Below are 288,358 nucleotides of genomic sequence, written 5' to 3'. Positions count from 1 at the left end.
GGTCTTGTGGCACCTAAGGGAAGTCAGTAAGGTCTTCAGTTGTCAACTCCATTTCCTTAAGGTCACATAGGAGATTGAGTCATATCATAGTGACCCTTAGCTCATGTTTACCTCGGGAAAGCCTGTGAAAGTGGGTAAATGTGGGAGGAGGCTTTTACATGGTGGTGTAGGTTGTGCTCTCCTTGGGTCATATCTAATACCACAAGGTGGAATCAGAGCATGGTTTCGATATTTTCTTACAAGTCTGATGTTGTCAAGGTTACAGTTTTCATGCATGGGATCAAGGTATACAATTAGTATGATCATGCATGGTTTTCTTGTGATGTTATGTTATTACATGGATATGTTTATGATTATACATGTAAATGCTAATGTGGAATGATCTTGTAGATGAGATAAGCTTCCCCTGAACATCACCCAGGTATGGATCTAGTTTTGGTATATATTTGGCTTATCTAACATGGTATCCTTGCAGAAAGAAGAGAATTAAATATTACAAGTAAAATGGTAGACTATAGTTCCTGTGAAACCCCTACAAATTAGTTGGGTAGCAAGGAGAAGAGTATTCTCTTGGTATAGCAAATACATTAAGGAGCTTGAAGGCAGAGATCAGAAGTTGCAAAGCAGACAATGAGAGGTTGGTTGAGGCTCAAGAAAGACTTGCAATGGCTCAAGACAAGTAGCTAGAGGTTAATGCAGCAATCCCTCAGAGCTTGTCATATTTACATAGATAACGACATATGAGAATCAATCAAGAGTAGGAAGAGAAAAATAATGGAGCCTATGGTAATAGATGTCAATCCAGATACAAGTTGGATAGAGGGGACACAGTTAGAGGTAGCATATCAATGTATACACCTAACAGGAGGACTAGTATGTATGGGAATCATTTTAGTTCCTCATCCAAGAGACATCATTATAGTCATCAGCGTTATTATCTTCGTAGGAGGAGGGAGTATTTTCTTGAGGCATTCAAGAAGGTGAAGCCTCCTACATTTTATGGAGAGATGAAGAAGCCAGAATATGCAAAGGCATGGTTGCTTGGAATGAAGAAGTTCTTCAGATTGCATAGCTACTCAGAGAACATGAAATCTAAGATAGCCACTTTCAGTCTTAAAGGGAAGGCATATATCTGGTGGGAGGATGTGAAGAATGTCAAAGGTATTTGGGAAGAAGACTTGACTTGGGATGAGTTTGAGAAACTCTTCAAGAATAAGTACTTATCAGAGAGGTACTATGATGATAGAGCTAAGGAGTTTTATGAGCTATAAATGGGTTCTATGACAAATGATGAGTACACTAGTAGATTCTTGGAGTTTTTGAGGTATGTGCCATATCTCAAGGAGGAGAAGGCTAAGATTCAAAGATTCAGTGGATTGCCAGCAGCATATAGAGACTAGATTGAGTTTGATGAGCCTAGATCATTAGAGGAAGCCATCCATAAATTGAAGCATTTTTATGAGCAATCAAAGAGAAAAGTTGAGCATAAACATGACTTGAAAGGAAATGAGAAAGTCAAAGGAAAATCACCACCGAAGTGGGAATACATCAAGATGCAGGTGAGAAAGAAAATGTTGCGTACAAGAAGTTCAATGCAGTTGAGAAGGGACATGTGTCACAACTTGGAGAGCAACAGACTAGAGGTGATTGTAGAACCGTTGCAGTGTTGGATATGTGGCAAAGAACATCATAAGATGGATTGTCAATTTTACTAGGAAGGTAGGCCTCATATCTATAGTGCTTAGGAGGCACAAACAGTAGAGGATGTTGGTCATATCATTCCTCATATTTATGCAGTTGTGAACAAGCAGGAGGATCACCAGTCATCTATCATTGAGATGGACGGTAAGCTTTGTGATCAAGTTATTTCTATTTTGATTGATCCTGGATCTAATTATAGTTATGTTAATCCTGACCTGGTGGATAAGTGTGGCTTGAGAAAAGAAGTGCATGCAGAGTCTTGGTTGGTTCAGCTGGCTACCAATACAAAGAAGAGAGTTCATCATTTGGTAAGATCTTGTGCATTTGAGTTGAATGGTGCCTACATCAACACATTTGAATGTATTGCCACTAGGATCATATAGTATGATTTTGGGTATGGATTGGTTGTATCTCCACAGGACCAAGGTAGATTGCTATGACAAGGCTATTGAGTTCCTGGATGATAATGGAGAGAAGAGAATCTTGTAGGGGAAGAAGAAGCCTACATCAGTGAGGATGGTCACAACTATGCAGGTTAAGCACAGTTGCAGGAAAGGGTGTGTGATGTTTGCAATTCATATTTCTAGTGACAAGAGTAAGGATGTTGAAGATGCAGAAATATTCAAGAGGTACCCTGTATTGCAACAGTTTCAGGATGTGTTTCCAGCAGAGATTCTAGAGTTTCCTCCACACAGGGAAGTAGACTTTTCTATTGAGTTGGTACCAGGGGAAACACCAACATCAAAGGCACCTTATAGGATGAGCACTCTAGAATTAGTAGAGTTGAAATTGTAGTTGAAGGAGATGCTTGATAAGGGATACATTAGACCAAGTGTATAGCCTTGGGGTGCACCAATATTGTTCATGAAGAAGAAGGATGGTACTCTTATATTGCACATTGATTACAAGCAATTGAAAAAGGTGATGATCAAGAACATGTATCCATTTCTGAGGATTGAAGACCTGTTTGATCAGTTGAAGGGAGCAACAATGTTTTCAAAAATTGATCTGCGATCAAGATATCATCAGGTACACATCAAAGAAGAGGACATCTACAACACTGCCTTCAGGACTAGGTATGGGCATTATGAGTTTTTTGTAGTTACACTCGGTTTGCCTAATGCTCCAACTACTTTTATGTGTTTGATGAATAGTGTGTTGTGTCCTTATCTAGACAAGTTTTTTATTGTATTCATTGATGACATCTTGATATATTCTAAGAGAGAGGAAGAGCATGCCAATTATTTAGCTGCATTTTTGAGGTTGCTAAGAGAGAATCAGTTGTATGCTAAACTTAGTGTTAGTGTCAGTCTTTGTAGCCTTCCTCCAGCAATCAAACATGCTCTTACAAAGTGATTTTAAGGTTTCAAGGTCAAATTTTGTCATTTCAGTGAGTCTTCAAGAAAAATTTGGTCACTAGGTATTAGGCCTAGGGTTTGTTTTCACTCCTTTCAAAGTTGTCCAAATGTCGGTCCATATTACCATTCAGCTGAGTGTACCATCATTCAAAGGGTTGTCATCATCATATCAAGTTCCAATGGGTCATTTTACACCTTGTTCATGCTTCAATTGTGCCTAGGTAAGGTTCATTTCCCTCTCCGAGGGTTTTGAAGGTAATGTCTCTTGGATGGTCAAATCATCAACAAAACTTGCATCCTAATGTTCATACACCTTCCCCTAACCATAATGTACCTTATTAAACACTTCCCATCACTGATATCCCTCAAATTCCTCATTTTCGCACAAACCCTAGTTTCTTGCTACAATTTGACAATTTTCTAGGCTAGACCTGTGTTTTGCCTTTTGGACCCCTTCCCCTCACTCAATGTTTGAAATTACACTTTTCCCTGTTTCCTGACATCCTTCCTTACTTCTGAAAAATTTCTGAGGAATTTAGAAGCCCCTTATCCCCTTCATTTCACTTCATTTCGACAAATCCCCTGTTCCACACATCGGGATAGGTTTTACTCCAATGATGTTTCTGAGCAAGAAAAGATGAATTCTGGAAAACAGAGAGATTTTTTGTCCAAAATAGGCCAAGTAAGAAAAACCTCCTTTACTTTTTACACAGGTGTCATGGTTTTAGAGAAATGTCAAAAATATAGTTGCCTTAGGAGAATTGATGCACCTCTGGAGTGACCTTGGGAAAATCAATATTTCTCCTAGCTTCGTTGGCGTAATTACTTTCTTGATGAGTCAAATGATAACTAGACACAAATATATTTCCAATGAGCTATCATGAGCTTAATTTGGGGTTGAGGAAGACCTTCAAAAGTTGACTGCAACAGCACTCTGCCTTTAGGCAGCCTCATTTTGCACATTTTGACCAGTCTTGGGAGATTTGAATTTTGACACAACAAATGAACTCCAAATTGAAACAATCAAGTTGTGTTGGAAATTATACTCAATATTATTTCCAAAGAACTATCCCATGCCCAATTTGGACACCGAGAAGGCCTTCAAAACTGGTTTGAAAAAAGGCGTGGCACACCTGCTTGCTTAGCCCAAATTTCACTCAAATCATCTTGCAAAGCCTCCAAATCTTGGAAACCTATTCCTTCCAAGTAAGTGAAACATCCTAAAGTTCCTTTGCAAGATTTTTCATCCTCCTTGATGGTGTTTAGATAGGTGCAAATTCAAACCCTAGTTTGTTGCACAGTCCATTGAAAAAGTTGTCTAGAGTTTGCAAAAATTGTCATTGTTGTTGTTTGCTCCCTAAAATCATTTTCACATCCCTCCACTATACTCCCATCATTTCATATCCCTTACCCCTCTCATTCACACTCATCTATTCCCCTATACCCAAAACCCCAATACCTAATTCCTATTATTCCCAAACCCTAATTAGGATTCCCAAACCCTATCACTCCCTAAAAACCACTATATCTAGCATCAAAACCCCTTTTTCACTCTTTTATTACCCTAATACACTCCATTTATCCTATTTTCCCATATCCCACTCCCCTAAAGTAACTAATTCCCTCATAAAACCCTAAATCCCTCACTAAACCCTAATCTCCCAAAACTATTCCCTTCTTTCCCCAATTTCATTTCCCAAGAGTAAAATCTCTTCATACTCATCACCATTGTCCTCTTTCATCCCTCTTTCATCATCATTTTTTCCACCATACCTTCATCTCATCATTTTCCTAAGACAAGCACTATGAGGAAGAGACACTCAGTGATAGTTCTATGGAGAAACATAAGCAGCAAAGCAAAGGAAAAGAGAAGATGCACGAGGATAATATAGATGATGAACAAGAAAGAGAACAAACAGTTGGAGGATAAGCAAAGCCTAATGGAGCTAGAAATCTTGAAACTGAAGAGGCAAAATGACAAAGAGGACCATGTCACTTTGACTTCCATTAAACAAGAGATAGAGAATGACAAGGATTATTGGTTGGAGAAGATAAATATGCACTTGGAGAAGATGCTGGAGAAGGCCAAAAAAGAAAAAAAGATGTTGAGGCACATGGCCTATCACTATTTGGCAAGAAACAAAGTGTGCAAAGTGAGAATCAGGATTTTGAAGGCCAAGTTGAAGAAAGCCATGAGGAAGAGAAAAGAGAAAGATAGACTCCAGATCTTGGCTGAGGCTTCCTTAGCCCAACACAACACCTGATAAAGAACACTCAGCCCAAATTTCAAAAAATTTGGGAAAATATTTGCAAATTTTGAATTTTTGGCCTAAAAAACAGGTTTTTCTGCCTGGTGTGCCACGCCACCTGGAGCGTGCTTTTGCTAGGGACCTCCTTTTAAGGAAAACTCAGCATTCTTGGATTCCTCATGGAAAAAATGAATGCCCTCACATGGCCAAGAAATTTTGACAAGTTTTGAGCTTCCAAAAGGGTCAAAAGCACCTCAAAAATGACCTTTCTGCCCCTTTTTGGACACATAGGAAATAGTGTTGGGAGAACTCATTTTTGGAGGGGCAAATGGAGACCAAATTTTGAAATTCCACTGGTTTGGAAAGTAGACAGACATACCTTTCCAACAAGACCACTTAGAGAAAATTTTATGCATGGGAAGGCCTCCAAAACCAGCTCCAAAGTAGTGCGGCGCACAGGGATAGAAGTGCAGCGCACAGGATGAAATTTTCTCATTTTGGCCAAAAAACTCTATTTTTTCGCCTAGTTATTTCATAGTTTGACTTTTCTCTTTCTAATAGTCAAAATAATAATGTAATTTGATGTGACTTGATTGATTTTGATGTAATTATGCTAAATTTTCACTCATAGAGGTAGATTCATCATGAAAAGGTAGTTTGCAACTGAATGAATCGGTTTCCTAGGTTTTAGAGGTAAGCTATTCCATTGCCTACTTTTTAGTTCTTAGTTTAGATCTTTTTGAAACAACTCCTAAACTCATGAATTCGACCCCTAAAGCCTAGCATGAGTTGTTTTTTTCGTATATCTAGTAGTTTTTCAGTCATTGGAGAAGGTTGGACTCTTGTGAATGCTTTGAGCATTATTGTACATTCATCTCTGCAGTTTGGCAAAGGAATAGACCAGGGTTTGCAACATTTTGTGGGATTCTTGTGGCAATTTTATTTGGTATTGTTTTTCCTTCTGTAATTCAAGTTTACATGTGTTTATGTATGCCATCATCTCTCTCTGTTCAACTTAACTAAATGAATCAAGGATAAAGGTAGAATTCATTGATGTTGCAGTGCTCTACCTAGGGTTTGTTTAGTTATTTATGTTTTCAACTGTTTGAAGAGGATTCCTGAGACTCTCATGCCCTCTCCAACTCCTCACCAGTCATAAGACTCTCCATCTCACTTATTTCAAAGTACTAAAGCATATTCCTACCTCGCCCCACAGAAACCTCTACAAGACTGAGTCCATTCCCCGGACCCAAAATAGCCTTTCACATTTGATCCAACAAACCAACATTAAATTTCAATCAAACTCCTTTGAGCATATACCTAGCCTAAAATTAGTGTTTACATCAGTCATCTCAAGCTTCATTGACAATATTTTCCTGAGATTGATAAGGAGAGAGCCCTCTCCTGACCTGGTAGGGATAGCTACCAGGTTAAGAGTGGTTTGATGTTACCCTAGATCCTGCCTTTCTCAGCCTGAGGTAGATTTAGGCCCTAACATATTGGCAACCATACTGGGGAGACGAAAATTTTGTTGTTTGCTTTATAAACTATAGATGGATCCTGAAGTTAGCCAGGTAGCCTTTGAACTGCTCTTTCTTTGCAAGTGCATAGTAGATGAATGCTGCTTCAGTCAATCTCTGGTTTAGTTTATGAACTGAACATCTGGTTTCCTCAGCAAAATGTAATCAAGTTCAGATCTGATTGTTGATGGTGGACAACGATCAGACATCGGAAGGCTGAAATCATTCACCTGACGACTCTAAATTAGTTTCAACATCAGATCCAAGGACTCCACTGGAGGATGAACTTGACCAGCAGAAACATGAAAGGACAATATGGAAAGATCAGGTATTCAAGTTGGAATTTCATCCAAGACATTTTGTTCTTTGTTCTAAATTATTTCTTCTCTTTTCCTGAGAATGTCAAGAAGGCTTTGAAAAGTATATTATATTTGAGAAAATATCCTCGGCCTGCATTTGAATCCTTCCCTTTGAAGATTGTGAATACCAAAGATTTACATGCCTTTGAGCTTGATGAAGATCCTTTTTCTGAATCTTGTGATGACTGTCTTCAAATTGATGAGCCTCAAGAGACCAAGACTGATTCTACACCTTCTGTACATACCCTTATACCTTGTAAAATTCCAGATCGATACAAGCCTCCGATTTTACCTCCTATATTCCATGCTTTCCCTAAAAATCATGATCTATATCTACCAAGATTTGATGGTGAACGCGACAACATCATTGCTGAGAGACATGTATTGAATTTTGAGTCCTTTCTTGACCTTTTTAAAGTTGATGAAGAAGATGTCAGTATTAGGCTTTTTTCTCTTTCTTTGCAAGGCAAAGTCAAGAGTTGGTTCAAAACCCTGCCTGATGCGAGAATCTCAGATTTCTAGTAGTTCGTCAAAGTTTTCCTCGACAGGTGGATGATCAGAAAAAACCCTTTCTTGATTATAGAAGAGTATAACTAGCTGAAAAGACAACCAGGGGAGACAATACAATAGTTTTCTGCCAGATTTAACAAAGTTTATTATTTGATTTCGATTAATGTAAGACCTCCTCTTGGATCCGCTCTCTTGCACTACCTAGGTGCCTTTGATCCAGAAATGGAGTTTCAGCTGAGAGAAAGGAATCTTGCAACACTTGAAGAGATGCAGAATAGTGCGGTAGATGTAGAGGCTCATTTGCTGATCTGAAGGGCAAAGTTGAAGGAAGACGAGATGAAAAACATAGATCCAGAGGAATCGACATCTCTAGAGGTAAAGCTTGACATTTTGGTAAGTGCAGTGGAAGAGATGATGCAAAGCATCACCACAAGGAATGAGTATGATGTTCAAGACCATGGCTCGCTGATTGAAGATGAACAAATGGCTACTCCAAAACATTTCCTTTCTTATCCTAGTTGTCATAGATAAGATAATGATAGTTTTATAGATCATCTTGAAGAAGAGAGATATGTTGATATGACATGTATGCTTGATGATGTGTTTTATACTGATGATTTGCCTCAGTTTGATCAGTATGATGACGATTATGTTCTCCAAAAAGAAGCTAGTCTTGCAGACAAATCAACAACTAGTTTGTGGAAGGAGGAAGTTCACTTTCAACAGCTTGAACGCAGTGATTAGCTATTGCATATCAGCTATGGAAATGACGAGGAAAGTGTACCAAATTTTGAAGTAAGTGAAGGATATTTGCCTTTTTGTTTTGCTTTGTTTCAGTTCATCAGAGACAACTTCCATGCAATCAAATTTCAATCATCGATAAGTCTTGATATGGACCATCTTGAGGGCAATGAAAACCCTGTTCAAGACTTTTCATATCCAGAGTTGTAGCCCCTGAATGCCATTGATTGCCAAGTTGCAGATGAAGACTTGAAAGCTGGACCATATGATCAAATGATGCAAGATGATTTCGTACCTTTTTGTTTTGAATCATTTTAGTTTCTGAAGGGAAAACTGCATAGTATATCTTCAAATGAGCAGCCTGTAGGAAATCATGTAATCTCATCAGAACCAATAGAAAATGGGTTGCAACAATCTTTTCAAGTTTTTCATGATCCAATAGCTGATGTGTTGGATGATGTCTACAGTCAAATTCCTTCTCCTATTTGTGAGATTGACAAAAGTATTGATACAAACTTGATCCGGCAGCTAGTTTCTTTGTCATTTTCAGCAAGAGTCTCATCACAAAACTCAGATCAAAGTTTGCATTCATGGTTTGAGGAGAAGAGAAGTAATCCATTGGATGAGCTAAGTCTCAATGTACATGAACTTCAAGATCCTTATGCAGTGTTTTTGGAGGGAGATAGAGAATCCATATCATTCAACGGATCTATTCACAAGTTTTCATGGGAGTTGCCTTTCAGTAGTTCTCTCTTGTTTTTCATAAGCAAGCACTTGCTGAGAATTCAAACAGCAGCTAGAATACTTGGTTGCATTGGTTGTTTCATTTCACTTGATCAGGTGATGAATGAAACTGTTAGAGTAGGTTTTGATGAATAAGCTCTACTTTGAGCATAATTTCCAGTTTGTCTATTGTGTTTAAGTATCGAGTTAGTTTTTAGTTGAGTGAGAGTCAGCTTGTGTTGTCAAGTCGTCAGTTTTTAGTCATGCATTTCAGCTTGCGTTTTTGACTCCATTGCCCAATGGATAAGGCACTAGTCTGCTCTCCCAAAGATCTGCCGTTCTTGGCACCTCTAAGGAGCTATCATCCCCATTGGAGCCAATGTTAGTGTCAGTATTTGCAGCCTTCCTCCAGTGGTCAAACATGCTCTTACAAAGTGATTTTAAGGTGTCAAGGTCAAATTTTGTAATTTCAGTGAGTCTTCAAGCAAAATTTGGTCACTAGGTATTAGGCCTAGGGTTTGTTTTCACTCCTTTCAAAGTTGTCCAAATGTCGGTCCATGTCGCCATTCAGCTGAGTGTACCATAATTCAGAGGGTTTTCATCATCATGTCAGGTTTCAATGGGTCATTTTACACCTTGTTCATATTTCAGTTGTGCCTAGGTAAGGTTCATTTCCCTCTCTTAGGGTTTTGAAGGTAATGTCTCTTGGATGGTCAAATCATCAACAAAACTTGTACCCTAATGTTCATACACCTTCCCCTATCCTTAATTTACCTTATTAAATGCTTCCCATCATTGATATCCCTCAAATTCCTCATTTTTGCACAAACCCTAGTTTCTTGCTACAATTTGACAATTTTCTAGGCTAGGCCTGTGTTTTGCCCCTTTGGACTCCTTCCCCTTACTCAATTTTTAAAATTCCACTTTCCCATACTTCCTAACATCCCTCCCTACTTCCAAAAATTTTCTGAGGAATTTAGAAGCCCCTTATCCATTTCATTTCACTTCATTTCGACAAATCCCTTGTTCCACACATTGGGATAGGTCTTAATCCAATAATGTTTCTGAGCAAGAAAAGATGAATTTGGGAAAACTGAGAAAGTTTTTTGTCCAAAATAGGCCAAGGAATAAAAACCTTCTTCAATTTTTACATAGGTGTCATGGTTTTAGAGAAATGTCAAAGATATAGTTGCCTAAGGAGAATTGATGCACCTCTGAGGTGACCTTGGGAAAATCAAGATTTCTCCTAGCTTGGTTGGCCTAATGACTTGCTTGATGAGTAAAATGATAACTAGACACAAATATATTTCCAATGAGCTATCATGAGCTAAATTTTGGGTTGAGGAAGACCTTCAAAAGCTGACTGCAACAGCACTCTGCCTTTAGGCAGCGTCATTTTGCACATTTTGACCAGTCTTGGGAGATTTCACTTTTGACATGGAAAATGAACTCCAAATTGAAAATTCAAGTTGTGTTGGAAATTATAATCAATAATATTTCCAACTAGCTATCCCACACCCAATTTGGACACCTAGAAGACCTCCAAAAATGGTCTGCAAAAAGGCGCGGCGCACCTAGGTAGTGGCACAGCGCACCTGCCTGCTTAGCCCAAATTTAACTCAAATCATCTTGCAAAGCCTCCAAATATTGAAAAATTATTCCTTCCAAGTAAGTGAAACATCCTAAAGTGCCTTTGCAAGATTTTTCATCCTCCTTGATGGCTTTTAGATAGGTGCAAATTCAAACCCTAGTTTGTTGCACAACCCACTAAAAACGTTGTCTAGGGTTTGCAAAAATTGTCATTGTTGTTGTTTGCTCCCTACAATCATTTTCACATTCCTCCACTATACTCCCATAATTTCATATACCTTACCCCTCTCATTCACACTCATCTATCCCCCTATCCCCAAAACCCTAATACCTAATTCTTACTATTCCCAAACCCTATCACTCCCTAAAAACCACTATATCCAGCATCAAAACCCCTTTTCACTCTTTTATTACCCTAATACACTCCATTTATCCTATTTTCCCATATCCCACTCCCCTAAAGTAATTAATTCCCTCATAAAACCATAAATCCCTCACTAAACCCTAATCTCCCAAAACTATTCCCTTCTTTCCTCAATTTCATTTCCCAAGAGTAAAATCTCTTCATACTCATCACCATTGTCCTCTTTCATCCCTCTTTCATCTTCATTTTTTCCACCATACCATCATCTCATCATTTTCCTAAGACAAGAACTACGAGGAAGAGACACTCAGTGATAGTTCTATGGAGAAACATAAGCAACAAAGCAAAGGAAAAGAGAAGATGCACGAGGATAATGTAGATGATGAACAAGAAAGAGAACAAATAGTTGGAGGATAAGCAAAGCCTAATGGAGCTAGAAATGTTGAAACTGAAGAGGCAAAATGACAAAGAGGACCATGTCACCTTGACTTCCATTGAACAAGAGATAGAGAATGACAAGGAGTATTGGTTGGAGAAGAAAAATATGCACTTGGAGAAGATGCTGGAGAAGGCCAAAAAAGAAAAAAAGATGTTGAGGCACATGGCCTATCACTATTTGGCAAGAAACAAAGTGTGCAAAGAGAGAATCAGGATTTTGAAGGCCAAGTTGAAGAAAGCCATGAGGAAGAGAAAAGAGAAATTTAGACTCCAGATCTTGGTTGAGGCTTCCTTAGCCCAACATAGCACCTGATGAAGAACACTCGGTCCAAATTTCAAGAAATTTGGGAAAATTTTTGCAAATTTTGAATTTTTGGCCTAAAAAATAGTTTTTTCTGCCTGGTGCGCCGCGCCACCTGGAGAACGCTTTTGCTCGGGACCTCATTTTGAGGAAAACTCAGCATTTTTGGATTCCTCATGGAAAACTATGAATGCCCTCACATGGCCAAGAAATTTTGACAAGTTTTGAGCTTCCAAAAGGGTCAAAAACACCTCAAAAATGACCTTTCTGCCCCTTTTTGGACACACAGGAAATATTGTTGGGAGATCTCATTTTTGGAGGGGCAAATGGATACCAAATTTTGAAATTCCACTGGTTTTGGAAAGTAGATAGGCATACCTCTCCAACAAACCCACTTAGAGCAAATTTGGTGCACGGGAAGGCCTCAAAAAATAGCTCCAAAGTAGCGTGGTGCACAGGATGAAATTTTCTCATTTTGGTAAAAAAACTCTGTTTTTTCGCCTAGTTTCTTCACAGTTTGACTTTTCTCTTTCTAATAATAAAACTCATGATGTAATTTGATGTGAATTGATTGATTTTGATGTAATTATGCTAAATTTTCACTCATAGAGGTAGATTCATCATGAAAAGGTAGTTTGCAACTGAATGAATCAGTTTCCTAGGTTTTAGAGGCAAGCTGTTCCACTACCTACTTTTCAGTTCTTAGTTTAGATCTTGTTGAAAAAACTCCTAAACTCATGAATTCGACCCCTAAAGCCTAGCATGAGTTTTTGTTTCCTATATCTAATAGTTTTTCAGTCATTGGAAAAGGTTGGACTCTTTTGATTGCTTTGAGCATTATTGTACATTCATCTCTACAGTTTGGCAAAGGAATAGACCAGGGTTTGTAGCATTTTGTGAGATTCTTGTGGAAATTTGATTTGGTATTGTTTCTACTTCTGTAATTCAAGTTTACATGTGTTTATGTATTTCATCATCTCTTTCTGTTCAGATTAACTAAATGAATCAAGGATAAAGGTAGAATTCATTGATGTTGTAGTTCTCTACCTTGGGTTTGTTTAGTCATTTATGTTTTCAACTGTTTGAAGAGGATTCCTGAGACTCTCATGCCCTCTCCAATTCCTCACCAGTCATAAGACTCTCCATCTCACTTATTTAAAAGTACTAAAGCATTTTCCTACCTCGCCCCACAGAAACCTTTGCAAGACTGAGTCCATTCCCCAGACCCAAAACTGCCTTTCACATTTGATCCAACAAACCAACATTAAATTTCAATCAAACTCCTCTGATCATATACATAGCATAAAATTAGTGTTTACATCAGTCATATCAAGCTTCATTGACCATATTTTCCTGAGATTGACAAGGAGAGAGCCCTCTCCCGACCTGGTAGGGCTAGCTACCAGGTTAAGCATGGTTTGATGTTACCCTAGATCCTGCCTTTGTCAGCCTGAGGTAGATTTAGGCCCTAACACTTAGCAAGTGCAGTTTGTTTTAGACATAAGTACACTACTTGTGACATATTGTTTCCAAGAATGGCATATAAGTAGATTTGGAGAAGATAAAATCTATCATGGAGTGGGAAACATCTAGAAATGTGGAGGAAGCCATATCATTCTTGAGCTTAACGGGTTACTACAGGGGGTTCATCGGGAACTTCTCACACATTTCATATCCTATTACATCATTGTAGAGGAAATGTAAGAAGTTTGAATGGACAGAGGGGTGTGCAATTAGTTTTGAGTAGTTGAAGCAGTTATTGACAAGTTCTCTAGTGTTAAAGATTGCAAATCCAAACATAGAGTTTGTAGTGTGTACATATGCTTGGAAGAGAGGACTTGGTGGAGTCTTGATGCAGAAGGGACAAGTGATATGCTATAAGTCTAAGATATCGAATGAGAAGGAATAGATCTACGTGACACATGATCTTGTTTTGGGAGCTATTATTCATGCCTTGAAGGTGTGGAGGCATTATCTTCTTGGCAGGAGGTTTTTGTTGATGAATGATCACAGTGGGTTGAGATATTTGTTTGACCAACCAAATCTGAATGTTAGGCAAGCTAGATGGTTGGCTACTCTTAGTGAGTTTGACTTTGAGATTAGGTACATTAATGGAAAGGAGAATAGGTTTGCAGATGCTTTCAGCAGGAAAGTGCAGTTGAACCATGTTCCAGAAATGAACTCATATGGGACAAATTTACAAGATTGGATCTTACAAGTAGGACAATAGGATGATAGTTATAGGGAGCTTATGCACACATTACAATAGGGTGCAATTGACCAGGATATGGATTATCATCTTACAACAGATGGCTTGGTGAGATTTAGGGACATGATCTATGTGTTGGATGACAATGAACTCAAGAAGCTTATCTTGAGGGAGTTTCATGTAAAACCATATTCAGGTCACCCAGGATATTAGAAGATGTTGACAACAGTTAAGAAGTTCTACTACTGGCTAAATCTGAAGAAGGAAGTGGCAAAGTTCATGGCGAGATGTTTGGACTTTTAACAGGTCAAAGTAGAGTGTAAGCATCCAGGTGGATTGCTTCAACCTATTCCAATTCCAGAGTGGAAATGGGAGGTCATTTCCATGGATTTCATTACAGGTCTTCTGAGGACATCGAGGCAACATGATTCTATCATGGTTGTGGTAGATAGGTTGAGAAAGGTAGCTCACTTCATTCCAGTGAAGACTACTTATTCATCTAGTGAGGTAGCATAGATATTCATCACAGAGATCATGAGATTACATGGTGTTCTGAAGAAGATTGTGTCAGATAGGGATGCCAAGTTTACTTTCAAGTTTTGGAAGGAGTTGTTTGCAGGATTGGAGACAGGCTTGGCCTTCAACCCAACTTATCATCCATAGACAGATGGACAGAAAAAGAGGGTCAGCAGGATATTGGAGGATATGTTGAGGATGTATGTCATGCATCAATAGAGGAGATGGGAGGAGTACCTTCCATTGCTTGAGTTTTTATACAACAAAAATTATCAAGAGTCACTAAGGATCAGTCCAATTGAGGGACTGTATGGGAAGAGTTATAACACTCCCATCAATTGGAGTGATCTAGTGAACAAGGTACTTAATAGACTGGACATGTTGGCAGACATGGAACAAGAAATGCAGGTTATGAAGAAGAATCTAAAAGTAGCACAGGAGAGGTAGAAATGTTATGTACACCAGCACAGGCCATTTAAGGAGTTTCAGATTGGGGAGCATGTGCATTTTCACATCAAGCCCAAGGATAGATCCTTGAGGATTCGATCAAGTGCCAAGTTGGCACCACAATATTGCAGGCCTTTTGAGATCCTCGAGAGGATTGGACCAGTGGCCTACAAACTTGCACTGCCTTCGATAGTTGAAGTCCAAGATTTTTTTTGTGTTTCATTGCTTAAAAGATATGTAAAGGATGTTGATCATGTTATTGATTGGTCTATATTGCAGGTGGAGCAAGAAGGAGAATTCCAGCCGGAACCCCAATGCATATTGCAGCGGAAACATCTCGTGCTCTGGAACAGAGCACTTGAGTAGGTTAAAGTGCAGTGGAAGCACTTTGGGCCCAAAGAAGCTACATGGGAGATGGTTGATCAGATGTGGGCTATGTATCCTTCATTGTTTTCCGATGAAGGAAAATGAGTCTTGGTATTTGTACATATTTATGTATGGTTGTTATTGTAAATACCATAATGAGCTAAGTTATAAAGCTCCAATAAGCGGTATGGTTGTCATGTTATGTTTTACATGATGATTTTTCTTTTGAGCGGGATGTTATTGTAAATATTGCAATAGTTGGGTTATAAATCTCCATAGGCAGTATGGTTTTTCTCTTCAAAAATTTTTGAGGACGATGTTCCCCTAAGGGGGGAGGGGTCTATAACAACCCCAGGTTAAAAGTTCATGTAATAAAAGTTAATAAAGGTAAAATAAGACCATGGGAAAGGGACACTTATTCCAAGCTAAATGTTGGGAAAAATATCCTACTGGGCATCACTTGTTGTGTTTTATGGCTAAGGGAAATTGGAAAAGGCAATGGCTAAGGCTTTGGAAAGGCAAAGAGGAATTATTTGGCATTTTATTTATGAAAATAATGGAAATTAGGAGAAAAGGAAGGTGAAAGGTCATAGGTTGCATGTGAGGAGGAAAATTAAGGAAAATAATGGAAAATTGAAGAAAATAGAGACCTCATTAATAAAAAGGCTTCTAAGGATCAGTTGGTACCTTTTGTCAATTCAGTTTTGGAATTAGCTTTAGAGAGGAGAAGAGCACCAAGAGGAGAAAGAAATTAAGCAAGCAAGTAAAGGAAACTAAAGCAAAGAAGGACAAGGAAAGCAAATGAAGGCAAGGATCAAGCAACTTCAATGGGAATATTTGCAGGTAACATATTGCATGTGTGATTTCCTAACTGGTTTTGACATGCATGGTATGTGCATGTTGGTATATGGTTCTTTTGTTGTCATTGGCATGGATTTTGCCAAGATTTGACAGTGGATTTTAGCCTAGCCTTGCCATTTCTGGATAGCCATGGTGTGATGGGATTTTTCTCGGTTTGAGCTTTGGATTGCTAGATGGTTTTGGAATCTGGGGTGAGGTGGTCTCAGGAAAATTCCCAAATGCCTAGGAATCCCTTGACATGTAATGGCAGGATACACGGTAAACCTTTAGGGTGGAGACAGGAAGATTCCTTAAGGATGGTGAAGAAATTCTGAGGCATCCAAGCTCAGTTCATTTTTTTGATCTTGGCACTGGTTTAGGTGTGATAATGGTATGGAGAGGGTGGAGGTGGTTTAACCTCTAGATTCCATTGGTTGTCTTTGGATTGGTTATTCCCATGAGATACCACATTCATGCTTGGAATATGGCACCGGGTGATTGGCTGAAAAAAAGATATGATTCATCCAATCTATGGTTGGGTGGAACATGGGAGTCCCAAACCTGGTTGGTAATTGCATATGTTTAATAAAAGCTAAGTTCTCTTTCTTTTGGTAAGGAAATGTACTGGTTATTATGTGTCTTTAATGGTTGCTTCATTATTGTTATTTATCTAGTTATATGCTAGTTATGAGCATGGTTATATGCCAATTCTCATTCATGGATCTATTCATGTTTTTACTTGTAACTAAATAAATAATTAATGCAATACCTAATTGACTATATGACAACTAATGTGAGAAGGTAGAGATATTTCTTGTTAAACCTCAATTAAGTTTTAAGTCCCTTATGTTCAGACTTGCATTCATGACTTGTAGGTTGTCTATATACCAAGTGCTTGACAAAATGTTAGTCTCGGTTGGGGATGGTCAGGTCAAGCCCTGGTTCCAATTTTGATATGTAAGAATTGTCTTCATGTCTTTTATAAGTTTTGGAAGTTTCATGGATTTCTGGGCAGAGGCTTAATCACAACCCTGGAGAGTAGCCTTAATTATTGCAGTCGCTAGCACAACACTAGCAAAAAAGGGCCACAGTTGCACTGATGCAGGCTTATGGGAGGGATTGGGAACCCATAGTTGCATGGAGGCCTCGGCAAGGGAACGACTGGGGCTCAAGGTTAGGGGAAAGTGAGTTGTCTCAGGGATTGGACACCTAGAGGGGTTTGGTTACTCCTAGAGGTCCCGTGGCACCTAAGGGAAGTTAGTAAGGTCTTCAATTGTCGAATACATTTCCTTAAGATCACATAGGAGGTTGAGTAATATCATAGTGACTCTCAGATCATGTTTACCCTGTGCAAGCCAGTGAAAGTGGGTAAATGTGGGAGGAAGCGGTTACATCATCCAAGGGAAGGACAACCAATGTAAGGATGTTTGATGTATTCTCTTGTATCATGCCTCTTGCTAATGCATACAATTGAAGCTCTTAATCGTGATCTGTTGCTTAGGATCCTACATATCTTATAATAATGAATCCAGTTAAGAACCATGAGGTTGTAACCCTAAACCCTAAGATCTATGATATAATTAATGCCATTAGGGCAGGTGTAGCACTTAAGCAACAAGTTCCTGAGGACAAGTGAAGGGTCCTGCCGAACAAATTAAATGTAGAGTTGTTTGAAGCTTCTACACATATATGCACATTATGTATTCATCCATTCAACGATAAAAACAAAGCATACAAAAAGACATAGGGTCGCCGAACAGATCCATACAAATTCCCAACACGAACATATCCATAATATTTTTTAATCTTTACAAGCTACATGGATTCAACGACATCATTTTCTATAGCTAATTATGTATCTAAATATAACATCAAACTAAGATGGATCTAGGCTAGTTTAATTTCCCCCTTAAATAGGTTATATTCCACATGAATACTATGGCTCATTTTTATTTAATTTTTATAAGGTTATTTTTATTTTATTTTCACCGAGTTAAAATGTCTACATTATATTACGTCACATTAAATTACACATCACTATCATATTTTAATTTTAATTTTAATTTGACCGAGTCAAAGTGTTTACATTACATTACATATATCTAGCATAAAGGCTAGAGAGTACCTCTCAACCCAACAAAAAATGAATAATTTTATTATATATATATGTAATATTTAAAAAACATTATATTTTAAAATATTATATTCAAAATTTAAAAGCCAAAAACCATCAAATATTAAATGAACTATTTTATTTTGTTTTTATTTAATTTTCATTTTTATGTAATTTGACCAAATCAATGTTAAATAAGACAAGATAAAACAAAATAAAACATTATAACATCCTAACATACTAAACTAAAAAACATATATGAAAATAAAAATATCTGTACTTAAGTTTTATAAATAAACAAAAAGATAAAATAAAACACTAATAAAAGTTTCATGAAAAATGGTAATGAACAAAAACGCCTAATCCATTTACACTCCCTGCCATAAATTCAATATGACAGAGGTCAAGATGATTAAAAAGAGATCCTACAGCCGACATCAAAATTCCAACACTTTCATGAGGGGAATCATGTGCCGAGGAATGGCACCTTGGATATTTTGAAACAATGTTCAAACCTATCTCGTGCTGCAAGTTCCATGCATTTACCTCTTTATCATCTTTTAAGTTGTATAATATGACATGTCAAAAGCACTGAAGAAATGAATTTATTTTCCGAACAAATTGAACCACACAAGGGGATGGGGGATGATGATGAGTATATTTTCTTGTATCATAGTTTTGATGATGATGAGTATAAAGGTCAATTATAAGGTTTTTAGCGGTAGATTTCAAAATATCTAAATACTTGAGCTTTATTAATGTATCTTCATCTCATGTAAAATTAATTTTGTGTTTTATATATATTTATTATTTTTTATTCATGTTTATTTTGTGTTATATATATATTATTCAAGTTATGTTGTTGAATTATATATAGATTTAAATTTAAATTGAAAGTGAATGTGAATTTAGATTTTATTAAATATTGTTTTTAATTTATAAAGTTGTTTTAAAATAGTTTTGATCTTAGCCATTTAGTAAAAATTTCGGTCCAAAATTGTTTTTATATTGAAATATAAATAATCAAAATAAAATTAAAAATTTAGTGGACAATTATCATGTACCTCATGTAAACATCATTACAATGACGATGGTGTATTGTTTGGTCAATTTGGTGTTAATCGCATGGCTTTAAGTATTATGATTAGGAATAATCCCATTACACCTACATTGAAATTAAGTATGTAGAAGCTTGTCATGGGACTAATTTGGAATCTTCATGTCATTTGACCCTTATAACACTTGGTTCTTTTGATTTTAGGCTTGTTGTTGGCAAATATGCTCTTTTTGTTGATTTTTTATTGATTATATGCAAATAAAATTTTGAATCATATCGTTGTTTGAAGTTTTTTGCACTGAATATTTCATCATGTAGAAATACATTGTTTGAGTTGATTTTGAACTAGTTTCATAAAACATTTAATATAGATTTATTGTCCACCCATATGCTAGGAGATTGAAGAATTTCTTCATGTTAGATGACTTATTCTACCATTGTGATATTTTGAAACTCAACTATGATGTAGGCTTAGCAATGTACCTTAGTTGTTCAAGTTACTTAGACTTGAACATATCCTAAGAAGGCTTAGAGTTTTCATTTTATGTTTCTCAAAATTTATAGTTTATGCATCTTAATGAAATGTTGCTTATTTGCACCTTGACATACAATTTAATAAATAAATTTGAATATTTGTTGTCTAATTACTTGCTACATCGACATGCTTGTGTGTGTATCATTTATTCCATTAAATTTTTCATCAAATCTAAATTGAATTGTAATTTCTTCACCTACTAAATCCAAACCAAGTTAGAATCTACCAACTTTGCTATCAATTGTAGGGTAACTTAACAAACACTCATGGCTTTAGAATTTTGACATTTATAAATCTAGTTTAAGAAAATTTATAAATAAAATGCATACCAAAAAATACAAACTCCAACTAGAAACTTATACTTGTTAACCTCTCATTAAAGAAAAATAATACTTTAATAAAATTTGTATAATACACTTCGGTGTAGTAGCTACATACATAAACATTATATATATTAATAATAGATTAAAATTCATCACTATTTTTTTGTGATGGAAAGATAATTTAAATTATTTCTTATTCTATATGGACATTGTCTAACTTCAAATCCCTTTAAGAAAATGGACTTGGGTCCAATCCCTTTAATTTCATTTTATTTTTCCTACGTTACTCTAGTATGTTGAATTAAAAATAATAATTTTTAAAACTAAAGAGCAGCTAATAACTTTTTAAAACTGATTTACAAATTAATCTTTATAAATGAAAAAAGATTAAACTTAAATGCATTAAAAGCCATCACTAACCATGGAAAGAAAAGTTGTAGAATTGTGAAAGCAAAGGGAGGGAATGTGACACTAAATCATATACTTTTACCTCCCGACTTTGTAATGCTAATAATCATGACATGGCCACTTGAAATATTATATTAGTGATCATTCACTAAAGTCACTTCACCTTAAAACTTAACGAGGAACAGTTTACCTCGGAACCTAGTAATTCTTTTGGGTGGGGACTTTGTATTATAATTGGAACTCTTTTCTTGACCCTAAACATGATTGCTTCAAACGGGTCACATGTGCAGTTGATTTACAGTGGGGAATTTAGTTGAGAGAAGGGGTGTTCATGGGGCCAACTATAACCTTAGGTTTTGTGGCTAATTGAAACACTCTTTCTTTCATTAATAAGCCTGTAGTAATATGCGAGGCTTCATAAAGGAGTAGATGGGTATGAAGCTAGTTGTTGGCAAATAGGTGAAAATAGGGTTATTGTTATTGAGAATCACTTTTGAACAGTGTCTTTATCTAATACCATCCATATATAAGAGGGAGCCTAACAAATAATATCCACCATGCAGAAGTTTAATGATATTTTATTTCTAACAATTTTATGAATAAGTAGGTTGAATCATGAATGGGATGATTTTAATAAATTTATAAATATTTATAAATGAAAAATTAAAAAGAGTTTATATATTTTTTTATGGATAAATTTATTTACAATTTATTTTAAAATTAAGTTTTCAAAATTTTATTTAATTATTAATAATTATTAGGTGAGTGGTAGGGATTTAATCTCTATAAAATATTCTAGAATATTCATAGTAGTAGTGAGAAATCAAAGGTTGAGATTTATTTCAAAAGTAGTTATGTCATTTTTGCTCTTTTAAGTAAATGTGGAATGAGTGAGTTTTTTGGGCATGCAATATCGATAAGCCACGATATTGTAACGAAACCTATTTACAGTGTAAGAAACTTCATGGTTAAGTTGAGGTGAATCTTCATGGTTACGAATCTTCTTGCTTCTTTTAATGTAGATATATTTAATTCATATATTAATTCTTTTATAATAATAATAATAATAATAATAATAATATAATTTAAATTTTTATGATTTTTATTTATTTATTTATTTTGGTACTGAGAGATATAGCATGAAGTAAGTGTTTTGATAGTTATTGTAGGTTTAAAATGCCTATAAGTGATTCTCAACTATTTAATTTATATGGTTGCACTAATTATTGACTATACTAATTTTTTTATTTTTTATTTTCTTTTAATATATGATATTTACTTATTATCATTTATAAAAATATAAATGACGATATAAATGTTTAATAAAGTAATGAATAAATTAATTATACAACATATAATACATTATTACACTAATACACATGTCTATTTTGGAATAAGGCTTCCATATTTTTAATTTAATTACCAATAATTATTAGGTGGATGAAAGAGATTTTGCTTCCATAAAATATTCTATAATTTTATTAGTAGTCACAGATCAAAATTTGAGATTTATCTCAAAAGTAGTTATTTCCTTTTTCCCTTTTCATTGAATTGATTAATTAAAAAAATGTCATGTGAACATCTGTCATATTACCAGCATGGGTCCATCTTAATTTTCGATCTACCAATAGCCAATTGTCGAGAGGGATCAAATGTCTCAAGATATAAAAAAATAGAGCGCAAAACTTGAGGAATGGTTTGCAAATTCAACAATTTGATTCCTATAGGCCATTGATAAACCCAAAGTTAAGATACATCTATAATAACTTTTAATAATATTATTTATTTATATTTATAAAATTTCACATTTCTATGTATAGAAATAACTTTATTTTTAATTTTATTAAAATCTTGATACATATAGCTAGATGTTTTATAATTTTTATAATTAAAATTTTTAATGTGATATGCATAGCATTAATGATATATATACATAAAGTTTTATTATTATTATTATTATTATCATCCAATTTTAAGGCCACAACCAAGCCAAACACCAAATTGGTGCATGAGACCCCCTTGTTTATGGGACAAGGGACCCACCTCCACATAGTGATTTGACTGCCAAGTCTACAAAGGCATACATACTCCACCCCCTTTGGTTTTGAACCGGTGACCAATTAGGAGGAAACACATGCTCTTAGAGATTAAGTCCACTAAATTTTTATTATAAATATTGAATTTTAATATATTTATTAATTAAATTTAAATACTAATTTTTGAAATATAATAGTTATGAATATGAAGTATTATTTTAATTTATATAGTGAAACATACATACATATATATATTAATTATACATTTATAAATTAAATTTTATTAATTATATGTTGTGAATTATGAACGATTATTATTTAAATTTTTCTTTTTTGTACAGAGGAATAAATAATTAGGCCGGGCTCATAGTCGCGTGATATAGGGTCAATTCCAGTCACTACCACTATAACTTTACAGTCGCTACCACTATAACTTTAGGGCCTACGACAATCCTCCTCTTTGTTATCAATAAAAATTGAATTACAATATAACGAATTGAATTGAATCCATCTATTATTTTTATACATTTTACTTTTTATTACTTTTTAATTGAACCAAAATTGTGCTTTATATTATTTTTTTATCTAATGCTTAATTTTAAGGACGCTACAAAATATCTCCCAACATCTCCCATATTGAGTAGACATTTAAATGTTTGCACTGATTTACAACTACTACAACATCTCCCCCATAATGAGCCAATATTTAAATGTTTACATTCATTTACTAACACTACAACATCTCCCACACACTAGGTTGTAGAAAGTCTCTTAGTGGAAACATGACTTATGGCTTTTTGGGTATGTGGTATTAGTATGCCATGGTGTTGGCCATTAGTATTGTAACTAAACCTAGTTACAAGGTAATAATCTCGAGAGTAAAATGGGGGTGAATTTGCATGGTTAAAAATATTGTCACATGTTTCTTGTTTGTAGGTTTTTGTGGGTAGAATTTGAAGAAGAGAAATCTAGAATATGATCCACTGTTTGATTTTCAAATCAATGTTTCAAGTCCAAACCAAGACCCATCATTAGGAAAAAAATATTTGAGAGAAAAATAGGAAGCACAAATAAAAATGAATAAAAACAAAAATAAAAACAAAAATCACCGAAGAAAAACTAACCCTAAAAAACTAGGAACCGCAAAATTAAAAATAAATGCATAAAAACATTTTAAATAATTAAAATAATATTAGGTTCATATTATTAATGCATTAAGTTTAAGAAATATAATAAAATATTAATAATTATTAAAATAAAAGATATTTAATATATTAATTAAAAAATTAATATATTACTAATTAAATATTAATATATGAGATATTAATAATATATTAATAATATCCTAATAGAATAACATAGTAATATTAATGTATTAATGAATTAGTTCATTAATATCATGGTATTAATGTATTACTTTCTTATGAAAATATATGAATAGATTGTTATATTAATATTAATATATTATACTAATGAATTAGTATATAAATATTAATGTAATATAATGATATATTATTATAATAATGTAATATGGTATTATATATATATATATATATATATATATATATATAAAATTATGATTTAATATTTTCTATTTTTTCTAAATCTTGGCAATATGAGATGTGATTGTTTGAATATTTCTGTGGAGAGGATTTTGAGCTAGTTTAGTAGTCAGAACTAACTACACAGTAGACATTTATGAATTGGCATTTCGAGTCTATAGTAAGATTCATCATTAGGAAAATACCTATAAAGAAAAGCGCAAAAGTCAGGAGATTAATATAGAATAGAATGGAAAATGAAAGAGCTGGGGTATCACGAGGTAAGTGTTTTGATCACTATTAATGTTTACTAGTCATTTAATTTATATGGTTACACTAGTATACAGTTCTATAAAATATACACATTTAGTGTAAATCAATCAACAAAGTAATTGCATGATATATTTTATATAAGGAATTTATTTTAAATAGAATCGACTCTTTTGTATTGATATTATGTGGTTATATTAAATAATCATCCAAATTTTAAAGAAATTTACCAACTTTAATAAGCTTAATATCCGCAACTCATGATTAATTAATATAATATACCATAAAGGTGAATGCACTCTAAGTTAGAGTTTCTAGAGAATAGTAGGGGTGAGCTTAGGTCGACCAACACCCAAACCCACCCATACGTAGAATGGTAAAAGTCCAATCGGCGATCCTCTGACATATAAGAAAATGAATCTAGAATGATCTTTAGAGGCTACATAAATGCGATCCCTATAGTGGGAAATGGAACAGCAATTGAAGAAGGGGTCCTACATCCCTTAACCTAAAAGAATAGCAGAGAATATGAAATCACTTACAAAATAATAGTGGAGAACTTACAATATACACAAGATGATACAATAATAATAAAAATTATGAACAAGTCCTAATCTAATGGACCAAGAGCCCTATAAATGAGAATGAGATGTAGAGCTAAAACAAGGTTCAAAAGGCTTTTCCCATGACCATATTCAACAACCATAAGGACATAAATAGAGTTTTCAAAAATGGATTATATTTTTCAATTATATATCTATATCTATATATATATATCTATATCTATCTATATATATCTATATATATATATATATATATATATATATATATATATATATATATATATATATGATTTTGGATATAAATATTCATCCAAGACAAAGGATTTCGCCATAGCACTAGTTAGGATCACATTAAACTCACTGCCTTAGGAGTTTTTAGACCAAGAGATATTAGAAGGAATTAGAAATGTAATGGTGACATTTGTAATGATTTTATCAACTAAAAACTAGGGATGATAGACTTATAACACATGAATATGTGTGTATATGAATGTCTCCAAGGTACTTCCAATAACTATTTGCCTCAATTATCAAGATTAAATTTGAAACCAACCCATAGATTATGAGCATATACCATTTCAATAAAGAAAATGCCACAACCATGGTCATTTATTTAGAGATTTCCCTTTAAATATGCACTAGAAATCCTCAATGGCTCAATCTAAAAGGCCAATATGGTTATGAGTGAGTTACAAATAGAAGGTGATCCACTAAAAAATCAACAAGAAGAGTATCGATAGAAACCATCCAAAACAACAATAAATACACAATCTTAACTCAAAATTGGACTCTGTAGAGAATGGATTGGATATGTGGAAGGATTAATGACCCAAGATCATACATATGAAAGGAAAAAAAGGACCTCTCCCAAAGAATAAAGAAGCACAATGAAAAAAAAATCAAGGAATCAAAGAACGTGAAAATGACCGATGAACAAGAGGATACACTAGAAGCAAAAGAATCATAAGGAATGGACCTAGAAAATTTAGATATACAATAAAATGAAATAGGATAAAAAATATAAGAACCAATTTCAATTCTAAAGAAAGAGATATAGCTTATTTTTTAGCATGTATCAAACTGCAGGAGGTTCTTCATCAAAACTTTAAAACTAAGTCAAATCCAATTACATCATCTTTATGTGAAAAAGAAAACTAAAAGAAAACTCAAAACCCACAAAAGGAAGATAAAAATAGATGGAGGAAGAGTAATGGACAATTAAATCAAGAATTGGATGAAATGTTAGTAAAATAGGGAAGGATAACCTTGATGATCATATCCTTCCAACCTTCCTCCCCCCCCCCCCCCACCCAAACTTAGTTATCAATGAAATTTATTTCATGGAGCATGAGAGGTCAAAATGAAAAATCAAAACAAAGACTTTTCAAAAAAGAAATTTCCCTACAAAAATCTAGCGAGAGTCATGATTCAGAAAAAAAAAATGCTTAAAAGATCATATTTCCAAAAAAGAAAACCTAATTTCGAGGGGATGTCAATAACTAGCAATTGATGCCCAAGGAGCCTCAAGAGGAATATCTCTATTGCAGAATCCTATAGAAATGATCTTATTAGATTTCTTATGAAGTCAAAGGATTTTAGTAGCGAAGTTCCAACCATTTGATTAGAAAAACATGCATTTATTATCAATTTATATGGCCCATATTAAATTTAATATTCTTGCAAACCCTACAAGGAATTTACCCAATGATAGAAATAATTATTAGGTACTAGGATGGGGTTTCAAAATCATAAAATAATTAATTGAAAAGAGACAGGGAAGAAAAATATGAGGTTAGGACTCAACCTATTTCAAGGATATTATACTTATAAAACATGTGGATCGAGAAACAATGAATGGAATCTATATTTGGAACAATATAAGAGGGGGGACAACCTAAGTAGCTTCTCGCATTGAAAGTTTCCTACGCTCAAAATCCTTAATGTTGATAGGATTGGTGGAAGAAGTATCTATGTTACCAAGTTATGGCTCATATCATTGTCCCATCATATTAATCTTGGATTGAAAAGAAGCGCCAGAAAGCACCCTTTCTAGTTCGAATCATTTTGGATAAGTGTTACACATCAATTTTTCACACTTATGCAAATGATTACAAATTCGTATCTTTCACTATCCAATGAAATATTGTTATAAATCCCCCTGAAATGTGGAAGAAATGCATTTTTATTTTGTATAACAATCCTAGATTAAATACCTAAAAAATATTAATTTCGAAAATCATCGTGGGTCCTCAATTCACAACCTGCGATGGTTGCACCTTGAATAACTAACTATTTGCAATGTCATCATAGTTTTCCGTTGATATAGTCGTGATGATCTTCTTACATGAGTAAAAATAAAAATTAAATGGAGCTTCCTCTTCTAGAAGCCTCGTAGTGGGTATCTAATCCGAATTGGTTGATATTAAGCTTGAGCTCCCCATATCTCGGGCCTCCTTCCTCCTATAGTGGATCCATCCCACTCATTATGGATATCTCTCCTCCCTTCATGGATCTCTTAACTTACATTCCTTCGTATAAGTATAATGCATCCAAAGAGAGTTGGGTTTCCATTTTATACCTATGAACTTACTTACATGCTGCCAAAATATCTATTGGAGTTCTTTTGATTTCAAAGGCTTGGTTGAGGATCATTGCAAGGAGACTCCAACATCAAGGCACTTGATTGTAAATATCACGCTCTTTATCATTAATACAAATACATGTTTCTTTCCCATATGCATATACTATAATGTTTATTGTAAGGCTCCTTGATCTCTTACATGATTTATGATTGAATCTTTGATGTATGTTATGCTTTGATCTCTTGTTTGGATTTTTCTTTGCGGGTCTCTACTTGGAGCATGAAGGGAGAAAAATTTAAAGCTACAAAGGACAACATCAAGGGTAAACATCGAGCATTTCGTGAAAAAGGTATGAGCTTTGCATCCTCTTTGTATCTGTGATTCAGTCATAAATTAGGGAATGTTTTCATTTATTTGTTTGTTTGTTTCTAGGCTTGGTTTTCGAGCCTAGGGAGATCTGTCTTGTTCGCAAGATGATATTTTTCACCAAAAAATAAGACATCCCTCCTTCAAGGAAAATATATAAAATTGGAGGAAGGAAGCCACACCATATAATGGATCAATCATGCATCGTTTCCACCAATGCATAAGATACTTGAAAAGTAGACTGAATATTTGGAACAAAACAAAATTTAGTAAGATTCATGATCAAAGAAAGATATTAGTACAAAGATGGAGAAAATACAATGAAGAATAATTAAAGAATGGAAGACATTGGACTTATAATAAAGGGAAATGACCTTCTAAGTACATTTGGAGAAATGTTACAACCAAGAAGAAATGTTATGGAGGAAAAAATTCAAGGTTCAATGGCACAAGGAAGGAGAAAGGGACGCAAATTTTTTTTATTGTACAATGATCCAACATTGTCAACGAAAAATAATCTCCTACTTAAATTGGAAAATTATGAAGATGTAGAAAAGGATCTTATGTCCTTCTACTAGTAATTGCTCATTAAACCTTAGTGAAATAAACACCTTTCCATGAAGAAAATTACTCAAAATAGTCCCTCTCTAGTTACCCCTTAATAAAATGCAACCCATCTTTGTGAAATTATCTTATTAGAAGTTGAACAAGATTTCATGGAAATTCCTAGGGGGAATTCACTAGGACCCAATCGATTTACCACTTATTTCCTTAAGGAATGTTTGTTGACAATCTATAAGGATGTACAAGAAATTGTATATCTCTAGAAGGATTTTTTACCCTCTTAATTTTGGATGCTACCATCCTCACTCTTAGTCCAAAAGGAAAAAAATTAAAAAATCCCAGGTCTTTTAAGCCTATCACTCAAACCCTTTCTCCCCTTGCTCATTTCATTAGAAAAACATGGTTTTGTGAAAGTTAGGGAAATTCTAGATAGTATTTTCTTAATTCATGAATTAATCCACTCTCTTAGGTCTTCTAAAAACCTAGTATGTTTATCAAATTTTTTTTTTTCAAAAGAATTTGTTGTCTTAGTTTGCAATATATCTATCACATCATCATGGCCTTTGGATCTGTAAACAAGTGTATTCACTGGGTTCTTCCCTTGATCTCAAAATATTTCTTCTCTACCCTCATTAATGGGTCACCATACTTCACATTCATCCTCTCCAAATGAATTTTACAAGGATAACCCTATCTCCCTTCATTTTTATTCTTATTGATGAAGATATAGGATGTGATATAAAAACTACAATAGCTACTAATAAAATCAAATGCATTAAAATTCATGGAAGTGATTTGAAATCCTTACATCAACAATTTGTTGATTCCACCAGCCTTATGGGAACACCTTATATCAAATAGGATATAGATATAAAGTATATCTTAGAGGATTTGATTGCTACCTCAGGAATTACTATTAACCTTGACAAATATTTGATCTTATTCCTCAACACTCTGCAAATGGTTTAGATTTAAATTACCTAAATATTGGGATTTCAAAGGAGTTCCCTTCCATCCAAATACTTAGACATGTTTCATGGGAGTATTTCTTACTAAAATTTGGGAAGAAAATTGCTAGAAAAACTTTCAAGAATCTAAACTTAGATGGAAGACTCACCCTTCTCAAATCACTTTCTCAAGCAATGCCTCTTTACTTATTCTCAGCTTTAGCAATACCCAAGGCAATCATCAAGAATATTTGCAATATTCAAAGATAATTTATATGGGGAGGAGATAAGTAAAGAAGTGGGCCCTTGTTTCTTGTCATAAAGATATGATATCCAAAAATGAAAATGGGATTGGGCCTTTGAAATTCTGACATACTTAGTGAAATCCTAGTAACCAAAACATGGTGGAAATGAATTAAAATAACAAATGAGTTGTGGAATAGATAGTAAAAATTAAATAGAACACTTTTCTCTAGAGTATGGTCTATAGGTATCCATAAGAAACAGTTAGAGAAGTCTCATTATCCAAATGGGAAAAACACTACAACATGGATCCTCTCCTTCTAATGTCTCAAGTTGTGGAAATTAGAAGGGAGCTTGGAAAGAATTAAATATGTTCCCCTAGAAATTTTGGCAACAATCCTTTCACATATAAGAAGAACTTAAAACAAGCTTACATATAAATTGTCTAATGAAGGAATTTATTTTTAAAATAATCCTCTTGGCATGTAGTGGACTGAGATAATAATGGACACCCTAAGAAAGCAATGTTAGGACGTTGCCTTGGAGGACATTTCTTCCCTGCAGGGTGTGTCAAAATATATTGTCAATATTTTATGTTATTGGAAGTGATGGTTGGAGTGAGTAAAGGTTTAAATTTCCTCACACTTGGTAGATGGTTGCACTCATGGCTGATACGAAAGGATTTATGATGGTTTTGATGTTAATTTTTCCTAATCTAGTTAATGTTCGATGACCTCCTCCATGCTCAATAATTATTTCATGAGCTCTAGCAATGGTGGCCTAGCACCTATGGAAAATAATATGGAGAATGTTTGGGTAGATTTTAATCTAGGGAAGGAGTAGGCAAGGAAGTTTAAATAGGATTGGAATTATTACCCCTTTCATATTTGACATATTTTGTATGTGTTTTCTAGTATGCTTCAATAACAAAATAACAATGATTTTTTGAATTTCTATAAGGGCAAGTTCAAGAAGAGTTCTAGATTGACGTGTCTAGTTATCATATGATGTGTATCTCTCTATATGGTATTTACATTCATCATTTGTAAGTTATATTTTTTGTTTGCATCAAGCATCTCTCCAGTTTTTTCTTGTAGACTCCTCCATAGGGGGTAGGTGGTTCAAGCCGTCACTCTCTCTTATCACTTTAAAAAGTTTCATGGCCTATGGAATTTTATCAAACTTCTATAAGGATGATATAAATATTGGATTTATTATTTTTTTTATTACTTGGAGTTTTTCTCTCTTGATGGTTTTTAAATTCTTAGCTTTTAGAAGAGTTCTTGATTTATTCCTAGTTCTCCTTGTTAAAATTGTAAACTAGGGCCAAATTCAAATTTTTATAGCTCATTTGATGGAGATGATTATTTCATTGAATTAAAATTTTTGAGAGGATCAAAATCAACATAAAGATCATCAAATTTGGAGAAGGGAAAGTGTATTTTTGAATTATAAGCCCACACGTGCAAATTTGATCAGGTTGGCCCTAAAGAAAATTGGACACCCTTGGAAGGCTATAAATACAGGTGACCTCCACCTAATTTGGACATAATCATGGAGAATTATTCTATTCTCTTCTTTGTTTTGGCTCAAATGGGTCTGAGGCTCATCTACAAAGAATTGGTTCACACGAAGGAGAAATTGCAGGGTCTGAAGCTCACATTTTTGTTTTAGGGTTTTTGGCCACAGTAGTAGGCATGACATAGAAAGATATCAACTATAGTTGTTCGCTGGAAGGATTATCCATGCAACTGAAGCCTTTCAGTCACACTCACAAATCATCCTCCATGCGATTGGAAACTATGGTTTTGGGTTGTAGTCGCTGGCTTGACAAAGGATACTTTCAGCTACAGTTGTTGGCTTACAGGATCAAGGAAGCGACTAGAACCTATCAGTCTCACACATGACTCCTTCTCCATGAGACTAGGACATAAAGGCTGAAATTTTAGTTGTTTGAAGTTTTCACTCATTGGCCACAACATTCAGAAGTTGATCGCAGACAATGACAGTTCATTACAAGATTCTGAATAAGGGTTTTGAGTATGAGCATTGTTGGGTTCATCTCATGGATATTGTTTAGTTGATTTTTGTTGGATGGTTCTATGGATGAAGATATGGATATTTTTACTCTCTTTTGTTGAATCATTCAATGAAAATCTAAAAAGAAGAAAAATTTGAAAGGGTTTTCCCAATAGTGGGTTTTCCCCTAGTCTCCGACCAATCCTGGTGTCTCTTTGTGGAATGATTTTCTTCTATTGTTCCTTTATGTTTCATTGCATTGATGATGATGATATTGTTATTTCTACATATTTGCATGTTATAGGGTGAATTTAATGTGTAAATTATCCAAGTGGATATTGGTGGCCATTCACCTATTCCACTTAGACCCCCACCACTGTTTCTTTCAGTTTTTCTGTTTCCTTAGTTGTAGCACAGTTACTATTTTTGGTAGTTTTTCGGGTCCTAAACTTCCATAGATGTTTTAAGGCCCTAAACAATGTTTTTTTGAAAAATGGACGAACATGAGACTTTGATTGATGTTTGCAGTGGAAAGTTGTATTCCTCGATTATATATTTATAACGAGGTATTGTGCGCGTCAAACTGAGATCATATGCCAAAGTTACGACCTCGGGAAGTTGATGTACCAATTTACCCAATTGGGGCCCATAGTTTTGGCACTTCATCTCCTAGGGTTAGGTTTTTGGATGTTTAAGTTTTTCCATTATTTATCAATAATAAATAGGCCTTCAAGCCTCATTTTAGCATAGTTCAAAGGCATGTAGCCACCACATCTCTTCTTAGGGATAAGATACCATCGCCCGAGCTAGTTTATTTCCATTATATTTGTAAGCATATTTCAGTTCTTTGATATTAATGAAATGAAGTGTTATTTCTGTTGCATATCAATATTTGTGGTTATATTTGTATTTTGTTGTGTTCCTATTTAAGTTTGGATTAGTGGTATTAGAGCGGGCCTGCTCTTTCTCTGTTTTTCTTTGCATCTCCCCAACAAGGTTGAGGTATAAGGAGTTAGGGATCAAACTAGTTGAGCCCTTGAAAAACCAACCTCACAAACCCTGATGACCTCCCATGGTGGAAGAAAACAAAGATGAGGGAGTAGGAATTCCATTCAAAATATTTCTTGAAGAAGCCGTCGAGCGACAGAGGAATGCGATGATGGACAATGTTGCCTAGATCCTTTGGCCGCTACCCACAGGTGACACATCTTCTTTCCACTCCCTTTAAGGCACAATTCAACTTTGACATTCCCATATTTTAAGTATAGATAGATGAAAATGTTGTAGATAAATGGTTAAATATGCTAGAAGGATATTTCTCGGTTCATGACTTTTCCAACCGGGAAAATATTACTTTTACACTCCATAAAGTTGCCCCCCACGTCAAGGACTGGTGGGAAACCTGCTATAAGAAGAGGGATGAGAGTGAACCCTCACTATTCTTAGCCTCACCCGCTTAGAATTGTTTCCTAGATGCCATCAAGGAGCAGTAGTACCTTGTCAATGAAGATAAATACATAAAGTGGACCACATTGCGGTGGGGAAGGGACAAAGATGTGCCAGAGTTCACAAATATTTTTCAGACCCTATGCATGAAGTTGGGTATCAAGGATTATGAGAATCATTTGGTAGTCAAGCTCCATGACTATCTACACAAGTACATCCAAGATGATATGGAATTCTAGGACATCTCCTCGCTCGGAGCTTCCTATCGATACATTGTCAAGATCAAGCAGAAATTTAAACAGAATAAGCGAGACTATGGATCTGTGAATCTAAATCAAGGGAAAGGTTCCCCCAAGTAGCAGAATAAAGGAGAAAGCCAAAGGAGGGCGACCCAAGACAACCTACTAACGTCGCAAGAAAAGAGAAACACTACGAAGACAAAAATGACATAGGGAAATGGTGTGAGTTTCATAAGAGCCCCAATCACAACACAAGTGAGTGTCGAGCCAAGAAGTCATTAGTGGTTGAGTTGAAGGCTTTTGAATCAAATTCATGTTTTGACTCTGAGTCAAAACCTAACAAGTGGAATAACAAAGGGAAGCATATTATTGACCCAAAGCCCACAATACAACAAAATAAGCAATATGCACCATATATAGCACCAGATTTTAGTGCATTTTTTTTCCAATTTGGATGAGCATTTTGTTGAGTTACACAATGGGTATGTATTTACTCTTAATTCCATTGCCTTTTTCCTATTTTCTTATCTCTTTCATATCTTGATACACTAACATATTGATGGATTATGATAAGAAATGAATGAACTACTCTCGATTAAGATTTAGCCACCGTAACTAACTCTTATTCCTTTTTATGCAGAGAAACAACGAAAGGAATAGTTGTTGTTCCCTAGAGATGGAACAACATAAACCAACAAAGGAAGAATGAGGCGCGTCGGTTGCGGTCAGGTCGAAGGACGAATCAGGAGGATCAATGCTAAATATGAAGGGTGTCAGAAGATAGCATTCAGTTGTGAATCCCTCAGGATCTCCCGATCCTGAGGGATCACATTTATCTTTTACCTCTTTCTGACTATAAAAGTAAAAATTGTAGGAGGAAGGGGGGGACTTTCTATTCATTTCAAATTGTAATTTTACAGTACAGACTCTTGCTTTTGGAGGAACACGACCATACTGTAATGAGAATTGAATTTGATGGTTAATATATAATTTAAGTTTCTATTCATTCGTATTCTCTGAAGTAGCTTAGCAGTATTCGCTGGTGGATAAGTGCTCGACCTCTAGTGGATCAAACTTCTATCCTTTGTGTTATATATTTCTAATTCATGCAAGTTTAATTGGTTTGATATTTTTCGCATTTTCTGTGAGTTTATCTTATTTTTTGTTTACTGATTTCCTATATTGAAGTTAGTACATTTTCTTTACATGCTTCATAGCATTGTCATTTGATTCTATTTATGCTTATTGTAGATTAAATTAATTAGCAGTTAAGACAGTGAAACTTATTGATTTAATCAGTTGAAAGAGTTTGGTTACCGCTACTGAACTCTCAGTGACATCATTTCCATTTGAATTTCTGGTTTGAGATCTTATTACGGTTTCAGTTGAAGATTAAGTCTTGATATAATATTCCCGTTAACAATTATAGTTTTTGAGTTGTATCAAAGTTTTATATTTCATTTTGAAGAAACATTACTCTTCATAGCATGCACATATTGTGTACACTCTTGGAATAAAAGGACATGCCTAGGTTGATGATTAATGTGAGGTAATTAGGAATTTTAAAAGACACCTTTTAGCGCCCAACATTTTGGCGTTGTTGCCGGGGAGAGTATCGCCATTTTACAAAGAGTGATGTATATATGATAATTGTTGCTGGGAAAGAATTGGGTATTGATAACGGAAGGTAATAACCTACGTAATGAGCAAGTAAAGTGCTTGCTCCTCTGCCCGCTTTTTAGCACAATTATAGAAAAGTAAAGTAGGTGTTTGATGTTTGTTTATTGAGAGACAATTGGGTATTAAAAATAGAAGGTAAGAACCTATATACGGAGCAAGTAAAATGTCTGCTCCCCTGCCCGCTTTCTAGCAGAATTGCTAGGAATATAAGGTAGAAATAAACATTTGAATTTTTGCATGAATGACTAAGAAGAAAATACCAGAAAACAACACAATCCCACACCCCAAACCTGAAAAATCTAAGGGACTGTTGACCCTTGGACAATCAAATTTTATCAACGAAATCTTAAGAAAAGCTGAATCTCAACCATCAGTAGATCCTTGAACCGTCGCTTCTAGACATACTACTGTCTCCCTTTGGGCCACAGGCTCACCATCTGTAGCCTACACTGAGGTCCACAGTAAAACTAAAGGGACTAAACAGAGTTTTCAAGATATTGAAAATTCGCGATCAATTCCCTCACAAGAAGGGAATTCTTGCAACATCTATGAAGGAGAAGGAGAAACAGGGGAATCCAAGGTTAAACCAGCAGAACCAAGATCTCCTGAGGTAGTAATTGAGCAAAGGACACCCAGTGTCCTAGATCAAGGGAGTGCTGTTAGGATCATTCCGGCCTCTTCTAGACATCCTAGGGACAACTCTCTAGCTCCAAAGGTCCCAGAAGGGTAATGGAATATCTTTGATCCAATGGCCAATAATCCACAAACACCCCAGACCTCTACATTACAGTATCCTATTGTTGACACAGCTGTCAACGCCCCGATGAAAGATATCCCTCTACAAAATATTCCCACCTTTCATGGAATCACTTCAGAAGATCTGGATGTGTTCTTGTTTGAATTTGATGTCCTATGTTGAGGTTATGATTCCACCATCAACCCCCAAAGATTGAAGTTGTTTCCCTCCACTTTAAAGGGAGCGACCCTATGTTGGTTTATGGGACTGGGTGGAGGCACCATCACTGATTGGAACCAAATGAAAACTGCCTTCCTTAAAAAATATCAAGATTATTGCAGATCTAGAGAACTAAAAGATGGGATATTCCAAATGGTATTAAGGCCTAGAGAAGCTTTGGAAGAGTATGTGGAGCGTTTCCAATATAACTGCTAAAGGTCTCCATATGCAAATCTGCCTGATAATGTGCTAAAAACCCCAATGATTAAGGGGATGAAAGACCAGTGGATGGAGACACTAAATATCATGGGTAAAGGTGATATCTATCAAGAATAATATGCTAACATTATTGATTTGTGTACCAAGTGCTCAAGGGGTAGTACAAGACTGAAACCAGTTGAACGCGATGCAATCACCAAGGAAAAGAAAGTCTCTGGCGGAAGCATTACTCGTACTGAAATCGGCAACCTGCTGGAAGATTTCAAAATGGATATCCTCGGAACCTTGAAAACACAATTAGACATCATGCAAGCCAAGCAGAAGCAGGTCGAAGCAGAACAAAACCTGGTTATTTTTTGCCCTCGATGTAGGAAGAAACATAGTCATAAAGAATGCCCATTGGATATGGTATAGACCTGTGCCATATTCACTAAAAAACATGCCATAGAAAATTGCCCATCGCTCGTAGGATTAAAAGCAGTCTTCAAGGAGGCAGATGAAGAAGTAGAACCAATCTACCTGTTAAACCAACATCGCCAATGGCAAGCATGGCAAACAAGTATGCCTACTAACCCATCTTCATTCTTTCAGCCTTCACAATATAATTCTCAGCAATACACAGGAGCTACATGGCAGAACCAGCCACCTTTTCCTAATTGGGCACCACAAGCATTTTCTATGCCACCTTGGTCCAATCAGTCAAATCCGAACAATAGTTGGCCAAATTCCTCTTATTTTCCATCATTCTGGCAGAACAATCCATATCCATCTCAATGGTCCCCCTCCACTTCACAAAACCAAAACTGGCAATCAAGCTGGAAAAGACCTACGAACCAACCAGTAGGGACAGTCCCCCTACCTCAACCTATGCTACCAGCACCTTACACATTGCAGCAGAATCCTCAACCCAATCTACGACCACAACTCCCAGCCCAACCCAACCCAAATCCTAACAACAGACCAGTCTAGTCAGTACAAATTATTGAAGGTCTGGATCTGGAAACCGAGTTGAGAGAATGTAATGAACTCAAATTGAGGTCTGGATGAATAATCGAGCCAAAGGATGATAAAAATATGCAATTGGAAGAACCACTACCTGTAGAACAAACACCTCAAAGGGAGAATACAGTCAAGCAGAAAAGCCACGAACAGAATATTACCTCTTCTTCGCCATTCCTAGAAAGATTGATTATACCTCGCCCAATCGAATATCCCGACTTTGATCTCTTGGGAGAATTAAAAAATCTTTGTGTAAAAATACCCCTCCTCTAGGCTATTCAGGACATTCCAATCTATGCAAAAACCATTAAGGAATTGTGTACCAAAAAGCCTACGAGGAAAATAAAGGTAACACCAACTGTCCACGTAGTCAGAACTTTGTCTGATTTATTATTAGGTAGAGAGATACCGGTGAAATATGAAGACCTAGGAAACCCTATTGTCATAGTACAAATAAATGGATGCTCCTTTCCCAATGCGTTAGTCGATCTAGGGGCAACCATTAATATTCTCACAACAACAACATGTCAGAGACTTGGAATCACAACCTTAGATCCAACTATGACCTTGCTAGAACTTGCTGACTGTTCAGTTATTAAACCAGAAGGGACATTATAGGATGTAATGGTGTCTATAGATTCTTGGGAGTACCTAGCAGATTTCTTGATTATTAATCCTAGAAACTGGCTAGATGGACATCCTCTAATATTAGGAAGACCTTGGCTAGCGACCGCAGATGCTTATATAAGCTATCGAACAAGCAGTATGACTATAGCCAGAGGAAATGATGTGAAGAACCTAGCTTTATACCCTCCATCTCAGCCAAGCCTAACCATAATAAAAACTAGGAAGCAACCTGTAACATATTTAATCGAAAATATTTGATCACCACTAACTGTAACAGATGCTCTTGAATTTAAGAACCAAACAGAAGATGATATTATTAACACTTACATTAACCACCCAGCTTTCGTATCTAATCTAAAATGTCACATGATTGAAGCAGTCCTTGATAATGAAATTGAAGAAGATCCTTTAAAAGATATCAATGACCAAACAATACCAACAACAACTGTCTATAACAGCAAACCCATTGAAATTGAGCTAGGGAAAGTCCTTAACATTAACAAAAACTTGAGTGATGACTAGCAGCAGAAGCTTATTCAAATCCTTAGAAAATATAAAGGGGCTTTCGCTTGGGATTACCCAGATATGAAAGGGATTGACCCCCAATTATGTATTGACCACATCTACCCTAAAAAATATGCGAGACCCATTCAACAACCTTAGCGAAGATTAAACTCTCACCTAAAAGATATTGTTAAAGACGAACTACAGAAACTGTTAGATGTAAATTTCATCTATCCTATATCTGATAGTAAATGGGTTTCTCCATTAGTTGTGGTTCCTAAAAAGAATGGGAAATGGCGTATATGTGTCGATTACAGAGAGCTTAACAAAGCAACGCAAAAAGATCATTTTTCCCTTCTGTTTATCGACCAGGTTTTAGACACATTGGTAGGTAAAAAATTCTTCTCTTTCCTGGACGGCTTCAGTGGCTACAACCAAATCCAAATTGCCCCTGAAGACCAAGATAAGACTACCTTCACCTACCCCTGGGGGACGTTTTCTTACAGGGTATTACCTTTCGGATTGTGTAATGCACCTGCTACATTCTAGAGAGCCATACTCAGTATTTTTGCAGACTTGATAAACAAGGGATTAGAGGTGTACATGGACGATTTTACACCCTATGGAGATGACTTCGAGCAGGCATTACAAACACTAGAGAAAGTCCCGGAAATATGAATTGCTACTAGGCTCTGCTTAAGCCACAAGAAATGCCACATGATGATGAAAGAAGGCCTGCTCCTGGGTCATTACATCTCAGCAACTAGAATTCAGGTAGATCCAACAAAAATTCAGGTAATCCTCTTACTACCTACCCCTGTGTTGGAAATAATACTGAGAGGGGGGGTGAATCAGTATTATCAAGTTATTTTAATAAATCTTCCTTATTTATACTTCGAATTATTTTTGCATGTCAGTACCATAAAATAATGAGCATGAACAAGAAAAACAGATAGTCACACCAAAGAACACCAGATATAAGGTGGAAACCCAATGTGGGTGAAAACCACCTGCTGCAATATGTCTCTATCTTCTTTCAAATTATAAACTCCTTTTACAATGGTTTTGTACTGGTGCAGTCCTTTACTAGTACGCAGGATGCAACCTGCAAAGAGCTACAACTCTCTCTCGTTTTCCAGTCTCTCCTGGAAGGGAGCTACAACCCCCCTACTTCTTTTCTTTCAAGGACCACTTTTCATAAATTTTCAAACTCGATCCATAAACATCAAGAGATCATCAAGTACAAGTAAATCACCCAGTCAACTGCAGTAACCAGATCAATAGTAACAGTAAACTAAACCCAGAACACCTTATCAACAGAGAAAAGTCAGTCAAATAAATGCCTTAATATAGATACACAGTTTTTCTTTCTCTGGCATGCATTGCTACACACTTGAGCTTCTGCACCTCTGCGTATACCCACAGAGATCCTTGAACTGCTTTGTGTATCCACGCACTGTTCCTTTAAATGCGCCGCGTACCTTTACTATGCCCACGCACCCACTGCTTCTATCGCGCCGCATACTGCTACTGTGGCCACGCAATCTCAGATGCTATTGCGCCGCGTATCTACACACCTACGACTTCTGTAGCGCCGCGTACTTTCACTGTGCCTTCGCACCTGATCCTCTGTCGCGCTGCGTACCCACGCACTGCGCCTTCCTCTGCTCTGCGTACCCACACACTGCGCCTTCTTCTGTTGTGCGTACCCACGCACTTGCACTGTTAATCACCTGCGTACCTCTGGTTAGGGCCGAATTGGCAGTCCCCCAGTGTGCCACAGATAGTCAGATGCCCAGATCTGATCATGCGCCTGAGAGATCACCCTTCATAGATTCACTTTCAACTTCACTTTTATATAGATCAAGCTTTTAAACCGATAACCCAATATTTCAGATCTTAAGATATTCAATTTGCAAAAGATGCATTAGCCAAGTGATCTCCTTCCCTATTTATAGTTAAGCCCTTATTCACACCATGGGACAAAACCATCAATAACCAATACAAGGGATCCAAACCGGGGCTAAATTAGATCCTATACCACGGGCCAAAACCATAGAATCAAGAACGGCGGGCTAAATACCACGGGCCAAACATAAGAAACCCCACGTGAGCACGCTTCTCTGCCTTGAAGTGAGTGAACTGGGGGTACGCACCTCATGAACGGGTAACTTGCGGGTATGAATGCACTTCCTGGCCGGCGTACCTGCGGGTACGCACTTTTTGAACTATTCTCCTGCGTACCTCTTAATTTCCAACATTTTGAGAGCCTGATCAGAGCATTGCCACTTGAGGGTGTTGCCATCAAGTACAACATTTGTATCATAGAGCCATACCAGAATCATAATGCCAACAATCTCCCCGTTTGGACTTGATGGCAACCTCAAGATCCTCAACGTCATTCTCCCCCTTTGACATCAAGGGCAAAGTGTTATGCTCCCCCTAAGAACATGCTCCCCCTGACTATAAATCAGATCTGCAAAGAAGAACCATAATCCACCAAACACCATAAATGACCATGAAAGAGATAGGGACATATTGCAGCAATATTCAGACCAGCATCCATGATCTCCTTCTGTACTTCCTCCATAATGCCAACAATGCATTATATGCTCCCCCTGAACCTGTGCCATTCGGTCTTCGATCAATCCACAACCCAACACCTGTTACGCATATACCCCAGATGAGCCTTGCGTACAACCAACCATCAGAAGAGATTCAACAACAAGATGATGCATCAACAACCCCCAGCTTTTGCCTGAGGTATTCAAAAGTCTCCCTGGGCAATGGTTTGGTGAGTATATCAGCAACTTGTTCCTTAGAAGGAACATACTCCAACTTGACCTTTTTTTCAAGTACTTGTTCCCAGAGAAAATGATACTTGATCGATATGTGCTTGGTCTTTGAATGCATGACTGGGTTCTTTGAAATGCTGATTGCACTTGTATTATCACATAAGATGGAGATGGGTGGTATACAAGTGATTTGAAAATCCTGCAAGGTCTGCATCATCCAAAGGAGTTGAGTGCAGCAAGATGCAGCATCAACATATTCCGCTTCAGCTGTAGACAAGGCAATCGAACTCTGTTTCTTTCTGAACCAAGATACTAATCTGGAACCCATAAAGAATGCACCACCACTTGTGCTCTTCCTGTCATCCACGCTTCCGGCCCAATCTGCATTTGTATAAGCATGAAGTGTGAGATCTGTATCTCTAGGATACCATAAGCCATAGTTTTGAGTTCCTTGAAGATATTTGAAGATTCTCTTTACTGCCTGAAGATGAGTTTCCTTTGGATTTGCCTGAAATCTTCCAACTATTCCTACTGCATGCATTATGTCTGGTCGGGTACCTGTCAAATAAAGTAGACTTCCAATCATAGATCTGTAGGTTGGTTGATGCACTGCTGCTGATTCATCATTTGCACTGAGGCTACATCCTGTGACCATGGGTGTACATACTGGTTTTGCATCTTCCATGCCATATTTCTTCAAAATCTGCTTGAGATACTTGGTTTGAGACAAAAAGATCCCTCCTTCTTTTTGTTGGATTTGCAAACCAAGAAAATATGTCAGTTCTCCCAGCAAGGACATTTCGAATTCTTTCTGCATTACCAAGGCAAAGCTTTGACTCATAGCTTCTTCATTGCTCCCAAAGATAATGTCATCTACATACACAACAAGTATTAGCAATTTGTCGTTTTCAACTTTTATATAAAGATTGCTATCTGTTGATCCTTTTGAAAAACCTTGTTGATGAAGATATTTGTCCAAACGATAGTACCAAGCCCTTGGAGCTTGTTTGAGACCATAGAGAGCCTTTTTCAATCTGCATACAAGATTTGGATCATTTCCAAGAATGAAACCATCTGGCTGCTCAATGTATACTTCTTCTTCCAAGTCTCCATTCAAAAAGGCTGATTTCATGTCCATTTGAAATACTTTGAAGTTTTGAAAGCTTGAGAGAGCAAGGAACATTCTAATGGCCTCAAGTCTTGCAACAGGAGCAAAGGTTTCTTCAAAATATATTCCTTCTTGCTGCACATACCCTTTACAAACAAGTCTGGCCTTGTTTCTAATTACTTCTCCATTTTCATTCAATTTATTTTTGAAGACCCATTTTGTCCCTATAACATTCTTATCCTTTGGTCTAGGAACCAGCTCCCAAGTGTTGTTCTTTTCGATCTGCTCAAGTTCTTCATCCATTGCTTTGACCCAACATTCATCTTACCATGCCTCTTTCACATTTTGTGGTTCAGTGGAAGAGAGTAATGCCAAATAGCTTGAAGCTTCTGCAACTGTTCTTCTTGTTTGTACACTTGCTTCTTTCTGCCCCAAAATCTGAGATTCTGGATGATTCTTCTGAACATATCTGGATGGAGTCTTATCTTCTATCCTTATCTGCTCCTCTAGTTCTTCTTGAGGTTCTTCTTCTTCATCATTCTGTCTTTGAGGGTAGTCTTCATCTTCTTCGATATCTTCATGATTTACTTGCCTAGGAATGTATCCCTTCTCATCAACCACTACATCAATGCTGTCAACAATTCTTCCAAGTCTTTTATTGTAGCACTTGTATGCTTTGCTGTGTGGAGAATAACCAAGAAGAATGCCTTCATCTGTTCTAGGTTCAAGTTTGCCAAGTTGCTCATCAGTATTCTTAATATAGCATTTGCTCCCAAAGATTTTGAAGTGCTTTACCGAAGGAGTCTCACCATACCAGAGCTCATGAGGGGTTTGAGTGTTGTTCACCTGGACATTTGTTTTGTTGAGAATAACAACCGCAGCATATGCAGCTTCACCCCAGAAAGTTGCGGGAGTTCCAGACTCATCAAGCATAGCACGAGCCATTTGTTGGACTGTTTTGTTCATTCTTTCCACCACTCCATTTTGCTGAGGAGTTCTAGCTGTAGAGAATTCTCTTCTTATCCCATGTTCTTCACAGAAATCGAAAAATTTATTTGAGGTAAACTCCCCACCTCTGTCGGATCTGAGGCACTTAATTTTGTATCCTGATTCATTTTCAACCAAGGTTTTAAAGGATTTGAATTTTCCGAATGCTTCATCTTTGTGCTTCATACGTCCTAACCAGACAAACCTGGAGAAATCATTAATGAATAATATCAAGTATTCTTCTCCTCGAGGTGTCCTTTTCCTGAATGGACCAAATACATCTGTATGTACTAGCTCAAGAGGCATGCTAGCTGATCCTTCCTTCTCTGGAAAGTTAGTTCTGGTTTGCTTTCCAAACTGACATGATTTTCATATGGTGTTGTCTGGAATTTTGATATCTGGAAAACTGCGAACTGCCTGATATTTGCATGCTTTCCTTATTTGTGAAAAGCTTAGATGCCCCAACCTCTGGTGCCATAACCAGTGTTCATCATCCTTGCTTAGATAGCATTGTTGTTGTCCTTCTTCAAATATGTATAGATTATTTGGAGTTCTTTCACCTTTGATCACTGTTTTACCTGTATCAAGATCACGAACAAGACATCCATTTGATCTAAATATCACCTCGGTTCCTTGATCACACATCTGGCTGACACTCAGAAGATTATGCTTCAATCCATCAACATACAAAACATTTCCAGCTTTGACCTTTTCTTTTAACTGAGCAGTGCCTTTTCCTTTTATAGCTGCAGGAGTATCATTTCCAAAAGAAACTTTCTTTCCCTTTTCTAAAGCGGAATATGATTCAAGTTTTTCTTTATCACCTGTCATATGCTTCGAACATCCACTGTCAATGTACCATAGATTTTCCTGTCCCTCTGCATAAAATGCTATCCCACATCTTTCTGTTTGTGGTTCCTTTATTCTCCATGTTTTGGTGCTTGAGGCTTGTTCCTTTGTCTGCTGAAACCTGCTCCTGCATTCAGAATCTTCATGACCAAAGTTATTGCAAATAGAACATTCAACTTCATTTTCAAGAACCGAAAAGTTGTTATAGGTCCTTTTTGTATTCCCGGTCATACTTCTTTGTTTTTGAGCTTCTCTAGTCATGATTGTTTTATATGCAACACATTGAGCTGCTTTGTGACCAAAGTTATGGCAAGAGAAGCATTGTCCATTGAAGAAACTTCTGCGGTTATCAAATCTTCTGGCCAAATGATTGTAATTTCTATTGTCATTCATTCTTGAAGCAAATTGAGAGGATTTTACCTGTGGCTGGTTGTAGCTTTTGTTCATCCTTAAGACGGATTGCCCCTGGTTTACCTGAAAGTCTTTGTTTGTTCTTGATGTAATTGGTCCCTACTTTACCTGGTGATCTCCATTGTGCTTTTGCTCATTCCTTCTTGCTGCATCAAGATAACTCTTTGAGGTGGATGCTTGAGAAGTTTCTCCATTATACCCCAAACCTGTCTTATTTAGTGGAGAACGCTGTACATTGATGATCTCATCCAGAGTTTCAGATCCTTTGACAAACTTAAGATTAATAGCCTTTGTTTTCTCAATCTCTTTTCTAAGACCAACAATTTCACCTTCTAACTTTTCAAGATATTTTTCTTTTTCATCAATCTGAAATTGTAGAGTATCAATGATCATATTCTTTTCTTCTATACATGTCTTGAGTCTAGAAATTTCTTCATGAAAGCTATCCACATCTATAGCATCCATGTAATCATCATCTTCAAATGCCATTAAAAGTTTATAGTCATTACCTCGTTCATCTTCATCACTATTTGATAGACCATCACTATCTTCATGAGTGTAGTAGCTTTTCTTATTTGCATTATGTTTCTTGCTCCATCTAGCAGGTTCCTTTCCTTTGTCAATCTTATCCTTATGAGGACATTTCGCAGCATAATGACCTACTATTCCACAAGCAAAACATTTAAAAGGTAACTTACCTCTGAACCTTCCAGTACCTCGTTGAAGATTTCTGACAAAATTTGATTCTTCTTCTTCTTCTGGCGTGTGACTTGCTTCATAGTAGTCTCCTTTGCCTGAAGCCTTGAAAGCAACTTCTCTCCTGTCTGATGGACCTCCTTTTTTCATTTCATAAGCAGTTAGAATTCCGTGTAGCTGAGACATAGTAAGAGTTCGTAGATTTTCCTTTTCTTCTATTGCAGATACTTTAGATTCAAACTTGGGGGACAGAGATCTTAAAACCTTTTCAACCACAATAGCCTCTTTTATTTCTTCACCTAAGTTTTTCATGCAATTAACAATCTCGTCTACCCGAAGGAAATAGTTAGCCACACTTTCATCATTATACATTCTGAGATTCTCATACTGAATCCTGAGGGTTTGAAGTTTAGCACGCTTTACCTGTTCATCTCCTTCGTAGCTCAAGACAATCTTGTCCCATATTTCTTTTGCGGATTTATATTGCATAACCTTCACGAATTCTGTTTGAGATAAGCATCCCAACAGAGTATTGACTGCTTTAGCATTTGTTTCATATTTCTTCTTTTCGGCCGTATCTGTAGGAGTAGCTGAAGGAAAAGTGTAGCCTGTATCTATGATATCCCAAACTTCTGTACCAAGAGATTGAAGATAGGCAGTAACTCTTACCTTCCAATAATTGAAATTTGTCCCATCAAAAATTGGTGGCCTGATTGAAGCTTACCTCTCGTAGTTTCTCATGATGAATGATCTTCCTTCAAGCGATCAAGCTTCTCTGAAGGACCTGCTCTGATACCAATTGTTGGAAATAATACTGAGAGGGGGGGTGAATCAGTATTATCAAGTTCTTTTAATAAATCTTCCTTATTTATACTTCGAATTATTTTTGCATGTCAGTACCATAAAATAATGAGCATGAACAAGAAAAACAGATAGTCACACCAAAGAACACCAGATATAAGGTGGAAACCCAATGTGGGTGAAAACCACCTGCTGCAATATGTCTCTATCTTCTTTCAAATTAGAAACTCCTTTTACAATGGTTTTGTACTGGTGCAGTCCTTTACCAGTACGCAGGCTGCAACCTGCAGAGAGCTACAACTCTCTCTCGTTTTCCAGTCTCTCCTGGAAGGGAGCTACAACCCCCCTACTTCTTTTCTTTCAAGGACCACTTTTCATAAATTTTCAAACTGGATCCATAAACATCAAGAGATCATCAAGTACAAGTAAATCACCCAGTCAACTGCAGTAACCAGATCAATAGTAACAGTAAACTAAACCCAGAACACCTTATCAACAGAGAAAAGTCAGTCAAATAAATGCCTTAATACAGATACGCAGTTTTTCTTTCTCTGGCATGCGTTGCTACGCACTTCAGCTTCTGCACCTCTGCGTATACCCGCAGAGATCCTTGAACTGCTCTGCGTATCCACGCACTGTTCCTTTAAATGCGCCGCGTACCTTTACTGTGCCCACGCACCCACTGCTTCTATCGCGCCGCGTACTGCTACTGTGGCCACACAATATCAGATGCTATCGCGCCACGTATCTACGCACCTGCGGCTTCTGTAGAGCCGTGTACTTTCACTGTGCCTCCGCACCTGATCCTCTATCGCGCTGCGTACCCACACACTGCGCCTTCTTCTGCTCTGCGTACCCACGCACTGCGCCTTCTTCTGCTGTGCGTACCCACGCACTTGCACTGTAAATCACCTGCGTACCTTTGGTTAGGGCCGAATTGGCAGTCCCCCAGTGTGCCACAGATAGTCAGATGCCCAGATCTGATCATGTGCCCGAGAGATCACCCTTCATAGATTCACTTTCAACTTCACTTTTATATAGATCAAGCTTTTAAACTGATAACCCAATATTTCAGATCTTAAGATATTCAATTTGCAAAAGATGCATTAGCCAAGTGATCTCCTTCCCTATTTATATTTAAGCCCTTATTCACACCATGGGACAAAACCATCAATAACCAATACAAGGGATCCAAACCGGGGCTAAATTAGATCCTATAACACGGGCCAAAACCATAGAATCAAGAACGGCAGGCTAAATACCACGGGCCAAACATAAGAAACCCCATGTGAGCGCGCTTCTCTGCCTTGAAGTGAGTGAACTGGGGGTACACACCTCATGAACGGGTAACCTGCGGGTATGAACGCACTTCTTGGCCGGCGTACCTGCGGGTACGCACCTTTTGAACTATTCTCCTGCGTACCTCTTAATTTCCAACATTTTGAGAGCCTGATCAGAGCATTGCCACTTGAGGGTGTTGCCATCAAGTACAACATCTGTATCACAGAGCCATACCAGAATCATAATGCCAACACCCTACACTCAAACAGAGGTACATAGTTTTTTGGGATTTTCTGGATATTATCAATGATTTATAAAGAACTTCTCCCAAATTTCTGCACCATTATATGCTTTGACAGGAAATATCAATTTTATATGGACTGACAAATGTGACATTGCCTTCGCAGAATTAAAACGGCTAGTATTAACACCCCCAGTACTACGGGGCCCGAACTGGGATTTACCATTCCAGATTTCATCCGATGCATCAGATACGACCATTGGAGAAGTTCTTGGCCAAGAAGAAGACAAGAAACCTTATGCGATATACTACATAGCAAAAACTTAACTCTTGCTGAGTTGAATTACACAGTGACTAAGAAAGAGTTTCTAGCCGTAATCTATGATATTATCAAATTTAGATACTATATAACAGGATACCCTGTGGTCTTGTATATTGATCACTCAATTATCAAATATTTAGCTAATAAACCTATTACGAATGGAAGAGTGACACAATGGTTAATCCTTTTGCAGGAATTTGACATAACGATCAAGGATTGACCAGGAAAGGAAAATCTGGTGGCAGACTTCCTCTCACGTGTGCCAAGAATAGACGATGCAGTGGTGGTAGAAGACCAGTTCCCTGATGAGCACCTGTTTACTGTGACCGTGAAAACATTGTGGTACGCAAATATCACGAATTAATTAGTAGTGGGAAAACTACCCAAACACCTGACGCCCAGAGAAAGAAAATTAATAGTGCAACGTAGCACTCGGTTCTCCTGGATCGGAGGATACCTCTTTCACACAGGAGCTGATATGCATATCCGCAGGTGTATTAGGGAAGAAAAAATCTACAATATCCTAAAAGCTTGCCACGATGGACCTTGCGGTGGACACTTTGCAGACTGTAGGACTGGACATAAAATCTTACAGATGGGCTATTATTGGCCCACGATTTTTAAGGATGCCAAGAAATTTGTCCAGGCATGCGATAGCTACCAAAGAATGGACTGCCCTAGCCAGTCTGACGAGATGCCCCTACATCCATAGTTAGTCATTGAACCTTTTGAACATTGGGCATTAGATTTCGTTGGCCCAATAAATCCATCATCTAATCAAAAGTCATATATACTGGTTGCAACGGAATACATGACTAAATGGGTGGAGGTAGTAGCATTACCAAGAGCAACAGAGGACACAGTAATCAACTTTATTTTCAAAATTTTCGTGCAGTATGGCTTGCCCAGAGAAATAATTACGGATGGAGGGCCACAATTTGTAGGCCATAAGATTGCTGCTACACTAAAAAATCATCACATTTTGCACAGAATCACATCTCCATACCACCCGTAGGAAAATGGCTAGGTAGAAAGTACCAACAAAGTAATCGAGGCCATTCTAACAAAGACAGTCACCTCGCATAGACACGATTGGGCTACCCGATTGCCAGAAGCCCTATGGGCATATCACACGACTTGGAGGAATACCACAGGATACTCCCCATGTCAGCTAGTTTTTGGTAAGGAACCTATCTTCACCATAGAATTTGAAATTCAAACATTGAGGATAGCCAAAGAAGTAGGGCTAGATTTGAATGAAGCACATATTAACATATTACAACAAATAAATGAATTGGATGAAATCCGACTATCGACTCTTTAGCATACTGCACTTATTCAACAACAAAGAGAAAAATGGCATGATGCCCTCATCAAGAAAAATATATTCCATGAAGGCGACTGGGCACTTCTGTATGATTCCAGGTTCCAAGATTTCCTGGGCAAACTCCAGACTAGATGGTTAGGTCCCTACGAGATAAAAGAGGTGCACGATAATGGCACCCTTACATTAGCCACCATTGATGGGTCTAGCTACTCTTTTAAAGAAAATGGGCATCGGGTATGCCTCTACCACAAACCACTTACAAGGGAATCCTTTTTCCAACAGATACGTGAAGATTCTACGATACAAATTCTTGCTGCAGAAGGCAACTCTTCGACAACACCAGTCTCGTAAAGAATTTATTTTTGAAACTTGTACATACAATTGTTTTTCTGTTTTTTTCTATTTGATTGTATTTTCTTAGAATAGTAGAGATGATTGTTTGTCGGTTTTTTTTCCTGTTTTCCTTTGCTGTTCCCTACAGGGAACAACTGTTGTTCCCTATAGGGAACAACACTTTTCACTTGAGTTTTTCTTTGTTGTTCCCTACAAGGAACAACTATTGTTCCCTATAGGGAACAAAACTTTTGATGTGTTTTTTTCTTTGCTGTTCCCTACAGGGAATAACTGTTGTTCCCTATAGGGAACAACACTTTTTGCATGTGTTTTTCTTTGTTGTTCCCTATAGGGAACAACACTTTTCGCGTGTGTTTTTCTTTGCTGTTCCCTATAGGGAACAACACTTTTTGCATGTATTTTTCTTTTCTGTTCCCTACAAGGAACAGTTGTTGTTACCTATAGGGAACAACACTTTCTGCGTATATTTTTCTTTTCCCTACAAGGAACAGTTGTTGTTCCCTATAGGGAACAACACTTTTTGCGTATGTTTTTCTTTGTTGTTCCCTACAAGGAACAACTGCTATTTCTTATAGGGAACAACACGTTTTGCGTGTATTTTTCTATGTTGTTCCCTATAGGGAACAACACTTTTGCATGTGTTTTCTTTTGTTATTCCCTTCAGGGAACAACACCTTCTGAGTATTTTTGAGAATACCCTTTCTTTCCCTTGCATGATCATTCCTAGCCCATCCCAGTTCACTCTTTATGATCCTATTTATGGCATAAAAGTACAATATCATATTTCCTATCCATTCAAGAAAGATCTCTGATTGCATCTAAGTTCAAATGGACGATCTCCACTAATAGTGTGAAAGATAGGGAACCATTTAATTACAGAAATTTTAAAGTTGCTGCGGCCTGTATGGTCACCTACAACAATCTTATTTTGAGAGAAGGACCTTATTGGTTAGGATGCTGGTTTCGGAGTCCCATTATTTGGTATCCCCCTGAAGGGTATCGGGCTGACTACAAATTGCCTGAAGGACAGGAAGGGCCTGCCTTTGTGCTCCTGGCTCAACATCATGGTTTTAGACCAATTTTTGACGCTTTCTCTCTAGCCTACTCTTTAACTGCACTACATAAGAACTATTTACTTTTCATGAGGACATGAAACAGGGTAAGTAGGGGAGTATGTTGAGTTACACAATGGGTATGTATTTACTCTTAATTCCATCACATTTTTCCTCTTTTCTTATCTCTTTCATATCTTGATACGCTAACATATTGATGGATTATGATAAGAAACGAATGAAATACTCTCGATTAAGATTTAGCCACCGTAACTAACTTTTATTCCTTTTTATGCAGAGAAATGATGAAAGGAACAGTTGTTGTTCCCTAGAGATGGAACAACATAAACCAACAAAGGAAGAATGAGGCACGTCAGTTGCGGTCAGGTTGGAGGACGAATTAGGAGGATCAACACTAAATATGAAGGGTGTCAAAAGATAGCATTCAGTTTTGAATCCCTCAGATCTCCCGATCCTGAGGGATCACATTTACCTTTTACCTCTTTTTGACTATAAAAGTAAAAACTATAGGAGGAAGGGGGAGGACTTTCTGTTCATTTCAAATTGTAATTTTACAGTACAGACTCTTGCTATTGGAGAAACACGACCATATTGTAATGATAATTGAGTTCAATTGTTAATATATAATTTACGTTGCTGTTCATTCGTATTCTCTAAAGTAGCTCAACAGTATTCGCTGGTGGCTAAGGGCCTGGCCTCTGGTGGATCAAACTACTATCCTTTGTGTTATATATTTCTAATTCACACAAGTTTGATTGGTTTGATATTTTTCCCATTTTCTGTGAGTTTATCTTATTTGTTATTTATTGATTTCCTATATTGAAGTTAGTACATTTTCTTTACATGCTTCACAGCATTGTCATTTGATTCTATTTATGCTTATTGTAGATTAAATTAATTAGCAGTTAAGACAGTGAACCTTATTGATTTAATCAGCTGAAAGAGTTTGGTTACCGCTACTGAACTCTCGGTTGACATCATTTCCATTTGAATTTCCAGTTTGAGATCTGATTATGGTTTCAGTTGAAGATTAAGTCTTGATGTAATATTTCCATTAACAGTTGTAGTTTTTGAGTTGTATCAAAGTTTTATATTTCATTTTGAAGAAACATTACTCTCTGGATTCATAGCATGCACATATTGTGTACACTCTTGGAATAAAAGGACTTGCCTGGGTTGATGATTAATGTGAGGTAATTAGGAGTTTCAAAAGACACCTTTTAGCACCCAACACATCTTGGCACAAAATATCGCGCTATTGTACAATTTTTAAAGCATCCTTTTTTGTGTCATATTTTGCATCATTTTTCCACCAGATTTTGCATCAAAATTTCCACCCTGTTTAGCGTCTAATTTTGCACCACTTTTTGCATCTAGTTTTGCACCATGTTTTACGACAATTTTTCCTTCCAATTTTGCATGAGGATTTGCATCTAGTTTGAAGACAAGTTTTTCTTCTAGTTTTGCACCATTTTTTGTGTTGAATTTTGCGCCACATTTTAGTGGATTTTTTTACAATTGGGATTAGCAAATTGGCACTAAATCTGGCTCTATTGTACATTTTTTAAAGCATCATTTTTTGCTCTTGATTTTGCATCCTTTTTCATGCTAGATTATACATCACTTTTTGTGTCAAATTTTGCACCAAGATTTTCATCTAATTTTTTGAAAAGTTTTTCTTCTAGTTTTGTGCCATTTTTTTGCATTTTTTTTTCCATCATTTTTTTCTTCTTATTTTGTGTCATTCTTTGTTTCCATTTTTGCACCATCATTTACATCAAGTTTACACCGTCTTTTGCATCTAATTTAGCACCTTTTTATGCATCTATTTTGTGTCAATTTTTGCATCTAGTCTTACGTCAGGTGTTGCATATAGTCTTACACTAGTTTTTGCTTCTAATTTTGCACCTATTATTGCTTCTAGTTTTGTACTAGCCTTGGTGCCTATCTTTGCACCATATGTTGAATTTGATTTAGCACCAAATTTTACATCCATTTTTTGCCCATTTTTTCAACTTTTTTTGGACCATTTTTTATGTCCACTTTTACATTTTAGTTGTCTCCCTTTTTCACATCCCATTTTGCACCATATTTTGCATCATTTTCTATGTCCAATTTTGCATCATTTTTAACACTGTCTGTTGCATCCAATTTCACATCCTTTTGAGCATTCGAGTTTTCATCCTATGTTAAGCCATGTGTTGTGTCCACCTTTGCATCCCATTTTTTTGTCTAATGTTACATTCAAGTTTGAGCCATTTTTTACATCCACTTTTGCATTTTTTTTCACCAAGTTTTGCATCACTCTTTGTATCCAACATTGCATCTCAATTTGCATCCATTATGTATGAATATTAGGGCATGATGGAATCAAACCACCAACCACCTTCTTGTAAAGCAGATGCTCTTCCATTGAGTTAGCACCCTTTAAAGAATTAGACCTTGAAACTTTATAAATTCTAAATTCTAAAACTTTAATTAAATTATAAAACTTTAGTCTTGTAGGTTTCATTAGCTCAGTTGGCACAAACAATTATCCAATAGATGCAGAACACAATTGTTTTAGAACAAGGAAGAAACTTTCACATGGTTAATATGCTCGACCACCTAAAAAATAGCATCAAAGCTGATTTTTTAAACTTGAGACTAACCAAAGTATAAACCGAAAGTCTCCATGTTCTATGGCTCCTCTAATACAAGTTTGGAGATGAAATAAATCATTGAAGAACTTAAAAATTGTATATAGTTATAGTAAATGATGAGCCTCATCATTGGGTAATTGTATGGGCCTTAATTCACCTCCTAGATAGTCAAATCAACTCATCTCACAATTTGTTACATGTTTTCATTATATTTTGTTTAATGAGATGAGTTAAAGTGAGATATTATGCGTAGTGGACTAATATGAATTGAATGCAGGTTTGGAAGAGAAAATCAAGTAATTTTGGCAAGACTAAGGTTTGAAACTCAAATGGGACAAGGGAGAGAGATTGTAGGAGATAAATCCTCCTCATTTACTCCTCCCCCATTCGAATATTACTCCATTAATCACACCATCTCGAAGTGCAATCACCCAAGTCATGAAGATCAAAAGGAAACCAAGCAAGTAATAGGCAAAGAGTTAGTTCATCTCAAGTTTGGGAGCCGAGCCTCCCTAGATTTAAAGAATTCGTTGGGGAATTTAGTTGTATAAGTAGAGAGGCCTAGAGCCTCATTAGGATTTGAATTTTTGTTGTAAAAACTCTTGTTATTTTTCGAGCTCCAGACTTGTGGAAGACATTGATGTAATTTTCTTTTTTGATGGTGAAAATGAGCTCTTTCTTTATCCAACATTGAGTTAACTCAAAGGGCCAAATATCTTGGGTTAGGGCCCAACCCTAGCAGCAAAGGCTCCTCTTCTTGTATTTTTATGCTTGGCTTAGTTTCATAGATTCATGGTTAAATTGTCTTTAGAAGTATTTCATTGCAAGTAATGTGGATTTGATTAGTTGTTTATCAGTTTTTTTCCATTTTTGCTTTACTTCAGTAGAAGGTTAGAAGGGATAAAAGGAGCACCAAAAAGCTATCAGTAGGTGTCTTGGCCTCACCTATTCCCTCGGGGATCATGATTTTAGGAAAAGACCTTTATGCAACCCCAAAAAGACAGATTTCCATTTTCTCATAATATTTAGAGTTTTCAATCACCATCTCTTCCATCTTCAGTCTTACAGTAGATCTCATCCATGATTTCATTTTATTCAGCTATTTTTCTAGTGCATGATGTAGGCAGCTAGTTCATTAAATTCTACTTTTCTTGCTTGTTAGAATTCTTCTTGTTTACATGATTTTTTGGAAATTATAAATGTTTGATGCAAAGCAAGTGCTTCAGAAATATAAAGAGATATCATAGCAGGCAACCACCTTCCAACTTCATCCATCCATAATCATTCCTTTCTTTCACCAAGACCTTCACCAATCTCATCATTTTACATAGAAATTCCTCCAAGCATATTGAGAAAATCCAACCGTCTCCTAACCTTGGTTTTGAGTTCTAAGTGATCCTAGGATTTTTCTCACTCCTTTCCACCCATCCACCACATTCCCTAAGCCTTCCATCACCTCCAGCAACCATTGTTTTTCTCTTAGTTGTATCTTGTAGAAATATAGGGAATCCTATAGGTTTCTAGTACATCTTGTAGGTTTTCCTGTAGTGGCCTGTTTTGAGGCTGAATTGAGGGAAAACCTCTAGGAAGCCACACCAGGTCACCCAAGGGTCTCCTGAACCTTCCAACCATCTCCTAAACCTCCCAACCATCCACCAGCATCACTAAGCCACCTGCCACATCACCAAAAGAGATTAGGGTTTACACTTGATTTTCCATAAAAAGAATAAAAAGAACAAAACATATTTATTTCAGTCCTTTACATGCATAGTAGTGATGTTTGATGTCTTGAACTTCCATTCTTTCGGTAGTAGCATTTCATACATGTTAACTTGGCATTCTTGTAAAGCACAATTTCTTAGCAGTTAGTTAGAGAATGGTGTGTTTTTAGCATAGGATTTCAGTCATTTTCCTTATTGCAATAGACAAGCTCTCTCCTAGAGTAGATTTCTCTTTCTTTCATCAGAAATCAAGATTTTTATGAATCCATAGAAGTCTGGCTTGAAAACCCTAGTGGTCTCTCGCCAGCTGAATAGTGACAAAAGGTAGAACCATCACTTTTACTTGTGTATACAACACTGTCACCTCCAAGTTTGTACGAACCCTGGGTTGATAAAGTAAAGCTGGTAGCTCTAGGAGTTGTAGCATTCTTGCTGCAATATTGGTGCTCATCACTTTTTGGCACCATTGTTGGGGAGGTGTCTGAGTAATATGTGATTACTACTTTCTTTCTTCTATTTCTTGTTTCTAATATTCTGCTCTTAGTTTCATTTCTGCAAAAGTAATTTAGTTTTCTTCCTTTTTCATTTTGCATTCTTTGCTTTCCTTTCCATTCTGCAAGTAGGATTTCAATCAAGCAATTAGTTTTTCATTTAGTCAATAGTTTTCATTCAGTATACAATTTCAATTCTACAAATACTTTCCAAGTTTGAAAAAAACAAAACAAAACAAAAACATTTCTTTTCATGCCTCGTAGGAATAGGGATAACTTAGGGAATTTTTTTCCAAATACCCCCACTGCATCAAACATCCAACCTTCCCTCTTCTTCGATGGCTATGAACTAGAGGAACCCTTAGGTGAGCAACCAGACATATTTGAAGAGACTACAAGGGAAGAAGAAGAAGGAGAACCCATTTCTATTGAACCTATGGATGAAAACAGAAATGAGAAAGGAAATAGAGAAAGAGTTGAGGGTGCCTTCCTCATCAGGGAAACCAATGGGGATACTAAGATGAAAAATATAAGCCCTTTTTCCCTTCCTCATTTCCATGGCTTGACCACAGAAGACTTAGACACTTTCTTATTTGAGTTTTCTTTCATATGCCGAACCTATGACTATACAAATGATGAGCAGAAGTTGAAACTATTTCCATCCACTCTCAAGGATGCAACTTTGCGTTGGTTCATGGGTTTACTTGGAGATAGCATCACAACTTGGGCTCAGATGCAATAAGTCTTCAACAACAAGTATCGGGACTACTGTAGGTCTAAAGACACTAAAGAGGAAATTTTTAGGATGACCTTAGGCAATGATGAATCCCTAGAGGATTATGAAGAAAGATTCCAGCTTAGCTACAAAAGGGCCAGGTGCACACTTGACCCTGAGTCATTGAAGCTGGTCTTGCTTAGAGGAGTAAGGGAAGATCTTTTGGATACCCTACACTTGTTACAAGGAGGGGATATCTACCAATTACCCTATGAGGATATCAAGACTGTCTTTAGAAACCATTGTAGGGAAACTAGGAAAAAGGGTAGGGGTATTCAACCCATGGTCAGTCCATCCTCTTCCAATTCATCCATCAAGGGTGAAATTGGAAATATGTTGGAGGATTTAAGAAGTGAGATGTTGCAAACCCTTGCCCTACAGATGGACACCATGCACATTAAGAGAAAACAAGAGGAAGCAGAGAGATCCTTGGCCATTTTCTGTCCTAGATGCACTAGGAGGCACCCTACGAACGAATGTACATTGAATCTCATTCAAATGTTCTCCGTCTGTGAAGAAAACCACTCCACAAAAAGGTTCCCCTCTTCACCTAGACTCAAATTTGTATATCAATGAGTTGAAGGGGTCATTGAGCAGCTCTACTGCATAAACCAAAGGAGACCTCATGGTCCTAGGCCATACCATCAAGGAATGCAAGGGTCATACCATGCATATTAAAACCCCAACCAGACCACATCCATACTCTCTTGCCCCCCCCCCCCCCGCTCATCCTTCTTGGTCTAAACCTCCTCCTTGGTCCTTTTCACCTTAGTATCATTCCCGCCAGCCATCTAGTCATTTCAACCATATGTTCTACCACAACCTCAATGGAATGTACCACCCTAGGGGTGGAGGCCCCAATACAACAATGTTCCAACTTTATTTCCTTCACAACCTGCCCAACCATATCTTTTACACTCTACTCCACCTAAACAATCCCAGATGTCTACCCAGCCAAATCCGAACTCAAACAATAGGCTGGCACAAAAAATATACATTGGAAAGACAACATATCCAAATTATGCTATGGAGATTCAGGAAATCATCCCAAGATCTGGGAGAGTACTCCCAGACAACCAACCTCTACCTCCACCTAGGGAGGTCAAGGAAGAAATAGAGGAAAGCGTGCTTAAAGTAAATCCACCACCCTTTCCTGAGAGATTAACCCAACCACTCTAGCCTACCCCAGAAGAGACTGAACTTCTGGTAGAATTGAAAAACCTATGTGTCAAAATTCTACTTCTCCAAGCTATTAAGGATGTACCTATTTACAACAATTTGATTAAGGAGAAGTGCTTCAAGCATCCAAGGAGGTAAAGAAAAGATGCCCCTACCATTAATGTCATTGGATAGCTGTTTGACTTAATGTTGGGGTAGGTAATCTGTCGAAAGTATTTGGACCCTAGAAGCCCTGTAGTAGATGTGCACATCAATGGCACCTTTATCCCACACACTTTGATCGATCTTAGGGATGCCATTAATGTGGTTACCAAGGACACCATGCTCAAGCTCAACCTCCAGGGTTCAATGAGGAAGACCACAACAGTTCTGCAACTTGCAGACCACTCCACAGTGACCCCTAAGGGGATTGTGGAGGATGTGATGGTCTCCATTGATTCTTGGGAATACCCTGCAAATTTCCTAGTTCTCCAGCCTAAGGCTAAGCTTACTGGTTACCCTCTCATCCTTGGGAGGCCCTGGTTAGCCACTACTGATGCTTACACTAACTACAGAGTTGGAAATATGACCATCAAGAATGGGCATATGTCTAAGAAGTTAGTCCTATACCCTCCTGCTCAGCCATCTCTAGAACATGACTTACCTTTGTGGTTGGAAGAGGAGGAGGAAGATGAAGTTTATTCCACCCAACTCTATACTTTAGAAACAACCATGGGAGGGGGACAACATGATGAATATGATTTGATCGAACACATGCTCCAAAGTCCAACTCCTAGTACATTGTCCTTAGATGGAGTAGTTAAGGATACCAAAAACAACCATCAAATTGATCTATGCTTAGCTGATTCCTATCCTATTCATGTCAAGGCCATAGAATTCGGCCCTGAGAGACCCTTGAAAATCAATCCATCTCTTTCTGTTCTCCAAGAAGAAAAGTTGTGCAACATGCTAAAGGAACATATGAATTCCTTTCTTGGAGTTACAAAGAAATGAAGGGAGTACATGTTGGAAATAATATTGAGAGGGGAGGTGAATCAGTATTATCAGATCAATAATTTTTCATTTCCCAAACAAATTTGTATACGCTACTTCTGTGAAGTGAATTAGCATGTACACGCTACTGTGATTAGTGAAACCAACGTATACCTAGAGAACTTGTGATTTAGTTAATTTATCATGATGATCTATAACCAGTGCATCAATAACTTATCAAACAATGTAGTAAAAACAGAATAAGCCATCACACTTAAGCAACACACATGAACTCCAAGATTTAAGGTGGAAACCCAATGTGGGTGAAAAGCACCTGCTACTATTGTCTCTGTCTTCTTTTAATAATAATAAAATCTGTTTACAATCTTGTACTAGTGTAGACTCATACCAATATGCAGGCACCCACCTGCAAAAGGCTACAACCTTCTCTTGTTTTCTAGCTTCTACTGGAAGGGAGCTACAACCCCCTAGCTCTTGTACTAGCCAATGTGTTTACTAGTACATAGGTGTTGGCCTACAGAAGGCTACGACCTTCTCTCTTCCTCTAGGGACCACGTTTCATAAGTTTTTAGACTAGATTCTCCCAGTACACATGGTGGCCTTGTTTCATCAAATTTTCATATTGGTCTTATGAGAAACTTTTAAAATCAAACTGCATTAACCAACAATAAGTTAATATGAACAATTAGATCACTGTGCTGAACCCAGAGACCTACATCATCATTTAGAACTAGATGCAACCTCAAAAATCATGCATCAGAATGTATACGTTACTTTACTAAACCCAACCTGTGTGTATACGCTACTTCCTTCAATCAAACCTGCATATACCTTCAAAAATGAATGAAACCTAAAACTTCTGAATCAAGTCTATACCAACCAACAATATACTGAAAATCTATTGTCAATTTATAGAGCTTCACATAAGCAACATTAGATATCACTTCACTTATAAAATCAATCAATCAGATATCAAACTCCTTATGCATTCAGTTTTACTTTCATATCTAAGAAGACTTCATTTACAAACAACAATAAAACAACAGAACTGATCAGGTAGATCAATCAGACCTGAAGACAAGGCTTTTCTTTTGTATATGCTACTTGGAAGAGTGTAACCTGTGTGTACATGTGATTCTACCGAGATGAACCAACGTATAGATCTATAAATATTAACTCATAACTTCGCTCCTATTTTGGACTTTAGACGATCCCAAATCATGACATTTAAAGAATAAAATAGGTGTACACAATTAGATCTAACCCAACCAATATCAGATCATTCAATCATAAGTCATTTCAGGTCCCATGATCCTGATCCAACATTGAATTCAAGGTGCACAAAATATTTCATATCAAATCACCAGCATAGCCCCTGCAACATAAGATATACTTCAGATAGAAGTATTTCTTAGAAACCCTTTTCACTTGCACACTCTGGCCGTATGATCTTCTCCTCCTTATATAGTTTTAGGCCATTCTCAATACCTCGGACCAAAACCACTTAGGACCAATACCTTGGACCAAATACCTCAGACCAATGCCTCAGACCAAATACCTCGAACCAGTTACCTCAGACCAAATACCTTGGACCAAAACCTTGATTTTCCAACTTGAACATGATTTTCTTCTTGTGAGAGTGCATGTATATGTATAAACTTTTTTTTCTATGTATCAGTGTGTCTACATTGTTTTGACTAAGTGGACCTACATATACTTCTTAAACTGCTTTACATCAACCTTTTCCTTCACCTTCTTTATTCTGATCAGTAGACCTTAGTTCCATCTTCCTATTCTTCTGTACCACTACCCTGTTACCTCTGAATATTCCTATTGTACTATGAGTTTCCTTTTATCAAAACGGAATTGACTTGTGAGTGAGTTGTCATCAAGGACAACACTTGTATCATAATTCCAACAATCTACCCTTTGGACTTGATGGCAACCATGATGGTGTTGATTATTGCAAGCTGTAGAGACTGTTAGAGATAACATGCAACACCAAAATACTCTCCCCCTTTGACATTAGGGGCAAAGGACGGACCAAGAAACTTTCTTGCTTTGATATACATTATGCTTTCCATACTCCCCCTAAGTACATGCCGAGTCTACAGAGATATGATTCAAAGGAATAGCGTGACTCTATAACTCAACTAAGTGAGTATGAACTCGTTATGACCAATGAATCATACATACATCAATCACCAAACTAAGTGGGGATACACCACATTTGACTCATCCACCCAACCAGGTGGGGATATACCAATTTTTTATACATGATAGAAATACAACAAATATTACATCATCCATCCCATGCAAAGTGGGGATACAAGTTACATCATTTGTCCAATATGATTCATTCAAATATAGACTATGACTAAAGAAGTCATATCACACCCTATGACTTAAACAACAAATCATAGCTGAATTCAGCAACCAAAATGCCAACAATGCAGAATGTTTGTGAAGTTTGATGCTCCCCTTAAACCTATGCTACCTGTGTATTGTCAACAAGTCATTCATCAAGGCATCTTTGTTAGTAAGATAAAAATCAATGAATAAAGGATATCGTCAAACTATAATCATCAATATCAAACAGAGCACCCATATTAGAGTTTGACCCACTGTTTTTCTATCAGAAAAACATATACGCTCCTTCAGCCACAGAAACCCACATGTATACACAACTATACTTCATGAAACCCACATATAATAACCTTCCTTTGAAAACTGGATTTAAGAGCAGGATGATGTAGCAACTACTCCCAAATTTTGTCTGATATATTCAAATGTTTCTCTAGGAAGTGGTTTAGTGAATATCTCATCAACCTATTCTTTGGAGGTAACATACTCCAATTTAACCTTTTGTTCAAGCACTTGTTCTCGTAGAAAATGGTACTTAATGGGTATGTGCTTGGTCTTAGAGTGCATGACTGGATATTTTGAAATACTGATGGCACTTGTATAATCACATAGAATGGAGATGGGTGGAGTACATGTGATCTGAATGTCTTTCAAATTTTTCATCATCCAAAGTAGTTGTGTGCAACAAGATGCAACAACCACATATTCTGCTTCTGTTGTAGTTAAGGAAATTGAAATTTTTTTCTTGTTGAACCATGACACTAACCGAGAACCCATATAGAATGCACCTCCACTAGTACTCTTTCGATCATCAACATTTCCTACCCAATCTGCATCTGTATATGCATGAAGAGTAAGGTCTGTATCTTTAGGATATCATAGTCCAAAGTCCTAAGTTCCTTGAATATATTTGAACATTCTTTTGACTGCTTGGAGATGTGATTCCTTTAGATTTGCTTAGAACCTTCCAACAATTCCTACTGCATGCATGATATCAGGTATGGTACTTGTTAAATAAAGAAAACTTCCAATCATAGATCTGTAAGTTGGTTGGTTTACTGCTTGTGATTCATCATTAGGACTGGGACTACATCCTGTTACCATTGGAGTACATACTGGTTTAGAATCTTCCATTTTGTACTTCTTCAAGATCTGCTTGAGATATTTGGGTTGCGAAAGAAATATGCCATCTTTGGTTTTGTGTACTTGTATACCAAGAAAATAAGTAAGTTCACCAAGTAAGGACATTTCAAATTCTTGTTGCATTACTGAAGAAAAATTCTGACTCATGGATTCTTCATTGCTACCAAAGATGATATCATCAACATAAACAACAATAATTAGCAGTTTATCATTTTCAACCTTTTTGTATAAATTGCTATCAGAAAAACCATTTGTGAAACCTTGTTTTTGTAGATATTTGTCAAGGCAGTAATACCAAGCCCTTGGAGCCTGTTTTAGACCATAGAGAGCCTTCTTAATCTTGCATAAAATTTTTGCATCATTTCCAAGGATGAATCCTTCTGGCTGTTCAATATAAACTTCTTCTTCCAAGTCTCCATTAAGGAAGGCTAATTTTACATCCATTTGATATACTTTGAATTTTTGAAAACTAGAAAGAGCAAGAAACATGCTTCAAGTCTGGCAATAGGTGAAATTTTTTCTTCAAAATCTATACCTTCTTGTTGAGCATACCCTTTACAAACAATTTTGGCCTTGTTTCTAATAACTTCTCCATTTTCATTTAGATTGTTCTTAAATCTCCATTTTGTTCCTATAACATTTTTATCATGAGGTCTAGGAACGAACTCTCAAGTATCATTCTTTTCAATTTGGTTAATTTCTTCATCCATGGCCTTGACCCAACATTCATCTTTGCAGGCTTCATTTACATTCTGAGGTTTGGTGGAAGATAGTAATGCTAGATAGCTTGAGGTCCCTATAAGAGTTCTTCTTGTATGTACACTAGCCCCCTTTTCTCCTAGAATTTGAGATTCTGGATGATTCTTCTGAACATACCTAGATGGAGTATTTTCCCCGTCAGTTGTATCTTCGTCTAGTGCTTCAATCTTTTCTTCTTCTATATCATTTTGATTTGATGTGGGAAAGCATTCCCCAACTTCCTCACTTTCATATTCCTCTGTTGATTTGATTTGTTTTGGATTTCTGCATGCTTCATCAATTACAAAATCAACGCTTTCAACAATTTTCCGAAGTTTTTTATTATAGCATTTGCATCCTTTACTTATGGATGAATAACCAAGAAAAATTCCTTCATCTGCTCTGAGTTTGAACTTACCAAGTTTTTCATTAGTCCTTTTGATAAAACATTTGCTTCCAAAAACTCTAAATGTTTTACAGTAGGAGGTTTAGCATACCAAAGTTCATATGGAGTTTGATTGCTATTTACCTGAACATTCACTTTATTGAGAATAGTTATGGTAGCAAATGCAGCTTCACCCCAAAAGGTTGTAGGAGTTTCAGATTCATCTAGCATGGCTCAAGCCATTTGTTGAACTGTTCTTTTCATCCTTTCTACCACACCATTTTGCTGAGGAGTTCTTGCGACGAAGAATTGCCTTTTTATTCCATGTTGTTCACAAAAGTCAAAAAATTCATCTGATATGAATTCTCCCCCTCGATCAGATCTGAGACATTTTATTTTTCGATCTGATTCATTTTCAACAAAAGCTTTGAAGGATTTAAAATTTTCAAATGCTTCATCTTTATGCTTTAGTATACCTATCCAACACATCCTGGAAAAATCATCAATAAATAAAATAAAGTATTCTTCTCCACGAGGTGAATTTTTCCTTGTTGAACCACATAAATCAGTATGGATGAGTTCAAGAGGCTTACTTTCTGATCCTTCTTTTTCATTGAAGTGAACTCTGGTTTGCTTACCAATTTGACATGGTTTTCATATGGTATTTTTTGGGATGCTAATGTCTGGAAGATCACGTACTTCCTTGAGCCTACATGCTTTTCTTATTTGAGAAAAGCTTAGATGTCCCAATCTTCTATGCCATAGCCAGTTTTCATCTGTTTTGCTTAGATAGCATTGTTGTTGTCCTCCTTTGAGTATGTATATATTTTTTGGATTTCTTGTTCCTTTGATCACGGTCTTTCCTGTATCAAGATCACGAACCACACATTCATTTGATCGAAATACCGCTTCATTTCCTTGATCACACATTTGACTGACACTCAACAAATTATTCTTTAAACCATCTACGTACATGCCATTTCCATCTTTAACCTTTTCTTTCAAGAAGACAGAGCCTTTACCTTTAATGACAGTGAGTGTGCCATTTCCAAATGAGACATTTTTCTCTTTTTCTAAAACATTATATGAATGCAAATTCTCTTTATCACTTGTCATGTGTTTGGAGCATCCTCTATCAATGTACCACTGATTTTCTTGTCCTTCTGCATACAGAGCTATGCCACATATTTTTGATTGAGATTCCTTTCTTCTCCATATCTTGGGATTTAATGGTGTTTTCTCCTTTTGAAGTGTTGGCCAAAATTTGCTCCTGCATTCAGATTCTTCATGACCAAAGTTGTTGCAAATCAAACATTCTATTTCATTTTCAAGAGGAGAAAAGTTATTATAGGAACCTTTTTTGATTCTTGTCGCACTCCTTTGATTTCATGCTTCTCTAGTCATGATGGTTTTGTAAGCAACACATTGAGCAGCCTTGTGCCCAAAGATATGACATGATAAACATTGCCCATTAAAGAAATTTCTACAATCATAGTATCTTTTGGTATTTTTTACCTGTTTATTGCGGCTTCCACTAATATTCATACTTGGAGTAAATTGACTATGATTTACCTGATGAGTAATTTTAGACTTTTGTTGATGATTGACATATTGTTCACCAGTCTTTGCTGCATCTAAATAGCTTCTGGTGGAGGCTGACAACTTTTGTGATTGAGATGAATCTTCAGTATATCCATGACCTGTCTTTATTAGAGGAGAACACTGAGCATTGCTGATTTCATTTAAAGTTTTTGATCCTTCAACAAATCTAAGATTAAGAGATTTTGTCTTCTCAAGATCTTTTCTTAGACCCACAATTTCACATTCTAGATTTTCATTGTGTTTTTCTATTTTAGAAAGTTGGTGTGTCAAAGTATCTATGATCATATTATTTTCTTCTACACAGATTTTGAGTTTAGTGATTTCTTCAAGAAAGTATTCCTCTTCTAATGCATCCAAAAAATCATCATTGTCATAAGCCATGAGTAGTCTATAATCTTGTTTAGTTTCATGTTCATCACTATTAGATAAACCATCACTATCTTCATGCGTATAGTAACTTCTTCTATTCACAACCTGTTTTCTATTGCCTTTTACATATTCCTTCCCTTTTTCATATTTATCTTTATGAGGACATTCAGCAACATAGTTGTTTCAGGGAAAACTAGTGTCGATTCGAACTACTAGTGCCACTAAGATGGGTAGCTATCTTAGAAACAAACAATGAAAGCTTTTCGAGAGTTCCTTTAAGTGTGATAGATTAGAGGGAAGAAAAGTGGACCAAATTGAATCTCTCGCTTTGATCCTAGCTTGATTTCCCTTTCCCTTGATAGAATTTGCCACTCCTCTCCTACTTGTCCCACTTTAAAGAGTACTTGTAGAGTCAAAGTAACAAAAAACCATCAAAGAATCTCCATCTAAAACATCATAAACAATGCGGAATCAGAAACACATTGACCATACAATTGCATTCATAAAAAATAATATTCATGAACACATGATTATATGGAGGAAAACTCAAAGAAATTTATTAATAGTAGTGAAAGAGAGGATTACAACCCAACTATCTAATCCAGCATCATCCTCCTAGTGTAGAAGCCCTTTTTCACCTCATGAACAAGCAAATCACCCAACAACGCAATGTCTCTTCTCACCAACAAACCAACAACACTTCCTTACAAAATACAAAATTCCAAACTCTAGATCTCTCAGATGAGGGATCCATTTATAGATGTATTGCAAGGGTGTGAGTCAGCTCTGGGTTTTTGATTAGTGTCATTCCACTGATAGTTCTTGGTTCCACTTGGAGATTTCATTGATCTCTTAGTCATCCCTGGGCGAATTCAAAGAGGCAAGTGTGACAGGAGAAGTTTCTGGAAGATTCCATGATCATCCACCTTGAAAACTATCTCTGCCATTTGTATATTCTTGCTCATCGCACCCCACAGAAGTCCATTTCAGTATGCATCACACCTGGCCATTTTGACAGTCAATATGCTCCAGTTTTGGCTAGTTCTGAGTAGTTTTTCAAGTGGGACTTCTAGGAAATGATGTAATCAGTTGACCATGATCCTTTAGGATATGAAACAACAATTTTAGGGATTTAAGGAGCCCTTAGTTTATGGACATATGAGTTTGGGATTGCAGTGCCCAAATATGTTTATAACAATAGTGACTGCCTCTACCACAAGAAAAACATTTGAAAGGTAGCTTACCTCTGAATATTCCGGAACCCCGTTGAAGCTTCCTGACAAAATTTACCTCTTCTTCTTCTTATGAAATGTGTCCTAATTCATTGGGCTCTTCCTTTTCTTTTCCCTTTGCTAATGCTTTAAATGTGGTTTCTCTCATATCTGATGGAACTCCTTTTCTCATTTCAAAGGAAGTTAGGATTCCATGAAGTTGAGTCATAATGATAGTCTGAAGATCCTTTTTTTCTTCTATGGCAGACACTTTTGACTCAAATTTAGAAGACAAAGATCTCAAAATTTCCTCAACTAAAGTAACTTCCTTTATCCCTTCATCCAGATTCTTCATACAATTAACAATCTCATTTATACGTAAGAAGTAACTAGCAACACTCTCATCACTATGCATATTAAGAGTTTCATACTAAATTCTGAGAGTGTGAATCTTAGCACGTTTTACCTAAGAGTCTTCTTCGTAGCTCTAAATGATTTTGTCCCATATCTCTTTGGCTATCTTGAGCTGCATGAATTTGACAAATTCTAATTTTGATAGACTTCCCAATAACGTATTGACAGCCTTGGCATTGGTTTTGTATAACTTCTTACCTATAGAGTTTGTTGGAATTGCTGCTGGAAATTGATATCCTCCTTCCACAGTTTCCTAAACATCGGCTCCAAGTGATTGTAGATAGGCTCTACTTCTTATTTTCCAATATAATTAGTTGCTCCGATTGAAAATTGGTGGTCTGATGGATCCTATGACTTCATGATTATTCATCTTGCAAGATCTTCCTTCAAGCGATCAAGCTTCTTCTAAAGGACTTGCTCTGATCCCAATTGTTGGAAATCATAATAAGAGGGAGGGCGAATCAGTATTATCAGATCAATAATTTTTTATTTCCCAAAAATATTTGTATATGCTACTTCTGTGAAGTGAACTAGCGTGTACATGCTACTGTGATTAGTGAAACATCGTATACCCAAAGAACTTATTATTTAGTTAATTTATCATGATGAGCTATAGCCAGTGCATCAGTAACTTATTAAATAGTGCAGTAAAAATAGAACAAACCATCACACATAAGCAACACACACGAACACCAAGATTTAAGGTGGAAACCCAATGTGGGTGAAAACCACCTGCTGATGTCGTCTATGTCTTCTTTTAATAATAAGAAAATCTGTTTACAATCTTGTACTGGTGCAGACTCATACTAGTACATAAGCACCCACCTGCAGAAGGCTACAACCTTCTCTCATTTTCCAGCTTCTACTAGAAGGGAGCTACAACCCATAGCTCTTGTACTAGCCAAAGTGTTTACTAGTACGTAGGTGCCAACCTACAGAAGGCTACGACCTTCTCTCTTCCTCTAAGGACCGCGTTTTAGAAATTTTCAGATTGGATTCTCCTGATACACACGATGGCCTTGTTTCATCAAATTTTCATACTGGACCTATTAGAAACTTTTAAACTCAAACTGCATCAATCAACAATAAGTTAATATGAATAATCAGATCACTGTCACCAGATCACTGTGCTGAACCCAGAGCCTTGCATCATCATTTAGAACTAGCTGCAACCTCAAAAATCATGCATAAGAATGTATACGCTACTTTACTGAACCCAACTTGTGTGTATACACTACTTCCTTCAATCAAACCTGTGTATACCTTCAAAAAATACTGAAACCTAAAACTTATGAATCAAGTCTGTACCAACCAGCAATATACTGAACATTTATTATCAATTTACAGAGCTTCACACAAGCAACAATAGAGATCACTTCACTTATACAATCAATAAATCATATATCAAACTCCTTATGCATTCAGTTTTACTTTAAGATCTAAGATGAATTCATTGATAGACAACAGTAAAACAACAGAACTCATCAGGTAGATCAGTAAGACCTAAAGAAAAGGATTTTCTTTTGTATATACTACTTGGAAGAGTATAACCTGCATGTACATGCACTTTTACTAAGATGAACCAACATATATATCTGTAAATATTAACTCATAACTTCGCTGCTATTCCGGACTTTAGAAAAACCTAGATCATGACATTTAAAGAATAAAACAAGTGTACATAATTAGATCTAGCCCAACCAATATCAGATCGTTCAATCATAAGTTATTTCAGGTCTCATGATCCCGATCCAACATTGAATTCAAGGTAAACAAAATATTTCATATCAAATCACCAGCATAGCCCCTGCAACATAAAATATACTTCAGATAGAAGTATTCCTTAGAAACCATTTTCACTTGCACACTCTGGCCATATGATCTTCTCCTCCTTATATAGTTTTAGGCCTTTCTCAATGTTGGGCCACTAATTTGTCATTATTAATATTACTTTTTAACGTCTATTTCATCCATTTCTATCATTCTTTATCACATCATTTATCATAATTTATCATATAATTCCATTTTATAATTATTTATGCTCTTATGGATAAATACTAATTTTCTCTTTTATTTTTAATAAATTGATGATTATTATGCATGATTTTACCAATGATGGTTTATCAATGGATTTGTTGTAACATCACTCATGATTTTAGCCTCCAAGACCTTTTCCAGATTGCAAATTTGATCTGTGGTTCATAATTAAATATTCCAACTACGAAATTCACTGGAATAAGAAGTGACAATTTTGCATTGGACATTTCATACAAACGAAGGAGAATCTAGAAACTCTGAAACATGGGTTTTGTCTAGAACGAACTGAGTTAGTTTTGTAATCAATAATTTTCCAAAATTTGGTTTGTATTAAGATAAACAAAAGGTTCTTCGAAGACGGTTTTCTTAAAGTTATTTGTTACGACCATTTTCCAAACACTTCCAATTGCAATACCAGATTCGACTTGTTCCAACTGAATCATGATGGGCAGATATTTCAGATCTGATCTTCTTTATTAAGATTATGTAATCAATCCAAAATTGTAATGGAAATCATTTTGTAATCATCTTTGTTGTAACTTCCCTTTGCTCTCTGTGTATTTAAATGAAAATAGAGATCAAAGAGAAGAGGAGAATTAGAGGAGAATTAGAGGATAATTGAGGGGATAATGGAAGGATAATTAGGAGATAGGAGATGGACAATTGTTAGATAGGATGTAGGAGAAGAGATAAGAGATAAGAGATGAGAGGATGAACAATGATTGAATTTGAGGCAAAGCTAAGAGCTTCATTACGCTGTAATTATTTATCTCATATGTTTTAATGAAAGAAGTTGTCCATTGAATTCTACATCCATTATTTGTAATCTGTTCTGAGTTATTTCTCAAGGCAGAATTGAGTCTTGGGCAGTTGGGCCCACTACCTTTGACGGGGTGATGCCTTGAACATGTAAATTAGTGTAGTATGTATTTATTTATTTGAATTTCAATTGCATTCATTAAAGTAGATTTCCTTTCTTTTAACTAATTTGTTGTTTTCTACATTTTCCAGATTTTTCATTCCATCCAATTTCTAGATTTCATTTGATTTGTTGCTCTAGATTAGGATTTGAATTTTGTTGGGTGCAATAGATTGAATTTCCAATTCAGCAAGGTGTGATTTAATTTAGCAATGATTCAAATTGTGTGATTAGTATAATTGTTTTTTTTGTCATTTACTTTCTTCTTTTTAATTTTAGTTTTATTATTCAAGTCTTACATTTTATTTCTTATTGAATGAGCTTGATAGTATAGAACACAATCATATAGAACTAGTGTTAGTTGTTAGTATTGTTATGCATATATTTTGCTGATTGCCTTGAAATAAAAAGATGCTCCTCGGGTTGATAATTAATGTCTAGGTGATTAATTTTTTTTATTTATTTATTAGGAAATTAATTTTACCCAACATTTTGGTGCCGTTGCCAGGGAGGCAGTCAAATTTCACTACCAAACTAATATCTAGTTGTAGATGCATACTTGACTTCGTGAGAGCTAGATATTGAAGACAGAAGGTAAGAACCTACGTGCACATCCTGGGAACTAGTGATGGGTCTACCCTCAGTAGTCAGGGCTAGGTGATATAGCATGCACTCATAGAAGTAGGAATTTTAGAGGTAGAATTTTGAAAAAAAATCTTATAATTCCACTCAAGTGGTGATGTAAACACCACCCATTTTACTAACCAATTGACAAGAACATTTGAAAGAGGAGCCTCAAAGAAACACATGAAGAACATCTTCTATTATGGTAAGAAATGACTCACATTTCTACTTTTGAATTCCCTATCAAAGATCTAGGAGAAGTGACAGGAATACCCAGATACATTTTTATTTGAGTTTGAAGTACTTTGTAGAGGATATGGTTATTGTACTAATGATCAAAGGTTGAAAGTGTTTCCTCTTACTGTAAAAGGAGCAGCTCTCCGATGGTTCATGAGCCTTGGTGGGAACTGCATCCAAACATGGGAAGACATGAAGAACGTATTCTTGAAGAAGTATCAAGACTATTGCAAGGTCGGTGAAGATATTTTCAATATGATACAAGGGGAAGATGAAAGCTTGGAGGACTATGTAGAGCGATTTCATTACAACCTTAAAAAATCAAAGCATAAGCATTCGAAAAAAGAGATATTAAAAACACTCATTCTTAAAGGAATCAAAGGTGAATTTTTAGAACTCTTAAATCTAATGGGAAAAGGTGATGTTTTTCAGTTATCATATGATGATGTTTGTGAATTACGCATAAGATATTCTAGAGGAATATTTAAGGCTGGTAATAATTCTAGAGAAGTTTCCTCTTTCTTTTCCAAATCTACTACAAGAACATGAGATATAGGAGTTGAAATCAATGATTTATTTGAACATTTTAAAATTGATTTTATTAGCTCTCTAAATTTACAATTGGATGTTTTGCAGGTTTAAAAAAATCAAGAAATTGAAGAAGTGTTTTTCCCTCATTGCCAAAAGGAGCATCCCATAGATAGTCACTCTTCCTTATCTAGGGTGGAAGTAACATATCAAAGAGATGGGGACGTTGCAACAAGGTCAAAACCATGGAAATCGTGGCCTACATGTATGGTTCAAAACACTTCCTCTCCATTTTCTTACTTGCATAATCCATTATGGAATACTCATGTGTTAGGGCAGCCATGTCAATCTCAATATAACCCCCACCAATCTTGTCTACAAGTTTGGCATGGTTCATCTTATGATTGCATGACTACTCTCCCTCATCTTGTAGCACAAACACATCATCCATATTCTTCACCAACTCTTCCACAACATATTGCTTGCATATCAAAATCATCCACACAACCCAATCAACTACATCATCAAAATCCTCCATGCCCTACACAATTTTCTGCTCAACTCATTCCACACCCTCACCATAATAAACCAGTACAACATGCTTACAGTGTTGAACTGAAAAATTTACCTACCCTTCCCACCCATTCTATCTCACATGCACCATTGCAGAAAACTTATATTGAGATTGGGAATGTTTCAAATCCAAAAATTGTAGAAGTTATGAAAGAAAATGAGGTTTCTTCTAGCCTGCATCAACAAGCCGTTTTAAAAACTCAAGAATTTCATGATATGAAGGCTATGAGAAATCATGAAAGTAAAGGATATATTGAAGATTGGTTTCACTCCATCATTTGTTTGCAACCCAACTCCATACTTCAACAATTTTTGACACCATCTTTTCAAGGGAAGTTGGCTACTCATACCCTACTATTTATTAACATGCATTTTTGAAATTTGGGTATGTACATACTTGAAGTCTTATTTCGAAAATGACTCCACTAAAAGTACTCTTATATGTAAGAATATTCATTTTTCAAAGCAGAGTAGCTTAATGTAGAAAATAAAGTAAATAAGAACATAAATAAATACATTTTTTATTATTATGTAAAAATAATTGTTTTTGTTGCAACACGCTGTGGAAATCAACATCGGTGATAAATATTTTGATTTATTTGTTTATATAGATGTATTATATTGAAAATAAAATTTCTACAAACACTCATTCGTTTTTATGACCATTTTGGAAAAATTGCTTGAATATCATATTTTTTGGCTTGTGGGCTTGATGAAAGTTCTCGAAACACAGTTGAGACAGTCATGTTTTGAGGGACCAAAAGGGAATATTTTTAAAACTTTTTTCTATCCTAGGTAGTCTTTATGTCTACTTTCCAACCCAATTTGAATCACTCCATTTGGATTTGAAATGAAGAAGTTATAACCAAAACATTGACAGGGTGTCTAGTAGACAGCTCAACAATAGAGTTGGGACAATCCGTTTTTGGAGGCCTATATGACTATATTTTTTAAATCAGTTTCTACGGTATATTCCTATATGAATATAGTTTACAAATAATTTGAATCACTCGATTTTGATATCGTATGAGAAATTTATGACCCAACTACTGATTGTCTATCGTAAATCAACGCTCTTAAAACTCTGTTTTTCTAGCCGTTCATTAATGTATTTGACCCATCAATTCTTCTTGTACAAAATCTGTTTCTATTGGAGATAAATAAATAAATCTACTTTCATTTTCAATTTGAATAAGCTCAATACGTTATTAAATGAAAAAGGTATGCTTAAAATATCCACTGTTGGTCTAAGCTGGGAAATAAAAAATGACTCTGTTATGCAGGCTGTCCTAAGTAAATTTGACAGATCATCTCATGAAATTTTTAAAAAATGTTTCTATTGGTGATATAACTTTGAATTATATCTCATTTGTTGTAGTATACCTAGGGGGATAATATCGGGTACAAAGGGAGGTACCTAAGGGAATAATGTAATAATGGCGCAGAAGAGCTGTTAAGGTCAACTTCCATCTCAAGCAAGCGAAGCACCAGCGAGATTGAGGGTTCACCTTTCTCTTGAATGGCTAGATGCACATGCATGGTACTAGTGGACTACTCTTTTGAGTAGATCTTATTATTTGTATTCTTCCCATGTTTCGGGGACGAAACATGTTAAGAGGGGTGGAATGTAGTATAACTAGGGGTGATTTTAGGGGCGAATGTTCGCCCTTTGGAAAAATTAAGGGGTTTTAAATTTTTAGTGGGCGATTATTTTGTATCATAGTACATTTTTACAAATCATCTCAAATAGCCCACCTTATTTTAAGGGAGAGGGTAAAAAAGGTAAATTTAGCCCTTGAAATTAGGAGTTACAACCTTCCATTCGCCCATTTTCAAGAATAGGTTTTATTTAAGTGAATCCATTCGCCCATTTTCAAAAATAGGTTTTATTTAAGTGAATCCTATGGGCCAAAGGCTCGAATACCATATTTATAAAAGAGGTATGGTAAATTAATAAAAATATAAATAAATGAGAGGTATGGTAAATAAATAAAACATTTTTTATATTTACTCCATAAGTCACTTTATATACATGGAAGGGTGTAAACAAATAAAAATATAAGTAAAGTGGAGGTATGGTAAACAAATAAAATGTCTTTTTATACTTACTATGGTAAATAAATAAAAATATAAATAAACTAGATGTATGGTAAACAAATAAAACCTCTTTTTATATTTAGTCCATAACCCTCGTTCTATTTATGAAGGCTCAAGAAAGAGGTTTTATTTAAGTGAATCCTATGGGCCAAATACCATATTTGTAAAAGAGGTATCGTAAATTAATAAAAATATAAATAAACGAGAGGTATGGTAAACAAATAAAACATTTTTCTTATATTTACTCCATAAGTCACCTTATATTTACAAACACTCAAAAAATGCGTTATATTTAGGTGAAACCTATGGTCAAAATACTATGGGACAAACACCATGGACTAGATTGTTATTAATACCATGCAAAAAAACATTATTAATATTAATAAAAATAAAAATGGCACATGGTATTGACCCATGGTATTCACCAAAATGGCACATGGTATTGAATCATGGTATTCACCAAAATGGCACATGGTATTGACCCATGGTATTCACCAAAATGGCACATGGTATTGACCCATGGTATTCACCTGGAATGTAGCCTATTTAAATGTGGGAATTAAACCAGCATAGATCCATCTTTACTCTGGATCTACTAACCCCCGAGAGGTATCAAATATCGTGATATGCAAACTAGAGTGGAAAAATATTTGATCCCTCTCTTGTAATTTAATGTAGGTTAAACATTTTAGCTTGGTTAAAATAAAAAAATAAAATAAAAATCAACTATTAATTTTATTAATTTTTATAAATTACTAATAGTAATTTTTAAGCTCCAAGTTTATGATAACCCATTGTATTGACCCATGGTACTACCATGGTATTCATGTGAGCATAGACTATTTAAAGGTGAAATTCTATCATCTTAGATCCATCTTAATTCTGTGTCTACCAAGTGCTCAGAGGGATAAATAGATTTCATCCCCCTAAGAGTGGTAGATGTGGAGTTAAGATGGATATAGGTTGGTTTTTATGATAATGAAGATATTAAATAGACTTAGGAAATTATATTGTAAAACATCTTAAGGTGAATGGCTAAAGCATAGACATTGGACAAGTATATTTATATACTTCTATTTTAAACTGAAACAAATCCAGGGCTAAAAGGAATGGATTGATTGCACTAGTCATCCTTTTATAACTTTCCAACATATGCTGGAGTAAACAGAGTGTAATTTGGGTAATTTTTCTAACTGCAAACAGGAACATACTTGTGTATTGGCAGGGTGGTTATGAGGTCCCTAGAAGTGATAAATTTGATTTTTTCTTGGTTTTATATATAGTATTAGGTTTTTTCTCATGCTTTCTGTGAATGAAACGGGTGAATTTTATCCTACACCCACTAGGTTATGGATATGTAATTTCGGTAATTTTGATTTCAAAAGATATTTTAAAGAAATGCAATGATTTCATTTGTGTATTCAATAAACACAAGATTTAGCTTTTGGGTTCTTGATTCAAGGGGGAATGGAGCAGGTTAGGGTTTCGAAACCAGGGCACAGGGCGGAACCTCGCACAGGCCTCGGGTAGGTAGAATGGGTCAGACGCCAAGCACAGCTGCCGACGCGGGGGGCCATCATCTGCAATGTCGACTGGCAGGTGGAGGTTAAATGATTGCCTCGGTGCATGTTTTGTTTTTTCTTAAGTTTTACCATATTACTGCTTGCTCTCAGCGTTATCCGCCTGTTTTCCGTTTTTAATCAACTAGCATCCGTGAAGTTTTTTCCATTGACTGTCGGTTGACGCGTTACCTTGGAACGGTTCGAACTATGGTTAACCTCGTCGAATTGTTAGCTCTGGACCCAGATGTAGAAGACATCCTCTCTATGTGGGGGAAGGATATCACCGCTCAGAACGTGGAACACTATTTTGGGGCTTTCGAACTGCCAAGTTTGGAGGTTGTAGCACAGGTGAATACTCCACTGTTCTTGACTCAAGGCAAGGATTCGGGCAGCGAGGCCCACATTACCGGCTTTTCGGCCGCCTCCAAGCAGGCAGCGAGAGAAACAGTGTTGTGTGGGGTTAATGAGGAAGGTTTACCCAATGACCCAAAGGGCAAGGCACCGATAACCCGGTTTGCGCCCTCTAAGGGTTTCGAAGATATAACCCACTTAGGGCTTTCTGCAGGATTTGAACTTTCAAGGGCTCAAGGAGGTTTTCCCTCGATTACAAGGGTTACCCTGCCAAGAGAACCCCCAAATCTAAAAGGGTTTTCAGCTAGCGACCCCGGAGATACTTCAGTGGGGGAGCAGGCAGGCACTGATGGTCTGGAGACGGAATTTTTCCCTTCTGGGAATGGCGACACGGGTCTTTCGGGTCAGTTTCCGTCACAGTTGGAGACAGAACCTCATGTGGGCACAACACAGATAATCCCTGAAATAATTAATGGTCGAAAAGGAATAAGATCGTCGGTGGAAGAGTTAAGAGATAAAGGAGCGAAAAGGAAACCGCAAAGACCCATTGGATCTCAGGCGATAGCAGGCAATCTGGTCCTTGGGATGGAGGTTTCCATGATAGAAGCCCTAGTTGTTGCAGACTGTACCTTGGTCGGTAGAGCTAGAGGTAAGAAATACACTTCTGAATTTCTTCAAGATTGGGGTGAGAAAGTTTTCACACATGATAGACCTTTACAGTTTGAAGCCCTAGTTTTAGCGAAAGGATGGTTTAAGCTCAGATTTGTAGATAGAGAATCGGCAGATTGGGTTCTCCATCGAAATTGGCACATAGGGAACATTCCTGTTCTGCTAAAGAAATGGTCCCCCCTTTTTGATGCAATCAAGGAAAGAACGGATGAGTTCCCTGTGTGGGTGCGTGCTCCAGGCTTACCATCCTTCCTGTGGACAGAGGAAGTTTTCAAATCTATTGGTAATAGGCTGGGGGTTTACCTGGAAGCAGATATGTCCTTCTTGGCAACGAAAAACAGGGCGATGGCGCGTATATTAGTCATGCTCAACCCGAGTGGAGGCTTGGCACAAAAAATTAATCTTCAATTCAATGACTACGTGTATGAGCAGATACTAGACTATGAATACCTGCCATTTAGGTGCCATCGGTGCCATGAGTATGGGCACTTGGCAAAAGACTGTCCACAGATGAGAAGAAGGAGACATTTCCGAAGGACGACAGCTTACAGAGAAAATGTTCAAGCAGATGTTCAGATGACTATGGAGCACGAAATGCCGGAGACACAAGAAACAAGGAACTTGGAGACAGAGGAGACTGTGAAGGTTCCAGGGGACGAAGATGCACAAATACAGGAGGTTGTTATGCCGAACGTTAATCAATCGGTGGAAGCTGTGGAGGAAATAGTTAAAGAAGCGGAAGTTGTGGTAGAGACCGCCGAGAAAGATAATGCTAATCAAACCCCACACGACGAAGCGGAAAAGGGTATGTGCTCAGGGACCCCTATTTCCTCTCTTATTTCTCCTGAGCATACTTCTGTACAAATAAATATGTCGTCTTCATTCTATCAAGAGCAAGAAAATAATAATGATGTAAATATGGAACATTTAAAGTCATGCCCGACTGTAGAAACCATTGCTGAAGCTTTACCGTCCCTGGATATAAACTGTGAAGATAAATGGCCTCCCCTTTCACTTCCAGCAAATCGGCCTCCTTGCCCTTACAACCTGAGATCTTTGGGAGGGAAATATGATGATCAGGGGTCTTTAGGTGGCTTGGGACAGACCCCTTCACAAAACAGCTCCAAAAACAAAAGAGGTCGGAAATCCGATATGACCAAGGCAAAACTTAAAGCTAAATTGGATGTTGCAGATGGCAAACAATATTCTATTCCGGGGGTTCTTAGAGCAGCTCATCCCCCTGAGGGTGTTATTAAATGATCCTGACATCCTGGAATTGCAGAGGTTTGGCCAGCAAACCTAAAAAACTGGCCTTGAAAGATTGGATATCTAACTCAAATTTAGATGTTATTTTTCTGCAAGAAACCCTGGGGAAGGCTTCAGAGATTGAACCTATGCTTAAATCCCTTCTGCCTGGGTGGGTTTTTACTGCTATGGATGCCTCTGGTCATTCGGGGGGACTTGCAATTGGTTTCAAAGAAGGGAGGGTAAAAGCCATCAATCAATGGGGGATGAAAAATGTTATGGGCATGGAGGTGTTAATCCCAGACTTCACTTTCCCCATCACTTTAGTAAATATCTATGGGCCATGTCAGGGTAGGGAATCTTTTTGGGGAGAATTGATGTCAAAAGCTGTGATGAAATCCCCGTCGATGATTTTGGGAGGTGATTTAAATTTTTCCATTGGCAGAGCTGAAGCTTGGGGTCCATCTGCGAGAGAAGACCCCCTTACAGATTTTTTCTTCAACCTCATCACGGAGAATAACTTAATAGACCCTTCTCCGATCAAATTAAAGCCTACTTGGAGGAATAGAAGGATAGGAGAAGATCGGATTGCCAAAAGACTAGATCGTTTTCTTTTAGCGGAGTCTTTATCTTCCAAAGTTCCAATGATCAGACAGTGGATGGAGGAAATAGGATATTCGGATCATTTTCCGATTTTCTTAGATTTAACCATTCCTCCTCCCAAACCACCTGCCCCTTTTAAGTTCAACCCTGCTTGGCTCCAAGATCCCTCTTTCTGCAATCTATTTAAAGAAACTTGGATTCACCCAGTTCACAATACAGGCGAGGATAAAAGTTTTTTGTTCATGGAGAATTTAAAAAGATTGAAGAAAGCTACAATCTCTTGGGCTAAGGATAGAAAATTGAAACAAAATGAGGAGATGATCAGAATAAGGGAGGAGCTGAAGCAGATGGAGAGTATGGAGATAGATGGATACTCCTCACAAGTCACTAAGGACCGAATCCTTCACTTGGAGAAGCAGCAAAATAAAATTCTTTTGGAAAGGGAAGAAGAATGGAGGATCAAGAGTAGAGCAGTTTGGCTAAAATCTGGGGATGAGAACACTAGGTTTTTCCATAATTTTGCAAAAGGAAGGAAATCTGTAAATACTATCTGGCGCCTAAAAGATGAAGAAGGGAGAGAAGTCAGTTCCTTTCCAGAGCTTTCTGGTTTAGGAAAAAGACATTTTCAAAACATTTTTGCAGATCAGGGAGAGGCTACAATTGCAGAAGTCTTTAGAACTGTGCAAAGTTTTCCTAGATTCATTGAGGAAGATGAAGCAGAAGATCTTTCAATTCTGGTCACTAAGGAGGAGATTGAAGCAGCTATGAAGCTCATGGGTAAGGACAAAAGCCCAGGCCCTGATGGCTGGACTATAGAATTGTTTCTCCATTTTTATGAACAAATTGGAGCCGAAATAACTGAAGTAGTTGAAGAGTCAAGGCTGAAAGGAGAAGTCTATAGACCTTTTAACTCAACCTTTATAGCTCTCATTCCTAAGAAGGATGATCCGGAAAGTTTTGAAGACTTTAGACCAATTTCATTATGTAACTGCATTTACAAGATTATTTCAAAGGTTATTGCTCTCAGAATTGCACCAATCCTGTCTAGAAATATATCAATGGAACAATTTGGGTTCCTGGATGGAAGACAGATTCATGAAGCCATTGGAGTAGCCCAGGAGGTTATCCATAGTGTCAAGATGAAGAAAAAGAAGGGAGCTATTCTCAAAATCGACCTATCCAAAGCTTATGATAGGATCAGTTGGCTCTATCTAAGGATGCTGCTAACACACGTGGGATTCAGCTATCCTTTTGTCAGCTGGATTATGGGATGCATCACAAATGTCAGCTTTGCAGTACTGGTCAATGGTGCAGCATCTTCTTTCTTTAACAGCCAGAGAGGCCTCAGGCAAGGGTGTCCATTATCCCCTCTCCTGTTCCTCCTTGTGGCAGAAGGGCTAAGCCGACTAATACATAAAGCCAGAAGAGAGGAGAAGGTAAAAGGTATCGAGGTAGCAATCAATCTCTACATCACTCACCTTCTTTTCGTTGATGATATCCTGATTTTCACCAATGGTAATTGCAGTGAATTAAAGGAGTTAAAATGTATTTTTGATCTTTTTCTAAAAGCCACTGGAATGCAGATAAACTCTGGGAAATCCCAAGCTTGTGTTGCAGATTTTGAAAGAAGAGAAAGAAATAGAATGGCTAATCTATTTCCTTTCCCCATTCAACCTCTGGAAGCTCCCTTCAAATATCTGGGTTTTTGGTTAAAGCCTGCTGCATACAAGAAAGAGGATTGGAACTGGCTCATTGCAAAGATAGAATCCAGAATATCACACTGGAGCTTTAGATGGCTATCCAGAGCTGGCAGACTGACCCTTATTAAATCAGTCTTGTTAGCCATTCCAGTATACTGGGCCGCTCTGACATGGATTCCTAAAGGAGTGATGGAGAAAATCAGAAGAATCTGTTGCAGATTCCTATGGGCAGGATCAAAGGAATCCTCGGGTTTACCTTGGGTGGCTTGGGACAAAGTGGCCAGACCAAAAGAATGGGGAGAGTGGGGAATTAAAAGACTCCCTGAGTTCAGCATTTCATTAGCATCAAAATCAGGATGGAGGCTAATAACTATGGAAAACCTGTGGACAAGGGTGGTGAAAAGGAAGTATATAGACCCAATCCCTCTGGAAGAATGGATCCGGAGTCAAGATAAGAAGGTAAAAAGTTCTTCAGCAATCTGGAAGGCCACGGTGGAAGCCTTTTCAGTGATCGAGCAAGGTTTAGCTTGGAAAGTGGGAGATGGAAGACAGGTCAGGATTGGCAGAGACCCCTGGGTTGGATGCAACGAAGCTTATGCTTTATCGCCAGGGCTTCTTAGACACCTTGATACTAAAGGTATTACATCATTAAATCAGGTGGAAAGAACAGGACAGTCTACTATCTGGGGTCAGGCTTGGAAGATAATGAAGAATTAGGGTTAAATGTTAGATGGAAGAACGAATGGGAGGGATTCATCAAAGAACTACAACGATCCAATGTCAGGATAAAAGATGAACCTGACTGCTTGATGTGGGCACAAAGCAAATCTGGGGACTATACCCCAAAAGATGGATACTCTTTTCTAATGGGAAAGAAAGGTTGGGGAGCACCGGAATGGTGGGCCAAAGATATATGGAAACTCAAATGCCCAGTCAAGTCTAGGCTCTTTCTCTGGTGCATTTTAAAAAGGAAGGTCCCAACATGGGAAACATTACAAGCCAGGTTTTTAGCTGGGCCAGGGTGATGCCCTTTATGCAAATATGATGAGGAAACCATCAGTCATCTCTTCACAACCTGTGCTTTCTCAAGAAAGATATGGGAGGAGGACACTGATTCGCTCAAGGGACAGGAATGAGGAAGCAGATCAGCTATCTAAGGCTGGTCTACAACAGGATCCGGGTAGCTGGACAGTAGAAGAGATCAGACAGGGACAGTCTTATATATCAGATCAGCCTCCATATGCTCAGCCTTTTTTATCACAGTTTTTACATCATTTTTGACAGCACATTTCTCGGATATATATTCCTGTTTTATATTTTGTATATATGCTCCTTTATAGTTTTTTTTCTCCAGTTTTCAGCTACAGCAAACAGACTTTTAAATAAAATTTTTGTATATATTCACATGGTTTTAGACTTATATTGTTTGTTGTAAGGGGTTGTTTTTCCTTCGTCGAAGGAGACCCCAGGTTTCCGTGTGTTGCTAGGAGTTTTGACTATACCTCCAGCCGGGAGGAAGACTATTACAGTTTTCACAAAACAACAGAAACAGCTCCATGATGTTGAGCAGTTTTCAGAATCATATGAGCCAGCTGTATGGCATATGACCAATTTGTATGTAAACTTTTTTTAGTCTATTAATAAAAAGTTTTGATTTTTTCCTCGGAAAAAAAAATAAACACAAGATTTAATAATTGAGTAAAATATTCGCCATGCTTGGTGAGAGATTCGCCAAAAAATTATATATACATACTATATTATTGATAAAATCGCCTTCCATCTTTCCTATATACCATGGAGATTTGCCCATTTATTATACATATAAATTTGGGGGGGTTCTTAAAATTTTCCCTGAGTATAACTAGGGGGGATAATATGGGGTACAAAGTGAGGTACCCAAGGGAATAATGTAATAATGGGATGGGCCATAGTAATAAATAAGGTGGTTAACCTGTATTATGTAAGGGACCACAAGTAGTTAGTAATAATGTAATGGGCCCATGGTATTAGATAGATGGTATTGAGGGAACCATGGTAATGACCCATGGTATTGTATGTATGAGGCCTATATAAAGGCTAGAAAATCCCCATTGAGAGATGTCAAGGAATTATTGTATGAACATGCATATGGCTTGTGGAGTGTTCTCCTTCCTTAAGGAGTGACTGTATGGTGTTACCCTACCTTAAGGGTTTGATTGATAAAGTGTATCATTTCTATATATTTCAATCTTGTTATTCTTAGGTTTATTTCTATTTCTCATATATTTTCAGGTTATATCTATAACAAGTGGTTTTAGAGCTATAACAAGTGGTATCAAAGCACTTTCTTGGGCAAAGCAGAGAATTTTTCTTTTCTTTTTTTAATTTTTTGCAGGAAATTTTTGGGCAGCGAGTTTGTAGATCATATCTATAAGTTTTGGTGCAAAATCAACAAAATCTAATTTCATATCTGAGTTTTTGACACAAAAATAATCAATTTAAAAAAAAAATCAGCCGAATTGGAGTTCAGATGAAGGAGATATCCCTGATTTAAAAATCAGTGGTGTTGTAGATATTTTTTGGGACAACGAGTTTGCAGATAAGATCTGTATGCTTTGGGGAAAAATCTGCAAAATCTAATTGCAGATCTGGGTTGTTAGTGAAAATTACTCAATTTCAAAAAAAAAATCGGCCGAATTAGAGTCTGGATGAAGGAGATATCGCTGATCTGAAAATTCAATGGTGTTGTAGACATTTTTTCAGGGCGGCGAGTTTACGACGTAGATTTGTACATTCTAGTGAAAAATTTGTAGAATCTAATTGTAGATCTAGATTGTTTGTGAAAAAATACCCAAGTTCAAAAAAAATTAGTGGAATTGGAGTCCAGATGAGGGAGATATCGCTAATTTAAAATCAACATTTTTTTTCAGAATTTTTTTGTGACGGTTGGACAGTTGCAGTGCAGATCTGAAATTCTAGTGCCTAAATCAAGATTTCTACCACATGGGAAGATGCAGAATGGTTGTTCCATTTCCGAAAATAGATTATAATAGGGATTCTGAGCAATATTGACAGAATTGTGGCCATTTAAAATTTTTCACCAAGTAAGTGAGTTTTTCCCAAACCCTCTTCATGGAGATGTTATATTTTACAGGGAAAGATGATAGCCCTACTATTGAAGAATTCATACAGAGACAAAAGTTCAAATATGGGAAATTTTGGAAGGATATGGTACTGCTTAATTTCGAAGATGAAGCATCCAAATGGTTGCGCTCATTTGACAACAATCTGTGGATCAAATTGTCAGATGAAGAATTTGAAAGAGTCCTTTTAGACAAATGGTCTCATGCTAGAAAATAGAAGAATGGGACATGTAAGGGGTTATTTTCTACTGGTATATCATTATTGTAGGTTCATGGATTCATTCAGAAGGAGAAGATCATTGTGTCTATAAATCCTAGTTGTCAACATAATTTTATCAATGTTAATTTGGCAAGAAAATTGCAAGTTCCAGCGAAACACATTGAAAACACACAGGTTGATGATGATGATGTTCAAGTTTATAAGGATTTGAAGATTTCTATGGATAAGTATGTGTTGCATGGAGATTTTTATACTTCAGATCTGGATAATGGTGGGCTCTAGTATTGCAGCAATAATGCTACAACTCCTAGGGCTCCCTTCTTTACTTTTATCAACCCGGTAGTTCGTAACAAACTTGGAAGCGACGACGCTATATGCACAAGTACTAGCTCTTGCTGCGGCTGTCACTTGATCAGCTGGCACAAGTTCGCTAGGAGCTTAAGCCAACTTCTATGAGCTATTAGAAGAGCTTTTAACTGTGATGGATGAAAGCTAACTCAAAAGAGGCTAGTCTACTTGTAGAAAGAAGCTGAAAGCTGGAAAGAAATGCAAACCCTAGCAAACCCTAGTTTTACTGACTAACCCTACTAGTGCAAGAAAAGAGATGAAAGCAATGGAAATGGCTGCCATTGACTTTTAGAAAGGTAAAATGCATGTGACTAAGCTACTTCTGAAGTGAAATCTGAAAATGAACATCTTTTTGTACTTTTGAGTAATCTTGTAGAATTATTATGCATGTGTTTTAACTGTATTTTACTGTGCAGAGGTTGATTGGCGAAGGGAAATGGGATAGGCACTTGCAAGAGGTTGGGAAGGTGAGAAGAGGGCCTAAGGGGTCCCTAGCACCCTTCCAGAGAGTTTCATAGTGTTCGGATTTCAAGAAACCGCTTTCGTGAGCTTCTACAGGAAGTCTGCAGGGGTTCTACAGGATGTTCTGTAGCTTCTACAGGATGTTCCGAAAGGGAATTTTGAAGGGCTGATGGTGGAAAAATGGTGGGAAAGTGGAAATGGAGGATAGATAAGGATGTTAAGGGGTCTAGGACCTGGTAAATGAGGCTAAGGAGTGATTAAGGTGAGTGGATTTGTTCAAGGATGGAGGGAGCAATGATGCACAAAAATGAAGAAATTAGGTCAAGTTGGAAAAGGGTGGTGAATGAAGGAAATGAATCTTGAATTAGGGGCTGGAACAGATTGGATGATGGAGGAAGGGTAGGTAGGGATGTATTACAGGTGTTCTTCACATTACTTTCCGAAAACTGATCCAAACAAAGACAAAAAAACAGAGATCTATCTACATTGACCTAATTTGACCTAAATATCAGAAATCATGATGGACATAAGTTTATTGGCAGAAAATCATGTAAGACAACTATGAAAGCTAAGTAAGAATAGATTCTAAACATGCAAGTACAACTGGTATCAACTTTCCTAACTAAAAATCTAATGCTAGCAATTGCATGGAAAGGCAAAAACAGTGTTTTTGTGGCAGCAAGTATGCCTTGGTCTCAGCTCATGGTCCCAAGGAGGGAGAGATGAGATCAAGGATTGCTTGATGGCCTTTTTGTAGATCTTTTCCTTTATCAAACTATCAAATCAACCTGAAGCACATCAAAAATGACCTAAGTAACAAAAGAAGATTTTAATCTAAATAGCAGAAATTATTCTAAGAATGCAGCAAAGACACATAAAAGTACACAAAGAAGGTAATGGGCACCTGGCTTGGGACCAACCCCAAGAGCTACAACCTCCTAAGAAATATTAGAGCTGGTGCAAAGCTGAATCCATCTTTATTGATCAAGAAAAATAATAGTTACATCCCAAAAAATGTCTACAAGAAAAAGCTTGAAAATGTGCTGAAATGCAGAGCTAACCTACTGACTAAAATCTAACTAAAATCTGACTACCATCTGCCTACAAACTGACTAACTGGAATGAGGCCCTAAGCCTTCTTATTTATACAAATTGAGGACCCCACAGTCCTCCTGAACTTTAGGGACTCGACTGCCAAAACTTGTAGTTAATAGCAGTCCTACTTGACTTGCTTGGCTGCCCCTTGTGCTCCGAGTTTTTGATGGAGAATTTGAGGTAAGGGCTCATAAATGAAGGGGACACTTTCCTACAAATCCTCTCCATGAATTTGGTTGCCAAGTGCTTATTTAAACCTTTGATTTTGTCTCAAAATTGACCAAAAATCTGCATAAAGCACACATTAGAATTGTTGGCATAATGACTAATCCAATTCACTCTATTAGCATAAATATAATAAAAAAAATGCAATAAACTAATGATAATGGTGGATTAAGTCGAATTAGGAGGCTGAATGAACACATATAATTACTCATTTTTGGGTCTCATCATCACCCCCCTACTGAAAGTTTGCTCATCCTCTGAGCAACTAATCTATCTTTTCATCTTTGATGGCCCTAGTGACCTCCTTATCATCCCAAGCTTTTGATGTAGTCTACTCACGTGTGCCATAAAATTTTGCCTTCTTGTTTATGTCCTTCCACTGCTTGTGCTCCTCTTCTTTTGTAGCTGCTTTGTTAGCGCCTCAACCTTAGCCTGTAGCTTTTCCTCTTCCTACTGTCCATCAGATGCTTCTTTCTTGATGGAGGTCCCTCTTGCTACTGCTGTTCATTTAAAACGGAGGGTCTGTCTTCCTTATAGTGTCCCTGTAGTTGTAGCTACTGTTTCAACAACTCGTTCTCTTCCTGTAGTTTGGCCCTCTGACTCCTTTCCACATGCCTTACCATGGCCAATTCCTTTCTTGATTCCTTGAGTTGTTCTTCCCGGTGACCTATGTCTGCCACACCCTTAGACCTGGCAATCCTCATCCAAGTGTGAGTCCTCACCCTTTCTGAGGAATTATCTTCCCGGCTTCTAACAGGTTGTAGTATGAGTCCAAGCTAGGCTGAGGGCTTGGTTCCAATATTTCCTCAGCCTTTTCTTCTTCTTGTGATGGTTTGGCTGCCTTTTCCTCCAATTTCTCGGTCTCTTTTAACTTAGCTAAAGTTTCCTGTAGAACCATCTCAACTTCCTGTAGAGCTGTCTTTAAGTCCATCATCCTAATTCTCTCTCTCCAGGTGGAGGTTTTTGGGCTTCCTCGTTCATAGGTGATGGATATCTTTGAAGGAGACTCCTCCTTTTGTTTAGCTGTGGTGTCCTCAATGATAATTGGATCCTTTGACTGTGGCTGGGGTCTACCCACTTTGATCCATGTGCTCCTCCTTGCTTTAAAGTACATGGAGGTTTGCCTCTTGCGCTTCCCTTTTTGTTTTGGAGGTGCTCTTAAGGCAGCAAGCACAACTGCTGCCTCCTTTGCCCATATCTCAGGTGATTTCTCCTCTTGCTGTTCTTTTTCCTTGCTTCCTGTAGAAATCCCTGTGTCAACTGTTTCTGTGTGTGTTGCTGAGATCTAAGGGTGTGTCTTTTCCTTTTGTTTTTGTGTGCCTACTTTGGCTGTGGCAGCCTTCATTTGGGATTTCTTGGTCTTTTTCTTCCCAACCTTTTTCCTTTTTTGCCTTCTCTATTGTTGTTGTCTCTTTTTCTGTCTCATGCTCAGCGGTCTTGTCAAATTCCTCTTTTTCCTTCTGTTCTTCCTATGTTTTTCCCTCTGCTTGAATGTCCTATGCTCCCTTATCAATGTTCTTCTCAATTTATTCAATTAGCATGGTGTTGAGTTTTTGTTTTAACCAGGAAAGAAAATGTTTAGTTGGGAAAAAACATAGTCAATCCCTGAAACAGAGGATAGCTGAATTCGGTTTTTTCTGAACCCAAGAAGGAATTTTTCATGTGCTCCTTACGATATCAAATGGCAGTAATTCCCCTGTTTTAAAACTGCTGTCACCCAGAATTCAACTGTTTGCTTATGAAAGGAAGAATTTTGTTTTTACAGGCAAAGCACAAGGGCACAAATTCTCTTCTCAACACATAGATAGATATGTAAATTTAGTTTTTTCATGCACAAAGAGTGGCCTCTACTGCAGCATATATCTTCTTTATAGGAGAACTTTAAAGATGATGAGGAGATTTCGGAGTGCAGACAAAGAACTTGGGCAAATACAGTGAAATATGTAGGCAATCTTTCATAGTTTGTTGAATACACAGGTAGACTTTTACTCTCCTTTTTCAATTTAATGTCGTGTTCAATTCACCATTTTGCACCAACAAATCATGCACAGAGAATTTTTCGAGCCTACCTCATTTGGAGCTCCAAATTTAACGAAAATCCCAGGTTTTCTTGCTCCGTAAAGCTGTTCTGCCTTTCCTGTAGAAGCTTTCCTATAGACAACTCTCGTTTCCTGTAGAACGAAATTGGGCTTCCTGTAGAATGCCGATAGGCGGGAGATTTAAAAAATAGGCAGAAATCTCGAAAAATTAGGCAGAAATCTTGCAGAGGACCATTGGTTAGTTGCTCTGGAAGTGGTGGACGTGTACTCCAGTTGGGGACGTCGTGAAGGCATAGTGAACAAAGAGTGGTGAATGCATGATCTGAGCTATCTTTTTAACTACTGGCGTGATTTGTGGTGAGGAGATGAGGTGGTCAGGTGTACGTGGCCACATGTAGACTGCAGTGCTATTATGCAACTTCATGTTTTCTACCTGTTAATCACTTGACATCATGTGCGCTGGAGTTCAGAACATCTGTCACTACCTGTTTTTTTAAATTTCACGTGAGTTGACTATACACATACATTGGGTGATCTCCAGATGCGTGAAATCAAACTAGCTGAGGGTGTTGGGTTAACTGGCTAGCTTTCTGGCTTAATCCAACCATTTCATTCATTCATGCACTTTCGAATCATACAGATGCAAATAGAGGAACTAGTTTAGACACTTACCTGTAAGTCGACATGCTGCTTGGTTCTTTTTGCTGCTGCATGTTCATATTCCATTGCTGCATTCCCGGATCCCTTATGCTATATGATTTTTGCTGTCTGATGTGTGGCTATTTTTATTGTGCAAGTATCCTCTAGCTGGATCTAAGCTGCAGAAGTTTGTTTCATCCTTTAGATTTGCACCCTCATGTTGTTGATGCTGAATTTTTACAGGACAACAACTTGTTTTCTCCATAGCTCCCAAATGATAGATCAGATTGACCTGAAACTTTCTAAGCATGCTTCTATCATTGGTATGCACCTCCCATAGCAAAATTATGGTCAATGGATGCACATATATTGAGAAAAAATGAAAATGGTTGAAGATGACAGAGGTCAATTTCTTGGAAACCGTGCACTAGAATTGGCTGAAACTGCTTGGGTAGGTTACTGTCACCTATATGCATCTCTCCATGAAACAGATTTTGAAATGGATGCACGAATATGGAGAAAATGAAAAAATGACTGAAGGTGATGGAGGCTAATTTCTTGGAAACCGTGCACTGGAATTGGCTAAAATTGCTCGGGCATGTTGCCATCATCCTTATACAACTCCCCATAAAACAATTTTTTAAATGGATGCACGGTTTTCAAGTTAGGGAAAGAAAAAATTTCTATTCTATGTATTTTTGTTTCGAAGCATTCTGGAGGTTTTTTGCACATTAAGAAAAATGAGCTTGGGGTGTGATGCAGGAATGGAAATGATGGAAGAGGGGTTTGAAGACTGTAGGAGGATTTATAAATCCTTTATGAAGCTTCCATGTTCGTCAAACTACTTTTTAAATCCCATTTCTAGCTTTCTGTAATTTCTACAGAAACTTCCTGTAGAAAACACAATTTTCAGAAAGGAAGCACAATGAGGTGGAAAAAATGATGGAGAAGGGTGAGGGATGGAAACATGAATGTTTACAGGCCTCATGGACAGATTCCCAACCTCCGAGTCCTCTTCGGAGATCACTTTTGGCTTGTTTGCAGGTTCTACAGGAACTTCCTGTAGAACCTCCTCTTTTTGTGCGATCCTACTAACCTGCAATGTCCTTCCTGCAACCTGCAATTATTCAACAGAAATTGGCTTTATTTTTTCTTTTTCTCTTTTTTTTTGAAAACAACTAGGACGCCTCATGGAGGTTTTCACCCTAATTGCCTGCCCTGGGCGCCTCCAAGGGAGGTTTTCACCCAGGGATCTTATTCTCTTTTTTTTCTCTTATTTCCAACCCATTTACCGCCTCATGGAGGTTTTCAATCAATGAGCCAATCTGAGGCGCCTCCGAGGAGGTTTTCACCTTATATTTTTATTTTTCTCTTATTTTCATTTTTTATTTTTTCCTTTTTTTTCTACCCTACCCTACTTGAAAAAACAAAATCATTTCAAGTATAAGAGTACTTCCAATGGAGCCATGTGCACATCGAGATGATAAACAAAATGATGTGGAGGCTTGAAATGCATGCTTTGACAGGTATCAAGATTTCAGAGACCAAATTATTTGACTTTGAAGGGACCAAACATAGCTGAGAAAGAGAGTACTGCTGCAACTTAGTGACGATCTGGAACCATATCTCAATATAGCTTTGGTATCCTTGGTCCTTTTGCTAATTTGGATCATTCTCCATATCTTCTTCTATCATGACCTTCACATATTCCTCTTTTTGCTGATTTTTCTCTTGAATACATGGAGGATTTGATGGTAACCATGAGGGAGCTCTCTCGATCTCTGATTCTGATGTCTTCTCTTCATCAAGTGCAGCCCATGGTTCTTTGATCTCCTCTTTTGAATCTTCTTTTGCTGGATGTGGTCCTTCAATGTTGTCAATATAATCTCTTTCTTACAATACTCTTTCTGAGCTATGGTGAATATCATTGAGCTCAAGAGGAGTTGTTTGGACATGTTTTGCCTCAACATTGCAATTGGGTTGAGCTAGTCCAATGTGTGGGTTTGGAAATGGTGGTATGGGTAGTTGAGTGGGGGTGTATATTTGAGATGGATGTGTATGGGGTTGTGGTTGGGCAGATGGTTTCCCACTATATACGTGCTAAGGCTGCCTGTTATTTGGGTTCGAGTTTAGTTGAGCAGGCATTTGGGGATGTCTTGGTGGAGGAGGAGGCGATGGTTGTGGTTGAGCAGGTGGTGGAGGAAAAGGAACGGGAGGAGTATTGTACTGGGGCCTCCACCCCTGATGAGGTGCATTCCACTGAGGTTGTGGTTGAGCGTAAAGGTGAAATGGATGAGCAGCTAGTTGGGCATAATATGGAGATGTGAAGGACCAAGCAGGAGGTGTAGACCAGGAAGGATGAGTAGGGGGACCCCAAGAAGGCATGGAAGTGGCTTGATAGGGGTTGTAATAGGTCTGGGATGTCCCTTACATTCCCTGCTGGTAAGGTATGGGTCCATGTGGCCTCCTTTGGTTCATATAATAGAGTGGTTTAGTGGTTCTTTTGGCCCTTTGATATGCAGCTTTAATTCCGGGCAAGGAGGGGCATTGATTCGTAAGATGGTCTCTTTCACAAACAAAACACACTTCTATGGAGTGCAATGAACATTCGTTCCTAGGCTGCATTCTAGTGCACTTGGGACAAAAGATGGCCAAAGCCCTCTTGGCTTCATCTTGCTTCCTTTGGATCCACAAGGTATCTAGTTGCATGGCAAGAAACTGCCTCATCTCGCTTTTGAAATCTTCCATCTGATTTGCAAATTCATTTTTGGACAAGGTATCGCTCCCAACATTTCTATTTGTAGCCATTTTCTCCAGAGGAATGTTTTCTTCTTCTTCTCCCCTAGAGGTTCTTCAAATATGTCTTGATGTCCACCTAGGGGTTCTTCTTAATCACAGCCATCGAAGAAGAGAGAAGGTTGGCTGTGTGAAGCAATGGGGGTGTTGTGCAAACATTTTTCTGACTTATCTTTACTCCCACAAGGCATGAAAGGAAATCTTTTTCATTGATTTTTGTTTTTTTCTGCTTGTACCTGCAAAACTGAAATAGATTGAACTGCAACTAAATAAAATCTATCTTGCTGAAATGAAATGCAGAATTGAAATGAAAGCAGGAAAGGACTAACCTATGTTGCTGAAATGAAATTGCAAGAATGAAATGCTAAGCTACGCTTGCAGAATGGAAATTACAAAATTGAAATGCTAATCTACGCTTGCAGAATTGAAATTGCGGAACTATGAAAGCAGAAAATATCTAATCTACGCTTGCTGAAATTAAATGAAAGCAGGAAATGTCTAATCTACTTTTGCAGAAATGAAATTGCAGAATGGAAATGAAATAAACTACTTAGCAAAAGGTTGTAGTAGAAAATAGAAGAAAAGCAGCAATCACCAATACTCTGTCGCTTCCCCGGCAATGGTGCCAAAAAGATGGTGGGCTCCAATATTGCAGCAATAATGCTACAATTCCTAGGGCTCCCTTCTTTACTTTTATCAACCCGGTAGTTCGTAACAAACTTGGAAGCCACGGTGCCATATGCACAAGTACTAGCTCTTCCCGCGGCTGTCACTTGATCAGCTGGCACAAGTCTGCTAGGAGCTTAAGCCAACTTCTATGAGCTCTTAGAAGAGCTTTTAACTGTGATGGACGAAAGCTAACTCAAAAGAGGCTAGTCTAGTTATAGAAAGAAGCTGAAAGCTGGAAGGAAATGCAAACCCTAGCAAACCCTAGTTTTACCGACTAACCCTACTGGTGCAAGAAAAGAGATGAAAGCAGTGGAAATGGATGCCACTGACTTTTAGAAAGGTAAAATGCATGTGACTAAGCTAATTCTAAAGTGAAATCTGAAAAGAAACATCTTTTTGTACTTTTGAGTAATCTTGTAGAATTATTATGCATGTGTTTTAACTGTTTTTGTCTATGCAGAGGTTGATTGGCGAAAGGAAATGGGATAGGCACTTGCAAGAGGTTGGGAAGGTGAGAAGAGGGCCTAAGGGGTCCCTAGCACCCTTCCAGAGAGTTTCACAGTGTTTGGATCTCAAGAAACTGCTTTCATGAGCTTCTACAGGAAGTCTGCAAGGGTTCTACAGGATGTTCTGTAGCTTCTATAGGATGTTTCTACAGGATGTTCCGAAAGGGAATTTTGAAGGGTTGATGGTGGAAAAATGGTGGGAAAGTGGAAATGGAGGATAGATAAGGATGTTAAGGGGTCTAGGACCTGGTAAATGAGGCTAAGGAGTGATTAAGGTGAGTGGATTTGTTCAAGGATGGAGGGAGCAATGATGCACAAAAATGAAGAAATTAGGTCAAGTTGGAAAAGGGTGGTGAATGAAGGAAAGGAATCTTGAATTAGGGGCTAGAACAGATTGGATGATGGAGGAAGGGTAGGTAGGGATGTATTACAGGTGTTCTGCACTTTCCGAAAACTGATCCAAACAAAGACAAAAAAACATAGATCTATCTACATTGACCTAATTTGACCTAAATACCAGAAATCATGATGGAAAAAAGTTTATTGGCAGAAAATCATGTAATACAACTATGAAATCCAAGCAAGAACAGATTCTAAACATGTAAGTACAACTGGTATCAACTTTCCTAACTAAAAATCTAACACTAGCAATTGCATGGAAAGGCAAAAACAGTGTTTTTGTGGCAGCAAGTATGCCTTGGTCTCAGCTCATGGTCCCAAGGAGGGAGAGATGAGATCAAGGATTGCTTGATGGAATTTTTGTAGATATTTTCCTTTACCAAACTATCAAATCAACCTGAAGCATGAAAAGCTATTTCAATCATCAAAAATGACCTAAGTAACAAAGGAAGATTTTAATCTAAATAGCAGAAATTATTCTAAGAATGCAGCAAAGACACATAAAAGTACACAAAGGAGGTATTGGGCACTTGGGTTGGGCCCAACCCCAAGAGCTACAGCCTCCTAAGAAATATTAGAGCTGGTGCAAAGCTGGATCCATCTTTATTGATCAAGAAAAATAATAGTTACATCCCAAAAACTGTCTACAAGAAAAAGCTCGAAAATGTGCTGAAATGCAGAGCTAACCTACTGACTAAAATCTAACTAACATCTGACTACCATTTACCTAAAAACTGACTAACGGGAATGAGGCTCTAAGCCTTCTTATTTATACAAATTGAGGACTCCAACAGTCCTCCTGAACTTTAGGGACTCGGCTACCAAAACTTGCAGTTAACAACAGTCATACTTGACTTGCTTGGCTGCCCCTTGTGCTCCGCATTTTTGATGGAGAATTCGAGGTAACGACTCATAAATGAAGGGGACACCTTCCTACAAATCCTCTCCATGAATTTGGCTGCCAAGTGCTCATTTAAACCTTTTATTTTGTCTCAAAATTGGCAAAAAATATGCATAAAGCACACATTAGACTTGTTGGCATAATGACTAACCTAATTCACTCTATTAGCATAAATATAATCAAAAACATGCAATAAACTAATGATAATGGTGGATTAAGTCGAATTAGGAGGTTGAAAGAGCCCATATAATTACTCATTTCTGGGGCTCATCAGATAACATGGATGTTGTTTTGGGATATCCTTGGATGGAATCCGTGGGTACTATTAATATTAATATGCCGGAGAAATTCTTGAAGCTCTAGTACAAAAAGAAGAAAATTACATTACAGGATATTTCTATCATTAAACAGGTAGAGTCCACGGAGGCTGAAATAGAAGATTTTCCAGGGACTGACATATCAGATGATGAGCCATTAATGGTCAATAACCACACACAAACATCAAATCGGGTACCAGAAAAATAGGTAGAGGCTGAAGCAGAAAATGTTACATCAGAGGGGGACTCAGTGGTTGAAGTAATATTGAAAGATAAGAAACAACAACAGGCACCACAACAGGTACTAGACACCCATCAAGCTCCATTAGGTGATGAATTAAAGAAATATACATCGTTGGTTAACACTTTATCATATCACCACCCATATCACCCCGCAAGAAAACAACCAAAAATATGGCAATGAATTAGCCACAAGGACAACAACCCTCGCATGACAGATAGAGAGGAGTGAAAATCCACCTACTACACATCAACATAGAAGAGCTGCCAAGTTCAACTTTCATCTCAAGCAAGCGAGGCGCTAGCAAGAGCGAGGGTTCACCTTTCTCTTGGATGGCTAGATGCACGTGCATAGTACCAGTGGACTACTCTTTTGAGTAGATCTTATTATTTGTGTTCTTCCCATGTTTTGGGGACGAAACATGTTAAGGGGGGTGGAATGTAGTACACCTAGGGGGGATAATATGGGGTACAAAGGGAGGTACCCAAGGAAATAATATAATAATGGGATGGGCCATAGTAATAAATAAGATGGTTAACCCGTATCATGTAAGGGACCACAAATATTTAGTAATAATGCAATGGGTCCATGGTATTAGATAGATGGTATTGAGGGAACCATGGTAATGACCCATGGTATTATATGTATGAGTCCTATATAGAGGCTAGAGACTCCCCATTGAGAGATGTCAAGGAATTATTGTATGAACAGGCATATGGCTTGTGGAGTGTTCTCCTTCCTTAAGGAGTGAATGTATGGTGTTGCCCTATCTTAAGGGTTTGATTAATAAAGTGAATCATTTCTATCTATTTTGATCTTGTTATTCTTAGATTTATTTCTATTTCTCATATATTTTTAGGTCAGATCTATAACATGTGGTGTCAGAGTTATAACATTTGTCTTTATAATCACTCAAATTGGACGAAAAACAAAGGAGTTATCAATAAAACACTGCTGGTTAATATGGTCGACCATTGCTCTCCCGTAGGTGACAAATAATTTTTCTCTTTGTTTATCTTTCTGTGGATTTGTTTTACAAAGTAACTACTTGTTATTTTTTTCATATGCCTTGGATTATGAGAGCCCAATCACATCTCTTGTTCCATGATTTCATGTATTATTGCAGGTAGACACTCGTTTTTTGCAAGTTCCAGGAGATAAAAGAAGTCAATTTATGAACAAACGATTCTTGAAAGAAATGTTAATGAAATAAGGGCATTTCATCCAATTCATTACCTAATAGATTCATAATAGAAGAAATGGAGAATTGATTTCCATTTGAATATTCATGTCACTACTGCCAAAACATTTTTCCAAAAGATCATTTTTTTCCATTGACAAATTGATATTCATTTAGAAAATAACATCATAACTGTTGTAACTTAATTAATTAATTTATTTACTATTTGTAAATAAAGTGTTGTTTCTTTTATGATTTCTATTATGTTTTTTTGTTTCAGGTGTTGCTTCCTTCAAAGTTGTAGTTTCTGCTCTGTTGGTGATCGAACATCACTTATTTTTGTGTGTGTTGTGTTCAATCGATTGAAAGATTGCTATTCAATTGATTAAACAACACTTTTGCGTGTTTTATTTTCATTGTTAAAACGATTGAACAATTGTTGTTCAATCGATTGAACAACACTTTGCGTGTTTTATTTTTGTTGTTTAAACGATTAAATGATTGTTGTTCAATCGATTGAACAACACTTTTCCGTATTTTATTTTTGTTGTTCAAATGATTGAACGATTGTTGTTCAATCGATTGAACAACACTTTTGCGTGTTTTATTTTTGCTGTTCAAATGATTGAACGATTGATGTTCAATCGATTGAATGACACTTTTGTGTGTTTTATTTTTGTTGTTCAAACAATTGAATGATTTTTGTTCAATTGATTGAACAACACTTTTGCGTGTTTTATTTTTGTTGTTCAAATGATTGTTGTTCAACCGATTGAACGACACTTATGCATGTTTTATTTTTGCTGTTAAAAAGATTGAACGATTGTTGTTCAATCGATTGAACAACACTTTTGCATGTTTTATTTTTGTTGTTCAAATAATTGAACAACACTTTTACATGTTTTATTTTTGTTGTTCAAATGATTGAATGATTGTTGTTCAATCGATTGAACAACACTTTTGCGTGTTTTATTTTTGTTGTTCAAACAATTGAATGCTTGTTGTTCAATCAATTGAACACCACTTTTGCATGTCTTATTTTTTTTGTTTAAACGATTGAATGATTGTTGTTCAATCAATTGAACAATACTTTTATTTGTTTTATTTTTGTTGTTCAAATGATTGAACGATTGTTTTTTAATCGATTGAACAACACTTTTGCGTGTTTTATTTTTGTTGTTCAAACAATTGAACGATTGTTGTTCAATTGATTGAACAACAGTTTTGTGTGTTTTATTTTTGTTGTTCAATCGATTGAACTACAGTTTTTCATGTTTTATTTTTGTTGTTCAAATGATCAAACGATTGTTGTTCAATCGATTGAACAACACTTTTGCGTGTTTTATTTTTGTTGTTCAATCGATTGGAAAAAACTTTTGCGTGCTTTATTTTTACTATTCAAATGATGGAACGATTGTTGTTCAATCGATTGAACAATTGTTGTTCAATCAATTGAACAACACTTTTGCGTGTTTTATTTTTGTTGTTCAAATGATTGAACGATTGATGTTCAATCGATTGAACAACAATTTTGCGTTTTTGAATTTTTCTGTTCAAACGATTGAACAATTGTTGTTCAATCATTTGAACAACACTTTTGCATGTTTTATTTTTTTTCAAGCAATTGAACGATTGTTGTTCAATCGATTGAACAACACTTTTGTGTTTTTTGACTTTTGTTGTTCAAACGATTGAACAATTGTTGTTCAATCGATTGAAAAACACCTTTGCATGTTTTTCTTTTCGATTTTTCTATTCAATCTATTGAATGATTTCTATTCAATCAATTGAACAACACTTTTTGCATTTTTGTAGGAACAACTGTGATTTATCTTTATTGTTTTATCGCCAGTCATTTTGTCATTTTTTTTTTCTCTTTTATGTTTTGAATAAAAAAACCATCTGGCTAGATTTGTTCCTAAGACAAAGAAAAATAGTAATATTAATACCATTATGACTTACAAAACATTTTGATGGTCATCTTTATTCCGAAGCTGCCATGGTGCACCTATATTATCACTGGTTGAATATCTTCTCTTTGGACATATCATAAAATGATTTATTATTCTAATACCATGCTAGTTTATATTTTACACTTTCAAATGGATAAATCCCTTTGATATGATGATATGGGGTGGGGAAGCATAACTTTCATTGGCATTTTTTTTTACTTCTTATGTGATCCCTCACTCTTAAGGAGTAAATGAGCTTCCCTCTCTTTACAATAAAAGCATTAAAATATAAAAATATGAAAAAGTATCAAGAATTGTCTTAAACAGGATAAGGGGTCTCATCACGAGCCAACCTACCATGATCATAAGGGTGTAACAGGTGACATTCCATTATGGCCACCACACCAAAGTAATGACCTTCTTGATAGTTAAAACCGTCAGAAGGACAGGGGGTCTCATCACAAGCCAGCGTGATCACTTTGTTATATCCTAGTGAATGGCACTATGATTATTTGGTTACCATGCCAGCATAGTGGTCTCTTTATAGTGATAAAAAACAGAAAACCATCTGAATACTAAATAGAGGACTCTGGCTCATCTTTGGGGTTAAAAATCAACCTTGTCGAGGTTATGAACGCCTGCTGGCAACAATAGCTTTTCTTGTAGTATTTAAGTACTATGTTACACTGCCAAATACTCTTTATCCTATTACCGTCTATGGATTCATTTCTAAAGGATAATTTACCATTTGAACAACATTTCTAATTCAATTAGCCAACATGCATGGTAAAATATATCTTTATATGCATTATATCATTATTTTCCAATCATTCTACCACCAGTCATTAACATTTATCGCCTGTCATGCATTCGTCACTTTTCCACCTAAGGTAAATATATATTAACATAATGATCTAATATATGTTTTATTCCTTTTTTAGGCATTTCAAATATTTTGATGTGTAATTCTTTGATTGCCTTTGTCATATTTTACGTCGCTTTTATTTGATTGGTTGCCTGCATTTATGAATCCTCAACGTCCTTTCCCTTTTTCCTATGCTTTATGGTCATGGACGCCCTTTTCTGATTTGAGGGGGGAAGATATGCATTATGGGATAGCGTGTGTGATAATTATCGAACTCTGCCATAACTTGATGATTTGACAAAATATTATTATTGCATTTATACAAAAGTTTTTTTTGATTGAAATTTTTGCATGCAGCTTATTTGTTGTTGTTCAAAACTAAAACTATGGATTGAAGAAAATTGCATATAGAGTAGTGAATTATTTATAGGAGAACAACAAGTATGGTGGGCAACTCTATTCACAGTGAGTCCACACTATTGCAACTAACAGAAGAGGCTCGAGCAACTCACAGACAGGATGTGTTTGCATGGATTCCACCTTTTGCATCACTTTCAGCATCACAGCCTACATCAGCTTCAACAAATACCAGTCCATGATGAGCTCATCATTGGGTAATTATATGGATCTTAATTCACCTCCTAGCTTAGTCAAACCAACTATTCTTACAACTTATTGCATACTTTTGATTATATTTTGTTTATGAGATGAGTTAGAGTTGGATATTTTTCTTTGAGATCTAATGTGCATTTAATGCAAGATTAAAGGATAAAAGCAAGGAATTTTGGCAAAGACGTTGGGAAAAAATCGAATGGGACAAGGGAGAGGAATTATAGGAGGTAAATCCTCCTCATTTACTACCCCTCCATTCGAATATTCTTGCATCAGCTTAGAGTGCAAATAGCCAAATCATGAGGACTAGAAGGCAGTTGATCAAGTGAAAGACAAAGCACTAGTTTATCTCGAGTTTGGGAGCTGAGCCTCCCTAATTTTAAGGAATTCGTTGGAGACTTCATATGTATAAGTAGAGAGGCCTAAGAACTCAGTAGGATTCAGACTTTTGATTGTAAAACTCTACTCTATTTTCGAGTTGCAAGAAGTCTTGTGACAATTTTTAATGTAATCCATGGTTTTAATAATAAGAATGAGTTTTGTTTTGAGCCAACACTGAGCTAACTGAGAGGGCTGAAGCTCTTGGGTTAGGGCCCAACCCTAGAAGCTAAGGCTCCTCTTTATTGTACATGTATGATAGCATAGGTTCATGGTTTAATTGTTCATTTGCTTAAGTCGTTGCATTTCCATTACAACAGTGTAGAGTAGATTGGTTGTATTTAGTTTATGTCCATTTGTTCCTTATTTCAATTAGCAGGTTAGCAAGGAGAAAAATATCACCATAAGGTTGTCAACAGGTGTCTCGGCCTCACCTCCTCCCTCTGGGACCATGACTTGAGGAAGAGACCTCTCAACAACCCCAAAAACACAGATTTCTAGTTCTTGCATGAGCTTTGGAGTTTCTTGTCTTGGTTCAGTACTTGGTTCATTCCATTGTCATCTTTTTCTAGCACTCTCTTTCTGCAATAAGATCTCACTCATGTTCTCATTTCCTTCAACACTTTCTTCATGCATAATATGGGCAATTGATTCATGCTTTTCTAGTTTATGAGAATGTATCTTGTTGCATAGTTCTTGGAAGACACACACGTTTTAAGCATTGTAGGTACTTTAGGAGGAGGTCTAGACTTCATCACCAACATCCATCTTCCACCTCATCCACCTCAACCATCTCTTGGTCCACCATCACCCTCACTAGTTTTTTTGTCCTTTTTTATTGAAATTCCCCTAGACACATTGAGTGAATCTAGCCATCTCTTCTCTTGGATATTGACTCATGAGTGTTCCTAGACCTTCTAACACCCTATCCCACTCATCACACACCCTTTCCAAGCTTCCCAACACCTCCAACACCTCACAATTAGCTCTTGGTTGTATCCTATAGGTTTCCTGTGATTCCTATAGGATCATCCTGTAGGTTTCTAGTACATCCTGTAGTTTTTGTGAAACGGCCTATTTTGAGGCCGAATTGATGGGGAACCTCTAGGAAGTCACAAAAATTCTCCTAGGACCCTTCCACACCATCCAAAAACTCCCTAAACCTTCTAGCCATCCTCAACCACCTTCCATCCACCTGTCACATCCACAAGAACAATTAAATTGCATGCTTGATTTTACCAAAGAAAACCAAAAAAGTGAAAACAGATTTAGTTTAGTTTTCTTGCTTACACATTGGGATGGTTTGATGCTCTTTACTTCTGTAACTTAGATAGCAGCATTAGGTTAGTGTTGATTCAACAATTTTTCTTAGCATAGTTGTTTAAATGGTTAATTAGGATATGGTGTGATTTAGCATTACATGTTGTTTTCTTCATTACTGCAGTAGAGTAGCTCTCTTAGAATAAATTTTCTCTTCTTCCATCAAAGAATCAAGCTTCTTCTGACTCTATAGAAGTCTGGCTTGGAACCCCAAGGGTCTCTCACTGGATGAATAGTGACAACAGGCAGGACCTTCACTTTTACTTGTGCATATAGCATTGTCACTGTTATCACTTAGATTTTCCTTGAAGTTGTTGGGAAGAGGAAAGGGGTCCGAGGTAACCACAAACCAACTTTTAGGTACAAAATCTAGCCAATTTGTACCCAAAGAGGGCTCTCTCTTTAAATTTTAGCTTTGTTTTGAAAGATATTAGGCTAGTTATGAAGTTTAGGGGTTTTAATTGAGTTTGGGTGGTGAAATTCAATAGCAGAGGGGTAGGATTGAGTAGTTTAGGCCATTGGGCTAATGGAGTCAAAGAATATGGCTTAACTAGATTTGGTTTCTTAACAAGGGATGGTTTCATAGGGTAAGATAGTTAAACAAGGAACAAATAGAGACTTAAAAAAGATGGAATGGACTCAAAGGGATGAAGGGAAATTAAGAATATTTCATCATATTGGGGAGAGAGAACTTGGATGATTACTAATAAATAACAGTTAAGATTTTTTTACTAAATAATCAAAGTGAATAACCTAGGAAACAGGAGCAATTAAGAATTCATTGTTTATGCCAGTTTAGAGGAAAACATTAAGAACAAAAACAATTGAAAACAGATTGCACTCAAGCACTTTCTGAATTATTCTTTTTCGTTTATCATTCAGATATGAAACACAGTTGATATAATAAACAAGAAAACTTTAAAACATGAGATATAGAAGACTTATTGATCTGATGTCTGACTCAAGAATATTGTGAAAAGCCCTTTGCATCAATTCTTCATCCAGCTAGCCATACAAAATTTTGTCCAACAACACTTTATTCCAAAATAATCGGTATTACAGTAATGTCTAAGAATCCACCCTCAATACTCTAATTGAGGGAGTACTTATACAATGAATTTTACAAAAATATCACATAATAGAGTGAGATATATTCTAGGATGACTATGAATAAGTTACAAGAAAAATAGAGACAAATGGTCTTGTAGATAGGAGAAAAGGTAAACTGATGTTGTGCTATTCCTATTATTGTGAGTGTTCTGGAGGTAGGTTTGCTACTATCTTCTTTGGTAACTCTGTGTTGGCTGCCCTATTTTTACTAATACTCTTTACCTGTTTAGATATTCTTCGACCTGTTTGACCTCTGTTTATCCTTTTTAACATTACTTACTACTGTAAATAACAAAAATTTACCCAAGGATAATTTTACAAAATTTCTAACATTTCTTCCCACCATTGTGTTTCTAGTATTCTAGTTCTTTGAAGCTTTCTCAGGGTCTCATCAGTTTCGGTGTACCTCAAAAAGGTAGGCTGAATTGGAAACAAGTGCTTTATCTCATGCTCGACATAGAATAAGTTCTCTAGACTGTCATAGAGAACTCTGCCTGTAGGCAATGCCTTTGATGCTGATGCACTTTTTGATGGACTTGCTTGGTTGCCTGCATATTGATTTAATTTCTCCACATAGTCTATATGCCTCATTAATTTGACTAAAGTACTAGGCATCCCTTTACTCTGTAAAATACAAAATCTTTTCATGAAAGCATTAATTTTTTCCTGCATGTCATGGCACCTTCTTTCTAAATTTTGCATCAGAGTCCTCTTTGTAAAAACCCTTTTGACTTCTAGAATTGTTCCTGTTCTGTCCTGAATGCTCAACTCTTCAAGCTGGTACTTATTCTTAGTATTCAAAAACTATATGAGCCTGCTGGCTTCCTCAGGCATATTTCCTAACTCTACCCTTGCCTTTTGGTACCAAGCTATCCTGAAGGTCTACTGGCAGGGGTAGCTGTTTCTCTATCTCTCTTTTTATTTCTTTCCTCATTTAGAGGAGTTTACAAGATTGGAGGTTCTCCCACATTGCCCTGAGTGGGAGGAGTGTGCATTTGGGCCTGCTCCTTGGAAGTTTCAGGCTACTTAGACATTGTAGATTGCTCTGTGGCCTATGTACTAGTCTCTTTTTCCTTGCCTTTGGATGTTCCTGTGGCTGGTGTGCTGGTTTCCTGTGAATGTTGCTGAGAGGTTCTAGCTGTGGAGGGACCAATCCCTGATCTTTGTACTTGCCCAAAAGAATCCAGGTCAAGTGTTTTCTCAAGATCTCTCATAACATTTTCAATATTGACTTGTTCACTATCTTTTTCTATTAGGGTCCCTTCCCTCCATTCATCCATATTTGCAAATTGTTCAATCTTTGGAATCCTATGGTGAATGTATGGTGAAAATCTGTTCTTCATTCTTCTATCATAGATAAAGCTATTAGGGTCATATGGTATCCACCCAAAACTCTTTTGTAACTTAAGATGATCTTCTAAAATTATTTCTACTTCTTTCCATGCCTCCCTATTGTTACAGACAAAAGGGCCTAACTGATTCTTGATTCTAAGTTGAGCTTTCTTCTTGGCATTATAAAAATGGACCAGATCTGAATTTATCATTTGACTAAATATTCTAATGCAAAGAGCCTCATTGGAACATACTTTGGTAGCTTAAAAGGGCAGAGCTCACACCCATATATCCTGATTTCTGTATGGTTCTTGTATAGGTACCAATCACCTATTCTGTATTGCTTGGAGAGCTGAAGGATCTTCTTCATATCACCATTGATCCTAGGAGGGGAAACTCCTGTTAATAAGGTGGTTGCTAGATGAACAAATTGATCAATGAAATCATTGTATGAGTAAGGGGACTCTAAGGATGTATGAAAAATGGGACCCCAAAAGATGATAGACCTTGGATTTCCTTTGGTGTCAAGTTTCATGACAGGGAAAGGGAAGTTCTCTGACTGATAATACAACATAAGATGATATATGAAAGTGGTGTACTTGAAAACTCCTTCATTGTCTAGTTTTAAGAACTGGTCATGAATATTATTAGCAATGTAGGAGGCATAATCATACTTAACAACAGGGGGTTGTACAGGAGTAAAAATTGACAACACTAGGGTTATCTCATCAACAAACTAAGTAGTGTTGAATCCCATAATTAAAGATATCATATCAATTATGAGTTGTCCCATATCTGTGAAGAAAGTTTGCATGTAAGGAGGTGGGCCATCAGGCTGATGCTTCAGTGACATGAAAGTCTGACAGATGCGTTTTAGTTCTGACTGAGACAATTGAGTGGATTTCTCAAGTAAATATCATATGGAAATGGGAGTGAGAGCTTGACTGGAGTGGAATTGCAACATTTCATTGGTGGATTGAGTAGTTATTGGAAAGAGGACTATTTGGCTTAGAGACATAACTGCTCTGCGGTTAGCGTCATAATTGGCTTGGCATTGGTGGATTATATTAGGGAAAACATGGATTGAGGGGAGAAAATGCATGGGAAGGTTAGATTCCCACAGTCTTAGGATGTCAGAACCATTTAGATAGTTATCCTTACTTTGGAAAAAGACTTTAAGGTAGTTTTTATCAGTGGATAAGTCTTTTATTTCAAAGTCTTTAACCACAAGAGGCAGATAGTATAAATCTTTATGAGGGGCATTCATGGGTGCAACAGTCAAAGCCACAAGGGTTTCCATTTCTGGTTCTTGTGGATTCAGAAAGGAATTTGGGTTTTCTATGAAAAATAGGCAAATTCACAGGTCTTGGAACTTATATGGTGACACAAAGACTGAATTTGCAGTAAATTTTGGCCTTTTATGTGGAATTGTAGTGTAAAACATGAACTTGCAGGGTTTTGGTGGAAATTGGATAAATACCTGTGTTCGGGGAGTGAAGAGTGCCAAAACAGGTGTAGGTAGTAGCTAACAGTTTCTGGGTTGCATCAGCTGCAAGTTTCTTAGCAAGGTGGCGATTGGAAATCTTGGACAGTTGAGCTCAACATTCTTTGCATGGGAACATTGGTATACGGTAAAAAACAATGAAAATGACATTCGTTTGTTTTATTAACAAAGTCAAGGTTGGTGGGGTTTTTTTGGTTTTCGGGCGAATGAAATGCGCGAGGAGTGAATTGATATTTTTGTCATATATGGAATAGCGGTAAGTGGTTTCATCGCACCGCTTTTGGGGACGGGCGTTATTAAACCTCAAGCCAGTGATTCCATAGATCGCTTGACGCGTGGTGGAGGTACGGGAAGAAAACCACTTAGTGATCATGCGCTAACGTGCAATCACTAAGGGGTGCACGATATTCATTGAGGCCGTCAGATTTGGAGGACCTGATCAGACGGTCGATGGGAGGCATGATACGGCGGGGTTTAAATGAGGGCGGGCCCAATATAAATTAAAGATTTTAATCATATCAGGGGCGATGCGATTGGCTAGGAGAGTTATTAATTAGTCTAAATGACTAAATTGATCCTCATTAAAGGTGGTGGGGTCGAGTTCTTAATTAACTATAGCTTATTTAATTAATCCCATTTATTATTCATTTTATGGTTATACTTAACCATCGAGGCGGGATATGTAATAATTTGGGGTTTTACATAGTATAATAATACGGGCGTGGGTAGTTTTCTTTTATTTGGGAATTATATAATAAAACATTAATAGTTAATATGACCAAATGAATGGGAAAGCGCTAAGTGCAATGTTTTCCGAATATATTTCATCATATAACATATTGACTTAGGCTAAAGTGTATAAAAGGGTTTTTATGAAGATTTATTTCAATTTTCCTAAGTAAAATAGAATTTTACTTAGGAAAAGACTTATGAAAAGTAAATGAACGACTTATGGATGGTTTTAAGTATTTAGGCTTTTAAATTATTGGGTCGAGGGTCCGGTCCCTCAAGAAGTCAGAGAAATGCTTTGAGCCCCTCTAATTTTCAAATGCCTTAGTACTTAGGGGGAATTAGTGAAAATTTAGGGAAAGATGAGGAGGGAAGTTAATTATTTGACCTTGTCTTGCTTGAAATGCTTCCAGTGTAATGTTTGACTTACACTTGTGATGAAAGTAAAAATTAACACATTTAGAGTCATTATCCATCACATATAATTCTGCAACATCATCTACCTACCCTACCTACTTTAACCTAACATTTTTTCTTCTTTATTTGGGTGCAATTAAACTGGCAAACCCATATCACACTTTATTTTCTTTTACAAGCAGATATCTATCTAAGTCTAGCCTTATTACATCCAAGGGCTCAGATTAAACTGTTGATATTCACTCTACCTATCTACTTATCTGCCAAGATTAAACAGTTTGGTCAGATCTTTATTCTCTATTTCTAAAACATAAAATTCAAATATGAACTAGCCAAGCTTAAGCTGTTTGACTGTTCATCAATTGTGGCATAATTTACAAACTGCACACAATTGTTTATTGCACAAGAGTAGAAAGTAGTGGCATTTAGACTTGCACACTTTCCTTGGTCTTTCTTTTGGTGGGGTTCATTTTCTTTTATTTTTTATTTTTACCATCTTATTCTTTTCACCCTTTGATTTTTCTTTTAGGGTATACCCTCTTTACATTTTTTTATTTTTTATTTTTTATTTTTTTGAAAAAATGGAAAACCTTTGCAACAAGTAAAGGTATGAACATATTACATAGCCCATCAAGTCAATCATGAAATATGACACCTATTGGTATAGGAGCATAACACTGGCTCCACTTGGAGATGGATTTTCCTGGTGGAAAGTCAAGAATAGCAGGTCGGATGGCCTCCGAATGATTTTGATTGAACTATGGAATCTTCTTCTGCTTGTTGCTTTATTGTATGTATGGCAATGATACTTCTGAAGCTTAGGGACTTCTCTTCGGGATTCAACTCCAACAAGTTACTATCCAATCAAAACTGTGACAATACAAAGGATATAGTATTTAAATGTTATAACTCAGGATACATTAATAAGTAGGATCAAAGTAATGTTTCAACATCCGACCATTAACTAGCCCTTCTTCTGTTTTCGTGCCATCCAAGTTTTTCAGATAATATGTATTGTTTCCTTGTAAGGCATAGATAATATAAGGTCCTTTCCATAGGAAGTCAAACTTCCCATGTTTTCCTTTATCCTCTCTCTTGGAATCCCATCTTAACACTTTGTCTCCAAGGTAGAAATCATCTGCCTTGGTTCTTTTGTCAAATATCTTTTTAAGCTTCTCCTGCAACACTTGGGATCTTTGATACACTTCCTCTTTGGTTTGCTGTAGATTGATGGTCGGCTTTATCCTCCTTTGAATATCATTAGGTTCCACCTAAGCTTCTTGAAGTAATCTCATTATAGGAACTCCTAATGATGAAGGGAATACTGCCTCCATGCCATAGACTAACTCATAAGGACTAGTTCCAATAGATTTTTTGGTGGTGAATCTGTCTGCCCATAGTGCATTTGTCAGTTTTTTGTGCCAATTTTTATTGTTCCCCTCCAATTATTTTTTTATTTTATTAATGAGGCTCTTGTTGGAAGACTCAGCCAGTCCATTACCTTGAGGGTAATAGGCTATGGAATGGCCTAAGGTGATATGGTATTTGTTACAAAAACTTATCGTCCTCTTGGATTTGTAGGCAACAACATTGTTAGTTATGATTTTATCAGGACAGCCAAATCTAGATAATATGTTGGTTTCTAAGAATCCTATGATCACTGTGTCATTGGCTTGTCTGGAAGGAATAGCTTCTTTCCATTTGGTGAAATAGTCTGTGGCAGTGAGAATCCATTTGTGTTGTTTAGAAGAGGGAGGATGGATTTCTCCAATGAAGTCGAGGCCCCATTGTTGGAAGGGTTTTTAAGTGGAAATTGGTCTCAGGGGTAAAGGTAATAATTTTCTCTTTCCTTCAAAAATTTGACATTTATGGCAAGTAGTGACAAATTTCTTTACATCAGCGAACAAGGTTGGCCAATAAAATCCAACCCTTAAGATTTTGTTTGCAGTTGATTTCCAGTAAAGGTGCCCACCACAGTCTCCTGCATGAAATTCTTGGAGAGCCTTGTTAGCTTCTTCTTTTAATAAATAATTCAATAGAATTCCTTCATGATTTTTCCAAAAAAGAGCATTATCTAAAATACAAAAATTTGAAGCTTTCATCTTTAAATTTTTTTTCTTTGTTCTGGATAACCCTAGAGGATCTTGCAAGTTTAATAGTACATAAATTACATCAGCATACCAAGGTGAATCTAAGAAGGCTTGGCTAATTTTTGGAGTCGCCATCTCCTGTTCGTTATCCAGTTCATTAATATCCAGGGCTTAACAATTTGTTTCTGTCATGAGCTTGGCCAATTCCTGTCCTTTTGTTAGCTTTGTAGGTTTTATTTCAATATCATACTCTAATATGGTAGCAATCCATTTACGTCTTTTGCCCTCAATTCCATCCTAGGTTAAGATGTCTTTGACAATAGCATTTGGTACATAGGCTATCACATGGGAGTATAATATGTAGACTCTGAAGTCTTTAATGGCTTTTACAAGTGCAAAAGCTTGTTTTTCCATGATTTTGTATTTTAATGATGCATCCCTAAGTGCTTTACTAAAAAGGGCTATGGGTTTCTCACATCCTTGATCATCCTTTTGTAATAAAACAGCTGCTATAGTGTGTTCTGATGCAAATGAAAATATTATGAGAGTCTATCAAATTGTGGACTAGTGAGGACTGGTGTTCTAGTTAAAGCCATTTTAATTTCTTCAAATGCTTGTTTGGCTTCTACTATCCATTTAATACTTGAATCCCTTTTTAACATATCATTAAACAATATAATTAGTTCAACTAAGTTAGATATGAACCTTCTCAAAAAATTTATCTTTCCTAAGAAAGCTTGAAGTTCTTTGATATTTCTAGGGTGAGGTATCTACAGAATAACTTCTATTCTAGTGGGATCAATCCTAATGCTATCTTTGGAAATGATATGGCCCAAGAGTTTACTTTCCTCTAGACCAAACAAGGACTTCTTTGGATTCAAAGAAATACCATGTTTTCTGCATTTTAGAAATACTTGTCTGAGATGATCCAAATGCTGCTGATCTGATTTAGAAAAAACAGATAAGCCATCTAGATATATAACAAGAAAATCATGAATTTCTTTTGCAAATGCTATGTCCATTGCTCTTTGGAAGGTTGCTCCTGCATTTTTAAGTCAAAATGGCATTTTGATGTACATGAATGTGCCCCATGGTGTTGTAAAAGCAGTTTTTTCTTGGTCATCAAGATGAACCAGAATCTGGTTATACCTTGAGAACCCATCTAAAAGTGAAATCCTAGAAGCACCTACTACCCTTTGTAAAATATGATCCATCTTAGGTAAAGGGTAATTATCCTTCAAAGAAACCTTATTTACATTTCTTAAATCAACACATAATCTAATTTCCCCAGTTTTCTTCCTAGTAGGTACTAGATTAGACACCCACTCTGAAAACCTAATAGGAGCAATTATCCCTACTTCATACATACGTTTGATTTCTTTTTCAATCAATGGTAGCAGTACATGGTTAATTCTTATGAGTTTTTGTTTGAATGGTCTCCAATTTTTTTCATAGGTATTGTATGTTGAATTATAGAGGTGTCATATGATTTCAAGTCCTCATAGCTCCAGGCAAAGACATCCTGGAATTCTCTCATTAGTTCAACATATTTTAGTTTTTGGTCAGGGGGCAAAGATTTAGATAACTTTATCATTTTTGGATTTTCTTCAGTCCCCAAGTTATATTCCTCAATATCTGCTTTTAGTGGTTCCATCTTAGGTTTCTTTGGAATGTCATTAGAATCAAAGAGGTCTTCTAGAGGAGTTAATCCTTTAGGCAAATGATTGTCTTTTAAATTAATGACTTCAGATTCTCCTTCAATAATCTCATCAATATCCATTTGTTTAAGGTCCTGCATTTCTTTGTTGGTGAACTTTGTGGGATGAAGTATTTGAATTCTACTCCCTTCTGAAATGTCTATTTCTACCTCATTTGTTTGATCAAATTCAATAACTGTATCTACATCTATGTGACTGTTAGAAAATTCTTCATCTAAAGTCAGGAAATTATTAATCTGCTCATCACTATCAAACACTTGCCAGTTCTTTAAATTGTCAGGTATGGTTGGTCTGTGTCTAATCTCTGTTGTGAACTAATGATTAGGTTCGAATGGTAATTTGCAGGTGCTGGCAAACATAGCCAGACTATGGGCTTGCAAGTTATGTTTCCTTGTGATTTTAGCAAGCTGAGTTTCCAGAAATGTATTGAGAATCTCTATAACTGTTCCTCTGTAGTATCTCAATCTGGGATCGTTTGTTAGATACTTCCTTTTGATCTGTTGAATGATTAAATCAGAATCTCCTATGACAGATACTCTAATTTCCCCTAATCTTTTGACAAGTTTAAGACCTAGCAAAAGAGCTTCATACTCTGCCATATTATTGGTGCACTTAAAGTTTAATCTATAGGCATGGCCTTCAGCATGGTCATTTTCAAGATTGTACACCCAAACTCCTACTCCTGCTCCTAATTTGTTGATTGAACCATCAAATTCTAAGTGCCAAAGAATTTCATGTTCGTAATTGGTATCAGGAGTATCAGGAATTTGTTTAACAGTGAGATCTGGTTTTTTACTTTCCTCTGGTCTCTCTTGGGTATCTGATGTTTCATTGTTCTCAGAGATTTCCTGGATTTGAACACTAGAATTTCCTTTTATAATTTATTTTGGTTTTTCTTCTAAATCTTCTAATTCATTGGAAGGATCACTTTCAGCATTGTAAAGAATAAAATAATCCATATCAGAGTGTACTGAGTAGATGGGGAAATTTTGGGGTTTCTACTGACTACTTACTACATATTTCATTAAAGTTTCTCTATATATTCTCTTAGGTTGGCCAAAAATTGAAATAGTAGCATATGACATGTCCAATTGAAGAGAACCTTGAAGCTTTGCACCCCAAGATCTGGACAATAACATGCCATACTTTGGTGGAATATCTACTACTACTATGTCCATTAAGATTGTTTTTGCAGGATATTGAACCAATGAAACACACAAGTCTTTGATTAACCCTAAGCATCTCACCTGACTCAAATCAAAAGAAAAGAGGTCTTTGTATGGCCTGGTGATGTCTAGGTCTAATTTTTCCATTACAGACTTTGGCATTAGGTTGTGAGATGCCCCAAAATCAAACATGGCATTATGAAGTATTTTATCATGTATGTTTAAACTTACATAGAAAGGAGGAATTCCTCCATCTAAAGGTTTTCCATTTACTTTAGGGCCAAAGATTAATTCAGGTTGGTCATCAAAAATATTTACTGAGTCTTCATTTCCAGTGATTTTGAGTGATCTATTGATTTGGATTCGGTAGAGATCATGTTTAGCTAACTCAGACAATGGAATAGCTACTTTTAATTTGCCTACTTCAGTCTCCAGATTAAAATGTTTTTCAGTTTGATTTCTTGTATTTCGAACAGTTGGATTCTCTTTATCTTCTGTATTTTCTGTGTTTTCTCCTTCTCAGGATTGGGGTTATGAGCTGAAGTTGTTTCCAAGTCAACTTCTGGAGGTTCTTCCACATTTCCTTTGGGAGGAAGAGAAGTGGAGAGTTGTTTGTTATTAGGTTGATTATCAGATACGTCTTCAATAATTGGATTAGCAGGATTAGTATTTGCTCTAGAAAGAATATGTACAGGTGTAGTATTGGTCTTACCTTTGTTGGTTTGTTTTGTAGCTTTTTGTTTTTTGCTTTTAGGGACATCAATTATTTTTCTCCTCAGATTATATTGCTTGTGGACTTCATAAATGGTTGTATCATATCCCTCCCTGAAATCAAATGATTCACCTGACTGAGTTTGGAATTGTTTAAGAATGTGAGCTTCTTGATCCTCTTGGGTCAAGAAAACTTGTTGTTCATTATTGAGTCCCATCAAGTTTATTTGGGTATCTTCTGTTGGTTCATCAGAATTTGAGGCTTCAGCATAATTTTCCTGGAATGGGGGCCTAATGTTTTGGTCAGGACTAGTCTTTCCAGTGTTCTGGTTTTGATTTTTCCTGAAATTTGGATTTCTTCTAGTATTGGAAGGCTAACCATCCCAAGGGGATTTCCTTTCAATTGTTTCTACTCTATCTCCTAGCCTATCCATCCCTTTAATAATAGCATCTAGTTTTTGTTCAAAGGCTGAGGGTTCTTCTTTCAATGGTATCCTCCTTTCACTTCTGGCCTTAGCTCATTTAGATATCAGGTTGGCTTCAACACTGATAGCTATACTTTGCATATCTTCTAAAGTTCGAGGAGCTCCTTCCCTAAGCTGGTATGCCATATCAAAATCAAATCTATGAGGGAATTTGATTAATGCTAAATCTGGGGGAGGTCTGAGGTCTTGAGGGATAGCATTGTGAACATTATTGAACCTAGTGCAGTAATCTTGGATAGTTTCTTGTGTTCCTCTCTTCAGGTTTTCATATTCTGATAAGATTTGGAGAGGATCTTTATTCTTGTCCCATCTGTTCAAGAATTGTCTATAAAGAGCTTCTAGGTCATTGATACTGTTTGTAGGAAGGGCTCTAAACCAGGTTCTAACTTCTCCAGTTAGGCTTTGAACAAATATTCTCATTCTTACATCATCTGCATATATTTCATATATTTCAAAGTAATCAGTCATTTTTTTGGTATGTTGTTGTGTAGTGTAGGTACCAGAATCATCAAATGGAGTGATTTTACTTTGATAGTGTTGGGGCATAGCCCCTGGATTGGCTGGTAATACCAAGGGAGTATATCTGTTTTCCATTGTAGTAGGTAGTGATGAAACGACAGCTGGGTTGGGGTGAGTGTTGGAGTGGTGGATGGAGGGGTGGAGGGGTGATTTGAGGTTGAGATGTCTAAGGAAATGGTGATGAACTTGGAGAGGCAGTAGTGATCAAAGAAAGGTTGGGTGTTCCTTCAGAGGTAAGATCAGATTCTCTATCAAGATGTGAAGTAACCACTTCAAGTTGTAAATCTTCAATAAAGACTGGGTCTTGAATGAAGTAGACCAAATCAGAGTCAGAAAATGTTACAAATAAATAGGTGTCAAATTGCTCATCAAAGGGTTCGTCCTCAAGGTAGATCCACTTCACAAGGTAGGACCTTGATCTGTACAGAGGCCGAGAACTAGCAGAACTTTCTTGGATTTTCTGTCAAATAAGAATTCTGGGGATCAAATTAGGATTTTCAAACATAGGTGGTGGATTTGGATCAGGATTAGCTCTGGTGTAATGAGTCCTTTCTGAAGCCAGGTTTCTAGGTGTATTTTTGGTTTTTCTCTAAATGGAATTAACAACACAACTTCAACAATTTCTTTAAGAGGTTTTAGATATGGGATTTGAACTTTCTTAAAGACTTATTTGACAAGAGGAACTGGTTGAGTGTTTGAAACCAGATGTTCAATCCATAAACTAAACTGGAGATAGAATGAAGCAGCATTCATTTACTGTGAAATTGCAAAGCAAGAGTAGTTCAAAGGCTACCGGCTAACTTCAGGCTTCGTCTGTAGTTTATAAAGTTAACAATAGTAACAAACAAACTATTCATTCTCCAGTGGAGTCGCCACTATGTTATCACTTAGATTTTCCTTGAAGTTGTTGGCAAGAGAAAGGGGTCCGAGGTAACCACAAACCAACTTTTAGGTACAAAATCTAGCCAATCTGTACCCAGAGAGGGCTCTCTCTTTATTTTTTAGCTTTGTTTTGAAAGATATTAGGCTAGTTATGAAGTTTAGGGGTTTTAATTGAGTTTTTGTGGTGAAATTCAATAGCAGAGGGGTAGGACTGAGTAGTTTAGGCCATTGGGCTAATGGAGTCAAAGAAGATGGCTTAACTAGATTTGGTTTCTTAACAAGGGATGGTTTCACAGGGAAATATAGTTAAACAAGGAACAAATAGAGACTTAAAAAAGATGGAATGGACTCAAAGGGATGAAGGGAAATTAAGAATCCTTCATCATATTTGAGAGAGGGAACTTGGATGATTACTAATAATGAGCAGCTAAGAATTCTTTACTAAATAATCAAAGTGAATAAACTAGGAAACAGGAGCAATTAACAATTCACTGCTTATGCCAGTTTAGAGGAAACATTAAGAACAAAAACAATTGAAAATAGATTGCACTCAAGCACTTTCTGAATTATTCTTTTTCGTTTATCATTCAGATATGAAACACAGTTGATATAATAAACAAGAAAAATTTAAAACATGAGATATAGAAGACTTATTGATCCAGTGTCTGACTCAAGAATCCTGTGAAAAGTACTTTGCATCTATTCTTCACCCAGCTAGCCATACAAAATTTTGTCCACCAACACTTTATTCCAAAATAATCAATATTACAACAATGTCTAAGAATCCACCCTCAATACTCCAATTGAGGGAGTATTTATACAATGAATTTTACAAAAATATCTCATAACAGAGAGATATATTCTAGGATGACTATGAATAAATTACAAGAAAATAGAGACAAATGGTCTCGTAGATAGGAGAAAAGGTAAACTAATATTGTACTATTCCTATTCTTGTGAGTGTGATGGAGGTAGGCCATATGATTTGGCTTGCTACTGTCTTCTTTGGTAACTCTGTGCTGGCTGCCCTATTTTTACTGATACTCTTTACCTGTTCTGATACTCTTCGACCTGTTTGACCTCTATTTATCCTTTTTACCATTACTTATTGTAGTAAATAACCAAAATTTACCCAATGATAATTTTACAAAATTTCTAACATTTCTTCCCACCATTGTGTTTCTGGTATTCTAGTTCTTTGAAGCTTTCTCAGGGTCTCATCAATTTCGGTGTACCTGAAAAAGGTAGGCTAAATTGGAAAAAAGTGCTTTATCTCATGCTTGACATAGAATAAGTTCTCTAGACTGTCATAGAGAACTCTGCCTGTAAGCAATGCTTTTGATGCTGATGCACTTGTTGATGGACCTACCTGGTTGCCTGCATATTGATTTAATTTCTCCACATAGTCTATATGCTTCATTAATTTGTCATTAATAACTAATCAACTAGGAAACCCTTTACTCTGCAAAATATCAAATCTATTCATGAAAGCATTAATTTCTTCCTGCATATCATGGCACCTTCTTTCTAAATTTTGCATCAGAGTCCTCTTTGTAAAAACCCTATTGACTTCTAGAATTGTTCCTATTTTGTCTTGCATGCCCAACTCTTCAAGTTGGTACATATTCTTGGTATTCAAAAACTATATGAGCTTGCTGGCTTCCTCAGGCATTTTCCTAACTCTACCCTTGCCTTTTGGTACCAAGCTGTCCTGAAGGTCTACTGGCAGGGGTAGCTATTTTTCTGTGTCTCTTTTTATTTCTTTCCTCATTTAGAGGAGTTTACAAGATTGGAGGTTCTCCCACATTGCCATGAGTGGGAGGAGTGTGCATTTGGGCCTACTCCTTGGAAGTTTCAGGCTGCTTAGACATTGTAGATTGCTCTGTGGCCTATGTACTAGTCTCTTTTTCCTTGCCTTTGGATGTTCCTGTGGCTGGTGTGCTAGTTTCCTGTGAATGTTGCTGAGAGGTTCCAGCTATGGAGGGACCAATCCCTAATCTTTGTATCTGCCCAAAAGAATCTAGGTCAAGTGTTTTCTGAAGATCTCTCATAACATTTTCAATATTGACCTGTTCACTGTCTTTTTCTATTAGGGTCCCTTCTCTCCATTCATCCATATTTGCAAATTGTTCAATCTCTGGAATCCTATGGTGAATGTATGGTGACAATTTGTTCTTCATTCTTCTATCACAGATAAAGCTGTTAGTGTCATATGGTATCCACCTAAAACTATTTGTAACTTAAAATGATCTTCTAAAATTATTTTTGCTTCTTTCCATGCCTCCCTAGTGTTACAGACAAGAGGGCCTAACTGATTCTTGATTCTAAGCTGAGCTTTCTTCTTGGAATTATAAAAATGGACCAGGTCTAAATTTATCATTTGCCTGAAATATTCTAATGCAAAGAGCCTCATTGGAACATACTTTGGTAGCTTAAAAGGGCAGAGCTCACACCCATATATCCTGATTTCTGTATGGTTCTTGTATAGGTACCAATCACCTATTCTGTACTGTTTGGAGAGTTGAAGGATCTTCTTCATATCACCATTGATCCTAGGAGGGGAAACTCCTATCAATAAGGTGGTTTCTGGATGAACAAATTGATCAATGAACTCATTGTATGAGTAAGGGGACTCTAAGGATGCATGGAAAATGGGACTTCAAAAGATGTCAGACCTTGGATTTCCTTTGGTGTCAAGTTTCATGACAGAGAAAGGGAAGTTCTCTGACTGATAATAGAGCATATGATGATATATGAAAGTGTTATACTTGAAAACTCCTTCATTGTCCAGTCTTAAGAACTGGTCATGAATCTTATTAGCAATATAGGAGGCATAATCATACTTAATAGCAGGGGGTTGTCTAGGAGTAAAAATTGACAACAACACTAGGGTTATCTCATCAACAAACTCACTAGTGTTGAATCCCATAATTAAAGATATCATATCAATTATGAGTTGTCCCATATCTATGAAGAAAGTTTGCATGTAAGGAGGTGGGCCATCAGGCTGATGCTTTGGTGACATGAAAGTCTGACAGATGCATTTTAGTTCTGACTGAGACAATTGAGTGGATTTCTCAAGTAAATATCCCATGGAAATGGGAGTGAGAGCTTGATTGGAGTGGAATTGCAACATTTTGTTGATGGATTGAGCAGTTATTGGAAAGAGGATTGTTTGTCTTGGAGACATAACTACTCTGCAGTTAGGGTCATAATTGGCCTGGCATTGGTGGATTATATCAGGGAAAACATGGACTGAGGGGAGAAAATACATGGGAAGGTTAGATTCCCACAGTCCTAGGATGTCAGAGCCATTCAGATAGTTATCCCTACTTTGGCAAAAGACTTTAAGGTGGTTTTTATCAGTGGATAAGTCTTTTATCTGAAAGTATTTATCCACAAGAGGCAGATAGTCTAAATATTTATGTGGGGCATTCATGGGTGCAACAGTCAAAGCCATGGGGGTTTCCATTTCTGGTTCTTGTGGATTCAGAAAGGAATTTGGGTTTTCATTGAAAAATGGGCAAATTCACAGGTTTGGGAACTTATATGGTGACACAAAGACTGAATTTGCAGTAAATTTTGGCCTTTTATGTGTAATTGCAGTGTAAAACGTGAACTTGCAGGGTTTTAGTCGAAATTGGATAAATACCTATGTTTGGGGAGTGAACAGTGCCAAAACAGGTGCAATTAGTAGCTAATAGGTTTTGGGCTGCGTCGGCGCAAGTTTCTTAGCAATGTGGTGGTTGGAAATCTTGGATAGTTGACCTCGACGTTCTTTGCATGGGAACACTATTATACAGTAAAAAACAATGAAAATGACATTCATTTGTTTTATTAACAAAGTCAAGGTTGGCGGGGGTTTTTTGGTTTTCGAGCGAATGACGTGCGTGAGGAGTGAATTAACATTTTTGTCGTATATGGGACAACGGTAAGTGGTTTCATCACACCGCTTTTGGGGACGGGCAGTATTTAGCCTCGAGCCAGCGATTCCATAGATCGCTTGACGCATGGTGGAGGTACGGGGAGAAAACCACTTAGTGATCGCACGCTAATATGCGGTCACTAAGGGGTGTGTGATATTTATTGAGGTCATCAGATCTGGAGGACCTGATCGGACGGTCGACGGGAGGCGCGATACGGTGGGGTTTAAAGGAGGGTGGGCCCAATATAAATTAAAGATTTTAATCATATCGGGGGTGATGCGATTGGCTGGGAGAGTTATTAATTAGTCCGAATGACTAAATTAATCCTCATTAAAGGTGGCGGGGTCAGGTTCTTAATTAACTACAGGTTAGTTAATTAATCCCATTTATTATTCGTTTTATGGTTATACTTAACCATCGGGGCGGGATATGTAATAATTTGGGGTTTTACATAGTATAATAATACGGGCGTGGGTAGTTTTCTTTTATTTGGGAATTATATAATAAAACATTAATAGTTAATATGACCAAATGAATGGGAAAGCGCTAAGTGCAATGTTTTCCGAATATATTTCATCATATAACATATTGACTTAGGCTAAAGTGTATAAAATGGTTTTTTATGAAGATTTATTTCAATTTTCCTAAGTAAAATAGGATTTTACTTAGGAAAAGACTTATGAAAGTAAATGAATGACTTATGGATGGTTTTAAGTACTTAGGCTTTTAAATTATTGGGCCGAGGGTCCGGTCCCTCCAGAAGTCAGAGAAATGCTCTGAGCCCCTCTAATTTTCAAATGCCTTAGTACTTAGGGGGAATTAGTGAAAATTTAGGGAAAGATGAGAAGGGGAGTTAATTATTTGACCTTGTCTTGCTTGAAATGCTTCCAGTGTAATGTCTGCCTTGCACTTGTGATGAAAGTAAAAATTAACACATTTAGAATCATTATCCATCACATGTAATTCTGCAACATCATCTACCTACCCTACCTACTTTAACCTAACATTTTTTCTTCTTTATTTGGGTGCACTTAAACTGGCAAACCCTTATCACACTTTCTTTTCTTTTACATGCAGATACCTATCTAAGTCTAGCCTATTACATCCAAAGGCTCAGATTAAACTGTTGATATTCACTCTACCTATCTACTTATCTGCCAAGATTAAACAGTTTGGTTAGATCTTTATTCCCTATTTCTAAAACATAAAATTCAAATATGAACTAGCCAAGCTTAAGTTGTTTCACTGTTCATCAATTGTGGCATAAGTTACAAGCTGCACACAATTGTTTATTGCACAAGAGTAAAAAGTAGTGGCATTTAGACTTGCACACTTTCCTTGGTCTTTCTTTTGGTGGGGTTCATTTTCTTTCATTTTTTTTTTGACCATCTTATTCTTTTCACCCTTTTATTTTTCTTTTAGGGTATACCCTCTTTACATTTTTAATTTTATTTTTATTTTTTTGAAAATATGGAAAACCTTTGTAACAAGTAAAGGTATGAACATATTACATATCCCATCAAGTCAATCATGAAATATGACACCTATTGGTATAGGAGCATAACAGTCACCTCCAAGTTTGTATGAACCCCAGGTTGATAATTAATGCTAGTAGCCTAGGAGTTGCAGCATCCTTGTTGCAATACTGGTGCTCATCACTTTTTGGCACTGTCGTCGGGGAGGTGTCTGAGTAGAATGTGATTACTGCTTTCTTTTCTTCTAATTCTAGCCTCCAATTTTCTGCCATTAGTTTATTTATGCAAAAGTAATGTAGTAGCTTCCTTTCTTTCAGTTGTCATTATCTACTTTCCTTTCCATTCTGCAAGTAGAATTTCAATTCAACAAGTAGTTTTTTTCTGTCACTAGTTTTCATTCAATCAGCAATTTCATTTCTGCAAAGTACTTTCCAGCTTAAAAAAATATTATAAAATCCAACCCAAAAACATTTCCTTTCATGACTCATAGGAATAGGGACAATTTAGGGAAATTCTTGCCAAATACCCCCATTGCATCCAACAACCAACCTTCTCTCTTCTTCGGTGGCTCTAAATTGGAGGAATCTTTAGGTGAGCAACCTGACATATTTGAAGAACCTACAGGGAAATAAGAAGAAGAATAACGTATCCCTACTGAACTAATGGCTAAAAACCGAAATGATAGAGGGAATAGAGAGAGAGTTGAGGGTGCCTTCCCCATCAGGGAAACAAACAGGGACACTAAGATGAAGAATATAAGCCCCTCTGCCCTATCTCATTTCCATGGCCTGACCACAAAGCACCCCGACACTTTCCTATTTGATTTTGTTGTTATATTCCAATACAGATGATGAGCAAAAGTTAAAATTGTTTCCATCTACCCTCAAGGATGCAGCATTGCACTGGTTCATGGGTTTACCTAGAGATAACCTCACAACTTGGGCTGAGATGCAGCAGTATTTTAATAATAAATATTAGGACTACTATAGGTCAAAGGATACTAAAGAAGAAATTTTTAGGATCACCATGGACCAGGATGAATCCTTAGAAGACTACGAGGAAATATTTTAGCTCAGTTACAAAAGGGCCAAGTGCACACTTGACCCCGAGTCACTAAAGCTGGTCCCGCTCAGAGGAGTAAGGGAAGTGTTAGCACCTAAATCTGCCTCAGGCTGAAGGAAGGCAAAAATTAGGGTAACCACAAACCACGCTCAGTCTGGTAGCTAGCCCTACCAGAGCAGGAGAGGGCTCTCTCTGTGTCACGCTCAGTGAATGGATAGTCTAAACGGTCTGAGATGACTTACAATGCAATATTTACCTTAGGCTAGTAAGTGAAAGGGATTTTGAAAATAATTTTATGAATGACCGATCTTCTGGGATGTTATGGGACTGGCGCTCAGCAAAGAATAGAGAATTGAATATGAAGGCACAGATTATTCCATGAGGCAAGGTAGGCGGAAAGAGCAGCAATTTAGTTAGAGGTACCACGGCATGAAGAGATTGTTGAAGAAAGTGAAAAGGGCATAGTGACATGAATCCTTTTCAACAAAAGAATAACACTAAACATGAAATTTTCCCGCAAGCAGAGCAATAAAAATTGGATTCTACCTAATCTCACTCAGAAAATTTCAATGGAAATGAGCATGAAATGAATTATGAAACATAACAAGATACATATGAACACATAAGAAATACAGTTGCTACACTCGCAACCACAAGAATCTCATGAAATAGAGCCACTACCTTTCATTAATTCTCTGTCAAAAATACACAATGAAGAAACAAAGTTTCTTTCCCATAGTCTCTCAGAAGTTACAAGCCAACCAACCAAAAAAAATTGCTTTGCAAATGGTTTGCATACAATATATAGAATGTGCCATGAAGAGATAGAATGCCCAAGGGTCACAAAATGAAGGTGGAGAGCCAAGCATCAGCTACAGGTGTAGCACCAAAAACATGACACATGGCTTGGGTGACCCTTTGCCTTCCTTTGCCACTTGTATAACTGACCATATGGAGTGAAAATATTTATAAAACCACTGCGCTCCTCCTCCTGTGCGTCGCGCTCTTTTCCAGGTGACTTTTGGAGGCCTTCCCGATGTCAAAATTGAGCGTAGGATAGCTTGTTGGAAGGTATTTGAGTCTAATTTCCAACCCAACCAGAATTTTTCGATTTGGAGTTCATTTTCTTTGTCAAAAATCAAATCTCCCAAGACTGGTCGAACTGTGCCAAATGAGGCTGCCTCAAGGCAGAGTGCTGTTGCGGTCAACTTTTGAATGCCTTTCTAAATCTCAAATTAAGCTCGTGATAGCTCATTGGAAAGCCGGTCTTGTCTACTTTCCATCCCAACCAGAATTTTGCAATTTGGAGTTTATTTTCCCTATCAAAACCTAAATCTCCCAAGACTGGTCGAACTGTTCCAAATGAGGCTGCCTAAAGGAAGAGTGTTGTTACAGTCAACTTTTTAATGCCTTATTCAACTCCAAATTGAGCTCATGATAGCTCATTGGAAAGATACTTGTCAATATTTATCATTTGGATCATCAAGAAAGTCATTTTACCAACGAGCTAGGAGAAAACTTGATTTTCCTGAGGTCGCTCCAGAGGTGCATCAATTCTCCCAAGGCAACTGTATTTTTGACATTTCCTCAAAACCATAACACCTATGTAAAACGTGAAGGAGGTTTTTCTTCCTTGGTATGTGATGGACAAAAACCTCTCTCAGGTTTCCCCAATTCATCTTTTATTTCTCGGAAACATCATTTGAGTGAAACATATCCTGATGTGTGGGACAAGGGATTTGCCGAAATGAAGCGAAATGAAGGGGATAGGGAGCTTATAAATTCTTGAGGAAATTTTGGAAAGTATGGAGGGATGTTAGGAAGTAGGGGAAAGTAGAATCTTAGAAATTGAGTGAGGGGAAGGGGTCCAAAAAGGAAAAACATAGGCCCAACCATAGAAAATTGCCAAGTTGTAGCAAGAAACTAGGGTTTGTGAGAAAATGAGGAATTTGGGGGATCTCAGTGATGAGAAGTGTTTGATAAAGTATTTTAAGGATAGGGGAAGGTGTATGAACATCAGGATACAAGCTTTTCTAATGATTTGACCATCCAAGAGAAATTAGCTTCAAAACCCTAGGAGAGGGAAATGAACCTTGCCTAGGCGCAACTGAAGCAAGAACAAGGTGTGAAATGACCCAATGGAACTTGACATGATGATGAAAACTCTCTGAATGATGGTACACTCAGCTGAACTGTGACATGGATCGATATTTGGACAACTTTTACAAGGGTAAAATCAAACCCTAGACCCAATGCCTAGTGACCAAATTTTGCTTGAAGACTCACTGAAATGACAAAATTTGACCTTGACACATTAAAATCACTTTGTAAGAGCATGTTTGATCATTGGAGGAAGGCTGTAAAGACTGACACTAACAGGAAGATCTCTGGATACCTTACATTTGTTAGCAGGAGGAGATATCTACCAATTACCCTATGAGAATATTAAGACTATATTTAGAAACCATTCTATGGCAGCCAGGAAAAAGGGTAGGAGTAGTTGACCTATGGCCAGTACATCATCTTCCAACTCATACATCAAGGGTGAAATTGGAAATATGCTGGAAGATTTCAAAATTGAGATGTTGCAAACCCTTGCCTTGCAATTGAATACCATCAAAAGGAAGCAAGAGGAAGCAGAGAGAGCCCTGGCCATCTTTTGTCCAGGAGGCATCCTAGGAACGAATGTCCATTGAACTATATTGAAATTTGCTCGGTTTGTGAAGAAAACCACTCCACAGAAAAGTGCCCTTCTTTACCCGGACTCAAAGCTGTATATCAAGGAACTGAAGGGGTCACTGAGAAGCTTTGCTACATCAACCAAAGGAGACCTCCTGGGCCTAGACCATACCAGCAGGGTATGCAAGGGTCATCTCATGCATATTACAACCCCAACCAAACCACAGTTATACCTTCTTGGGGACCCCTTGCTCATCCTTCGTGGTCTACACCCCCTTCTTGGTCATATGTATCTCAGTATCATTCTCAGCTAGCTAGCTAATCATTTCAACCTTACGCTCCACCACAACCTTAGTAGAGTCCACCACTCCAGGGGTGGAGGCCCTAATACAACAATTCTCCAGCTCTATTGCCTCCCCCACCTACCCAACCACAACTCCTACACTCTGCTCCATCCAAGCAACCCCATATGCCTGCCTAGCCAAATCCGAACTCAAACAATAGGCAGGCTCAACAAGTATACAATGTAGAGACATCATACCCAGCTTATGTTGTAGAAATCCAAGAGATCAACCTAAGGGAACCTAAGGTCTGGGAGAATTCTCCCAGATAACCAACCTCCCTCTCCACATAGGGAGGTTGAGGAAGAAAGAGAGGAAAGCAACCTTAAATTAAATCCACCCTTTCCTGAGAGATTAGCCCAACCACTCCAACCCACCCTAGAAGAAACTGAACTTCTAGGAGAATTGAAAAATCTGTGTAAAGATTCCCCTTTTCCAGGTAATAAAAGATGCTCCCATTTACAATAAGTTGATTAAGGATAAATGCTTCAAGCATCCAGGAAGAAGAAAAAGGGATGCCCCTACCATTAATGTCATTGGGCAGCTGTCCAACTTAATGTTGAGGCAGATAATATGTCTGAAATATTTGGACACTGGAAGCCCTGTAGTAGATGTGCACATCAAAGGCACCATCATCCCACACACTCTAATCGATTTTGGGGCTACCATTGATGTGATGACCAAGGACACCATGCTTAAGCTCAACCTCTAAGGGTCATTGAGAAAGACCACAACATTTCTACAACTTGCAGACTGTTCCATAGTCACCCCTGAGGGAATTGTGGAGGATGTGATGGTCTCCATTGACTCTTGGGAGTACCCTGCAGATTTTCTGGTTCTCTAGCCTAAGGCTAAGCTTACTGGTTATCCTCTCATCCTTGGGAGGCCATGGTTGGCCATAGTCGATGCTTACATTAGCTACAGAGCTAGGAATATGATCATCAAGAACAGGCATATGTCCAAATAGTTAGTCCTATACCCTCCTGCTCAACCTTCTCTAGAGCATGATTTACCTTTATGGTTGGAGGAAGAGGAAGAAGATGAGGTTTATTTTTCCCAAGTTTATGCTTTGGAAGCAACCATAGGAGGAGGAAAACAAGATGAGGATGACTTAATTGAACACCTGCTCCAAAGTCCAACTCCTGGTTTGTTACCATTAGAAGAAGAAGTAAGGGAAACCCAGAACAATCATCCAATTGACTTATGCTTGGCTGATTCCAACCTACTCTATGTAAAAACCATAGAATTTGGCCTAGATAAAACCTTGAAAATTAGTCCATCTCTTTCTTCTCTCGAAGAGGAAAAGCTATGCAACATGTTGAGAGAAAACCCATAAGCCTTTGCTTCGAGTTACAAGGAAATGAAGGGAGTACACCCCTCAATGTGTACTCACCACATATACATCAAAGAAGGTTGCAAGCCAGTTTGTCAACCACAAAGGAGGATAAATCCAACTCTTAAAGATATAGTCAAAGAAGAACTGCAAAAATTTCTAGATGCAAGATTCATTTACTCTATCTCTGATAGTGAGTGGGTCTCTCCTTTAGCGCTAGTTACCAAGAAAAATGGTAAGTGGAGAATTTGTTTCGATTATAGGGAGTTGAACAGAGCCACAAAGAAGGATCATTTTCCCCTACCCTTCATTGTCCAAGTGCTAGATGGCCTGGCAGGGAAGAAGTTTTTTTCTTTCCTAGATGGATTCAGTGGGTACAACCAAATCCAAATCTGCCCAGAAGACCAGGATAAGACCACATTCACCTATCCTTGGGGTACTTTTTCCTATAAGGTCCTTCCTTTTGGTCTATGCAACGCTCCTACCACTTTCCAGAGAGCTGTCTTGAGTATTTTCACCGAATTAGTACATGATGTGGTGGAAATTTATATGGACGATGTTACACCTTATGGCTGTGATTTCCAAGAATCCTTGACTAACCTAGGCAAAGTATTACACAAATGCATTGAAATGAACCTGTCTCTCAGTCTAGAAAAATTTGAATTCTTAATGACTGAAGGGACTATGCTAGGTCATTCAATATCTCAGCAAGGACTACAGGTGGACCCGAACAAAATAGTAATCATCCAAAGGGTCCCACCTCCACAAGAGCAGAGAGATGTCAGGAGTTTCTTAGGGTTATTTGGATACTACTGAAGGTTCATAAAAGACTTTAGCAAGTTGGCCTCTCCTTTATTTGGGTTGTTGGCCAAAGATTCTAAATTTATATGGTCAAAAAGTTGTCAAGAGGTCTTAGACATTTCAAAGGATAAGTTAACCATGGCACCAATTTTCTGAGGCCCAAACTAGACCCTCTCCTTTCATATTCATGTTGATGCCTCACACAAAGCCATAGGAGCACCCTTAGGTCAGGTAGAGGAGAAATTTCCCTATGCCATCTATTTTATCAGTAAGAACATGTCAAAGGCTGAGCTAAATTATACTGTGACTGAAATGGAAATCCTGGGTTTTGTGCATTCATTAAACAAATTTAGGCATTACATTACAGGCTATCAAACATTTGTGCATACTGACCATGCTGTAATAAAATATTTAATGAACAAACCATATGTGAATGCTAGAATTATAAGATGGTTTCTTTTATTACAACAGTTTGATCTAACCATTGTTGATAAGCCCGGTAAGGAAAATGTTGTTGCAGAATTTCTATCTAGGATGAATCTACCTGCAGGTGAAGAAGGAATGGTGGGTGATCAGTTACCAAATGAACACTTTTTTTCTATTTCAGTTTTCTCTCCATGGTTTGCTGATATAGAAAACTATTTAGTATCAGCTAAGTTCCCACCAAAATTTCCCTCCAAAGAAAATAGCAAGATTATCAGGAAAAGTGCCCCCCTTCACCTAGATTGGGGGAAATCTTTTCAAACATGGCCCAGATCAAATCTTGAGAAGGTGTGTAAGGGAAGAGGAAGTTTTTTACATCCTTCTGACCTGTCATGATGGGCCTTGTGGAGGTCACTTCGCAGCAAAGAGGATAGCATTCAAAGTGTTACAAGCAGGCTATTACTGGCCCACTCTTCATCAGGATGTGAAAAATTACATTAGTTAGTGTGATCGGTGCCAGAGGATGGGAAAGCCTACTCCAAGAGATGAAATTCCCCTACAACCTCAAGTGACTTTTGAGCCATTTGACAAGTGGGGCATGGACTTCATTGGGCATATCAACCCTCCTTCAAGGAAAAAACAATACATTATTGTGTGCATTGATTATTTGACTAAGTGGGCTGAAACGAAAGTAATTAAGGTAGCAAGAGAAGAGAAGGTGGTTTAGTTCCTAAGGGAGAATGTATTCTACAAATTTGGGCACCCTAGAGAGCTAGTCACAGACCAAGGCAGCCAGTTTACCTCCAACATGATTGAATAACTGCTCAGCCATCACAAAATCAAGCATAGGACCTCTACTCCCTACCATCCACAAGCTAATGGGCAAGTGGAGGTGACCAATAGAGCACTGGAATGCATATTAACCAAGGTAGTGAGCAACAACAAAAAGTATTGGGTAGAGAGACTAGTTGAGGTGACCTGGGCATATAATACAACATGGAATACCACCACTGGATTTACACCCTATGAGTTGGTCTATGGGAAAAAGGATTTTTTGTCCATTGAGTTTGAATATAACACATTAAGGATGGTAGCCCAACTAGATTTGGATCTCAGTCATGCACAGAAAGAAATATTGTTCCAATTGAATGGCTTGGATGAATTCAAAATGCAAGCCCTCCTACATACAAAGATAATTAAGCTTCAGAGGAATATCTGGCATGATAAACATATTAAGGAGAAGCAATTTCAAGAGGGCGATTAAGCATTGATATATAATTCTAGGTGTAAAGACTTCAAGGGAAAGCTACGGAAAATATGGCTCGGACCTTATGTGGTGGAGAGATGCCATGATAATGGTTTAGTGCAAATCAGAACTATAGATGAAGAAGCCATTCCATTGCTTGTTAATGGACACCAATTGAAAATGTACAAGAGGCCTTTATCAAAGCAAGAGTTCATTGACAATATCAATAAAACAATGATGATGGTGGAGCAAGTTCCAGCTCCTCCCTCATCAGGTCACTAAGAAAAAAAAAGAAAAAAGAATAAGGACTCAGGTGAAAACCTCCATGAGGTGCCTGAGTCCCATCTTTGGGTTGAAAACCTCGTGAGGCAGCCCAAGGATGAGAAATAACAGAAAGATGAATAAGAAGGTCCCTGGGTGAAAACCTCTCTGAGGCAGCCTAGGTGTTTTTCAAAAAAAAAAAAAAGAGATAAAAAGATGTAATTGTTATTTGCAGGTGGGCGAAAAAGACAGTCAAGGAGCAAAAAGAGGATCCAAAGGGAACCCTACTGTTTCAGGGAAAACTAGTGTCAATTCGAACTACTAGTCCCACTAAGATGGGTAGCTATCTTAGAAACAAACAATGAAAGCTTTTGAAGAGTTCCTTTAAGTGTGATAGATGGAAGAGAAGAAAAGAGGACCAACCTGGATCTTCCGCTTTGATACTAGCTTGATTTCTCCTTTCCTTGATAGAATTTTCCACTCCTCTCCTACTTGCCCTGCTTCAAAGAGTACCTGTAGAGTCAAAGTAACAGCAAACTATCAAACCATCTCTATCTAAAACATCATAAATAATGCAGAATAAGAAACACATTGACCATACAATTGCACTTATAAACAATAAGATTCACAAATATGAGATCATATGGAGGAAAACTCAAAGAACTTTATTAATAGTAATGTAAGAGAGGATTACAACCCAGCTGTCTGATCCAGCATCATCCTCCCAGTTGTAGAAGCCCTCTTTACCTCATGAACAAGCAAATCACCCAACAATGCAATGTCGCTTCTCACCAACAAACCAACAGCACTTCCTTACAAAATACAAAATTCCAGCCTCTAGATATCTCAGATGAGGGATCCATTTATAGATGTCTTACAAGGGTGTGAGTCAGCTCTAGGTTTCTCATAAGTGTCATTCCACTGACAGTTCTTGGTTCCACTTGGAGATTTCATGATCTCTTACTCATCCCTGGGCAAATTCAGAGAGGCAAGTGTCACAGGAGAAGTTTCTGGAAGATTCCAGGACCATCCACCTTGCAAACTGCCTTTGCAATTTGTCTATTCTCGCTCATCACACCCCACAGAAGGCCATTTGAGTATGCATCACACCTAGCTAGTTAGATAGTCAGTATGCATCACACCTTGCCCATGGAGCAGTTTGTATGGTCCAGTTTTGGCCAGTTCTGAGTAGTTTTTTAGGTGGAACTTCTGGGAAATGATGTAATCAGTTGACCATGATCCTTTAGGGTGTGAAAAAACACTTTTAGGGACTTAAGGAGCCCTTAGTTTATGGACATATGAGTTTGGGCTTGCAGTGCCCAAATATGTCTATAACAGCTGCCCCCTAAAGTATGAGGTTGTAAATCTTCTGATGTCGGGTGAAATGATTTATTCATGAGGATCCGAGGTATTCAAATTGGAAGGTGACCTGTATAAGATACAATACAATACATCATCATCATATTATTTTCATGATCTAGCTGAGGCGGGCATTCCCATGCTCAGCTTTATAAATTCATTTTCATGTACATAGGACAGACAATTGTTTGCTATTGTAGATTCGTGATTCTTCACAAGAAGAGTCATCTTCTCTGGCTTAGATGTCTATCTGTGTGGCTTCTGTGTACAAGTGATGTCTTTATTTTCCTGAATATATCACAGCCCGGATGGATGAAACTAGATCTAGGGTCCTTAAAACTCATTCAATCTTCGCCCAGTGTACAAGTCAATCCATGTGAAAAGATGTTCTGAAGTCGAACATGGAAAGACATCGCCTGATTACCAGCCAATGATGTAAGTTGTTAACAGACGCGAGAGGAGTCACCGATAATGATGATGACCCTCAAGGTACTACAGTACAATTCACGTGGTGTGAATATGTGAGCTGATGTCAAACACCACGCAAAGTTTTTGAGTCGAAGGTCATTGATGTAAACTTGTCGTTGGAAGTGAGAAACTTGCCATTGAGGCATGAAAGCTTCAAAGTACTGAAAGGGTTGTTTCTAAGTCAACTTCGTGGATAATGAGCTGATGTCGAAAAGAAGTGACCTGTCATAGGAGGGCCTTGATGTATCCCACATCTACGACGCGAAACGGAGCAAATGATTTTTGTGGAGGTGAAAATGATCTGATGATATGAGGTTCAGGAATGGCGACCATGAAAAATGAAGCGTGGATGTAATGTAGTGGATGAGGCATTTGCTAGATGGTGAATTATCTAAATGACTTCTCTTGAACATATTGGCAACACTGATATGGATTGGTAGCGTCAACCCCATGGATGGCACGTCGGACCAATGGTGACCATGAATGGCAAAACCCAACCCAACTCAATCATGGTGATGGAGTGAAAGTGTCATGTTCAAGAGTGACTTGCTACCAATAGAGTTCTTCAAGTTTTCTTCCCATTTTTCCCCAGTCATTGCTGACTAGTACCACTTTATTTTTGACAAGCTTGAGGAGGATAACATATGCTTGGTCTATAATTTTCCCTTCGAGCAAACCTGTCACTTTGTGTTTAGCGAGCCTAGTGTCAGTGAGATTTGTTCTTGTCTGGGTGGACAAGTTTGTCGCTATTGTTTTAACGAATTTAATGACAAAGATAACTCGGTCCTTTTTTTGTTTAGAGAGTCTGAAAATGGATGAAAAGGAGACTCCAACAGTCCTTTTTCTTGGCATAATCCCTTAAGTCTGAAAAGTGTAAAATAATACGAAAGGGATGACTTTTCGATAGTTTTAATGAGCCGACAAAGACAAGTGCTTGATATTTTTGTTTAATGATCCCTCAAGTCCAAAAAGATTAAAATATATGAAAGGGATGGCATTCCCTTAATTTAACGAGTTGGGAAGGCCAATAGCTCTACAATCTTTTTATATTCAAGAAGTATAAAAGGAGTTTAAAAGAGACTCGTTTTTGAGGAATGAGTGGTATTTCTGGGTAGCAGCTAGTTCCAGTTAAGTTTGAAACTTCTCAAAACATAGCAGTGTGAAGAGGGTGGCAATCAGAATCACTCATCTCAGATGTTCCTCAAAAGGGTAAACAATCAAGTGGAAGCGTATGGTCGGCCAAATGAAATGGAGGTGACGGAAGGAACACAACCAAGGTTCAAAAGGGCTGATAGCAAAGCGATCACAAAGGTTATTTACAAAAGGCAGGTTTATTTTTTTAATGAGCTTGAACCTTGTGCCAACATGTGCTCAGTATGTTGATTTTTTAACGAGCTTGAACCTTGCGAGAACATTGCTTTTTAGCATGTTTATTTTTTAATGAGCTTGAACCTTGCGGAAACATTGCTCATTTTCCTTTTTATGTAAGCTAGGAACGACCAAAATATAAAGCTAAAAAGCTAAAAAATGAAATTGGTCATTTTTGCTTGTATAAAAAGGTTTGCATGCCCCTAGCATAAAAAAAGTCTTCAGTAACCATATGGAAACTTATTGTGGCTAAGTAGGGTGATTTTCTGTCAACACTTAGACAATACACTTCCTGCATTTTGTCCACCAAATAGACAAAGGTGAAAGGTCACTTGAACCGATCACATAACTTACAGGGAAACTTATCTCTACAGCTGGGTTTTTCTGCGAAATAGATAAGGGTGCATGCCCCCTAAGCTTCGTTACATTCACCAAACTACTCACAGTGATTAGGTGGATGGAATGAAGGTTCCTTTATGAGATCAAGTGAAAGACTCGACTTGGAACTTTGCTCAGCCTTGTTTCATTTTTTAACAAGCATGACACAAGACAAGGAATTCTGCTCAGATCCTTGGTTTCACTTTTTAACAAGGTTGACACAAGACAAGGAATTCTGCTCAGATCCTTGGTTTCATTTTTTAATAAGGTTGACACTATTCAATGAACTATCCTCTGGCGACCTTTGATCACAACTCATAAGGGGTCATGAAGGAAATATCTGGTTCCAATGTCCCCAGTACATATTGTACAACATCACTTAATTGAGTCATGTCAATTGGATTTTCAACTATGAAAACCTTGTTGTGATCGACACTATCAAAATGGTCAGAGTCCTTCTTAATATTTGATGATGTAGAAGATATCATATGATAGGTTTCCACTGTGGCCACTTCCACCAGATTACTTGGAGGCGGGAGGGAAAAAGTACCCATTAAGGATGAGTCTTTTAGGAGACCTACTCCGACATGTTGAAGCGATTGAGAACTTCCATGGATCAATGGAATGCTTCCAGTAACTTGCAAACTGTTGGGGAGGAAGGTTAGTTGGTCAATGATTGTAATTCTACCTTGAAAGGGGAATGCAATCTTTCTAAAATACGTTGACACAACAGCAACCATAGCATAAATCCATGGCCTGCCCAATAGGATATTGTAGTCAAGGTTTCCATCAATGACCTTGACTTCAATTTCTACTGTCTTTCCCCCAGTTCGACTTGCAAGTTTCTTAATATCCCATACAGCGTGTATGTTCTTCCATAGAACACTTTTAATGTCGTTGATGATCGTGACAAGGGTGGAGGGCCTAAAGTTTTCCAGCAACTCATTGACATAATATATGTAGATGCTCACTCATCAATGATTGTTTTATGAACAATTTTGTTGAGGGATTTTACCTGTATGAGGAAAGCGAGTTGTGCTAGTAACTGAGGTTCATATCCTTTATGATTAAAGGCCACTAGATTGGAATCCACAGGATCAATCCCAGCTATCTCTAATAACAAAGCCTGTTTTTGGGATGGGCAATTATGTAGTACTTCAAGTGTCGACATGGCGGATGGCGATTGGGCCAGGTCCTCCACTATATTATAATTCTGTGCTGCTTGAGCATGAGGATTAAATGTCGATTTATGTACTACTGCCTTAGGCGGTTTTATTGTTAATTCAGGAATGATTGGTGGAACAACTTTTGATGAAGCTGTTGTCAAACTGCTTGGTTGATCTATAGCCTTGCCATTTGACGATTGTGGATTTCCATAATCCTTATTCCTTGTAGATATCAAAGCGTCATTTTGTTGTTTTGAGATGGATAGCATAGGCACTTGGGATGGGGAAGCACGGTCACTAGAAACCAGGTTAGTTTTTGGATTTGGAACCGGATCAGTTAATACTGCTAAGGTATTTGAAGTCTTTTTGAAAAACTTCTTGACTTCAGCTTGATGTGGACAATATTCTGTGTAATGGGCATCATCACATATGAAACATGGCCGATTAGGTTTCTTGTTTCCAGTAGGGTTTCTAGAAGGTTTCTCAGGAGTTGAATCCTCCTGTTTCTTCTTTTTGTTTGTCCCTTTCTTCTTGCCCCCTGGTTGCTTAGAATTTTTGCCTTTTTCGGTTGACACGGCATTGATCTCCGAGGCGAGCAGTTCCTCATCTGGTTTTTGACTAGAAACCGTACGAGCTTTCTTAGATGTAGCCTTTGCGTTTTTCGTGCTCGTCGTACCTACCACTCCATCGCCGAAATGAGAGTCTTTGTTTGATTTAGGCAGATGAGGAACATAAAATTCTGGTATGAGAGTGTCAGGAATTTTGTCCTAGAGCATGCCAGATTGAGTATAGATCAAGTCTAAATATTGCACACGAGCAATGACTTGCTCTTCTGTAACAACTCCTCCCTTAGCCACATCATATGTAATAGAGGGTAACAATGACTTTATAAACCATTCAGCTAAAATTTGATCAGGAATGTATGTCTTCACCATTCTTCGATGACACCGCCACTCATGAATATGATCAGATATGTGAATGGTTGTCGTCTGTTTAAAGTTGGTAAGGAGTTTTGTCCCTGTTTCGTACCTTCTGGGTAATTGAAAATGGGTTAAAAAGGTAGTGGCAAGGGTATTGAAGTTATCAAACGAAGCTCTAGGAAATTCTATATACCATTTAGCTTCCAGACCAATTAACGTTCGCTGAAAAAGGTGAAGCCTAATCGAATCATCATTTAGGGTTGTGGATGAACACCACAAATGGAATGTCATTACATGATTCAATGGATCTTCACCCAGATTTCCATTGAATTTAGGAATATCAGAAGGAAGTTTATGGGGAATCACAGGCCACCAAGGGGTGTATGCAATTGGATCATTTGTCAAACGGTTTAAATCTAGTAGTTCTAGAGTTGCTACAAAGGGCAACTGTTGATTCAGGTTAGGCAAAGCATACCCAAGATAAGATGGAATTGCTTGAGCTGTAGGTCTTTGCATACCAGCATATGTATTTGATGCAGGTAATTTTGATAAGGTTGATGGGCATAACCATTATAGTATGGTTGTTGATAGCCGCTTTGGAATGCAGTTGCCCATTACTTAAATAGACTTGTTGCTCAAGTCCTTGGTATGATTTCTGAAATTGTGGTTGTTGATATTGAACCAACCATGGTTGTTGGACCATTTGCTATTGTCCAATACTGGATGATTGACCAAGATGCAGAGTCATAGTACCTATTTGAGCTTGAGTCGCTCTAGATAAGGAGGCACTAACCTGAGGTTGTGATTGAATCACTGAGACGAGAGGTTGTTGTATTGCAACCTGAGAAACTTGAGGTTGACATACAACATGTAGCGCTTGTACTTGCGATACAGTCACAATAGCAGGTGTAGTGGGAATATTCGACACAGGATGGACTGGTTGCATTGAATATACAACCCTTGGTTTTTGAGGCAGTATTGGTACCCAACTGTTGGATGTAATTCCAGTTTGACCTGAATTTTGTTGTAAACTCTCATATGGTTGTTCTCCAGGAGGGAAAAATGAAAAGGCATACTGCCCCCCATATGGAGGTAATCTAGTAATTAAAGGGTAGATTGGCCTTTGAAGACACATTAGATCAACTTGTTGAGTTTTAACATAAGAAATACCAGATGAGATTCCGGATGAAGAAATAGGAACATACCATGTCATTGAAATAGTCCCTGATTGGACTCCAGCTTGTTGTTGATAACTAGCCAGGACAAATGGTATACCGACAATCATTGTAGGAACAACAGTAAGAAGATTTGCCGTAGCCATGTCAGTTGACACAGTCCTAGATGTTGATGGCTATTTAGACATATTTAGTCTATCCAAAAGATTTCCTAGCGATTCGACATGAACTTGTGATGAAAAAGAACTAACTTCTGTAGTAGAAGGATGTAAGTGGATCCCAATTCCAAAATGCACTGGAGTACTGGGTAGAAGATCCTCTACTATCTCTTCTATAGAAATCAATCTAGGTGGAAGAGATAGACTATCAGGTCCGTAAAATATTTCTAGAGTCAAAGAAAGTATAGCTTTTGCAGTAACATATACTGAAGGGGTGACACCTTCTGAATTCTAGAATTCAACTTCTAGATGTTCAGGCAAGTGAACTTCAGTTTTTGGATCAGTCCTTGGTGGAGCTATTTCAGGAATAGAGGTGTCTACCATTACACTAGGATCAATTCTAATGTCCTCTTGTAACTGCGAAACTTCTTCTGTAAAGGCAGATGTACCAGAAATAATTGGAGTAACTTTAGTCTCTGACAATGTTGAAACACAAGTTTCAAATAAATCAGGTGAACTCGACTCAGTTAAACGAGAACACTTTACCTGGGATGGTTTCATTTCCAGGGTCAAATATGGTTGACTCGCTAGTCTCCGTGAATGACGGGGTTTTGATTGACTTTCTTCCATGATTGCGGATTACTTGATCAACTCAAAAATTAAAGGGGAAAAATGTTATTCTGATTTAAATGAATTTTAAGACACTTTGACGCAACTTGCTTTTTCAATTTTTAAGAGTCGAGAAAAAGCTAAAGGTGACTCTAGTCACCTTCGATTTTTAATGAGCCTGAAGTGACAAGTGCTCAAATGGACCTTTTCTTTTAAGGAGTCGAAAAGGAACGAAAGTGACTGCTCTAGAAGTCTAGACAGAGGGTTTACCAAATCGATCATAAAACTGCAAAATACACCTTGGTGATAAATGATAGAGAAATTACCAAGGACTTATGTACGGCAGTCAATCTTCTCAAATGCTGTGTTCAGTGCATTACGATCGATAGGGCGGCAGACACGGCTTCCTAAGGATAAAGGATATCAGCCTATTGTGGTCTCCCAATATATACTCAACGGTACGGGGAGCACAAATCCATACTGGCACTTGTTGTATCAAATAGGAGGAATCACCCAAACTTCGATGAAAATGATAGTTACCAGGTTTTACGATGCTGGAACATGTCTCTAGCCTAGATTTCTAGATGTGTTGTGTTAGATTCCAAAGGATGTTTATGTTCATTGAGGTTTATTTTAGAGTTGATCTTTCTTAGAAGTTTGTTTTTCAAGGTTCACCACCTGATGTAGATGTGAAATTCCTAAATATGCAATCTAAAATGATAAATAGTCATTTATGTTCTTTTAGAAATGAAAATCCTAGCTACAAAGGAAAGAAGATAATGATTTTCTTTCAGTAGAGAGCATAGAGCACACACTAAATGCACTTTCCTAAATCAAATTTCCTAAGCAGTCAAAATGCAGATGCACATGCATGTATTTGTTTTATGCTTTCTTAATGTGTGAATGACAAAAAGAAATCTAAGTATAGAGCTGAACTATTTTCTTTCAAAGCGAGAGTACTAACAATTTTTCTTTTCAAAACGAAAGGAAGACTAAGACGACACTTTTTGATTTCGAATTGAAAACTGTTTTCGACACTTGAAATACTAATAATTTCAAAATCATGCACAATGACAAAAGTACAATAAACTATCTAGAAGAGGAAAACTTTATGACACTCTTCTTTTGATTCAGAATGACAATTACGACACTTGCATCAAAAACGACAGTTCGATTAGCCTAGTTTCGACAAAGGAAGAATGTAAATGATTGACAAATACACAAAAAACATTTACAATTCCTAAGTGATGGAGGCTGAAATAATGTGAAGGAAGATGGTTACAGCAAGAAGGTATTGATCATGAACAGAAAAAATACTGAATAAAGCTGAAAACAAAGAGAAAAACCCAAATTTCAGAGAAGAAAAATAGTTCACTCAATCATCGCACCTGCAACACAGGGAAACAGGGATGCATCTCACCTGCAACACACGAGAGGTGCGATGCATCCAGGTTGCACAGTTACAAATAATGCAATGGGCCAGGGAGTGAAACTGATCTTGGTTTTTGCTCAAAACTTGTAGCTAAGTTCAGTGATTTAGGCTGAGTAATGATGGACAATAAACACAAAGCATAAGGGTAGGATCTGATGAGGTTTTGAGCTACCACAAAGGCACGTAAGATGCTTTGTAACTAGTGTAACCCTTTATTGTTATTAGTACAACCCCCTTATTATACTGTTGTACCCATGTAGTCCCCATATTGTTACTATTGTGCCCCATAGAAGCCCACTATTGTTATTATTTTGCCCTTACATTATTATTGTTATGTCGGCTCTGATTATATTATGACTCCTTAGACTCCTATATTTAGAAAGGTCTTTTCATTTGTATCATCCAAGAATTGTTCATTTATGTAATGTAAAGGAGGTTGCCCACTCGAAGAGGCTGAATTCTAAGGCGTTGATCTATCTTTTCTATCTTTTTGTGAGCTGGTTTCATAACATTTGGTATCAGAGCTTTGGATTCTAGGGTTTCGCTGCTCCAAATAGGTGATCATGGTATTTTTGCTATAATTTTTTTTCTGCGATGTTGCAGAAGCTAAAAAAAAACCCATTTGAGAAGAAATCACACTGAACCTCGGATCCAAATTTCAGAGCTTTTAGCGCTATATTGGCAGAGATATGATATGAGGAAGTTGGTATTTTTACAGACTCCTGAATTACATTCCAAACAAGTGACCTGGGGAAAATCGTCATAACTTTCTCTCTCAGCATCGGATTGAAATTTCGTAAGAAGGAACAGAAAGAAGACGGAATGTGGTTTCTTTTATATATTTTTTAGAGAAAAATTTCGAAACAATGACTCGTGGAACGTCATACAAGTTCACTCTACTAAACTAGTCTATAATCAAGTCATTGTGGGAGATTTGGCATAACTCTTTCTTGGAGAATCCAATTTAGATCAGACTGGTGGCATTGGAAAGAGGACACAGAGGGCTACTTCAGGTCACAATTTCAAAACTGAAAGAACCAAAATTACAGAGTTATAGGCGTTTCAAGATCGAGCTCCTAAAATCAACAAAAGGCGATATGAGGAAGTTTGATGGCAAGGATCCAGTAAATTGGATACTTCAGATGGAGCAATATTTTGATCTACATGGTGTACCACTATTACAAAAGGTATGTATTGCATCTTCATATTTAGAACCGGATCAATTTTTATGGTATAAAGGGCTTTGTTCTCGTAAACAACTTGTTACATGGTCAATTTTCATGGAGAAAATGATAGCACATTATGAGGATACAAAGAGCAACACCTTCTTTAGAGCAACACCACAACAATTGGAAAGAGTAAAAGAGCTTTGTTACATAGTGGAAAGTAAAATTATGGCAACAAGGAAGTCTACCTCTCACAACTATAATAATGGAAGTGTTGTTTCTCCTAGCCTTCCACAACCTACAAGGGTTACACCACAACAATTGGAAGAGAAAAGAGAAAAAGGGCTTTGTTACAATTGTGATAGCAAATGCACTAAAGGTCATAAGTGTGCTGAGAAGAAATTATTTTACATAGATTATGAAGAGGAGGAAGAAAAGGATCAAGAAACATCAAAAGAATAGTATATACACCAGGAACCAACCCCAGAGAAAGAAGAACTGAATCTGACCATATCTTGTAAAGCATTGGCAAGAATGACCACTCCTCAAACTCTCAAGATAGAAGGACATATCAAAAGGAAAAAGGTTCAAGAAATGAAATATCACATCGAGAAAGAAGAAATGAATCCAACCATATCTTGTAATGCATTGGTCGGAATTACCACTCCTCAAATTATCAAGATAGAAGGACATATCAATAAGAAAAATGTTCAAGAAGTGAAAGATCACATCGAGAATCAAGAAATGAATCCGATCATATCTTGTAAAGCATTGGAAGAAATTACCACTCCTCAAACTCTCAATATAGAAGGACATATCAAGAAGAAAAAGGTTCAAGCAGTGAAAGATCACATCGAGCATCAACAACAAGTTCTCCAACTTTTAAATGATAACGTCACTTTGGTGCAAAATTGAATGAAGCAACATGTAGATCAACATTGTAGTGAAAAATGTTTTGATGTAGGTGATTGGGTATTTTTACTGCTACATCTCAAGCAAGATATTTATGAGCAGGAAATGTTGGAAATACTACATGCACTTAAGAAATGGAGACCTTACTGAATGGGAATACACTTCAAGGTAAAAATGGATCATGATAGTCTTAGATACTTTTTAGAAAAAATATTATCTATAGAAGAACAGAAAAAATGGGTCACAAATATATTGGGTTATGAGTTTGATGTCATCTATAGAAAAGGGAAGCAAAATTTTGTTGCAGATGCACTCTCAAGAAAGGATGAGGATGTGGAAGCATTGTTTTGTGCTATTTCTATTATCCAACCAGATTGGATAAACGAAGCAAGGGACGAAAGGAAGAAGGACGAAGAAGTGTGGCCACTCATTCAAAAGTTGTAGAAGATCCCAATGCAAACAATATTTTCAGAACTTGAAGAGGAAGGAAAACTCATATTGGAACTTGAAGCAGTCACAGAAACAAGAACCTGATAGCTACGAAATCGATCAATTTCAGAGTATCTCATAAAGTGGAAGAACTTACCCACTAAAGATTCCACATGGGAGGACAAGAATATTCTACAGAAGCATCAAGAACTACTCAAGCATCGAGGACAACACTTTTTGAAGGAGAGGGTCATGTTAGGCCCCTATACTACTAGTGTAAGCCCTTATTGTTATTAGTACAACCCCCTTATTATATTGTTGTACCCATGTAGTCCCCATATTGTTACTATTGTGCCCCATAGAAGCCCATTATTGTTATTATTGTGCCCTTACATTATTATTGTTATGTCGGCTCTGATTATATTATGACTCCTTAGACTCCTATATATAGAAAGGAGGTCTTTTCATTTCTATCATCCAAGAATTGTTCATTTACGTAATGTAAAGGAGGTTTCCCCCTCGAAGAGGCTAAATTCTAAGGCATTGATCTATCTTTTCTATCTTTTTGTGAGATGGTTTCATAACAGTCATATGTTTAGTTCATAAACCAACCTGGAGATTGACTGAAGTAGCATTTATCTACTTCGCAATTGCATAGCAAAGGCATTTCGAAGGCTAGCTGGCTAACTTCAGGTTCCATCTCTAGTTTATAAAACAAACAATAAACAAACAAAACAAACTATTCGTTCCCCAATCGAGTCGCCATTTTCTTTCAGGGAAAACTAGTGTCGATTCGAACTGCTAGTCCCACTAAGATGGGTATCTATCTTAGAAACAAACAATGAAAGCTTTTAAAGAGTTCCTTTAAGTGTGATAGATGGAAGAGAAGAAAAGAGGACCAACCTGGATCTTCCGCTTTGATCCTTGCTTGATTTCTCCTTTCCTTGATAGAATTTGCCACTCCTCTCCTACTTGCCCTACTTCAAAGAGTACCTGTAGAGTCAAAGTAACAACAAACTATCAAAGCATCTCTATCTAAAACATCATAAACAATGTGGAATTAGAAACACATTGACCATAGAATTGCATTTATAAACAATAATATTCACAAATACGAGATCATATGGAGGAAAACTCAAAGAAATTTATTAATAGTAATGTAAGAGAGGATTACAACCTAGCTATCTGATCCAACATCATCCTCCCAGTTGTAGAAGCCCTCTTCACCTCATGAATAAGCAAATCACCCAACAATGCAATGTCTCTTCTCACCAACAAACCAACAACACTTCCTTACAAAATACAAAATTCAAGCCTCTAGATCTCTCAGATGAGGGATCCATTTATAGATGTATTGCAAGGGTGTGAGTCAGCTCTGGGTTTCTGATTAGTGTCATTCCACTGATAGTTCTTGGTTCCACTTGGAGATTTCATGATCTCTTACTCATCCCTGGGCGAATTCAGAGAGGCAAGTGTCAAAGGAGAAGTTTCTAGAAGATTCCATGATCATCCACCTTGCAAACTGTCTCTGCCATTTGTCTATTCTCGCTCATCACACCCCACAGAAGGCCATTTGAGTATGCATTGCACCTGGCTAGTTAGGTAGTTAGTATGCATCACACCTTGCCCATGGAGCAATTTGTATGGTTTAGTTTTAGTCAGTTCTGAGTAGTTTTTTAGTTGGAACTTATGGGAAATGATGTAATCAGTTGACCATGATCCTTTAGGGTGTGAAACAACACTTTTAGGTACATAAAGAGCCCTTAGTTTTTGGACATATGGGTTTTGGGTTGCAGTGCCCAAATATTTCTATAACAGCTACCCCCTAAAGCATGAGGTCATAAATCTTCTGATGTCGAAATGCTTTATTCATGAGGATCTAAGGTATTCGAACTGGAAGGTGACCTGTATAAGATACAACACAATACATCATCATCATATTATTTTCATGATATAGCTGAGGCAGGAATTCCCATTCTCAGCTTTATAAATTCATTTTCATGTACATAGGACAGACAATTGTCTGCTATTGCAGACTGGTGATTCTTCGCATGAAGAGTCATCTTCCGTGGCTTAGATGATTATCTGTGCAGCTTCTGTGTACAAGTGATGTCTTTATTTTCTTGAATATATCACAACCCAGATGGATGAAACTAGATCTAGGGTCTTGAAAACTCGTTCAATCTTCGCTCGGTGTACAAGTCGATCCATGTGAAAAGATGTTCTGAAGTCGAACATGGAAAGACATCACCTGATTACCAACCAATGATGTAAGCGGTTAACAGACGCGAGAGCAGTCACTGATAATGATGATGACCCTCGAGGTACTACAGTACAATTCACGTGGTGTGAATATATGAGTTGATGTCCAACACCACGCAAAGTCTTTCGGTCGAAGGTCATTGATGTAAACCTATCGCTGGAAGTGAGAAACTTGCCACTGAGGCATGCAAGCTTCAAAGTACTGAAAGGGTTGTTTCTAAGTCAACTTCTTGTAATGAGCTGATGTCGACAAGAAGTGACCTATCGTAGGAGGGCCTTGATGTATCCCACATCTACGATGTGAAATGGAGCAAATTATTTTTGTGGAGGTGAAAATGATCTGATGATATGAGGTTCAGTAATGGCGACCATGAAAAATGAAGCGTGGATGTAATGCAGTGGATGGGGCTTTTTTTGGATGGTGAATTCTCTGAATGACTTCTCTTGAACATATTGGTGACACTGATATGGATTGGTAGCGTTAACCTTATGGATGGCACGACAGACCAATGGTGACTGTGAATGGAAAAACCCAACCCAACTCAATCACAGTGATGGAGTGAAAGTGTGATGTTCAAGAGCGATTTGCTACCAATAGAGTTCTTCAAGTTTTCTTCCCATTTTTCCCAGTCATTGCTGACTAGTACCTCTTTGTTTCTGACAAGCTTGAGGAGCATAACATATGCTTGGTCTATAATGTTCCCTTTGGGAAAACCTGTCGCTTTGTGTTTAGCGAGCCTAGTGTTAGTGAGACTTGTTCTTGTTTGGGTGGACAAGTTTGTCGCTATTGTTTTAATGAATTTAATGACAAAGATAACTTAGTCCTTTTCTTGTTTAGAGAGTCTAAAAATGGATGAAAAGGAGACTCCAACAGTACTTTTTCATGGCATAACCCCTTAAGTCTGAAAAAGTGTAAAATAATGCAAAAGGGATGACTTTTCGATAATTTTAATGAGCCGACAAAGACAAGTGCTTGATCTTTTTGTTTAATGATCCCTCAAGTCGAAAAGGATTAAAATATATGAGAGGGATGGCATTCCCCTTACTTTCACGAGCTAGGAAGGCCAATAGCTCGACAATATTTTTATATTTAACAAGTCTAAAAAGAGTTTAAAAGAGACTCGTTTTTTAGGAACGAGTGGTATTTCTGGGTAGCAGCTGGTTCCAGGTAAGTTTGGAACTTCTCAAAACATGGCAGTGTGAAGAGGGTGGCAATCAGAATCACTCGTCGCAGATGTTCCTCAAAAGGGTAAACAATCAAGTGGAAGCGTATGGTCAGCCAAATGAAATGGAGGTGATGGAAGGAACACAACCAAGGTTCAAAAGGGCTGATAGCAAAGTGATCACAAAGGTTATTTACTAAAGGCAGGTTTATTTTTTTAATGAGCTTGAACCTTGTGCCAACACATGCTCAGTGTAGGTTGATTTTTTAACGAGCTTGAACCTTGCGAGAACATTGCTCTTTGGCATGTTTATTTTTTAATGAGCTTGAACCTTGCAGAAACATTGCTCATTTTCCTTTTCATGTAAGCTAGGAATGACCAAAATATAAAGCTAAAAAGATAAGAAATGAAATTGGTCGTTTTTGCTTGTATAAAAAGGTTTGCATGGCCCCAGCATAAAAAAAAAAAAATCTTCAGTAACCATATGGAAACTTACTGTGGTTAATCAGGGTGATTTTTTGTCAATACTTAGACAAAACACTTCCTGCACTTTGTCTGCCAAATAGACAAAGGTGAAAGGTCACTCGGACTGATCACATAAATTACAGGGAAACTTATCTCTACAGTTGGGTTTGTCCACAAAATAGACAAGGGTGCATGCCCCCCAAGCTTCGTTACATTCACCAAAATACTTGTAGTAATTAGGTGGATGGAATGAAGTTTCCTTTACGAGATCAAGTGAAAGGCTCGACTTGGAACTTTTCTCAGCCTTGTTTCATTTTTTAACGAGCTTGACACAAGACAAGGAATTCTGCTGAGATCCTAGGTTTGATTTTTTAACGAGGTTGACACCAGTCAACGAACTATCCTCTGGCGACCTTTGATCACAACTCATAAGGGGTCATGAAGGAAATATCTGGTTCCATTGCCCCCAGTACATATTGTACAACATCACTTAATTGAGTCATGTCAGTCAGATTTTCAACTATGAAAACCTTATTTTGATCGACACTATCAAAATGGTCAGGGTCCTTCTTAATCTTTGATGATGTAGAAGATATCATATGACAGGTTTCCACTGTGGCCACTTCCACCAGATTACTTGGAGGCGGGAGGGAAAAGGTACCCATTAAGGATGAGTCTTTTAGGAGACCTACTCCGACATGTTGAAGCGATTGAGAACTTCCATGGATCAATGGAATGCTTCCAGTAACTTGTAAATTGTTGGGGAGGAAGGTCAGTTGGTCATTGATTGTAATTCTGCCTTGAAAGGGGAATGCAATCTTTCTAAAATATGTTGAAACAACAGCAGCTATAGCATAAATTCATGGCCTGCCCAGTAGGATATTGTAGTCAAGGTTTGCATCAATGACCTCAACTTCAATTTCTACTGTCTTGCCCCCCAGTTCAACTTGCAAGTTACTTAATATCCCATACAGCATGTATGTTCTTCCATCAAATTCTTTTAATGTCATTGATGATCGTGACAAGGGTGGAGAGACTAAAGTTTTCCAGCAACTCATTGACATAATACAGGTAGATGCTCCCTCATCGATGATTGTTTGATGAACAGTTTTGTTGAGGGCTTTTACCTGTATGAGGAAAGTGAGCTGTGTTGGTAATTGAGGTTCGTATCCTTTATGATTAAAGGCTGCTAGATTGGAATCCGCATGATCAATCCCACCTATCGCTAATAACAAAGCCTGTTTTTTGGATGGGAAATTATGTAGTACTTCAAGTGTCGACATGGCGGATGGCGATTGGGCTAGATCCTCCACTATATTATAATTTTGTGATGCTCAAGCACAAGGATTAAATGTCGATTTATGTACTACTCCCTTAGGCGATTTTATTTGTTAATTTAGGAATGATTGGTGGAAAAACTTTTGATGAAGTTGTTCTCGAACTGCTTGGTTGATCTGTAGCCTTGCCGTTCGACGATTGTGGATTTCCATAATCCTTATTCCTTGTAGATATCAAAGCGTCATTTTGTTGTTTTGAGATGGATAGCATAAGCACTTGGGATGGGGAAGCACGGTCACTAGCAACTAGGTTAGTTTCTGGATTTGGAAACGGATTAGTCAATATTGCTAAGGTATTTGACATCTTTTTGAAAAACTTCTTGACTTCAGCTTGATGTGGACAATATTTTGTGTAATGGTCATCATTGCATATGAAACATGGCCTATCAGGTTTCTTGTTTCCAGTAGGGTTTCAAGAAGGTTTCTTAGGAGTCAAATCCTCCTGTTTCTTATTTTTTTTGTCCCTTTCTTCTTGCCCCCTGGTTGCTTAGGATTTTTTCCTTTATCGGTTGACATGGCATTGACCTCCGATGCAAGCAGTTCCTCATCTGGTTTTTGACTAGAAACCGTATAGGCTTTCTTAGATGTAGCCTTTGCGGTTTTCGTGCTCGTCGTACCTATCATGCCATCACCGAAATTAGAGTCTTTGTTTGTTTTAGGTGGAGGAGGAATGGAAAATTCTGGTCTAAGAGTGTTAGGAATTTTGTCGTAGAGCGTGCCAGATTGAGTATAGATCAAGTCTAAATATTGTGCACGAGAAATGACTTGCTCTTCTGTAACAACTCCTCCCTTAGCCACATCCTCTATAATAGAGGGAAAAATGAATTTATAAACCATTTAGCTAAAAGCTAATCAGGAACGTATGTCTTCACCATTCTTCGACGACGCCGCCACTCATGAATATGATCAGATATGTGAGTGGCTATCGTCTATTTAAATTTGGTAAGGAGTTCTGTCCCTATTTCATACCTTATGGGTAACTGAAAATGGGTTTAAAAGGTAGTGGCAAGGGTGCTGAAGTTATTAAATGAAGCTCTAGGAAATTCTATATACCATTTAGCTTCCGAACTAGTTAACGTTCGCTGAAAAAGGTGAAGCGTAATCGAATCATCATTCAGGGTGTTGGATGAACACCACAAATGGAATTTCATTACATGATTTGATGGATCTTCACCTGGATTTCCATTGAATTTAGGAATATCAGAGGGACGTTTATGAGGAATCACAGGCCACCAAGGGGTGTATGCAATTGGATCATTCGTCAAATGGTTTAGATCTGGTAGTTCTAGAGTTGCTACAAATGGCAACTGTTGATTTAGGTTAGGCGAAGCATACCAACGATAAGATGGAATCACCTGAGCAGTAGGTCTTTGCATACCAACGTAATGTATTTGATGCTGGTAATTTTGATAAGTTTGATGGGCATAACCATTATAGTATGGTTGTTGATAACCGCTTTGGAAATGCGGTTGCCCATTACTTACAAAGAATTGTTCTCAAGTCCTTGGTATGATTGCTGGAATTGCAGTTGTTGATATTGAACCAGCCATGGTTGTTGGACCATTTGCTGTTGTCCAATACTGGATGATTGATCAATATGCGGAGTCATAGTACCTGTTTGAGCTGGAGTCACTCTAGATAAGGAGGCACTAACCTAATGTTGTGATTGAATCACTGAGATGAGAGGCTGTTGTATTGCAACCTGAGAAACTTGAGGTTGACATACAACATGTAGCACTTGTACTTGCGATACAATCACAATAGCAAGTGTAGTGGGAATATTCGATACATGATGGACTAGTTGCATTGAATATACAACCCTTGGTTGTTGAGGCAGTATTGGTACCCAACTGCTGGATGTAATTCTAGTTTGACCTAAATTTTGTTATAAACTCTCATATGGTTGTTCTCTAGGAGGGAACAATGAAAAGGCATATTGCCCCCCCATATGGTGGTAATCCAATAATTAAAGGGTAGATTGGCCTTTGAAGACACATTAGATCAACTTTTTGAGTTTCAACATAAGAAATACCAGATGAGATTCCGGATGAAGAAATAGGAACAGACCATGTCGTCGAAACAGTCCCTGATTGGACTCCAGCTTGTTGTTGATAACTAGTCGGGATAGATGGTATACCAGCAATCATTGTAGGAACAGCAGCAGGAAGCTCCACTGTAGCCATGTCAGTTGACACATTCCTATATGTTGATGGTTTTTTAGACATGTTTGGTCTATCCAAAAAGATTTCCTAGCGATTCGACAGGAACTTGCGATGAAAGAGAACTAACTTCTGTAGTAGAAGGATGTAAGTGGATCCCAGTTCCAAAATGCACTGGAGTACTGGGTAGAAGATCCTCTACTATCTCTTCTATAGAAATCAATCCAGGTGGAAGAGGTAGACCGTCAGGTCCGTAAAATATTTCTGGAGTCGAAGAAAGTGTAGCTTCTGCAGTAACAAATACTGGAGGGGTGACACCTTCTGAATTCTGGAATTCAACTTCTAGATGTTTAGGCAAGTGAACTTCAGTTTCTGGATCAGTCCTAGGTGGAGCTGTTTCAGGAATAGAGGTGTCTACCGTTACACTAGGATCAGTTCTAATGTCCTCTTGTAACTGCGGAACTTCTTCTGTAAAGGCAGATGTACCAGAAATAATTGGAGTAACTGTAGTCTCTGACGATGTTGAAACACAAGTTTCAAATAAATCAGGTGAATTCAACTCAGTTAAATGAGAACACTTTGCCTAGGATGGTTTTGTTTCCAGGGTCAAAGATGGTTGACTCGCTAGTCTCTGCGAACGACGGGGTTTTGATTGACTTTCTTCCATGATTTCGGATTACTTGATCAACTCAAAAATTAAAGGGGAAAAATATTATTCCGATTTAAATGAATTTTAAGACACTTTGACGCAACTTGCTTTTTCAATTTTTAAGAGTCGAGAAAAAGCTAAAGGTGACTCTAGTCACCTTCGATTTTTAATGAGCCTGAAGTGACAAGTGCTCAGATGGACCTTTTCTTTTAAGGAGTCGAAAAGGAATGAAAGTGACTCCTCATAAGTCTAGACAGAGGGTTTACCAAATCGATCATAAAACTACAAAATACACCTTGGTGATAAATTATAGAGAAATTACCAAGGACTTATGTACGGCAGTCAATCTTCCCGAATGCTATGTTCAGTGCATTACGATCGATAGGGTGGTAGACACGGCTTCCTAAGGATAAAGGATATCAGCCTATTGTGGTCTCCCAATATATACTCGATGGTACGGGGAGCACAAGTCCATACTGGCACTTGTTGTATCAAAGAGGAGAAATCACCCAACCTTCGATGAAAATGATAGTTACTAGGTTTTATGATGCCAAAACTCATCTCTAGCCTAGACTTCTAGATGTGTTGTGTTAGATTCCAAAGCTTTTTTATGTTCATTGAGGTTTATTTTAGAGTTGATCTTGCTTAGAAGTTTGTTTTTCAAGGTTCATCACGTGATGTAGATGTGAAATTCCTAAATATGAAATCTAAAATGATAAATAGTCGTTTATGTTCTTTTAGAAATGAAAATCCTAGCTACAAAGGAAAGAAGATAATGATTCTCTTTCAGTAGAGAGCAGAGAGCACACACTAAATGCACTTTCCTAAATCAAATTTCCTAAGCAGTCAAAATGCAGATGCACATGCATGTATTTCTTTTCCACTTTCTTAATGTGTGAATGAAAAAAAGAAAGCTAAGTACAGAGCTCAACTATTTTCTTTCAAAGCGACAGTACTAACAATTCTTCTTTTCAAAATGAAAGGAAGACTAAGACAACACTTTTCGATTTTGAATTGAAAATTGTTTTTGACACTTGAAATACTAATAATTTCAAAATCAAGCACAATGAAAAAAGTACAATCAACTATCTAGAAGAGGAAGACTTTACGACACTCTTCTTTTGATTCAGAATGACAATTACGACACTTGCATAAAAAACAACAGTTCGATTAGCCTACTTTCGACAAAGGAAGATTGTAAATTATTGGCAAATACACAAAAAACATTTACAATTCCTAACTAATGGAGGCTAAAATAATGTGAAGGAGGATGGTTATAGCAAGAAGGTATTGATCATGAACCAAAAAACTACTGAATAAAGCTGAAAACAAAGAGAAAAAACCAAATTTCAGAGAAGAAAAGTAGTTCACTCAATCATCGCACCTGCAACATAGGGAAACAGGGATGCATCTCACCTGCAACACATGGGAGGTGTGATGCAACCAGGTTGCACAGTTACAGATAGTGCGATGGGCCATGGAGCGAAACTGAGCTTGGTTTTTGCTAAAAACTTGTAGCTAAGTTCAGTGATTTAGGCTGAGTAATGATGGACAATAAACACAAAGCATAAGGGTAGGATCTGATGGGGTTTTGAGCTACCACAAAGGCACTTAGGATGCTTTTTAAGTCATATGTTTAGTTCATAAACTAACCTGGAGATTGATTGAAGCAGCGTTTATCTACTTCGCAATTGCATAGCAAAGGCATTTCGAAGGCTACCTGGCTAACTTCAAGCTCCATCTCTAGTTTATAAAGCAAACAATAAACAAACAAAACAAACTATTCGTTCCCCAGTGGAGTCACCATTTTATTTCAGTGAAAACTAGTGTCCATTCAAACTGCTAGTCCCACTAAGACGGGTAGCTATATTAGAAACAAACAATAAAAGCTTTTCAAGAGTTCCTTTAAGTGTGATGGATGGAAGAGAAGAAAAGAGGACCAACCTGGATCTTCCACTTTGATCCTAGCTTGATTTCTCCTTTCCTTGATAGAATTTGCCACTCCTCTCCTACTTGCCCTACTTCAAAGAGTACTTGTAGAGTCAAAGTAACAACAAACTATCAAAGCATCTCTATCTAAAACATCATAAACAATGTGGAATCAGAAACACATTGACCATACAATTGCATTTATAAACAATAAGATTCACAAATACGAGATCATATGGAGGAAAACTCAAAGAAATTAATTAATAGTAATGTAAGAGAGGATTACAACCCAGCTGTCTGATCCAAAATCATCCTCCCAGTTGTAGAAGCCCTCTTCACCTCTTGAACAAGCAAATCACCCAACAATGCAATGTCTCTTCTCACCAACAAACCAACAACACTTCCTTACAAAATACAAAATTCAAGCCTCTAGATCTCTCAGATGAGGGATCCATTTATAGATGTCTTGCAAGGGTGTGAGTCAGCTCTGGGTTTCTGATTAGTGTCATTGCACTAATAGTTCTTGGTTCCACTTGGAGATTTCATGATCTCTTACTCATCCCTGGGCGAATTCAGAGAGGCAAGTGTCACAGGAGAAGTTTCTAGAAGATTCCATGATCATCCACCTTGCAAACTGTCTCTGCCATTTATCTATTCTTGCTCATCACACCCCATAGAAGGCCATTTGAGTATACATCGAACCTAGCCAATTAGGAAGTTAGTATGCATTGTACCTTGCCCATGGAGTAGTCTGTATGGCTCAGTTTTGGTCAGTTCTGAGTAGTTTTTTAGGTGGAACTTCTGGGAAATGATATAATCAGTTGACCATGATCCTTTAGGGTGTGAAACAACACTTTTAGGGACTTAAGGAGCCCTTATTTTATGGACATATGAGTTTGGGGCTGCAGTGCCCAAATATGTCTATAACACCTACCTCACACATATCCATCTCCTCCACTCCTTACCATGCATCACTCCATCATTTATATCATTTTCCACTCCACTGCTTGAATTTATGCGTAGACTTTTTTTTCTACAAGATCCCCTGTATTCCTACAGGATCCCTTGACAACCTATTGGATGATCCTGTAGGAATTATAGCGACTTGGAAAACCTACAGGAAGCAATCCAAGGGTGAATGGTAGGGTTGGTAGGTCCCTAAAATTCATCCTAGACATGATTTAACACCTCACCTCGTCCATTATCATCATCCCTACAATCACCATCCAAAACACAAAGAGATCAGTTTCTGCCAGTTATGGAAAAAAAGAGGAGAAACAGAGGAGAGTAAGAGAATTACCTAAATGTCCCTTGCTCCACACACACTCCTACTCCCTCCGTCGATTCATTGCACCATCCTCATAGCTCCAACCAGCAACATGATTAAGAAATTCTAAGGGAGAAGTAGCTACAGGACATCCTGTAGGAAATCCATTAGTATCCTATCCCACAGAATGTCAATCATCAGCTACAGGCTTCACTAGGATGATCCAGGAGCTCCATAGCAGCAACAACATCAGATCTTCAATCAAAGACACCTGCAAAAGCCAAGAAACCATCAGCGGACTCCAAGAGAATAAATAAGAACGAGCATGCAACAAATAAAGAACGCAACACCTCTGATCTTCGACAACTGAAGCATGGCATCGAGACCATAGGTAAGTATCCCGCTCATTCACTCATATGCATCATTTGATCAAAAGTTGTAAGGGTTACGAGATAGTTTGTTTATGAGTGAAAAGGTGGCGAGTTAACTTGGCCACCTTCATTCAGTCATCACATGCAAAACTAGGTGTCCTCTCACACGTGGCTACAGTCAACTCAAAGACAAAGGAGGAGTAGGACAAGAGATGGTTAACTATGGATCTACGAGGTGGAAGTTGATTACGAGGAGAGGAAATGATGAGGTGGTAGTGGGGACAAACGGTCCGAAAATGGCAACGTATCTATGTTGCTAGCACACCACCTCACCCCGAAACACCATAAAGGGAAATAAAACATCGTTTGCATGCATTCATGCATTCCACCTCCTTGAAACTCCCTCACTCAAGTCACTCTCATAACTCTAGCCACCCACTAGAAGTAAGGATCCATCATTCTGCAAGAGAATTTCTACAGGAGCATGCACAAGAATTCCTACAGGAGCAGTCTACAGGATACACAGAGGTAGTCTACAGGATAGGCAGAGAAGAGTTCAAGAGGGGATATCATGGGAATTGTCCACTGCCACTATTCTAAGGAGATAGGATCTAAAAATCCATCCCCATTTACAAGAAAATGAACTAGAAATGCTCTAAAATCTAGTGGATTTAGTTACTGTAGGAGGTAAATTACATGCAAAGTAAACATTGTTTTCCTCCTGAATTTAAAATTTTTGTTTCAAACCTCTCATTTTCTCCTCAAGCCTCACAAGCAAGATGACAGGAGGGTTTAATAGGAGAGAACCCACAAACATTGTGAGGATACAAAAAAACCCCCAAGTGCTTGAAATATTTACAAGACACAAGTGGATGGGGTTTTTCGAAAAATTCATAGGGTATGATCATGAGGTGGCTCAAGAATTTTATCATTCCCTCACCCCACACAGCAGAATCCATGCCACTGTTATAGTTAAAGGGTTCACTATAGATCTCACCCCAGAGCTCATCAATAAGGTCACAAAACTTCCCCTAAGAATTCCATGGAGAAAAGAAGACAAAGCAGATAGTCAGGTGGCAAAACGGAAATTCTTTTTAGAAGGTGAAGAACCTAAAGAGGATAAAAATGGAGTAAGGAGGGACAGTCTACCATACCAATGGAGTGAGGTAGGCTACCAACTCATCAAATATATCTCATGTGAGGGTAGATATAGTGTTGTTTATGGCTACCACTTTAGGATTCTTGAAGAATTAAGATTTGGGGTAGAGACACCAGTTCACCAAAGACTCAACATACCCTATTTCTTGGTGCAATCACTTATAGACTCCAGCAACAAAGTAAAGGAAGGGAGTTCCCAAAAATTGACTCACCATGGGTTGATCAGGATCCTCATTGAGGATGCCCTCCAAAACCTCAGGATCCCTATAACATGGTCAATATTTAGAGACCTTCCAGCAGAGGATGACATCAAAACCCTCATCTATGATGTTATTCATTCGGTCAGTGAGGAGGAGGAAAAACAACAAGAAGAAGATACAGAGCTAGATGGGGATGAGATGGATGAAAAAGAAACTAATATAGAAGAACATGATGAAGCAAAAGAAGAATATGGAGAAGAGAAGGAGGATGATGCTAAAACAGAGGAGGAAAATAAGGAAGAAACTAATGGAGATGAGGAAGAATAGCAAGAGGAATAAGATAAGAAAAACAGAGAGAAAGAAGGCATTGAAACAGAAAGGGAAGAACACAAGGAGGAATCACCTAGGGTGTTTCTAGAGGCCCTTGAGAGGGAGGTAGCAACTACCCTCATTGCTCTCAGCACCCCAGTCAAGCAAAAAGGGAAAAGAAGGAGGCAAACCCCTCTATATTTCAGAACAAGAAAGAGCACAAGAATCAAACAAGGGAAGCCACAAATATCAACAAAAATCCCTATTGAGATTGAATATTTCCCTACACCAAGAGACAAAATTCCTTCCCCTAAGTCACCAATCACCTATGTAAGGAGGCCTAGCACGAGATAAAACTCCTTAAAGGGTAAGGCCATCTTACAGGATCCACAACAAAACCTACAAGAAGCAAAAACAGTCCTACGGGATACTCTGCAAAAACTATAGGAAGCACAAAAATTGAAAAGAAAGGTAGGGGAGCAATAAGAAACAAAAGAGGAAGACCCTGAAACAAAGTAACCAAGTCCCCAACCTAACTTAGACTCCTACTACTGGTTTATTGAAGGAGGTAGGATGATACCTCAAAAATTTTCCAACCCATTATTTTTCAAACTTGAGAAGGAGAGGGCCAGAACCCACTGATGGATGCAAATCGCCAAGTCAAAAGGGGTGGAAGACATTGGGCACATGGAAGATAAGCTCAAAGAAATGGGCAAAGAGCTAAGTGGCTTGATGGATAGAGAAGCAATAATGAGAGATCAACTTGAGAGGGAAAATGCATGGCTGAGGAGACAATTGTAGGAAAGGGAGAACCAACTAGCATGTATGGCTAGCCTCTCCTTGGAGGCCATCCAGTGTAGGATGCCAGCTAAATCCTATGCTCTTTACCTCAAAGAAAAATGGCTGCAATTTCAGATTAAAACACTAGCACAAAGGGGCACCATGCCATTTCAAGACTACAGACAGTTTATTCATCTTTATGATCAAAGTACACTAGAGGATAGGGCCAAAATGGTTGAGTTCTACTTGCACAACATGGCCCTCACGGACATGAACGTCTGGGATCCTAATGCCATGCTAGGAGACCTACAATTAATGGCTTTGGCATCATGGATGAACAATGAGGAGTCAAGGGTTATAGAGATGAAAATAATATTGGCTAGAGAGAAAAATGAACCTCTTTTCATCAGAGCTAAACAATCAAATCCCATGGCCCTAATCAACACCCACAATTTGACGACAAATGATCCTTAGTTGGCACCTAAATATATTGCTACCCAAGAGTAAGCAATTTCACATTTTGAGGATATGTTTAGGTTTCTAGGAGATGATAGTATACACGCCTGCCTAAGGAGATGGAACACACTACCACATAGCTTAAAGATCAGAGAATACCACTCCCTTCAAAGGTTGAGAGAGTGAATCAACAGGACACCTATGTATAAGCAATCAATGCAAAGGTTGAAGGTCAATTGGATAGGCCTAAAATTCAGTCCACCACTACTCTTAGGGATGCTAGAAGGGAGAAAAGAAGAAGAGGAAATTAGGTAGTGGGAAGAAGTAGAAAAGAATGCAGGCTTTTATGAATGAGAAGAAGAGACCACAACAGAGGCATGGGATGTCAGAGAGGCTACCAGAGCCATGAAGAACATGGACATTGACTAAGCGACTCATAGGATGAGCAACACTTTCAGTAGGGGGATGATGATGAGCCTCATCATTGGGTAATTATATGGGCCTTAATTCACCTCCTAGCTTAGTCAAACCAAATATTCTCACAACTTATTGCATACTTTTGATTATATTTTGTTTATGAGATGAGTTAGAGTTGGATATTTTGCTTTGTGCTCTAATGTGAATTTAATGCAGGATTAAAGCTTAAAAGTAAGGAATTTTGGCAAAGACCATGGTCAAAAATCGAATGGGACAAGGGAGAGGAATTAGAGGAGGTAAATCCTCCTTATTTACTACCCCTCCATTCAAATATTCCTCCATCATCTCAGAGTGCAAACAACCAAATCATGAGGACTAGAAGGCATCCAAGCAAGCGAAAGACAAAGCAACAGTTTATCCTGAGTTTCGGAGCTGAGCCTCCCTAATTTTAAGGAATTCATTGGAGACTTCAGATGTATAAGTAGAGAGGCATAGGACCTCAATAGGATTCAATTTTTTTATTCTAAAACCCTACTCTATTTTCGAGCTGCAAGACTTGTGATAGTTTTTTATGTAATCCATGGTTTTGAGAATAAGAACGAGTTTTTTTTTGAGCCAACACTGAGCTAACTCAGAGGGCTGAAGCTATTGGATTAGGGCCCAAACCTAGTAGCCAAGGATCCTCTTTATTGTACATGTACGCTAGCATAGGTTCATGGTTTAATTGTTCATTTTCCTAAGTAGCTACATTTCCATTACAACAATGTAGAGTAGATTGGTTGTATTTTAGTTTTCTTCCATTTGTGCCTTCTTTCAATTAGTAGGTTAGCAAGGAGAAAAATATCACCATAAGGTTGTCAGCAGGTGTCTCGACCTCACCTCCTCCCTCTGGGACCATGACTTGAGGAAGAGACCCTTCAGCAACCCCAAAAACACAAATTTCTAGTTCTTGCATGAGCTTTGGAGTTTTTTGTCTTGATTCAGTATTTGGTTCATTTCATTGTCATCTTTTTCTAGCACTCTCTTTCTGTAATAAGATCTCACTCATGTTCTCATTTCCTTCAGCACTTTCTTCATGCATAATATGGGTAATTGATTCATGCTTTTCTAGTTTATGAGAATGTATCTTGTTGCATAGTTCTTGGAAGACACACATGTTTTAAGCATTGCAGTTACTTTAGGAGGAGGTATAGACTTCATCACTAGCATCAATCTTCCAACTCATCCACCTCAACCATCTCTTGGTTCACCATTACCCTCACTAATCTTTTTGTCCCTTTTTATTGAAATTCCCCTAGACACATTGAGTGAATATAGCCATCTCTTCTCTTGAATATTAACTCATGAATGTTCCTAGACATTATACCACCCTATCTTACTCATCACACACCCTTTCCAAGCTTCCCAACACCTCACAATTAGCTCTTGACTGCATCTTGTAGGTTTCCTGTGGTTCCTACAGGATCATCCTGTACGTTTCTAGTAGATCCTGTAGGTTTTCCTGAAACGACCTGTTTTGAGGCCGAATTGATGGGGAACCTCTAGGAGGTCACAAAAATCCTCCTAGGACCCTTCCAAACCATTCAACCACTCCCTAAACCTTCTAGCGATCCTCAACCACCTTCCATCCACTTGTCACATCCACAAGAACAATTAAATTATATGCTTGATTTTACCAGAGAAAACCAAAAAAGTGAAAATAGATTTAGTTTAGTTTTCTTACTTACACATTGGGATGGTTTGCTGCTCTTTACTTCTGTAGCTTAGATAGCAACATTAGTTTATTGTTGATTTATCAATTTTTCTTACCATAGTTTTTTAAATGGTTAATTAGGATATGGTGTGATTTAGCATTACATGTTGTTTTCTTCATTACTGCAGTAGAGTAGCTCTCTTAGAATAAATTTTCTCTTCTTCCATCAAAGAATTAAGCTTCTTTTGACTCTATAAAAGTTTGTCTTGGAACACCTAGGGTCTCTCGTCGGATGAACAGTGACAATAGGCAGGACCTTCACTTTTACTTGTGCATATAGCACTATCACCTCCAGGTTTGTATGAACCTTGGGTTGATAAGTAAAGTTGGTAGCCCAGGAGTTGCAACATCCTTGCTGCAATATTGGTGCTCATCAATCCATACATGTCATTCCACATTTTTCCGGAGGTAAAACTTGAGGTAAAATAGCATAAGTTTCTAATTTATTAAAAGTTTAGGAGAACTTCATGAAAATCCATTGAGCATTATTTATCATCATTCATTCCACATCTTTACCACTTCCCATTTTTGAGAGACATAGAAGCTTTCAGTTTAGGGGAGAGTTATTTTCATTCATTTATTTATTATGATCATGCCATCATCCATCGATCTCCTTATTCATTCTCGAAACCTCTCTTCCTCCATGTTGTTTTACACCAAGCATAGATTTCAACCACAATTGTAGCAACCACCTCAATTTGTTTTATAGTATTGCATGGGGGCATGCTAATTCTCCAGTTTGGGGGAGGAATTGCTACACATGATAGATGTTTTCTACTTTCTTTCTCATTTAAGGCATACAATTTATACAGTGCAGAAATTGAATTGCGTATATATCTAAAACTATGAACTGAATTCTTGTGATTTTTGGACATCAAAGAGGTATCATTAAAATACACAAACCCTGAAAATTTCAAGTTAAATTAGCTTGTAAAATTTCAGAAATCATGCACTATCACCTACAACAATTTTTCTTATATCTCATGATCCATGCATTAAAAAACAATCTGATTTTTGGATTATAGAAGAATTAATATAATAGAAATCTGCTTGCAAAATTTCAGCGAAATCTGGTTTGTAGTTTTGAGAAAATGGTTAATGAAGTTTGTCGTTACTTATATCATATTTTGCTGCAACTTCATATATATGTGGTTGAAAGTCAATGTGAAAATTGGTATGACTTCATCAACATTGCTAAAATTGAATATTCATTATTTGAGGAAGAACTCATTTGTTCCATCAATTTCATGAGTTGAGATGAACATTTTTGTATCATAGTTTGGTTAATACAGAGGCTTTGGGTTGCATGAGAACATGTAACATATTGAGTTTGGGGGTATGTTGGGCCACTAATTTGTCATTATTAATATCACTTTTTAACGTCTATTTCATCCATTTCTATCATTCTTTATCACGTCATTTATCATAATTTATCACATAATTCCATTTTATAATTATTTATGCTCTTATGGATAAATACTATTTTTCTCTTTTATTTTTTAAAAATTGATGATTATTAAGCATGATTTTACCAATGATAGTTTATTGATAGATCATCACTCATGATTTTAGCCTCCAAGATCTTTTCTAGATTGCAAATTTGATCTCTATCTCATAATTAAATATTCCAACTCAGAAATTCGCTAGAATAAGAAATGACAATTTTGTGTTGGATGTTTCAGACAAATGAAGGAGAATCTAGAAAATCTGAAACATGGTTTTTGTCCAAAACGGACCCAATTGGTTTTGTAATCAGCAATTTTCCAAAATTCGGTTTGTATTAAGAGAAATGGAAGGTTCTTCGAAGATAATTTTCTCAGATTTGCTGTTGCAACTGTTTTCCAAATTCTTCCAATTGCAATACCAGATTCGACTTGTTCCAAATGAAACATGATGGGAAGATATTTCAGATCTGATCTTCTTTATTAAGATTATGTAATCAATCCAAAATTGTAATGTAAATCATTTTGTAATCAGCTTTGTTGTAACTTCCCTTTGCTCTCTATGTATTTAAATGAAAACAGAGATCAAAGAGAAGAGGAGAACAAGAGGAGAATTAGAGGATAATTGAGGGGATAATGGAAGGATAATTAGGAAGTCGGAGATGGACAATTGTTAGATAGGATGTAGAAGAAGAGATAGGAGATGAGAGATGAGAGGATGAACAATTATTTAATTTGAGGAAAAGCTAAGAGCTTCATTATGCTGTAACTATTTATCTCATATGTTTTAATGAAGGAAGTTATCCATTGAGTTCTACATTCGTTATTTTTAATCTGATCTGAGTTATTTCTCAAGGCGGAACTGAGTCTTGGGTAGTTGGTCACACTACCTTGGACGAGGTGCTGCCTTGAACATGTAAATTAGTGTAGTTATGTATTTGTTTATTTGAATTTCAATTGCATTCCTTAATGTAGATTTCTTTTCTTTTAACTAATTTTTTGTTTGCTGCATTTTCGAGATTTGTTATTCCATCCAATTTCTAGATTTCATTTTATTTGTTGCTCTAGATTAGGATTTGAATTGTGTTTGGTGCAATAGATTGAATTTCCAATTCAGCAAGGTGTGATTTAATTTAGCAATGATTCAAGTTGTGTGATTAGTATAATTGTTTTTCTTGTCATTTACTTTCTTCTTTTTAATTTTAGTTTTATTATTCAAGTCTTACATTTTATTTCTTGTTGAATGAGCTTGATATTATAGAACACAATCATATAGAACCAGTGTTATCTGTTGGTATTGTTATGCATATATTTTTCCGATTGCCTTGAAATAAAAAGATGCTCCTCGAGTTGATAATTAATGTCTAGGTGATTAGTTTTTTTATTTATTTATTAAGCAATTAATTTTAACCAACACTCAATACCTCAGACCAAAACCACTTAGGAACAATACCTCGAACCAAATACCTTGGACCAAATATCTTGGACCAAAACCTTGATTTTCCAACATGTATGCGGTTTTCTTATTGTGAGAGTGCGTGTATACATATACACTTTTTTTGTTTTGTGTACCAACGTGTATACATCGTTTTGACTAAGTGGACCTGCGTATACTTCTTAAACTGCTTTACATCAACATTTTCCTTCACCTTATTTATTTTGATTAGTAGACCTTAGTTCCATTTTCTTGTTCTTTTGTACCGCTGCCTTGTTACCTCTGAATATTCTTGTTGTACTGTGAGTTTCCTTTTATCAAAACTGAATTGACCTGTGAGTGCGTTGCCATCAAGGACAACACTTATATCATAATGCCAATAGTGCACTCCTCAGTGCATACTCACCACATTTATATCAAAGAAGGCTGCAAGCAAGCCTGACAACCCCAAAGGAGGATGAATCTAGCTCTTAAAGATATAATCAAAGAAGAACTGCAAAAACTGCTAGATGTAGGATTCATTTACCCTATCTCAGATAGTGAGTAGGTCTCTCCTTTGGTGTTGGTTCCAAAGAAAAATGGTAAGTGGAGGATTTGTGTCGATTACAGGGAGTTAAAAAAATCCACAAAGAAGGACCATTTCCCTCTACATTTCATCGACCAAGTGCTAGATGGCCTGGCAGGGAAAAAGTTTTTCTCTTTCCTAGATGGATTCAGCGGGTACAATCAAATCTAGATCAACCTGGAAGACCAGGATGAAACCACCTTCACTTGTCCTTGGGGTACTTTCACCTATAGGGTCCTTCCTTTTGGCCTATGCAATTCTCTTACCACTTTTCAAAGAGCAGTCCTGAGTATCTTTTCCGAGCTAGTCCATGATGCAATATAAATTTATATGGATGATTTTACACCTTATGGAGGTGATTTCAAGGAGGATCTGTGAAACTTAGGTAAGGTTTTGCAAAAATGCATTGAAATGAACCTATCTCTCAGTCCAGAAAAATGTGAATTCTTGATGACTACAGGGACCATGCTAGGTCATTCAATATCTTAGCAAGGACTGCAGGTGGACCCAAACAAAATAGCTATCATCCAAAGGGTCCCACCTCCACAAAATCAGAGAGATGTTAGAAGTTTTCTAGGGTTATCTAGATACTACTGAAGGTTTATAAAATTCTTCAGCAAGTTAGCTTCTCATTTATTTTGGTTGTTGGCCAAAGAATCTGAGTTTGTATGGTCAAAAAGTTGTCAGTAGGCCCTGGACACCCTGAAGGATAAGTTAACCACTACATCGATTCTCCGAAGCCTGAATTGGGCCCTTCCTTTTCATATTCATTCTGATGCCTCACACAAAGCCATAGGGGCAGCCCTAGGCCAGATAGATGAAAAATTCCCTTATGCCATTTACTTTATCAGTAAGAATCTATCAAAGGTTGAACTAAACTACACAATGATTGAAAAGGAGCTCCTGGCTATTGTGCATTCATTGAACAAATTTAGGCATTATATTACAGCCTATCAAACATTTGTACATACTGACCATGATGCAATCAAATATTTAATGAATAAACCTGATGTGAATGCTCAGATAATTAGATGGTTACTTTTACTACAACAGTTTGATCTAACTATTGTTGATAAACCTGGTAAGGAAAATGTTGTTGCAGATTTTTTGTCCAGATTAACTTTGCCTGCAAGTGAAGAGGGAATGGTTGATGATCAGTTACCGGATAAGCACTTATTCGTCATTTCAATTCTTTCTCCATGGTTTTCTGACATAGAAAACTATTTGCTATTTGCACAGTTTCCACAGAATTTGTCCTCCAAGGAGAAAAGCAAGATTGTGAGGAAGAGCACCCCCTTTACTTGGATTAGGGGAAACCTCTTCAAACTAGGCCTGGATCAAATTCTGAGAAGGTGTGTCAGGGAGGAGGAAGTCTTTGACATACTTTTGACCTATCATGATGGACCATGTGGAGGTCACTTTGCAGCAAAGAGGACAACATTTAAAGTGTTACAAGATAGGTATTATTGGCCCACTCTTCATCAGGATGTGAAAATATATACCAGTTAGTGTGATCAGTGCCAAAGGATGGGAAAGCCTACTCCAAGAGATGAAATGCCTCTGCAACCTCGAGTGACTTTTGAGCCATTTGACAAGTGGAGCATGGACTTCATTGGGCCTATTGACCCTCCTTCCAAGCAAAAGTAGTATATCATTGTTTGCACTAACTATTTGACTAAGTGGGTTGAAACCAATGCAATTAAGGCAACAACAGAGGAGAAGGTGGCTGAGTTCTTAAGGGAGAATGTATTTTACAAATTTGGGTACCCTAGAGAACTAGTCACTGATCAAGGCAGCCAGTTTACCTCCAAAATGATTGAAGAATTGCTCAACCATCACAAGATAAGGGATAGGACCTCCACTCCTTATCACCATTAAGCTAATGGGCAAGTGGAGGTGACCAACAAAGCGTTGGAGGACATATTGACCAAAGTGGTTAGCAGTAGTAGGAAAGGTTGGGCAGATAGACTAGTTGAGGCCACCTAGAAGACCACCACTAGATTCACACCGTATGAGTTGGTCTATGGGAAAAAGGCCTTATTGTCCATTGAATTTGAGTATAACACATTGAGGATGGCAGCCCAACTAGATCTAAACCTCAGCAGTGCACAAAAGGAGAGGTTTCTCTAGTTGAATGGTTTAGATGAGTTCAGAATGCAGGCTCTCCTACACACAGAGGTAACTCAAGTTAAAGGGAATATCTGGCATGATACGAACATCAAGGATAAGCAATTTCAAGAAGGTGATTGGGCTTTGTTATAAGATTCCAGATATAAATACTTTAAGGGCAAGTTAAGGACAAGATGGTTAGTGCCTTATGTTATAGGGAGATGTCATGATAATGGTTCAGTGCAGATCAGAACCATAGATGCAGAGGCCATTCCTTTACTTGTTAATGGACACAACTTGAAAGTTTACAAAATACCATTGTCAAAGAAAGAGTTCATTGATGGTATCAATAAAAAAGTGATGGTGGTGGAGCAAGTTTTAGCTCTTGCCTCATCAAGTCACTGAGAAAAGAAAAAAAAATAAAAAAATAAGGACTCAGGTGAAAACCTCCATGAGGCACCTGAGTCCCACTATTGGGCTAAAAACCTCTTAGGGCAGCCTAATGGTGTAAAAAAAAATAAAAAATAAAAAGATCTCTGGGTGAAAACATCTCTTGAGGAACCCAGGGAAAGCAGCTAGAATGAAAACCTCTTGGAGGCAAGCTAGTTGTTTTCAAGAAAAAAAAAAGAGAAAAGAAAAATCATGAAAAATTGTTTGCAGGTCAGCAGGAGGACGATCAGAGAGCAAAGGAGAATAAAAAAGGGACCTATTCCACTCATATTTTTATTTCCCCATCCATTATCATTCATCACTCCACCATTTCTTTCATTTTTTCACTCATTTGCCTCAGTTTGCAAGGGTATTGTGTTTTCTACCGGATTCCCTGTAAACTTATAGGATCCCCTGAAAACCTACAAGATGATCATGTGGGAATTACAGTGGCTTCAAAATCCCAAAATGAGTGGCTTCAGAATCCTAAAATGAGTAACCCTAGGGAAAGGAAATGACTTTCCCATGACAAACAAATTAAAAAACCCTACATCACAACTTCATTGCCATACCTCTCTCCACCATGATCACCCTTGCATCCATCATAAAAAAAATTAGTTTTAATTTTTTTTTTCACAATCTTCAAAAGAAAACACAGAGGAAAATGAAATAGGGAGTATAAGGGAATAACACCCGAGTGTACTTCTCATTATTCACACTCCTAGACCTCCTCTCTAACCATGTCATCATCCTCAAAGTCCCAGCAATGGAAATGATTAAGAATTTTGACGGAGAAGCAACTATAGGACACCCTATAGGAAATCCTATAGTAGCCTATCCCACAGAATAAAAATCATGAGTTGCAGCAAGCTTCTAGCATGAAGATCCAAGGGTAGAAGAAGCTCCAGAGCAGTATCAGTACCATCATCTTCAACACCAGGTACCTACACATCAAGGGAATCATAAGAGGGCAATAAAAAAGGAAGGAAAAATAACATGTGGCCAATACACAACAAGCACCTCATTTCCTTAACAAACTGCATCAAGGTATTATCACCATAGGTAAGCATCTTGTTTCACTCTCTCATTTTCATAATGTAGTCAAAATATGTAAAGTTTGTGAGCAAGTTGGTTTATAAGAGAAGGGTGGCCAGTTAACTTGGTCACCTTCGTTTAGTCAGCAAGGAAAAAATAGTTAGTCCCCACACACGTGGCAGTAGTTAAGTCAAATAAAACGAGAATGAGATCAGAAGTAATTGAGACTACAGATGCCCAAAGTGGGAGTTCGTTATGAGGAGAGGGGAATGATGAGGTGGTAGTGGGGACCAATGGTCCAAAAATAAAAATAAAAATCATACCTTGACTTCCAGCACACCACCTCACTAAACGCGACCATAAGAGGAAATAAACATTGATCCCCATGCACTCATGCCTTCATCTCCTCGAGGGTCACTCTAGAAAAATCACTCTCATACCCAAAAAACCTACAGAAGAGAAAAACTTCATCTTTCTCCCGCGCAAGACTTCCTACAAGATTACACAGGGAATCCTACAAGATCACCTAGGAATCCTACAAGATACAGTCAGGCAATCTACAGGATTGGCAAAGAGTAGCTTCAGAGAAGGAAACACAGGGGTCGACTACAACAAACACCATGAGGATCCCATTAAGGACAAGAATGGAGTAAGGAGAACAAGCCTACCATACCCCTGGAATGAGGTAAGCTACCACCTTATAAAATACATATCATGTGAAGGTAGGTATAGTGTGGTTTATGGATATCACTTTAGGCTTCTTAAGGAATTGAGGTTTGGAGTAGAAACACCTCCTCACCACAGGCTCATCATACCATACTTCCTTCTGCAATCACTGATAGATACAAGCATAAAGGTGCAGGAGGGAAACTACCAATAATTAGCCCACCATGGGTTAATTAGAATCATCATAGAAGATGCCCTCCAGAACCTTAGAATTCCTATCCAATGGGAAATTTTCAAAGACATGCAGACAAATGAGGATATCAAAGCCCTCACATATGATATTAACCCCACTATCAGTGAAAAGGATGAAAAAGAGACCGTAACAAATGGAGAAGAAGCAGAGAGGGATGAAGAGGAGATAGATGAAGATGAAGAGGAAGAAAAACAAAAAGAAGGTGATGAAGAAATAGAGGAAGATGTCAAGGAGGAAACTGATAAACAAGATTAGGATATAGAGGGAGAAAAAGAGGGGAAAGGCATAGGTAAAAAGGGCAATGGAAAATAGGAGGAAAAATACAATGAGGAGTCACCTAGGGTCTCTCCAAAACCAACTAAGAGAGAGGCAGCAACTGCCTTCACTGCCCTTAGCACCCCTATTAAACAAAAAGGAAAAATATAGAGGCCAACCCACTTATACTTTAGAATAAGTAAAAGTACAAGGATAAGGCAGGGAAAACCCCAAACGCCAACGAAGGTTCCCATTGTTATTGAAGACTCGCCTAAGAAGCAGGAGAAGATGGCTCCTCTTATAAAAACTCAAGAAGAAGGATCCTCAGAACAAACCTCCACTAAGTCTCCTATCACCTATGTGAGAAGGCCTATAACCGAATCTACCTCATCCAAAGGAAAAGACATCCTACAAGATACACAATAGGACCTACAAGAAGCAGAGGCAGTCCTACAGGAAACTCTCCTAAACTCACAAGAAACTCAAAAATTGGATGAGAAAAGAAGTTAGTAGCTAGAAATAAAGAGAGTGGACCCAAAGATAAGGGAACTTAGTCCTCAACCTAACCTTGACTACTAGTATAGATTTATAGAGTGGGGAAAAGTCATTCCATAAAAATTTGCCATTCCATTATTCTTTGAGCTTGAGAAAGAAAGAGTCAAAACTCATAGATGGATGCAGATTGCCAAGTCCAAGGGAGTGGAGGACATTGGTCACATGGAGGATAAGCTCAAAGAGATGGGAAGGGAACTAAGTATCTTGAGGGACAGAGAGGCCATAATTAAAAATCAGTTGGAGGAAGAAAATGCATGGTTGAAAGGATAGCTACAAGAAATAGAGAATCAATTGGAATCCATGGACAGTCTATCTTTGGAAGAAATCCAGTGCAGGATTCCAGCTAATTCCTATGCACTATACCTTAAGGAACAATGGTTGTAGTACCAAATCAAGGCCCTAGCATAGAGAGGCATTATGCCATTCTAGGATTATAGATAGTTCATTGATCCTTTTGATCAAAGCACGTTGGAAGATAGGGCTAAGATGTCTGAGTTCTACTTGCATAACATGGCTTTGACATATATGAATATATGGGACCCTAATGCAAATCTAGGGGATTTACAGTTGATGGATTTGGCATCATGGATGAACCATGAGGAAGCAAGGGTTGCAAAAATGAAGAGGATATTGGCAAGGGAATAGGAAAATCCTCTTATGATTAGAGTTGAGCAGTCCAATCCAATGGCTATCATTAGCACACATAATTTAATTATAGATGATCCTCAACTTGCACCCAGGTATCTTGTTGCCCAAGAGAAATCCATTACACATTTTGAGGACATGTTTAGATTGTTAGGGGATGACATCATGCAAGCTTGCCTAAGGAAATGGAATACTTTGCCATACAGTTTGAAGATCAGAGAGTACCACTCTCCTCAAAGGATGAGAGAAGAATTGAACAGGACACCCATGTACAAGCAATCCATCCAAAGGATCAAAGTCAATTGGATTGGCTTGAGACTCAGTCCACCACTGATCTTAGGGATTTTAGAAGGAAGGAATGTAGAAGAAGAAAGAAAGCAGTGGGAAGAGGTAGAAAAGAAGGAATGATTCTATGCACAAGAAGAGAAAACCACAACAGAAGCATGGGATGTTAGGGAGGCCAGTAGAGCTATGAAAGACATGGATATTGACTGAGTTACTCAGAGGATGGGAAAACATTTCAGTAGGGGGGTGATGATGAGCCTCATCATTGGGTAATTATATGGGCCTTAATTCATCTCCTAGCTAGTCAAATCAACTCTTCTCACACTTTATTACATGTTTTGATTATATTTTGTGTTAGGCCCCTATAATACTAGTGATTCCCCCATTACTATTGTCATTGTATCCCTTATTGTTATTATTGTGCCCCTATATTCCCCATATTGTTATTAGTATGCCCCATAGAAACCCACTATTGTTATTTTTGTGCCCTTATGTTATTACTATTATGTCGGCTTGATTATATTATGACCCCTTAGACTCCTATATATAGAAGGGAGGTTTAGTCATTTGTATCATCTAAGAATTGTTCATTTGTGTAATGTAAAGGAGGTTTCCCCCTCGAAGGGGCTGAATTCTAAGGCGTTGGTCTATGTTTTATATTTTTTTGGTGAGATAGTTTCCTAACATTTGGTATAAGAGCTTTGGATTCTAGGGTTTCGCTGCTCCAAACAGTTCATCGTGGAAGTTTCACTATAATTTCTTTTCTATGACGTTTCAGAAGCTACAGAAAAACCCATTTGAGCCAAAATCGTTCAGAACTTCTGGTCCAACTTTCAGAGCTTGTCTCACTATCTTTACGAAGATATGATCTGCGGAAGTTAGGGTTTTTGTAGACTCCCGAATTACATTCCAAACAGGTGACCTAGGGAAAATCATCATAATTTTTGTTTTGAGCATAAAATTGAAATTTCATAAGAATTTTTAGAAAGAGGACGACCTGTAGTTGTCTGTGTATCAGTTTTAGGTACTAAGGTCGAAACAGTGACACATGGTGCATCGTACAAGTTCGCTATACTGAATTAGATTATAATTAGGTCATCGTGGGCGATTTGGCATAAATCTTCCTTGGAGAATCAAATATTGATCAAAATTGCGGGGTTAGAAAGAGGACTCAGAGGGATACCGTAGGACGTAATTTCAGATATTCTAGATCTGCAGTTATAGAGATACAACAAATTCAATATCGAGCTCTTACAAAGTGAAAGAAAAAGGTGTGTAGATTATTTTTAAATTTTTCATAAGATTGGTTTGAAAAATTAGTTTGAAGGAATTCAAAGGGAATAGTGAAGAATTATTAGCATTAATTAATTCCCCAACGAAATAAAATGGAAACACCTAGTAAGCAACCTGAAAGCTCTAGCATGACTCGTGAAGAAGAGGAAGAAATGCAACATGATATATCAAAATTACAAGACCAAGTACAACACATTTCATTCTCACTAAAGGTAAATGAAGCCAAGATGAATGGCATGGAAGCTAACATGAATGGCATGCAAGTTAAGATGGAAGCTAAGATGGATGGCATGGAAGCTAAGATGAATGGCATGGATGATAAGATGGAAGAATTGAAGATAAATTTGAATAAGTTGCTACAAGAAATGGTCACTAATGGTGAAAGGGTAGTAAAGGAAACTCATGATGAGAACAAAAGAAATGTTAATCATGATTTCATAGACTCTAATGTTGGATTGAAGACCCACCATGTTCCAAAAATTGATATGAGGAAGTTTGATGGCAAGGATCCCAGAACATGGATACTACAAATGGAGTAATTTTTTGATCTCCATAATGTGCAAAACACACAAAAGGTATATATTGCAACTTTATATTTGGAACCAAATAAGTTTGTATGGTATCGATGGCTTTGCTCTGGTAAACAAATTTTCGCTTGGGCAATTTTTACGGAAGAAATGATAGCACATTATGAGGATACAAAAAGCAACACCTTTTTTAGCCAATTGATAAATCTCAAACAAAAGGGTTCAATGATAGAGCACATTGATGACTTCCAAAAATTGAACATAAGGGTAAAAGATATTCCAGAGGAGCATAGGATTGATGTGTTCATAGGGACTTTAAAGGATAATATCCAACATGAGGTTCACCGTTGGAAACCTGATTCATTGGAGAAGGCATTCAGGTTAGCAAGAAAAATGGAAAGCAAAATTATGGCAACCAGGAAGCCTACCACTCACAACTATAAAGATGGAAGTGTTGTTTCCCCTAGCCTTCCACAACCTACAAGGTTGACGCCACAACAAATGGAAGAAAAAAGAGCAAAAGGGCTTTGTTGTAGTTGTGATAGCAAATACAGTAAAGGTCATAAGTGTGATGAGAAGAAATTATTCTACATAGATTGTGAAGAGGAGGAAGAAAAGGAACAAGAAATGTCAAAAGAAGAGGATATACTGTAGGAAAAAACCCTAGATAAAGAAGAAATGAATCCAACCATATGTTGTAATGCATTGGCTGGAATTACCACTCCTCAAACTATCAAGATAGAAGGACATATCAAGAAGAAAAAGGTAATAGCGTTGATTGATTCAGGAAGTACCCATAATTTTATTCATTGTAAGATAGCAAAGGAATTGAATTGCTTCCTATATCCAGCACCAGAGTGTCAAGTGATGGTTGCAAGTGGAGGAACCATAAATTACTCTGGAAAGTGCCATAATATCAAGCTATCCATGGGAGAATATGTATTGAATAGCCCAATGCTTTCCATTCCAATGGGTGGTGCTGATGTTGTACTAGGAGTCCAATGGCTACAATCCTTGGGTACAATAACTTTTAATTTTCAAGAACTTTTCATGAATTTTTTTGCAAAAGGAAAGGAGGTTGAATTAAGGGGTATTACAAGGAAACCAGGAAATATAATCAGCTCTAACGGTATGACAAATCTTCTAAAGAAGGAACAACAAGGTGTAATTTCACAATTATGTTCACTAGAAGTTCCCACATCGAAATCATCTATTTCTCCAGATCTCCAAAAAGTCTTGGATAATCATTCCAAGGTATTTGAGACTCTCAAAGGTCTCCCACCTATTCGTGATCATGATCATGCTATTCATTTGACTCCAGGAAGTGTTCCTCCAAACATCAGGCCGTATAGATATCCCTATGCCCAAAAGAGTGAAATTGAATGTATGGTTGTAGAAATTCTAGAGGTTGGTATAATTCAACCTAGTCAAAGTTCATTTTTGATCCAATAGTATTGGTGCACAAGAAGAATGGATCATGGTGCATGTTTCTAAATTATAGGGAGCTCAACAAGCTCAGTATTAAAGATAAATTTCACATTCCTGTTATTGATGAATTATTGGATGAATTGCATGGATCAATTTACTTCACCAAGTTGGATGTTCGTTCAGGATATCATCAAATCAGAATGAAGACTGAAGACATTTCAAAAACAACATTTAGAACTCGTGAAGGTCATTATGAATTTTTTTTCATGCCTTTTGGCCTTACCAATGCACCTTCTAGATTTCAAGGTTTGATGAATTCCATTTTCAAACCCTTCCTTAGAAAATTTGTGTTAGTATTTTTTGATGATATATTAATCTACAACAAGTCTTGGAAGGATCATGTTGAACATGTTGACAGGGTGCTCAAACTATTGAGGAGAAACAATTATATGAAAATAGCTCCAAATGTTTCTTTGGAGTAAAAGAGGTGGAATATCTGGGTGATATTGTATCTCATAAAGGTTTTAAGGTAGACCCTAGCAAAATAAAAGCCATTAAGGAATGGAAAATCCCCACATCCATAAAGCATTTGCGAGGATTTCTCAGGCTGACAGGGTATTATCACAAGTTTGTTAAGAATTATGGGAGAATAGTAGCACCTCTAACAAGATTATTGAAGAAATATGCATTTTCATGGACTCCAGAAGCAACAAAGGCCTTCGAACATCTTAAAGAGGTAATGTGACAAGCACCGGTCTTAGCTACGCCGGACTTCACAAAAACATTTATTGTGGAATATGATGCTTCAGGAAATGGAATTAGTGTTGTTTTAATGCAAGATGAAAGACCCATTTCCTTTGAAAGTTGTGTAATCAAGGGAAAGTATTTACACAAATCTATTTATGAGAAGGAAATGTTGGAAATACTACATGCACTTAATAAATGGTGGCCCTACCTAATGGGAAGACACTTCAAGGTAAAAATGGATCATGATAGTCTTAAATACTTTTTAGAATAAAGATTATCCTCTGAAGAGAAACAAAAATGGGTCACAAAGATGTTGGGTTATGACTTTGAAATCACCTACAAAAAAGGGAAGCAAAGTGTTGTGGCTGATGCACTCTCAAGAAAGGATGAGGATGTGGAAGCATTGTTGTGCGCCATTTCGATTATCCAACTAGATTGGATAAATGATGCAAGGGAGGAATGGAAGAATGACGAAGAAGTGTGGGCACTCATTCAAAAGTTACAAAAAGATCCCAGTACATCTAATACATTTAGCTGGAAAAATGATTCGTTATGGTACAAGGATTTCTTATACCTATGTAAGAATTCCCAACTCAAGAAAAATATTCTTATGGAATTGCACACTTCTCCCTTAGGAGGGCACTTAGGATTTTTAAAAACTTACCACAGGGTTAAGAAGGATTATTTTTGGGATGGCCTTAAATTAGATATTTAAAAGTTTGTGGTGGAATGTTTAGTTTTCCAACAAAATAAAGTTGAAACAATTAAGACCCTAGGTTTATTACAACCTTTATCCATTCCAAGCCAACGTTGGGAGGAGGTTTCAATGGATTTTATCACAGGTTTACCCAAGTCCGAGGGAAAGAGTGTCATCATGGTGGTAGCTGATAGAATTACCAAATATGCACATTTTTGTGCATTATCACATCCATTTAAAGCCAGTACAGTTTCTACTACATTTATGGAAACAATTCAAAAGCTACATGGAAACCCAATGATTATTGTAAGTGATAGAGATCCCATTTTCACTAGAAATTTTTGGACATAATTATTTTCTTGTCTCGGTACTCAGTGGGCTCATAGCTCATCTTATCATCCTCAATCTAATGGGAAAACTGAGATAGTAAACAAATGTTTGGAAGGATATCTTCGTTGCTTTGTATCTGATAGACAGACATAATGGGTCAAATAGTTTCCTTTGGCTGAATGGTGGTATAACACTTCCTTCCATACTGCAACAAAAATGACCCCATTTATGGCACTTTATGGATATCATCCACCATCCATCACATCATATTTAAGAGAAAATTCTAAGGTTGAAGTAGTGAAACATCACATTGAGCATCAACAACAAGTTCTCCAACTCTTAAAGGATAACCTCACGTTGGCGTAGAATGGAATGAAATAATAGGCACATCAACATCATAGCGAAAGAAGTTTTGGTGTAGGTGATTGGGTATTCCTATGGCTACAACCATATAAACAAATGTCCCTCAAGCAAGATGAGAAGGATAATAAATTATCACCAAAGTATTATGGTCCATACAAGGTGTTACAAAAGATTGGTACTATTGCATACAAATTGGAGCTTCCTGTAGCTTCCTGAGTGCACCCAGTTTTCCATGTTTCATTTTTAGAGAAGGTTATAGATGACAAGCTCCCAGTTTAAAAAATATTGCCAGAACTTGACGAGGAAGGAAAAATCATATTGGAACTGGAAGCAGTCATAGAAACAAGAACTCGACAGCTACGAAATAAATCAATTTCAGAGTATCTCATCAAGTGGAAGAACTTAGCTACTGAAGATTCAACATGGGAGGATGAGAATTTTATACAGAAGCATCCAGAACTACTCAAGCATTGAGGACAACGCTTTTCGGAAGGAGAGGGGCATGTTAGGCCCCTATAATACTAGTGATTCCCCCATTACTATTGTCATTATATCCCTTATTGATATTATTGTGCCCCTATTGTACCCATATTGTTATTAGTATGCCCCATGGAAACCCACTATTGTTATTTTTGTGCCCTTATGTTATTACTGTTATGTCGGCTTGATTATATTATGACCCCTTAGACTCCTATATATAGAAGGGAGGTTTAGTCATTTGTATCATCTAAGAATTGTTCATTTGTGTAATGTAAAGGAGGTTTCCCCCTAAAAGAGGCTGAATTCTAAGGCATTGATCTATCTTTTCTATCTTTTGGTGAGTTGTTTCCTAAGATTTTGTTTAATGAGATGAGTTAAAGTGAGATATTATGCCTAGTGGACTAATATGCATTAAACGTAGGTTTGGAAGAGAAAATCAAGGAATTTTGGCAAGACTCAGGTTTGAAACTTGAATGGGAAAAGGGAGAGAGATTGTAGGAGGTAAATCCTCCTCATTTACTCCTCCCCATTCGAATATTCCTCCATTAATCACACCAGCTCAAAGTGCAATCAACTAAGTCATGAAGATCAAAAGGTAGCCGAGAAAGTGATAGAAAAAGAGTTAGTTCATATCGAGTTTTGGAGCTAAGCCTCCCTAGATTTAAGGAAGTCGTTGGGAACTTCAATTGTATAAGTATAGAGGCCTAGAGCCTCATTAGGATTTGAATTTTTGTTGTAAAAACATTGGTTATTTTTCAAGCTCCAGACTTGTGGAAGACATTGATGTAATTTTCTGTTTTGATAATGGAAATGAGCTTTTTCTTGATCTAGCACTGAGTTAACTCAAAGGGCTGAAGCTCTTGGGTTAGGGCCCAACCATAGCAGCAAAGGCTCCTCTTCTTGTATTTGTATGCTTGGCTTAGTTTTGTAGATTGGTGGTGAAATTGTCTTTAGAAGTATTTCATTGCAAGTAATGTGGATTTGATTAGTTGTTTATCAGTTTGCTTCCATTTGTGCTTTACTTCAGTAGCAGTTTAGAAGGGATAAAGGAGAACCACAAAGCTACTAGTAGGTGTCTTGGCCTCACCTCTTCCCTCAGGGATCATGATTTGAGGAAAAGACCCTTATGCAGCCCCAAAAAGACAGATTTCCATTTTCTCATAAGATTTAGAGTTTACTGTACTTGAACCAACATTTGATCAGTTTTTCAAGTGTAGGATTTAATCACCATCTCTTCCATATTCAGTATTACAGTATATCTCATCCATGATTCCATTTTATTCAACAATTTTCCTCATGCATGAAGTAGACAACTAGTTCATTAAATTATGCTTTTCTAGCTTGTTAGAATTCTTCTTGTTTACATGACTTTTTGGAAATTATAAATGTTTGATGTAGAGCAGGTGCTTCAAAAATATAAAGAGATCTCATAGCAGGCAACCACCTTCCAACTTCATCCATCCATAATCATTCCTTGCTTTCACCAAGACCTTCACTAATCTCATCATTTTACATAGAAATTCCTCCAATCATATTGAGCAAATCCAACCATCTCCTAACCTTGGTTTTGAGTTCTGAGTGATCATGGGCATTTTCTCACTCCATTCCACCCTTCCAACACCTTACCTAAGCCTTCCATCACCTCCAGCAACCATCATTTTTATCTCGGTTGTATCTTGTAGAAATACATGGAATCTTGTAGGGTTCTAGTACATCCTATAGGTTTTCCTGTAGTGGCCTATTTTGAGGCCGAATTGAGGGAAAACCTATAGGAAGCCACACCAAGTCACCCAAGTGTCTCTCGAACCTACCAACGATATCCTAAACCTCCCAACCATCCACCAGCATCACTAAGCCACCTGCCACATCACCAAAAAATATTACAGTTTACACTTGATTTTCCATTAAAAAAACAAAAAAATTTAATTCAGTGCTTTACATGCACAGTAGTGATGTTTGGTGTCTTGAACTTCCATTCTTTAGACAATAGCATTTCATACATGTTAGCTTAGCATTCTTGTAAGCATAGTTTCACAACAGTTAGTCAGAGAATGGTGTGTTTTTAGCGTAGTATTTAAGTCATTTTCCTTATTGCATTAGACAAGCTCTCTCCTAGAGTAGATTTCTCTTTCTTTCATCAGAAATAAAGCTTCTTCTGAATCCATATAAGTTTGGCTTGAAAAACCTAGTGGTCTCTTTCCAGCTGAACAGTGAGAAAAGACATAACCATCACTTTTACTTGTGTATACAACACTGTCACCTCCAAGTTTGTACGAACCTCGGGTTGATAAAGTAAAGCTGGTAGCTCTATGAGTTACAACATTCTTGCTGCAATATTGGTGCTCATCAGTAAATATTGACAAAAATAGGCATTATAACTGTTATGATGATTAAAAATAAAAATCATGTAGAGTAGGCAATTCAACAAATAGACTGGACATGATGGAACCAACACAAAATCCAGTGCATAGTTCTCATATGTGCTCCATGAATATACATATATCTAGAATGTAATTCTTCTTAATCCCCCAAAAATTAATATAAACTTCAAGGATATATAAATAAAGAAACAAGACACCAAAGGACCTTCAAGAAATAAGACACAAGGGACATTGAAAACACAAGGCTGGAAAGTGTTCCCAACAGCCCATTTCCCTTGAAGATAATGATAATTAGCACAAAGTCACTATGGCCCACCTCTATCTCTGAAGCTATGGTTTCTTTCTTTCTCTCACTAGTATTAATATAGTGGACATGGGAAAAGTTATCTCCATTAATGTTTTGTCTTGTCTAATTGGCACTAAACATTTTCAATTTTAAACATGATATTGCTCAAGCTTCCAGACTTGACAAAACATTACTGGGAAGCAACATGAGGGTTTCTCGACTGAGTTCTTAGAAAGAATGTAAACATTTTATGTGCATATGAATAGGTGACCTACCTCTTACAGATAAAAAACATAACTGCTTGATAACATTGTAATGTAGTCATATTGTTTATGATGATTAAAGATGATAGATGGGATCAAAACAAAAATATTTTGAATTTGAAAATTCCAATAAACCCTTCTAAGAATTGAATCAAAAATAATTTGGAGAAAACAAATTACCATATATATATATATATATATATATATATATACCCACACACATTTTAGATTGTCTAGATCAGAATAATCAGTGACATTTTTTAAAATAAGAAATCAACTACTTTAGAAAAAATAAAATGAGTAGGAAATCTATCAAAGTTGGCTTGACTTTGTTTAATAGATTTGTTTGATAGCATTCTGCTGAAAGAAACAAGTAGAGCAAACATAATATATGATAATTTAACAATCAAGAAGAAGGCATTATGCTTATTTGTTTGAAAGGAGCCATTTGAGGAGATCTCAGTGCCTGTCACATTATGTCTGTAATGCTAATAACATTATAATTCCAATACTAATAAAAATAGAGTAAAATTAGACTCTAGATATTGATTTTAAGCCTAATCTTTTTAAGAAGCAAAAAAAATAAATTTTGATTTTTTGGAATTTTTGTAAATATTGGATATTGATTAAAAGGAATCTAAACTAATATAAATCCATCATTCTAATTATTTTAATAACATAAATCCATCTTCATATCATATTTATTTGGCAAATAGATACTTCATATCTATTAAATACAAAGAGATAAAAAAACTAGGTTTGTTTTTGGGTTTTTTTCCCCTCCTTTATCTATTACATACAATAAATACAAAATAAACAAGGTTTGTTTTTTCTCTTTCTTTATCCTTCTTTCTTTTAAATTTGACTTCAAACATTAACTTATTTTCTATTAAACACCTACATACATATAGGGAAATATCTCCTGACATTTTCAACTAAATGAAACTTCTTTACCAGAGTTGAAACAAACTCTTTACTCATAGAAAAACTAATGCCTTAGCTTTGATTGCTAAATAGTAAATCTGAAGAGCCTAAAATAAAATAATATCAAATAATGGTGGAACAAGATTTCTGAATCAATTATAGGAGTAATAAAATATAGTAAAATCGGTAATATGAATGCCACTCACATCTTAGGTGCTTTGATGGACGAACATTCACAGTGGAGAATAACAGACATATATTTTCTATTTTGGATGTTGTTTTCCAAAAACAATTCCATGTCCTTTAGTTCGGTGATATTTATTTCTCCCTGAAAATAATAATAGTAATAGCTAAAGGGGAAAATTGAAATAATTGACTGGTAAACAGATAAGTGAAAAATTAATAATGCCCTCAAACTTTTCTGTATATGACTGCCTCTATACTCGTAAGTAAAAGGGAAACCAATAATAGTATAACCCTCAACATTGTATTCTAACTTTCCCTTAATAGTTTTACTCAACTGTGGCCACAATACAATTCAAAAAAAAGCAGGAACAAATTCTTACAATAAAATCCATTGTTGGGAACATTAAATTGAAAGCACAAGCATTTGAAATGAAACAAATTCTTTCAATTAGGGGCAGCATTTACAGTTTCCAATGTTGTGTTGCATCATTCAGAATATTCAATAATAGGGAAAACAGGTTTCAACTCATCAAGGAGATTGAAATTTTCCATGGTGATAAAATATAACTTTATGTAATTTTTGGTCCTTTGAAGCTCTAAAACATTAGCAGTTCAAATTTACCCTTCAAACAAAAACTACCTTGAATCTTAGATGTTTGTTCCACTGCCAAATAATTCATGATAAAAAAAAATTAAAATGACCATGAAACTCAATTATTTTTTCACCTTTAGGGGTAGGACAGAATGAACCACATGCTTCAGAACGTAGAGAAATCAAAGACATAATGATAGATTTCTCTGAAATCCCTGCCTTTGTGTTCTATAAATCATTCTAGTGCTGCATATTTTTTGGGATGGGAGAAACAAATTCAGTTATTAGTCATATTGTTACAAAAAATTCCATAGGACTTTATCACTATCATTAACAATATTCCCTTTTTTTAAATTAGGATTGGAGCACTTATTATTAAACTTAGAATTTAAATTGGATTGAATTTTATAAATGAAAAATTTGAACTTGATCCACTGAACTGAATCGAAATTTTTTACCAAATGCAATCAAATTTATTTGTTGAGTCATGATGCTTTCCATATTCTGAATTTTTCCAAGCATTCTTCTACAATGAAATATCAGACTGTTCAGTTGAGTTAGAGATTGATCTAAAGATTGTTTTATTGGCCTTCAGGTAGTCTCATGCCCATTTTCATATTATATGTATATCATATTTTATGTTGATATAAGCAACATTTAAAAATAAAAAAAACTTTGGTGAAGTCAGTGACTAAGCCTGGGGCAGGAAAGAAACAACATTGTTTGTTCCTCCTTGTCCACACATTCTAGACTTCCTTTGGTGGTAAATAGAATTCCAAAACAAAAATAATACTATTATGTAATTTTAGAAATGTATATTTTAGTTTAGTAAACTCTCCCTTATGCCAGTACAATGAAATCCAAATTACCTTCTTCTATATTCTGTCATAGAAGGAATTTATATGCTTTGGAAAACATTTTAGAGGAGTTCAATATTGTTGTTGCTTTCTTACAGTGGGACTAGAGAATGGGAAGTTGTTCACTAATCATATATTTTATTACCTTTCTTTGGAATGCTTGATCCAATGGTGTCGGACAATGTTTGTCATAAGTGTTGCAATATTTTTCTAAGAAAAAGCTGCAAACCTTGTAATATTGAGAGAGTGCAGTGTCTAGGTTTTCAACATGAAAGTTTTCCCTTTTTTTGTTTATTACCTATCTTATTTAGAACATTTTTTATTTTCATTCCAATTTACAGCCTAGCCAATCTACTAATGATCAGTGGTTGCTAATGCAAGAGTTTCAGCTCTAGGCTACATAGGGAAATGGTCAAGTTGCACCTTCTTTTAGTAATCTGAATACTTTTTTCTCTAATCAGATGGTTTCTTCTCCATCTCATAATTTTTCTAGTCAACACAACAACACTAGATGCCACAGCTGAACAATAATCTACACCATTCTCAATTGAAAAATCCCAATCATAATCCATAAGCCTATATGCTTCACCAACAACTATAGCAACAACAGGGTCAATTATATCTCCAGCAACAACAATTTTCTTCAAATGGATCTCCACTACCATAGTCCCAACCACACCTACTTTCTCAAACACCACATACAATGCCACCTCTCCCTAATAAATCTCATCCACAACAACATTCAATGCCACATGTCCTTCAACACCAACATACTAGTGGTCCCTAGCATTCCAAATCCCATTCACCCCCAACTTTGTAGCATCAACCACCCCAACCTATTTCATCCCTTACTCCAATTATGTTTTAAAATACACAAAAGAGACAGCAAAGTCTGCCTCAAACACCTATAAAATGTTCTCAATTGTGCTCTCTAATTGAGCTTGCAACTAAGACAAGTGCATCAACAACAACAACAACAACCAAAACATCAAGCACAACCATAACAACACAAGCACCAACCACAATGTCAGTAGTAATAATAGAGTTGAGTAACAAAAGGTTTGGAAAGGGGGAGCATGATAATGTAGAACTAGTTTGTAGAGACTGGTCAAGGAAATGGGCCTCAAGGGCCTGTACCTAGAAGTTAACATGCTGAAAAGGGGAGCAAATGGTGGAGATAGCACCCGGAGAAAGGATTTTTACTAGTCCAAGTTCTCTACAGTCAGGGAAATAAGTGATACAGTCAAGGATGATAGGACAACAAGGACAAGGTCTTGTGTAGGCAACATGTATCCTGTCTCAAACTTCAACCTTTTTCAACATCAAAAGGGATTTTTGCAACAATCGTCAGTAAAGCAGTAGTCTTAGGTTTCTTTATCCATGGAAAACCACCAATCATCAGTGTCATCTCCACCTACTGTACAACCACAACAACAGGTGCATATCTCACAACAAGCAACATCTTCTTCCATCCCTCCATTAGCTTCACCATCACAACAACAAAGGAAATCAATTCAATCCCAATAGGTTGTTCACCAAAATATTTTTCCTCGTATGAGAAATGAGAAAAAAGTTGAAGATACTTACTTAGAACTATAATTGGAGCATGCATGGCTACAATTTATGGCCACTAACGCTTTGTCAAGGGGAAAACAGTGGATTGAAAAAAAACCACCAAACTAAAAAATGCTTCCGTCAACGAGCTGGGAATAATGAGAATTCAAGGGTAGCTAAGCTTCAGCTAGATATTGGAAGCCAAAATGGCAGAGTCCTTCAATGAAACATGATTCAAGTTGGAGCCACTAAAACCCTCGTCAACACTGAAAGAAAGAACAACTCACAACCTTGGAGGATTTAAAATGAGTAATGAAGTTGGTCTCTTTTGTGTCACTTTCTTTATGGAATGTTTCTCTTTTGTTTTGGAATTTTATTTTTAGATTTTCATGGGTTTATTCCTTCTTACATTTTTCATTCTTATTGGCTACATTTTTAGAGGTATGGATGTATGTTGCACCCAAAATACATCATATCTTAAAAAATTATAACATGAATGAATCATGGAGACATATCTAAAATAAATTAAATTAAATTTTCTTAGATAAAATTAACAAACATTTTTCTACCACCACATAAAATTTATGCAATCATATATATTGGTGATCCTTTTAATCTTCCACATTTATCTCAAACAACCATACTATGAGTAAGAAATAAAATTAGCCTACCATATTAACATCAGATTGACATACTATCAAACCAATTACAACCCATAATAAACTAGTATACAAAATAGCCATTTAGTGTATGATTTTTTTAAACAAATAAGTTTCCTGCTAACAATATAAAAAGATGGCTACACCTAGAAAATTGTTGACAGGCGGAAATGTACCACCAAAAACTAAGGGGGTCTCCCCGGTGTGAAGTCCCAATTAGACCTCACACAATTTGGGATAGGAGCCCCATCCGATATGTAGGTTCGGTTGCCACCATGAATGTTTCCACTCTTGGTTATTACATGAGAAGGTGTCATAGGGGGACAAGAATGAACAACTCAGGCAGTCAATCAAAATCAGCCCAAGATTGACAAATTGCAGAAAGAGGTACAAGCAAGTCTCGGTGACAATAAGAAGAGATTCCCATGAGAGGGATTAGTGAGATAAAACCTAATCAGACATACAATAAATGGGAACATGCTAGAATTTAATTGTGAAGTAGTTCACAATAGGTCACCGACATGGTGAGGAACAAGTAAACATTGATTCAAAAGTAGAACATACATGCAACCACTATGTACCAGTCCATAACATATTACATATATGAAATCACATATACAAATATTGTGAAGTATCACACAACTAATACAACCACCATGAGTAAGAATGGGAATTAGTGTCAAAGATAAAGAACATCTTATTAATTTCGCTGCAACTTCAAATACATATCATGTAACTAGTCAAAATCCAGTAGTGGAACATGGGATTCTCATACCATTTCCTAATGCCAAGACCCCAACCCCACTGCAAATCCATTGTACTAGCTCCCAAGAGATGAGTGGCTCTAGTTATCAAGCATAAATCAACTCTCTATTCCTAGCCTCAACTCAAGTGCTAAAGTCCTTGGATAATGAGGCCTAAGGGAACATTTATAGAGATGAAGTGAATGTTGACCTATCGTGACCCTTGGCCTTCCCTCATGCCCTTTCAACTACACTTATGAATCTTGAGATTACCCACTTCTTTCTCAAGCCAAAATGATTGTTACCTTCCAACATCAACCCTGACATAGTGGCTGATATAATGGTGCTCAATATTTGCATTATGATGACAGAGAGAGATGGAAGGATGTATAGGGTTATTGGAAACCCTAGAATGTTTGTTGCCCATATGTCGCAATGATGCGAATGCTTGGTCCTAGAACCGACCAGTTTTCTTACCACTATGCTTCACTTGCATTCATCAATCTTCTGGTGATGCACCTTCAAGTTTATTGAAAGGTTCTTGGAACTTGGAAGGGAACATCTGACTTACTGAAAGGAAACCATAGTTTTGCAAGCTCCATGAGTGTTATAGACATTTTTGGGCACTGCAACCCCAATCAAATATGTCAATAAATGAAGGGATCTCAAACCCCTAAAAGTGTTGTTTCATACCCTAAAGGATCAAGGTCAATTGATTACATCATTTCCCAGAAGTTCTCCCTGAAAAACTGCTCAGAACTGGTCAAAACTGGACCATACGGACTGCTCCATGCTGAGGGTGCGATGCATCTCACCTGCTACACGCAAAGGGTGCGATGCATACAGAAACAACCTTCTGTAGGGTGTGATGAGTGAGAGCAGACAAATGGAAGAGGTAATTTTCTAGGTGGAAACTCATAGAATCTTCTAGAAACTACTCATATGACACTTGCCTCTCTAAATTCGCCCAAGGATGAGTAAGAGATCATGAAATCTCCAAGTGGAACCAAGAACTATCAGTGAAATGACACTAATCAAAATCCCAGAAGCTGACTCACCCACCTGCAAATATCTATATATGGATCCCTCATCCTAGAGATACACGGGCTGGAATTTTGTAATTTGTAAGGAAGTGTTGTTGGTTTCTCTTTGAGACATTGTATTGTTAGGTGATCTTGCTTTTTATGAGGTGAAGAGGGCTTTCATGCTGGGAGGATGATGCTGGATCAAACAGCTGGGTTGTAATCCTCTCTTCTACTACTTCTATCAATAAAGCTATTTGAGTTTTCCTCCATATACTTGTATATTTCTGAATCTTGTATTTGTGTATGCATTTGTATGGTTAATGTACATATGATTCTGCATTGTTTATGGTTATAGATCTCTATGCTTTGATGGTATTTTTCTGCTTTGATTCTACAGGTGTTCTTTGAAGCGGGACAAGTGAGAAAGGAGTGGTGAAGCTCTATCAAAGGAGAGAGGAAACAAGTAAGGAACCAAGCAAAAGACTGAGGTTGGTACTCTCTACTTCTCTCTCATCTATCTCTCATAAAGTAAAACACAAGTTACTTTGAATTGTTTGTTTCTAAGATAGCTACCCATCTTAGTGGGACTAGCAGCTCTAAATAGACACTAGTTTTCTCGATAACAAAATGGTGACTCCGCTAGGGAGCGAATAGTTTGTTTGTTTTGTTACTATTGTTTGTTTTATAAACTACAGACGGAGCTTGAAGTTAAGCCAGCTAGCCTTCGAATTTCTTTTTCTATGCAACTGCAAAGTAGATCAACGCTGCTTCAGTCAATCTCTGGGTTGGTTTATGAACTGAACATCTGACTTGCAAACATCCTAAGTGCCCTGGTTGTAGCTCAATAACCTTATTAGATTAGGCCCTTACTTTGTGTTTATTGCCTATCAAAAGCTCAGCCTAAACCCCTGAACTTAGCTGCAAACTGTGAGTGAAAACTAGGCTCAGTCTCATCCCCGGACCATCGTACTGTCTCTCATTGGCAACCTGAATGCTTCGAACCTACCCTGTGTTGCAGGTGAGATGCATCCCTGTTTCCCTGTGTTACAAGTGCGATGAGTGAGTGAGACTGTTTCTACCTCCAGATTTTGGTTTTTTCTTCATTGTCTTCAGCTTTATTCAGTAGTTTTGATGTCTATGATCTGTATATCACTATTGAAACCTTCTTCCTTTGCATTATTCAACCTCTATTGATAAAGAATTGTGAATGTTTTTTATGTATTTTTCATCATTTATAGTTCTCCTTTGTAAAAAGTAGCTTAATCGAACTGTTGTCTCTTGATTTGAAAGTGTCGCAACTGTTGTTTTTAGTCAAGAAAAAGAGTGTCGTGAAGTCTTCCTCTTTTAGATAGTCGATTACACTTTTGCTATTGTATTTGATTTGAATCATCAATTCTTTGAAGTGTCAAAAGCAGTTTTCAAGTTGAAATTGAAAGTGTCGTCTTAGTCTTCCTTTCGTTTTTAACAGAAATTGCTAAAGTGTCACTTTGAGGAAAGATAGTTCAGATCTGTACTTAGTTTTTTTTTTGTCATTCTCACGTTAAGGAAACTGAAAAAAAAACATGCATGTGCATTTGCATTTAGACTGCATGCGGAAATTGATTTAGGAAAAGTGCATCTAGTGTGTTCTCTTTGCTCTATGTTGAAAGAATTTTATTTCTCTTTCCTTAGTAGCTAGAATTTTCATTGCTAAAAGAAATTAAACGACTGTTTATCATCTTATATTACATGTTTATGAATTGTATATCTACATCACGTGATGAACCTGAAAGACAAACTTCTTAAGAAAGATCAAATATAAAATAAACCTCAATGAACATAAAAATTCTTTGGAACCTAACGCACAACATCTAGAAGTCTAGGCTAGAGATGTATTCTGGCATCGTAAAGCCTGGTAACTATCGTTTTCATCGTAGGTTGGGTGTTCCTCCTCTTTGATACGACAAGTGCCAATACGGACTTGTGCTCCCACATACCGTCAAGTATATTTTGGGAGACCACAATAGGCTATATACTTTATCCTTAGGAAGCTGTGTCTGTTGCCCTATCAATTGCAATGCACTGAACACAACATTCGGGAAGATTGACTGTCGTACGTAAAAGTATATTGTAATTTTGAGATTGGTTTGGTAATCCCTCTATCTAGATTTCCAGAGTGGTCACTTTCGTTCATTTTTAGACTCCTTAAAAGAAAAGTTCCATCTCAGCACTTGTCACTTTAGGCTCATTAAAAATAGAAGGCGACTAGAGTCATCTTTAGCTTTTTCTTGACTCTTAAAAATTGAAAAAGAAAGTTGTATCAAAGCGTCATAAAATATATTTTATTTAGAATAACATCATTTTTCCCTCGTTGGTCTCAGGTTGAGAAAATGGAGTTTACCAATCAAGGATTTCCCTTTGGGGGAAATCCTAGTCCTTTCTCCTCTTGGGGAGATGTTGGTGCTCCACACATGGCTACATTGTCCCTTGTAGGACTCACAATTGGCTTGCCAGTATGGCTTTTCTCAACCTTCGTCGTTCAAAACACCGTAAATCCGTAGCAATCAAATCAACGACCAGATGATACTGAAGTTTCTCCCCCACCTTCTACTTTGTTTGCTTCTCCCTCTCCTTCTTCCTCTTCACTTGGTGAAACTAGTAACACTAAAAACCAAGTAACTGAGAAGAAGAAGAAAGGGAAGGAGAAGAAGAAGAAGAAGCTAACGACGAAAGGGGGCAACCATGCATCGTCTAGCGAAAATCCACACACTACACCTTCCAAACCTAAATCTCAATGTGTTATTTGCAAGGGAGACCACTATCATCGAGATTGTCCCTGCATCCCATAGATCCTGAGGGAATGGTCTCCCCGCTTGCACAATCTGGTGCCTTCAACCTCTGTCGATCATGTTGAGAGTATGCCATCAACTAGTGAAAATGAAGTCAATGGACAGAAAGGAAGATCTAAATTTCCTTGTAGGCTGTGTGAAGGTGATCATGCCCTCCACTGTTGTCCTTTTCTAGACGAAGCTAAAAGAGTCTTGGATAATCGTCTTGCTTCACCGCAACGACTTCCTCTTAGATACAAGAAACTCTTGACAAGTCCATCGCTAGTTGAAAATCCAACTGACACACCTCAGTTGTCGGTTGAAGCATCTACCATTGAAGATAAACCCTCTGAGTCCACACCAGACCAACGTCAACAGGTCGAGATGGTAGTCGACCCAGTCTTGTCTTCAAAAGGTCCATCTTCAGATGATACAGTCTCCAAAGAGAATGAGAACGACATCGTTCAAATTCTTTTTGTTAACATAGAGTCAGATGAACATGGGGGAAATCTACCCATTCCTTTACCACAGGAAGGAAGTTCATCAGATATTCATCCAACCGTCTATTCAGTCCCTCCTCCAAGCAATCTAGTCGTTTCCTTTGATTGGAATCTACTAGCGAGACCCTGTCTTCCATCTAATGTACCGTTCTAAATCATAGTATAAGATTACAAAATGATCATGGCTGGTACTATCATAGATGAAGGGGCTTCTATGAGTATCCTTTCCTCAACTGCTTGGAAAGTGCTTGGTTTTCCATCTCATCTACCTGAGATTCGAAATCTATCAGGCTTCAATAAAGGAACCAGTCAACCGTTAGGGATCCTTCCAAATTTGCCTATAAATTTGAGAAGGAAAACCATTCATCTAAACGTGATGGTAGTCCAATGGCCGCTAGATTACAATCTACTCCTTAGGCATGACCACATTTACAACATGGGAGCTATTGTTTCCTCACTCTTTCTAGTGATGTGTTTCCTGTATGAAGGCAGAATGGTCCAACTCGTAGACCAGCTCTCATTCCTCGGTTCAAACACGACTACTAGTCAAATGCCATCCCTAAATGGTCTTTTTGCAGAAGGAATGTCTCATCAACCTCCAATCCATCAACCTGATGAGCGCGAGTGATTCGGTGAATGTGACTAAACCCAAGGGGCATGTGCCCTGGTCTGCTTCGGTAGGAAATCCCCAGATATAAGGTAGGTTTCCTCGTAGGATATATGACTAGTCTGACACACCCGTACGTTTAGGAAAATGGGAACAGTCTGGAAAAGGATTCCCTCGTCGAAGGTTATGTGATTAGAAGCTCACACCATTCGCCTTTGTCTATTTCGATGGACAGAGCCAAGGGAGTGTTTTGTCTGCTACGCAGATGGAACAATCTTGCTTTAATGCAAGAACTTCCATATGGTAACCTGGAAACTCTACTTCTCTTTATACTTGGGGGCATGCAAACCTTTTTTACGCAAGTGAAAAGTGACCAACGTAACTCTAACCCCATAGTTTTTTACTAACTTCAACTGCTTAAGTTAGGTGATTGGTCTGATCCACCATTCACCTTTGCGAAAATCGACGGTAATGGCAAAGGAAACGTTTCCCACCGAGAAACTATCCTACCTAACCTCAGTAGTTATTTAACCCTTAGGATAGTAGTTGGTCATTCCTAGCTTGCATACAAAAGGCTCGGAGCAAAGTTTCGCATGGAGCAAGCTCCCTAAAAAATGAACCTACTAATGAGAGACACCCTTATTATATGACTGGCACGAGTAGGTTTACGCGAAGTTCAAGCTCATTAAAGAATAAACCTAGCAATGAGCATATGTTCCCCGAGAGTTCAAGCTCATTAAAAAATGAACCCACCTTCGGTAAATAACCTTTGTGATTGCATAGCTATTAGCTTTTGAACCTTGGTCATGTTCTTACCATCACCTCCACTCTTTTTAGCTGATCATACGCCTCCACTTGATTGTTTACCCTTTTGAGGAATAGCTGTGACGAGTGATTCTATTAGCCACCTTCTCTACATTGCCGTGATTGAAAAGTTCCAAACTTACTTGGAACTAGTTGCTTTCCAAAAACATCACTCATTCCTCAAAAAACAAGTCTCCTTTAATCTCTTTTTAGACTCGTAAAATATGAAAATATTGCCGAGAAATTGGCCTCTACGGCTCGTTAAAGTGATTGGAAGTGCCATCCCTCCTCTATATTTTAATATTTTTGGACCTGACGGATCATTAAACAAAAATATCAAGCGCTTGTCTTTTTCAGCTCGCTAAAGTGATTGGAAAAGTCATCCCTTTCGTATTATTTTACACTTTTTTGGACTTAAGGGATTATACTACGAAAAAGGACTACTGGAGTTTCCTTTCCGTCTCTTTTCAAACTCTCTAAAACTGAAAAGGACCGAGTTATCTTTGTCATTAAACTCATTAAAACAATAGCGACAAACTTGTCCATATGGACAAGAGCGAGTTTCACTATCACTAGGCTTGCTAAAATGTAGCAACAGGTTTGCTCGAAGGGAAAATTATAGAACAAGCATATGTTATCCTCCTCAAGCTTGACAAAAATAAAGAGGTATTGCTCAACAATGACTGGGGAAAAAGGGAAGAAAACTTGAAGAACTTCCTTGGTAGCAGGTCGCTCTTGAACATGACACTTTCACTACATCACCATGATTGAGTCGGGTTGGGTTATTATGTTCACCGGTCATATTACCATTGGTCCTCCGTACCATCCATTTTGGGGTTAATGCTACCAATCCATTCTAGTGTCACCGATATGTTCAAGAGAAGTTGCTCAAAGAATTCACCAACCCAGCTAACACCTCATCCACTGCAATACCTTCACTCTCCATTTTTCATGACCGCCACCCTAAACCTTGTATCATCAGATTGTTTTCACCTCCACAAAATCATTTTCTCCGTTCCGTGTCATAGATGTGGGATTCATTAAGGCCCTCCTATGATAGGTCACTTCTTGTCGACATCAACTCATTATCCAAGAAGTTGACTTAGGAACAACCCTTTCAGTACTTTGAAGCTTACATGCCCCAATGGCAAGTTTCGCACTTCCAACAACAGGTTTACATCAATGGCCTTTGACTAAAAGATTTTACATGGTGTTTGACATCGACTCATGTATTCACACCACGTGAATTATACTACAGTACCTTGAGGTTCATTATCATTATCGGTGATTCCTCTCACACCTGTTAACAGCTTACATCATTGGCTGGTAATCAAGTGATGTCTTTCCATGTTTGACATCAGAACATCTTTTCACATGGATCGACTTGTACTTCGGGCGAAGATTGAACGAGCTTGAAGACCCCGAATCTAGTTTCATCCATCCAGGCTGCGATATATTTAGGAAAATAAAGACATCAAATGTACACCATAGCTGCACAGATAATCATCCAAGCTAAGGGATGATGGCTCTAATAGAATCATCAGTCTGCCACACAGACGGTTGTCTGTCCTATGTACATGAAAATGAATTTATAAAGCTGAGCATGGGAATTCCCACCTCAGCTAGATCATGAAAATATTATGAAGATAATGTATGTATTGTATCTTATTACAGGTCACCTTCTAGTTCGAAAAACCTCAGATCCTCATGATAAAGCATTTCACCTGACATCAGAAGATTTACGACCTCATGCTTTAGGGGAAACTATTATAGACATATTTGGGCACTGCAACCCCAATCACATATGTCAATAAACCAAGGGCTCTCAAACCCCTAATTTTTTTTTTTCATACCCTAAAGGATCAAGGTCAACTGATTACATCATTTCCCATAATTTCTCCCTGAAAAATTGCTCAGAAGTGGTCAAAACTAGACCATACAGACTGCTCCATGCTAAGGGTGCGATGTGTCTCACCTACTACACATAAAGGGTGCGATGCATATAGAAAATCCCTTCTATAGGGTTCGATGAACGAGAGCATACAAATGGCAGAGGCATTTTGCTAGGTGGAAACTTAGAGAATCTTCTAGAAACTACTCATATGACACTTACCTCTCTGAATTCACCCAGGGATGAGTAAGAGTTCATGAAATCTCCAAGTGGAACCAAGAACTATCAGTGAAATGACACTAATCAAAATCCCAGAAGCTGACTCACCCACCTGCAAATATCTATATATGGATCCCTCCTCCTAGAGATCCAGGGGCTGGAATTTTTTAGTTTGTAAGGAAGTGTTGTTGGTTTCTCTTTGAGACATTGTATTGTTAGGTGATCTTGCTTTTTATGAGCTGAAGAGGGCTTTCAAGCTGGGAGGATGATGTTGTATCAGACAGCTAGGTTGTAATCCTCTCTTCAACTACTTCTATCAATAAAGCTCTTTGAGTTTTCCTCCATATACTTGTATATTTCTGAATCTTGTATTAGTGTATGCATTTGTATGGTTAATGTACATCTGATTTTGCATTATTTATGGTTATATATCTCTATTCTTTGATGGTATTTTGCTGCTTTTATTCTACAGGTTTTCTTTGAAGCGAGAAAAGTGAGAAAGGAGTGGCGAAGCTCTATCAAAGGAGAGAGGAACAAGTAAGGAGCCAAGCGAAAGACTGAGGTTAGTACTCTCTACTTCTCTCTCATCAATCTCTCATAAAGGAAAACACAAGTTACTTTGAATTGTTTGTTTCTAAGATAGCTACCCATCCTAGTGGGACTAGCAGCTCTAAATAGACACTAGTTTTCCCGATAACAATGAGAAACCCTATCTCTTCTCGTAGGCCAACATTTTGTTCCCTTCCTTCTACCTGTAGGAAAATAACATTGGTTAGACACAATTCCAATCAAAATGATAATGGAAATACAACCATCTAATTGAAAGAATGAAATTAATAAATAATTAATTTTGACCCATGTGTGGTCAATTTTTGTCCCACAGTATTATCACTACATGTTGCCTTGGAGGGCCCTCTTGGACTTCCTTAGATATATTTCCATCCATGGGCTTGCTCTTATCCATCTTTTGATGTTGTATTTTTGACATGGGCATTAGATTTTAGGAGCTTGAGTGGATCTGGTTTTCATATCACCAAAACCCTAATTTATTCACATACATCTATCCTTTCTCCCCTCCTTTCACCTATAGGAAAAGGACATGGATCACACGCATTTAGAGACAAATAAATAACTTAAAACATAATGAATTGACTGTCAAAAAATCCATTAATTTTGACCCCTGTATAGTCCTTTTTTGTGACACAACGTTATTGAAGAGGGTGGCTTTTATAGGGTCTTCTCATGCTTCTTTAATTGATATTTTTTCCATGGGCCCACTATGGAGCGAGTGTTGAATGTAGCTCCATTTCTTTGCAGACCCAAGGTCACAATAACTTCTTTAATAGCTTCCCATTCCCAAACTTGAAAAATCATACAAAGGTCTCCCTTAGTGGATTTTTTGCAGTGTTCAGTTGTTGAGTGTTTACTTGACATTGCTCCTTCCATTGACACAACACCTTGAGCAAGTACACGGAGTGAGTTTTCTTGTTGGCTCAAACCCTAGGTGTGAAGCTTCTGGAGAAAAACCTTAGCATCCTTCACCAAGGTCACACTATACTTTCTCATGCCATATGGTGTTATCAGGGAAAGTCATTTTTCCAAGTCTTGTGAGACTACCAGAGGTGCCTTCTTTCTGTTTGGGTTGTTTATCTTAATCACTGTGTGTGAAAATGAGAAACTTGATCATCAGGACCTTTGGATCAATGAAATGAACCTCCCAAGAACACTACTTAGTCCATTAATCATGTGTTCAATATGAGTGAATTTTGGGTAGCAATAATAGTGAATGAGAAAATCAGACCAATTGTTGTAGTTGAATAATCATCAACACAACATGCTCCATAGGTAACATCCCCAAGTACAAAGTTTTCATTCACATCTGTGAATGCCTCTAAAACATCGCAAATTTTGAGGGAGTACATAAGCAAGACCTCTGGAAGTCACAATGCTACATGCTTGGCTCCATATTACTTAATCCTCCAAATACAATATGATATTTCGATATTGCAGTTGGGAGGTAAAACTGCCATAGCAACCTTGAGTGTAGGTTCATTCAAAATTGAGTTTGATACATGTTTCCTACTGTTGGCCCTCAATTTTGGTCTTATTTTTGCTAAGGAAACTTACTTAATCCATCTATTTTCCATCCATTTTCCACTTTATCCATCCCATTTTGATGTATTTCATGTCTACTCAGGTATTTAATTTTAATTTTTCAAATTCTAAAGTTTTTATGAAAATTTGGTTTCAAGTGCAAATATTGACAGATTCAGAAATTCCCGTAATAGCTATATGGTTGACATGTTTGCAGGACACTTGGGCACGAATTTGATGCATGGATGGATATCTTGGGAACTAGGACTAAGCCATCTCTACTTGGTTCGAACAGAACAAGCTTTATTAGGCCCATTTAGTGCTGGTCAACCATGACTAGTCACTCAGATATTCCATAGAAATAGAGCCGTTTTGAAATTCTATGGGATTGACCATATTTCTTGAGATGGGATTGATGGATTCGACTTACATAGATGGACATGAGTATATATGTTTGTTAGAATGATTATAGATCAGTTTTTTTCATAAGACTTTTATTTAAAGCCAAGACTTTGATGGCTTATGTATTGACTTTTGTATAATTTCATGCTGAGACATTTTGGATTGGAGAGCTAATTTGAAGAACTTGTTCTACTACTATTTTTCTATTCAATAATGTGGATGTGTGACTGAGTTTAAGCTTCTGATATCAATCTTCAAGTGTGCAAAGCAAGGGTGGAGGGTCCCCATTCCAAGCTAAGTACACTTCTTTGTTTAAACTAGCTTAATTTTCCATAATCTGGTTATTGTAGAACTAGTTTACATGCTTTGTTTCAGATTGGTTTATGGTTAATGTGTGGTGATTGATTTCATTAGATCTTAGTTTATTCATCATTTTAGTAAGTTGGAAAAACAAAGTGTTCAAGTTGAGCACTCCTTCTGTTAATTTGATGAATTGTAACTAGTTTTCTTTGATTACATGCAAGCAGTTTTCCTATGTATTTTTGGCATTATGGTGAATGAATTATGATGAAACATACTAAAGGTCTCTTAAGTTAGGAGCCTCCTTTCATTAATGATTTGTCCATCTTAAGCTATTAGTTTCTGATTTCTGTTCATCAAGTAATAATCGAGGAAGAATTGGACCTCTTAGGTTAAGAGCCATTTCAACTTTCCCTCCTTACAAAGTGAATTGGAATTGTAATATGCATTTATTTAGTTTTTGAAAAACTTATATTTCAAGTTTGATTACATCTGATATTCATATATAGTGGACTTGCCTTTAAGTATTACCAACCCGGATTGATAAGAAATATTTGTGTTAATTTGTGTGAATAAATTAGCTCAACACCTACCAAATCTCCATGGTGCTTTAGGTTTATCCGATTGTGATATTAAAGTTGTTGCTGCCATCTCAGTATTGGAAGTTGGCCTGGATGAAGAATCTCCTATGGTTCCATCTCTAACCTCATTTTACATCTAACCAAATTCTTTGATCCACAAAAGAGGATTGTTGAATCAAATACATAATTTTAAAATGAAGAGACTTGCAAATAAGAAGCTTTTAAGATTCGAACACCATACAAGACACTGCACTTGGTTGCATAAAAGAACACCCTACATTCTATGTTTTTGTTTAGATATTTCAGCCCTCCCAATTAATAATGTCTTCTTGAGATATAGGAACATTAATTTTATGCGTTTCATTGTCATGGTGACAACTAGACTACCCAATTCACCTTGTTAGCTTGTGCCCTTTTATGCAATAGACCCGTTGAAAAGGAGGCCGCATTGGTCATAGAAAAGGAGAATTCACACCAACCCCTGGCTGCTTCAGGAGTGATTTTGCAACTTGGAAACTTGGAAGAGGTCGCAGAGTCTCATTGAGGGAAGTCACACTTTTGGATGCATGTTGGAATGTGACTCAATGACTTCAGTGGATGTTCGACTCACCAGGGATCACAGGGTAGCATACATCTAGGTCACATATTTCTGGCATTTGTTTGAGGTTCCAAAATTGTGATCTTGTGACTTGGAGAGGTAGCATGGTCGTAGGTTGCATTTTAGAGTTTCATCCCTGAGCATCATCCCATGTGACTTTGTGACCTGTCTAGTTAATGTGATGGTTTAGTCATAGTTTTAATCCACCTTATACCGCAATTATTAGAGCGTGATGCATCCATTTTCTGGCCCTTCGTCCTTCACACATTGTCATGTTTCTTGGAATAAAAAGTGCAATAGGAAATCAATGTTATCACTCCAGAATTTATAGCATGCATGTTCTGTCGACACCCGCACATTGTCACGTTTCTTGGAATAAAAAGTGCAATAGGAAATCAATGTTATCACTCCAGAATTTATAGCATGCATGTTCTGTCGACACCCGCATATATGCAGTTACATCACATCTCTGATGTGGTGGAAAACATATAATGTTTGGGGTTCCTTCCCATTGCATGGGATTAGGCTTAAGCTTTTCTTGTTCAATCCAACTTATTGCTACTAACACACTTCCCTTTCAGTCATGCAGTATGAGACCGATGGCTTATACACAACATGCATGTCTAGAAGAACAATTTGGCCTTGATGCTATGGTTTTGATCCTCAATGCATTTTTGCAATGGGCTGTTGTTTATATCTTTTGAATGCAGTGATAGAAAACTTCTTAATCACATAATTTGGCTGGATTTCAAAGTGGCCTTCTTAATCTCGCTCCAATCATGTTAGCGACTGTTTAAGCGTGCTTGTTCCAACAAAGCCTTCTCAAAGGGCTACCATCAATCATGCATGGCATCTAATTTCCCAAACCAATGCCTAGTGTTGTGTGACATGCATCAATGCATAGTAAAAATATGTCGATAAAGCATGATTGCAACAATTTTGTAATCGACGCTTAGTTTCCCAAATGCTTGGATGTGTGGCCAACGCTTTTCTCAAAACATTATTATATGTTTGAAGAGAGTATTATTTAAATGTATTTAAATGCCTTCAATACCATTAACACTGCTCTACAATAATTTTCAACCTCATGCTTGCCATATCAGCGAGCTACCTATAGTTGGGCGACTATATAATATCTCCTTTGCGCTGCATGTATACCCCCAATAAAATCTCTACCATGCTTCCTTTGAATGTTCTCATTAACAAATCCCTAAAATGTTTTATATGGTGCTACATGTAATGAGAATTGGTGTTATTCATCATAACCTTGGTTGCATTCTGCTTCCTCTCTAACATTGCTCCATCACTTGTTACCTAAACACCCTAGTTGGGCTCAAAGTGTTCTCTTTGACATGTGCCTCCGATGGCACCCTTAAACAACATATGCTTTCCATTCCCTTTGTCATGTATGCCCCCTGTGCATCATATCTCTTGTGTGTTGGCCTTCATGGTAGTTAACCACATGGATTTTAATCATTCTTGGAAAACAAACTTCCCATAATACTTTCGAGTGCATTATGGTGGATTAAACTAAGTATTAACCCTGTATTCGTTTAAAAATCTACCATGTCATCTATTAAATAATCAGCATGTATTAAAGAGTGTATCTTGTGTCAAGTTCACTTTCTCCTTAAATTCCTTAGAAGAGTATGCGAGGTTCATCTTTAGAGCATCTTAGCAATGTCGTGTCAAGGAATTGGTTAATGCAACTATTGCATAGTTCAATGTATGCCCCTGATAGCTTCAATTAATTTCCTGAAAAGGAGGTGGGATAAAAACAAGTTCACTCACAATAGTGATATTTTCATGTGAGAATATGGAAACCAACAAATAAATAAACTAATTCACTTCAGGCGCATAAATAATGACTTATCCAAATCAAGGTGCTATGAATTATATGGGTTGGTCAAGTGTGCTCAAGTTTGGAGACTGACTCAAAATCCAGGTGCTTCCATGGATCTATTAATTGCATTTGTCTTTGATATTTCATGATGCCCAAGGTGATGATGCACTCATAGAGTGCATTCCTTGAAATGCTCATGACCATGCGTTTGGAGGGTGGAGATTAATGCAAAGAAGGGCTTCAAAGACGCACGAGAAAGGTGACAAACTTACAAACCCTAATGCACACGTTGAGATGGGGAACCAATTATGAACATAGGGGAAACATGACATTTAATGATTCTTACCACAATTCCAAACAGTGTCGATGAGAATGAAACTCTAGAGATATATTAATTAGGTTAAATCATGCAAGGAAGAATTCTTGTGCCAATTTAGGGTTTCTCCCCAAACCCTAAATGACCAACATAATGAAATCTATATTGGAGTCTTGTCCACCCATGTATGATGCCGCCATTGATTGAAAGGCATAGGGATAATCTTTGAAGTCGTGGGAAAGAAATCACACTTCCAAAACCCTAATGCAATGGTAGGGTTGATGGGCATGATGGGGCATGACAAAAGAATGTAATATATATTGCATGAGTGCACAAGTGAGTGCATTGATAGGGTCTGATAAGAGCAAGCCATGGGCAAAATTAGCCAATGAATAATTGGAGCATCCCTTAATGGCTTGAGGCGAGGAGAGGAGGACTCGTAATTAGATATGCCTAAAATGTTGGGTGGTGTTGTAGCAGCTACAAAAATTGGTGAACCACTGGTACAATCCAGTATCTCTGTCAACATCCCTGTAGTATTCTGAGTCTAGATAATGATGCAAGGGAATATTGAACAATTGCTATGGGTAACTCTTGCGTTTCCTTGACCTTTGCAAATATGCCTTCCCTTGGTGTCTAAGTTAGGTCTTACTAGTGAGTAAACACCCCACTATAAGTTCGCACATGCCGGTAGTTGATGATGATGAAAATAACGAGGTAGAGGGAATACTGTATTCTAGATTTTAAAGGTAAGTTTCCAGTGTTGATCCACTGCCATCGAGGTTGGATAGTACCTCAGTGGAGTCACTCCAAGAAATCACAAACGTTGCTCCACTGCCAATGAGCCTGGTTAGTACATCGGCGAAGTCATTGCATTACCTCTCTACGTAGGAAGCCTTTTTCGATCCTTTACCCTTTACTTAACTTCATATTATTTTATGTGTGCATTTTCACTTATTACTAGGCTTTTATTGCGCTAGGGAAGACGAGGGATCCTGACTTATTTTCCGAGCAAGAGAGGTTTTTTTTTTTATTTTATTGAAAGAAAATAAGAGATATAATGATTTAGGTTTTCCCTTATGCTAAGATCCCACATCTCATTTCCAGTGAAAAAAGAGCACAAATCATTGAAACAGTCAAGACCACACTGAGCACGAGGTTCAGGTTATGGGTATAGGTAATTCAAATTGATTAGGGTTCCCCGCAAGAAATCTGTTCTTATCTTCATTGTTAATAAATTAGACATGTAGTAGAGATATCTAGGATTCAAATTTGATAACTGGTTCTAAGAGAAGCTACCGGTTGGAGTAACCATCACATAGATGCATAATCATTGGGATAGGGTTGTAATCCTAGGGTTATGTGACGAGGGAAACTCTCTTAGGGTTTCAACATGCGAAGAGGTCGAAGTAATCACTTTAGGGTTTGAGCATGAAAAAAAGGTGTGAGAAAGTTATTCATAGTACCAAAGGTTAGAAATATTTAGGTTCATTAAGGCTCATATAGTGGTATGCAAATAGAGGGAATTTCTAGGCTAGGTCAAAGGTGAGTGTATGCCAAGCAAGAAGAAAGATGCATGATGTAATGTAGCAAACATGGTTTATGATTCAGTGTAATGCTATGTGCAGAAGAGATAAGCTAATTGCAAATAAAATAACCATACAAATATTTTATGCATGCTATGAAGCAACAACCAATGCAAGAATGTGAATGCAAGCCAATGGAAAATCGAAATGTAGGAAACTAAACCACCTATCATAAGGAAAACAAAACATAGTAGATTTAAACCATAAAGCAAATTCTAATCAAAAAATTAATAAGAAAAACTAAAATCTAACTATTCTAAACCCTAAACCCTAATTTAACTAGAGAGGAGGTTGGGTCATGTGAAATAAAACTTCCAATGCAGCCACCACAACAGATCCCGGCCTGCAAAAACAAAGATGAAAAAAATTAGAATTTGTGAAAAAAGTTGTGCAAAAACTAAAATATTTACCTGTGAAGCATGAAAAACAAAAATAAAGTCACGTCTACTTACAAGGAAACGTGCTAGAAAACACCATTCAAGGCAAAGTGCAACCCAATCCTAGTAAACCGAATGAAAAGCATGAAATTTATAATCATCCAACCAGGACATACATCCATTCATGCTTAGCCCTGAATCCAATGTAAGTGAGGCAAGATGTTGCATGCTAGCAGAGAAATCCACTAGATAAGACCTTTTAATCCAATCAGATACCCTATCATGATCTAGAGGATGATCAACTTCGTGACTTTGAAAAGAGAGGCTTTTGTTGGGTGTAACTGAGATATGTGAGGATTCAAGTGCATAAACCCTAATCTTAGAAATCCTAGTTTGAGGTTGTCCATAGTTTTTTCAAGGGCGTGAGGACCTGACATAACCATCAATGGAAGCTGAAGTGCTTCATCATCCTGTCAAATATTTGAACCTTCAAATAGTAAGCCAACAAATATTGGTAGCTTCGCAACATTTGTATGTCAATGCATATGGTTATCATTACTTGTGACGAGACAACTATTAGTGAAAATATTGTTGATTAGATCAGATGTATGCATATTGATAGATTGGCAGTTCAACATATCAGATTCTTTAGATTCCCAAGAATGAACTGAATTAGCTGGAAGAGTCTCAAGTAGAGGAGAGGTCAAGCAATTAACACCTTCCCATATAGGAGATTGTAAGACATCATCTGATTGAATACACTGACAGATTGTACTAGCTCAGAAATAGTCGAAAATATTTGAGACAATGACCAAAGCACTCCCTTCAACAAACAAATTAGGGTATAGAGGTTGATGCATATTAGCTGAAAGGTGATGGAAATATTTTCTAAGAGAAACATTACTCAAATCATAGGCTTTCCAAGATGATCTCGCATCCAGCAAGCTGATGCTGAGAGGAGTGTGATGTGCAGAAACCCTAATTTCAGAAACCCAAAATTGACTTGGTTCAGGGGTCTCATCAGGAACATGAGAACCTGACATAAACATTAGCGAAAGATGAAGTGCCTCAACTTCCTGATGAGTCCCCAAACATTCGAAAGGTGTATCGTCAAATTCTAGTGGCTTCGTAGGATCAATAGATGGATACGAATGATAATCACCAGAGGCGTGAGTGAATATATATTTGATCAAATGACAATTGTTGAAGCTGCCAGTTCGATTAGGTTTGGTATCTGGCACATAAGCCTCTTCTTGGATTGTGAGTGAAGAGGGGTTAATGAGAGAACCATATTGACTTGGCTGAGATGTAAGACCCTCCTCTTCACCTATTAAAAATTGTCAGTGGAAAAGATCAGGAATAAGAGATTCACAATCCGCATACTTTGAATGTGAAACATTACCCCATGTACATGATTATAATCAACATGGGTAGGATAAAGATGTGAATGATCTATAGGAACCACTGGTGTATTAGAGCGATGAACTAAATCAAGGTACAATGGATGCAAAGGATCAGATGAAGGGGCACCATTCAAACCTGGACTCACATCCTGCCCACTAGGATTTGCATATGTGTCACATTTCATGGATTTGATAGGGCAGGTGTCTTTATTTGAGACAAGACCAAAGCCATTGTGGATAGGAAAATGATATCTAGGAATATAGGACTTGATCTAGGTTTCAACAAGTAGGAAGATATGTTATATAGACATAATTTTCAGATTCAAGATCCAAAGGTTGTACAAGGGCTTCAGATTCAAGACCATCTAATTCATTTCCCAGAAATCACTTTTCATCATCTGAACCATTTACAGCCAAAATATTATTATGTAACAAACCAGGAGGATGATGAGAAACCCCACAAATAGTAATCTATGCCTCGGAGACTTGAGCTTATTCCAGATTTAGAGAGATAGGAAAAACACGATTAGGGGTAGAATCTGGGCACTTTGTAATCTACAAATTCTAATGATACTCAGGCGAAGATGGATTTGTTTCTAATTTAAAGTGTTGCAAAGAAACGAGAACCAATCATTGAAAATTTATATTCAAATACGCCCAGTCAACATCTCTTTCAGGAAATTCAAAACAAAGATGTACAAATCTAAAAGCAAATTCCTATAAAGATTCTTCAAGTTTAATCCTAAGCTCATTTATCCTCATTAACACATCTTGAAAAGTGTACATGTGAAATTCTTGTTGGATCTTACTGATGAGTTGCTTAAATGAATGAATGGATGCTACTGGCAACGTGTGGCACCATGCTTGATGCGACCTTCAAGGGTGAGGGAGAAAATCACACAAGCAAAATGCTCATCGTCAATTTCATAAGATTCAGAAAATTTTAGGAAACAAAAAATTTCTCAGTTATGGATTTTCCATCCTCGCCATCAAACTTTAACTAAGACAAGTGATAGAGTTTCTCCTTAGGGATTGAAAATTGAAAAATGGAGAAACCAGAAAAACACTTTGGGAGAGAGATTCAGGATGGAGCCATTTACAGATATGAGACTAAACTATAGGCTCCAAGGGCTCAGCTTTCCATCTGGCCCTCCTTCTAGCACCAATTTGTTGACGGGCCAAAATTTACTGCCAACAACTAAGGGGGACTCCCCAGTGTGAAGTCCCAATTACACCTCACACCGTTTGGGATAGGAGCCCCATCCAGTATGTGGGTTCAGCTACCACCATGAATGTTTCCACTCTTGGTTATTAAATGAGGTGTTAGAGTGGAACAAGAATGAACAACTCAGGGAGTGAAACAAAATCAACCCAAGATTGACAAATTGCAGAAAGAGGTACAAACAAGTCTTAGCAATAATAAGAAGAGATATGCCATGAGAAGGATTAGTGAGCTAAAACCTAATCAGAGAGACAATAAATGGGAACATGCCATAATTTAATTTCAAAGTAGTTCACAATAGGTCACTGACATGGTGAGGAACAAATAAATACTGATTCAAAAGAAGAACATACATGCAACCACTATGTACCAGTCCATAACATATTACGTATATGAAAGCACACATAAAAATATAGTGAAGTATCACACAACTAATACAACCACCATGAGTAAGCATGGGAATCAGTGCTAAAGATAAAGAACATCTTATTAATTTCACTGCAACTTCAAATGCATATCATGTAATTAGTCAAAACCCAATAGTGGAACATGGGTTTCTCATACCATTTCCCAATGCCAAGACCTTAACCCCACTGCAAATCCACTCTACTAGTTCCCAAGAGTTGAGTGGCTCTAGCTCTCAAGCATAAATCAACTCTTTATTCCTAGTCTCAACTCAAGTGCTAAAGTCCCTGGATAATGAGACCTAAGGGAACATTTATAGAGATGAAGTGAATGTTCACCTACCATGACCCTTGGCGTTCCCTCATGCCCTTTCAGCTACCCTTATGACTCATGAGATTATTTGCTTCTTTCTCAAGCCAAAGTGATCGTTACATGCCCACATCATCCCTAACATAGTGGATGATATAATGGTGGGAGATATTTGCATTATGATGAAGGGGAGAGAGGGAAGGATATACAGGGTTCTTGCAAACCCAAGAATATTTGGTTTCCCATATGTCAAAATGATGCATATCCTTGGTCCTAGAACCGACCTGTTTTCTTACCACTATGCTTCACTTGCATTCATCAATATTCTTGTGATGCACCTTCACGTTTATTTAAAGGTTCTTGGAACTTGGAAGGGAGAATTTGGCCTGCTGAAACAAAACCCTAGTTATGCAAGCTCCCTGAGAAACCCTAATCCCTTTGCGTAGACCAACATTTTGTTCCCTTCCTTCTACCTGCAAGAAGATAACATTGCTCAGACATAATTTCAATCAAAATGATTATGGACATCTAATTGAAAGAATGACATTAATAAATAATTAATTTAGACCCATGTGTGGTCAATTGTTGTGCCATAGTATTATCACTGCACGTGGCCTTGGAGGGCCCTCTTGGACTTCCTTAGATATATTTCCATCTATGGGCTTGCTCTTATCCATCTTCTGATGTTGTGTTTCTGACATGGCCATCAGATTTTAGGAGCTTGAGTGGATCTGGTTTTCATATCGTCAAAACCCTAATTTCTCCACATACGTCCATCCTTTCTCCCCTCCTTTCACCTACAAGAAAATGACGTGGATCACACGCATTTACAGAAAAATAAATAACTTAAAACATAATGAATTGACTATCATAAAAACCATTAATTTGGACCCCTGTATAGTCCTTTTTTGTGACACAACGTTATCAGAGAGGGTGGATTTAATAGGGTCTTCCCACACTTATTTAATCAATATTTTTTCCATGGGCCAACTATGGAGCTAGTGTTGAATGTAGCTCCACTCCTTCGCAAATCCATGGGTACAATAACTTCTTTAATTGCTTCCCATTCCCAAACTTGCAACATGATACATAGGTCTCCATTAGTGGCTCTATTACAGTGTTTAGTTGTTGATTGTTTTCTTGAGATTGCTCCTTCCATTGACACATCAACTTTAGTAGGTACACAAAGTGAGTTTTCCTATTGGCTCAAACCCTAGGTGTGAAGTTTCTTGAGAAAAACCCCAACTTCCTTCACCAAGGACACACTATGCTTTCTCATGCCATATGGTGCTATTAGGGCAATTGGTTTTTCCAAGTCTTGTGGGGATACTAGAGGTACTCTCTTGTTGTTTGGGTTGCTACTATAACTCAGTGTGTGTGCACATGAGAATTTGATTGCTGGGGCCTTTGGATCAGTGAAATGAACCTCCCAAGTGCACTATTTAGTCCATTAATCATGTGTAGAAATTATCACTATAGATCACCTAATAATGCAATGTAACTAAAGCAAAATACTTGATCTACTTCTACAAACAAACTTGTGGAAGCTTAATCGATTTTGAGCAAGATCATATAGAACACATATAACAGATGAAGAAGAAATCAATCACACATGAACATAGAAGAATACTCTAGGGAAAGCGTCAGCTAAAAGACCCGCTATTTGTATTATCATACAAGTGGAAATATCTCAAGATTACACAAAGCTTTTGGCTCACAAGCTATCCAGTTCTCAGTACAAATCCATCACTACTTCTCATAGACAGAATAGACAACACATATGCCTTCCTTCAGTCCTCCAAGCCTCCTATTTCCTAGCGCAGTTTCTCCTGGGTCCTCAAGCTGCCACGTGTGTGTAATTACCTCACACACTGCTCATTGACCTCTAAAATAACTGCAAAATCCTCAAGGAAAGAATTCCTTCTACATGCAAGAGATATCCTCATGGGAATATTATTTCAACTGACAGTACATTGTCCCATCCTTTGATATCAACTGGGTATCTATCTGAACTGACATACATGAGTTATTTACGAGAGAATATTGAGTTACCTGAAGTACACTAGTTGCATGCATGCATGTATTGACTAACTGAACTCACAATCAGTTCCACAAACTATTGGAACTAATCTAACTGCACTTAACTCAGTTAAGTAAGATAATTAATTACAACTCATCCCGATCTCCTTAATTAAGGGATAGCTTCATCAATCAAAGGGTTAAGTGTTGCATGTCTTCAAATAGACTTCATGTTTGATTTTCTCCAACTAATTAACTCAAGATGAATTAATTAATTATTTTACAAACAACTGCTAAGATCAAATTCAAATTTTAATTCTCAATTTTAATTTAGGGACTAATTAAAATTGGAATGTATCCCGAAATGCTATATATAGCAATGCTATTTTTAGCATTTCTTGTTGCTATTTTCAACACTCCGTCTCAACACGAAAGGGATTATCTGTCACCCCAATCCTGTCTCTGTGGAACTCGAATTTGCATTTTGACAATGCCTTAGTCAAAATGTCTACATCCTGCTCCTCGTTCAAAACATACTGCAACAACATGATCCTCTTCACCACATAGTCTTGAAGATGATGATACCGGATATCGATGTGCTTGGACCTGTCATGAAATAATAGATTCTTAGATAGTTTGATACAACTCTGATTATCATAATAGATCATAGTTGGATCCATCCTCTGATCAAACAACCCAACTAGAATTTTTTGCATCCAAATGGCCTCACATGTTGCCTGGCTTGCATCCATGTATTCAGCCTCTGCTGAGCTAAGTGCAACTGACCTCTATTTCCTACTGTACCAAGAAACTACAGCTGAACTAAGGTTGAAAATTCCTCCTGAAGTGTTCTTCTGATCTGATGGACTCCCTGCCCAATCTGCATCTGTGAAGCCCTGAAGCTTCACTCCCTTTGTTCGTCTGTACCATAATCCATACTAAGATGTGCCTCTAAGGTATCTCAGCACATGCTTAGCTGCCTTCCAAAACAGCTTGGTAGGTTGACCCATAACTTGAAGCAGCTGGTTCACCGTAAAGCACAAATCTAGTCATGTGTTCACTAAATACATCAATGAACCCACAAGCTACCGATACATAGTAGCAGCTACTACCTCACCTGAAGTAGCATCCTCCTTCCTCCAGTTACCTGCTAGAGGAGTCTGCATGGACTTGCACTTCTCCATGTGGAATCTCTTGATATCTCATTGGCATGCTTGCCTTGAGACACAAACACTTCCCCATCCTTCTACCACACTTCCATGCCTAGAAAGTAGTGCATGAGACCCATGTCTTTCATCTTGAACTCTCTTGCAAGGTCCTCCTTCCAAGACATGATCAAATGATTATCACCTGTCAATATCATATCATCAACATAAAGAACAATGATCAATTGCTTACATTCTACCATGATGTGGTATAGGTTCACATCCGCTTCACTCTTTGTGAAGCCCAACCTGGTGAAATAACTGTCGATCCTGGTGTACCAAGCACGAGGTGCTTGTTTTAGCCCGTACAAAGCTCTCTTGAGTTGGCACACATGCAACTCACGATCGAAGGTCTAAAATTATTGTGGCTGCTCTATGTACACCTCTTCTTCAATCTTGCCATTGAGGAATGTAGTCTTCACATCCATCTGATGGATCTTCCAACCCATCTGTGCTAATAGTGCCAATATCGATCTGATAGATGAGTATCTTGCCACTGGAACAAAAGTCTCATCATAGTCAATCCCCTTGACCTGTGAGAAACCATGGGAAACAAACCTTGCCTTATGTTTCTCCACACTACCATCAGTTGCTTGCTTTACCTTGTAAAGCCAATGGGAACTCACCACTAACTTGTTCTCCGGTCTTGGAATAACATCCCAAATACTGTTCCGAACTATGGAGTCAAACTCCTCCACTATAGAATCAACCCAAACTGGCTACTACACTACTTCCTTGAAGGAAGATGGTTTGGTCTCTATACATTCCCCAACAAGGGGCATGTAACTAGTGTACCGCTTAACTGACCTCCTTTGTCTACGCTGAGAAGATGGCTCTCCCACATTCTCTCTCACATCCATCAACAATCTGTCAACTTCCCTTAAGCATTTATGCCCATATCTGGAAGACTCTGCATGAGTGGATTTCTCCACTCTTGGATCCTTTGCATGTAGCTACTCTACATCAGTCTGAGGCTTCTCCTCCTTATGAATCAAAAGTTCCTCCTCTGTATGCAACTTGAGCTCCCTCTCAAGGGAAACTTGCATGGCCTTTAGCTCATCGAACTTAAGATCTCTATGAACCACTGTCCTCTGATTGGTAGGAAAATACACCCGATAGTTGTGGGGAGTATTAGTGTACCCCACAAGTATCCCCAACTCTGCTGTTGGTTGTAGCTTCTTCCGGGCATCCTTGGTCACATGGCAATAAACCGATGAACCAAAGATCCTGAAGTGACCCACATCTGGTCTCTTCCCAGAGAAGGCTTCCTCTGGTGGCTTCATCCCAAGTATGCGATGCAGGCTTCTTTTCTGCAAGTATACCGTTGTATTTCATTCCTCAAACCAAAAATGAAGTGGTAGGCCTTGGTCATGCAGCATTGCCCGAGCTTCTCCCACAATCGTTCTGTTCTTCCTTTCGGCCACCCCATTTTGCTGTGGGTTATGGGGTGCCGTCAACTCCTGTTTAATTCCTTCTGTTGCACAGAAGTCCTTAAACTCTTAAGAGACATACTCTCCACCATTATTGCTTCGAAAGGCCTTGATCTTCTTTCCTGATTCTTTCTCAACCAAGGCTTTGAACTCACAAAACTTTGAGAAGGTTTGATCCTTCTTCTGCATGAAATATATCCAGCATCTACGAGAAAAATCATCAATGAAAATAACATAGTACCTTTGTTTAACGTTGGAGGCTATCGAGAATGGTCCACACATATTTGTATGAACTCGTTCCAAGATTGCTTCAACTCAACTATCTCGATCCTAAAAGTAAGATTTTGCACACTTACCCAAGGTACAACCTTTGCATGTTTCTACTTGCTCAAGTTTACCCTTGGGAAGTCTGGTAGAAATCTGTTGCATGATCTTCAAGGCCCCATGGTGCAAGTGGCCCAATATTCTATGCCATAGCTCGCCAATATCTTGGCTTTGCACCAACTCTGCTTTGGAACTCAATGCATCACAGTCATCTACCTCTAGCTTGTAGAGATTCTTCACTCAAATCCTAATCCTCTTGGTCTATCCCGTGGCGATGTGTCTCAAGAATGCCTTTTCTTTATTGAAGACTACATCATAACCTTTGTCTTCCAACATTGCAATGGATACCAGGTTCTTCTTTAGTCTAGGCCCATAATTTACATCAGTCAGGGTGAGAGGAGCTCCATGCTCCCTCTGAAACACAACCGTGCCTTCCCCTGAAACACAATACTTTCCATCATCGCTCATCTCTATGCACATCTGGAGGTCCTTCTCCTCCAAGGTACTGAATAAACTCTTGTCGCCAATCATGTGGAATGAGGCTCCACTGTCCAGGTACCAAACACAACCCACCATTGATGAAAACATGCATGCGATGAGGGTAAAATCCAATTCGAACTGTGAGGCTAGTGCCTCATGATCTAATCCTTTCGAGGATCCCTTCTTGGATTTCTTATGTGGACAATTTGTTGCATAATGTCCCACCTCATGACAGTTAAAGCATCGCACTTTAGATTTGGAACTCGATTTGGAATGTGAAGCCTTCCCTTTCCCTTTCCTCGCCTTACTTGCTAAGGCTAGATTTTCTTCATCATCATGCTTTGATGAAGAATCATATCTGGTGCTTCTCCTAATCTCCTCCTGCATTAGATCTGACCACAATCATTCCCAATCTGGCTGTTTCTCTCTTCCATTCACTAAGTCGTGGTAGCTATGCCAGCTCTTAGGAAGACTGAGGAGAGAAAGATTCACCATGTCATCATTGGTTGTCATGATTCCTACACTTCCAAGCTCATCCTTGCAGGTGGTGAGATTGTTCATATATGTAGAGATTGTGTCACCCTTTTCACACTTGATTTTCCAAAGCTTGGCTTTCAGTGCCAGCTTCCTCTGATCACTGCTATTTTGATATAGATCCTTCAATGTCTTCCACATTGAAAATGGTGTCTCCTTCCCATGGAGACTCGAGACAATATGGTCTCGAACTCCCTCCAGAAGAATCCTCCTTGCTCTAGCCACACATTTCTTCTGTTCTGCCAATTCTTAGGCATTAGCTGCTGCTGGCTTGGGGACTTCATGATCAATGAAGTCATTCAAACCGTTGTCCTCTAATATCGCTTCCATGAGATCCTTCTAGGCTATATAATTTCAGCTGCCATCCAAGGAATACTTGAGTCTCAAACCACTGAACGCCATTGGTGAACTTTGAGATGTGATAAGAATTTGATTTCTACAATCAAGAACTTCAAACTTCAAACTTCTCCCTTCTTTGTATACTTTTCTCTGCTTTGATCACCTTTGCTCTGATACCATGTAGAAATTCTCACTGTAGATCACCTGATAATGCAATGTAACTAAAGCAAAATACTTGATCTATTTCTACAAACAAACTTGCAGAACCTTAATCGATTTTGAGCAAGATCAAATAGAACACATATAATAGATGAAGAAGAAATTAATCACACATGAACACAGAAGAATACTCTGGGGAAAGCCTCAGCTAAAAACCCCTCTATCTATATTATCATACAAGTGGAAATATCTTAGGATTACACAAAGCTTTTGGAATATCACAAGCTATCCAGTTCTCAGTACAAATCCCTCACTGCTACTCATAGATAGAATATACAACACATATGCCTTCCTTCAGCCCTCCAATCCTCCTATTTCCTTGTGTAGTTTCTCCTGGGTCCTCAAGCTGCCACCTGTGTGTAATTACCTCACACACTACTCACTAACCTTTGAAATAACTGTGCGATCCTCAAGGAAAGAATTCCTTCTACATGTAAGAGATATCCTCAATGGAATATTCTTGTAACTGATAGTACACTGCCCCATCCTTTGATCTCAACTGGGTCTCTGTCTGAACTGACATGCATGAGTTATTTATGAGAGAATATTAAGTTGTCTGAAGTACACTAGTTGCATGCACGCATGCATTGACTAACTGAACTCACAATCAATTCCACAAATTGTTGGAACTAATCTAACTAGACTTAACTCAGTTAACTGAGCTAACTAATTACAACTCAAAGTACAAATCATCCTGATCTCCTTAATTAAGGGATAACTTCATCAATCAAAGGGATATCTATTGCATGTCTTCACATAGACTTCATGTTTGATTTTATCCAACTAATTAACTCAAGATGAATTAATTAGTTATTTTACAAACAACCACTGGGATCAAAATCAAATTTTAATTCTCAATTTTAATTTAGGGACTAATTAAAATTGGAATGTATCCCAAAATGCTATCTATAGAAATGCAATTTTTAGCATTTCTTGTTGCTATTTTCAACATCAAGTGTTCAATATGAGTGAATTTTGGATAGAAATAATAGTGAATGAGAAAATCAAACATGAGTGTTGTAGTTAAACAATCATCAAAATAGCATGCTCCATAGGTAACATCCCCAAGTATAAAGCATTCATCCACATCTGTGAATGCCTCTAAAATATTGCAAATTGTTAGGGTGTGCATAAGAAATCCCTCTGGAAATCGCAATGCTACATGCTTGGCTCCAGATTGCTTAATCCTCAAAATACATTTTGATATTTCTAGATTGTAGTTGGGAGCCTACCAAATCTCCATGGTGCTTTTGGTTTATCCGATTGTGATATCAAATTCGTTGTCTCCATCTCAGTATTGGAAGGTGGCCTGGATGAAGAATCTCCTATGGTTACATATCTAACTTCATTTTGCATCTAACCAAATTGTTTGATCCACAAAAGAGGATCATTGAATCAAATAATTTGCAAATGAAGAGACTTGCAAACATGAAGCTCTTAGGATTTGAACACCATACAAGAAACTACACTTGGTCGCATGAAAGGACACCCTACGTTCTATGTCTGTGTTTAGAGGCCATCCCAATTAATAATGTCTTCTTTAGATACAAAAACATTAATTTTATGCCTCACATTGTCATGGTGACAACTAGACTACCCATTTCACCATGTTATATTGTGACCTTTTATGCACAAGACCCATTGAAAATGAGGTCACATTGGTCGTAGAAAACGAGAAGTCACACCGACCCCTAGCTTCTTTAGGAGCGATTTTTCAAACTCGCAACTTGGGAGAGGTCGCAGAATTGCATTGAGGGAAGTCACACTTTCTAGTTGCATGCTGAAATGCAACTCAATGACTTCAGTGGATCTTCAACTCACCATGGGTCACAACTTCACAGACATCTAGGTTGCATCTTTTTGGATTTTTTTTGAGGTTCCAAAATTTCGATCTTGTGACTTAGAGAGGTAGCGTGGTCGCAGGTCACATTTTAGAGTTTTACCTGAGCATCATCCCATGTGACTTTGCAACCTATCTAGTTAATATGATGGTTCAGTCATATTTTTAATCCACCTTATAGTGCAATTATTAGAGTGTGTTGTGTCCCTTTTCTGGCCCTTTGTCCTTCATCCACTGTCGCATTTCTTACAGTCAAAAGTGCCATAGGAAATCAGTGTTATCACTCCAAAATTTACAACATGCATGTTCTTTCGAAACCCACATATATGCAGTTCCATCACATCCCTCGTGTGGTTGAAAACATGCAATGTTTTGGGTTCCTACACATCGCATGGGCTTAAGCTTAAGCTTTTCTCATTCAATCAACCTTATTTCTACTGATATGCTTCCCTTTCAGTCATGGAGTATGATACTGATGGCTTATACATAACATGCATGTCTAGAAGAAAAATTTGGCCTTAATGCTATGGTTGTGATCCTCAACGCATTTTTGCAATGGGATGTCATTTATATCTTTTGAATGCAACAATAGAAAACTTCTTAATCGCATAATTTGGTTGGCTTCCAAAGTGGATTTCTTAATTTCGCTCCAATCATGTTAATGAATGTTTAGGCGTGCCTGTTCCCACACAGCCTTCTCAAAGGGCTACCATCAATCACACATGGACTCTGATTGCCCAAAACCAATGCCTAGTGTTGTGTGACATGCACCAATGCATATTAAAAAGATGTCGATAAAGCATGATTGCAGCAATTTTGTAATCGATCATGCTTAGTTTCAAAAATGCTTAGACATGTGGCTAGTGCTTTTCTCAAAACATTATTCTATGTTTGAAGAGAGTATTATTTAAATGTCTTTAAATGCCTTCAACATCGTTAATGCTACTCTGCAATAATTTTCAACCTCATGCTTACCCATATCAGCAAACTACCTATAGTTGGGCGACTATATAATATCTCCTTTGCGCTGCATATATACCCCGAGTAAAATCTCTACCGTGCTTCCTTCCAATGTTCTCATTAACAAACCCTTGACGCGTTGTATATGGTGCTACATGTAACGAGAGTTGGTTCTATTCGTCATAACCTTGGTTGCATTATGCTTCCCCTCTAGCATTGCTCCATCACTTGGCACCTAAACACCCTAGTTAGGCTTAAAGATATCTCTTTGACATGCGCCTCTGATGGCACCCTTAAATAACATATGCTTTCCATTCCCTTTGTCATTTATTCCCCCTATGCATCATCTCTCGTGTATGCTGGCCTTCATGGTAGCTAACCACATGCATTTTAATCCTTCTTAGTAAAAAAACCTCCCATAAGACTTTCGAGTGCATTAAAGTGGTTTAAACTAAGAATTAACCCTTTATTCGTTTAAAAATCCACCATGTCATCTATTAAATAATTGACATGTATTAAAGAGCGTATCTTGTCTCAAGTTCACTTTCTCCTTAAATTCCTTGGAAGAGTATGTGAGGTTCATCTTTAGAGCATCTTAGTAGTGTCGTGTCAAGGAATTTCTTAATGCAACTATTGCATAGTTCAATATATACCCCTGGCATCTTCAATTAATTTCCCGAAAGGGAGGTGGGATGAAAACAAGTTCTCTCACAATAGTGATATTTTCATGTGAGAACATGGAAACTAACGAATAAATAAACTAATTCACTTTAGGTGCATAAACAATGAATTATCCAAATCAATTTGCTACGAATTATATAGGTTTCTCAAGTGTGCTCAAGTTTGGAGACCGAATCAAAATCCAAGTGTTTCCATGGATCTATTAATTTTGTCTGTCTTTGATATTTCATGATTCCCAAGGTGATGATGCACTCATAGAGTGCATTCCTTGAAATGCTCATGACCATGCATTTGGAGGGTGGAGATTAATGCAAAGCAAGGCTTCAAAGATGCATGGGAAAGGTGACAAAATTACAAACCCTAATGCGCACGTTGAGATGGGGAACCAATTATGAACATAGGGGAAACATGACATTCAATGATTCTTACCATAATTCCAAACAATGTCGATGAGAATGCAACTCTAGAGATATATGAATTAGGTTAAATCATGCAGGGAAGCATTCTTGTGCCAATTTAGGGTTTCTCCCCAAACCCTAGTATGGCCAACATAATGAAAGCTAGATTGGAGTCTTGTTCACCCACACATGGTGCCACCATTGATTGAAAGGCATAGGGATAATCTTTGAAGTTGTGGGCAAGACATCACACTTCCAAAACCCTAATGCAATGGTAGGGTTGATGCACAAGATGGGGCATGACAAAAGAATGCAATATATATCGCACGATTACATGAGTGAGTGCATCAATAGGGTCTGATAAGAACAAGCCATGGGGGGAATTAGCCAATGAACAACTGGAGTGTACATTAAGGGCTTGAGGTGGGAAAAGTGGGACCCAAAATTTTAGATATTCCTAAAATTTTCGGTGGTGTTGTAGTGGCTACAACACAATGGTAAAGAGGAAAATTGCCTATAAGAAGCCAATCATTTAAAAGAATAGAGAATAGTGGAAAATAACCTATATACACAAAAATCCAAGATTGGAGATCTTTTAATGGGACCAAGTACAAAAAACGAGACAAATATAGTGCTAGATTCTTTTTGTATCTCTTTTAGAATCACATTTTCAAGACGAAGGTCTCCCTAGGAATTATCACTTTAAGGTTCCTTATCAAATGTACTTTACAAAAAAATTCAATCTAATGTAAGCCTTTGGTGATTCTCTCTTGGATATAAAATGGATCAGTGGCATAAAATTATTGCTATACCTAACAATGGTAAACAAAAAATTTGCCTATAACAAGCCAATCATTTAAAAAAAGAGAGAGAATAGTGGAATTTTTTTTATATACACAAGAAACAAGTTTGAATATCCTTTAATGGAGCCAAATAAGAACCATGAGACAAAATTAGTGCTAGATGTATTTTGAATCTTTTTGACAATCACATTGTTAAGATGAAGGCCTAAGAATTGTGGCTCCAAAGTTACTTCTCAAATGTGCTTTAAAAAATGTTAAAATCAATATAAGCCTTTAGTGACTTTATCTTAAATATAAAATGGATGAATGACACAAATCAACTACTAAAAAAATCTCTAAATAATTTGGTGATCCATTAATAGTACTTGCAAATTCATTTGAGACAATTTCTTTCACACGGTTTTAGAGAGAAAAGTGGGATAACATATGTTTTATCAAAGGAGGCCCAATGATTAAATGAGGAAAAAATTGTGATGGAAGAAAACAAGAATGGAGTGATATTTATATTTGGATTCAACATGTACTAGGAAGACATGAAGACATGAAGACATGGCCACACATATTGTTGGCAAAGGCCAGAAGACATGACCACACATATTGTTGGCAAATGCCATAAGACATGACCACACCTCACCAACCATATAGAATTGTTGCAAACAATGTTGGATTGGATCTCGCAGGAGAAATAGCAGCAACAATTGTTGATGCTTCAATTATTTTCAGTCACTCTGATCTTTCCTTCTCCAATGATCTTCTCAACCATGCCAAGAAAATTTTCACATTTGATAACAAGTAAAAAGGAAAATATGACAACAAAATTGCTATTGCACAAAAGTATTATGCCTCCAAGAGAAGATATGCAGATGAACTTCTTTGGGTAGTGGCATGGCTTCATGAGGCTACTAGATATTTGTCTTACATGAACTATGTGATTGACAATATAGCTTCTCTAGGTAGAACAGGATGGAAAATGATTGAATTCGGTTGGGATGTCAAGTATGCGGGAGTTTAGGTCCTAGCCTCAAAGTCCCTCATGCAAGGCAGAGGTGGGCATAATAATGTTTTTCTACAAAAATATCAGGAAAAATAGAGTTTCTCATGTGTGCGTGCTTGCATAAAGGTAATAGGATTGTACGAAAAAATCCAAGTGGCCTCCTATTTTGGCAAATATGGAATAACATCTAGTTTGTCTCCTCACAATGAGTTAGAATGAGATTGGAGGCTAAACGGTCTTGTTTGGAAATGATATTGGGCTATTTTTGGTGGATATATGGAATCTAAGGGATGATGCTACAACCCATTTTCAAGCTTGGAGGAGACCATTGTCCATTCTTCTTATTCCAAAGTATGTAAGCAATCAAATGAAAAGTTTTACCCTGTTTTCTTATGTCCTTAAAATGTGGATTTGATGTTCATCCCTGTGTTTTTCTCTCCTTAAAATGAAGATTTCAAATATTTCTTTGCATTTTTGTACTTTCAACCTTATATTGCTCATAGTTCTATTAGTTTGAAACTTGATTTTTTAAGTTTAAAGTAGAGCTTCAATGTTTGTATTTGGAGATTTCTTTCCATTTACCATGGCCCCAAGAGTGAAATACCCTGCATGGATCCATGTTGATGTTTTTGATAGTGAGATGTACTACAACTTTTGCAAGAAACATTAGAATTCATAGGCCGAAACAACACTTGACTGGTATAAGAGGTCAAATTTCCCCATGCAAGGAACAATTAGAGGAGATTGGATAGATTGGATTAGATATGCAAAGTCATTTTTAAAAAATAGATCTCGCAAATCTAGGGGTGCCTTTTGCATGTTACCTTTTTCTATTTCAGGAAAAGAAGCTCATGCATGAAAATCAACTTTTATTGGTCCCAGAGGGAACCAATCAACCTGAAGGCACATGCATCGGTCTGTGAACCAGGGATGAAAATTTGCGTAGTTTCTGGGCTGAGAAGAGTTGGATGTCTGCCAAGCATTGTGCAATTTCTGGGTTGAGTAGGTCACTGCCTCCCAGAATTGCGCAGTTTCTGGGTTGAGCTACAGTGTTGGGCCAGATTGCATAGTTTTCTCAAGGAATCCTATCAAACTACTCTGCACAATTTCGGAGCCGACAAGATTTGCACAATTTCTGGAGGGAAGGTTCGTTCCCCTCCAAAATTGCACAATTTTCTGGGGGATCTTCTTAGCCAACAATTAGCTTAAGTCCATAATGGTAGCCTATGAAGGGATTGAAGAAAACTGACATGCACAGGCTGGAAAGCCACTAAAAATCAGTTGAAACCTTTGTACTTGAGAGTGCAAGACATGCTGCTAAGGATGGTTGGTAGGGAGGCTCCAAAATGAAGCTAAGGAAAAATTTTGGAGGGTGGTTGTAGCTGATACAATAGGATCCATGTGGATTGTGGGCCTACCCTAGTTGTTTCCCATTTATTTCTCCTGACATGGCTTGTTTGAGCAGCAATGAGGAAAATTCACTGGATCATGATATACCTAACCATAGAGTTCTCTTTTCATGGGTTCACATAGGTACCAATGGATGAATAACCTATGGATGCATGTTATAGAATGAAATTCATGTAAGATTAATTTGTCTTTATTTACTTGATATATATTTTTAAATAATAAAAATCTTTTAATCTTTGAAATTTTAATCTAAATAATAAGAGAGTGAACATATTTTATACACCAAAATTGTGTGTCTTCAATTTATTTAACAATGCAATAGTACACACACACACACACACACACACACACACACACATATATATATATATTGAGATAAACGTGCTATCTTGGCACATTAAAAACTTGTTGAGGAAATTTCAATTATGCACTAACTTAAAAAATCTTGTTAACCAAAATCTTTCATCAAGCCATGATCCAACAACCTCCTAAAAACACATAAGAAGAATACACATGTTGAGACCAACTCTACATCACATTGATCAATACATTAACACACCACAACATTTTCATGTATGATCATAAGCATGACATAATATTCTATATGATAGGTAGGAGTTAATAATCCCAACTTTCACCCTTAGTGAGTTGGACATGTCTTTATCTTTGTTAGGTAAGTCTTCATCGTCATCTTCTATTGGTTCAATACATCAAAGACACTCTAGTTGATCAATAAAGTATATATATGATCTAACTTGGAATTTGTGTCTCATTCCTCAATCATGTAGACATTACCAAATTGTTAGCATCCACATAATTGAGTGGAAATCCAACAAAATACATGGGTACCTAACTATTGCAACTACTGAACCACTAATATCTCCTTCGAGTACATGGTTCATTCATATTTCAATGAAATCCACCTAAATGTATAAGAAACTTTACTTTTTTAGGGCTATCTCACCCCCTAAAGTTTACAACCAACACAATCCACTCATAGAGAATTCAACTGACACATGACCCATACTTTATCAGAGGTTGTACATTATATTAAACAAGCTATCTAGATCATTAAGAATGCATGGATAATTGGTATGCCTTCATAGAAGAGTCATACAATGATATGCCCTTTATATATATATGTGTGTGTGTATGTGTGTGTGTGTGCGTGTGCGTGTGTTTACATAATATTTACAAGCTACATGTTATGGAGACAATAAGTACAAGCTTTTATAATATCACATGCTATTACAGTATTCCTCCCAAGTACCAACTCTAACTAAGATCAAGCTCATAAACATCAATGACCAATATATATAATCTACACACACCATGTTAGACTTCCTCCAAATATAAGATGTGATTCATCTTTCCATATGGTCCTGGTTTTGATTCAATATAATAAAAGGTGTACCTTGTTTGTCCATCTCCAACCAATCTCCATTGCTACCACAAGGAATATCATTGCCATGATTTTGGATGAAATTCAAAAAAATCTTTATTATGTCTAGAACATCATTATGTCCTCCTTGCTACAAACTCATAATTCCAACTAAGAAATATCTACCATTAACACTAGGCGTTAAACAATATTTCTTCAATTCATCTTTCACCACTATAAAAACCAACCACTAGTTATTCATTGTAGAAACTTTCTAACATCTCTACAACAAATTCTTCATATATGCTCCTCCACTATGATTTACTTATAGTATTGTCATCTCAAACAACATACGAATTGGAGACCAATCATACATTTTGGCCACACATTGGGACTACACAAAATAATTAGGAACTTATTGTACTCTAAGGCCTAACATCAACCTAACTATAAACATTGAACGATAGGGAATTTTATGAACATACTACAATCGATCAAGACACTTATGTATCCAAATAAATTTCCCACTAATTCTCTAGGAAAATGTTATAGATATAAAATGCATCCAAATTTGTATTGCACTGTATACCTACTAATTTAAAGACTTATGACACCACATCCATTAAACAACATTTCATCAATGAACAACTAGAGGAGATACAACCTCTTGTTATATTTTCCTTTTAGCTACAACATGCCATATCAAGCAAATGAAATAATTCCCTTTACATCAAAAAGTGTTTCATTGCAAGGCTACAATAATCAACAAAAGATAATGGTACATGTGACTAAATAATTTTCTCTACATATTTCTCTAGGGTCATGAATGTACTTGGTGTCTTCATATACATCTTCAAATTATGGATTAAACATTCATCTTGGATATTCATATGTTCCCTTTTATTTGTTAGAATCATGAACATTAACAAAATGATTGCACTCATATATTGGGTTAATGAAGCTCAATACACTTTTTAAGTTTTGACTTCAAGACATTTTTATCACCACCATCAAAGTTATACATAAACATGTACAAATGGAATTTTATCTAAGGATCTAATCATGTTATCAAAAAAGCATAAGGCTTTCCTACAATACCGTTTTTGCTATTAAGCTAACCATGCCCAATTATTGGCCATAATGGAAAGTAGATTCGGTTTGTTCTTGAAGTCACCCACCCAAGGGATGTGACTTCTAGGACTCATTGAAGAAGTTGATATCTACCACATGAACCTAGCCACACAAACTTATAATTGCTTTCAATAACATATATATATATATATATATATGGAGTACATGTTCTATTATATTCTATTCCTTTCCAAATCCAAAATACAACTATCAATAGAAGATAAAGAAACAGATGAAGAGAGAGTACTTGAGGGTAGCATTGTCAAAGTAGTGGCTAAGTGGAGTTGTGGATGATTAGATATGTGATTCATGGAAGCCCCATCAACAATCATAATAACAGTCGCAGTGAGGCCTAGAGTAGTAGTCGTTGAGATAGTAGGGGAATCTGAGATAGTTACAGAAAGGACGAGAGGAATCATTGCCGTTAGGACAAAGCTTTTCTCTTTCATCTGGGAGACGAGGGCTTGTACTTTCCTTTGTTTCCATTGAACCCCAGTGGACAACTTGTAGCATTATGGTTGTGTTTGTGACATCTATGGCATATGAATGGGATGCCCTCATAGTCTAAAGTCTAAAGAGAAGTGATGCCTTGATGCTGGAGTTCCATTTCATCCCATACGCCATCCTTGATATCCAAATTTACTGATACCCTTACCATATTCATCTCCATAGAGTCTTTGAAAGTGAGGTTGACCTCCAAGAATTCCCCCAACTTGTTTCCAATTTCCTTGAGAGCCTGATCTAACCAGAATTGTACTTTTAGTCCTAGAGGATGAACCCAAATAGGGGCCTTGTCTAGTCCCTCCCAAGTGGGATAAAAAAGAGTGGTCCAATGCTTAAAAATGAAAGGGATGGAGTTGATACTACAAACCGTATTCATATCCCAATGAACCTCTTCAGACTTGTTGAAAAAGAAAATGAGCCAACCTCTTACTAGTATCTTGTAAGTTGGTAGTGAGTTGATGTGAGACCCCACTCCTTTGTCATCCATTCTTATATTGTCTTCCCACTAAAACAACGACCATGAGCACAAACCACCAATGTAAAATCATACATTTGATCGACTTCATGCATCTTGATCTTACCACCCAGAATCAAGGAGAGTGTTGATATTCCACGACACTGGAGAATCTAGGTTAGGGTCTTAGAATCTATGACACTACCAACTCTAATGCCACAACAAACTACTTTGCATGGTGGAATAAATATAGTAGTAAATCAACACGTGCACAAATATACAACTTTTTACAAATTTTCAATAACCCAACTTTGTTATATTGTCAATCTATAATACAACAGTCTAGGGCTCCTGTACTAGGGATCATGGCCCTCATACAATGACTGATACAAGGAATACAAACTAGGGTTTGGTGTAAGTCCTTTGACAACCAATATACCCTGAACAAGACAACACTTGACCTACTTTTTGATGTGGCACCCCTCAACCCTTTCAGTCCACGTGTCCTGAACACATATGTCGGTCATTTTTCTCCTGATTTGTAGCAACACCAATCTACCTCTATTAATGATCCTTCTCCTTTAGGCCACTGAACACGACTCCAATTTTCCCTCTAGATGATCATTAGTCCTTCAATGAATCAACACATAGGGTCTTCTGGTGAGTTGTTCACAACTCCGTTTGTGAACAACTCCTAGACTGCCCACTATTGCTCCTCAACACTTAGGGACTTCTTCCCACTATTGCCTTCATGTGCTACTCCAATGAAGACAAAATTAGGCCATGGAGGGCTTCCCTCTATCACTGCAAGATGTCCTTCTCTTCAACAAACTTTGGATAGACAAAATGTTTCCTTGGATGCCTTATTTTGTCCTTCAAATATCAGTCCTTGATATTTTCCAAATATGCCTCTCTTATATTGCGTTGTGTTATATTCTTTCCATGATAGCCCCCTTGTACGTTGTGTTAGGCATTTCTTGGGGGGGGGGGGGGTTATGCAGGGGGGTGGTAGCCTCCCTGCACAGGGTCTCGGGCAGCGCCCCAGGATTTTTTTTTTTTGGACCATATATTAGGTGGGTAGACCTACCTATGGTTTTTTGCATGGATTTCGCACATGGTTTTGGGCACGTTGGTTTTCGATCTATGGTACTTTGTAGATCTAGTCAAGGGAACTACAGTTATGTTCTAATCCAAGGTTAATGGATTGGGGTTTACGAATGCTTCAATATGTATATATATGTATTGTAACATTGAAAGGAATGTAATGAAAAATCAATTTGGTAGTCCCAGTTTTGGGATCTAGGGGAAAATCTCTGTGTATATCTGTTTTATGTTTTATTCTCTCGCCATTGTTTATTTTCTGTTTTTAGAATTCGTATGCAAGTAATTTATATACAGGGTTAAAACCTACATTTGGTATCAGAGTTGTTTTGGCTTCAAGGGGATGCCTTTTCTATTGAGGGGTTTTTGCTCAAGCCTATGGTAGACCCTGTTCTGTGGGAGATCTATGGGATTGATTCTTGTGGTGATAGAATATGGCGAGCAGTGGAAATATATAAATCGAGAAATTTAATGGTCAGAGTTTTGAGTTGTGGAAACTCAAGATGGAGGATCTACTGGTGGATAAAGATCAGCAGATCGTGGTAGATCCGAGTACTAAACCAACAACAATGCCAGCTAAAGACAGGGTGAAGTTGGAACGAAGGAAAAAATAACAATATGTTTGTGTGTCTCAATTCAGTATTGTGAATGTATCAGGGGAACCTTAGGCAAAGGCTTTGTGGGATAAGTTAGGGATTTTGTACAAATCGAAGTCTCTGGTGAATAAATTGTTCCTACGAAAAAATTGTATAACATGAGGATGAGAGATGGAGACTCGGTGACAGAGCCTATGAACCCATTTAATATTGTGGTAAGTTAGTTATTATCTGTTCATATTAAAATTTAAGATGAAGATAAGTGCATCAGTTTGTTATATTCTCTACCAGATTCGTGGGATAGTCTGGTTATTGCAATAGGTAGCAATGTAATTGCCTTGCAGTTTGATGAAATAGTCTCATCCTTGTTGTTGGAGGAGATGAGATGGAAAAATATGGAAGGTCATAATGGTAATGCCTTGTCTGTATGAGGACGGTCCTAGAACAGAAACAAAAAAATTCCTCGAGTGGGATATCTAAATCTCCAGGAAAACCTGTAAAGGTGTGCTGGAAATGTAGAAAGGAAGGGTACTACAAAAGGGACTGTAAATCTAAAGCTCTTGAGAAAGGAAAGGGATCTAACAATGCTCCTTCTGAAAAGGAAAAAACCACCTCAGATGAAGGTGGGGATGTGTACTTTCCTTCTTCTTCAAGTACACATGTAGATCAAGAGGCATGGTTGATTGACTTAGGTGCATCCTTTCACTTCACTCCCCATAGAGAGTGGTTCTGCGAGTATGAGAAATATGATGATGGTGATGTCTTCTTAGGGGATGATAGGAAGGCTATAATCGTTGGTCATGAAAAATTCAAGTTGGAGTTGCAAGGTGGAAGGATTAGAACACTTCTGGGTGTTCTGCATATTCTTACATTGGCTAGAAATTTGATTTCTGTAAGCAAGATGGATGATGCAGGTGTAAAAATAGTGTTCGAGAAAGATACCTGCAAGATGGTTTGGGGAGCACTAGTATTGATGTGGGGAGTTCGGATTGGAACTCTGTACAAGCTTCAAGGTAGCACTATTATTGATGGGTGCAATAATTTTGTGGTTCCTAGAAGTGGAACAGAAAATCTAGTGGTCTCTAGAGAAAAGACCATGCTATGGCATCAGAGGCTTGGACATATTGGAGAGAAGGGACTTCTAAAACTTTATGGTAAAGGTATGATAGAAGGTATGTCTAATAGTTCTCTATATTTTGGATTTTGTGAAAATTCTGTATATGGGAAGCATAATTGGGTGAGTTTCCCCTCTGGTGGTAAGAGGGCGAAACAGATATTAGAGCTTGTGCATAGTGATGTATTTGGACTTGTGAAGGTTCCATCACCAAGTAAGTCTATGTATTATGTATCATTTATAGATGAATTCTTAAGGAATGCGTGGATATATTTCCTCGGGAAGAAATTTGAAGTCTTTGACAGGCTTAAAGAATTTAAGGCTCTGGTGGAAAACCAGATAGAGAAGAAGATAAAGGTGCTCAAGATAGATAACAGTGGAGAGTTTTCCAAGAAGGAATTTGAAGAGTTCTATAAGAATTGTGGTATATAATGGCATAAGACTACTCCATACACACCTGATAAAAATGGATTTGCAAAAATGAACAAGGCATTGATGTGAAGGGAAAGAAGCATGCTCAGTGATGCTGAGTTAGGACAGGAATTTTGGGCAGAGGCAGTGGAGAGTGCATGTTACCTGGTCAAAAAATCACATTCACCAGCATTGGAGGATAACACTCCATAAGAGGTATGGAATTGTAAGAAACCCTCTCTTTCACAGCTGAGGGTATTTGGATGTGATTCATATGTACATGTTCCAAAGGATAAAAGAACAAAGTTGGATAGTAAATCTGAAAAGTGCATCTTTATTGGATATAAAGATGGTTTAAAAGGTTACAAGCTTTGGAACCCATAAACAATGAATGTTGTGTACAACCAAGATTTGGTGTTTAGAGAGGTGAAATATGTTATTAAACATGAAGTCCTACTAAAGGAACCTGAGAAGATAAAGCCTGAGCTAAAGGAGGAAGAACCAAACTCTATAGTAGAAGAGGAATCATAAGATGAAGAGCCACAAACTCTAGCTGTGAGAAGATCAATTCGAGAAAGAAGGAAGCTAGAAAGGTATATCCCATCTACTTTCTATTCAAAATTTTCTTTATCTATTACTAATGATGATCCCAGAACTATGAGGGAAGAAGTAGATTCAGAGGATTGCAAACTCTAGAAAGAGGCCATGGTTGATGAAATGGCATCTTTGCAAAAAAATGAGGCTTGGGATCTGGTGGAGTTTCCAGTTAGAAGGAAACCCATTGACAAAAATTGGGTGTTTAAGAAGAAGATGAATGTAGAAGGAAAGGTGGAGAAATACAAAGCTCGGTTTGTAGAAAAGGGTTATTCCCAGGTGCCAGGAATTGATTTTGGTGATATTTTTTCTTCTATTGTCAAGGTAGCTTCTATTATATTACTTTTATCTATTGCTTCTACTTTTTATTTTAAGGTAGAATAGGTGGATGTGAAGACAACATTTCTTCACGAGGATCTAGAAGAAGAGATCTACATGAAGTAATGTTAAGGCTTTGTGGTGAAGGGTAAGAAAGAACTAGTATGCAAGTTAAAAAGTATATGTATGGGTTAAAACAATCACCAAGGATATGGCATCAGAAATTTGATACATTTATACGGGGACTTGACTTCACCATAAGCAAAGAAAATCACTGTGTATATTTTAAATTAATTGGTGGCCATGTTATTTATCAAGTCTTGTATGTGGATGATAAATTGTTGGTTGGAAATGACAAAGCAATTATCCAGGATTTGAATACCCAATTATCCTCCAAATTCGACATGAAAAATCTTGGTGCTGCAAACTATATTTTGGGCATGGAAATTAAACAAGATCAGACAAAGAGGAATCTTTGGTTAAACTAAAGGAAGTATGTCGAGACAATATTGCAGAGGTTTAATATGCAGGATAGTAAACTAGTGAAGGTTCCTATTCCTATAGGTGTAAAGTTATCTGTTGAATAGTGTCCCAAGATATAAGAAGAGGAAGAGGACATGTCCCGTGTTCCATATGAAAGTGCAGTTAGTAGCCTGATGTATGCAATGGTCTATACTAGAGCAGACATTGCAGATGCAGTGGGAGTATTGAGCAGGTTTATGTCAAAATCAGGGAAGGGGGATTAGACAGCAATGAAGCAGGTTTTCAGGTATTTGCGTGGAACTAGTGATTATGGTTTGTGCTACCAAGGAAGACCAAGATTGGGTAGAGTTTTGGACACTTGTAGCTTTTTTAATGTAGACTAGGCCGGAGATTTGGATCAGAGAAGATCTACAAGTGGGTATGTTTTTAACCTATTTAGAGGTGTAGTCAGTCGGATGAGTAAGAGATAGTCTGTAGAGGCACTTTCAATTACAGAGGCAGAATACATGGCAGCCACTCATGCGAGAAAGGAAGTAGTTTGGTTGCAGAGATTGTGTTCAAGTATGGGGTTAGTACAACAAACTATAAGGATAGAATGTGACAGCCAAAGTGCAATTTTCTTGGAAAAGAACCCTGCTTATAATTCAAAGATAAAGCACATTGATGTTCAGTATCACTTTGTGAGGGATATGGTTGAGTACAGAAAGGTGTTGGTGGTAAAGGTGGACACTTTGAATGATACTGCAGATGCATTGGCAAAGTCTATGAGCACTGAGAATTTCTCTTGGTGTAGAGAAAAAATGGCATTGCTGGGTTGGATCAATGATTAAGCTCTCTTATGGAAAGAAAACAACAAGTGGGAGAATTTTGGGTTGTGTTATATTCTTTTTATGACTGCCCCATATACTACCTTTATGTTGCGCTGGGGGGTGGCTACCCCCTCTATTGGTGGGTATGGAGGGGGGGGTAGCCCCCTTGCACGGGGTTTGGGGAAGTGCCTAGGGAAATTGTTTTTTCGACCCTATATTAGGTGGGCAGACCTACCTATGGTTTTGTGCATGGATTTCACACATGGTTTTGGGCATGATGGTTTTCAGTCCATGGTATTTTGTAGATCTAGTCAAGGGAACTATGGTTATGTTCTAATCTAGGGTTAATGGATTGGGGTTTATGGATTATTCGACATGTATATATATGAATTGTAAGATTGAAAGGAATATAATAAAAAATCAATCTTGTAGTCCCGGTTTTGGGATCCAGGGGAAAATATCAGTGTATATTTGTTTTATGTTTTATTCTCCCGCCATTGCTTATTTTTTTCTTTTAGAATTCGTATGCAGATAATTTCTGTAACGGGTTAAAACCTACATCTTAGAACATATATAGTCCTTCAATGTATGCACTTAGGGCTTCCTTATAAATCAACTTGTTTCCCTCCAAACAACCTTAATATGCCCAAACAATATGTCCTTAACTAGGACACTCAACCACCTAGAAAAACCCTCAACTTAGGTGAACACTTACCTCTAATAAAAGACATGTTCCTCTATTGTTACTCATGGACCTGTGAAAATATTAGACCTGATATTTTTGTCCTGGTCAGGGCACCAGACGAGCCCTCAAACTACCTCAAAATTATCGTTGTCCATTGCTAACATACCAACCTTTCTTCAATACTACTTAGGCCACCTTAGGATGTTGTTCTAGCTCCTCTTTGAATGAAAACTATCCTTGATATAAGGTTCAGTCCATCCTGTAATAGACTAACGATATTCGGCCCTGCTTCCTTAAGAATATCAGCCTCAAACCATGCACTTTTATGTCCCTCAAGCTTGTGGCTAGCCTCCTACTCCTACTCAAACTTGTGCCAAACATAAAAAAACCCAAAAATAATCCCTTTTCACCCTCAACCTTGTCCTCTTGAGATGTGACTACTTTAGATGTTCTCCACAATGATGATTTTCACTTGGGTTGGTGATAATGAACCTCCTTCTCACTCTTATTTATACCTTTCTCTAGGGTGACGTCTAGCCCTTCAAGAAGCTCATTCTCCTACAAATAGATAAAATAATGCATTCATATCTGATGTCAAGGGACCTTCCACACATTCCCAGATCCAACCTCAATTGATTTTCTCACCATGATTTTTAGGGTTTCAAAGTCCACATATATTTTTTTCAAATTATGTCATGTTTTTGCAAAATCAAGTTTCAGGGTCGAAGCCTATAGGGTAAAGGGTAAAATAATATAGCTATTGGGAAATAGATAACTTGAGAGAAAGAATTGACCAAATATACCTCATGGTTCTAGTAAGTTCAACATGAAAAAAGCGACCTATCGAGGATCAATGCAGTCGCAACCCTCAAATTCCTGACTCACACAACCAAATTCCTACACTCAAAACCCTTGGCTTTCTCAAATTGAAATCACAAAATTTGAAAAAACAAAATGAATCGAGAGGCTTTATTACTCACCCTTCCTTAACAATTCTAGGGTCGGACAACTGTGATGATATCATGAGATTTGACATGAAATTGGGTAAGATTCTTATCAATACCATGACAAAAAACAATGACACTTGTACCCTGTTTCTGACCTCCATGTCTAGCACCAAATCCTTAGCCATTGTTACAAATCATTGTGACTAGCACTTAGATGCAAAGAACACAAAATAGTCCAAAGAAAAATTTATGATAACCAAGGGATTTCTATTTTCTTTTAAGGTTGTGTTGATTTCTATTTTAAATTAAAAGCATGTTAGGGGGAATTTCATGGCGATGTGAACTTCCATTGTTATGGAAGTGGTTCATGTCCAACTTTTATGAAGGAATTTTGATAGGATGAGTTTAAATGTTTTTCAATTTGGATTTTTTCTTTCAATTTCACTTGTAATGTTGTATTTGTAACAAGCCTATATCTATCTTAAATTTGGATTTACCAAGCATTGAGACAGATTGATTCTATTTTCACTCTAAAAGAGGTTTGCACCTCAAGAGATTTTATCTCTCTCAACACTTGGTAAATCCGAAGTTAAGATGGATCTAGGTTGGTTTAATTATTAATTACAATTAATTATAAGTATAATTATTAATTTTACTTTTTTATTTTATTCTATTTTATATTTATTTTTACATAACTTGATCATGTCAAAAATGTTTAACAAGATAGGACATGACATTACAATATCTTTTCCATATTGGGTTAGAGAGCACATGTATCACCTAGAATACACCTAATCGATGTGTCCTTATTGAAACCAAGCTATACATCTTCCATCGTGTGGAATTTCAAAGTGCTTGTCTCACCATGAGTGATGTTGTATCATAACCACCCAATTATAAGAAACCTACTATCACACCCCCCTAGCCAAGCGTATTTGAACAATCGACTACCTAATGTGAGGCCATGTTATCATCCATATAATCTAAGATATTGATACTTTATGAAGATCATACCCCTCTTTCATCAATAATTCATGTATCTTTGATGCACTTATCAATAATATTTCATTACCACAAATAAAATACATAGCTAATCACATTGCGAAGGGTTATGGCTAAAAATGCCACCCCTAGGGTTAAGAAAATAAGCATATCCTTTGCTAAGTCAAAGGTTCATTTTGTGACAAGTGAAACACAAAAAAATAAAATGTTTTGAGGGATTAATGCTCCTTCCAAGTGGTATGGACCAAAATAGAAAGTCTAGCAATGCTCCTTCCTAGTATTGGAGGTCAAAACATAAGGCCATGAAAGCCCACTTTGCACTAGAGCTTTGAAACAATGCTAGAATTCAGTTGGATAAGCTTAGATTCGGTCCAAATTAAAAACTTTTTTTAAAATAATCATTTTTGATTAAAATAATGATTGATTTGGTCTATCTTAATCATCACCTTGATACAGTCAAGAAAGTGTCTAGGTGTAATGAAGTTCAATCATGATGGGAATCTATATAAACAAAGCTCTTCACTAGTCATGGGAAGAAGAAGGAACTTCTCCCAAATTCTGTCAGTGATGCAACCATGATAAACTTGTGCATCCACACCAGTGAGCATATAGGTTATGGAGCAGATCAAGGGTAGAGGCTTGGAGGACCCATTGATGTATTCAAGTTCTACCAAAGAGAAATAGTAATGAATACTTTCCCCATTATCTATCTTTTGTGCTCTATTTTCTTTTATGTGATTGATATATTATGTTTATAAGTGGATGAAAAAGTGGATTTAACAACAAACACAAAAAAATGAAAATTTGGATGTGAAAAGGGATGTTAAAGTGGATGAAACATGGGTGAAATAGGCGAAACAAAATTGGATGCAATGGAAGTAGATGAAAAATTATAGACAAAACGAGATGCAAAACCCAATGCATAAACACAACACAAAAGTGGATGCAAAAAGAGATGCAATACTTGATGCAAAATCAGATGCGAACATGGTTGCAAAATTAGAATCGAACGTGGGTACAACAATAAGTGCATAACATGGCTCAAATTGTGGCAAAACAAAAGTGGATGTAATGGTAGATCCAAAAAGGAAGAAGCAAACTTCAATGCAAAAATGGATGTAAAGGTTATGTAAACATGGGTGCAACAATGGATGCAAAAGTTGATGCAAAAGTAAATGCAAAACGAGACACAAAACCCAATGCAAATCCTGACTCAAAAGTGGATACAAAAGGGATGAAAAAAAGATGTAAAATTCAATGAAAATCTAGACGCAAATGAGGATGCAAACATGGATACAAAATTAGAAGCAAAAGTGGATGCAAATAGAGGTGCTAAACTAGGTGAAAATTGTGGTACAATAAAATTGGATGCAATAGTGGACACAATAATAGATGAAAACGAGGATGTGAATATGGACGCAAAACAAGATGCAGAAGTGGATGCAACAAAAGTAGATGCAAAACTAGACATGAAATTTGATGCAAAGCTTGGCACAAAGGGCATGCAAAAAATGATGCAAAAATGGATGTAAAATTTGATTTAAAAAAGGATGCAAAATATGTTGCAAAATTTGATGCAAGTGCGGGTGCAAAAAGTGGATGTCATAGAGGATGCTAAAGTAGGTGAAACATGTGCATACTGTAAAGAAGATGAAACATATTGAAAACCATCAAATCAAAGGACACAAACACATTGATAACGAAGTTCACACAGTGTGGGCTACATCTCCGAGCCCTATTTCAAGAGGATGGAGACCGCTCCATTAAATGCTACAAATGATGATGATGTACATGGTAAGTTCTTTGTCATTACAGGGACAAATACCCTCAACCTGAGTGGTGTGTCTCCCCACGAGACATTCTCCCTACAGGAACTCTTACTAAAATGAGTCCTCCTTCAGCATGACAAGCTAAACAAATATCACATGATGTGGCAACAAGTATCCCTCAACATAATGGTAATCAGGGATCTCAACAATAAATACATCATCTTAGAAAATCAAGAAGAAAGACATGGCATAACTACATCATATACCTCCACTTTCAAATATGGCCAAAAAATGAAAAGTTCAGCTGCTAAAATGGACTACACCACTAAATTCCTGGCAATGAGTGGTGTACAATAAACTATAAAATTGTCCAATTCTGACACCGTTGAATTTTGGACCCTCAGGAATATTAAAGATTCCCCTAAATATTCCTTCTTTAATATGGTTGGAAAATCCGATACTTAGATGAAGACTCTGAGCACACCACTGCACTCCCTACAAAATTCTAAGAAAAATGAATATAAAGTTGGAAACATTTTGCCTAAGTCAAAAAGTAGCCTCCAGGGGAATCTTTAACATTCTACAAGATTCTCCAAAGTTTCTTTGCTGCTGGACACCTATATTTTTGCTGTTGAGATGGATATTTTAATTGCACAGTTGGACCCCTGGCTAGAAAACGTGAAAAAATAACTATTAGCTTATCAAAATTGACACTGTGAAAATTCACCCTCCAAGGAATCTCAAAGATTCCTTACAAGCATCAAAATGATTATGTGGAATATTCCTTTGAAATTTCTCTCGAAAAATGTACCACCATGGTTCCCCTTAGTCATTGTTTCAGGGTTCCACGCCCTTTTCAAGATTGTCACTTCGTGCTCCATTTCCCTCCACGTCCATATCTCCACCCCAGTTGAATACATTGTGCGAGTTTATATATAACGTGTTTGGCGGATTTAACAAAGGCCATGAGTTGGCATGTTAGTTAACAAAGATAATTTAATTCAACGGTGGTTTAGGGAGGTATCAATTTCAAGACTTGTGGACCCTTCTATTTTCTTTAATACAAACAAAAAAATGTTGCATAAAAACCATTGGCAATTTGGAGCTTCGTTTTGTTGGTCATTGTTTGTATTTTTGATTGGAAGTGGTTATGGTTTGTTTGTGGTGGACATTTATTATGTCCATACTTTTTTTTATATATAATTCCATGTTTTATATTTTCGAATTGTTATGGTTTAAAAAAATTTATTTGTATTTAATATAAATCAATATAAACCATACTTATTATATGGTTATATTTATTTTTAATATAATTTTTGTTTTGAAATAATATTATATGATATTTTAAATTGAATTTTTTTATGAATTTTCTTATTATATGAGATTTTTTAAATATCATATTTTGTTGTTGTCTTTTTACAAGTGTAAGAGTTAATGATGAAGTGTTATGTGTTAATGGTTGTTGGGTTGTCATGTACCCCGTGGATCCCACCTGTTGACTAGGATGTCATGTGGCAAAGTGTGGACCCCACTTTTTCCCTATCTTTTCAAACATTAAAGAGCCATAAGTTGGTTATACAAACTTAGATTTGAGTGTCATCTATGCCACCGAATCATAATGATGAATACTACAACTTGGTATTGGTTTGGCTACATTTTGAAGACTCTAATTTTCAACCCTTTCTAGAGCCACCTTCGATTTTTGAGCATGTCTGGAGCCACCTGGATCAATTGGGTGGCTTCACCAAGGGAGAGATCTCTGCGTCAACCAACAATGTCATATTACCTATAACATCAAGCCTTTCATAGATGAGGTATTGTGTGATGTTGCTCCTCTTGAAGTTTTTGTTGTATTATTAGGACAACCATACTTGTGGAAGCGACATGTTTTGTATGAGTCTAGGCCCCACACTATTATTATTACTTTGGGCAATAAGTTGTACATGATCCTGGAGGTAGCACTACCTATCGTTGTATATTTGATCACTGTGAAGAAATGTAGTAAGATCATTTCCCAAATCGGGAAATTTTTTTCCCTTATGATTCACCCTTAGGGCAAGAATAAAATTGTGGACACGACCTCTAGACAGGGCTCCTCCACATGAAAGTAGTAGATGGACAAGGTCATGGAGGAGTATAGAGATATATTGATCACCTCACCCACATGTGTACCTCTACACTATTAGGTCAAGCACTCTATTAATCTAACCCCAGGTGCACCATTGTACAACGGACCATTCTATCTACACTCTATTTTGGAGAACAATGAAATCAAGAGGTAGATTCAGTAGTTGTTGCAAAAAGGGAACATCAGGCCAAGTTCATCACCCTATGGATCCCAACTGTGTTGGAACAAAAGAAGGATAGGACCTAAACACTAGGTATTGACTATCAGACATTGAATAATACCACTATCTAGAATAGGTATCCAATCCCATAGATTAATGACCTTCTGGTCTAGCTCAAGGGGGCCTAATATTTCAACAATATTGACTTGAAGTTTTGGTATCACCAGGTACCAATCAAACCCTTTGATGTGTGGAAGACTGCCTTCAAATCCAAGGAGGGCCTTTCAAAATGGATGGTCATGCCTTTCAAGTTGACAAATGCCCCTGCAACCTTCATGAGGATGATGGACGACATCTTGCAACCATTCACCAACTCATTCATGGTGGTTTATTTGGATGACATCATGATCTTTAGCTAGAGTTGGGAAGAGCACCTTCGCCATATTCTACAGGTCCTCTAAACTCTTCGACAACACAAGTTGTGTGCCAATTTGGAGAAATGCACTTTCGGTATAACCTAGGTTCAATATCTAGGGTACATCATTAATCAGCGTGGTGTACATTTGGACCCAACCAAGATAGAAATCATTTGGGACTGGCCACCCCCAACCACTCTAATGGAGCTCAACAACTTTTTGGGTCTTACTAATTTCTATTGCAGGTTTGTGTTGGGGTTCTCTCGTATCACTTGGCCTTTAAGTCAAGTCACCAAGGGCAAAGTGAAAAAAAAATTCTTTTGGTCTAAATCCCCCCAAAAAAATCATTTTCCGAGCTAAAGCACCATCTATGCTCTACACCAGTGCTCACATTACCAGACCTGCAACAACCATTTGAGATTGAGACAGATTCCTCTGACTCTGTTATTGGTGCAGTTCTTATTCAGCAGGGGCATCCCGTGGCATATCATAGTGAGACACTTTCAAATACATTCCAAAAGTATCCCACCTATGACAACTATATGTATTCCATTGTACAATCATGCCAACAATGGAAGCATTACATTATGGGGAAGGAAATTGTTATCCACACAGACCATCAACCCTTGTAGTTCATATAGACATAAGGGAAGTTAATGAACAATCACCATGAGAAATGGTCCACATACCTGCAACAGTTCCATTTGAACATTAAGTACAAGAAGGGAAACACCAATAATGTTTCAAATTCCCTCAACCAACCATTGGTCATGGCGTTGATCACTTTGCTAGACTCTTGTGGGCATGATACTTAGGGGTGGCCGCATCTTTACAAGAGCAATCCATAATTGAGAAACACATACCAGATGATCCCAGAAGGAAAGAAAGTTCCAAATTTTCACCTCTAGGATGAATTTTTATGCCACTTGGGACACATCCATGTTCCTTCAAGCGAGCGTGCCAAGATGATTTGGGAGGCGCACTACAGTTGGGACGTTGGACATTTTGGAGTAGAGAAAATAGTGGCAGTGCTACAAAAGAATTTTTATTGGTCAAACCTTCGACAAGATGTTGGGAAGCACATCAGATCTGCACTACCTATGCCATCTCCAAACCAACCATCAAGAAGCAAGACCTATATACTCCTCTTCCTACTCCTATTTGACCTTGGGAATCCATATCCATGGATTACATGTCAAGCCTTGCTTCTTCTAAGCATGGAAATGACTGCATTTTCATGGTCATCGAAAAATTCTTTAAGATGGCCATTCTAACAACGTGCAAGAAGAGTATCACAACAAAATCCATTGTTAAGCTCTTATTTCAATGAGTGTGGATACAATTTGGGATCCCACAGTCCATTATCTCAGATCAGAACAACAGGTTGCTAAGTACATTTTGGTCAAGTCTCTGGTCGATCTTGGATACCAAGCTCACTAAGTCCACGACTTTCCACCCCCAAAATGGTGGCCAAATAGAGGTCGTCAACATGATGATTGTGAAGATTCTGTGCATGTACAACTCAAAGCATCTACAAACATGGGATGAAAGCCTCCCCTATTTCCGACACAACTACAACAGATCTATCCATAGCTCAACTAGACACAACCCATTTCAGATGGGATTGGGATTCTAGCTACTATGTCCCATTGATGTATCCATACCATTTTCAACTACTCAGGCATATTCGTCTCATGTCCATTCTGAAGCTAACAAGGATAACAAATTCATTGAGAACATTCAACACATACGCTAGTAGGTTCATGACATATTGGATAAAGCTCATTCTAAGTACAAGCATTTTCATGATCAACATCGGGTGCCACACAAGTTCTAGGTGGGCGACAAAGTTTGGTTACATTTGCAGAAGGAGTGCCTTGATGGGCCCACTACAAGATTTGACCGCTTCGATGTGGTCCTTACAACATCACTAAGGTTATAGGGGACAATTGTTTCGAGCTCAACGTTCCACCATTCCTTTACCTTCACCTAATGTTCAATGTGGACGATCTTTGACCATACTTTCCACCATTACTAGACACATCAGACATTGCAGAAGAACTCACACCAACATAGTTAAACCCAAAATGCATGAAACATGCCACAACTGATCTGATCATGGAAACACATATCAAGAATACTTTCCAACAGAAGATCTAAATATATCGGGTTATCAAAGCTAGCCAACTCTTGCACCAAGGTAAGTGGCTCACTATAGACCAAGTCCAACATAAGTTTCCCCATCTCATAGAGGCACTCAACGCAATGGAGACCTTTGCTTCCTAAGCGGGGATGACTGATCCAGGTTAATAATGGTGGCCACCCACCTATTCCACTTAGACCCCCACCGCTATGTCTTTTATTTTTTTCAGTTTCCTTAATTGTAGCTTAGTTACTGTTTTTGGCAGTTTTTCGGGTCATGAACTTCTGGAGTCGCTTTGAGGCCGTAAACGAAGTTTTTTTGGAAAATGGAAAACATATGATTTCACTTGATGTTTGTAGTCGGAAGTTGTATTCCTAGGATAGATCTTTCTAACGAGGGATTTTGTGCATCAAACAGAGATTGTATGCCAAAGTTACAACCTCGGGAAGTTGATGTACCAATTTACCCAAACAGGGCCCATAGTTTTGGCACTTCATCTCCTAGGTTTAGGTTTCTATATGTTTATGGTTTTCCATTTTTCTCCTAATAATAAATAGGAATTTGAGCCTCATTGTAACAAAGTTCATAGGCATGTAGCTGCCACATCTCTTCTTAGAGATAAGCTACCATTGCCCGAGCCAATTTATTTCCATTTTGTTTGTAAGCATATTTCATTTATTTGATAATAATGAAATGAAGTTTTATTTGTGTTGCATATTTGTATTTGTGGTTATATCTTTATTTTGTTGTGTTGTTGTTTAAGTTTGAATCAGTAAATTAAGAAATGCAATTATCAAATCAAAGGGAAATATAGCCGTAAGAAAAATTAACATGGTATTGGAGTTGGGATGAAGAAAATTCATGGAGATCACCCCTATGATGACACCATTCATGGAAGCAAGAAGAGACCTAAAATAATTAAAGGGTTTGAAGGAAACCCTAGGCTATCTGGCTTTCATGATTTGATGGATATTATGAGTTTAAGGTTTGAGAGAAACCTTTGTTTATGGAAAAGATTTGAGATATGAAATCTAGAAACCCTAGCATGGTCAATGTGAAGATGCTCAAGCACTTGTGACATATTTGATGAAGCCCTAGATGGGATAGTTTCTATTAGGCCTGGTTTTTCATGAACTTGAAGAATATATATTGAAGGAAATAGGTGGACAATGGATAATGATGGATCTTGAAGGTTGGTTCAAGAGGGAGATGATCACCTCTCATTAAAGATAATATTTTTTGATTTATGATGCTCTGTTATGACTTTACTTTTTCTTAGACTTATGGATATGATTATTTTTTTGATTATTACTTATACTTCCTACATGTATATGTGACTATTTGGATACCTCTAACTTCTTGATGAGATATGATAAGTGGATCGTTCCTAAGGATCATCTGAGATGTAGGAAATACGGTTAGTGCATGAAGAGAAGAACTAGCATTGGAAAAGGTAAAGAGGCACTTGATGAAAAGGTGATAAAGTGCTACAACTACCAATGTAAAATAAGAGGATGCACATGTATCTAAACACAAGAAGGTATGTATGGTGTTATTTTAATGTTATGTTTCAGCTGCAATATTGATGACAAGGTATGCCCTAATACATTATGAGAATATGGCTCATGCATATGGAAGTTTAATTTATGATACCTATGATGAAATGATGCACTTGGTAGTGAACAAGTATCTTATAGACATGATGAACTTCTTTATTCTATAAAGCTACTTAATATTGATCTTTGATATATTGGTATACTTGATGTTTGGCTAACATCTATCATTTTGGATATCTTGATCCCATAAAGAAGGCCAACACCTTGATTCTAATAGATGGTAACTTGATACTATTGATAATGTTTGTGATAAGCATGGTAACCATGATGATATAAGTGTAACAATGAGATTTATATTCAGGATCTTTTGTTGACCATGGTTATGTTTTGATGTGATTAATAATTATGGCATATGGTAAAAAAATGGAATGCCCTGACCTAATGGACTGAGTTATGTGATAAAGAAGTAATGCCATGATCATGATTCTTGACGTATAGTCTTATTAGCTATTTGACACCATCCCTTGATAAAATATTAATTTCATGATGTAATGGTGAAGTAGTTGATGCTAACATGACATGACCATAATAAATATGTAATATATTCTGAATTTATGATCTAGCAAATCTATTGATGCATAGATGTTGATGACTTGAATGAAGATGATTAAAGTGGCTTCTCATTCAGAGGGATAAAATCTCCATAAGACCCCTACTCTGATTATCATTTGGATTATATGTATAGAATATTATTTACTGTTGAAGTATGATTTATGGACATGAATAGACAAATATTTGTTATTGTTGGTCTATAACAAAGTTCTGACCTAAGAAGAAAGAGTTTTTTTTACTCTAAGACTCAACCACATTAAATCAAGCCTAAGGGTATGAATGTAGCCTATCGACCACATGGAATAAGGCCTATAGGTACAGTTATTCCTATAGGACGCAAAAGTGATTTTTTGTGCATGAAATCAAAAGTTCACCTGAAGGATGTTAGTCCCACAAACATAGAACAAACAGCATAAATTTTTATAGGAAGGAAAGTTTGAATGTTTTACTTACTATAATGTGAATATGTTGACTAAAATTGTGTTTGTAGGTGACCAATATATGCATATCAATATGTCATTATGACTTAACCATTGAGGCCTATGTGTGACAATATTTGATAGTAGTTGCAAGGATTTAACCAGATTTGGTGATTGATATATATAATAAGTGTTGGGAGTTTTGAAATTATGCTTGATAGTGATTTAGAACTTTGACTTGATGTTGAGATATGTTTTCGACTATAGATCTCACTGTGATAGAAATTTTGGGTTTTGGCCTGATGACTAACGATTTAATTTGACGATTGGTGATTTTCCTAGATAACAATTCTATATGGGCATGATTAATTTCAGTGAATTATATTGGTATTCAATAGATATTCTTTGTTGACATCATTAGATTTGACACATTGATTGAAGTATAAACATTTGTGTTTCAGTATGCAACATTCTCACTATGAATGGATGAAACTTCTATGAATGAAACTTATATGGATTGGCATTGATGTATCCATTCATATTTAGTAGCAGAAATGATTTATGTTATGATCATGAGTATGGCTTGATAAAGTTTGAATGATAATGTTGTAACCTGACATTTGGATATAAGCTCTATTGGCCACCTGGTCCAAATAATTTGCTAAAGTGATATTGATGAGTTTCATATTCAGATATGGCTTCTAAACTTTCATAAGATGACTTAGTTGATTTGATTGCACACTATTGATTTGTGTAAGGCTAAACATATTGCTTTGGTAAAGTGTTATGTTTGCAAAAAGCATTGTATGAAGCAATCTCCCAGATCCTGATTTGTTTGCGTTGAGTTATCTAGTGAAGCTAGGATGATGTGTCGATCCAAACCTCTACAGTGGTCCAAGGTATGATCTTGATTTTGGTTTTATATATTGATGGTCTACTTTTGACATGAAATGAGCCTTTAATAATAAAAATAAGAGGGATATGGTCTCTGAAGTTCAAAATGAAGAATAGTGGTATGAAGTATTATATCTTGAAGTTGGGAAAAGATAACCTATATAGTGAAGTTGTTAAAGAAAGTGGAAATGAAAATCCATGGACACTCCAATCAAATTTCAAGAAGTTATGAAAATATATTGTTGAACTTGACTCAATGACCAACAGTTGAATGAAGAATTGATGTTCCAACACCCATCCATATATATGTATGTTGTGCATAGAACCTGAGTGAATTAATAATTGATTCGCTTCATACACATTGAGTATCCACTGAGCACCTATCACGATATCTACATAGGACGATCAATTTTTGACCTGAGATATTCATTCAATGATATGTGATTACATGCATGTATTGAGGATGTTTGGGATCATTATTGATGGGCACATTTGGGTGTTTTCTTAGTATGGTATCTGTAATTAATTTTTGGATGAGGGGTTCTTAGCTTTAAGCATGATCAAAGTTGAGTATGATGTTGCTAACATGACTAACTGTGAGGCGGGATGAAGAAGCTCCTTGGAGAGACTTTTGAGCAGGTTCTAGATATGATAGGGATATATTGCGATAATAACGAGTGGGATCCAATTGAAAGATATCTTCCGTTGGTGTTGTTGTATGAGACAAGCTTAGGCTTGTGGTTTCTACCTCCGTGAGAGAGAGGATGACTATGGTATCCTTTTCGTGATATGTATATATATATATATATATTAATATAATATTTGATTTGATGTCCTATATGAATAGGAGACTACTGCTATTGAGACATGATGATTACCAGATGTGATCACGATGATATGTTTCTCATCTATAAAGAGCATCATTGATCGAGGAGTCAGGACACTGAGCCAACTCTTCCCACTGCCTGTTTGACCTTCTAGGGTGTGGAAGTGGGATGGAAGGCTCCTGGGGTTGAGGGATCTATTTACAATAGGGTATCACCCATATCTATTACCGATAGGGTTGGAGATGTTGCTCTCCTATCTTTGTCTTTACAAAGTATACCCCAGTTGGCATCATACCCGCAAGCCATGCTTGTTGGTACTATCCCTCCCTGCCTGGCCAATGGGTAGAGGAGGCTTGGGGCATGTGATAGTTCCCTTTGATAAGTCAAGTATCTAGCCTAATATTGAATTATGATGCAGGTGTTCTACCACATGAATCTTCAGGCTCATTGCTAGGTATATCGATAGGAAATATGATGGGTTGAGATCTGCTCCCCTATACCACCTATTTCTCAATATGTGGTTGTATATGTTTAACTCCCCCATGAGATTTCAGGTTCATATGTTCTCCCTGATGTGATTTAGAGATGTGATCTCTAATTTTTATTCAGGACATAGATTTGGCTCCATGCTGTTGTTTCCTGGGTGGTAGCATTGGGCTCCCTACTGGCAGTGATTCCGGGTGGTATAAGCAGCTCCTAGATGGATATCGGGTGGTAGCTTAGGCTCCCCTCCAATGTCAAATTCTTCTTTTTTATATTCGATAATGTTCAACATAGAGTAGGGAAAATCAAGAGCTAAGCGTGAATAATCAAGATATGAATCAAGATGAACATTGAAGATATGTGATGATGAGATACTTGAGGTTGGATATGATTTGATGACAGGATACAAATTACATGATGTAGGTGGAATTATCCCTAGTTGAGAGGGTGTGTTAAAATTGGAAACTAGGGCTAAATTCCACTTTTAAAAACTAATTTTATGGAGATGATGATTGGATTGAGTTCCTCTTTTTGAGAGGATCAAAATCGACATAAAGATAATTAAATTTGGATAAGAGAAAGTGTATTTTTGAATTATAATCTCACATGTGCATATTTGTTAAATTCGGCCCTAAAGCAAATTGGAAACCCTTGGAAGGCTATAATTACAAGTGAACTCCACCTCATTTGGAAATGATCATGGAGCATTATTATATTCTATTCTTTGTTTTGTCTCGCATAGGTCTAAGGCTTGTCCATGGAGAATTGGTTCGCACAAAGGAGAAATTGCAGGGTCTAAAGCTTGCATTTCTATTTTAGGGTTTTGTGCCTTAGTCTTTGGCATGAAACAAAAATATCTCAATTGTAGCCACTCACTAGAAGGCTTATTTGTGTAACTGAAGCCTTTCAGTCACACACACAACTCATCCTCCATGCGAATGGAAACTATGGTTATGGGTTACAGTTGCTAGCTTAACAAAGGATACTTTCAGTTGTAGTCACTAACTTATAGGATCAAAGAACCGATTGGAACCTCTTAGTCACATGCATGACTCCTCCTGCATGCAAATGAGACCTAAAGGTTGAAATATCAGTTGTTTGAAGTTTTCTCTTGTTGATCATATTGTTTGACAGTTGACCGTAGAAAGTGATAGTGCATTACATGCTTCTAAATCGGGGCTTTGAGTATGAACATTGTTGGGTTCATATCATAGATATTGTTTAGTTGATTTTTGATGGATAGTTGTATGGGTGTAGATATGGATCATTGTACTCTCTTTTTCTAAATCATTCAATGACAATATAATAAGAAGAAGAACATGAAAGGGTTTTCCCCATAGTGGGTTTTCCCCTAGTCTCCAACCAATACTCATGTCTCTATGTGTGAATGATTTTCTTCTATTGTTCCTTCATGTTCCACTGCCTTGATGATGATGATATTGTTCTTTCTACATAGTTTCATATGTCACTGAATAATGATGTAAATCTAAATAATGTTATGGTGTTATGGAGTCAATTTAATATGTAAAATAAGAAATGCAATTATCTAAGGAAAGAACAATATATCCCTAAGAAAAATTAGCATTCCTTCGGTTTGTAGTCTCCTCCACAAGGGGTGGGCACTTTTGTTCTTCTTTTTCTCTCTTTACTTTTGGTGTATTTGTTCTAGTTCAAGTTAGATCTTCATTAGTTGTTCTATTGAGGCTTTTATTGGAACTTCCCTTGTGTCCCTTTGTATCCCTCATAACCCTCTTAGCTTGCATCACTACTTCAAGATGTCTTTGCTCTTAGTTTTCCTAAATTATAACCTCTCCCTTGTTACACTATGTATTGTGTCCAATTCTTTTTTGGTTGTAGGGGATGACAATGCCCTCAGTCTTTCCTTTTTTCAAGGGCCTGATTAGTAGAAGAGCACTTAGAAACAACCTTTGTAGCTAGTAGCTAGATTCAAAAGGAAATAAATTAGGCTAAAAAGGAAGCAAGGGTAGAATGCAAGCTTATATTAGATGTAGAATTTTAGGACGAGGTTGGAAGTTGAATACCATGATTTGGAAATACATGCACTAGAAAAACCATATATATGCATACTATAGACTTATTTTGGTAGCTCAAGACCATTACAGGAAAGGTGCTTATGGAATAATCAGAGGTCCAACATGAAATCCTTTTGAGTATAGATGACATGTAGTTGCAATTGAGGAAACTCAATGAAAAGGTACCTATGCCAGCGAAGAAAGTTGCTAACTTGAAATTCTCCAACTTAGAATAGGACACAATAACACATTACACTATATATGTGGATTATTCATCAAGCTAAATGCCCACTCTGTTTATTTATTTTTCTATATTAGGAGCAATAAGGTTACTAGTCATAGGATATATAGGACTTAATTTTATAGAAAAAATTTAGACGCTATCAGAGTCTTTATAATTTTTGAAAAAACGATATCAAATGTTCCATTAGTACGACCAAAAACAACTCTTCTATGCTACTAGTATGGTTTACCCATATACTAATAGTCATTGAAAGAACTTATTTCTATTTTTCTATATATTAATATAAATATTTTCCTAGCATTACTAACTCCAAATCATTTTCTACTAAATTTCACCCTACCATACATAAAACAAAAAAAAACAAATATATAAAACATCTCATATGATGTTTTAATTTTCAAACAAAATAATCATAATCTATTAACTAATAATTTTAATTAAACACAACACTTTTCTAAAATGTTCAATTTAAATCTAACTAACATAACATAATACCGCTTCTACATTAATCCAACTTCCAACTAAATAATAGACATAAAATATAAAAATAACATATTTAAAACCATTTATATAATATTTATGTTGTACTTTAGAAACTAATCTCAATAAGCATAACTACTTCCATAAAACATCTTACTTAAACCCAATGAATATAAAATATCACCACTTCCATTTTAGTCCCACTTACAACATCTAAAAAACAAAAACTAACACCACTTTCCCATACTGCTCACAACTCCATCAGCCCATTATAATGTAACACCATTGACTTTACCCCATAACACCATTGACTCCACCATCCATAAGATCACGAAGAAACAATAGTAGATAGATAAGAAAAAGTAGATGATAGATAAGAAAAGCCTCAACTTAATCAAGGCCACAAACCTCCTAATCAAGGGAATCAAGGATCACCATTAAGGGATTAAAATAGATACTATGTTTTTGGATTTTTGGTGAGATAATATCAATTCATTGCAATTTGGGTGCCATTGTTTACCTATCACACTAATGGTAGCTAAAGGTTGTATCATTAGTTCCTTTTCAGGTCTCAGTTGAAGGTAGTTGAAGGGTCGTATCTAACATGGAACATAAATTCAAAGCTTAAATGTAATTTGACACACATTATAACAATGAAATATCATTCTCCAAAAGTCAGCTAGGTTTTGAAGCTTATCATTGACTCTTTGCAGGTTGTGTGGATAAAATGTGGGTTGGAAATCCTGTACTTTTCCAAATCCAATAGACCTTTTAACCAAATTTCCTACTTGCACACATGTGAAACAACTATATATTTTGCTTCAATAGTAGATAAAGCAATTGTTCCTTTAAGCTTTAATATTCAACTAATATATCCTCCTACAATTATAAATACTTACCCTAAAATCAATATCGTCTTGTCGAAATCACCTAGAAATGTTGAATCAATATGACCATAGACTAAATTAATGTACAACTATTAAATGTGATATAATAATAATTTATTCCCCTAAGATACCAAAGCACCCATTTTACTATTGTCCAATGCTCTCTACCTAGATTTTCCATGTATTTACTAACAACATGTTGACGGTGCTGGACCCACCAACATGTCAAGGGGATCTCCTCGGGAAGAAGTCCCAATTAGACCTCAGACCATTTGGTGTAGGAGTCCCAGTAGTGGGTCATATGTTAATGCCTTGACCGCGATTTCACACAGAGGCATGTAATATAACTTTGTCAGTAGCAAGGGTTTGACTGGTGCAGTGAGTCAAGGAAGGTACGTGATAGGTTCTAACATGGGTGGGTTGAGATGAGTGCGCTCCTTGGCAACCTGTAACAGTACTCACCTGGGAAGGAAACACAGGAGTGAAGATATATCACAAGATGGAAAGAAAGTCAACTGGAAATCCAAAGTGATGGTTAAACCAACAACACATCTAGATCTTAGTAACTTAATTTCTGCCTCTCTGTGGGCCAGAATAGAGGCCTGTTCAGCTTTGAAGTCTCTTCGGTTAGAGGAGATTCGAAAGCAAAATCAAGCCTCTAAGTTCCTAAGGTTGGCGGGGAATTCTGATCTTCTTGATAGAACCGTGGGAGCAGCTTCCCGGAGCAGGGTCTCATCTGGGCAAATCTCGGCGCTGAATGATTGGGTATCTGGCCGCTCGGATGGGGACTCTGGTTTCTTGTCTCTGGATGCCGTAGATCCCTTGGTTAGTGCTGGTTCTGGCCTGCATTCTTCTATAGGGGGCTCGGTTTCACCTGGAGGAAGTAAGCAGAGTCTTCTCTGCGCAGATGAGGTTTTAGGGTTGGTTTCTGAGCAGTGCGTTGCTGGAAATCTCTCTACCCTTCCTGTCGACAGGGATACTGTATGCGCTATTTCTCCAAGCGATAGCCGGTTGTCTCGGGTCAGCAGCCATGGTGATGTAGCTCTCAGCGTTTCTGAGCCTGCTGCTTTGTCTTCCATGGCTCGCTCCGCCTCCCAGGACAGTAATGATTCTGGTCCGTTAGCTCTTGGTCCGTCGTTTCCTTCTGAAGGCTCGGGTTCCTCAGCGCTCGGTTGGAAATCGCGGGTTGGTCTCGCTGAACGGACTGGTCGAGCTGATGTGGAGCTGGGGTATTCTGGGTCGTTGAATGTTGGATCCTTGTCCCCGGTACCCAGCAAGTCAAGGCGTTCTGAAAACGAAGGAGTTGGCTCGGTCTTCGATTCCCGGTTTTCGGTCAACAGTCCAGCGCGGTCTGCGGTGCCTCTCGGTGGGTTACATAGCAGCGCCAGCGGTTCAGCGGTTGATAGCAATATCACTTTTAATGATTATGGGATTAATAATTATAAGAATGTTAATATAATCAACGATAATGATAATAATATTGTTATTAACAATGATATGAACTGTGACATTAGCGGTAGAGCGAATAATAACAATAATCTTATTAATAATAATATTTTTAATAATTATAATAATAATGTTTTTAATATTCATAGTAATAAGGTGATTTCTTATAATAACTGTAATAATATGAGTAATAATATTGATACTATTAACAATATTGATTGTAATAACAAAAACAATAATGATAAGGTTAATAATATTCGGATGAGTAACAAATTCTTTTCTAACTCGAATTTTAATAAGAATAAGGTGTCTCCTTGTTCTTATAACCTTTCTTCTAAAAGGGTTATTAATCTTTCTAGTTTCAATTTTCCCCCCTCGGTGTTTAAGGTTCTGGGTAAAGGTTTAAATTTTGCCTTGGCCCCTAGAAAAATTCCCGTTGAAGATATTATTTGCGATATTGAGTTTGGAATCAGGGGTTTATGATGAGCCCCAAATTTTGGTAACAATTTGGGCTCATTTTGACTACTTACCTTGCTCAACCCTTCATTTTTTATCACTTATGCATCATTTCTTAGTATATTCGTGTTATTTGTAGGAAGAAGGGCAGTCATTATGCCTATGTGGCTAATACATGATGATTTCAGGTTTTTTGGCATTAAATGGAGCAAAGACCACGCAAATGAAGACAAGGAGACAGCCAAGGTGGCATTGCGGGTTTATAGGGAGGTTGTCCACAGCCTTAAATGACCTCCCTCGTGATCTCCACCCCAACTCCGAGCTCCCACAGCTATCACCACCGAGCTAGAAGGCAGCCAACGGATTCTACAGGAACAGCAGTTTACTTTCAGTTGGACAGCCAAGCTCCACTAATTGAGGAGGCCAGCTTGGCCCTCATCATGTATAAATATTAAGGCTGTAGCCTTCGATGAGACTCTTGAACTTTTTTTATAGATTTTGGATTACGAGCTGTAGCTCTGTTTTTGCTCTTTGTAAGCCAATTTTGGCATGTTGTTAGACTCATGATTATGATCTTTTAATAAAAGGCAGGCAGATTTGGATTCGATTCTGAGTTCTTAGGGGAGCTATAGCTCTCAGGTTAGGGCCCAACCTGAGAGCAATAGACCTCCTTTCCTTTGTATTGTTACTTGTCTTTCTTTTATCATTGCATTTCTTTCCTTTACATGCACTTGAAAAACACAGTTTGCTGAGTTGACTGTTTCGGTTTGGTTATGTAGGTTAGTTTCATGAATGCAGTTGCTTTAGTAGTTCAGAATTAGCGTAGGGAGATTGAAGTTACATTGAGTTCAAAAAGGTTGAATGCATGCTCACTTTCACCTCTGTTTGGGGACCGGAAGTGTAGACTGTGCCAACTGCCAAAAACATTGTTTCAACATATGCATGCGAGTATTGATGTAATGTTTTCGATTGAAGAATTGTCCATGCGATTTTATCTTGAGTAATGACTCTTTGGTTCAACATCATGCACGAATTCCCTTCAACTTACATTGCTGTTCTTTGATTCCTAATAAAACAGTTAGAATAGGTTGGTGAACTTTCGTTTACATGCAAGATAAAGGTGATTTGTTTCATTTACACTGCGCAGCACCTCTTCATCACGTTCTTATCCTTATGAACCGTACCTTTGCCTACTCATCCTCTGTTCAGCTCATTTGCCTTCCAACCCTTCTACTGTCCACATTGCTCAATCTTTTCGGCCTTCCATTTCCTCTACCCTTCTATCGACCAACCAGCTCTATCCACTCTCTCTCTCCATCTCATCTCTCTGTCCATAGGCCATCACAAGCTCCTCTTTCATCTTACCCATCCCTCCATACAGCTCCTTCACTCCTCCATCACCCAAAACTCCGACTGTAGAACATCCTGTAGAAGTTAGCAGACATCCTGTAGAAATCCCAAGTTTCCTATAGGATCCCCTGCAGACATCCTGTAGAAGCCTGCAAACACGGTTGCCAAGCACCTGAACATTGTGGACTTCTGTGGAATGATGTGAGGGATCCCCTGGCACCTCTCAGAGCCCTCCTAACCATTCCCAAGCCTTCCTCCCTTTGAACTACCCTTGCACAGTCAAGACCTAGTAAGAAGCAAAATCACCATAACTCCACCCACTTGAGCAAAAATACAAAAACGTGTTCTCTTCAATGAAAGTAGTTTAAATTCATGCATCTAATCTCACTAGAAGTAATGGCATCATTTCTAGAAGTTGCATTCCCACCATTGCATCATAAAGGTTAAGCTAGTCAGATTAGGGTTTACTAGGGTTTCCATGTTTGGTTGGCTTTCAGTTCATTCTTGCAAAGTAGGTTAATTTCCTTTGAGATAGCCTTTGTTCATCATTTAGAAAGCTTCTTCTGAGAACATATAGAAGTTGGCTTGAGCCCTAGCGGACTTGTGCCAGCTGACCAAGTGACAGTTGCGACAAGAGCTAGTACTTGTGCATACAGCACCGTCGCTTCCAAGTTTGTTACGAACTACCGGGTTGATAAAATTAGAGAAGGAAGCTCCAGGAGTTGTAGCATTATTGCTACAATACTGGAGCCCACCATCTTTTTGGCGCCGTTGCCGGGGAAGCGTCAGAGTATTAGTAATTGTTGCTTTTCTTCTATTTTCTTACTCTTGCCTTCTGCCAAGTAGTTTATTTCATTTCCATTCTGCAAAAGTAGCATAGACATTTCTTGCTTTCATAGATTAGCATTTCAATTTTGCAATTTCATTTCTGCAAGCATAGATTAGCCTTTCAATTCTGCAAGCGTAGACTAGCATTTCCATTCCTGCAATTCCATTTGAGCAAAGTAGATTAGTCATTTCCTGCTTTCATTTCAATTCTGCATTTTTATTTCAGCAAGATAGTTAGTTGTAGATCAATCTGTTTCAGTTTTGCAGGTACTAAAGAGAAAAAAGCAAAAGCAATCAAAAAGTCTTTCCATTTCATGCCTCGTAGGAACCGAGATAAAACAGGCAAATTCCTACCTAACACCCCCACCACATCACTAAGTCACCCTTCTCTCTTCTTCGGTGACAGTGATCCAGAAGAACCTATAGGTGAACCTCCTGAGATATACGAAGATCCTATAGCAGAAGAAGAATTAGAGACCATCCCATCTGAAGCTATGGCTGACAATAGAAGAGAATATGAGAGAATAGAAGGTGCCTTCCCCATCCGAGAAACCAATGGAGATATGAAAATGAAAAACATTAGTCCCTCCGCTCTGCCTCATTTCCATGGACTGACTACTGAGGATCCTGATACCTTCCTGTTTGAGTTTATTGTCCTTTGTAGAACCTATGACTATACTGAAGATGAGCAGAAGCTGAAACTCTTCCCTTCCACTCTTAAGGATGCAGCATTACGCTGGTTCATGGGCTTACTTGGGAATAGTATCACCACTTGGGCTCAGATGCAGCAAGCTTTCAATACCAAGTACCGGGACTACTGTAGGTCCAAGGAAACCAAGGGAGAAATCTTTCGGATGACCATGGGAAATGATGAGTCCTTAGAGGATTATGAGGAGAGGTTCCAACTTAGCTATAAGCGGGCCAGGTGCACACTTGACCCTAAATCCCTCAAGTTGGTCCTGCTCCGAGGAGTCCCTGAAGACCTTTTATATACCCTTCACATGTTAGCTGGGGGAGATATTTACCAGCTGCCTTATGAGGACATCAAGACTGTGTTCAGAAACCACTCTAGGGCAACACAGAAACGAGGTAGAGGCAACCCTCTCTCAGCTGGTATTCCTTTCTCCAAGCATGAGTTTGCAAATCAATTAGAAGATCTTAAGAGTGAGGTGAGACAGACCATTGCCATGCAACTGGACACATTCAGGATCCAGCAGAAGAAGGAAGAAGCTGAGAGGGCCTTGGCTATCTTCTGCCCTAGATGTACAAGGAGACACCCTAAGAACGAATGCTCATTGCATTCGGTTGAAGTGTGCTTCGTTTGTGAGGAGGACCATCCCACAAATCAATGTCCAACCTTACCTGGGTTTAAAGCTATGTACCAAGGGACAGAAGCTCCCACTGAACCTCTCTATTTCCTCAACCAAAGGAGGCCACAAGGACCTAGACCTTACCAGCAGGGGATGCAAGGGGCACCTCAAGTTTATTACAGCCCCAACCAGTCGACTCCTATGCCATCCTGGGGTCCCCCTGCTCATCCTTCCTGGTCTATGCCCCCTCCATGGTCTTATCCACCTCAGTACCCTACTCAACCCACTACTCATTCATATCATTCACATGCCCAGCCACAGCCTCAGTGGAATGCACCTCAGTCGGGGTGGAGGCCCCAGTACAACACTCCTCCCGCCATTTTGCCTCCACCACCAGTTCAACCTCAACCATTACCTCCTGCTCCTCCAAGGCAACCTCAAATGCCTGCTCAACCGAACCTGAACCCCAACAATAGACAGGCCCAGCAGGTATACACTGGGGAAACATCATGTCCTACCTATGCTGTGGAGATCCAGGAGATCAATCTTTGATCTGGAAAGACTCTTCCGGATCGCCAACCTCCTCCCCCAGAGGACGAGGAGGATAAACAAGAAAGTGAACCAAAGGCTATTCCACCCTTTCCTGAGAGACTAACCGCCACCACACAACCCAACCCAGAGGAGGATGAGCTTCTGGGAGAGCTCAAGCAGTTGTGTGTGAAAATACCACTTCTCCAAGCCATCAAGGATGTGCCAATATACAACAAACTGGTTAAGGAAAAGTGTTTTAAACACCCAGGCAGGCGAAAGAGAGATGCTTCAACCATCAATGTCTTAGGACAACTGTCTGATCTTATGTTAGGACAAGTCATCTGCCCAAAGTACCTAGATCCTGGAGTCCTGTAGTAGATGTCCACATCAATGGCACCATCATACCTCACACCTTGATTGATCTGGGGGCTGCAATTAATGTGATGACCAGGGATACCATGCTCAAACTCAATCTTCAGGGGTCCTTGAGGAAGACCTTGACAGTACTGCAGCTAGCAGATCGCTCCACTGTGACTCCCGAAGGGATTGTGGAGGATGTCTTGGTCTCTGTCGACTCTTGGGAATACCCTGCAGATTTCTTGGTTCTGCAACCCAAGGCAAAGCTTACTGGATATCCTCTCATTTTGGGAAGGCCTTGGTTAGCCACTGCAGATGCTTACATCAGTTGCCATGCAGGAAACATGACCATCAAAAACGGTCCTATGTCCAAGCAGCTAGTCCTATATCCTCCTGCCCAACCCTCCTTAGAACATGACTTACCACTATGGTTGGAGGAAGGAGAAGAGGATGAGGTGTACTCAGCACCTTTGTGCACCCTAGATACCACTAGAAGAGACCCCCCAACCGAGGATGACTTGATTGAGACTTTGATCCAGAATCCACCTTCCAGTGCACTATCCTTAGAGAAATTGGTGGAGGACGCCCAAGCCAGCACCTTAGTGGACCTTTGTGCCACCAACCTGTCACTCCCAGAGTCAAGAATGTGGAGTTCGGCCCTGAGAGAATGTTAAAGATCAGCTCCTCCCTATCTCCTTCCTAGGAAAAGGAGCTGTGTAGCCTGTTGGCCAGTCACCTAGATGCTTTTGCTTGGAGCTATAAGGAGATGAAAGGAGTCCATCCCTTGGTCTGTACCCATCACATATACATCAGAGAGGGTTGTAAACCGGTTAGGCAACCTCAGAGGAGAATGAATCCAGCCCTTAAGGACATTGTCAAGGAAGAATTGCAAAAACTGTTGGATGTCAGATTCATTTACCCCATCTCAGATAGTGAATGGGTGTCCCCTCTGGTGTTGGTTCCCAAGAAAAATGGGAAGTGGAGAATCTGTGTGGACTACCGAGAACTGAACAAAGCTACCAAGAAAGACCATTTCCCTCTACCTTTCATAGATCAAGTGTTGGATGGACTGGCAGGAAAGAAGTTCTTCTCTTTCCTGGATGGGTTTAGCGGGTACAACCAAATCCAAATCAGCCCGGAAGACCAAGATAAGACCACCTTCACTTGTCCTTGGGGTACCTTTGCCTACCGAGTTCTTCCCTTTGGGCTATGCAATGCTCCTGCTACCTTCCAGAGAGCTGTCTTGAGCATCTTCTCGGAGCTGGTCCATGATGCGGTGGAAATCTATATGGATGACTTCACTCCTTATGGGTCCAACTTCCAGGAAGCATTGTCCAATCTAGGAAAGGTCCTAACCAAATGCATTGAGATGAACCTGTCCCTCAGTCCTGAAAAATGTGAATTCCTGATGACTGAAGGGACTGTGCTAGGCCATACCATTTCTTGCCAAGGGTTACAAGTGGATCCTAACAAAATTGCTCTCATCAAGAAGGTTCCACCTCCCCAAAAGGTAAGGGATGTCCGGAGTTTCTTAGGATTAGCAGGGTATTACCGAAGATTCATTAAAGACTTCAGCAAGCTAGCCTCGCCATTGTTTGGTCTGTTGGCAAAGATGTGGAGTTTAAATGGACTGACGATTGTCAGAGGGCTTTGAATGAATTACAGGACAAGTTGGTGTCAGCCCCAATCCTGAGAGGCCCAAACTGGGCCCTACCTTTCCACATCCACACTGATGCCTCAAACAAAGCCATAGGGGCAGCTTTAGGACAAGTTGAACAAAAACTTCCATATGCCATTTACTTTGTTAGCAAAAACTTGTCCAAAGCCGAACTGAATTACACTGTAACCGAGAAAGAGTTCTTGGCTGTGGTCCATGCATTGAACAAGTTCCGACATTATATTACTGGCTATCAAACCTTTGTACATACGGATCATGCTGCAATTAGATATTTAATGAATAAACCAGATGTGAATGCTCATATTATTAGATGGTTACTTTTGTTGCAGCAGTTTGATTTGACCATTGTTGACAAACCAGGTAAAGAAAATGTTGTTGCTGACTTTTTATCTAGATTGGATTTGTCTGCAGATGAGGATGGAATAGTGGATGACCAGATTCCCGATGAACATCTGTTTGCTATCTCAGTACTCTCTCCATGGTTTGCTGATATAGCAAACTACCTTGTTTCAGCACAGTTCCCTCCGCACCTATCTTCAAGAGAGAAGAGCAGAATCATCAGAAAAAGTACCTCATTTACTTGGATCAGGGGCAATCTGTTCAAGCTTGGCCCTGATCAGATCTTAAGGCGTTGTGTAAGGGAGGAGGAAGTCTTTGATATCCTCCTCACCTGTCATGATGGGCCTTGTGGAGGACATTTTGCAGCAAAGAAGACTGCCTTCAAAATCCTGCAGGCAGGCTACTATTGGCCCACACTTCATCAAGATGTCAGAAGATATATCAGCCAATGTGACCGATGCCAAAGAATGGGGAAACCGACTCCAAGGGATGAAATGCCTCTCCAACCTCAAGTGACTCTTGAGCCATTTGAGAAGTGGGGTATGGATTTTGTGGGTCCAATCAACCCTCCTTCGAGGAAAAGGTCTTACATCATTGTGTGTACTGACTACCTGACAAAGTGGGCAGAGACTAAAGCAATCAAGGTAGCAACAGAAGAGAAGGTGGCCGAGTTCTTAAGAGAAAACATCTTCTACAAATTTGGCTACCCAAGAGAGATGGTCACCGATCAAGGGAGCCAGTTCACATCCAACTTGATTGAAGACCTGCTAGCTCACCACAAGATCAAGCACAGGACTTCCACCCCCTATCATCCATGGGAAAATGGGCAAGTGGAAGTCACCAACAGAGCATTGGAAGGGATTTTGACTAAGGTGGTGAGCAGTAGTAGGAAAGATTGGACAGATCGCCTGGTTGAGGCCACATGGGCTTACAACACCACCTGGAAGACCACCACCGGCTTCACACCTTATGAGCTGGTCTATGGGAAGAAAGCTTTGCTGTCCATTGAGTTTGAATACAACACTTTGAGGGTGGCAGCTCAGCTAGATCTAGATCTCAGCCATGCACAACAAGAAAGGTTATTGCAGCTGAATGCACTGGACGAGCACCGGATGCAGGCCCTCCTTCACTCAGAAGTGGTTCAACTTCAGAGAAAGGTGTGGCATGACCAACACCTCCATGACAAGCAATTCCAGCCGGGAGATTGGGCCTTGTTGTATGACTCCAGATACAAAGATTTCAAGGGGAAGCTGAGAACCAGATGGCTGGGACCATATGCAGTGGAAAAATGCCATGACAATGGATTTGTTCTTATTCAAACCATTGATGAGGAAGCCATCCCCATGCCTATCAATGGGCATTGCTTGAAGATCTACAGGAAGCCTCTCTCAAGACAAGAGTTCATCAAAACTATGGAGAAATCAGTGTTGGTCATAGAGAAGGGTTCTGTCTCTGCTTTGGGCATACTCTGAAAGATCTAAAAAAAAATAAAAAATAAATAAATAAATAAATAAATAAAAATAAAAAATAATAATAAAGATCCTTGGGTGAAAACCTTTCTGAGGCTCCCAAGGCAGGTGGTAGGGGTGAAAACCTCATTGAGGCGCCCCTATTGTCTTTCAAAAAAAAAAAAAAAAAAAGAGAGATTTGAAAAAGATCCTTGAGTGAAAACCTCTCTGAGGCGCTTAAGGCAGATGGCAAGGGTGAAAACCTCATTGAGGCGCCCCTGTTATCTTTCAAAAAAAAAAAAAAGAAAAAAAAAAAAAACAATAAGCAAAAAGATAGGGACAGCAAGTTCATAATGTGAAAATGCATGCAAGTTGCAGGTGTTCTATGAAGGTGAGGAGGACTCTTAATGCAAAGCCAAAGATCCTTATCATGCTGCCAGGAGACCTCACTAGCACCTCCTCCAAGAATACTTATCTCCTCCAAGGTATGTGCACAATTTCATCATGGCTTGAGTCTTCTACAGGAAGATGCAGACTTTCTACAGGAAGATGCAGACTTTCTACAGGAAGGTGCAGACTTTCTACAGGAAACGCAACCTTTCTACAGGAAGTTCTGTATTTCTACAGGAAACTTCCTGTAGAAGTTTGGGACGGGCCAGAATTCATTTTATGAGGAGATCTAATGACCAAGGATCAGTTTGGATGCATGCAAGCTACTGTTGTCACCCCTATACATTGCTGTCACCTCCTTCTACCATCCCTGTCGACATGCAATGAAGTTACCTGCACCATCAAAGCAGATCATTGAGTTCTCAAAAGAAAAGCATTTCTTGAGATGAAAAAACGCTGAGATGTCATACCATATCCATCCCAGCCATCCATGAGCTCTGTGAGCATGATCGTGGGGCCATTGCCTTCGTCGTGCAGCATGCACCCGAGGAGGAAGAAACTGTTACAGGACATCTTGCAGGAGTCCCGTACCAGTTAAACCCGCTAGAGTGCATACCATATACAAGGAAAACGCGGGCGCATGCAGCTGAAGCATCCAATCCATCGTCAGCGGCCTATGAATGTGAACCTCCGGGCCTGTGCAGATCAAGCAGCAGCAACCAAATCCACTCATCGTCGTCCAAGAGCCTGAACAATCGTGTTGCGGCCGCATAGGTAAGTGTCTCGACCCTTTCTTCCGACGAATTGCATGAATTTTACTTTGAAAATGTTTGCAAAGTGTGAAATGGATGGGTTGAGCGGTGGTATGGTCAATCGATTGGCCACGTCGACCAGTCAGCTGGTCGAGCTGGATGTGTGAATGGTGGCCGTGGAAAAAACGGGCAGTGGACACGTGAGAACCGTCCACTCGGGGAGAAACGAGTTCTAACGAGAATGGCGGCGGCGGATCTGCGGGAATGATGCGGCAGTAAGTAAACTTGTAGAAGAATGATGGTGTGACGTCGCCCAACGGTCCGGCAGGGACAGCTCACCCCCGCGCCACGGATTCCGCCGATTCAAATCTAATCGGCTAGATTATCAACCTCATGCATTTATCATTCACCGTTTGCGACTTGAGTAATCATCCAGATCCCTCTGTAGTTCGATACTCCGAGTCTCTGGCCATCAGAACGCCTGTGAAGCTACAGCAAGAGCGCAGACCCACTGCAGTATCCCCCGGAAATTGCGCGCTGCTCCTACAGGAAAGCGGCTCCTACAGGAAAGCTGTTTCTACAGGAAGTCGGGTTCCTCATGTAAAAAGGTGGCAGATTAAAAATGTAAGCCTGAACTCTCCATGCAATTGGTTTTTGAAGGTGGCAGAATCGTCGTCTACAGTCTGGTCGAAGAAAATTGTTGCAATTGTTGTCTGCCGTGCATGAACTGTCGTCCTACAGGATGTCAGTGTAATTAGCTGTGTTAAAGGTTTGCAGGGGGTAAGCTTTGTGAATTATGTGCATGACAGAGGCGTAATCCTACGCTCTGTCCCAGTAGACCGAATTTCTTCCCCATTTGCCACCTCCAGCTAACACAACAGTTTTTCACCATGCCGGGTGGGTTCATCAGAAGGGAGCCCACTGATTCAGCGAAGCTAAGAGAAAATCCTGAGGTGGTGGAGCTCTTCACACGAGCACAATGGATATCCTTCTGTGACAAATTGCAGGGCTATGACGATGAAGTGGCAGAAGAGTTTTTGCAAGCTCTGAGGCTGAAATCTAAAACGTTGGCCACCGTTACCTTCAGGGGTCTGAGCCTCAAACTCACCCCACAATTCATCAGCTGAGTTACGGAGCTCCCAATGGGATCACCATGGGATAAAGAAGAAAGGAAATTGAGCCAACAAGCTAAGAAAGAGTTCTTTCCACCAGAGGAGGAATTCTCAGAAGACAAAAATGGGGTTCGTAGAACCAGTTTACTGCCACCATGGAATGAAGTGAGCCTGCAAATTATGAAGTACATCACCTGCGAAGGCCGTTTTAGCATTGTATACGGGTACCACTTTCGGTTACTCACTGAATTACGACACCAAATGGATCTACCTGTAGAAAACAAACTCAGTCTCCCTTACTTTCTACTACAGTCTCTGATTGAGTGTGCAACCAAGCTGAAAGAAGGCATACCAGACCAGGTAGCCCACCATGGACTGATCAAACTCCTCGTGGAGGATGCGCTCCACACATACAAGGTTCCTCTCTCATGGGAAGCCTTCAGAAATTTGACAAAGGACGGGGATATAAAGATGCTAACCGAAGAGCTCGGTTCTTCTAGCAGTGAGGAGAAAGAGTCAGTGGCCGCAGTAAAGAAAGAAAAAGGCCAAAAGACCCCGACCACAGAGCAGAAGAAAACGCAAGAAAAGAAACAAGAGAAAAAGGATGACAAGGAGAAAGATGACACACCCATCTTGACAGCAAGAGAGCAAAGGTTGCAAGGCAGAGTGGACAAGGCTGAGAAGGTCCACATCAGCAAGAGTGCCTCGACAGCGACCGCAACCAAGTCAAAAAGCAAAACTCATGCAGCAAAGCAAACCAAGGTGGCGATACCTGTTTCTACAGGAAAGCCGAAACCGGCTTCTACAGGAAGCCCGAAAATTATTGAAAAAGGGTCTTCTACAGGAAGCCCGAAAATTATTGAAAAATGGTCTTCTACAGGAAGCCCGAAATTGACTAAAACAGGGTCTTCTACAGGAAGCCCTGAAAAAGTGAAACCTAAGGAGAAGAAAGCTGACATTCGTGAGAGGGAGGCAGCAGCTGTGCTGGCCGGCCTCGGCACACCTCCTAAGCCAAAGGAGAAGAGAAAGAGGGAGACCCCTCTATACTTTAAAGCTCGAAGAAGTGTGAGAATAAAGACGGGCAAGCCACAGCCTACGTCCAGTAGCCAGATCATCATTGAAGATGCCCCTACTTCACCCAAGGAAAGGTCCCCCTCGAGGATATCAGTCACCTATGAGAGGGGAAGCCCAAAGAAAACTACATGGCAAGAAAGATTAGACCAATTGACTGAAAAAGCTCGGCTACAGGATGCTGAAAATGCTCTACAGGATACCTTAGCCAGGCTTAAAGAAACTGAGAAAATGGAAGGAGAAGCACCCTTATCACCTCCAAGGGAGGGTGAAGTAGAGCCACCAGAGGAAGTGGAGAAAGAGCACATATCGGAGCCCAGCCCTCAGCCAAGTCTGAGTTCATATTACAACTTTTTAGAGGCTGGCAAAATTATACCTCAGAAATTTACTGTGCCATTGTTTTTTGCATTAGAGGAAGAAAGAGTCTGTACACACATGTGGATGAAAATAGCCAAGTCAAAGGGTGTGGCAGACATAGGTCCCTTACAGGAGCAGCTCAAGGAGGCTAGAAGTGAATTGTCCATGGCCAAACATGTGGCAAATTGCCAACGTGTGTTTCTACAGGAAGAAAACCAAAAGTTGAGATTGCAGGTACAGGAGCTGAGGGCAGGGACAGGTACATCCTCCCAGGACACCACAGAGGAACAACAAGGTAAAAAGGAGCTAAACACTGGTCTTGGGGAGCCAACCACACTTCTACAGGAAGCAGAACAACAAGCACAAATTGAGGTGCAAGCTCTCAGAGAACAGCTGCAGCAGAAAGAAGCACAATTGGCCTGCATGGCCAGCTGGGCCATGGATGCTATCCAATGCAGACAGCCAGCCAAATCCTATGGCTTTTACTTGAAAGACCAATGGCTGCAATTTCAGATCAATACATTGGCGCAAAGAGGTATCTCCCAGCTCCAAGACCCACAGCAATTCACTGAAGTTTGCAGTACTAGCTCATCAGAGGATAGGGCCAATTTAGCGGAGTTCTACCTCCATAATCTGGCCCTGCCTAATGAAGTTTCATGGGATCCCAATACGGCCTTGGGAGATATGAAATTATTGGCATTTGCCTCATGGCTGAACCATGAGGAAAAAAGAGCAGCAGAAGCCAAAGCAATCATGAACCGAGAGCTGAACGAGCCATTGCTCATCAGACCAGAACTAGGGGATCCAGTTGCACTAATCTCGGCACACCAACATTTGTCATCTGACCCTCAAGCTTCATTAAGATATATGGATCATCAGGCCCAAGCCATAGCTCATTTTGAGGACATGGAGAGACTGTTAGGTGACAACGCTGTCCAAGCATGCACACACAGATGGAATACATTGGCACACAGTCTGAAAATCCGTGAGTACCATACCCCAACCCAGATGAGGAAAGCTCTGGTACGGGTAGGCCTCTATAAGAAATCCACGCAAAACCTCCAAGCCAGCTGGATTGGCCTTAAACTCAGCCCACCACTGCTGCTAGGCTTGATGGAAGGCAGCACAGAGACAGATGATAATGAACAGTGGGAAGAGGTAAACAGAAGGGCTGGGTTTCACATCAGCAAGGAGGACACTACTACAGAGGCTTGGGATGTAAGGGTAGCAGTCAAGGCAATGAATGATGAAGAGTTGGACTAGTTGCTCAAGGATGAGAAAATATTTTAGCTGGGGGGTGATGATGAGCCCCAAATTTTGGTAACAATTTGGGCTCATTTGGCCTACTTACCTTGCTCAACCCTTCATTTTTTATCACTTATGCATCATTTCTTAGTATATTCGTGTTATTTGTAGGAAGAAGGACAGTCATTATGCCTATGTGGCTAATAAATGATGATTTCAGGTTTTTTGGCATTAAATGGAGCGAAGACCACACAAATGAAGACAAGGAGACAACCAAGGTGGCATTGCGGGTTTATAGGGAGGTTGTCCACAGCCTTGAATGACCTCCCTCGTGATCTCCACCCCAACTCCGAGCTCCCACAGCTATCACCACTGAGCCTGAAGGCAGCCAACGGATTCTACGGGAACAGCAGTTTACTTTCAGTTGGACAGCCAAGCTCCACTAATTGAGGAGGCCAGCTTGGCCCTCATCATGTATAAATATTAAGGCTGTAGCCTTCGATGATACTCTTGAACCTTTGTTATAGATTTTGGATTACGAGCTGCAGCTCTGTTTTTGCTCTTTGTAAGCCAATTTTGGCATGTTGTTAGACTCATGATTATGATCTTTTAATAAAAGGCAGGCAGATTTGGATTCGATTCTGAGTTCTTAGGGGAGCTATAGCTCTCAGGTTAGGGCCCAACCTGAGAGCAATAGACCTCCTTTTCTTTGTATTGTTACTTGTCTTTCTTTTATCATTGCATTTCTTTCCTTTACATGCACTTGAAAAACACAGTTTGCTGAGTTGACTGTTTCGGTTTGGTTATGTAGGTTAGTTTCATGAATGCAGTTGTTTCAGTAGTTCAGAATTAGCGTAGGGAGATTGAAGTTACATTGAGTTCAAAAAGGTTGAATGCATGCTCACTTTCACCTCTGTTTGGGGACCGGAAGTGTAAACCATGCCAACTGCCAAAAACACTGTTTCAACATATGCATGCGAGTATTGATGTAATGTTTTCGATTGAAGAATTGTCCATGCGATTTTATCTTGAGTAATGACTCTTTGGTTCAGCATCATGCACGAATTCCCTTCAACTTACATTGCTGTTCTTTGATTCCTAATAAAACAGTTAGAATAGGTTGGTGAACTTTCGTTTACATGCAAGATAAAGGTGATTTGTTTCATTTACACTGTGCAGCACCTCTTCATCACGTTCTTATCCTTCTGAACCATACCTTTGCCTACTCATCCTCTGTTCAGCTCATTTGCCTTCCAACCCTTCTACTGTCCACGTTGCTCAATCTTTTCGGCCTTCCATTGCCTCTACCCTTCTATCGACCAACCAGCTCTATCCACTCTCTCTCTCCATCTCATCTCTCTGTCCATAGGCCATCACAAGCTCCTCTTTCATCTTACCCATCCATCCATACAACTCCTTCACTCCTCCATCACCCAAAACTCCGACTGTAGAACATCCTGTAGAAGTTAGCAGACATCCTGTAGAAATCCCGAGTTTCCTGTAGGATCCCCTGCAGACATCCTGTAGAAGCCTGCAAACACGGTTGCCAAGCACCTGAACATTGTGGACTTCTGTGGAATGATGTGAGGGATCCCCTGGAACCTCTCAGAGCCCTCCTGACCGTTCCCAAGCCTTCCTCCCTTTGAACTACCCCTGCACAGTCAAGACCTAGTAAGAAGCACAATCACAATAACTCCACCCACTTGAGCAAAAATACAAAAACGTGTTCTCTTCAATGAAAGTAGTTTAAATTCATGCATCTCATCTCACTAGAAGTAATGGCATCATTTCTAGAAGTTGCATTCCCACCATTGCATCATAAAGGTTAAGCTAGTCAGATTAGGGTTTACTAGGGTTTCCATGTTTGGTTGGCTTTCAGTTCATTCTTGCAAAGTAGGTTAATTTCCTTTGAGATAGCCTTCGTTCATCATTTAGAAAGCTTTTTCTGAGAACATATAGAAGTTGGCTTGAGCCCTAGCGGACTTGTGCCAGCTGACCAAGTGACAACTGCGACAAGAGCTAGTACTTGTGCATACAGCACCGTCGCTTCCAAGTTTGTTACGAACTACCGGGTTGATAAAATTAGAGAAGGAAGCTCCAGGAGTTGTAGCATTATTGCTACAATACTGGAGCCCACCAGTTTACCTGATAGGATCAAGGATACGATTAGGCAGGATTGTGTTGTTGCCTTGAGAAAGGCTAGGCCGCCTAAGAGTAACCTTAGCAAGGATGAATTTTTAGCTCTCAGATCCTTAAACCAGAACAAAGATATCGTTGTTCTTAAGGCAGACAAAGGAGGTGCTGCTGTCATTCTTAATAGGGTTGATTACCGCAGCAAGATGTTGGATCATCTTCATAATAGTGGTAGCTACAAGCAGCTTTCAAAAAATCCTTTGAAGAAGGTTGCAAGAAATGTGGCCTTGGCCATTAAATCCATTGGCTCTTTAAGTTCCTTGCACCATAAGCTCATTGAAAGCAACCCTATTACTCCTAGAATCTATGGTCTCCCCAAGATTCACAAGGAAGGTGCCCCCTTGAGGCCCATCGTCAACACCATTGGAGGTCCTACCTACCTTCTGGCGAAGTTTCTTGCGTTAAAGCTTAAACCCTTGGTTGGTCGAACAGAGTCCTTTGTGAAAGACTCTGCTTCATTTATTGAAGAACTCAAGGGCATTAAGCTTGATCCTGGGGACATTCTTGTTAGTTTTGATGTTGTCTCCTTGTTCACTTGCATCCCTATTAATGAAGCCATGGAGGTGATCCATCGCCTAACAGATCCTGACACGGCTAAGTTGGTTGAGATCTGTCTCACTTCCACCTTTTTCAGTTTTGAAGGAGAGTTCTTCGAGCAAACCTGTGGGGTTGCGATGGGCTCCCCCCTTTCCCCTGTTGTTGCTAATCTATTTATGGAAGATTTTGAGTCCAAGGCTCTTAGCTCTTCTCGGCTCTTGCCTAAGCTGTGGAGAAGGTATGTGGACGACACCAATGTCATATGGCCTCATGGGCAGGTTGAGCTTGATCTCTTCTTTGATCATCTCAACAACCAATCCTCAGCCATTAAGTTCACTAAGGAGCAAGAAGTTGATGGATGCCTTCCTTTCCTTGATATTCTTATTTCTAAGAATAGTGATGGTTCCCTCGCCCATCGAGTTTTTCGTAAGAAAACTCATACGGAGCAGTATCTTCATGCCAATTCCCACCATTTCCCGGCTCAAAAGATGGGTGTCCTCAATACCCTTGCTACTCGGGCCCTAAGAATCTCCGACAAAAAGAGCTTTGAGAATGAAAAATCCCATCTGCTTGGTGTCTTTGTTGAGAATGGCTATAGTAGATACTTGGGTCAGAGGGCTTTCCTTAAGGCTTCCAAGAATTCTTTGAATAAAAGGGAACCGAAGGAACGAATCCCAGGTGTCCTTCTTCTGTATGTTCAGGGGACTACTGATAGGATTGGGAGGATTCTCCGGAAGCATAGTATCCCTGTGACCTGTAGGCCCCTGAACACCATTCGTGGGTCCCTAAGATCTGTAAAGGATCCTATCGACCCTAAGGATATGAAAGGGGTTTATTTGATCCCTTGTTCCTGTGGGACGCCCTATATTGGAGAGACTGGTCGCTCTATTAATCAAAGGATTAGTGAGCACGCTGCGGACCTTAAGCATAGGAGAGCCAAGTCCTCCGCTTTAGCTGAACATGCTGAGAAAACCAATCATCATGTTTGCATTGAGGAGGCTAGTGTTATTGCTATGGTTTCGCATTTCCATCATCATAAATTTAGGGAAGCGCTTGAAATTGAAAAAAGGCCTTGCAATCTTAATAGAGACGATGGCTGGAAAGTCAGTAGATGTTGGGTCCCTGCTCTCTCTTCCTAGTTGGTTTCCGCCCTCTTCTTTAGGGTTTATTTCTTTTTATCTATTTACTTTTTATTATTATTTTTATTATTTATCTAGTATTAACCTTTTTATTTTAACTGATTTATGTTTTATGGATTTACTTTTATTGATTCATTCTATTATTACCTTTATTTTTTGAGTCCTTTTAACTAATTTTTATTATTTTTATTCTTAATTTATTTGTTCGGTTATTACTTTTTTAACTAACCTACCCTCTTATATTTTGTTTATTTGTTTTGTCTTTATTTTATTTATTTATTCCGACTTTTTTACTAATTTTTCTAACTAACCTATTTATTTTATTCTTTTTATTTTCATTTATTCATTACATTGTTACCATTTTTGACTTATTTTTTCTAACCTCTGTGGTTTTCTTCCATTAATTTTTCGATAATTTTTAATAGTATTTATAGGCCTTTAATTTTGATTTGATTATTTTATTTTTATTTTTATCTTTATTATTTTATTTACTATTATTACTATTAATATTATTATTATTTTAACTGATTTATGTTTTATGGATTTACTTTTATTAATTCATTCTATTTTTACCTTTAATTTTTGAGTCCTTTTAACTAATTTTATTATTTTTATTCTGAATTTATTTATTTATTTGTTCGGTTATTACTTTTTTAACTAACCTACCCTCTTATATTTTATTTGTTTTGTCTTTATTTTATTTATTTATTCAGACTTTTTAACTAATTTTTCTAACTAACCTATTTATTTTATTCTTATTATTTTCATTTATTCGTTACATTATTACCATTTTTGACTTATTTTTCTAACCTCTGTGGTTTTCTTCCATTAATTTTTCGATAATTTTTAATAATATTTATAGGCTTTTAATTTTGATTTGATTATTTTATTTTTATTTTATCTTTATTATTTTATTTACTATTATTATTATTATTATTATTTTGTTTTTTAACTAATTTATTTATTTATTTACTTTTTCATTTCTAATTTAATTTTCATTTATCCATTTATTTGTTTTATTTTATTATTTTTTTCCTAACTAACCTATCCTCGTTTTGACGTTTCTTAGTATTTTATAATTTTTAATTTTTAATTTATTTTTAATTTATCTATTTACTTGTTTTATTTTGAATATTTTTAACTAACCTTCCCCTTTTGACATTTGTTAGATCTTTTATTATTTTATAATTTTAATATTTTAAATAATATTATTTTATATATAATGCTTTTAGGGTCCATTATTTAACTAATTTCTAATTTTTATTAAAATTTGTAAACTAAATACCCTTCAATTTATATTTGGTCCTAATTCTTACTAACTAAGCTAATAAAATATTTTTGACCCCGGTCCTTGAGTCAAACTAGCCGTTGGTCAGGAGACTTTGTTCTGCCTATTTAACTTGCTTAGTTGGATCTGTTTCTTCAACTTGTCCTGATGATGAACCACACTTGTTGGTTCGAAACATGTCGACAAATGATTTTCCATGTGATTTTCGCCGAAAAATCTCTCTCTAAATTGATATGGATCACAGAAGCCTGAACTCTATTAAGATTCATATAATTTCATAAAAATCAGTTCATACACAATTATGCAGGTTAAACAACATACATTTCTAAAGAAACCGAAATAGTCCAACTACAATAACAACATATGCATGAAAACATGTTGGCTCTTATTACATAAAGAAGCCTAAGTTCCAATCATACCATACGTCCATGTAAGCCCATTAGCCCCAACAGTGGAATGTTACAGCCACATCCGCCTACTCCTCTAAAGAGATGAAGTAGCTCCATGCAGTAGAGAAGCCAAGGTGTGTTACAATACTTTCCAAGCTCTCTCCAAGCTAGTCTTATTGGAAGCTTGGCTCACCCAAAGCCTCTACGATGAGTTATGAGGGACTATTTATAGAAAAGGGTGGGTTGGCCCTTGGCATTCCCCTTTCTAACTATTCAACTACCCTCATGACTCTTCACCTACTCTATGACTGTTACATCCACTATTGACACTTGATTTACACTTGACATGACTTAACATTACAATGCACATGTACCCATGTGAACACAACTTGGTTGAGAAAGCCAAACTAGACATCACTCTGACTTAGAAAACCATGGAAGTCCAACTCCTCAACATCTTTATGTTGATCGACAGTAACAAACTAATACCAAGATTTGTAGTCCTTGATGGTTTATGCGTCTTCTGCAGTGACATCTGTCTAAAACCTGATCGTTGCCTCCATAGCATCCGAGTACACTGCTTGGGCTCCTTTGTCCAACTCATCTAAAAGCATGCGTGTCATTGTCCTTAAGATGTCCGGACTAGCAACATACTTGCGCATGATGTCCGCACTCATGGGCAAGTCTGGGCTAGTGGTAATGCGCATCAACTCATCGAAGTACAAGTCAAGCTCAAGTTAGACCTGCTTCTTTATCTTCACTTGGGTGAGAATCCCAAGTGATGGGATCGCATGTTTGTGCACCACAACATCCATACTTTTGAATAATAATGCATGGGAAGCTTGTATGCTAGTGATTAACTATGGTAGTTCTTCGTAATTCCGGATCTGACTATAGATATGTGCTTTTAGCTCACCCGCATTGACCCTCATCATCTTAGACAAGTGAAGTGGGGCTCCCTTGTACTTCATTGTCCATGTTTTCATGTCATCAACAACAACATGCAAGTTCATCGAGATAAGTTCTCTTCTAGCACATCGCTGCTGCCATCCTTTGAGATGGATGGCTAACTTGTGCACGGTACCAAACTTGGATTACAATTCTCGCATAACTATGTCAAGGGATAGTACTTTATCTAATATTTTCTTCTTTAGTTCAGCTTAGGTGGACATTTTCACCAAGTCTCCTCCTTGCTTGGTCATTTATAGTTCCTTTGTCATTTGCTCATTCTCAGCTATTAGGAAGCAAACACTTGAGCTAGTGGCTTCGACATACACTCTTGTTGCATTGGCCAAGGCAGATGGATGTTTGTGCACATCATTCATGATCACTCATTCTTCAACTTGTATAGGAGACGTATGATCCTCTGGAGTTGATACTTTGCAAAATTTCACAACTCTATGTTGAGATTCATCAAACGAGATGTTGTGCATCTCTTCTTCCGGCTGATCACCAAGGATCTCAGTGCCTCCTTAGTCATTCGAGACTTGCTCATCATCTGGATGCATTGAAGTGGGTGAGTTGACCTCCTTGTGGTGAGGCATGAGGTCGGTGTCTTGTTCCAACACTTGCTGCTCCATGTCTGCATCCAGCTATTGAAGTGCTTGTTCTATCTCATGTGCGAAGTCTTGCCCCTACAATGGTTCACCCTGTTCATGTGATGCTAACTTTTATGATGAATCAACTACTTGTACGTGCATTGCTTCATCTTTTTGCACGTGTTGCACCCCCTGATGTATCTTCTGCTGCTGCGCTTCCTTCTCTTGTTTGCGCAGATCCTGTTACTTTCATAGTTTCTCCCTCAGCTCATGCAACTCCTCTGTTTCTTCCATTCTCTTCTTATCCTTCTGCCTTCATGCAATTCGCTTGTCATGCTGCTGCCTCTTTTCCTCTATAGCTATAGCTTCTTTCTCTACAAGTGGATCTACACGAAACTTGTAGCTTTGATCCTCCTCCATGAGATCGACAATCTTCCTCTTACCTTTGTCATGCACTGGTGTGCTTGCCTCTGCTACCACTTCTGCTACTACTGGTGCTATCCATGATGTTGCTTTGCTAACCACTCCACAACAAATCTGACCAGTTCATTGGGTCTGGAGAAACTGTAGCAATATCTCCATGGGTCCTCCTCAACCCAATGACATGCCCTGTGGATCTAGTTGAACTGAACTCTCATTCAGTGATATTTCACAATGCAATGTGGGTCATACGGATTGTAGCTTCTAAGGTCGAATGGGTACTTCTTCATCAGTTCTTCTTTGACATCTGCTTGCCTGATACTCTGGATCTCTTATAACCCAATCCAGAATGAAAGAGTGGGCCAAGGTGCCTTCTTCTTTCGATGCAGTCGAGCTGTCAATCCTGTCGAGATGTGATATGATACTTCCTACATGACAAGTACATCCAAGGAAAACTTTGGGAGAAAATGCGGAAGCTTATCCTCACTAAACATTCAGATGAAAGTGTCGAACAGTGAGGCATATCAGTCTGCAATGCCTATCAATGCCTCCATTGGTTCCTTTGAAATGTAGGGTGGATCCTATTCGAATATCATCTTGTAAACTAGGTTGACAAAATGATTGAACAACCATGTGATTACTCCTTTGAAGCTGCATTTGGACAAAACTTGAAATATGTGTTCATAGTAATCTCCACCGGTGACCATGCCCACTCCAGACCCAGGAACTCCTATCTAGCACAGACTGCATCTAGGATGTAGACGGACATGTAAATCTCTACATGCATACCTCCGGGTGACTGTCGAGCCTTCATTACTTGTTCCTTCAGCTGATGAGCCAATATGTCGGACCAGTTACATGGTTTTCCTTTTCTAGCCAATTGGTCCAGTGCAACCACCCAACTTTGTGGGAAGGCTTCCATGCTTGCTTGTCCATACAGTCGATAAGCAAATATGATCAAGTATTGGTACGCCTTCCTTAGTATCTTTGTCTTGTAGATCTGGTTGGGTGTCATCCTGAATCGAGCTGGCTCCTTTACCCAGTCCTTCTGAATCTCTCTGGAGTTAGCACTGTTGTAGGGTAAGTTGAATGGAGTCTTCATGAAAGTCATGGGCTTTGACATCTTATACATCTCATCATAATCTTGTTCCCAGAAATTCACAAGCTTCGGCCCACTGACACTTCTCAAGGTCATCGTCTCAAGATCAATGTGAGAGACGATCCAATGTATCATGTCCACGCATGGGAACATGGGATATCTATATGAAATCTGGTACAAGCCAGACTTGTGAATATTCACGTACACTTGACAATCATTGAGGTGTTCCCCAAAAGTTCCTGAAAATGTTTCATTGACCTCTTGCCACTTTAGTTTGATGTCCTTGTCTAGATACAACTTTGTATCTTCATAGATTGGCAGACTAGATGACACTTGCTCAACGGTTGCTCCAGTTGCGTTTCCATTAGTGTCCTGTGATCCTGTTCTCTTGGAAGCCATTAAGACAGATGAACACCTGAAATATCCGGAGACAAGAAACATGCATGGCAAGAAACCTGTCAGTGAAAACAAAGCAACTTCGAGGAATGACACAACACATACCTGGGAAACTGATGGGAAAGAATGCAAAATTTCTTCTGGGAGGCTAGGTGGCTGGCTACCAGAACTGCACAAAAGGCACTCTGGGCTATCTAGGAGGCAAGACTATCTATTTGATCTGCACAATGCGCAATCCAAACTAATTGTTGGCTGCTTGGATTGCGCAATGCACAATTCCAACTGTGAGTGGTTGCAGTCTCAGGGACTGCATTGCGCAATTTTCTGGGCCAGTAGTTACTGTCCCTTAGAAATGCACAAAATAATCTTGGAGGATAGTGCTGGGCAGAAATGCACATTTCTGGAGAGGAAGGCAGAGCCTTCCTTCCCCACATTGCGCAATGCAGTCTCAGTGAAAGCAGAGTCTAGGCCAAGGTTGGTCTGAATCGTCGACAAGAAACTAAAAGCAGATAAGAAAGTGAATGCATGGCGACACTAAGTGAAAGTAGAAGTGATTGACACTGCATGCAAAACATGAATGAAATGTTGAACAAATAGATCAACATGCATGTGGGTGAAGCGATTCACCGATTCGGTGAACATTTGTGCAAAACAGTTTCATGCATGTGACAGCAGTGAGATAGCAACGAAAAATTAAACAAAGCTAAGACAAGCTAGTATACATGTAAATGACAACAATCGTTCAAATAAATCAAGAAAACAACACTCACACAAGCAAATTCGCAAAAAGCGATAAAAATGTTGAAAAAGACAAGTTGAGGTCACTTACCCATGAATAGCTTAGCTAGATGTGTTGATGAGTCCTTGATGTGCTATGGGATGTTAGAGCTCCAAGATCAATGTGAAATAATGAGCTTTGATGCGTCGAATAAATAAGTTTGGGCTCATGACACGCATGACACAAATCTAGGAATAAGTGACACTTGGAGGGAAAGTTCTAAAAAAACTTTGCATGTAACCTCCAGCTGCTAAAAATAGCTCCCTAGATCATGGGATTCCTTTTGTATGTTGCCCTTTTCTATTCCAAGAAAAGCATGCATGCATGCATGCAAGTAAGTTTCCTTGGTCTTGGGTGGAACTGGTCAACTAGACTGCTCATGCATGAAGCTGCTCAACTGCTTGACAAAAATGAGCATTTCTGGCTGGGAGTTGGGCTGGCTGCCCTGGAGGTTTGCGCAATTTTTGGGCAGGGAAACTAATTGTTGCCCATATTTGTGCAAATTCTGGGCTGAGCAGCCTTGCTGGGGAAATTTGCACAATTCCTGCTGGGAGTGTTGAGTGGCAGAATTGCGCAATTCTGGAGCCCAGCAGGCTGCCAGACAGAATTGCACAATTTCTAGAGGGAAGCTTGGTTTCCCTCCAGAAATGCACAATTTTCTTGGGGAAGCTACTCAGCCTGCAGCAAGACTAAGTTCGGGTGGAAAGCCTATGAGGGGAATGCATCAAGCTATGATCAACATGCTTCCTTTGTGCAAGAAAACACTAAATCTTGTGTACTTGATGACGCAAGATAAGGTGTTGTGAAAGGTTGGTAGGGAGGCTCCAAAACCGGCTAAGGAAACATTTTAGAGGGTGGTTGTAGCTGCTACAACACTTGGCGACAGACTGGTAGAACTCCAGCTCTCTGAATGGACCTTGTTTGTGAAAAGCAATTCTAACACCTTCGGAAGTATTGTCCAGCTCTCAACTCATCTTGGTTTCACACTAGCTTGATTGTAAGATGTAGCATCTACCAAGCTCTTGGTCGATTGACACACATTACACGCAAAGGCAACACACTTGTTTCGATTGGGATTGAGGGGTATATTGATGCACAAGGAGTATAGTCGTCAGAGTCTTAGTTTCATCTCTGGTGTTGCTCCACTACCAGTAGGCCTAGACAGTACCCAGGTGGAGTCACATCGGAACACAAGCATGGCTCCACTAACAGTGAGCCTGGTTAGTACCCCAGCGGAGTTACTTGCATCACCTCCCTATGCAGGAATCCTTTCTCTTCTTTTTCCTTACCATTTTGAATTTTGAATTTTTTGACTTTTCATTTCTTCATTTCTTCATTTTTCATTTTTCACTGTGCATAGCACTTGTTCATTTTAGAGGCAGAAGAGGGACCCCGACTTATTGAGAGCATAAGAGGTTGTTCCAGCAGAGAAGTAGTTTATTGTATCTCTGACGTGCTTGTTAAGGTTTTCCCCCTCACCTTACTTTACTTGACTAAGCTGATAGGGGCTAACCTAAAAACAATTGACTAGAGAAGGTGACACTAGTTAGCGTGCAAGTGTTGTGTTTTCACCAAGGTTCACTTCGAATAGTACGTATTTTTCTTTGACGTATCATGGATTAAAAGTAACAAGCTCTTCATATAGAGGAAAGATGACAAATAACCAAGTAGTGATAGTTTTACAAGCCCTGTTGTATTTCACCCAGCTCATTTCAAGAGTCATACATGGTTTCACACAAAAATAACCTACGGACGAAACAAGCGAACTAAAAAAGAACAAAGCAAAGCAAGAGCAGAAGAAAAACTGAAAGTAAAGTAAGTAAGTAAACAAAAAAGCAGACAAATAAACAAACAAAGCGAGTAAGAAAACAAGCATTCAAGCAAACTAACTGAAAGCAAACACTACTCCTACTCCTACACTAATGGTGCATGGGCCTGATCACGTGAAGTGATATTTCCAATGTAGCCACTGACACATTGGTTGACCTGTGTTGGTGAAGGCTTGGTCCGCGAGCAACCCAATTGTGCGAACAAGCAAGCAAGAAATATATAACACTGAAGACAACCAAAATTTGTGTTTGACAGTGCCCACAGGACATAAATGAGTGCACATGCATGATGAGTAGTCCGTGGACTTATCATAATGTTGTGTGACATTGTGTGAAACTTTGAAGCATAAGCACACTCTTGACTGTGACATGCAAGAAAATGAAAGAAACAAAGATAACTTGTGTCGCACATGAGTGCTTGCAATGCATGAACAATGGGATCATATAGATCTGTGTGTGAGATTAATCTTCAATGCATACAGATGAGTGATGAGGAGTCTTGGGTGATTGAATAGTTTCATGATCAGAAGTGAGACTAACCCCAAGAGAGCACAGGGGCTTCACTCAATGAACCTCATACATATCACATGCGTTCATGGCATATTAAACAATACCCTTAATTTGACTACATATTGGAAAATACCTCTAAAAAACACATTGTATAACCCCCTACCAATATGAACCCAATACACCTTCCTAATTTAAAAACCCCTACTTCCACTAGATATTGGAGGTATCCATTTTTTCATTAACATTTTTTATAACCCTTTATATTTTTTCATTAACTTTGGGCTCCATTTTTTATACCTGCCAATATAAAAACCCTCTAACCCTTATATATCACCCAATATATTATGTGATTTTTCCTCAATAAATGATCCAAGTGGCTCCAGAGACACACAGGACAAAGAAGGTTTATGAGCGCTCGAAAATCGAAGTGTTCAGAATGATGTCGACCTAGGACCAGAGCGTAGATCTCGTTGGCTTAATCATGGATATGCGAACGTTCATCAATCTGAGCTCGTATAAGGGAGAATGATCTAGTGAAAATTGGGCTGTGGGCCAGGTTTAAGTGTCCTACAGTTTGACTGACCCCGAGGCATGAAACCTAGCTCCCAAAATTGGTCGAAATTGTGGCCTCATTAACTTTCCCAATATCCCTTATTTTCTAAAACTTTGAAAATTACCCCCTCTTTATAAAAGTCGAAAAAAAATTATAAATAAGGTGGCAGGCCACCACCCCCACCACCCTAAACACTACATTACAAAATTTTATAAGGGGGCTGACGAGCCATGACCCCCGTCGGCCTAACCCCAAACCTCACATAAGTTTTTTTAATTAAAATTTTGGCTATAACCGTTAAAACATATTGTATTAAAGGGGTGGGCACGGGCCACCTCCGGTGAACCTGGCCCACACCTTGAAATCCCTCAACTTACTATATAATACATATCATATGGGACCGGTGGGGGTCAAACCCCCTCGGCCCACGTGGCTGGCCACCAAGCGGGCAGCCCCAAAACATTAATACGTACCAACGACCCAACAAACTTTGAAACATTGCTCCACCAAAACTTTAATATTCCACCCTCATTTGAAATATGGTTACGGGAGTTTTGGGGGTGGGCCACCCAATTCGGACCCGACCCCACATTCAAACACATTTTTGGTTTTAAAAAAAACAAACAACTATAATGTGGAAAAAAAATAGGAGGGGTGAGGTTTGACCACCCGACCCCTCCTCTACTAATGCCTTAATTTACCATAATGCCACAACCAATTCATTGATAAATCCGCCCTCCAAACTTTAAAAGAACCCAATTTTCTCAGTGCACGGGGAGATGGAGGAACGATGAGCGGGCATAGATTTCGAGACAGAGGAGGTAGAATCTTGGCATGCAGTTTGAGGCAGCATTTTGCAGGAGGGGTGAAAATTCACTTTGTCAGATTTTGACAAATTTTATATGGTTTCAACACTTCTTGATGCCACGAATGCAATGGCACTGTCCATGTGTCCATCTGAGTTCTGCATTTTTTGGCCATTTTTAGTATGAGGGTGGAATCATGATTGCTGTAAAAACAGGGAGCAGAACCATGATCCTTGCAATTTTCCTGAGGAGGTAATTTTTCTCCATGTCGGAATATAGTCAAGTTTACAGTAAGTTTTCATGGTTTTCCACAGGGATCACAATGGTGAAGTCAGATTCACCTTTGGATTTGAAGATTTCCAGTCCACCCATGGAGCAAAATCTTCAAGGAATCTAGGGGGAATCTAAAAGATTCCTTGAGTCCCAGATTCTCAACTTCTCAGAATTCAAAGATTGGACAGTCGATTTTGCATTATTCGACGTCACAAATCTAATGGTGCGTTCAGATTTCTCATTATCTCATTCTATTCTTTAGCCACTTTTCTAAGTGGGATGCAGGTGTTAGCATTCATGTGTGAGCAACCATTTCCATGCGATTGATGCCATGAGATTGATGGTCCAAGCAGCTTCAGCAGTTTGACATCCGCTTCTTCAGATGGCCCTTGGTTGTGAGGTATATGCAGTTTTCATGTACTTCTTTTGCTATGCATTGTGTTTCACAGGTCCTTGATTGATGTTTGATGTGGGATCCTGTTTCTTACTCATTTTTATGATTCCTTCTTGATGTGACGCGGAATTGCCTATGTGATGTACTTGTTGTCATGACTCATCATGTTGTGTTTTGAGATCCCTTTGTTGTATGTTGATGGGATACTCATGTGTTGCCATGCATGTTTGCTTTGGGATCCCTTTTATGCCATGTTTGCGGGATGCTCATTGAGCATGAATTTTGTGTCATACTGATAGGAGTCTTTTGACTGAGAGTTCCTGTAGTGGAACATCTCTTAGAGCCACTCCTGCGTGAGGGCATTTTCCTTGTATGATCGCGACATAATCTCTTGTGTACAGGATCACTATTGACAACATTTAATGCAGTGGCCTACACCATCTTGACACTGGGTCCCAGAGACGTAGTCCCTCCAGGACGAAATCCATTATCAACCTCTTTTGTTTTTATGTTGCTGATGATTGACATATTCCTCTTCTTTACAACATGCAGATGCATTCATTTATGTTCTTTTAAAAATGAAATTTAACACATCACAAAAGTAAAAGGTCTTGGAAGGGTCCTTCGTCACACCCGGACCTGGATCAATAAATATCCCCCAATATGAACCCACATGGTATGGTATTTCTCCCCCAGTGAAGCCCCCATGTAAGAGAGCGAGAGCCTGACATAACCATCGGCTTAGGTTTAAGTGTCTAAACAATCTTGGGTGTTTCAACTTCATCATTAGGTAGATCATCATAGACTAGTGGCTTTGAAAGATCTACTGCGATAGAGTCATGATTGTGATAAAATATGGAAGCAAATGGATCAGGACCACTACGATCAGAAAATCAATGATTTCATTGGCATCCTCATGATCAGATGAATCAAATAGAGGGGTATATGAAAAGTGAACAAACTCAACCTTTGTGTTTCCAGAAAAAACAGATGAAAGATCAAGTGGATTTTCAATGAATAGCTTATCGTCTCCATTGTCGAATGATGGACCAACATCCGGTGAGTCCTGCGAGTGATCAACAATGGGTGCATCCATGGATGAAGACATGCATGCAAAATCATGGATGGCAGGTTCACCAAAGATGTTAGGAAAGAATGGAGGGGGCTCAGATGGAAGGGAGTCATCCTTCGCCAAGTGTTGATGCTCAAGCTCCCACTCATACTCTTCATGAATGACAATGCATGTTGGTTGTGCAACACCAACTCTATCGATGGGTTGTTCCTCGTTCACAATAAGTGAAGAGTCCAGAATGGATGAACACAAGACAGTTCCATCCGGAGGAACACCTGAGTGTGAAGATGGAGGTCGTAGAACAGAACGCATATGATAATTCAATGACTCACAACCAAATTTGTGCAAAAATTGAGTGAAGTGATGTTGGGAGAATGTGAAATATGAACAAGTGTGTGAGCATGATCCTCAACGCCACTCAATAGTGGTGGAGCTGTTGAATGGAAGGAAGGTGGATAGTTAGTCAAGACAGTGACTGCATCCACATGAGATTGTGCAGTTGCATCAGTGAAGAATGATGAGCAAGGCTTGATCTCAAGCTTCTTCTTGGGACAGACAGATTTCTTAAGGCAATACTCGAACCAGTCCCAAAGATAGGAAAATTTCATCTGGCTCCTCAGAGCTTGAAACTACAAGTCACGGAAGCGCTACCAAAAATCAATAACCGATTCATGCAGAGCCTTCTATTGTTGTAACATTTTTTGGTCAAGATGGTCTAGATCAAAATGATAGAAAGTGTCTTCAATGAGATCACAAAAGTGCTCAAGTGAGTGAACGTTGTCAGTCAGTAGGCTAATCATCCAACGACGTAGAGATTCGCGAAGTGTGTGTGCAAGAAGCAAGCTGGCCTATTCGTCAGAACACCCATCTTCCTCATGAATCATGGAAAGAAAGTCATGTAATTACTCAGGCGAGGCCACTTGGCCTTCACCATCATATGTGTAAGTGGACAAGAGATAAAAAAACTCCCCTATGATGGAGACATCTTCATGATTTGAAAAGCATCGCGGGGGGAGAATAGTGCAAGAATCTATGAAAGGTATGCAAAGGTTCAAAACTGGATGAGAGGACACATCTTGTCATCTGGCCCTCCTTCTAGCGCCATAAATGTTTATGGTGGTGGACTCGCCAACATGTCAAGGGGATCTCCCCAGTAAGAAGTCCCAATTAGACCTCAGACAATTTGGTGTAGGATTCCCAACAGTGGGTCGTATGGTAATGCCTTGACCACGATTTTGCACAGAGGCAAGATAACTCTGTCAGTAGCAAGGGTGTGAATGCTGCACTGAGTCAAGGAAGGTGCATGAGAGGTTCTAACACAAGTGGGTTGAGATGAGTGCATCCCTTGGCAATCTGTAATAGTATTCAGATGAGAGGAAAACACACAAGAGAAGATACATCACAAGCTAGAAAGCAAGTCAGCTGGCAATCCAAAGTGATGGTTAAACAAACAACACATCTACAACAAGATTCATATAATTGCATACAAAATAATTCGTACACAACTATGTAAGTTAAACAACATACATTGGTAAAGCAACCAGAATAGTCCAAGTACAATAAAAACATATGCATGAAAATGTGTTGGCTCTTATTATATAAAGAAGCATAAATTCCAATCATAAAATACATCCATTTAAACTCGCTAGCCCCAATAGTGGAATGTTACAGCCACATCTGCTTGCTCCTCTAGAGAGATGAACTAGCTCTGTGCAGTAGAGAAACCAAGGCGCATTATAATACTATCCAAGCTCTTTCCAAGATAGTCTTATTGGAAGATTGGCTCACCAAAAGCCTCTACAATGAGTTATGAGGGACTATTTATAGCAAAGGGTGGGTTGGCCCTTGACATTCCACTTTGTCACTGTTCAACTACCCTCATGAGTTTTCACCTACTCTATGACTGTGACATCCACTATTGACACTTGACTTATACTTGATATGACTTAACATTACAATGCACATGTACCCATGTGAACACAACTGGCTTGAGCAAGCCAAACTAGACGTCACTTTGAATTAGACAACCATGGAAGTCCAACTCCTCAACATCTTCATGATGATCGACAGTAACATACTGATACCAAGATCTGTAGTCCTTGATGGTGTCCATGCATTCTGTGGTAACATCTGTCTGAAACCTAACCCTTGCCTCCATAGCATTCGGGTACATTGCTCAGGCTCCTCTCTCCAACTCATCCGAAAGCATGTGCATCATTGTCTTCAAGGTGGCTGGACTAGCAACATACTTGTGCATGATGTCTACACTGATGGGAAAGCGTGGGCTGGTGGAAATGTGCATCAACTAATCGAAGTATAAATCAAGATTGAGTCTAAACTATTTCTTTGTCTTCGCCTGGGTGAGAGTCCCAAGTGATGGTATCACATGTGTGCACACCAAAACATCCATACTTTTGAATAATAATGCATGGGAAGCTTGTATGCTAGTGATTAACTACGTCAGTTCTTCGTAATTCCAGATCTGACTATAGATATGTACTTTTAGCTCACCCGCATTGACCCTCATCATCTTAGGCAAGTGAAGTGGGGCTCCCTTGTACTTCATCATCCATGTTTACATGTCATCAACAGTAGCATCCAAGTTCATGAAGATATGTGCTCTTCTAGCACATCGCTGCTACCATCCATTGATATGGATGACTACCTTGTGCATGGTACCAAACTTGGAGTAAAATACTCGCATAAGTGTGCAAGGGACAATAATTCATCTAGTATTGCCTTCTTTAGTTCAGCTTGGGAAGACATTGTCACCAAGTCTCCTCCTTGCTTGGCCATTTGTAGTTCCTTTTCCATTTTCTCATTCTCAACTATTAGGAAGCGAACACTTGAGTTAGTGGCTTCGGCGTACACTCTAGTTGCATCAGGCAAGGCAACTAGATGTTTGTGCACATCATTCATGCTCACTCATTCTTCAACTTGTGCAGGAGAAATATGATCCTCCAGAGTTGACACTCTACGAGACTACACAACTCTATGTTGGGATTCATCAAACGAGATTTTGTGCATCTTTTCTTTCGATTGATCACCAGGGATCTTAGTGCCTCCTTGGTCATTCCAGAATTTCTCATCATCTGGATGCATTGAAGTAGGTGAGTCGACCTCCTTGTGGTAAGGCATGAGGTTGGTGTCCTGTTCCAACTCCTGCTACTCCATGTTTCCATCTAGCTATTGAAGTGCTTGTTCTATCTCATGAGCAAAATATTGTCGTTGTGATGGTTCACCTTGTTCACCTGATGCCAACTGTTCTAATGAATCAACTACTTGTACGGAAGCTGATTCATCTATTTTCACATGTTGCACCCCCTACTATATATGTTGCTATTACGCTTCCCTCTCCTGTTTGCACAGCTCTTGTTCCTTTCATAGTTTCTCCCTCAGCTCATGCAACTCCTTCTCTGCTTCTTCCATTCTCTTCTTATCCTTCTTCCTTCGTGTGATTCACTTGTCGTGCTGCTACCTCTTTGCCTCTATAGCCATATCTTCTTTCTCTACAAGTGGATCTGCTCGAAACTTTCAACTTTGCTCCTCCTCCATGCGATCGACAATCTTCCTCTTACCTTTGTCGTGCACTGGTATGCTTGCCTTTGCTACCACTGCTACTATTGCTGCTACTACTGGTGCTCTCCGTGATGCTGCTTCATGTTGCTTCGCTAACCACTCCATAGTGAAGCCGACCAGTTCATTGGGTCTAGAGAAACTGTAGCAATATCTCCATGGGTCCTCCTTGGCCCAATGACATGCCCCATGGATCTAGTTGAACTGAACACTCGTGTAGTTATATTTCACGATGCAATGTGGGTCATACGGATTGTAGCTTTGTAGGTCGAATGGGTACTTCTTCATCAGTTCTGCTTCAACATTTTCTTGCTTGATACTTTGGATCTAATATAACAAAATCCACAATGGAAGAGTGGGTGAAGGTTCCTTCTTCTTATGATGTAGTCTAGTTGTCAATCTTGTTGAGATGTGATATGCTACTTCCTACATGACAAGTACGTCCAAGGAAAACTTTGGCAGAACATGTGGAGGCTTCTCTGCACTAGACATTCAGATGAAAGTGTCATACGCTGAGGCATACCAATCTGCAATGCCTATCAATGTCTCCATTTCCTCCTTTGACATGTAGGGTGGATCCTGTTCGAATATCATCTTCTACACTGGGGTGAAAAAATGATATGAAAACCATGTGATTATTCCTTTGAAGCTACATTCAGACAACAACTTGAAATATGTGTTCACAGTAGTGTCCACAAGTGACCATGCCCACTCCAAACCTGGGAACTTCTGTCAGGCACAGACTGTATCTAGGATGTAGGTGGACATGTAAATATTTGCATGCACACCTTCGGGTGACTGTCAAGCCTTCGTTACTTGTTCCTTCAGCTGATGAGCCAGTATGCCAGACCAGTTACATGGTTTTCCTTCTCTAGCCAATTGTTCCAGTGCAACCACCCAACTCTGTGGGAAGGTTTTCGTGCTTGCTTGGCCATACCACCGACAAGAAAATGTGATCAAGTATTGGTATGCCTTCCTTAGTATCTTTGTTTTGTAGATCTGGTTGGGTGTCATCCTGAATCAAGCTGCTTCCTTTACCCAGTCCTTCAGAATCTCTCTGGAGTTAGCACTGTTGTTGGGTAAGATGAATGGAGTCTTCATGATAGTCATGGGCTTTGACATCTGATACATCTCATCATAATCATGTTCCCAGAAGTTTGCAAGCTTCGTCCCACTGACACTGCTAGAGGTCATCATCTCGGGATTAGTGTGAGAGACGATCCAGTGTATCATGTTTGCGCATGGGAGCATGGGATATCTGCATGCAATCCAGTACAAGCCAGACTTATGAATGTTCACGTACACTTGACAGTCTTCGAGATGTTCCCCAAAAGTTCTTGAAAATGTTTCATTGACCTCTTGCCACTTTAGTTTGATGTCCTTGTCTAGATACAACTTTGTATCTTCATATATCAGTAGACTAGAGGACACTTTATCAACTACTGCTCCAACTGCATTTCCATTAGTGTCTTGTGATCTTGTTCTCTTAGAAGCCATTGATATAGATGAACACCAGAAATATTCGAAGACAAGCAACATGCATGGCAAGAAATATGTCAGCAAAAACAAATAAAATTCGAGGAATGACATAGCACATACTTGGAAAACTGATGGGCAAGATTGCAAAATTTCTTCTAGGAGGCTGGGTGACTGGCTGACAAAACTACACAGAAGGAAGTCTGGGCTATCTAGGAGGAAAGACTAGCTGTTGTATCTACACAATGCGCAATCCAGACTGGCTATTGGATCTGCGCAATGCACAATCCAGACTAGCTACTAGTTGTTGGGATTGTGCAAGGCGCAATTCTAGCTAGGGGTGACTACAGGCTCATGGATTGCATTGTGAAATTTTGTGGGCCAGTAGTCACTATCCCTCAGAAATGCAGAAAATAGTCCTAGAGGAAAATGATGGGCAGAAATGTACATTTCTAGAGAGGAAGGAAGAGCCTTCCTTCCCCAGAATACGCAATGCATTCTCAGTGAAGGCAGAGTCTGCGACAAGGTTGGCCTAACTCGCCGATGGGAAACTAAAAGAAAATAAGACGGTGAATGCATGGAAACACTAAGTGAAAGTAGAAGTGATTTCCAATGCATGCAAAACATGAATGAAAGATTCAACAAACAAATCAACATTGATGTGGGTGAAGTGATTCGTCGGTTTGGCAGATGTTCGTGCAAAATAGTTTCAAGCATGCAACAATAGTGAGATAGCAACGGAAACTAAAATAGAGCTAGGACAAGCTAGTATACATGTAAACGATAGCAAGCATTCGAAGAAGCAAAGAAAACAACACTCACACAAGTGAATACACAAAAAGCGACAGAAATGCTGAGAAAGACAAGTTGAGGCCACTTACCCTTGAATAGTGGACCCAGATGTGTCGAAGAGTCCTATATGTGTTATGGGATGTCAAAGCTCTAAGATCTATGTGAAAGAATGAGATCTAATGTGTCGAATAAATAATTTTGGGCTCATGACGCGCATGCCACAAATTTAGGAAAAAGCGACACTTGGAGGGAAACTTCTAAAACAACTTTGCATGTAACCTCTAGCTGCTAAAAATATCTCCCTGGATCATGGGATGCCTTTTTCATGTTTCCTTTTTCTATTCTGGGAAAATCAAGTCATGCATGCATGCAAGTCAATTTTCCTTGTTCCCAGGCGGAACTGGTAAACCGGACAGCTCATGCATGAAGCTACTCAATTGCTTAAGAAAAATGTGCATTTCTAGCTGGGAGCTGGGCTGGTTGCCCAGGAGGTTTGTGCAACTTTTTGGCAGAGCAGCTGACTGCTACCCAGATTTACACAAATTCTGGGTTGAGCAACCCTGCTGGAGAAATTTGTGCATTTCCTGTTGGGAGTGTTGACAGGCAGAATTGTGCAATTTTGGAGCCCAACAGCCTATCCGACAAAATTGTACAATTTCTAGAGGGAAGGCTAGTTGCCCTCCAGATATGCGCAATTTTCTTGGGGAAGCTGCTCGACCTACAACTGAACCAAGTCCAAGTGGACAACCTATGAGGGGAATGCATCAAGCTATGATCAACAGACTGCCTTTGTTTAAGAAAACACTGAAGCTTGTGTACTTGACGAAGCAAGACAAGGTGCTATGAAAGGCTGGTAGGGAGGCTCCAAAAAAGTCTAAGGCAAAATTTTGGAGGGTGGTTGTAGCTGCTACAACCCAACACCAAATGCATGTGAAATATTTGGTCTAATACATACCATCATATACCTAAAACTTCCTACTGCAATAGTATATGATATATGAGACACACAATTCTTTTCTTTTTTATCACTAGACATAGATGAAAAAATCTTAAAATGGCAAGCCAAAGGTTTCTTTACATATTTCACATTATCCATACTTAATTTCACAAGTATCTATTTCACTATTTATGTTGTGATAACAAAGTTTTCCATTTTTCTTGTCTTTGTGTATTTCTATGCCCATCCTTTTTCTTTTCCTACTCTTAGATCCTCAATCTTAAAGATACATTAAAAATCATGTTCAACACACTTTTTTAATGTATTTTAAAAGTATGCATAATGGCTACTCATTGGATGTGGAATTTATTCCACATCCAACGAGTGTCTACACTTGAAATTTGAGTAAACATATAAGGAGATAATTGAAAAATTCAATTAAAAAAGTGTGTTTTCTTCTTTTCCTTCCAAAATATTTAGAAGTATCTTTTTTCAAATTTAAAGGATTTTCATTGGTTTACATATTATGACATGGAAATTACATGAAAATTTCATGGAAACTTTTAGGCTAAAATTTCCTCTAATGCCCTATTTCCTATAGTTTACTAGTAATAATTCAAATATAATTACGAGGTAGACTACCATGCACGGGGGATTCACTAGGGGAGAAATACCATACCACGCGCATTCATATTGGGGATATATATCCAGGAAAAAATGACATAATATATTGGGGATATATAGGGGGTAAATTGTTTTTATATTCGCAGGTATAAAAAATGGGGGTCAAAGTTAATGAAAAAATATAAAGGGGTATACAAAATGTTAATGAAAAAGTGGATATCTACAATATCTAGTGAAAGTAGAGTTTTTTCAAATTGGGGAGGTGTATTGGGTTCGTATTGGTAGGGGGTTAAATAATTTGGTTTTTAGAGGTATTTTCCAATATGTAGTCAAATTAAGGGTATTCTTTAGTATGACATGAACACACGTGATATGTCAGAGGTTCATTGAGTGAATCCCCCATGCTACCATGTGTTTTGGAGCTCACTAAAAGTTTATGTATGCATTTTCAAAGTTTAGGAACATGGAGTAGTTACTGAGCCTTTGTTTACATATAGTAGTGAACTAAGGAACATTGATATATGTGCATTATTGACACCAACACTAAATCACTGTAAGGAGTATAACTTGGCACTTCTTGTGTTGAAATAAACAACATGCAGGCATACAAATATTGTAGCTTAGAAGGTTGTATCCTTAATAAACACATGGAGAATTTTAAAGGTCACATTTAGGCATGTGAATGTCAATAAGATTGTTTTTGATAAAATTAAGGAATTAACTCAAAAATTCCCTTTTAACTATGTGTTCAATCCCCCAATTTAATGGTGGAACTTTATTTGTCTTAAATATTTTTTATATTCATATTACAGCTCTCACATGATGTTTATACCATGTTTGGAGGTTATTTTGTTCAACTTACATTTCTAATAAGATGGTGCTTGTATAAGATTATGGAACTCCTTGAGAAATATGGTCACAAGATGTCAATAATAAATCTAATGAGTGGTGGTACATATTTGGTTACGGTTGATTCCATCATGCCTTTTGAGGAATATGATTGCCTCTTATGCACTTCTTAGCCAAGATTCCACAGAGAGGAAAGGTGATTGTATTAATTCTAGTTATAAATTCATACTAATTGTTGAATTCATTTTCATGTTTTCAATGGTCATTAATGTAGTTAGAGGATATTGTGTTGGAACTCAATGTATGTTTCCTCTTTGGAGTCCTTGGTTGACTGAAAAATAAAAGGGTACCCTTTGAGATCAATATCTAGGTAAAATGACATATCCAACCTTAAGACATCAAGGTTTTCTTATGAATTCCCTTCCTGCACAACTTCTGGTGAAATTTCTTTGTTAGGTCTCAACAAAGTTCATAGGCACTAGAAAATCATATACATTGAATACCAAAAATGTGTAGTAGTTGAATGTGTGGAAAATCCTTGAAATCTTGCAACTACTAATGAGAGAAATTTGATTTGCAAAAGACACAAGATTTCTCTACCAAAATTATGCAGAATGAAAACAATGAATAGAAACACGATAACACACAAAACAAAATAATTTATCTAGGGAGCCCAACTAGGAAAAACCCATCTTGCTTGTATTAAATAAACTAAGAAATTTGATCTATTACATAAAAACTACTTCAAGCCTGAAGCGATGCTGCAATACTGATAAACTCTCTTAAGGCTTACCTAACACCTAGGCAAATCAGGCTTGTTAGGAGATCTTATTTCCTAGCACAAATATACCCCTACAAAATAGGAATTTCTCCTATTTCCTTATGCAATTCCTAAGAGAATTTCTCTGATTTCTTCTTAAGCTATGCACACAAAAAAATGTGTACAATGAATAAATATATCTATGCCTTCATTCAATCTTGGTAGGAAAATTGAATTACATGACCTATTAGGGATAAATTTAGTAGTTACAACTAGTTAACTGAGAGTTAGTTGAGTTAACAAAATCAAACTTCTCAACTAAACTAAATAACTTAAGTCTATCTCTATTCTAGAACTAGAGATCAATTAACTGATAGAAACTAAAGTTTAACTCCACCAAATAGCTAAATTTTAGCTATCAACTAGTACACAATTCACTGAAAGCCATCTAAGTTGAATCAACTAATAATAACTCAGTGATAGGCCACATCAAACATGTTAACTAATAGCTAAGTCAAATATCTATGAGTCTCAATTCGAATTAACATCTTTGACTAAGGCAGAAGTCAAAGAATCCATTCCTTTCTTCAATTTCAACACTCCCTCTTAGTGAGGAAGGGATCCTTGGAAGAACCTTTTCCACCTAGATCTGTCTTCAAGTCTACCAAGTTCTTTGTTGCTGCAAATGCTCCCTATGAATTTGAAGGCTTCTCTACTTTATTTTGCAGAATCTATTTTGAAGACCCATTCTTTCCCATCATGCTCTGCTTCTTGAAGCTATGGGACTCAACTCTCTTCTGATCTCCCTTAACCAAATCCTCTGCCCACTTGGCTCAAACACTCCCTATATTGGGAGTCTCTAACTGAGTGGATTCCTCCACTTTCCCTGGGCTATGGTCCTCATCTTCATCCCTCTGGTCAGTGCAACTACCAACTATCTTAAATTGAAATTGAGATACTGGATGAGCCCCCATCCTGAGAGTTTTATCTTGCTCTCACTCAACCACCACATCTCTACTCTGAGAACTCTCTTCTTTTTTTCTCAAGGCTACACATGCATCAACCTCCAATTTGTAGAGGTTCTTAATCCTTACACCAATCTACTTGACTTGTCCTAAAACATAATGCTTAAGGTAGGCATTCCCTTTGTTGAATATTGCATCATACCCTTAGTCTTCAAGTACTATTGTTGAGAAAAGTTTTTTCTTCAATCCTAGGACATACATCACATTCTTGAGATGGAAAAGGGAATTATATTACCTCTTAAATCTCAGAGTACCAATTCCTTTGATCATGCACCATTCATACCAAATCCTTTGATCATGCATTAGTCATACCAAATCCTTTTATCATGCATTAGTCATAATCTCCAAGCTCGGCATGGAATTGCACATCTTTCTCCTCCAAAATTTTGAAGAAATATTTATTCCCTATCATGTGGAATGAATCCCCAAAATCAATATACCACACACTACCTTGAATTGAGCTTTCCATGCAAGATATCAAAGAGAAATCCAATTCAAACCAAGAAGAAAGTGCTTCTCCTGTTGTTGTTGCTACATCATGCTTGTTAGATTTCTTATTTGGACATTTTGTAGCACAATGCCAAAATTCATAGCAATGAAAACACTTAATCTTGCTAAGATACTTATTTTTCTTTCCTCCATTCTGACTAGATTTAGGCTATCCTTGGGCCTTCTTTAACTTGACTTTCTTCCCTTTGTCAGCGAAAGCAAGTTCTCCTCATCTTGTTTCCTATATGAGACTACATCCCTTGTGTTCCTCCTTATCTCTTCCTGCAGAATATTTGACCATAGTCTCTCCCAATTAGGGGGTTTACCTCTATTATTCATTACATCCTGAAAACTTTGCCAGGATTTGTGAATCATAAGAAGAGAAAGGTTCACAAGATCTGCTGGTGGAACTGTTTCTCTAATCCAAGTTCATCCTTCACTTGAGCAATCCTGGATAGATATGTAACTATGGTATCATTCTTTCCCATTTGAATGTGTAGAATATATTGTAGATTCACAAGCTCATGTAATATAGTAAAACAAGAGACAAGAATCTACCTCTACTCTTTACAATGGAAGCCCATAAAGATCCTTGAAAACAATAATTGACAAGAGGAAGAAAAATCAATGGCACATAACACAATATATATCTAGGGAAAGACATAGATCAAAACCCCACTATCTATATTGCATTAATGAGAAATCCAAGATGATAATATAATGCTTGTTCTCCCAAGAACAATACAAAAACTCAGTAAAATCAATCTCCAGCTCACAAGAAAACTCAAGCCAAATCCAGGCCTCTTCTCTTCTCTCCAAGCCTCCTATTTCCTTGTATTTTTGGTCAAAGAATTTGGATAAATACAATCTGCTCTACTTAACCTTGAGCTTAACCTGCACAAGTATTTCCTATCCTCCGCCTGATGACTTCCTTTGACCAATACTTAGCTAAATTTCCAAGCCTCCAAGATTCTAATTCTTTGCACAATTCCTAAGAGAATTAGCCTGTATTTAAAAGGAAATTCCTCATCCACAACTGTGCAATCCCTTCTAAGTTTAGTTCTTGATTGCTTGCACCATCCGTACAACTCAAAAAATTATAGAACAAATAGTAAACTATCCTTGCACTCTTGTCTCAACTCGGTCTTTCTCAGAATTGACATGCATGAGTTTCTGATGAGGAAATCTTCAATTAACTGGAGTAGCACTAGTTGAGTGAACTAATGCATCAATTGATTGTTAACTCACTATTAGTTCCCCAAATAGTTTGGAACTAATTTAACTAGACTTAACTCAGTAAACTGAGTTAACTAATTACCACTCATACTTAACTCATCCTGGACCCTTATAATAGAGGGAGAACATATACATGACTTCAGAAAGACATCTAAATAAAAATTCCTAAGTTAACTAAGTCAACTCAGTCTAGTTAACTATTACAAGTTGCTATGAGAGTAAAATTCAATTTTAATTCTCAGTTTAATTCAAGGACACATTAAACTAGAATTTCTGGATTCTTTTTTTATCATTTCTTGTTGTTATTTTCAACACTCACTCTCAACAAGAAAGTAACTCAACTCGATCCCAATCTTGAACCATTAAAATGTTCTGCAAACAACACTTCTCTCTAGTGTTGTTGCACCAACAACTACATAAACAAAAAACACATCCAACATGAATCAGAATTATTCCTCTGTCATCAAAATCTCTGACTATTATTTCCTCTGTCAACTAAAAACTCTGTTGTTTTGTTGACTCTACCTTTCTGCATTGTTGTCAACCCTCTCTACGCTCTTCAGTATCTAACTACTCTAGCCTCTATCACTCTCATCTCTGACTGCATCAATCTCACTGATTCCTCCCGCTACTATGTACGTTGGGCTCCCGTAGCAAGGTAAGATCCATGAGATAAAACCACTCGATGGAACCTACCTAATTTCATCCCTCTTGGGACTATCATATCAAATCACCCCACCTCACACCTAAAGGTATGGCTGCATGTGATCCCTCTGCCCACTTGGCTCAAAATTTTCCCCTACTGGAGGTCTTTGCATGATTGGATGCCTCCACTCAGTATCCTCTCAGCTTCTCCTACTATGGATGCTCCACAATTGTCCGAGACTACTTCTGAGATTGCTTCTTCTCTACTTGAGTGGATCACTTCACTGTGTCTCCTCTCCACTTCTCTAATTGTGGCTGCTACACAATTTCTTGAAGCTTCTTCTGATGCTTCTTCTGGGGTTGCATGTTGAGAGGTAATTTACTCTCCCCCTCAACCACAAAGTTTCTAACCTTTTCCTTGCACCTCAAGGCTTTTAATGCATCTTGAACCTAAAAAGCATACAAGTTCTTTGCTAGCACACCAATCTATTTCATTTGTCTCGCCATCACGGAATTTTCTGGAAAAAGAGCTAATTTTAAACAGTGATATCTCCCTCATTCGAACTTTGATTCGGCCAATTTGTTTTTCTGAATTCATGTATTTTTCGTAAGGAATCCAAATATCATATTTGTTTCTGAAAATTTTGCAGAAAAATTTTCATATCTGCTCTATAAACTTGCGGCCCAAATATAAAAACTTCGAAATATCCTCTAGTATACTTCCTTTAGCTCCAATACCATGTATAATTATCGTGTGTATTCACAAACTCATGCAATGTACTAAATAAAAATATAAGAATCTACTTCTACTCTTCAGAGAAGAAGCCCATAAAGATCGATGAAAATAATAATCGAAAAGAGGAAGACAAATCAATGGCACATAACACAATAAATATCCGGGGAAAGCCATAGCTCAAAACCCCAGTATCTATATTGCATTAATCAAAAATCCAATATGATAATACAATTCTTGTTCTCTCAATAAAAATCCCAGCACTTAGTAAAATAAATCTCCATCTCACAAGCAAACTAAAGCCAAATCTAGGCCTCTTCTCTGCTCTCCAAGCCTCTTATTTCCTTGCGCCCTTAGTCAAAGAATTTGAATAAATACAATATGCTCTGCTCAACCTTGAGATTAATCTGCACAAGTATTTCCTATCCTCTGCCTGATGATTTCCTTTGGACAATACTTAGCCAAATTTCCAAGCCTCCAAGATTCTAATTCTTTGCACAATTCCTAAGAGAATTAGCCTGTATTTAAAGGGAATTTCCTCATCCATAATTGTGTGATCCCTTCTAGGTTCAGTTCTTGATTGCATGCACCATATTTACAACTCAAAAAATTATGCAACAAATATTACACTATCCCTGCACTCTAGTATCAATTGTGTCTTTCTCAAAATCGACATGCATGAGTTTATAATGAGGGAATATTCAGTTAACTGGAGTAGCACTAGTTGAGTACACTAATGCATCAACTAACTGTTAACTCACTATTAGTTCCTCAAAGATTTTGGAACTAATTTAACTGGACTTAACTCAGTAAACTGAGTTAACTAATTACCACTCATACTTAACTCATCTTGGGGCCCTATAATATAGGGAGAACATATACATGACTTCAGAAAGACTTCCAACTCGAAATTCCTAAGTTAACTAAGTAAACACACTCTAGTTAACTATTACAAATTGATATGAGAATAAAATTTGATTTTATTTCCCAGTTTAATTCAAGGACAAATTAAAATGGAATTTCTAGATTCTATTTTTATCATTTCTTGTTGCTATTTTCAACAGAATGTCCCTGAATTTTTCCTTCAAAGTGAGTTTTCTGGCATCACTACTTCTTTTAACCAGATAAGTAAGGGCCTTCCACATCTAAAATGGTGTATCATTCCCATGTAAATTTGGAACAATATGGTCTCTAACTCCTTCTGGGATCATCCTCCCAGTTTTGGTAATGTCTTTCTTTCATTGAGTCAACTACTATGCATCTAATGTAGGAGGTTTAGGAATATTAGTATTGATCTATTCCAAAACCCCATTATCATCTAACACAACCTTCATTATGTCCTTCCATGCATAAAAGCTCAAAATCCTTTCTAGGGCATACTCTGTCCTAAAACCATTAGATGGCATGATTCTTGCACTTATAGAATTCTTGCACTAATTGACCTTCTCTCCAATATGATTTGAATATGATCAAGGAACTCAATCTCTATCTTGTTTTCTGTGTTGATGACATGTAGAAAATCCTTGAAATATTTCAACTGCTAATGAGAGAAAATTGATATGCAAAAGACACATGATCTCTCTACCAAAATTCTACGGAAGGAAAACAATGAATATAAACACAATCACACATAGAACGCAACAATTTATCTAGGGAACCCAACTTGGAAAAACCCCTCTTGCTTGTATTAAATCAACTGATCAATCTGATCTATTACATAGAAATTTCTTCAATCCTAAAGCTCTCCTATAATACTGATCAACTCTCTCAAGGCTTGCCCAACAGTTACGTAAATAAGGCCTTCTAAGAGCTCTTATTTCCTAGTACAAAACTTTCCCTAAAAAATAGGAATTTCTCCTATTTCCTTGTGCAATTCCCAAGAGAATTGTTCTACTTGCTTCTCAAGCTCTGTGCACAAAAACTGTATACAATGAATAAATATATTTGTTCCATCATTTAATCTCAATAGGAAATTTGAATTGCATGACCTATTAAGGCTAAATTTAGTAGGTGCAACTAGTTAACTGAGAGGCAATTGAGTTAACAGAAGTCAAACTACTCAACTAATCTCAATAACTCAATACTATCTCTATTCTAGAAGTAGAGATCAGTTAATTGACACACACTGAGTTTAACTCCACTAGATAGCTAATTTTTAGCTATCAACTAGTACATAACTCACTGAAATCCTTCAAAGTTGAATTAACTGACAATAACTTAGTGATAGGCCACTTCACACATGTTAACTAATAGCTAACTCAAATATCTATGAGACTAACTTCGAATTAGCATCTTTGACTAAGCACAAGTCAAAGAATCCATTCCTTGCTACGATTTCAATATAATGATGGACTTGGAGACTCATCCTTACTATTAGAGCACTTGCTCAAGTGCAACCACACAATACTTGAGACGATGCTTTGTCCAATGCTGATCATGCATGAATTTATACTTCTATTGAGCTTTGGATTTGTATAAGAATGGAGTAATACCATTGAAGGTTTCCATCATGGATAGATCTTGGATCATGGTGGGACTTTGAGACTATCTAGAAGTTTTTTTGTATTCAATATACATTCTATTTTAGTCACCTTACATTTTTACCTAATTGTTTGAAGGTGTCTAAAAACTATGTTTATTCAACTAAATGTCTCTTCGATGATTATCTACCTGCTATATGTTTAGCCATTGATATTTGGTATATATCCCTCATAGGGACATATTCCATTATTGGTGTGTACTTTCAATCAACATAGTAGCACATTTGGATTGAGATGTTGTCTTTAATAAGGAATAAGAGATACAATATAACATTTAATCAAGCTCCTATTGTGATTGGCTTCTCTTGGGCTATCAAAATTTCAATCTTGATAATCTCTCTCTATGGTCATTGTCTCCAAAATGTTCAAGGCTTAGATATATCCCTTGTATTCAATCTATTTCCCACATTGTATGCCAATTCACACACAAAATGGAATATTTACTGTGAAAAGGGACCTTTTCATTGGTGGTGGAAGTTGGATTGAAAATAGAACTGCTCAAATTAAGGCATCCAGGCTAGTAGCTGAAGCAATTTTAATTATTTGATGTGTTAAAATGATGGAGATTTCGTGTATCTAGGAAGTACATACATGATACATGTAGAATTAACTATCTCAGTATATGATGTGACAGACAACAGTAATGTTGAAAGCAAACCTGGGCAATTGTATAGTCCCTTGTAAAACTCAATTCTTTGACATCTTGGAGTTGGTTTCTTTCTGTTATCAAATAGAATTAACACTTTGTTATCAAACAAAATTAATATATTCCATCAAAGGGGCTTAACATATTTCAGACAAATTAAATTGGTCTAAGTGGATGGCTGCTGTTAATAAGATTCTCTATCCTGTTTTTTTAATGAATAAATATTGGTAATAGGCATGTTGGGACAGTTATGTATGATGCACATATTATATTGGCAGCCAGTCGACCCATTAGATATGGCTAGAGGCCAAGGCCAAAAATGAATTACTATTAGAGGACCAAGTTTCAAAGGGTTAGTGTAAAATATATTTCCTGCAAATAGAATGAAAACAACAACAACAAAAAAATTGAAATTTTTAGATCCCATTCTCATGGTTACTGGGTTAGCATAGTAACCACATCTGGTTATCAAAGTAGATAAGGGGGTATATTACATAAATTACATCCCAAGTACCTCAAGGTTTATAACCCACCAATAAATTTAGGCATTGGCCATAATCAAGCTGTAAATCTTGCCTACATTGGAAAGACAAGTACATTAACAACTCTAATCTTGGAACTGACCCATGACCAAGATTGTTTTCTAAGTCGTTCTTTTTATTTCATACATTGATCCATTCCAAGGGTTTGCCTGGAACTGTTGTATAGGAGATAATAGCTACATTTTCTTGCGACATGTCTACTTCTAAAGGGTATTCAGTGTTGGTTACTTCCTTATCACTATCTGAATCATCTGATTCATGGAAGCATTTACGTCTGCTCATAGACAAGGCCAAAATTATAATTGAGTTTCATTCCAACCTATTCATGGGTTGAACATCAACATCAAAGGAATGAGACATGATGACTTGTGGTTGCTCTTAGGTTGTGGGCCTTGAGTTGTATGAAGGTGTTTTTGGTTGTTTCTTTCTACCTTGTGGAGGAGTAGAATGTTGCTTATAACCCTTTGAAGTTTTAGGATTTTTCCACCATCGAGATGTTTTCATGCCTATTGAGGGTGGAGAAGACCCTTGGGAAGAATGACATACATTCTAGAGAAGATCAGGCTATTGATGTATCCTACAATAGAAGGTTGTGTTCCCATAATCTAGTGGCTATGAATAAGTGACTCCCCTCTAGTTCAGGAGGATTTTGTCAGATAATCCCTCACTGAGATCAACTTCAATGCACATATGTGAAAATTTTATAATACCCTTCACTATCATATCTGAGTCAATCTTGATAAATTGTTCAGGGCATTACCAATATCAGGTAAAATATTTTGGTGCATAAGATGAAGAGGCAAATTAGGGGTTGAAACCAAAGAGGAGTTGCCAAAGTTGGAATGTAAGTGTGTAATTAAGAAAAAATGCATAAAAATACATTATCACAACAATATAAATTAAATGGTTGGTAAACACTAATATGCATCAATTCATGATAAGTATCCAAATAGTTACTTATGATACTTCTCACATTGCAAATTTAAAAAATCATAAAAATTAACTAAATTATATCTTTATTTAAATTATTATTATTATTATTATTATTATATAGAAAGAGTTAACATATAAATTAGACATTTATACATTTAAAACAAAACATGTAAAAAGATTCTTAACCATGGAGATTCACTGTCATTTTACCATGGAGGTTCTTAAATAGTATTTGTTGTAATACCATGTTCCAATACCATGGCATATCTATACCTCAAGCTTTGATTTGTGTATACTAGTAAGAATATCCTAAAATATTCCATGGAGGTTAAATCACTACCATCCACCTAATAATTATTGATAATGAAACTAAAATTCTGGAAGCCCTATTCCAAAATAGACACCCCTATCGACATAATAAAATATAAGTTTTGAGATACAATAAAGAAATAATGCTATGAAATTTATTAGGTTATGCTCAACTGTAATTTTTTAATTCTAAAATATATCATCAACCATACATCATAATTGAGTTTCGAAATATCATAATAGTGGAATAATTAGTCGTGTTTCATGAATAAGTTCTTTACTATGCTAGAAAATGAGTAGACAACAAATTTTCATTGAATCTTGGTTAAAATTAGCTTCAAATAAGTTCGAACAAAACACTACAATGGGATGAAAAATTTAGTTGAGAAATGTTCCAAATGGTGATTTGATGCCCAATACAAGGCACAAAATATTGTTCAAGAATTAAAGAAGAAAAACATCATATCCAATAAAAAGTAGACTAGAACCATAGAAACCGAGTGCAATTATGAAGGTAAAATGACTGGAAGTTAACCAGTGTAATTATGAAGGTAAAATAACTTGAAGTTAACCAAGTGTAATTATGAAGGTAAATGACTTGAAATTTCCTAAAGTAATTTGAGGTCAAGGTAGTGAAAATTTAACTTGAATCCAAGTTTAATGTGATTGCAAGTTTTTCCTAATAATGATACATAAATCCAAGGGTTCAATACCCAATTAACCAAATAACACAATATTCAAAATTTCAATGATGCTGACTTTGAGGTGGGAGATGTTTATTCCCAATATAAGTTGAACTTTATATATATATATATATATATATATATATATATATATATATATATATATATATATATATATATAATTTTTGAGTGAAGAAGTTATTGAAGAGAGTGAGGGTGGGGCTTGGGAGTGAAATTATGAAAGTCTCAAAGAGAAGGAGGTCCCAGGAAAAAGGATTCTTAAGAAATTGATCCAATCATAAATTTTGTTGGGATAATGTATAGTGAATAACTAAATTGACCTCCAATTTAAATATTTCTTATAAGAAATATGATGTTATATATTCCTTGACAACATAACATGAATAAGGGATTGCAAGTGTGTTTTGAAGGATGTGATCATTTAGGGTCTTTATGTTAAATTGGTGATTTCTTTTGCAAGGGGATTAGATGATGTCTTCACTTGGTGATCTTGTGAGATAGAACATGCCTTCATGGAATACTAAAGGATACCCTTAACTTCACTAGATATTGCTAAATACCTCCTTAAATATTTTTGTTGAACTCCATCCCAATACATCTCTACAATAAAGAAAACCCCCATTTTCACTAGATACTATTTTTATAATCCCCAATACCTAGAAAACCCCTCATACCTTACCTACCGTCAACACCCCTCCCTCCCCCCCCCCCCCCCCCCCCCCCCCCCCCACCAACAAAACATATCTATAATATATTGAATTTACTTTTAACAATTTTACACCCCCGTTTATGAATTAATGTGATAACATATTGAGCAATAAGGTGAAGCCCCCATGGGGAGTTAGGACACACAACAAATAATGAAGTTGGAGTTCTAGTAACATATAAAGGAATCAAACTTTTAAATCTATAATTAAAGACCAAATATTAAACATTAGTGACTCTATGATAATGATTGGACTTTGATACAAGGAAGGACTCCCTTCTCACCTTATGTGGCCTAAACCATTAAGAAACTAGTTTCATTTCTTTGTAATTGTCGATATGTCATCTCTTACTATGTAAAGTGAAAGCTATAAATCGAAGAGTTAAATACCCAATTAACTGAATTACACAATATTCAACATTGCAATGATGGTTACTTGAGGTGGGAGATGATTATGCCCACTATAAGTTTGAACTTGATATGTGTGTGTGTGTGTGTGTGCGTGTGGAGAAGTTATTGAGGAGAGTGAGGGTGTGGGTTGGGAGTGAAATTATGAAAGTGCCCAAGAGCAAAAAATACTCGGAAAAAATCTTAAGAAATTGATCCAATCATTAATTTTATTGAGCTAATGTATAGGAAATAATTAAATTTACCTTCAATTTAAATCTTTATTATATGAAATATGATGTTATATCTTCCTTACAACATAACATGAATAAGGGATTGCAAGTTTGTTTTGGGGGGTGTGGTCATTTAGGGTCTTTAATTAAAATTTGGTGATTTCTTTTGCAAGGGGATTAGACAGGGTCTTCACTAAGTGAACTTTTGAGATAGCACATGTGTTCATACTAAAGAACACTCCTAAT

Source organism: Pinus tabuliformis, chromosome 7 (assembly GCF_031772625.1).
Source record: "Pinus tabuliformis cultivar Carrire ecotype Pingquan chromosome 7, CPIR1, whole genome shotgun sequence".
Classification (NCBI taxonomy): Eukaryota; Viridiplantae; Streptophyta; class Pinopsida; order Pinales; family Pinaceae; genus Pinus; species Pinus tabuliformis.
The sequence above is the reverse complement of the archived record's forward strand: the minus strand, read 5'-3'. Positions refer to the sequence as shown.